Source organism: Melanotaenia boesemani, chromosome 13, assembly GCF_017639745.1.
Source record: "Melanotaenia boesemani isolate fMelBoe1 chromosome 13, fMelBoe1.pri, whole genome shotgun sequence".
In the NCBI taxonomy this organism is placed as follows: Eukaryota; Metazoa; Chordata; class Actinopteri; order Atheriniformes; family Melanotaeniidae; genus Melanotaenia; species Melanotaenia boesemani.
The window spans coordinates 14129561-14374110 of record NC_055694.1 but is presented as its reverse complement, the minus strand read 5'-3'; the positions used below and the strand labels follow the sequence as shown (position 1 = coordinate 14374110).

General features: G+C 39.2%; 8 protein-coding genes across 21 annotated transcripts; 1 reads left to right on the top strand and 7 right to left on the bottom strand.

Moving 5' to 3' along the window:
- Positions 1-14774: 14774 nt before the first annotated feature.
- On the bottom strand, positions 14775-27351 carry wnt5a (wingless-type MMTV integration site family, member 5a). The gene is made up of 5 exons (XM_042003502.1): positions 26310-27351; positions 23567-23715; positions 21099-21346; positions 16884-17176; positions 14775-16272 (listed from the first exon to the last, which is right to left on the bottom strand). Exons 2-5 carry the CDS (start codon positions 23701-23703, stop codon positions 15814-15816), a joined length of 1137 nt encoding a protein of 378 aa, XP_041859436.1. The 5' UTR covers positions 23704-23715; positions 26310-27351; the 3' UTR covers positions 14775-15813.
- Positions 27352-29301: 1950 nt separating this feature from the next.
- LOC121651356 (ERC protein 2-like) lies at positions 29302-185856 on the bottom strand. Of its 12 annotated transcripts, XM_042003490.1 has the most exons (23): positions 185753-185856; positions 185329-185382; positions 182755-183876; positions 179491-179514; positions 178646-179383; positions 172497-172571; positions 171620-171664; positions 170478-170633; positions 168797-168889; positions 167574-167741; positions 152935-153102; positions 138499-138636; positions 135061-135249; positions 128094-128135; positions 127113-127333; positions 126789-126794; positions 119384-119477; positions 114430-114561; positions 110812-110972; positions 83725-83872; positions 78265-78441; positions 70447-70511; positions 29302-30561 (listed from the first exon to the last, which is right to left on the bottom strand). In XM_042003490.1, the coding sequence occupies exons 3-22, from the start codon at positions 183604-183606 to the stop codon at positions 70485-70487; spliced, it is 3654 nt and encodes a 1217-aa protein (XP_041859424.1). In that variant the 5' UTR covers positions 183607-183876; positions 185329-185382; positions 185753-185856; the 3' UTR covers positions 29302-30561; positions 70447-70484. The 12 variants fall into 12 exon arrangements, with proteins under 12 accessions (XP_041859424.1, XP_041859423.1, XP_041859426.1 ...); XM_042003489.1 differs by lacking the exon at positions 185329-185382; XM_042003492.1 differs by lacking the exon at positions 185329-185382 and having other exon boundaries at positions 78277-78441.
- Positions 185857-186880: 1024 nt separating this feature from the next.
- Positions 186881-190796, bottom strand: tlr9 (toll-like receptor 9). The gene is made up of 3 exons (XM_042002867.1): positions 190710-190796; positions 187520-190480; positions 186881-187410 (listed from the first exon to the last, which is right to left on the bottom strand). Exons 1-3 carry the CDS (start codon positions 190740-190742, stop codon positions 187204-187206), a joined length of 3201 nt encoding a protein of 1066 aa, XP_041858801.1. The 5' UTR covers positions 190743-190796; the 3' UTR covers positions 186881-187203.
- Positions 190797-191674: 878 nt separating this feature from the next.
- Positions 191675-225496, bottom strand: apeh (acylaminoacyl-peptide hydrolase). Of its 3 annotated transcripts, XM_042003535.1 has the most exons (27): positions 225363-225496; positions 223204-223311; positions 215896-216147; positions 215260-215367; positions 213708-213970; positions 201362-201519; positions 201153-201279; positions 200965-201052; positions 200694-200769; positions 200497-200588; positions 200016-200090; positions 199762-199899; positions 199564-199655; positions 198790-198830; positions 198304-198425; positions 198073-198133; positions 197878-197975; positions 197710-197761; positions 197476-197564; positions 197141-197279; positions 195851-195934; positions 195340-195420; positions 193483-193571; positions 193082-193272; positions 192498-192600; positions 192303-192409; positions 191675-192191 (listed from the first exon to the last, which is right to left on the bottom strand). In XM_042003535.1, exons 1-27 carry the CDS (start codon positions 225366-225368, stop codon positions 192086-192088), a joined length of 2946 nt encoding a protein of 981 aa, XP_041859469.1. In that variant the 5' UTR covers positions 225369-225496; the 3' UTR covers positions 191675-192085. The 3 variants fall into 3 exon arrangements, with proteins under 3 accessions (XP_041859469.1, XP_041859470.1, XP_041859471.1); XM_042003536.1 differs by lacking the exons at positions 213708-213970; positions 215260-215367; positions 215896-216147; positions 223204-223311; positions 225363-225496 and adding an exon at positions 201938-202014 and having other exon boundaries at positions 201362-201491; XM_042003537.1 differs by lacking the exons at positions 213708-213970; positions 215260-215367; positions 215896-216147; positions 223204-223311; positions 225363-225496 and adding an exon at positions 201725-201771 and having other exon boundaries at positions 201362-201491.
- On the top strand, positions 206191-211442 carry capza1b (capping actin protein of muscle Z-line subunit alpha 1b). The gene is given in 12 exon segments (XM_042003541.1): positions 206191-206289; positions 207647-207710; positions 207849-207900; positions 208120-208183; positions 208268-208315; positions 208317-208355; positions 208357-208476; positions 208568-208647; positions 208810-208888; positions 209566-209637; positions 209751-209813; positions 209960-211442. Coding segments are annotated over 12 exon segments (861 nt in total). The 5' UTR covers positions 206191-206250; the 3' UTR covers positions 210101-211442.
- A 1755-nt stretch (positions 225497-227251) lies between the features above and the next one.
- Positions 227252-230979, bottom strand: LOC121651377 (cytochrome P450 3A27-like). Its single transcript, XM_042003538.1, has 13 exons — positions 230698-230979; positions 230200-230293; positions 230068-230120; positions 229863-229962; positions 229652-229765; positions 229477-229565; positions 229246-229394; positions 229026-229153; positions 228842-228902; positions 228116-228276; positions 227760-227986; positions 227504-227666; positions 227252-227379 (listed from the first exon to the last, which is right to left on the bottom strand). The coding sequence occupies exons 1-13, from the start codon at positions 230766-230768 to the stop codon at positions 227281-227283; spliced, it is 1509 nt and encodes a 502-aa protein (XP_041859472.1). The 5' UTR covers positions 230769-230979; the 3' UTR covers positions 227252-227280.
- A 1141-nt stretch (positions 230980-232120) lies between these two features.
- LOC121651378 (cytochrome P450 3A27-like) lies at positions 232121-236915 on the bottom strand. Its single transcript, XM_042003539.1, has 13 exons — positions 236642-236915; positions 235417-235510; positions 235285-235337; positions 235074-235173; positions 234867-234980; positions 234692-234780; positions 234462-234610; positions 234242-234369; positions 234031-234091; positions 233300-233460; positions 232936-233162; positions 232680-232842; positions 232121-232559 (listed from the first exon to the last, which is right to left on the bottom strand). The coding sequence occupies exons 1-13, from the start codon at positions 236710-236712 to the stop codon at positions 232461-232463; spliced, it is 1509 nt and encodes a 502-aa protein (XP_041859473.1). The 5' UTR covers positions 236713-236915; the 3' UTR covers positions 232121-232460.
- A 757-nt stretch (positions 236916-237672) lies between these two features.
- LOC121651379 (cytochrome P450 3A27-like) lies at positions 237673-241705 on the bottom strand. The gene is made up of 13 exons (XM_042003540.1): positions 241497-241705; positions 240999-241092; positions 240867-240919; positions 240656-240755; positions 240445-240558; positions 240270-240358; positions 240040-240188; positions 239820-239947; positions 239609-239669; positions 238878-239038; positions 238492-238718; positions 238236-238398; positions 237673-238115 (listed from the first exon to the last, which is right to left on the bottom strand). The coding sequence occupies exons 1-13, from the start codon at positions 241565-241567 to the stop codon at positions 238017-238019; spliced, it is 1509 nt and encodes a 502-aa protein (XP_041859474.1). The 5' UTR covers positions 241568-241705; the 3' UTR covers positions 237673-238016.
- Positions 241706-244550: the final 2845 nt, after the last annotated feature.

Genomic DNA, 244550 nt, shown 5'->3' with positions numbered 1-244550 from the left:
AAGCAAACCACTGTGGAGATTTACAGCCAAACGATGGCTGGGAGCGTCTTTAAAGTTAAATAATCACATTTTGAAAGGTAGAACTTTGTGTAATAAGATATCAAGGAGAGGTAAAGGTGCACTATTGCTGAGTTAAGCTCTTGCAATCTCATTCACCATCACTGTCCTTGCTTAGCCTTTTTCAGCAAGAACCCAACGTGGAGCTTTCTCTGAGGAAAATCACTTATCAAGTCCTGAAGTCCAGCTTTCTATTCTATCCAGCTGTTCTATCATATAGTATCTCCAATCGTGTAATGTCATGTGTAACAGCATCACAATCATTATTTCTGGTGGTCTCACACTATTTTGTTTTACTTAAAGGTGCTTTCAGTGGTTTCACCAACAATGTCAAGAGAAACTGATCTGACTACCAATACTCCACGTCATTGTTTCTCTCATGTAGCAACACATGAAGTCTAATTTATCTCCAGATCTGTAGACTCACCGGTGAAGCTTTAGATTAGTGGGGGAACATATATGATGCTATATGGTTGCTGCTAGTTGATCTTCTGATATCTAGAAAATATAAATATTTCTCTGACTGGATTGAAAGCAGTCACCCAGTCTGCTGCACTACAAATGTCTCTGTTCCTACTGCAAAGCAGGAGGATGAGTCCCAAACTACTGACCTGACCTAACATTACAGTGATAGCTGAGAAAATAAATGCAAACTATTTTTATTTAAAAACTTTTTTCTATTATACAATGTTTTTTCACCTGAATAATCAACCAATTCAACACTCAGCTGCTCACCTCGTTCCTCAGGGGCCACCTGGACATGTTCAGGTGGGCGGGGAGGGGAGGGGGGGTCTGGCAGCATCTGCTTCGGCTGCTCTTGTGTCTGTTCGGACATGCATGATGTTTTAGTAGAGCAGCTTGCTAATCGTTTGCCTGCCTTGATTATTTGATTAAAACAAAAGTGAAATTAAATAAAATCCAGAGTTTTCTTCAGAAATATGGGCTAATATGGGAGTAAAGTGAGCTAGCTTATATAAACAAAGTTTAGGAGAGACAACAAGCTGATGTTCCACAACTTTCCATCAGACGAGCTAACTGACCACCTCCCCTCTGAAATAACTGGGTGACGTACTGTCCACCCCTCTGTTCTCTCTCCAGTCTCAGCTTTTTTTCTTTTTAAACTTCCCTATTTTGGGGCATCCTACCGTCTTAGCATCCACTGGCTGTCTGTCTGTTGCGCTGTTGTTCGGCGCCCCAGCCCCTGTACTTCAACAGCTCTACTGGCTCCCAATAAAATACAGAATCAACTAGAAGTTACTGGTCCTCACTTTCAAAGGTATTCACAATCTGGCCCCTCCTTATCTATCTGATCTCCTACATATTGCCACTCCCTCCCATGCTCTCAGGTCATCCTCCTCCGTTCACCTTACTGTTCCTCCAGCCCATCTCACTACTGTGAGAAGCAGAGCCTTCAGTCGCTCTGCTCCCCAGCTCTGGAACTCACTCCCATCCGAGATTCGGAACATCGATTCTCTTCCATCATTCACATCTGCACTCAAAACCCACCTGTCTAAACTGATCTGCTCCCTATAAATATTGTAACTGACTGTTTTATGTCTTTTTTATCTCAATGTCTTTTATTCGTTTTTTAACTCTTATCGAATTTATTTTTAATTATTTATTTATTTTTCCTTCATGTACAGTGACCTTGGGTGTAGAAAGGCACCAAGAAATAAAATTTATTATTATTATTATTATTACAGTGGGTAACAGATCTAGACTGCAAGCAGGTCAGTATAACATTCAAACTCTTTTACTAAAAAGCCATGCTGTTATAACACAAAAAAATGGGATTGATCACTGATTTGTTTAAATAGGGCCTTCACTAAAGACAAGAATCCAGGATTTCTGAAAAGAAGTTCTAATGGTGTTTGACCAAGTCTGTAAGTCCAATATTTCACAGAAACTACTTAAAAGAAAACAAATCTAATGTTGAAACCTAGAAATGTATGTTCTCCCTGTGCATAGGTGAGTTTTCTGTGGGTACTTCGTCTCCCCCTCACTGTCCAAAAACATGCATGTTAAGTTAAATAGTGATTCTACATTCTCTTAGGAGTGAGTACTTATTTGACTTTGGCCCTGTGATGGACAAGCAACTGTCCAAAGAGTATCACACCCTTTGACCAATAGCTGAGATAGACCCCGGGCCCCCCACAACCCATATTAGATTAGCTGGGTTTTTTAAATGGATAGAAACAAGTCTATATTGGAAATAAAGAAAAAATACAAAAATCAAACAACATGTAAACCAAAACTATGTCACACGAATCCCTGAATTGTTGAACAGCTTAAGAAATGGGGTTACATAACTTATATAACTTGGTCTTCTCCATGCTCAGACATTTACTGAATGTTTTTAAATTGGAAACGTAGGTTTCTTTGGAAACTAAACTTCTGGCTTTTAGGAGTGTCAGTACCCTCCAAATGCTGTGGTAATTCACATGAAAGATGACGCATGAGACAGCACAGATAGATCAGATTGAGACTTTATGCTTAGTGGAAAATAAATGAATTTAAATGGAAAAAAAATCAAGCAAACAAAAAAATAAAAAACATCCTGCCAGATTCCTGATGAAGCTGCTGATGATTTTCAACACCATATGTACAGTATATCTGATTTAATAATGAATATTATCCAGTTTTTTTTTTTATTTATCATATGATTTATTCATCATAAGTGATAAAGTGTTTTTTTAATCATAAGATCACCACTACTGTAAATCAACGTTAGAGCATACTACCATTTTCTCTTAATGCTGTCCAGGGCAGGATGTCAAATAAAGTCCAAACCTGTCTCCTTGAAATTATGTTTATACACGACTAATTTGTGTTGAGTGCCAAGAGGTTACACACTATAATATGAGCATGAATGGGACTAGAATTTCTGGAGCCATGAGTATTTCCCAGATGCGTCCTCCAAAGTTTAAATGTAAATTATACCCCTGGGTAAATGTGAGTTGAGGGTGAAAGCAGGCACAAATTGCTTGGTCTGAATTTCTCATTTTCTTCTTTTCCATTCTGGGAGGTGTAACTTTCTATTCTAACAGACCTCCTGGCCCAACATCTTCTGTGTCCTCTCAATGGCAATGGCAGCAGGTGTTTGTAGCAGGTGTGTGTCTGTTTTCAACCACGTGTGCATGTAAACCATCAGGTGTCCATTTTGTCACAGGTTTTCAGAGAGGTGTGGAAACCAGACACACTAGGTTACATCTTTACATTAACAAGATCTAACTCTCAGTATCAAACACTTATTTTCAAATACACCTCGTTCCAAGCAAAACTTAAACTTGAACTTCAGAAGAAATGATTATCTACTGCTTTATGGGGGTATTTCAGAAAGGAGGTTTAACTCATCTTGTGATAAAGCCTGTGCAAACCCATGAAATGCATCACCTACTGAGCCCCGAAGTCATGATGAAAATGATGGGAAAACGGAATACAGCCAAATCTGCCACTGCCCACTTTGATGCTTGGCAGAAGATTTCAGGCAAAGTACAGTCCATTTACATAGATTTGATCCATACTGACGGTGCAGTCAGCTCATCTGGATTCTAAAGATCACACATATTTATAATATAAACTGCGCTCCTTGATCAAATTCACCACAGTTTATTTTTGTGAATCTTTAATGAATACCTACTTTTCCCCATTAACATTCCTTCTAAGCACAAGAAAGATAAAGAGTAAAGCTGTTAAACAGCTGAGCAGCCCTAGTTTATTTTCAACCACATATTCATACAGTCACTTGAAAACCTGAAGGGCCGATACACACTTTAGACTTGGCAGACAGTCTAACTTTGGTTTGAGGATTTCCCTCTTTTTTTTTTTTTTTTTGCCTGTACTTTGTGGTTTTCTGTCTGTTTGTCTGCCTCTCAGTTTGTCTTTCTTCCCCCACTTCTTTTTGTGTGCAGGGGGAATTCACCTACATAATTTATTTCATGCAAAAAAAGACATTGTGGGCTCATAAATCAAAAGCACTTTATATAAAAAGAAATGAAAGCTGCCTGCATATGGGATGTTTTAACCCACATTCTTAGCAATTCAACATGTAATAAAAGAAATATGGAATTTTCACCTCAGGTCTCAATCAATAAAACAAATGTGAGTACTGTATCCTTTGTATTCTTGCCCTCAGAGTATATGATGGCATTTACATAACTTGATTTGTTAGAGACAGGAGTAGATGTTGAAACTAGCAATGCAAACAGAGTTCATGCACAGTCTCTAGAGTGATGAACACTCCTGCAAAGATAATTCTTATTGTAGCAGATATATGGCTGAAGACCCTTTGATGAGTGAGGTTCCAAGAACATTAGAAAGAAAGAGTTTTTACCTTAGCTTAAATCTTAAAACTTCTCATCTTTTAGAGACTAAACACACTGCATAGGTCAAAAAGTAATGCCTACAACTTTTATCAATCACTGATCCTATCAAGGTGACTAAATCCTAAAAGGCTTTTGATGTGAACACCCCAAATCTAGGCCGTAAAGCTTACCTGTGCACTCCAAATGTCAGCCTAATTTGATGTGATTTTCCTCTGTCATATTTAATTGATCATTCTGCCCAGCAGTTAACTTATAGCATAACCGCTAGTCTGCTAAAACCAGCACTGATCACTTTAATATGTGCTGCTGTTTGTGGGTTTTGAGCGATTGGATTATAGAAGCTGCAGTGATCTCCCCTGAGGAGAAATAATGCTTTTCTGGAGCACCGCTGACAGCTTCCACTACTGTCTCCCGCTCACTTATCGTGTGATGGTTCTCAAACTCAACTTATCCTCTCTACAAATAAAGCTGATCATAGCAAGACCCATGACTCTCAGTTAAATATTACATTCAGTAACAAGTGCTAAAACTTATTTTAAATGAAAGTAAACTGTTTTAGATGCTGAAAATGAGCTCTTACCCCCCATTTTAATTTCCCAGAGGAAAAAGTTTTTTTTTTTTTTCTTCTTCTTCTGTTGCCTGGACCTTCAACCCCAGTAAAGATAGGATTCATATCTGTGAAGCTTTTTATGAAAATGTGTGTAGAGGCATGCTTGCTTCTACACAGTGCGGTGTTCTCTGAAAGTCTGGGGTGCTCAAGGGAACAGCAATAAATTACCAAAGAAGAAGACAACCATATCCTCCTCCTGTCTTTGTACCCCCTCAACCATCTTTCTGCTTCACTCCTTTCCTCTGTATAATGCAGAAACAGCAGACTATGTGAGTGAAATATTACACGTTGCTTGTTATGCTGTCTGACTTTTACATCAGAGGCTGCAGAATACACTTGATGATTGTGTGTAATGACATAAAGTTCTGTAAAATGAAACCATAAATGAAAAGTAAAATGAGTCAGTGAGTTTGTGACTGCAGAAGGTTAAGTCAGAGCACAGTCTTCCCTGAGCTGCAGTGCTGAGGGATCGGCCTAAAAGGAATGTCAGTTCCTTAAAACCCTTTGGGTCAGGACTTAGGAACCATGGTCTGACTGAAAACACCTGTACCTTAGTGTACAGATAGCTTCAGCATTTTGATCCAACATACACATTCATGAATGTTTGCTTTCACACAAAAGCACATGCATATAGGTTAAACACATGCACACGATTATGAATAAAAACTATTTGTGCTCAAACACAGAGCAATGCAAAATAAATAAATAAATAAATAAAAATATAGCATCACATATAGCTTCTGTCATCTTTTCCATGACCACCCAACCCTCTCCACATAATCAGCGTTTTTATCTTTTCTTCCAGTAGGTAAAGTCCAGTGCAATATTATCCACACGTAACAGAAATGGACAAGACCCAAAAGTGCTTTACACTCCCAAATAAACTTTCCCTCTGCTCCTTTTCAGAGTTTCAGGTGGAAAAAAAGCTTATTTCTGTAGACAGTGAGTTATTTGTACGGCTCTGTAGCATGTCTGCAGGCTTGCATTGGACTGTTGCTGGGATGGGTGACTGGTTTTACTGGTCTACCTTTGTACACTGTAGTGCGAGCCAAGGAAGAGGGACAAAGTAAATGGAACAGCCCGAACTGGGCTCAGTGGAAACAATTTTCTTGGGCAGACCTATATGTTGTGCCTTTCAGGCAACTTCCTCATTAGTATAGCTTCCCATTGATTGCACAGGATGTCTTCAGACTGAGTTCAGATATATTAAGTTTGAGAATTCCACACAATGTAGAAAAGCAATCAGTCCTTGTACAGTCTGTCTGTAACACCTTTTAAATTTTAGGTTCCTCACCTCAAGACAGGAATTTAGTTAAGTTTTGAAGCATGTGTGTTTTGGGTACTGGCCATCTAATGCATAATGGTTAGATGCAAGAGTTAGAATAAGAGGTGGCGGAGTGGGATACCTGTATAATCTAATTGTAACTCATTAGCTTGGCCTTGGTGTTGATGACAGATCAAGCCAATACTGAGCATCATGTTAACACACTGCCTTAGTTAGTATTGGCTTATTTTCCTAGGCAGAAGACATAATGTATTGCTTCAGAAGTCATTAACAACCATGGAAAGAGTGATGAGCTAAAAGCTAAACTGAAGAGTGGCCAGGAATCAGTGTACTAATTACACAGCAAATACTTCAGTGATTTTGCACCTGAGGCATATCAATATTCTCATGTGTAATGGTCTCATCTTTTCACAGGACACAGTGAAACCAATAGGGTGCATTGTTTGTTGACAGAGTACTGCTCTCGCATTCATTCCTGGCTGTCTTCTCTATAAACAGGAAACCAGATTTCTTTTTGTTGACATCCAAAAGAAAGCTTGAGAGAGCCAAGCAGGAGAGAGAGATAGGGATTGTGTGACAGTGAAGTACATAAAAAGTGAAAAGTGAGGGCCTGTGAAGACAAGAGAGACAGTGAGGCAAATATTGACACCAGATATTTCCCCTGTTTTGCTGCAGGGCTGAATATATTTAGTTGATGTTGTATATTTGAGCTTTGCTGTCAGAAAATGTCTCTGTTGTATTTATCCATTTTCCATCCAAAGCCAATACGGCACACTCCAAAGTTTTTATCTTACTGGCTTTTCTGTTCCTCTTTGGAGATGTCATCATTACATATTTTCTTTTCAATCACTTGAAATATACACATCAATAACCAATCAGAGAATTGGATTAACTCAGCATGCTTTAAAGGTTATTGTAACTTGAATTATATGTCGGAATAGTTCAAAAGTCAAGCATTGCTTCAATGTTATTTTCAGTTATTGCGTCATCTAGTTTGCTGTGAAATTAACTTCCACATTGCCATATGAACTGGAAGAGAAAAAGGAGACCTTTTCCATGATGTATGTATTTCATATAAATGAGATAACTGGTCTTTTTCTAAGCTCTGAGCTTAAGTCAAACTATATGAATTCACGTCAAAGCATATGAGCACTTTGGATTCAAAAATGCTCTGCTATTCTCTTTGTCAGTGATGAATAACGTTTTCCATCTCGAATGAAAGCTCAGGAGAACTTCACATTATAATGATGTGCATTGCCGTGTGGTATGTGTTTGCACTTATTTGTCTGCACATCTGAAAGACCTCGGGGGAAACAAATTTCTGGGTGTAAGAGGACCTTGAGCTGGTTCTCTCATTCTGTTTCACAGTACAGATAATCATAATCTTTTTCTGAAAGTCTGAAATTTGTGTGCGAGTGTGTGTGTGTGCATAAGGACTTACACACATCACCAGCTCAATGCCAGAACCCATTCATCAGGCCCCTCATAGCTGCGCCCTGTCAACCTCCAGCCCCAGGCCTGTAGGCCTTAAGCCAGGGGCTCAGGTTCCGGGCTTCCCGCCAGTCTATCCTGGTGCTGGGCCACGAGCCAGCCTTCCATCAGCTTTGATGTGAGCTGGATCGTCAAATGGCTGAAGAAGGGTGGCCCCTCAGCACGGGAGTTACACAGCAAACTTAGCAGGTCAGTGAGCTAACCACAAGCAGTCAGAATGTGTGCACATACAAATGTACACGCCAAAGGTAGATGTGTCCAGGTTTGTTTTATTTTTTTATTTATTACATCTTTTTTTTTTATCAAAGTTTCCATTACATATGGTTTTAATAAGTTAAATTAACGCTTTAAATTGTTTGGATTCTAATATGATTAAGTGGTCCTAATTGTTTGATTTGGAGGGTTTATAGAACTCAGCCTAATTAACATTGCAATAAATACATATTTTTTTATTGCTCCACAGGCTGAGCTATAATTTGTCAGATATTCATCATGCTGAAGACTGAAACCCAGTGTTTTATGGCATTTGGAGCCCTTAGAGATTGATTGCGTTGGAGGAAAGAAAGCAAGAGCAAAGAGTTCTTGAATTATGTCATGTTTTAAAATAGCGTGCCAACACTTGTCTGCATAGACAGGTTAACCCCACTCTTTTTTTCTCTCTCACTCACGAAACACAAACACATGTAGGCACACTTGCATTTGCACTCATTCATATCTTCACCAGTGCAAAAATCCAACAATAGGTTGTATAATACCCCGCTAAATATTTAACTAAATCAATGCTTCAATAACAACAAACACTTGATAAAAATGCATAAGCTGATTGACAGCCTGTGTGATATGAATTATTCAGGGAAAATTGTAGTATTTTGATCTAATCTGAGCAATAGTTTTGTTAACCTTTGTCTAACCCTGAAGAAAAAGTGTTTTTTGCCAAAATACTGGACTGCATTATCACCTCATGTCTCTGGATGCTTTCTTGTTTTGTTTTTGGTCCCTCGCTATCACGCTTCTCTACTATTATCTACTCTTTTTTCCTCTTACCAACTTTGCGCCAAAAGAGATGTTTCTCTGTGGGCTCTCCACATGCTTGTTGAACAACGTCAATTAGTGATGATGAGAGGAGTATCCATCTGTCACTGAGGCCGGCAAATCCACATGGAGCACTAGAAAGTCTAATTAATTACTCATAGTGCAAGTTCATCATCAGATAATGTGGAAAACAAACAATCCTCCTATCTGATAAAGAATTCTTCTCCTTTCAAGTTGACATTTTAGAAAAGCTTTGGTGCTTTCCAAATGGGACAAATAAATATAAAAGAACATACTTGGGAATTAGGTGGCCTTTCCAAACCCCTCCCCCCTCTCAGGAGAGTCACAGCCAATAGGGATTGTAAATGTTCCACATACAGACACAAGGCCTTACAGAGGGATATTCACCTTTAAAAAGGTGTTAGATTTATTAGATCTAGCAGGGCTTTACCTTCATATACAGCTATTTCATTTTCCATCTGAGCTATGTTGACTCATTAACCACAAAGACCTCAGTGTAAAGTCCCTGTTTAAACACCTTATTTCATTAAGTGCTTTTTAATGAGGGCGCTAACTAGCCCAGGTGTCAGTCATCAGACGAGAGAGATGGCCAAAGCTGCTGGAAGCTGTCTTTCTGCAGCCTGTTACATTTTTCCTGTGATGGTAAAAGTTATGATGAGTGTACACGTCGATTCTCTTTTAGTTTTCAGTCCAAGTGCATCCTGTATGACCTGTATGGGATGAACTGACTGTGATGTAGCGCTCTATGTTTCACAATAGCATCAGTGCACCTTTTTGCACACTTTCTGTAACAATACGGTCCATTTACAGTGCATATTTTCAACAAAGCAAATGAGTTTGTAGGTTTTTAAGACTGATTTTTATAAATTGTGGGGTGGTGGCACATCTTGATCCAAGACTTCATTCTTGTCACTTAATCCATTTTGAGTATAATAACAATCATACTGTCATTTCTAAATCTAGCACCTAATAATTTCCATAATATATTCCAAGTCTGTGACAGATGAAACATTTTATTATTATTATTGTTATCATTGTTATTTTTCTGTTCATTAGAGTATCAGTATCTGGACTGGATGGTGGAGTGGAGGGGTGTGTGTGTGTGAAACTGAAATCTGGGTCTCAGTTAATAAATTGCCAGCAGTGGCCAAGATCACTCTTCAAGCTGAACTTCAACATTTAACTGATATGCTTCATTAATGCGAGCATCCAAGCACATGAGTTCATCCCTAACAGGGGAAGGCACATCCGTCACTGTCTGTATGTTTCCTATGCAATTTCCTCCGCTTTAACTTCTCACTGCAGTGTGTAGGGCATAAAATTTCTTTTCCTCTTTACAAATATAGATAGTTATGTGATTAGCATTCCAAGAGGAACAAACTATGACTGAAACTTTGACAAAACATGACCTTGAGGTTCAAATTCTGAATGACGTTCAACATTGTTTAATTTATCATGTGGGTTATATTCTACAGCTCAGACGGTTGCAAGAGAATCAGGGAATATTTCACTTTTTTGTGTGAAACATTTTTCTCCGTTTTGCTGGGTTTTCTGTTTTTGATTGGGTGATATTTAATTGGCCTTAGCAGAGATATGCCCTGATTCTTTTATGCTTTTCACCCCAATGCCACTATAAAGTGTTTATTTGTAATCTAATGAGTCATGAAAGTGACAGTTAATATAAGAATTGAGTCTGCATAGTCAGTGTGAGCATACAAAAGAAAGCTCAATAAAGGCCGTGCTTTTCTTTGACCATAACAGGGCAGAACTGCGCTGATGTCGAAGTAACCCCAGGGAACAAATTTAATGTAATCCATGAAGGCTTAGCAGCCTGACAGAATCACTCAGCTACTGGCTCTGACCTGGCATTCAGTTCCCTGTGGGGTAGACACACACACACTGCAGGAATAAAGCTGGACAAAGAATATGGAAGACCCCATGGTAAGCCATAAACAACTAGTTCTCTCCTGGGCTGCTTGTAAACTTGTCTCATTGTGTGATATACTACATGTACTCTGAGAGGAAGCCATAATGCAAAGATGTGATGACAGTGGAAGTGCATGAATCCTACATACAACCAACAAGGGAGCTGTGTGAGAGCAGAGCTGTGGCACACAGAAACACAATGCACCCCATATATGAGTTCAGCAGATCTAATGTCAGAGTGAAATATTCAACAGTGAATGTTTGCTTTTTACCTTTTCTTCAAGATAGGTCAGTAAATCTAAAACGAAAATTATTAAAATTGTAATTCTGCATGACACTTGAACAGAATAATATAATCCTGAACTGTCACTTAACAGTGGGTGTGTTAACTCATCTGTGAGAAATGAAGATTAGCTGCAAACATCATCATTCTGCTTTGTAACTGTGCATTGTACCACAAACTAATAGTTGTGGCATGGGATTAAATCTTGATTGGGTAGCCATGATAACTAGTTCAACTAAATGAATTCACCGCTGATCTAAAATTAAACGTTATTTTCGAGCTGGTAGTGATTTCCACTTGCAGTCGTTCGTCTCTTTATAATTTTACCTCTCTATACACACATAAAAACTTCTGTTTTGAAAACTGAGAAATTATGACCTCTGTGTCTAACCTTTCTAATTTTAGCTTGAGTTCTAAGTCATTGAAATAACTTGTGGGACAAGTGGTTTTTGGGGGGGACCCTGGGATAGAACTGGCAGTTAAAGAGGGGAGAACCGGTAACTCTGCGGCACCGACCAGTCCCTCTGATCCAGTCCAGACAGTTTGTGACGTCACAGCATTGGGGCCCTTCCCTCTTTCGCTAAGAAAAAAATATGCAACCGCAATCTCAAATAGCCTTAAATACAGCTCTGTGAAGTGCTCTCATTTTGGCCCACATGTTGTTTCACAGCAAAAGTCGGGAAATGGAACAAGCTCTGCTTTGGTTTGGAGGAGATGAGCTTTGCCAGACAACTGCATTGACAGCACATTTTAATGCTTAAGAATATTTAGATGTTTTTATAGGTGTGGGTATTTTGTTTTTCTTTCCTCTCCTCTTTTAAAATAGTAGTACAGTAGGCCTTTTACAAAAGTGACAGTTTTATTTCTGTCATAATGTCATGTAGTGACATACATAAGGATAAAACTGCTTGTATAGCCTACCACAGTGTTCATGCAGCCATGATGTGGAATGCTGAAAGAAGGGGCATAGACCAGAGTTCAAACTGAGGTTTTGTTTCACAGATGGTAAAATGTGGTAAATGTATTACATCAATATGTGTAGTCTGATGTATTGCAGAGTAGAAGATTAGTTCAGCCTTTTCCAGAGCAGTAATAGGCCATTCTCAAATCTACAGAGCTATGGTCAGCTGATCAGGCTGCAGCAGAGTTTGCCTCATATCAACCACTTGTCTTCTTTCAGGTAAACACAGCTTGCCATGTTATCGTCCTAAAAAGCCACAGAGGAATTTCAACTCAGAGGAAGAAGAATAGAGTAAAACCACTCAATAAACACAGTTTGTATCCTTACTGTTCTGTCTATCATCTTAATAATCACTCATGAGTAAATATAACAAAAGGACAAATGCACACTAGTAAATGAAATGAACTGGCAAAGCTAATGTAGACACAATATTATACTTAATCTATTTACTGAGAAAGGCAATCCAATTATTTGTAAGTGACAATGAATGGAGGCTTGTCCTCAGAATATGGTGGGAACCTTTGTGCAGAAATAAATGCAACAGCATTTTCCAGTAACTGGTTATAAGCCCTGGACACCAGCTTGAGGGAATTTGGACACATGAGATTTTGGCGGGTCTCCTCAAACAAACTGCTCATTTCACAATATTACTGTTGAAGTAAATCCAACACTTTGACTTGACCATTTGAAAACATTAACTTTGTATTCTTTTAATTGTTACATTGAAAAGCAAAACGTGTGCGGAGAGCTGCTCTAAGAAATCAATTTATGCTGAGAATCATTTTACTGACAGATGTTCCTGCATGTTCCTGTAGAATTTGTTAGTATAATTCAGTAATCATTGTTCCATCAATAATGGCAACCTGTTCTGAACCCAAATGCAGCAAAACAAGCCCTGACCATGACACTAGCACCACCATGTTTCACAAATAGGATATATTCTAGCTCATGTATCAGAATACAGTGTTTTCCTTCATTCAGTGTTCATTCTGGGTACCAGTGGCTGCTTTCTTTGGAATGATTCTTGCTGGTCAAAAAATCCTGGAGAAACATTTTGGCCTTTAATTAACTCAGTATGTACACAATCTATTCTAATGGATTATTGGAATCCAAAATCTTCTTACTGCTGATGATCTTTTAACCTTTTCCAGCAATTCTTTTTTCTAAATTTTCAGAGGCCAAGTATTTAGTTTGAACATTTGGAAGTATCTGTGCCTCTTCCTCTGAGTGAGTGTGTCAGCTGTCATACCTGTGCACCTGTGGGTTTCAGGTTTCCCTCCTCCTGCTAAATAAACCAGGCATGCACTTGGATTTTTGTTTATCTATCAGCTAGAAGAGCTCTGCTGGTATAAAGTCAGTCAATCATTTTGAAGGAGCCTTGACAAGCATGACCCAAAATTCTTGTACAGAAGAAATCCAAAGTAGAGCTGTGATTTCATATTCCTATAAACCTAACTGTTGACAGAAGGTTCAAACATGTAAAACCACTTGCTGGGCTGGCTTGCCTTTTGAGTCTTCTTTTAAAACATTTTCCTCTCAGTCTCTCACCGCTCTGCTAATCTTGTATATTTCTTGCTTTTGCTTTCTGGCCTGCATGACACCAATCAGAAAAGTAAACATTTATTGTGATGTAGCAGAGTTTATTAAAAAAGATGAAGAAGAAAAAAAAGGGCACAGATGCAGCTGTGCAGCCGTGTACACAGTCCGAAATGGTAGGGTCACATATGGGATGTGCTCCTAAAGTCAGTATCATTTTACGAGAGTAAATATTAGTCAATGTCAGAAGCGTTTACACTGTAATGGTAGTCCTTTAACTCTACTTGTCTTGAAGCACTTTCTCTTTGCCCCTCTCTTCAGGGCCCCTCCTCTCTCAGCCCCTCGCCTTGTTACTCCCTTCTCATTCAACCCTGGTGTAATCCTCCATTTCTCATTACCCAATCTCCTCTCCTGCTTTCTGTGTCTCCTCTCAAGCACCAGCAGCCTCTGACAAGGACCAGTCTTCCAGACATCCCGATTTCACCATTTTTAAAAATGCTCCCTCTTCTCATTCTCCTGACACGAAGATTAATCATCCCATTAACCAGTCCACTGTCACAGGATGGTTGAAGAGCAATTATAATACAACCTCAACCAGACTCTAGAGAGACACCTGATATTCAGGCCATCTTCCAAAGCTCTCAAACAAAATCTTCTTGTCTTTATGCACTACATGCCTTAAACAGCAGCCATCCAATGTTGGCTTCACTGCCTGTCACAAAGACGGCCTTTGGGAAATGGAATGTTTTAAAAAAAACTTTTAAATTATATCAAAGATTAAAAAAGGGATTACATCTCATTTTACTTATACACAGAGAATGTTTTTTAAAGGATTAAATGTAACTCAAAAGGCACAGACAACATGAATACTGTAATTAAAAACATCTCTACTGGTTTTTACATTTGATATTTATTGAAACAAAGTAGAGCACTGAGCCAATTTGTAAAACGTAACAAAATATCAGCTATAACACGTCATGTTTAATAATCCTCAAATTCATAGAAGCTTATAAATATACATAGCTGAACTGGTAGAGACAGGTTCTGTACCGGAGAATCATCACAGGGATAATGGGCAGTTATCTGAGTGGTACTGGAAAATCTGTGATTCAATGTGTTTAACAGGAAAACTGAACACGAGTAAAAAAAAAAAAAAAAAAAAGTTTCAAAACAATAAGGTGCATTTCCCTTTTACAAACATAGTGAAGAGCCGCATCAGTGAGAACCTAAAATGTGAAACGTGATCATAAAACTTGGGGATGTTGGACTAAATATTTATCGATTGTGAAGAGATTGCTTTCATCCTTTTTTTTTTTTCCTCCTGGTTAAAAGAAAATAAATACAGTTTATTGATTGGTTGGATAGACATACTATATACACACAGAGCACTGACATTTTCACCACTTTAACCACAACATTGCCCAGATATATTCAAATCATGATAAGTACTGTGAAATAATGTTAAATGGATAATCTGCATTAATATGGAAAAAAATGTAGGATATAATATGGATACATTGATAACAGCTGAACAGACACATACAGACAGGTTAAAGCCTCTGTATCAAAGTGCATAATGGTTAAGGGCTTGTTGCAGCACCTGGGGAATGTTACAACCTGTGGGACAGCTTAAAAATGGCCCAATCCCCCAAAGTTAATATTCCTAGTTTAGTGGCCATTATACTGCATGACTTGCACAAGCCAACAATGTCCTTTACTGCATATGCGTTGAGAGGGGGCGGGTACTCAATGTGAATTCTGGCTTGGACTGGCCGCTTGAAGATAACATCCACAACACACGTTTTCTCTTCTCAAGTCAGTCCTTCTTAAACAACAGAACTGTGAGGCAGCAATGCTACAAATATCAAACTTAACTCTTGCAAGAAAATGGGCGGAACAGTCCAATTTTGCATCAGCATGACCCATTTGATAAGAATAAAAGGGATGAGATCAAATTTAGGATAAGTTTCCAGCCAGTCTCAGGCACTTGAAAGGTTAAAAAAATATTAAAAACTGGCTGGTGATGACTGGGCTAGAATAAAACATAATCTTGAAATAAATATTTCACAATACTCTCAGTTTCTCAAGACATAAGTTTTTTTTTCTAAAAAAAAAAAAAAAAAAAAGGAAAATAAAAGAGTGTCTTGTTGCAATGAAATAATTGTTTAACTCTATAAATATAATTTATATAGTTTCTTTCTTCCATTCTCTCTTTGTTCCACTCCTTTGCTTCACTGCTCATGAATACACACAGATGCACACCCATCATCTGCACGACAGCTCTTCTTACTTGCAGACAAATTGGTCTACGATTTTGGTGCAGCGTTTGCACTTGACATAGCAGCACCAGTGGAACTTGCAGTGGCAGCGCTCCACTATCTGGGCCTTGTACTGGTCGTAACCTCTGCCACAGCACATCAGCTCACAGCCATCCATGCCCTCTGATGTCTTGTTGCAAAGGCGCCCCACTGTGCCCAGGGAGCCAGTGCTTTGGTTCTTCAAGCAGTAGTCTGGACTGGACTCGATGTACACCAGGTCATGGCTCGTGGGAGCATTGAACTTGCTGTGCATCTGCACCAGTTTTCCACGGGAGTTGAGTTTCATGGCTGCAGCACTGTCATACTTCTCTTTTAGAGCGTCGCCCACCTTGCGGAAGTCAGCCAGCTGCAGCCAGCAGGTCTTTAGGCTGCATGAGCCTGACACGCCGTGGCATTTGCAGGACACATGGGCAAGATCTGACACCGTCTTGAAAAGGAGAGGGAAAAGGAGAGAAGTGAAAAAGCTGTCTTAATAAAACAGATGACCTAGCAAAAGTGCTCATTCTTTTTGCAAAACTACTAAGAAATAGCATGCCTAAGTTATACATTCTTCCTTTGGCAAACTTCTTCTGTCCGTATAAATATTTGTGTATGCTGCTCATTGTCTCATAAGGAATCACTTTTCTATAGAGGACAAAAATCATTCTAAATGTCTCCAATGGTGCATGGAATAAAACATTGTCCACTCATTTGTTCTACTTGAAAGAGTACAGCCTGGCAACAGATATCTGGCATTATGTTTCCTTTGAGGTGGATTCAAGATGTTTGGAATGGGAAAAACCCCAGAGCTGTCTCCAATGACTCCATCTCCCTACAGATCAAAGCTGCAAGAGGAGTGAGCAGACGAAGCTGTTACACAGATGATCAGGGGAGACCTATCTGACTTACCTGGACTGTCTCACTTCCAGACATCCCTTGCTCTCATTCTACCACCAGTCAGTATCAATTTGGAGATTTTTTGCAATTTTTGTATTGTTGTTTCTTATCTGATTACATCTAAAGTTCACAGCGCATGTGTGAAGAACCTCAGTGTCTTACCCTCCTTCCTGCCTCGTTATTATGAAGATTCATCAACAGGCGTGCACTCTCGTATGTGCCTTTGGGATAACTCTTCTCCCTCTCACGAGCGTCCACAAACTCCTTAGAAAATCTGTAGCCATAGTTGAGGTTGTCTCCACAGCCGCCCCATAGCCAGTCTCGGGGAAGATCTTTGGGACGAGCGGCACGACTGCATCCACAGCTGGAGAGCTCCCCCTCTCTGCAGGCACGACTCACCGCATTCACAACCCCTGCTGCGCTGATGGCGTAAGTGAATGCCGTTTCTCTGCTGCCTGTGGATACACACACACAAACATCATGTCATATTTGGCACAGTGAGAGACAGACTAAACTAGAAATGTGCAAATACTCTGTCATTTGTAGGTTATGAATTTATTTTTATTTCAAATTAAATGTGTCTCAGTAACATTGCACACTTCAGCCATGAACTGCAGGCTCGTCACCACCAACATGATGACCAATGTAATCTATTTTGCTGTCATTGGGCTTCAGCCAGAAAGAAGAGAGCACCCTCAAGTGTCCAAGATCCTCCTTAACAAGCAGCTGCCATTGCACCCAAATTGAAAGCGACAGCAGCTCTTTTATTTAATCTGTCATGACTGAGTGATCCTGGAAACACTGTTCATTAACTCCCATTCTTTATACGCTCAACATTTCATCTACAGAGACAAGAGCTTGAGAAATATTAAAAAAAGAAGACACACAAAAATGCACATAAGCAGTTTTTGCTGTCACTCCACAAAGCCACAAGTAGAAAGAACTCAGATGAAAAGATAAGCAACTTAAGAAGAAACAGACAACCCAACTATGTGGCAGCGTAGTAAGATTGCAGACAATAGGCTGTTCACAATAAAAATGCATGGCTCATATACCTGCTGGGCCAATCCTTTAGAGAATGTACCATAATGACAGTAACAGATGGTTAGGAACGGATGGGCCAACAAAAAAGACATGAAGACTGAATGAATGAGGAAACAAAATGGAAAATTAGACACACATTTCATATCATAAAAGATAAAAAAGACAATGCCAAAAAATGAAAAAACGATGAATACAAAACACTTCTGGAGAGTCAAAAGTGTTCAGGTGGGAAATTGGCAGGAGCAGAGGTGATCACAGAGAGTGAGGGATTTATTAGCTGAGTACAACTTTTAATCCACTCTCAGGATATTGGCATAATAGTGGAACTGTGGACAGATGAACTGTCATCTTCCACGCTGCTGCCTTCCCTCTAATGTACCGCAACCGGGAGGGAGCCAAGCCATGCAGGGGAGAGTCTGAATCCAACCACACCAGCACCCCCTGGAGCTCCAGCTTACATCTCACACACAGACAACCATAGAGCAGAAACAAGTTTATTTGGCTCGGTCTGGACTGACATAACTGCTGGGAGAAGATGAGTGGAAGAATGGCTGTTGATGAAGTTTCTCTAAGGATGAATCTTTGGAGGCAGGCTCATATACATTCAGTAAGATATCAGGCAGTTGTACACCAGATGTGAAAAATCCATCTAATGTTTTTGCATTTTTTTTTTATCTAATTGTATCAGCCGTCCAGTTAAAGTGAATAAAATGTAGTTTTAGTGCTTAAAACATAATATATTCACAAACTGTCTTCCAAACACAACGTCCAGAGGAGGTATTATGTTGGGAGATTAAGGGGTTAGAGAGGTATGCTGAGCTGGACTTTATAATGTTATGAGACTGATTCTTTTAACTTGTTTAGATCACCTTGGTAACTTATGCTGGACACATGACCTGCTCCCAAGGAAAGTACAATCAGGGATTTGCATTCATTTGGTTGATAAAGAGAGAGTCATAGATTCCTAGCAAAATAAATAACGTGCAAATCTGTTGATGTATGTTAGGAACTCTGTGTGCTGTGTAAGCAAAGCAATCCATGTGAATCTTGTTGCCATGGGAACCTTCATGGACTTAACTAGTAATATGGAAAACTGAATAAATATGACTTTTTTACTTGATTGTGATTTGCTAAATAATCTCCTGGAGTTTTATCTAATCAAACAGTTAAAAAAAATAATACTGAAAATAATTAATTAAAAACTTGGTCAGAATCTTAACAGATCCTCACATATTATTTACTATAGAACTTGTCAGGTCAACATGGCCCTCCTGAGTTTAGAGCTCTAATGTCCACCTAGCAAGTTTAATGGCTGGAAAGAAGCATCAATTGGTAAAATAAATATTATCTTACAAATTTATACATCTTGCCCCAACCTCTTTCTGGCAGAATTACTTTCTGGCCTAATCTGCTCCAATAGCCCCTTCTTCTCTAAATACTCCCATTTCTTTGCAATGCTCCATTGATAACAACCTCCTCCCATCTGGTACAGGGTTGGTCAGTTCTCTTGTCAGAATCACTGTCTTTATCGGAAGAAGAAAATTTTTAAGAATAACAAAAGCTGAAAACCAGTGCTATGAAAACCATTATCTCTGACATGAGATTTAAAGTTTGTCAAACCACCTTAAGCTAAGAAAGCAAAGGTATGCTGAACTGGATTAGGTCACCCCTCCGATTTCTCAGGGTCTGCAAACTTTGGTCTGAGTACATTTAAATAGAAAAACTTTTTAATAATAATAATAATAATAATAATAATAATAATAATAATAATAATAATAATAATAATATTAATACATTTATAGCGTATTTTACATATTACTCAAATAAACTGTACAGAAAAAGGAAGTAAATAGCAAAATGCAAATGACCATTATTAAGCATTAAAAGCAAAAGGATTTGAAGAAGGATGGTTCTGTGCAGTGTCTGGTTAGAGGTGGCAGAAAGTTCCAGTGAGGGAAAAAGGCTCTGTCTCCCCAGATTCTGTACTGGGTCCTGACAAGGTGGAGGAAGCTGGAGTCTAAAGACTGCAGGCTTCAGGATGGAGTGTAGGGGTGGAAGAGGTCAGTAAAGTAAGAGGGGGTCTGGTTATGGAGGGCTTGAAAGTGAGGAAAAGAACTTTAAACTGAATGTGTTGAGGGATGGGAAGCCAGTAAAGGTTCTTGAGGACAGCGGCAATGTGGTCTCAGATGTGGGAACGGGTAACAAGGCGTGTGACTGAGTTCTGGATATAACTTTTTTCCTCTTAAAGCTAATCCCCAAGATAACTATTGTTCCCAAAGGAAAGGGAACTGCCACATACTTATATTTTAGGCTCAATTGAAACTGAATTCAACATTAATTAGATTTATTACACTAAACACTAAACATTAATGTTTAAATATCTGGACAAAAATGACAAACCTGACTGGGCTGGAAAAACATGTTTTTCTTTCTTTCTTTCTTTACAATCCGTATGAGTTAATTATTTATACATAAGAACTTTGGGAAAAAAAACATGGAATGAAAATCTGAGCACCATTAGTACAGTTTGAAATCTAAACAACTACAGAATGTCATCCATTTACATTTTACCACCAAGAAGCCAAGACTGCTGCAGCTCGATTCTGATTACAACACTAGCATTGTATATGTTCATTATACTTTTCCTGGAAATGAGAATCGGGGGTTTGGGGGGATAACAATAATAATAATTAGAAGTGAGGGAAAACAACAAACTTAAAATGATAGGATCCACAAATGGGAGTCATTTTTAGCAAAGGGTTGTAAAGCTGTAAAAGAGATCTGAGCTTACTGCACACACATCAACACACACAGACAAACAGACACTAACCTCTGACAAGGTGATATATAGGAGCAGACATTCACTGCTCTCCCATCATGTGTAAATATAGGAAGGTAGTAGTGTGCATGTCTGTGTGTGTATGAGGTTGTCTTCCATTCATCAGGGGAAGAACAGATTCTCTGCCTCCCTCCTGCTCCGTGTCAGGGGCTGGTTTATCAGGCTAAAGCCACATGTGATTTATCCAGCAACCTCACCCACCAACTATTCCCTTCACACAGCTGCTGAGAATCAGCAGTCCCTTACATTTTAGACACATACAACTTCCACTAAAAACAAAACGAAGTCATTGAGTAAAATTTAAAGAAAAAAAAAAAATGAAAAGAAGAAATACAGATTCTAAATTAATGTGCAGGAAAAGTGCAAGCTGGTGCATAAAGACAGTGCCTGCAGTTGTAACCCCTTTTACTTTATGAAAATATCTCTTAGAATATATTCCTTCCTCACTTTAAAAAAAAAAAAAAAAAAAAAAACATTGTTTGGCCATTTCTTACCTATTTGCATGACCCGTCCAAAAACAGAGGAGTTGTCCACCGTGCTACAGTTCCAGCGCCGATGTCTGAACTGGTACTGGCATTCTCTGATGCCCGTCTTGGCACCTTCACCAATGTACTGCATGTGGTCCTGGTATAGCTGGCACAGCTTCTTCTGGCCCTGTGATAGGCCCACCAGCTGGCTGCACAGAGGCTGGGCGCCAATGATATAGGCCTCTGGGATCAGTAAGGGATTCATGGCAAGAGACCTGGAAGGGGGAGAGACAGTGCAGTATTTTTACTCATGTGCCACTGAAGCACATGTTTGCAAGTTTTCAGGTGAGCGCCATGATCATTTGACTGATCTGAGAATAGTCAAAATGCTAAATGAAAGCAGCTAGTGCATTAACCAAAAAATTAAAAAAAAAAAAAAAAAAAAAAAAAAAAAAAAAAAAAAAAAGATTTTCTCTCCGATATATTCTGTTTAAAAATAAAGAAAAAAAAAAAAGTTGAAACAGAAAAGATACAATTATTTCAGTAAAAAGTGAAGTAAAGACAGAAAAAAGAATACATTAAAATAAAGAGCAAAGACAAAAGTAAAATCTACTAATGCACCATTCCCATAGGTTGTGTATTACGTCTACAACCAGTTCAAGCAAATTTGTTTAGATAAGTTAAGAGGTTTTAGAGTGCAAAAACTAAAGTATGCTGTCTTTACATGTTTTTTTTGTTTTTTTGTTCCCCCTAAAGAGTAAGCATTCCTAATTGTTAATTGGTGTGGTGTGTTTCACGCTGCGACTTAAGGTCTGAAGTAATGTACTTTAGTAATATCTTATAACAGGGCTACTCAATTCGGTCCTACGAGGGCCGCAATCCAGCAGGTTTTCCATGTATTCCTGCACCAACACACCTGAGTCTAATTAGGTGGCTCTAACAGCCAATCAGGTTCTACACAATGACTCATTAATTTGACTCAGGTGTGTTGGTGCAGGGATACATGGAAAACCTGCTGGATTGCGGCCCTCGTAGGACCGAATTGAGTAGCCCTGTCTTATAACATTTAGTTCTCTCAAATGCACAGTAGATACACTCGCACTGTTTTAAGTCTAAAGGGAAAAAAGTCAAGTCTTTTCATCTCAAGTAACTGTTCTATTCAGAGAAATAAAACAGAAATTAAACTGGGCTAGAAAAGAGTGAGAGAGGCACAAACAAGGCTAAAAAGTAAGATACAGGAGAGAGAAAGAGGAACATCAGCATGAGCATCTGGTTCCAGGCCACAGGACAATTAGAGAAGCCCATCTCTGAGCCCCTAGAGAGACACAATTAGCCCCCAGTGAAACCTGATCGACTGAGGAAACTCAGCAGCGAAGGAGCACAAAATTAATGCACAGGCGGCATATACACAGCCATACACACAACAGCACAAAGCAGGAAAAAGATATAATGTCTGTGCACTGATCCCATCTCACACGTACAACATTCAATGCTAAATCACCCACACTTGTGTCCCCTTTAAGAGGAAACTATTAGGCAAACACACACACATTCAGAATTCAAACGGAGATTTTTAAAAGGATTTTGCAGCTAGATCTGTGATCAGATTCATTATTTAAACTTTAATAAAGAACCCCACTGAGCTTAGTCCATCTTCTCCACATTACAAATAGGTATGTTTGCTATAGGTAGTTTACTTCAAATATTCTTAATCAATTTAAAACTAGCCCTTATAATGTAACTACTAGCTTTGATCAACTCATTGACAGGAGATAAAAATCTTATTTAGGAAGTTTGGGTTTAAATATTGAATGTTTATTTACTTTACAAAATGCACAAATAGAAAAAAAAGGAGATGTAAAGAGCTTAGATTTGCGTAAAGTTGTGTTTTTACTGTACCATAGATACTGTACCCTGCTATCAGGAATCCTATCGCCACAAATATATATTTCTTCTGTATAGTAGCAGGACATGTGTGTGCATACAGCTCTGTTAAAAACATGTGAATTTATTGCACATTTTTGGATGCAGACTCTTAACCACCTCTTTTATATATTTTTATAATATTCATAATTTTGGATTGGCAATACATGAAAAAAAAAATGTTATGAGGAAAAAAAGGTCCTCCAAAAAAGCTGATGTGTTACAGTCAGCATGCTGTATTACTTCATGTAGAATGCTATGCAACTGTTGTTATGGAAACTCACTTTCCAAATGCATACACATGCCCACCTCGGAAAAAAACAAAAAACAAAACAAAAAAATAAATAACTAAAATAAAAAAAATAAAAAATCAAATCACTCCCAATTTGTAGCTCTCATCAAGGCTTCTTAGGCACCGTTGTCCTGTTTCAAAATGAGATTTTGGTTTGAGTGAGCAAAGATGAAACTTCTGAAGGCTGAAATTTCCTCTCATTTGATAAAAAACACGTAACCATGCCATAACCAAATTAAGACACAAACAAATAGACTGTACACAGGAAATGAATGCATACCACCAGGAGTTGGCCTCCACCACCACCTGCATGAGGAGTGTGAGGAGCGTGAGGGCAAATACGCAGTGTCTCGAGTCCAACAAGCTGCCAAAGGGCCAGCAAACTGGCCGACACACAGAACCTAATCCCAGGTTCATACTGCCACAGATCTGTGGAAGAAAAGAGAGCGGGACAAACATCAATATGTTTGATGTTACACACTATTTATTGTATATCATGCTGAATAGACAGAGAAACATCTTTTTAATGGTAATCTATCATATCTACATCCAGCCAGTCAATCTTGTGTGCAAGTGTGTGTATGTGTGTGTGATGAGCCCTGAGGTCATCAGTGCTCACACTGCAGAGCCAGAGCCATCATTTGACAACAGGTCAGAGTGTAAATCACACAAGACTGATAGACGTGCAGCTGAAGAAAAAAAATGACCATGAAACTCCAGCTAGACACATTCCTGACATTTTACGTTTGGAGAAAAGGTTACATGGAAGGCCTAAAGGAAGCCAAATCTGATAGAAAGTGTGTGTAAGATGCAAAAACAGTCATATACAATATCTAAAAGCTATAGGCTCACATCAGTTTGTTTTGGCAGGATTAAGAGCTTGTTTTGTTTGTTTGTTTTTTTTTTTGGTGAAATATCAATCATTCAATTTTTTTAAACGGCATTAAAAAGAACAGAAATTAGTTTCTTAATCCGAGGTTAATTTGATTACTTCTATTGGGAATTAACTGCGTTTTATACAAAATATTTTAGACATAAAAAATACAGGTATTCCACAATAATGGTGCGTGCAGCTATTACATTTTTTTTAATTTATATTTTCGTCCAGTAAAAAAAAAAAAAAAACATTAAAATGTCATTTGTATTATTTTAATAAATATGAGCGGATGATGGTTTGATTTTCTTGTGTAGTTTTGCTGGGAAAACTACATGGAAATAAGGGAAAAAAGAACAAGAAAGTTAACCATCTGTAAACCACTGCTTGGCTTTAGTGATACAGTTGTTGCCATTTAGGGAGAAAATGAGTTCAAATAATAACCCCTAAATTTGCGCGTTAAACCGATGTGCCAGGCTTCCAGTTAGGTTGTGTGTGGATCTTGGGGCTGAGAGCAGTTCTAATTTGTCACGCTCCTTTATTTTCTAGGATTGAGTCGTGGGGACCCGAGCCTGCCTAAAACCCATTAAAGACAAAGCCAAGTTCACCAAGCGCGCACACCCTTAACTCCCATCGCAACACACACACACGTCTTTTTTTTTTTGCGTGCAGCCTCACTAATAATTGGTGAGGTTATGGTATGATTCTTGCAGATCTTCCACATAAATTAAGAGCAATAATCCACAAAGGGCGGTGGTTTTACGCCGATACTAAACTGGTAATTGGAGCTGTTACGCCCGAGAGGAAGCGGATTTGAAAATACCTTTTAATTACCAGATAACTGAGGCCAACAATTACGCATTATGATTTCATTAATCTCTGTATTTATTGCCAAACTGACACTTTCTCTTCGTAAACTAATGAGAATGACGTGACTAATTCTGTATATACGATATCAAAAAATCATTTATGGACCCATGTGTCTGCGTTTTTACTGAAAATTCATATGTTCGGGCCAAAAGAGTCGGGACTATAATTTAAGAAATCATATTTCATTTAATTTTTTATTGTGGCCAGCTTCTAAACATTATATTTACATTTTGTCATTATCATTGTGTACTGCCGACATTTGGCAGCTCCATCATAAACGTGCGTAAATCCTGCGTTCAGTGACCCCTGGAAACGATTTGACCCAAGCAAAGCATTCATAGGAACCGGTCGAATGACTGGTGCGTGCCCTACAGATTTTTGTAACTGAAAATGGCACCGAACTGAATTAATTTCTGGAGGAGAATAACCAGAATACTGTCATCAGTATGATTAAACATTAGGCACTGCTTTGGCTGGGGAGCCGTTTCAAGTTTATTACAGCAGATGTGAAAAGAGGTCTTTATGATAACATGGAAAACATAAGCTTTTGGACGACTTTGGCTTTATACATTCCCCGTTTTATTCTGCTCTTATTATAGCTAACACTCGGTCTAATTATTTTCAAATATATTCTTTTACACAATTGTTTGTTTAAAGTTTGGCAATGTATTGAGTAGGATTTTTAAAAAATTATTTCTGTAAGTCTAATTGTCAAATTATGCCATCTTAAACTTTGAGCTTTTTGTTAAGCGAACACAAAGTTGCCCATAAGTAGGGAAAGGAGTTTTGAAAAGATACGGATATGTGGGGATGGTGTTGATGAAGGGGGGGCGACACCCCCCGTTCACCATGTTACGAGGCAACCCAGTTTAATTAGTGAGTTGTGTTTTAACAATGAACATCTTTTCTTGCGTGTTCTGGCGTTTACAAAAAACCAGGAGAGGGAGCCAGGTACAAGGATTTGCTGATAAATAAACAAAGGATGTTACATAGCTTCAGAAGACAATAAAATATAAAACATTTACATATGCCATATGCATTTGTCACAAGAGGCATTTTTGCAGAATCCATTGTTTGCACAGCAGGACATTGACATGAGTCAAGAACAGGGGGTGGGGGCATGCATGTTTCACACATCACATCTGTCAAGAACTTTTATCCGCATTCAACAACCAGAAAGAAAGAAAGCTTTCCACAGATGCGCACATTTGCATTCTTGAAAGACAAACTGCGGTTGAATCGAAAAGTGAGTCAACCAGGAGACCTATTTGCTACTCACCAGGGAACTCAGCCCGTTAGAAGTTGTAATCCACTGTCTGCAGACGATATCAACCTAATAATCCCACTGCAGGCCAGGTGGATTTCAGATTTCCTTTTCTGCTGCACTGAAGGCAAATCTCTTCTTTTTATCCGGATCTCTCGGAAAGTGCTTGATAGGAGTGAACAATGTGTGAAGCTGAGATTTATTCAGGTTTAGAGTTTTGGTGAGCACAGTCGCCCCGAAGTCTCTGAAAGCGCTCCGTGCGCTTAGCTGCTTAGAGGTCTGATGGGAGTCAGCGGGATAAATGAAAAGTTTAAAAGACGGTGTGCGGAAAGCGTCATCCCCTTTAACTTTTCAGTGCGTGACTGTTGTGGTAGCAATCAAATAAAACCATCTGCGGCAACCCAAAGAGCCACTGGCGAAAACGTCGGATGTAGCCTACCTACTTTGACGATTCACTTTTAATTGAAAGCGGCCTACTTAACTCCCTACCAGGTGAAAAAAGAAGTTCCTGATTAAAGCTGATCTATATCATAAGAAAAACGTGTAAAATCCCGCCATGAATATGAAATCCAGCCACTCACACGCTCAGGTCATAGCGCCTTTTACCTGCGGAAAGATCCACTCGGTGATCCTCGCCACAAACGACTTGTCAATTTACCTTCCATTCTGTGCGAGAATAAACTTTGACAATTCCTTAGCCCGAGTTTAAAGTCTTCACACACAAAAAGGTAGTCATCCAACTAACAAAAAAAAAAAAAAAAAAAAAAAAGAGGAAAAAATAAGAAAAAAAAGTTGGGGGCAAAAGGGAATCAGCTCCAGACGGTATGCTCCAAAATGAGAAGAAGAAACCTTTGCGCACTGATCTCCAAACGGTGCGACTTGGAGAGCACGCGCGGTGCCAGGGGGAGCAAAAGGACACAGCGTGTGAACAACGGCGGCTTTGCTGAGGCTCCGTGTGCGTCGTGCTCCCACGTTGTATGTGTGCGTCTGTATGCGTCGAACTGCACAAAAGTATCCCTCCCTCTCTCCTTTTTCTATCTCTCTCACCTGCTCCAGTCACCTCCTCTCATACGCTATAGCACACTGCAGCATGGATGCGAGACGTAAAAAAAAGTACTCCACATGGCGCATGCGCCTTACATTTCTGCTCAAATACTTTTTCTCTGCTTCCAGCCACCAACTTTCAGCAAGCAAGGAATTTCAGCGAAGGTAAAATTGTGGGGAGATAGAGAGAGAGAGAGAAAGAGAGAGAGAGAGGCGGAACCGGCTGTAACAAAACAAGCGTCTCTATTACCTAAAATAAACTTATAAAGCACTCGAGGCTATTACCCTATCCATACCAGAGCAGAGTCTGGATTTCCACCGGCAGCAGATCAAGTTACCACTCAGTAGAATTAAGACAAGCAGGTCCATATCGTGTGCTTACACAAGCTGCTCTCATCACCTGAAGGCCTGCGAGCATTTCGGTTGTGGCGGTAGGCTTAATTATTATTTTATGGTACACTATCTCACAACATGCTGCAGGAATCTGATGGCCCTGCATTTCGGTAGTTTCCAACGAGCCCGTTGAGTGTCAAGAGGGCAAAGAGGCTAATCGTTTCACGGAGATTTCTCAGTCTGTGCACACTGAAGGCATTCAAAGGTGAAAGCACTGTTAATGTCAATTACTCCGGACAGAATTTCATGTGGATTGAGGGGGGGCTAGAATAACAACAAGTAAAGTCATTAAAACAATGCTAAAGTTACTGGAAACAGGCAGTCACCTGAATATCTGGCTGGATGCCAAAACAAAGACTTAACAGCAAGTGAGATAAGGAGGAGATTGCCATGCTGATCGTGCTGTTAATCAAGTGGCATCAGTTTGTCCAGCCTGCTACCATTTTTTTTTCCAAGGGCAAGAAAAGGTGCAGCTCCAGTCATGAGATCATCCCAAAACACAGATGTGTTTTATGCTTTCATTTATGCAGATAGTTTTGAACATAAACAGAAATCTTGCTGAAACTCATAGACCTAGAGTTATGACATTTCAAATCGTGGTTTAATTAAAATAGAATAATTTATAGTTGACACATTCACATTCACTTGTTGGTTGTACTTATCCTTAACATAAAACAGAAAAAGAAAATAAAACCATACCTGTGTGTTAACACAACAGAGAAGAAAAGAAAAATATTTGAATAGTTCAGAATGCCAGTGAACTTTTGTGCATTATGTTTAATTTTATTTTCAATAAACACTCGATTTATTTCCCTTAAATGTGTAAATTTATTACTTTTATTGTTTTTTTGTTTTTTTTTTTTTGCCAGAAACTTGACACAGAAAGGCATAGAATGTATGTTTTTGCTGTGATTCATTAAATAAAGCTATTGTAAAAGAAAAAAAGAAAACGTGTCTATAAAACACATTTATCAAGATTCTGTCAACACATGTTTACTGGCAGCAGAAGCTTTATAAAATTATCATTTATTCACTTTGCTGTCGTGAGTAAAGCCATTTTGCCAAAATCTGACTGCTTTTCCACAAAGTCTAAATTCGTATGCCTGGGACAGAATTCAGCATGAAGCTCCTACAAAACCTGAAGACTTTGGTGTTCTGGTTCCAGCTAGTGTTACCAAGTTGGATGCTGGAGAGGCTGTGACTGTGTCAAAAAACACTTAAAACATGCTCAGCCACATTTCAGGACCCCTTCCCCTCCTCCACCACCAGCATGCCTTACTTTGCCTCCCTCCTCCAACCCCCTACTTTCCCCTCAGGAAGAAAACTGGTCAACATCTGGCTGAGTTTATGAGAGAGAGGGAGAGAGAATTGGTAGACCATGAAAACTGGGAAGAATTCTTTCTTGGGCAGTGCAGTTTTCTATTGTTGTAGCTGCCATTAGGGGTGGTGAAACTTTAATCTTGTGAAAATACTTAACGCTGCTCTCAAATCTACAAATAGCACCACCAGTGTCAGTGTCCACATTATTGTCTGTCTGATAAAACACACGTTGAAGCTCTTGTGAAAACAACTTTATTCAAACAACAGAAACAAGCCAGAAACAAACATGCTGTGAAATGGTGTGGTACAAGCCAAGGGTGAATACTGCCCCCCCCAAACTTTCACAGCATCCACATCCAAGGGAGTGGGACTAAATCACGCACACACTGTACAAAAACTGTACATATTAAGTAACAGCCAAACTGACACACTGTTAAGCTGCTGAATAAATCACATTACTGCACTTTTTCATCACCTCAGGCCCACCTTTATTAAAGTGAAAAAAAAGCTCTTTAAAATGCAAGTCACTTCAATGTATATGGATTAGTCACACAGATTCACAGGATCAATATATAGATAATTAAAACACACCAATCCTTGGTATAATAAGACACACACAGCTGCTACAATAAAAATATATAATCAGATCAATCAATACAATCAGAGTGGCACTCAGATAGTTTCAGCTGTAGAAAATCAAACAACATGATATTGGTTCATTAAACAAATGCACAGCAGGCTACAGAACACAAGGAGAAATGAATAAATACTCTGCTGATACAGTAAGCTGGCTGATTTGAGGTCCGCTGCATTTCTCTCCCCATAAATTAAGGTTTTGATTTTTGAGGAGGTGGAGGAAGATCTTCAAATTGTTGCATCTTTTTCTCATTTCTGCAGGGAATAGAAGAGAGACAGTAGAATAACTAGGGAGATTTACTGACTAGTTTTGGATCGTGAATGATGCATTGCAAATCCTTTGGCACGGTACATTGAGAAGGTCTCTGTGGATTGTTGCATTTTGAGGTCCATGTTGTCATATTTACAAAAGTCTGATATTAAGCTGCAGAAGTAAACACATTCATGCCAACATAAACCGGACCAGGATTGGCATGGTTTTATGATTTAGTTCCACTGGTTCAGCTTTGTCCCTCTTGTAGTTTACAGCATTGAAGTAACTGCTGGATGATGTAAAGCCAGGACTCTATAGCACCATGTTGCTGAACGGTGATCCCAGCTTCCAGTCTATAGGAAAGAGCTCTGAAAACGAAAGCAGAGGACTGCTGGCCAAAACCTTGAGACTGCAGTCTGATGCTCTGGTAAGGAATGTTTACCCACAAGGAACCAGGTCCTCAGCAGGTTATTGTCTTTTCCACGAGAGTGACATGTAAGTTTCCAACACCTACTTGTATTTGGATGTGGATATCTCCTTATGTGTATATCTGGTGGTCATGACAATGGGTATAAATAAGCTGATGGTCATAAGTGATGATCATCTCATGGTATATCCATCCTAAGGGTGGGGGGAAAAAAAAGAGAAACACGGAGTTAGTGAAAAGCGGAACAACATAAAATGAAAGACAAATTTATATAATTTATATATTTTTAATTAAACCAAGGACACTTTTTTTTGTTTGTTTTTAAATTTCTTTGGTCATTTCCAAAAAGGTCCCAACACAAAATAATATTGCTTGATATTGGACAGATAAGCATCAGACAATCTGCAGTGTAGACATTTTGTTTAGATCTTGCATAACCATTTTCCTCTGTAACTGTCTCTCAGGCCTCCAGAGCTCCTTGAGAATTTCTAAATGCATCTGGCAGCAGCCCAAACATCAAGTGCTCATTAATAAAAAGAAAGAAAAAAGAAACTCTATTGGAATGTGTCTGTTATTCAGACTGCACAGCAGTCAGCAACAAGTCACTCCTTTCCTGAGGGCTGTGAAACAATGATGCATGTCTAGTTTGCAGGGGGCGCCTCATTGGCTGAGCAAACAGGCACCAAAATAGCTACCAACCACTAAAGACACTATCATCAGTCAATGAGATGGGACAATGTGAAAGAAGTAAGATAAAATTTGTTAATTGGGGACCAGAGATATGTACAGGTAAACCTGAGGAATATGTTGTGATTATGCATGTTAAGACCTCCAGATTTGAAGAGTAGATTTGCAATAGTGGCATTCTAGGTTATTGTGTATAAAGAGGAATTTCAAATTGTGAGGAATGTGTCCACACTCTTCCTGCCTTCCTCTGATTGGCTGCCAGGCAAAGAAGGACCATCCATTACAAGCAGAAGTAAATAAACAGCCATTGCAATTTAAGTGCCATCATTTGTTATGCAATGCAGGTCATGTGTGTGCACATATAACTTTACCTGTGTATATGTGTCACCAACTATACATGCATGTATGTACACGGTTGTGCATGTGAATTTGTGAATGTGTGTTGAACACCATTCTCAGGTTTCTTTGCCACTGACTGCACTTAAATTAATGATTCTGGGGCCCACGAATCAACAAATATGGCCCATGGCAGGGCATAATGGAGAGCACGACCTGCCTGTGGATGTGTTTGAAGACTGCTCCTCTTTCTTCTCTGTCAGCACCTCACTTACCTCCACACAACAGAAGCATTCACTATGCGAACTCACATTTGATGCCTGCGCTTATGTTTTTAATGAGGAACTGTGTTGCTATGTGGTCACGAGCGTGTGTACGCTTATCGACCTATGATTATTTTACATGTCAGCATGTTGTGACAGAGTGTTGAAATCATATGAAATCTTTTGTTCCTGAATTTAACTATGGCATTTGTGGTCATGATTATGTCTGCTTTGGAGATGTGTGGCAAAGCAAAGCATATCATATCAGCAGGGAAAGCAGGAAGCACACAGGAAAATTTAGTGAGCTCAGATGGCTGTGACAAGTCACTTAAGGCCTTTGCAGCCCAAAGGTCACTGTCCAGTTTTCTGCATCATTGACTGCTAAAACAGCAGCAAAAAGACAGCTAGACATAAGGGGAGACTTTTAACACATTTTGTAAACTTGAAAATACAAGTATAATCTCCAGCTGGTGTATGTCACTGTTTAGATTGGAATAAAAATGTCAATAAGTGAAGGTAAACTGTAGTATTTGGATTTAAAACCACTTAGATTAAAGTAGGTGTGGTGACTGTGTCTAGGCAAGTTTTTTTATCCCTAATGTATCATTTTCTAGTGTTTGAACGATGATTGATAAAAGGTGCAGCCAGATAATTACTTAGGAAGCAATGCATAAAGGAAGGTGGTGAAAAATGGCGAACACCCAGGATGGAAGGGGGGTTGTGATGCACAGAAGTGTGGCAGCAACATTGGGATAAACTGCACTGCAATATCCAAACATTGACCCTGAGCCTTTATAGAACTGCTGATAAAACTAAAACCTCAGGACTTGACATTACAACACCTTTCCCTTCCATCATCCTGTTGAGCCATTTTACATTAAGAAGGCTTAGTTAAGGTTTGCTAATGGCAAACACACTTGAAATATATAATTTCTCTCTTTTCCTCTAACTCCAATAAGCCATGTCTCCAATTCTCTGTTACCCTCCTCTTACTTCTTCCTTCTCTGTGTGCTTGATGGTGGGATTAGACAAGGTGAACACTCTCTCAAATTAATACATGTTGAACTGCAAAAAAACTGTTAGACTTATCAAATTTGCAAATGCTTTCTGCAAAATCTGATTTGCCACATATGTTCATGAACAGGCCTGTTGACTAAATGTTAACTGTGATTTATGTTTACATCATTCAGCTGTACACAATGTTCCCGGCCAAACTACATAAAAGTGTATTGGAAAGGTATATGATACTCTAAGATGTCTATTTTGTTGTTTACCAGTGGTCTTCACAAAAACAAAGTTTCTGAGAATTGGATACCAAATCTTAAGTTTCTGAATGTGAGTGGCTGAAATATGTCTTGTCTTTAAGTGCTAATATAAACGATCCGTTAAATGGATCTTTGTGAAGTTTAGGGACCACCAATGTTAAAGTGCTTCTCTTTCACATGAAATTACCTTGTGGTTGGTGTTCATTCACTTCAACAGAAAAAAAAGAGAAACAAACCAAATTCAATTACCAGTACAAAGCTTAGCCCCCTCCTCAGCTCACTCTACCAAGACGGGAGATGTAAAACAAGTCATTAAGTGGAATGAAGAGGCAGAAATTGGGGGGTGAAAAACTTAGACGGATGAGATGGGCAACAACAAAGAGTAAGCCTAATTTCTTACTGTTCTGTGCAAATAGTTCATTACTCTTTCATGAAAAACTGTGGATGTAGGTCTAGTATGTAACCAGAGAAAATGGTGTTTCAGAGAGGATGGATTATTAAAATTAGAAAAGGCCAAGAGAAGCAGCTTTGACAGAATGCCTGCCAGCAGAAACAACTACACAACAAAGCACTCCTCTTGTCATGCATCTGATTAACTGAGTGTACATATAGTCACATATTATCTTGTATGCAAATTCTCAAAGTAATATATTACAGCAAATGAAGACTTAAAAGTTTGTCAAGTTTAAAAAATATTTATAATATAAAAAATAAATAAATAAAAATAAAAATATCCAGATCTGTGTGCACAGGTCTATTCTGTCTCTCTGTAACTGCAGCCAAGCCCCCTACTGTACATCAACTTGTCCTGGGAACACAACACAAAATATCTCCTTTGCAACAATTGCTTCAAGAGCTTACTCCTTTATCCCCCAATTTCTCCTTTTTTTTCCTTCTCTTTCTTTTCTCTGCCTGACTTTTACAACTTCCTTCTGGTTGGGGCTGTAGCTCTAACCCAAACAAAACTCCATTTTTTAGTTATTGGCCCTCATGGCATGTAATGGAGAATCAAGCTAATTATCCCTACAGCTGTTTTCACTTGCTTTTTATGTAAGCAATACCTGGCTGATCCAGAGAGCAACAGTGAGGCCCTTCTTAGCGCTCCAGGCCTCCAGCCTGGCTGGAATTAGGGAGCAAAATGCCAGGTCCACACCCCCACCTCACCCAGTCTTCCCCTCCCCGATACTGCCTGTGTGTACCCCTGAACCCATCTCCCAGCACACAAGCCCACCTAACTCAGCCTGACACAACCCTCCACACACTCAAAGCCTCAATGTCCACTTCTAAATCTACCTCTCAAACTCCCTCTTTGATGTTTAACAAGGCTGCTCTTCAACAGCTAAGATGGATCTGCCTGACAAGAACTAATTTTCTTCCACTGATGGCAATTAATGAGGGAGGTGAGCTAGGGTGTGGCCCGGGTTAAAAGGGAACCATCCTGCTGTCTAGAAGCAGACAGAATGAGTGTAAAAAAGAAGAGAAGGAGAAACAGGGATAAAGACAGAGCATGGGGTAAAGAGTGAAAGAAAACAATTCCTCACAGGCTAATTACATAATTTCCTTCATCTGAGCAAGCACAAGCTGGGTGAAAGCAAGTGTGAGCAAGCCTCACATATGCCAGTCTGAGGGATGCTGAGCAAACCTAACACAGTCTACAACTGCTCTCTAGTAATGGACAGCCTGTGCCACAAAAGCACAAGGCCAGATCTTAGAGGCATCATCATCTGCACCGTTTGTAGCTTTTAAGGGAGTCATATACCAAATCCTACTGTAGTACTGATCTCCATTTCTTATTAAATCTTTGGATGAAGTGACTCAGTGGATATAAACAATTGCCGGTGTACTGTTTCCCTCATAACAGTTCATTTCTCACCGCAGCCAGAAATGTGTTCAGTACAAACACCACTAGGTGGAGTTGACTGTTGTTGTAAAAATACATATCTCATGTATCAATCTCATTAAACTCCCATGGAGAAGCAGCATGCATCTGTAAGTGGGCCAGACATTGTGAATGCTTCACATATGTTGTTTGAGTTTTCTTTTTGTTCAAGGACTCCTTCAATAGCATGCATCAACTCCTTGCACCTCCTCACACTGACATCTGGCTTGCAATGAACAGAGACAAGGAAACAGACACTAGTAGCAATTTGAAAACTTTTCTTCCAGCTAAACTATAGAAAAGTTTCTGCTAACCACAGAAAGTAAATGAACAACTCCTCTTCCAGCTTTTTCCCTCTCTGTGTCAATTTTTTTTTAGTCTCTAATCCGGTGAGGAATGATGGAGGGATCTCTGTGGAATAGTGGTGAGTTTCCTGAGTCCAGCCAAGGTGTGCCAGTGTACAAATGATACGGGTGGAATATGCAGTACCTGTTCCTAGTGTGGAGGTTGTTTTGACATATTCTGCAGTCTCAAGCAGCTCTCCAAACACAAGAATGCACATTAGGCATGTGTGCATAAAAAAAAAAAAAAAGCTTGACTGCTGAAATTCACACACACAAATGCAAAGGCCAACACATCAGAGCACAAGGGTGAAAAAGTGTTATTGGACATTTTCAAATGATCATTAATCACTTTAAGTCCTTGAGGCAAAAAAGAAACTGTGTCCATAAAAGTGCAAAATGTTTGAGCAGGTTGAAAATACAGGTTTGCGCAACAAAAGGTGCATGGAATTCTATCTCCCATCTCCCACCCTTTTGATCTGTCTCTCCCAGCACCCAGAATTTCCTCCCTAACTAATCTCAATCTTAGTCCTTTAAGCTTATTTTTTTGTTAAGGTGATTCATGAGGGAAAGTGTGATTGGCAGTGTTTTTGTTACTGAGAGAAAACTCAAGAGCTCTGCTGTGGGCCAGCTGCTCGTGTGTCAAAAGCTTGGTATACATCCCACCACTGTACAGTACCTGCTTTTCATACTAGGAATAGTGTGGCAACCCTGGTGAGCTTGTGTCCCATAACAACGCCTTGACCCGGAGCTTAACCTTGACATAAAGCAGTGACGGCCCATCAGAACCAGGGCCTACATTAAGAGGCCTGAACATGCCTGCATCTTGAAAGCAGCGCAGGCCAAGCCAGGCAGGGGAGACAAGTGAAACCTGAGCCCACATTAAAGCATCTCCATCAGGTAGGAGATCAGGGGAGGCCTCCATGCTCTCAGAGTTTGCGGGAGTCCGGGCCTCAGAAGCCCTATCTCACCTCCATCTGGAAAGAGAATCTGAGGGTAGTCTGATGGTCTGATAAGAGGCCAATGCCAACTGACACGGTAACAGCTTCTTACCCACATTTTGCAAAAACCAGCCAAGTGGATTCAAGTCAAGTTTTACTGCACTCCTATGTGGGTACAGGAGGAAAGGTGGAGTTTGTTGTGGGGTCTGGAAATGTGGATGGTGGAAGGGTAATAGGTGCATGGTGGTACTCTCCTTACTTTGAAGGCTTGACCCATTAACCTGAAGTGTATGCACAGGCGCTACGTTTCAGAAACAAATTCACAATTAAACGCATATGACAACTTATGAGTTGAAATACACAAAAATATATTTGAGTCATCAGGGAGGGAAATTTCCTTGTAGGAGAAACACAACAGACTAATCTGAAGAACTTTTTGTCTGGAGACATGAAAAAGAAAAGCCAGGCAGCTGCTGCAAATTGCACTCTGCACTAAGAGTAAAATCATGGAAACACACTTCAGTTCAGTAGTGTTTCTTGACTTCTGCCTCTTTCTTTTGCATTTTAAGTGAGCATAAATAGTACTCACAGGCTGTCATTCTATTGTTTTCTTGGGTGCTGTTAATGTTCCACCCTCCTCTTGATGTCTTAAATGACATTAACTCCACTGACCCATTCGTTTTTCACTCCAACTAGTTGCTTCCTCTCTTTAACTTCCCACAGACTCACAGTTGCTCCATCTGTTCTTTATTGCACACAGTTTAGTTTACTTTGATTTCTTATTGCCCCTCTATCACATGAGAAAGGAGACACAGAATTCCCTTTTCCATTTTGCTTCAAAAGAAAACTGTGATGTGGTAAAACGTGACAAGAACTGCCCTTTGCATTTGATCAGTTCTCACCTGACTGGTTTAGCCTACATAAATAAAAATATAACAGATTACTGAGCTTCTTCTGGAATGTAGCAGGGGATTTCTGAACATGGGCTTAATGTTGTTACATCAACATTTAAAATTTGCATTAGTGCCGATGTGTGCTTGCTGTAAATGGGCACAGAGACAACAGAAACCAGGCTTTGCATTTAATAAGATCTGGTTTTGTCTAGTTTGGTCATCTCACATCCATTTAGGATCACTTAAAACAGTAAATGTGATCCTTGAGATCTCAATCTGCTCCTGTAGAATAACAGGCTTGTTACATTGATGTGTGTGTGCTGGTGCTTGTATATGTGATCGTGTTTGGATGTGTGTATATGTGTGTCAGTGTGTGTGGAGCAGTTATACCAAGATAATCTGATAATAATGTCTATTCAGGAGCAACAGGTATTTGAGGTGAACAAGTTCAGATAGAGATTTACACAGTCAGCTACCATTTGTGTTTGGTCATCAAATATAAGAGCCAATGCCTATCCAATATTAACAATGTTGTCATTTATTTATCTGTCTCACTTAGACAAGGAGTTTAGTGATTGTGTTTGGCGGTTTATTTTCTATTTGGTATCTGTGGGCCTTTTTCTTTCATATCAGGGATAGTGTTGAGACTTTTTGTGGCTGTTTTAATTACACCAAAAGCAAAATGCATCTACAAATAGACTCAAAACAGAAAAACAAAGTTGAGGTTGTTGTCAGATGGAGTGAATGCCTTTGTTCTAGCATAGTTTCCCTGGGCTGCTTAATACCGGTTAAGTCCAGTCTCAGGAAGAGCCAATCGTGTTGTCAGCTGAGGCTAGCTGGTGCTCTTGGGGTCAGTATAGCCCCAAGACATGAGACATATAGTATATACGCAGGGGATAAAGAGGGAAGCTTTCACAATGCCTGGTGGTCTACTAGTGATCTCTACCTCTGTATGACCTCTGTGTCAGTGAGAAAGAGCAAAGGGTGAAGGAATGTGTAAAAAACTATTTCAAACAGCTTCTTTTAAAGGCCCTGATTCTTAAAATTGGGATTCTGGTATAAATTGTACGAGGTAAGAACATATCAAATCCACATGCTCACACCAAGAGAGAGGAAAAAAAACATCATTCTTGGGTTTAAAAGATGTTTTATCCCTATAGACTTTATCAGCTCAAATGAAGAGGGCTATATAGTGTTTTCATTTACTTTATTTTAAGAGCATTTTGAAGATAGAAATAGTAAAAAAAATTATAATAACAATAAAATAGAGCAAGAGAACAACTTAATTTTCAGGTAAAAATAAGTTTTAAACATCAATTGAAGTGTTTTTTTTTCTTTTGTCAAGCGTTTCTGCACAAAAGGGTGGAATGATGAAAACACCTTTTCTAGATAAGTTGTAGAAAAGTAGAAGAAACACAAGGTACTTCTCAGTGACAAGTTAGGATCATTAACAGCCGTCTTTCTAGGATGCTACATCATCAAATCTTGCTGAAGGACTTTTTCTGATGAATAGGATGCTATAAAGGACTTGTAAAATATGCCTCTGTGAATACTCTGTGTTATCAAAGCATCCACAATCCTTTGCACACATTGAAGAAAGTGACTAGCAGAAGTTAGAAAAATCAGTGGTTTGATTCCAGACAGGTACCTCTTGAATGACAATAGAGGCGAGTTAGTTAGCCATTGCCAAAACGTATGTGTGTAAAATGCCAATTTAGGCATTTTCTCGTAATCATTTCAAAATTGGCTTCAAACGTGTTTGATATCAATATGAAAGCCTTTCAATATTTGTGCATACATTGACAGTGGCTCCACCAGGCTGTGGTGTCTCGGATCTAGGAAGTTGGAGAGACAGAGGTGTGGGAAGGAGAGGGGGTAAGATAGAATTTTGAGGAAAATAATCCAAATTTTACAGAAGCACAGGAGAGATGGAGTGTGTAGTGGTAAAGTGGCACCACACACCTCAAAAGATTGTCTGAGACGGAGGTATCTGACCAGATAGGAGCCAAAAACACACATTAAAGGTGAGCCAGTTATGATTACTGAGACTTCTCTAAACTATAAAAAAAAAAGTCTCTGGAGTGCTGTAGACCCCTAAACATGTACATTTTTCTGTCTAGCTAAAACCACAGATATTCCTTGTGCAGTCATCTTGAACCTTTAACAACCTTTTTGGAGCACTTTGCGCAGCGATATAGAAAGCCCAGTCTGTGAAACCTAAAGGGAGATACTGCAGATCATAAATAAGCATCGTAGAAAGTGACAGATTTGGCTCTGTTAGCAGAGAGAAAGTAAATAATACTCATTGGTTCTGACAAAGCAGCTCATAGTTTGGTGATATTTACTGCTGAAAACACCCCATACACATTAAATAAGCACTGATAGAGTCATCCACACTGACAGTGCAAGGGCTTGTACTTAACATTTAATGTCTTGCAGTTGGATAAAAGCAACAGGTTATGATGCACTGGCTAGTGAAATATGTCTTTGTTATGATGGCCAGGAATGATAAAGAGTGGAGCAAGGACTGTAATGTATGCAAACCTGTCCTTGCTGTGTTTATGAAAGTCTCTGATGTGAAAATACCAATGTGCCGGCATAGTTAGGGATCACTTTTCAACTCTGGCTCCTTTAACTCCGATAACTAAAACAAACTCATGACATGCTATTCCAAACATCTTATTGAAATCAGTACAAAATAATAATAATAAAAAAAGTAAAGATAAGCTTATGGGTCACACTAAATGACCTATGGAAAACAGATTTAGTGATGTGTGTGCAGACTATTAGTGACTGCAGTACGAAATGTTACTGTGAGTGGGTTTTTGCATAGGTTTGTGTGGGAAATTTGTCCATTTAGTTTGGGCGGTGCATGGAAGAGTATCAGCTTAAGGCTGAAAGAATTCAGGCCTCCCAAGCAAGGTCATGTGCTGATGTTTAGTAGGAGCTTTCTCAGGTCACAGACTGTGACTTTCAACCATCACTCACATTACTCCACATCTTTGAGTGGCTCTGTTTAACTGGCATACCTGACATCTCTCCTCCAGTTTACTGTGATGATGGGTGACAGCTGTCCCACTCTACTTACCAAGTTAAAGGAGAAGTCAACCCAAATAGTTGCTAGACTAGTAAAACACACAGTAAAGTAGATTTACTCTCTAATGGAGGAAGAGAAACTTGGAAAATAATTGTAACAAGAAACTCTAATGTTTTGCAAAACATGCCCAAAACATTACAATTTAAAAAACAAAACAAGAAATCTACACATAGTGAGTTGCTGGTTTTCTACTGACTTCTGCTTTCCATTTCCCTTAAACACAAACATTTGGAGCTAAAAAGATACAACACATGCTGACATTACAGGAGTTGGGCACTCAAACCCTTAAGGATAGTCCACATTTTTAAAAATCCATCTTAAAACAATACTCACATACTCATATGAACACCAAAACTAATTTTGCTTGCAGCAATCATTTCTCATGTTTATGCTGGCTGATGTCAGAAATTCCCTCCTAAAGTGTTTCCAGTGGAAGTGATGAGAGGAAATAAAAGTCCACATCACCTCATCTCATACTGAGATGCATTCCATGTTCAGCAGAAGATTAAAGTACATGAATTCTCAGTATTTAAAAAAAAAATCATTCCTTGTGTTTTCTTGTGAGCTACAGTGAAGGACTAGAGACATCAACATGATAACCAACTGATCTTATAGTTTTGATCTAAATATTAAAAAAATAGCACATCATTAATACAATATATTGCAGGAGACATGATTAAAGTAAGCAAAACCTGTTAAACTACTTATATGGGCAACTGACTACAGTTTTAAGACAGATTTAGTGTGAATGAAAGTGAGCCTATGCTTTAATAATGTATATTTTGAATTTAAAGCAATGTATGATGACATTTCTCTGGTTACACAAGCCAGCGGAGTGGTAAATGTGCCCAGCGGTGGTTGGGTAAACAGAGATTGCTCCCTGAAGTGCCTGTTAGCCTTGGCATCTTCCATGAAAAACTCTAACTACAGTACAGTAAAGATCTAGAGCACATTCTTATGTCTACTCTTTTGGTTAAAAATTAATTCTGCAATAGGAAAAAAATGTCACCTTCTTTTTTTTCTTCTCCACTCAACTTTGCTCACTCTGTTGTCCTCCCAGTTCCAAAGAAGGGAAAACTCACTGCTATAAATTCGCATCAGCTCCCATAACTGCCAGTACACATGTGTGTAGTGTTTGTGTTACATGGATAGTGTTTCACAAGGATAATTACATTGTGTCTCTCTCCACCTGGGCCCTGACACATGTTAAACATCTCAGACAGACACGCCCAGCCACCTGTAAGAAATAACATGCTGAAGTCAGACTGTCAGAGCCACTGAAAGAAAGAGGAAAAGGGTGTGAGAGATGTCAAGCTTTCCTTGTCTCCCCTGTTCCGAGACAAAAGAGCCATTTTACTCTGTAAACACAAACATGCACTGACAGCAAAAACTTATGGGTGTCACACAATTTATTTTTCTTTTGCAATTTAATTATTTTTTTCATAAGAGCTCTTCTTCAATTAAGGCATGTAAAGCTCAGTGGTTTTTTTTAAACTTCATACAAGCAAATGCAGTGACTTAATGTTTCCAAAAATCTTCTTCAACTGAAAATAAAGCAGATGACAAAGACTGAATAAGTCAGGGAGACAGGACAAGACACAAAGACAAGAAGTGATGTTTAAAAAGGACAAAAAAAAAAAAAAAAAAAAAAAAGCTGGTGGGGTAATAACAGTGGTTAAGGCCTGCTCTTTCATTGAGTAAATCTGGCCGGGGCTTTTTCACACTGTAGGAATCTCCTGTCGACATGATCAAAGGCTTGCCCTGAGACAGGGCTTGTAGAGAGTACAAGGAACAGGTGACAGCCCCAACACACTCACACATGCACACAGTAACTCTCTCCCACTAACATCACACACTCATGAATGAACACACAGTAAGATCAGAAAAGCATTAAGTGGAAACTCGTTTTGTGTCTAGATGAGCCTGGGAGAAGTCTATTTTAAAAACCAGAGGAAAACCATGCATCTATCATTTGATCTCACAGAAACCACTTAAAGAGAATCAGTACAGACTGCACACAGACACACACACACACCCACACCCACACACAGACACACACACACACACACACAACGCACTAAGTTGCAATGCATATGACAAAGTATATTCAGACTTTACAACAATAAGTATGACATGCACCATATGAACAGAGAAGTGATGAGACTAGCATATGTACGGTGGACAATCTAGCTATGAATGGTATAGGAGGCATGTGGGACTCAAATGCAGACTCATGATGAATAGATCTAATATTGAGTGGGCTACATCCAGAGGGGGTGAACATAAGGCTATTTCATCACTGGTCCATCTCTCTCCATACCTTCCATTACTGTACACTCCCTCCTATAATAGGATGGAGGGGGGGTTACAGCAACTCCCACACACCAGGACACACAAACACACTCACAAGGACACATGAAACTCCAGAAAAACACAGAGATTCAGCTGTATGTACACACAGACCCTCTCATTTAATTGCTGTAGAGTCAGGACATGCATACGAAGGCATGCATGCATATACACAATAACATTTTGACAAAGAGAAATTTATCCCAGGTGGTCTCAGAGGCAGCCATACTTCCAGTTCAGTATCCAGTATAATCTTTAAACTGCATTCATATACTATACATACTCACAAACTGAACTATGTTTTACGTACAGAAGAAAATAATATATGTAGGAAGGGGCATAAACATGTATAGTAAAGTGCAGATACAGAAAAAATGTCTGAAGGAATTCTGGTGTGCATCTAACATTGCATATTTGGTCATCTCTCTCTTCCACTCAGCCTCAGCTTAGATCAAGGTAAGATGCTGTATGTTTAACATGGGAAGGTCCCACCTTAAACAGACTATTATGGCCAATAGCTTTTGCTGTTTTCATAGAATATAGGAAGATTACACAGCACTATGACTGGCCAATTACACCCTTCGCTAAAATATACCTCTGTACCAACAACTATAATGATGATGGCTTAAATGTTTTCACCAGGAGACCCCTTTCAGCTGCCCTGGCATTCACACACAAATGTACTCTGCTGGTGTAGTTAAATACACACACACAGCCACAGATGCCAACTGAGTCAAATTGAATCCTTGTGTTACGTGTGCAGAGCATCCCACTTACACCACAAAGAGTTGTTTGTGCACAGGCATGTATATATCATCCACGTGGCTCTATTTCTGCAATTAAATTTAGGATTGCTCAGGTTGGACTTGAGGAGACAGAAACAGATGGGGCCAAACTAATAATGGAATACTGACTAATCTACAGTTTTACCTTCTTTAATAAGATTATTGTAATAGATTGTCAACAACTGCCATGACGCATTTAAACAAGGTCTGTGCATGTACTACTCTACTGAAGATGTTTTTGTTGCTGCAACAACTAAACTTTAAGTTATAAGTGATATATAAGTATATAAGTGATATATATATATATATATATATATATATATATATATATATACACATAAGGAGAGTGAGAGATGTGCATAATTAAATCTTGCCATTATTAGATCATTAGATTTGAAAACAACAACATCTTGATTGTAAGGCCTGGAAGTGAGAAGTCGTATTGGTCATAGTGCGATTCTTTTTAGTCTTAATGAAGGACTTGTGACATTCTTTATCTTAACACTAGAGCAGCCAGTATTCCATAAATACTAAAAAAGCCACCAGCACATTTACACCTCAGTTCATTCCCTTTAGGAGTATACATGTAAGATAATACTGATAATAAAACAATTTTTTTTACAAAACAAACTAGAAAGCAACAAATGTAGTCATATTTGTCATAGAAACATACAAAATCTAAACATCAATTAGCATAGCATAAATCTTTGTATCAAAAGGAAATGAGCAGGGGTGGAGTAGCTTGGAGTGACAGATAACACACAGACATGACAAAAATCAGTAACAAGAGTTATATGAAGGCAAGCATATTTATATTATCATGACTATATACGCTATTTACTGTGGGGCTAATACAACTATTTACAAGTCACAACCAGGGCAGATCATATCTTTTCTCCTGACCAAACATCTGCAGACAGCTTTGCAGCATTCACTGCAGGCTTTGTTTTTGTTGTTATTTTGCAGCTTCTCTGCACCTGGTACTGTCATATCAAATGGATATAAATGCCTCTTATTATAGAGTCCCATGTAAGATTCGCAGACACTTTGGTTTCTTCTGCAGATTAGTCCCCTGCTGTCTTTCCCCTCACTTCATACCTGTTCAAACTGAAACACTCTAATAAAGGGACCATGGCAAAAATCGTTAAAGAAATTGTAGTTTTGAACAGAAAATATACCACCATCAGTATGCCGATAACACACAATTACATAATACAGAATTACATTACAAATGTGCATACTGCATATTACACAGCACCATTCTGGTTTATTAGGACAGGCATTAGCTACTAGTTAGTTTCCAAAATAAGGGCAGAATTTTACTTTGTCCATAATGGCCAATTCAACAATGAAGTTTTCCCTGAGTGATTCTGTGTCACTCAGACAGAGAGACTGAATGGAAACAAGCAGGACTGTTCCTGTTCCACCTCCTGAACTGATAGGTGAGGTTACTCAAATAGATTACCAAGGAGATTGGTATGCCAATCAGACATGGTAGCTGTAGAGGACAACCTGGAGGATAAGCAAATAAACATGACCATTGACAAAGCTGGGAGACAAAAAGGTGATTGAATAAAAGTATTAAGGTGGACACCCATTGATTGGTCAGTAGCAGGCCAGCAAAGGAGGAATACCCCTGGTGGTTGAGCTTGGGGCTTATGAAGGTGGAACTTAAGAGGTGAGTGTTTGTGAATCCCTAAGGCCAAGACAGAAGGGTAGATAGGCTGAACGCTGACAAGATGAGCCATCGGTCACCAGTCTAGCAGACTCAGGCAGCAGATGCTCTGCAAAGTAGAAATAAGGACCTAAAACCCTGAAAAGGTCATGCCAACCAGTCCACAAACCAGGCTGACCAGCTCAGGGAGCTGGGCAGCTACAAGACCAGGCCTCAGGAGAAGGCACACCCCTTCAGTGAGTGTTTCCTCATAAGCAACTTCATTATCAGATGTGGTTTTAGAAAGTGGCAGGTTTTGGGTCATAGGTGTTTAGAAAATCCCTTGCCTACATAACTGCAGGCAAGGGCTCTGTGACTCCTCCCTTTACACTACAGCCAGGGCAACCCTCTTAAACTTCCAACTGGGGCCCTATCCCACTCTGCAAAAATGCAGAGAGGGTGAAATTTGTTAAACAGAGAGCCATGATTGCCAGACTGAACAATGCTGACTGAGGAAAGAGGACTCACACACAAGATAGGATCATATATATATATATATATATATGGACCAAATTATTGGTACCCTTCAGTTAATGAAAGAAAAGCTCACAATTGTCACAGAAACAACTTGAATCACACAAAAGTAATAATAAATAAAATTTCTATGAAATTTAACCAATGAAAGTCAGACACTGCTTTTCAACCATGTTTCAACAGAATTATTTTAAAAAAATAAACTCATGAAACAGGCCTGAACAAAAATTATGGTACCCATTTGAAAAGACTGAAAATAATGTGACCAAAGGGACATGATAATCCAAGGTGTGTCCACTAATTAGCGTCACAGGTGTCTACAATCTTGTAATCAGTCAGTGGGTCTATATATAGGGCTACAGGTAGTCACTGTGCTGTTTGGTGGCATGGTGTGTACCACACTCAACATGGACCAGCGGAAGCAAAGAAAAGAGTTGTCTCAGGAGATTAGAAAGAAAATTATAGACAAGCATTTCAAAGGTAAAGGCTATAAGACCATCTCCAAGCAGCTTGATGAGCAGCTGTGACTACAGTTGCACATATTATTCAGAAATTTAAGATCCATGGGACTGTAGCCAACCTCCCTGGACGTGGCTGCAGGAGGAAAATTGATGACAAATCAAAGAGACGGATAATATGAATGGTAACAAAAGAGCCCAGAAAAACTTCTAAAGAGATTAAAGGTGAACTTCAAGCTCAAGGAACATCAGTGTCAGATCGCACCATCCATCACTGTTTGAGCCAAGATGGGAGATGACCAAGGAGGACACCATTGTTGAAAACAAATCATAAAAAAGCCAAATTAGAATTTGCTAAACTACATGTTGACAAGCCACAAAGCTTCTGGGAGAATGTCCTATGTACAGATGAGACAAAAATGGAACTTTTTTGTTGAGGCACATCAGCTCTATGTTTACAGATGGAAAAATTAAACATATCAAGAAAAGAACACCGTCCCTACTGTGAAACACAGAGGAGGCTCTGTTATGTTCTGGGGCTGCTTCGCTGCATCTGGCACAGGGTGTATTGAATCTGTGCATGGTACAATGAAATCTCAAGACTATCAAAGGATTCTAGAGAGAAATGTGCTGGCCAGTGTCAGAAAGCTTGGTCTCAGTCGCAGGTCATGGGTCTTGCAGCAGGACAATGACCCAAAACACACAGCTAAAAACACCCAAGAATGGCTAAGAGGAAAACACTGGACTATTCTAAAGTGGCCTTCTATGAGCCCTGACCTAAATCATATTGGGCATTTTATGGAAGGAGCTGAACATGCCTTCTGGAAAAGGCACCCTTCATACCTGAGAAAACTGGAGCAGTTTGCTTATGAGGAGTCGGCCAAAATACCTGCTGAGAGGTGCAGAAGTCTCATTGACAGTTACAGGAATCGTTTGATTGCAGTGATTGCCTCAAAAGGTTGTGCAACAATATATTAAGTTAAGGGTACCATTATTTTTGTCCAGGCCTGTTTCATGAGTTTATTTTTTTTAAATAATTCTGTTGAAGCATGGTTGAAAAGCAATGTCTGACTTTTATTGGTTAAATTTCATAGAATTTTTATTTATTATTGCTTTTGTCAGATTCAAGTTATTTTTGTGACCATTGTGAGTTTTTCTTTCATTAACCGAACGGTACCAATAATTTTGTGTGTGTGTGTGTGTGTGTGTATATATATATGTATATGTATATATATATATATATATATATATATATATAGCTTTTCACTTAGACTGCCAGCCTTCCTCTGACGTCTTCTCAACATCCTTTCTCCATCCCCCTCTCCACTCAAACCTTTGTCACCTCTGACCCAGGTCCAATTCACTACTGTCATTATGCAATTAACACCAATTAAGTCATTTGGTTGTAAGAACGTGCATGCGCATCAACATGTATGTGCATGCATGCTTATGTGTATGTGTCTAAGTGTGCATGATAGGGCAATTACAGCAGCACAAGGGAGCCTTTTGGAAGCTGAGAGCACTGCAATCAACCAATCAGCCTTCAGATGGCTTTGACATGAAAAGAGAGCATGGCCTCTGCTAACCCTGGGGGTCAGCCTCAATTTACTATATTTACCCACTCAGGAATGACCCTCTGTGTGTGAAGAAGGAGACACAGATAGGGAGGGAGAGGGAATGATGAATAGGTATGGAAATGTCTAAGTGAGTGGGAGTGAAATAGAAAGAGGGAGAATAGAAGGGAGGGAGACATAGAGATTGAAAAGCCTTGGGGTTGTTGTACAGGTGAATTGTAGCTGGTGGGAGGCATGAAGTTGGAGTGAAGGGAAAGGGTGAGGGGGAGAGGCCTTCAGGTTGTGTTTGCAAAGCTAAAAGGGCAGCAGTTGGAGCCCATTTGCTAACAATTTCCCCTCTGAGAGTGGCTCTACACACAGAGACTATACACACAGTTATACAGAGCACAGATGAGGAATGACAACTTTACACTTGGCTGGAACTGTTAAACAGTGAGATGCTTTTAAAAGATAAAGCAGCTGAAAAAAAAGAAAAAAAATACACACATACTCATATGTGTGTATATTTATATTTATATATATTTATATATATATATATATATATATATATATATATATATATATATATATATATATATATATATATATATATATATATGGACCATTCTCACACTGTATGTTTATGCCACCACACTGGGTGGCAAAATGCTTACTGGAATCCCGCTTCGCCGTAGTGACTATTAACTTTTTCTCATCAGGGATGGCGCTAGCAGACATTTTCCAAACCAGTTCAGCACTAATGTAGTCAGGTCAGACAGCGATATTTGAAAAAAACGTGCGAATAATGCATACGATCCAACCGACGGAGGTAATACTACCCGATTTACCATACTTTGACAAGCTACCTAGGCAATCGACAGTTGCACTTCACAGGGGCAGAATTAAAAGCATACAAGTCAGATTAAAGGCTTTTGCCTTTAGCCTTCGTAGAGGTGTGGTAGCATTTGCATGATTACACTCATCTCTGATCGCTCCTCATTCCTCATACTCTGCATGCTGACACAGTCACTGAGTTGTCCAGTGGGCCTATACACTAAAAGATATTTTTGTTTAGTTTTTCTTTTTTGTGTGTGTATCTGATACATGTTTTCTTTTTGTTTTTATCTTTTGTTGTTGATTTGGTTATTATTTAGAAACTTGATGATTGTCAGCTTTGTTTTTTCTGTAAAAGTTGTAAGGAATTCTCTCTTGTGCTTTTGTATAGATGTAGCAGTTGGTTGTCTCATGATAGTTTGGATTGAAGGGTTGTTGCCTTCTCTCTGTTGTGTCTTTGTCTCCTCTTTCTTTTTTCTGCTTTCCTTTTTGCTTCTTGTCGCTTTTCTCCTTCTTTTTCTGTCCCCTCTGGTCAGGTCCAGCAAGATTACATAGATTCCATAATTCAAAGTAAATAACAGTAAACAAATAAATAAATGAATCAGATTATCAAGAGGAGCCTTATACCCATCCTCTTGGTAAAGCAAATTTGTTTGGCACAACACAGCAGCCAGAGCATCATTCTCCTTGCTACCATGATGCTGGACAGGACAAAGATTAAAGGCTTATATATATTTCATGGTAGAATGGGTATCAGACCTTCAGCTGAGGAAAGTGCCCCAAACACAGTATTTTCTCTTCATGTCAAAACTGAGTAAGGAAACAGTAGATGTAGATAACGTTAATGCGATGTAAACATTAGGGATGTCCCGATGATATATTTAGGAGTTAACATTAATAACAATTCTCTTGAGAAAACATTACCGTTTAAAAACTGTTTTGTTTATTTAGACCACGAAGAAAAATACATGTCTAACTTTTCATTAACACTGAAAACTGCTGTCACCATGGTGAGCCACAGTGAAGGTTAAATTTGTTTAATATCCATCCAGTTTCACTGTTGTCCCATTTACACTGAGAAACTCGAGAATGTCTTCTTCATTTGCTCCTTCACATAAAGCACGACTTGTGTATAAACTTTTATTTGTGACTGTCCTCCCGGTTACACATGAACAATGTTTTTGTATTTCTTGTTGAATGAACAAGAGTATCTGTTCAAGAATTAAATAAATGAACAAGATCATTTTTAAGAACGTTTACATAATTTTTACTCTTCTCTTTATTGCTTGCTGTCGTCTTTCAAACTTTACCAGATCATCCTTTTTCCCCTATTTTTTCAGGAGTGCAGACAAACACAAAGATGGACGGGACATAGGCAGAGGACAAGACGTTATATTTTACCTAGGGAAAAACAAAAGTGGCCTCAATTACATGTCCGTTAACAACAGACTAACGTGACATGTCTGGTCCCAGGGCGCAGTTTGCTGCAGTGGTTTAAGAACATATGGGAAAAGAAGGCATCACATAACAGTGAAGCACAGTGGTTAAAAGAACTAAGAGTAGACCACAGCAACCTCCCTGAACAAGGCCCGGTTACCATCACAGTAACAGACATCCAGAAAAGAATCTCAGGTATGAAAAACTAGTCAGCACCTGGCCCAGACATGATTCATACCTACTAGTTAAAGACACTAACTTCACTCCATGAGTGCCTAGCGGCACAAATGAACCAACTGCTGAAGGATGGGACCCACCTTAAATGACTGACCATAGCACAGACAGTCCTGATACTGAAAGATCCCCAGAAGGGAACAGTTCCATCCAACTATCGGCCAATAGCTTGTCTGTCCACAACACGAAAGCTCCTGTCGGCCAATTACACAAGTCTCCATCAAATGTGGTATATACCAAGGAGATGTTCTGTCCCCGCTGCTGTTCTGCATAGGCCTGAACCCCCTCAGCCAATCAGTCAACAAGGATGGTTATGATTTGGTTATCATTTAAAAACTCTTAATGACTAGCAGCTCTGTTTTTTTTTTTTTTTTTTTTTTTTTTGTAAAAGTTATAGGAAATTTCCTGGTGTGTTTATGTACAGGTGTAACAGTTTGTTGTCTGGTGATGGTGTGGATTGAAGGGTTGTTTCTGTCTGTGATGTTTTTGTCTCCTTTCTTCTTTCCCTTTTGCATCTTTTTGCTATTTTCCATCTTTTTCTGTCCCCTCCGGTCAGGTCCAGCAAGATTACATAGATTCCATGATTCAAAGTAAATAAATAAATTAATCAGATTATCAAGAGGAGCCTTACCCATTAGGCCTCCCCTTGGCAAAGCAAATTTGTTCAGCATGATACATCAACCAGATTATGATTTTGCTTGCTAAGATGCTAGACAGGACAGGTTAAAAAAAAAATAAAATAAAAAAAAATAAGGATGATTGTGGCCACCGACTCAGGAATGGGGCCACTATCAGTCCCTCCGCTACTTGGATGACATTAAGCTGTACGCTAAGAGTGAGCGGGACATTGATTCACTGAGCCACACAACCAGGATCTACAGCAGAGACACTGGAGAAATGTGGCTAAATGGTAACAAAGAGAGGAAAGTAGTCCATAAAAAGGGCATTGCACTCCCAGAGGGCAAAATAGCAGATGAGGAGGAGAGCTACAAGTACCTTGGCATACTACAAGCAAATGGTAATCACGAAGAAGCCACAAGGAAAGCTGCCACAGCCAAATATCTGCAATGAGTAAGGCAAGTCTTGAGAAGTTAGCTCAATGGCAAGAACAAGATCCAAGCAATTAACAGCTTTGCCCTGCCAGTGATCAGATACCCTGCTGGGATAATAAGCTGCCCAAGGAAGAAAATTCAGAACACAGATGTCAAAACATGGAAGCTGTTCACCATGCATGGAGGGTTTCACCCCAAATCCAGTGTCCAGAGACTATACACTAAGCAGGACTAATGAGCATCAGGGTCACTACCCAAGACAAAACATCCAAGCTTCATGAATACATCAGGAAGATGGCCCCAAGAGATGAAGCACTGAGTAAATGCCTCACAAGATGGATCCTGGAGGAGAATTAAATGGAAGAACCATCATGGGAGGACAAGCCCCTGCATGGGATGCACCACCGACAGATAGCTGAAGTGGCAGATCATACCATGGCTAGAGAAGGCTGAATTAAAGGACGGCACAGAGACACTAATCATGACAGTACAGGAGCAAGCCATGAGTACCAGAGCAATCAAGGCCCATATCTACCACACCAGGCAGGACCCCAGGTGAAGACTGTGCAAAGAAGCCCCTGAAACAATCCAGCACCTCACAGCAGGGTACAAAATAATGGCTGGCAAAGAATACATGGAGCACCATAACCAAGTAGCCGGCATAGTGTACAGAAACATCTGTGCAGAATATGGACTGGATAACCCTAGGTCACAATGGGAAACACCTCCCATGGTGGTGGAGAATGAGAGGGCTAAGATCCTGTGGGACTTCCAGATACAGACTGACAAAATGGTGGTGGCCAACCAACTGGACATTGTGATCATGGATAAGCAGCAAAGGAAAGCTGTAGTGATCAATGTAGCCATACCAATGCTAAATTGAAATTAAAATGTATCCAAATCCATAAAGGAGTTCTCTCTTGTGGAACATTAAGTAAGTAAAAGGTTTAAGTAAAAGGTTAGTGCTGCAGGAACGAACCAGTCAATCGCAGTGGAAGCCTCTAACTAAAGATACTCTATGGTTTCATCAGTATATTGTGCAGAGATTAGGTTGGGTTGTCCATAATGTTAAGCAGCTTTTGTAGCATTCTACTCCTCATAAATAGAAATGTCTAAAAAGGATCTAGAGCAGTCCTCAGAGCTTACCTTAACAATCTCTTCAGTTTACTTGAATTATTGGCTCTGATGCTGCTCCCCCAACAGATGGCTGCTAAGCAGATTGCACCCTCCATCACATATTTATCAGGAAACATCTTGTTCCAAATGTTGAAGACCAAACCTTCCTCAAGAACTGGAGATTACTATGATCATGCAGTGGGTGAGTAATGTGTAAAGTGTTTTATTTATAATTCCCCAATCTAAAGGTTTTGTGGTCTGATAATTAGCCAACAAGGTTTTATGAGAAATCATGAAAACTACCAGTACAGTCAATTGCTGGACTATACCAGATGTCCACAGATAAAAGGCAAAGTTAGTTAATTCTGTCTGAAATTTCAAATAAATTTACCAGTATTGATTTTACAGATAAAAATGTCATGTTTGTGTTCCTCATTTTCCAACTAACCACTCTACATAGTTTTCAGCAGCCCAGCTGTGAGGTTTGTAAAATACAACAGCACCAGTCCGCCCTTCATCACAGCAAGTATCCTCCTGGCAACAGAACAAGGGATGACTAAAAAAAAAAAAGGCAGAGAAACTTAAAGAGAAAATAGAAGTAAACACAGATGCTCAGCATTTCCAGTGCTCCTGGTCAATGATATCACATTTCTGACGAGAGATACACAGGTTATTCTTTATCCATTGTGTGCATGTGTGTGTCTGCGTATATCAGGGCAAAACTGTCCTGCTCCAGGGGTCTTAGATGTGGACTGTAATCAAGACCACATTACTCTGCCACAGGAAGTCCTCCAGCGAGGGACAGGAAGCAGGAACACAAGGACCACATCATTAGTCTCGCTAGTCTCAAAACCCCATAGCCAATAGGAGACACAGATATAGTGGGAATGGGCGTAGTTTTTGGTGTGTCTATAATTGTATACATGTATATAACTTTGCATATGTGTGTGTGGTGCCTGCTGGCTGGTATTAATGACTTATTTGTTTACTAAGTGTAATGAATCCAGGTTGTGAGTATTTAGTAGAGTCATAGCAGAACTCTGAAGCAGGGTTGGGCTTGCCGCCAGAATACCAGAGCTAAATAAGTTTCACGTACACACACACACACACACACACACACACACACACACACACACACACACACACACACACACACACACACACACACACACACACACACACACACACACACACAGATCCCCAGACAGCACAGACAAACGAGAAACAAATGGTTCCATTGTATGGTCTATACCTTGTTGCTCCTTCTCTCTGTCTTGTAATGGCACAGTGAGAGTGCAGTTTCGAAAATGGCCCGTCCCAATATCCGCCACACATATGAAGACACACATACATGCACAAACCTCCCCAAATCCCCCCCATCAATAACCCTCCGAAAACATTCTCACCACCCCTTCCTTCTCTGCTCTGCATCCCATCAGGACTAAAGAGGCTAATTTCTGTCGATGGCTTACAGGTGGCCAGTGCAAGGTAAACCACATCCACTCTGCTGGCTGACACATACGCAGAAACGCAAAATTCATGCCTCTAAAACCAGCCCTTTTATAAACCCAGTGCTAAACATCAAAGAGTGTAACACACCTTAACACACCTCAAAGGCACCAGTGACACACGGTCATGCATGTGTGCACAAACACGCACGCACACAATGAAACATATGCACGCTCGTAAACTTTAAAGCATGAAGGATTTTCAACTAATGGTTTGAGGGTCAACCCTAGGCCTGGTTCTATCTCATGTTTCCAAATAGAGGAAAATCCTTCCAGTGCTTTTATAAAAAAAAAATAATAATAATAATAAAAAAAACAAACAAAAAAAAACCCATATAACTGTTAACTTCATGTACTGTCCCCCCCCCCCTTCCAAAAAGAAGAAGAAGAATTATATAAAAAAAAAAAAAAACAACAAACAAACTCTACACTAAAAAGCACTCTTTTGAGAAAATGATCCCCAACCTCTAGACTGGAAAATTGTCTTTTGAAAATTCTTCAGCTGAAAGGAACTCCTTACTGAGTATTAGGCGACTGTTGCAATTGACAGACACATTATATTGGAATGAGCTTCTCTTCAGCTCTAAGCTTAACGTAATTCAGTTTCCATAATTTACTCATTAGCGCCGAAATTTCATCATTTCCAAAACTTAGCACATGTCACCTTTAATATATGTGTGCTGCTTCAGCCAGAGTCATGCAATAACACACACAAGTGCACATTAATTTAATGCTGTATGATTTTTAACATTCACTTACATAAGTTTTTCATTCTTGGATACACATCTGTCTCTTTCAGTCAAGATTAAGAAGTGTACTGCCAAATTACAAGACTGGGCTGAGAGACTGAGCTCTGAGTCTTTCATTCTCTGCAGCCAGCAGAGTTGTGTGTTTGTGTGCACACTGTGTGTGCACTCCTGCACATGTAGATTGGATCACTGCTCTTTGAAGCCATGTTCTTGCCTTCATTACAGTCTCACAGCCTGGAGCAACTTTCAGGGAATATGTCAATAGCTCACTCAAACATGTAAAAAAAAGAAAGAAAAAGAAAAAAGAAAAAATATAAATAAATTTTAAAAGTACACATTGCAGTGTCAGTAAAAGTTATTCCAAAAAATATTTTGTTTGTGACACTGTACAAAATGATAAGATGAAACCTGATCATCCTCAAACAAGCTCACAAACCCTTAAGTTCAAACTGTGCCAACAAACCTGCATCTAAGCCAAGATGGCCTGATGGGTGCCAAGCTAAATGCTACATGCCACACTTATCAGCTGCTATCTGATTGTACAGTGATGGTAAGCCCCCACTTAGAAATTACAGATTGAAAATGAACAAGATCTTCTGACAAAAGAAGACCTTTGAAATTCTGTGACACACATGGATTCAATATCTAAACTTGACAAACTGCTAAATGAGTGATATAGATGTAATGAGTACAATCATATATTTAGTTTAAAACTAGGACTGTCAAATAATTACTTTTTAAAAATCAGATTATTTACAGATTACAAATAAATTAATCATGAACAATCACCATTCACGTCTGTGCCTGAAATATGCCCATTTTTACTGTATTGTATCGACAGAAAGCGCGACATAAAGAAAGTATTGATCTTTTCTACCACCTGTCAGCTTTTTTTGTTAGAGAAGGGTCCTGCTCTGATTTGTATTTCAGAACCTATTTATAATTTTTTCTCATCACATTCATGGCCCCTAAATGATCAGCCCTGTGTCTCCAACATCTGCACAGCACCAAAGATTTATAGAAGACATCCCCTTGCTTCCTCTTGCTTGCTGTTTCAACCTCATGAGACATCTGACTGGCACAGCTAACGCTGGCGAAATGTGCTCTTGCACTCTAGTGTAGTTACAGCGTTGTGTTGTAGTTTCTCTTCCACACTTAACGAAGAAATTCAGCATGAAGCTTCGGGAATCTGGAAACAAATAATCCCAAACTGACCATTCACAAGGGAGTAAATGGTCAGTGCCCCCATCCTACGCAGTGTTTACGGCAGTGACGTTGTAACAGACCTTACTCAGACCCAACATGGATATGAATTCAGCTTAAAGCAGGAATGTTTGTACAAAACTGCTGGAAAAAGTTTTTTATTTTTTTTAAATGCAGGAAAGATGGGGAAGTTGAACTGTCTTACTGGTAAAAGTGTTGGTGTTAAAATACCCTCATTCCCCATGTGTGCAACACCCAGGACATAGTAATTGCTGTGGGCAATTGCCTGGCCATTTATCAAGTGAAGTTTGAATTTATAAGAGACCAAATTCTAGAACAAAAATTCCATACTTGACCCATATCAAAGCAGATTAGACATAGTATGCCATTAAAGCATTTTGCTCTACTATTTGATGACACTTGGCCTAAAACTGGATCCAGCTGATATCAGCTGTGACTGACAGATATACCTGAAAATTTAACATTTCATTCATGAATAGCAAAGTCAGTCTAGTGATTTCAACCAATAATCAGACTTTATAAATAAACGACAGACTCTCTGAGATATGGTTAGCACCATGGATCACATTTCACACAGAACACAGATGCTCAGCACAGATGTTTTCATCATGCAACAAACCTCGACATCAGTGGTTCCCAAACTGGGGGGGGGGGGTTGCGGGCCCCCAGGGGGGTGCGTAGCTTGGCTGAATAAAACTTATAGTTTTTACACGGCTACCAAAACATGGATTTTCAAATATCTTGAGAGATAAGCTTTCTCAGCTCTGACAGAGCACAAAGAGGAACAAATTCTAATTATGATGATTTAGTACCACTTCAAAACAGCTGTTAAAAAAGATGAAAATGATTTTCAAAAGTTTACAAATTAAAATAGAGACGCTTGTTTGTGAATGGGCCGGCCGTGCCCACTGGGGCCAGCGTGGGGACACCCATGTGTTGTTGAATCAGTGTTCTTTTAATCCATAGAGCCAGCCAGCTTATCTTCGTCCATCTTGCCCCCAGACTCGTCAGTGAAGCATGACATATGTTAACGCATTAATTACATAAAATAGTTACCACCTTAAATTAGTTATTTTTCACAGACTTACTTAAAACACATTTTTTTTGCATTTTGTCATAGAATGATTTCAGACATACTTTAAGACGGGATCATGAGAATTCACTTTATAACTACTCTAAAACAATTGTAACACATTAGGGTATTAAGCTTCATCTGCATCGTTGCATATGCATATGAATGTTTTACTAATCAAACCTGGAGCAACACAGATGTTCCATCAACATTTTGAGATATATGACAGCAACTGATCCAAAGTGATGCAGGTGTACTTGATCTGTGTATTTACACTGTAAAAAATGCTAAAAAAAAAAAAAAAAAAAAAAAAAAAAGGCTGAGTGAAATTAAAAAAGTAAGGCTAAAACAGCTCGTGTCGTTAAGTTGAAAATTTTCTTGATCTTTTTCAAGATCAACTTAGCTAACAAAGACCTGTCAAAGAGAAGGGGGGGCATCGGAAAGTGTGTTTGGAGCAGCTGTGAGTGTGAAGGAAGCATAGACCATGCGCTCATCACAGGTCCCTCTCGGGTTTCTACTCACAAAAAGTGTTCTGTACACTTGTGGAGTAGAAATTCAATTTGACAATAATTTTCTACTTGTAAATTCTGTTCAGTGATCTAGTGTCACATGCACAGCCCTCATCTTCACATGTTCAGCTTCTGAGAGTAATTGAATGCCATATTTGGACATCATCTTTAGGAAGGCTCAGCAAGCCATAAGAGGGTGTGACACCAGGAAGCGCAAAAATGATTGAAAGCAACTCAGAAACTCTTTTTATGCACTACATACACACATGGATACACAAAAAGGAGAATAGTCAAATAAAATAAAGATGAAGTGAAAGTAAGCAGGGTTAATCTTGTTGAGTTCTCTGTAGAGGCATGCGGGTAATGACAGAATGGTCTGCTCACACGCATTTAAACAGGAGCTTATCTCAACACTTTGATGCACCTTTCTATAATTGTCTTTGTACATTTTTGTGTGAATGTTTAAAGTGTTGGTGTGCATGTGTCTGTGTAAGTGTGCAGTGTTGTCTTGTCTGTCAGTCTTGGTCATTAGACTTAATCCCAGGGATGACACTCTCAATCCTCTCTGTCAACCTGGGCCTTTGCAGCAGCACTCAAGCAAGGATCTGGGTTTAGCACTTGCTCGCTCACCCCACACATACACATGCAAACGCACACACTTACTTGTCAGGTAACACCAAGGCAAGTCACAAAGAGAAGAAAGCATTTTTGCTTGGCATGAAAAGCAAACAACTATCCCACATCTGTACATGTGTGTAAGAATGTGAAGAGAAAGAAGGGTGGAGAGAGAAAGTCAGAGAAAAAGACACGTACAGACACAGATTCCAGGCATGAAGAAAGAGAAAATCAAGAAACACTTCTTGTGTCTGTACAACTGTCACAAAACAATGATTAAAAAATGACTAAAAGATGTTTATTCTAATTATTAAGCAGCAGCTCAATTTGCATTCTTAGAAAACTTTAGCTATTCCTAAAATCCCAACCTCCCTCATGTCTTTTTCTTTTTGTTTTCTTTGTCCTCTTTTCCCTTTCCTCCTTAGTCCTTCTTCTTCTCCCTTCTCCTCATTATTCTTCAACCAAAAGGGAATTTGAGAAATGTTCACAAAACATCTTTCACCAGTTGTTAATACTGTTTCTGCTTTGCCATGATAAAGTCACAGTATGTTGCCCCATTCACCTCCCCACACAAAGACACACACGCCCACATATACAATGAAATTGGACCTCACCAGAATAGGCACACAAAAATGTGTCTTCACACATCTGAACTTCTTGATGCTTTTAATAAATTGCTGAAAATGTAGCCTGTCTCCCCCTTGTCTGACTTCAGAGTGTATGGAGAAGCAGGATGAGACAGAGGTAAGGCGGGACTGAGGTGACATAACAACTAACATCAACGATGAAACGTCTGGTCTGTGATCTCAGTGTGTGAGTGGAGTGGACTCACCAGTTGGCAGCTCAGATCTGGCAATTACTGGCCCTAGTTAACCCCTGATATTGAGGGTAAATATGTTCTCATTAGGTGGTGTGTGTATGTGTGTGTATGTGGCCAACTTCAAAACCTCCCATAAGATCAGTGACAGCTATCAGACATTCACCAATGTGTTCAAACTCCACTGGTTCCAAGACTACTGTATTTAAAAGCCAAAATTCTCCTACTTGCCAATTTGAGTGAGCAAATATTTGTATATGGGTGAAAATAAAAAAAAAACTCAAAACAAAAACAAAAATGATCACTTGTGGGGTAGTTTGAGTCCAAGTTCAAGGGGGCAAGCTTGTGTTTTGTGTAAATGTGTTAAATGCCTGATATTAATTTATTTGGACGTATACGCAAACACACACTCTTACACACATGAACACAAGCATCTTACAACAACATAAACACAAACAAATTTTGGCTAAGCCCAGTTATTACTTAAACAAACAGGGTTAGTCTGAATGGAACGCCTGCTGTGAAACACACCACTTTCAGGCAGAAAGGCATGCAATGCAACATGAGGACACACCCACACACACACACAATTTTGACATACACACACTCCACAGACTTGTGTGAGAGAAATAACTATGTATATATGTAATTAGAAGGGAAAACAACACTAACGTATGCTCGTATGTTGTTTTCTGGCCTGTACTTCACTTTATTTACTCTTCAGTGCGGACGGTTCTGCTATGTTTTCAGTGAAGCTGAACATATAGTGAATGAGGTTGAAGCTGGCAAAGAATGAACACATTCATTCATGTTGCATGCTATCTTATTATAATTGCTTGGAGTATTAACATAGGCAATAAATACTGTAAATAATGTTTTTACCATACAGTGATTGTTTGAATCTTAAGTTCTAAAACATGTCACCAAATCCATTCAGCAGCTTACAGATGTTTAACTGTTTTCTTTTCTTTCTTTTCCAACTTATACGTGTAACTGCAGTATAAACACAAGCGCACGTCATTCCCTGCCAATAGCACTAGCTTTATTGGTTAGGAAAGGGAGCTGTGATGTAAAGCAAATTACTCTTTTTTTTTTTTTTTTTTTTTTTTTTTTGGTGCATGTTCATAGAATCCATCTTGAGGGGAAATTCAAACAAAAAACATAAAAATCATAAACTAACATAACCAGCTGAATGTGAACAAAATGTCAAGCTTAACATGAAATTGCTTTGACATGACTCTGGCTCACCTGTTACTGGATATTTATTGAATAGCTACTCTGCACAGCCATCACTCACATAGATAAAAACAGCGGTGAAGAACGAGGAGGTGGGGATCCACAGAAAGAATGTGACTGGGAGAGCAGAGGACTGAGAAATTAAACTGAGAAGCAAAAGGGAAAGACAGATTGCATCCATTCTGGTATGCCATCTTTACGATCTGTCTGTGAAAGAGCTAGTGAAATTGAACTCAGGTGTGGTGTGATTCTGAAAAAGCCCATTTCCCCATTAGCCCTACGGAATCTCACATAAACAAATTACATAAATACTTTCTCTATAAAAGAAAGGGTGAGGTTTCTGTAACTGTGCACTGAAACCAGAGCAGGTCTTTGTTTATGTGTGTGACAGAGTGTTTACATTGTCCTCCACTCCCATCCCCTCAGATGGGGAGAACACCGGGCCTCCAACAGCTCTGCTCCTGTCATAGTACCTGTGTGTCTGTGTGATTTTTGTTATGAAGAACATGTGCTGGCTCTTGATCTGTGTGCATGTGTCTGTTCAACTGGGAAATGCCATCAAGTTCTCTTTCCTCATTACAACCAGCTTAACTACTCACAAGTGATGAGTTCAAGGACAGAAGGAAACGCAGAAGGCCAGGAAAGTGAGAAAAAAGATTTGCCCACAGTTATGACTCCTCTGTGTTGCGCACTCATCACAAACCTTTCTTTGTCTTTTTTTCTAACCTGTAATTTATCTAGTGATGCCAGCAACACGTTACCTTGGGGTGCAAGGAGCTGGCAGGAGACTAAAGCAACAATCACACCAAATATCTCACCAATTATGACATTTTCTTGCTCTTGAGACTGATCCAAAAAGCATGTAAATGACAGAGAGGACTTATTGCTGCTTTTTTTCATTCTCAATATAAAAAAGTGCAGTAAGTATAGGAAGAGAGCAAATAAAACACCAGGAAGAAACATGGACCAATTTAAGGCAGATGAATACTAATATTAGCCTCCTAGTTACTGCTCACAAGCTTCAGAAGCCACCTTGAAACATTAATCTTTTTCCTTGTCATGAGTTCACATAAAACATCTGCAAATGTAAATGCATTCAAATCAAGCCAAACATCACAAGGTTGCTTATGTCAAATTGCACCTCAGCGACATAACCTGATTTGTAATCCTGACACGTAAAATGACTGTGAATTACTGTGATGCTGTTCTGAGATCAACTTTAGGAGGACCACCCAGCACTGAAGCTAATCCCATAGCTGCTGGGTTGAAGACTTGCTGCATATACTCTCTGACAGGCAAGTCCACTCCTGGATAGCATATTAGAGTAGAGCAAAGTACAATGAAACCTATTGAAGAGTGATGTTTTATCCTACCATGTTCTGCTCTGTTTGGGGAGTAGAGAGATCAAGAAAGACTCTCTTGATAGTTACTCCTCTCTTGCACTCTTAGCCAGGTGATTTTCAGTTCATGTTTAACATGGTTCTTGTTGCAGGTGGCTAATGGGAGTGTTTTCAAGACCAACCTGAGTGTCAAAGTACATTTAATATGTTTCATCAGAGCAGATTGTGTGTAAGCAACAGTTATCAGGATCAGAGAAATATAAAACCTTTACACTGCTCTCAAATTATGTCCTCATTAAAAGATAGATTTTATAAAGTAAAGTTCTCATATCGTTATTGGATTTTAACAAAATATTTTTTAAGAGTTTGGCTTCTATGAATAATAGTTACTGTGAAATGTTTTAAAGGTTTTAATATTAACACTGGCACTTAGATAACATTCATTGTTGTATCCAAGGATATGCATCTCCCAAGGATACTGTGGGCAACCATCTCTGCATTGAGTAAGGCTAACTCAGCAGAAACACAAAGCAGCACACTGCTGGTTCTGTTTTAGCTAGTCAAACACACTCACATCAAACACACAGCCAACGGCACTCTGCTAGATATTGAGATTGAGGAAGAAAAGTAAAGAGTAGAGAGAAATGGAAAGGCAGTGAGAGATGCACTAACTCAAAGTAACCACCGAAGCTGGAGGCTGGGGATAAACAACCAATCAGGAAAGGATTGCAGACTAGGCCAATCAAAATGCATTCCAATGAGAACCTTCTCCAGACCCAACGAATAAATCCCTGAAGGTATGCACAAAAATATAAGACCCATATACAGTGTGACCTACATATACAGCAACATCTTAACTAAAGTTCCTGACCATGTCTGGCCTTCACAGAGCTAAAATGCAGGGAGTCTGTCTTCAATCTACTGCCAGTGTCAGCAGTAATGTATGTGAGTCTGAATATGTGCAGGTGGGAGGGGCTGGAGGGGTGTCCATGGCTCCACTGATGACAGATAGGATTTGTGTCTGGTCTCATCTGAGGCAAGGGAACCCCTGTTTCAGAGAGAAGAGTAACTAAACAGTGACAAAAGGATGCCAGCATGCATGTGGTCTGGTGTGTGTCCGTGTGTGTATAGGTGTGTGTATTGTATTCATAAAGCAGATGTACCTCCTTAGATCTGAAGTAACAATGCTCAAACAACAAAGATGGAGGGAACTGTTTGTGTGTTTACTCAATGAGTCTGTGCTGACTGATGTATGCTCAGTATGTGCATGCATGTGGCAGTTGTGTGTCCACCAGTGTGGACAGGGTTGCATGAAAGTGTGTGGTTGTATAGATTCCCTCTTGGCAGTGGCAGTGTAAGCTGATGAGGGTCTTACATGGGCTCTAATCCTGTGCTGAATGTCATCTTACAAGTGTGGCTTTTCCACAGTCCAAGATAAGAGGAAGAGAAGGACCAGGTGAATTATTTCTGTTGCACATTAGTAAGTTTTAGGCACTTTTGTATGTAGGTGGAAGTGCATACATGTATGGTAAATATACCCATGTGAAGCAGCCTGGCCCACAAGTTTTGAAGTCCAGGATTACATTAGTGACATACTGTAGATGTGAGGGGCACACCGGGTAGATACAGCACTAATCTGCTTGTCTGAGCTGCTCTGGTGACAGAAAGAGAGGCTGCTCTAAGGTTTCACTGGAAAACGCAACCTGGATGAAAAACACACTACAAACCCCAACAAGCTGAGCTAAGTAAGACTAACTTTCATTCGGGTCTTTAGTTTATATGTATTTTTACCACCGTGGGGCCCAAATGAGAAGTTTATTCTGCTGCTTTAAGACTCAGGAGCTTTAAAACATTTTACTGGCCATGTCATATGGGTACTCAGCAGCAACAGGCCCATGACCCATTTTTGGATTCGTAGCCTAATATCAACAGACATTATGCAGGCTTAAAAATGTTATAGATATAGAATGTCAGCAGCTCTTTTCTTGACTTTTTGAGGAAAAGAAATAATCCTATCTGATAACATGAAAGAAGTGTTGGTATTTTGTAAGATGTCAACACAACTCATCTTGCTCTTTACAAGCTTCCTTGACGTAAACAACCTTTGGGAACGTATTCGGCTAGCGTGAGAAATAAACTGCAGCCTACTGTTATATGAGGCCTAATTAGTGGTCAACCCCTAATGTTGAATGGCAGTCCAAAGGTTGTTGATGTTATTACAGCAGTTCCATGATAGCCCACGTTATGAAGTCTCTCCACTGGCTCTACACAGGGATGACTTTCAGCGAGAGGAAACAAGTAAATTCCTGTTAGTTTTCCTCTTCAACTCTACAAGGAGTGTCTGATAGCAGCTCTGGCATTCCTATAATAGGGAAAGAAAATAGTGAAATTCCTTCTGCTATTACCTATTAAAATACATTTAGTGTTATTTCTCCACCACAGCGTTTCCGTGGATGTCAATCTTGATCATAAATGTTTGCTTTCTATTAGCCCATTTAAGTACAGTATGTGTGCAAGCACTGCAGTGGTGCTTTAGTTGAGGTTTCAAACGTTCTGTACAGTGTGTTGCAGGGTGTGACATCCTTTCAGTAAGTGGTCACATAATAAAGTCAGCAGGTGTGAGTCTTCTAGTTTGAGGCAACCCCTCACCACTCCCATTTCCACCTTCCTCCCTTCCTCTGAATATCTTCTTCTGCCTCAGAGCAACAGCCACATCTATGATTGGCAGCCTGGGGGAGGGTCTGTATGTTAAAAATCGCCATTAGGGAACAACAGAGGCTTTAACCAAGACCCAAGGTTGTGTGGCTGTTTTAATGCTTTTAGTGTATGTCTATGTGTGTCTAAGGAGAGGGGGAGCAAGACGAGTACAGGAAGTCTGAAGAAAATAACAGCTTTAGAGTGAAAATACTGTGATTCCCTTTTCTCAGTCTCCAAATCCTTATACCTCTCTCTATCAGTACGGCTTTGTGAATGTTCAGACTTTCTCTTTAGGAGGTAATCCTGCTTGAACAAGGGATTTGACCTGCATATCATCCCACAGAGAGGTTTCTTATGCACAATTATTTTGCTCTGTTTCTCATACACAGGCACACACACGCACAAGTGCATGCAAACGCCCAAAGTGCCTCCCCAGGTGCAAGATCCTCCTGAGGGAAAGGCTTTTGTGTACTGCCATCCCAATAAGCTCAGAAAACACCCTTTTAATCCTGCCAGGATCTTCCTTTCTCTCTCTTTTTCTCATTCTTGATCTCTCATTTACACACACAAACACACTCACACATACACACACCTGGCTGCACAATAAGAGCTAGCAAAATATATTTAATTGATTAATGCATTTCCTAGTTTGCCTTCAACATCACAGTTTTCTACCAAAAATGTTAGAAAGTATCTTGTGGAAATGATGCAGATACGTGATAAAACATAACCTGGGAAGGAAGAAAAAAAAAGGGGGGGGGGGGGGGGGCAGTGACAGTTCGAGGTGTACTGATTTATGGCTGACGGCTGGCTTGCACAGAGAGCAGGAGAGAGGAGTTTATGGACACAGACCAAACTGCACCTGGCAAGTTCAAACAGAAAGGAAGATGAAATAGTTAAGGGAAGTATTCTAGTTTAGAGATAGCTATAAGGCATTGATATTTAAATACTATGGCAAAATGGGATTACTTAGTACCATGCAAATTTAATTAGCAAGGTTGAGCCCATCTGAAGATTACACCACAGTTAAGGGTAAAGGTTCATAATGTAAAGCTTTATAACATTACAAGCTTGATCTGGTGAACTGTGGAACATGAATTAAAATTATAAATCATTACAGCATCATTACAATTATTACATTATTATTATTACAGTTATTTGCCTCTTTAATACTTTATATTAATCTCAGGAGTGCTTAAGCTTGACAAGGCGTACTATAACTGAATGAATTAATCAGTTAGTTTTTTCACAATAAACTTCTGTTTTTCAACCTTATGAACTGATCAATGCTCCATGACTTCGTGGTTTTAGTTAGCAGACCATCACTTAAGTAACTGACACTTCAATTTCCATTCATAGTATTCATATAAATTCATATGTGAATGAACATCTTCTTAACAAAATGTCTTATGATTCTTTTAATGGTGAATGACATGATTTTAGAATACATCATACAGATTTTCATTCACTAAATCATCACTGGTCACAGATGGGCTACTTAAAGTATGTGATATTTATCCTTATTACAATGTGTTACTTTTTGTTGTAGCAGATAGTATAAATGGAAGGAAAACCTGTTCCAGATGAAAACTCTTGAACTGGACAGCCGGTTGGCTTTGATGAGACAACAAACTGTCATGTTGAAGAAATGGTTTGAAGGCAGACCTCTATATTCTACCATTATTTTTACACTCAAACGGGCCATTATAGACAGTTGAGTGATGTAAGAGGTGGGACGTATTCAGTCATTTCGCTAAGATCTTCACATCTGCATATTTGGTTATGTTGCTGGAGTCGCCCACACAGGGCTTTGAGGATTCACTGTGATTATATGAGCACAGGCTTGTATTGCATGAACAGGAACTGATGGGTTGGGATTTACTTGCAATCACAGAATTACAAAAGCCAATTATTAGATATTGCTGCATATTAGTAGGTATGCATGAGCTGACGTGTGTGTGGCCATCTCTGCGTGTGTAATGAGCGTGTTGTGGGTGGGAAAATAAAGCTTACTCAGACAAAGTGTTTTATGATGCTACATCAGGTGTCTCCCTGTCCTCTCCCTCATTTAACTTCAAGAAAACCACAAAAAAAGGTAACATGAATAAACTTGTTTACATCCCAGCATTGCCAGTTGTTCCTTCCCTCTCTTCTTCACGTCCTCCTCCTCCTCCTCTGTCTGCTGGATAAATACGCGTCTTTGTCCTGTCTGTCTACAACTTCACATGCTGACAATGACAAAGCATTTCTGCCACTTCTCATCATTTACCTTCTTAAAAGTAACATTGTCTATGGCCTTTAAAAAGCAATATGTTTTTGTCAAATTAATCACTCTATATTATAGTAAACAAAAGAGGCCATGATTTGGACTGAGCATCAATCATCCAGTATTTTAAAATTTTGGCAGAACGTCAAATTACAGCCCCACAGCAAGCTTGACTTTGTCTTGACTCTGCATTTTAGATAAGAAGATTTCTTTCAGTTATCTTTATTTATTTTTTTCTTTCAAAGATGAACTAAAATAGATCCAACATGCAGCATGCAAAAGTGCTCAGGTCAGTGCTCAGGTGTTGCTGACTTAATGACTTCTCTCCACTCATGTTCAACTGGTGGAACAACCTTTGACTTCACAGACTGATGATGCTGACAGCTGGCTGAAGGATGGCCTCGGTCAGACGCCTCTTGTGACCTCCAAGCCATGGTTCAATGATTACCAAAGACACATGGCACAGAACTGCTTTACTCTAGGATATATCTGTATATACAAAAATATTTTTTTTAAATGTGCTCATAGGCTCTCGGCTCTGTGACTAAAAAAAAGATAATAGATTAGTGTGTTTTTATGAGCTATTTTATGGCATAAAGATAGTGTTTCAATTTCAGATAAGCTTTTAAGACAGACAGCAAACAACTTTCTTACACAAACATCAGACATACAAGTAGTAGCCTCTTCTAAACTCTAAAGTAAAATACATTTTTTACTTATTTTTAACCCTTTGACCCTTGTGCCTGTTTGTTAGGCCTCATAAACTGCATACCTGCAATGAAACAAGTATATCTTTCTAACCACAAGATCACTTTGAATACTTTTGGAGTCATAGTAAAAAGAACTTTGTGAGATTTGTTAAGATGGGCAAAAAATTGTAATATTCATCAAGAAAAACATATTATTATGACTTATTACAATTTCAGTTTTCCTTCTACTGAGCTGCAGTCACTCTGTGATCTATGAAAGTTGTGTTCCAGTTCTGTTAACAATCTCGTATTAAAAATCTAAATTCATTATATTTTATTTGGTGTAAATTTCCAGCATGTCAGCCCAACCCATTAAAGAGCAAATACCTATAATAAGGCCTGGCTGACAAATGTTTTGATAACTATAAACAGCTTTCAGGAAATGTTTCTTTCTTTCTTTCTTTCTTTCTTTTACAATGGTAGATTCCAACAATATGCAGTAAAAAACAAACAAAAACCAAAAACAAACAAACAAAACTAGGTTTAACAGGAGAAATTTAGATTAAGGCCTTCAACAGAAAGTATAGGCGATAAAAGACTCAACCATATGCATACTTAATTACTCATTTTGTGTGTAAGTAGCGCATTGTGAAATTTTGATGTTATTTCATTTTAGAGTAAAAACTTGGTTTACAGTAAAGTCTAGTTTAAGGATAAGGATAAATATTTAGCAAGTTTAGTTATGCTTATTTGAAATCATCAGGAAATTCTAACTAATCCAGTGATGGGAACATTACTGGATATCTGCATGCATGTTTTAAACACAGTTTTACACTAACAGAAATGAATAGTTCCACATACTGAAGTTTCATTACATGAAATCCAAGCAGGTCTATTTTAAGTTCAGTTTGGGAAGAAAGGATTTTGAAACAATCAGAAAGCAGCAAATGAGGAACAAGCCCAAACATTTCAGTTACACCTTAGATTAACTGTAATTTAGAGCAATAAATGGGATTTAGAATTCATTACCCTATTACAGTTTTTTGTAGTCTTTTGTAGTGTACTCTGTATACTCAAGAATGGGATAGTCCTCAATATACACAATGTAGCCGTACAAACAGTATAATACTGTTGCCCATGCACACACTGCATGGGCAAATGAAAGCCATTTTCGTGACTTGTTTTAACCTGAACAAACTCTTACTCCCTCCTGCTTGCATACACTTGCATTTCCGCATGCACACACGGGTACCTACTGTCCCTGCTTGGAAAGCCTCCCAGCTTCTTTTTGCTTTATTCATTACAAATAACTTCACGGTGGGATAAAAGCATTATGTTTCAAGAAAATCTCTTCAGCTCTACTCTTTGGGCCCCATGTTCTCCTTCATTTTCTTCCTCCAATCCCCTTCTCCTGTGCTTTCTGCCCAACAGGACATTCTTATTTCATTAGAGGGGGCTGGGGGTCTAGGAGGCCAGAGGGTAAACAAAACCTCTGCAATCAACGCAGGACATACAAAACCTCAATGAGCCAGTCAGAGTCAAGTATCCTCTAAGACAGAACCATGGCCAACCAATTCAAATCCACACCTGGATGTTTAGAAGTCCAGCTTGCCAATTCACACTCAGCACTTAGGTTGTTCAGGAATTCAAATTGTAGCCTAGCACTGTGACTCAAGGTTATCCTTAAGAGACACCAATGAAATCTATCATACACACATGTGCACAGACTCAGAGATTCCCAGCTATTTGTCTATCTGTGCTGTCATCTCTGCTCATATTAGGGAGGGCTCACTCCGGGACAGGATATGAGGATTAAGTCCGGTCTTTTTGCGCTGTAGCTACATACCGCTGAATGGCTCCCATCTGTTCTTCAATAGATGACGGCTAACACACGTTAGCAGTGCGTTGTGAGCTGCCAGAATAACAGGAGTGGATAGATGAGCAGCGCTGATATCGCTAGCCACAACATCACTCTGAACTGAAAGCTAATGTGCCTGGCTTATTCTATTAGATTGGGATAAGAGGCACTAATATACACACACATACACGTACTCATGAATACACAGCGCCCCATGATATCTGATTTAAGATACTGAACCAGTAGGCTACTCTAGGTCCAAATCCAGATTTACCTTGAGGAATTTGAGTTAGAGCAGGGTCTTTCTAAGATCTCAGAAAGGTGGAAAGAACAGGAGTGATGGAAAAAGATGGAGTGATGGAAAGAGAGGGAGAAAGGGGGCAGTGTGGTCTGTTTCATTACAGTGAATCCTGACACTGCTGCATTCTCAGCACACATGGACCGGATTACGGGCTATGCGGGCTGCTCCGGCTTGGTGTAGCTCAACAGCACTCGCCTAAATACAGTTGTACACAGACACTTACAAATATATGCACAAACATCATAGCTGAACACACTAAAGCTTTGGAATGAAGGAAGACAAGCCATTTTCTCCCACACAAGCTATGACTCTTAATCCCAACAGCAAGATGCTGGGGCAAAGTGCACAACTACTAAGTCATTGAGGTTAAAAACAGAATCTGCTTGTGATGGTCCACCTGTGGATTACTGGTGGAAGAGAATGTAATGCACTGGAAACTATGATTGCACCATGCTGCCTGGTTTTCCCCCTCATTCCCACATAAACACATAAGCACCCTTTCCATTTCCATCACTTTCCCTGTCTTGACGCCAATGCCTCTTTCACTTTTCACATGTACATTGTTATCTATCTGTATTTAAATATTTCTTATACATTTCTCCATCTCTTTTTGGTGCACACATACACACACACACACACACACACACACACACACACACACACACACACACACACACACACACACACACACACACACACACACACACACACACACTCACAAACACATTAACTCAAAGGAAACTATAACCCTTTCAGCACAGACCACTCTCTGCAAGCCTATGTTCAAAGGCATCCTGAGTAGATGGGGGGTTTCGATATAAAACCCCCAAAACAGGAATTATGCTTTATGACTCAGCATTCTTTGTTTTATGTATTTTCAGCTTGCAGCCTTGAAAAAAAAAAAAAAAAGCACAACTGTTCTGTGTTGTATTGCAGTTAACTACTCTACAAACTGGCACACAATGGGGTGGGGTAGCATGGTAAAATTTTACTATGACAGAAAAAGCAGTGTGTGGAGACATAGATGCATCCCTCTCTGGTTTCTCTCACTGTGTCATTTTTATCACCTATGGGCTCTGGTGGGCTCACTCTGGGCTGCTGGGATTGCATTGGTCTAACCATACAGTTACCTATTTAGTCACTGAGTGCGTGCACCACATGCAGCCCAACTAGCATATAAGCACTTTATAGAAAGCACCCATAAACCTCTGAATCAACTGATGCTTTTCAGCTGACTGAAATTCACAAGTAATGGAAAGAGAGTCGGGTTCTATTACATTCTTCTCTGACAGAGAAGGGTAATGCAGCGGGTAGTGTGGTACCATTGATTTTTGCCTACAAAATGGTTATTCAAGCCCACTGAAGAAGTGTTTTGTGTAGAAGGTCATTAAAGTATTTAAAAAATATATATACTACTACTCCTTGGTAAGGACTACATTAACTCTAAAATTAGTGGAAGGTGTATTGATAGCTGTCTGACAGCAACTTACTGTGAATAAATGGATATAGGTTTCCAAGGCAGGAGTCATCAAGCCCAAATCCCTTCTTCATCATCCTGTGAGTAAACAGAGTACATATTATTCATCCACAGTTAAAGCTAATAATCATGTAAAAAAAAAAAAGCCAATGTTTCAAAAGATGGTCTCCTTTAAAGCTAACAATTTGACTCTGACCCATAATAACTTTACAAGTTGAGACCAATGAATCTTATACTCCTCCTAATCCCCTGTGACTTTTAACCAAAACAATCCTGTCAATGCTCTTTTTAAGAAAAGTTGCTAAACTAGGTTCCACCAAAGCAGAGTACTAATGAAACACCAAAGAAAAAAAAAATAATAAAGCACATAAAGAGTCTTGGCTATAGTCCACAGTGGCTTTTGTTGAACTGAGCAGTTGTGACAAGCTTGGTAAACTCAGTGGGTTACATCTAAGCAGCTAAGCTATTGATATAATGGCTTTTCAGTGGAACAGGCTAGATACTAACATGCTGTGAATGGCTGTGCCAGGGCCGGTAAATAGTGTCAGACCTATAACTCTCATTTTGCCAGGTTAAACACACACATGAGCACAAACAGGCCATGTGCTACTTCTCACAAAGCTGAAGCAGGCTGCATGTTTTTTTTTTTGTTTTTTTTTAAATGAAAGAACAACAACCTAAAAGAAATGGCTGTATAATTCAGCCTCTGATAAACCCTTTATGGCTGTTTTCTATTTCCTACCGAGGCTGTTGCCAAGTATCTGGCAGTGGTGCTGGCATACCTAAATGAAAACAACATGAACACAACATGTCTGTCAAACTGCACGCGCTCCATGCTGAGACACAGACCCAGAATGCATTTAAAGAGGGTAAATACTCTCCCTGTGTATGTCTCCTCCAATTAGATTTCACCTGTCCTATGACTAGGTCTATCACAAATTGAGTAGGGGACAGGGATTATAGTTGGAAGATTGGGATGTAGTTGCATACTTTGGGAACCAGATATGAATGACATGCGGTTTGGCTCCTTGGAAAGTTTGTGCTTGTGCATCCACTATACCAGTGCTTCCATGTCCAATTATGTGTCTCAAATGCACAAGCTGTGAGTGTCTGTGTTGACTCAAGGGCAACAGCAGAAAAATATACATGTGTGGTCACTGTTATGTTATTCATGGAACCAGCTGCATCTTGGAAAGGCATTGTTTCTGTAGGGTGTGCATCAAAACCTTCTTCATTATCAGTATCATTATCCTCATCAATCTTTCTTTGAGTGGCGTTTCTGGATCAGCAATGTATTGAACCACTGGACTGGCCACTCTTACACATAAAATTAGAAGTGGAAACGTAGGACACAGGAGAAAATGATACAATGAGAATAAGAGAGTAGGTGGTAAGAAAATACATCAAGATTAAAAATGATGTTAAAGGAGCAAAAGAGACAAGAAAAGTATGATCAAGCAAAATGAATAAAGTGTGAAATGGAAGAAATTTAATTACATTTAGATAAAAAGTATAAAAGAAAGTTAACATCCCTCATATGCACACATACATACACAGATCAACACAAGCATATGAAATAAGCATATAACTCACAGACAAACAGAATTCCTATTCCACTATGTACTTTAATCTCAGCGGGTTTGAAATCATTTGTCATACTGCCAAATCAAGATTATTTTTGAAAATCAGATTTACATAGCATGATGGTCTGTCTTATGTAGAACGCTTCCAAAAGCAGCCATTTAGGTGTATTCGACTGGATAAATTAACTTGTGCAGGTATATACGAGGAAACAACATTGTCTATTTTTTGCTTAGACTCACGGCGATTTTAGTAGGTACACCTTGCTAGTATTAGGTTGGACATCTTGCTGCCTTCAGAACTGTCTCATTTTTTCATGATACATATTCAACAAAGTGTTGGAAACATTCCTCGGAGATTTAGGACCATATTGACATAGCATCATACAGTTGCTACAGATTTGTCGGCTGCAGATCCATGATGCGAATCTCCTGCTCAACCACATCCTAAAGGTTCTTTATTTGAATGAGATCTAAAGGCTGTGGAGGCCACTGGAGAACAGTGAACTCCTCGTCATGTTCAAGAAACCAGTTTTAAATGACTTGAGCTTTGTGACATGATGCATTATCCTGCTGGAAGTCAGTGTTGTGCTTTAACGAGTTCATTGAATGATCATTCATGAACTCGTTCATATTTTGGGTGAACATGAACTGAACGTACTGTATTTCCGCCTGATGAACGCTATTGTGAGCATGCTCATTCTGGTGTTTGTGAATGACGTTCTCTCACAGTTCAAAAGAGTGCCAGATTTCCATGGAGCCTTCCAGGCAAAATCCCAGCTAAAACACATCGTAAACAGGCCTTAATATATAAGTGAAAAACACCAAATCTGGCAACCCCAGCCATCACAGTCACACCGCGCATGCGTCATCAAATTGCAAAACATGGTGGCAAAATCCAATGAAGGCAGCAGCATCACCTCTGCCTCACTGATCACTACAGCATCTTTATATAATCACTTAAAATATCTTTTTGAAAGGTCAGTGATGATCCAGGAGAGAGAAATCTTGCCTTTTTGTGTAAACTTTGCCCACCAGCTGTCAGGAAGCAACTCTGGACATCAACAACATCAACAGCAAACTCAAAATGGCATATTGAAATAGAGCTGCCGGCTAGCCTTCCAATGTATGCGAACTAAATGTCACTAAAAACAATCCTAAGACTTGGCAACGGTGTGCTAAAGCAGATCCTCTACCACCCAAAACTAAATAATGGCATACAGTAGCAGCAGCTTCGTTGTCTTCATCTCCCAGCCACAGCTGGAAAATCTTTTGCAGTATGTTGTCAGAGACCTGCAGCCTTTGAGGAAAGAGGAACTCTCAGCTTTCATAAACTTGACAAATGCAAGACATATGGTCTTGCATGTCTTTTTTTGTTTTGTTTTTTACTTTCATTTGAGCTTAGTATTGCACTTTTATGACCCAAATTCTAGAACTTTTCTTTAGACAAACAAGTCAGAAAAAATACCTTCACAAAAAATTGAAAAGTGACTTAATGAAAAGATAAATAATATTTAAATGTTTTGCACTTTAAATATTGCACTTTGCTCCTCCCTGAGCCGCCACCTTATCGTGGTGGAGGAGTTTGTGCAACCTGACGATCCTAGCGGCTATGCTATTGGGGGCTTCATGCCCCTGGTAGGATCACCCATGGCAAACAGGGGTCTAGGGAAGGGACCAGACGAAGTGCAGCCAAATCACCCCTATGATGATGACAAAGCAAGGACCAGGGTTTCACTTGCTCGGACGCGGGTCACCAGGGCCCCCCTCTGGAGCCAGGCCTGGAGGGAGGGCATGGAGGCGAACGCTTGGTGGCCAGGCCTTTGCCCATGGGGCCTGGTCGGGCTCAGAACGAAAGGGTGACATGGGCCTCCCCTCCCGTGGGCTCACCACCTGCAAGAGGGGCCATAGGGGTTGGGTGCAGTGTGAGCTGGGTGGCTGCCAGAGAAGTGGACCCTGGCGGTCTGATCCTCAGCTGCAAAAGCTAGCTCTTGGGACGTGGAATGCCACTCTCTGGTGGGGAAGGAACCTAAGCTGGTGCGCGAGGTTGAGCGGTTCCGGCTAGATATAGTTGGACTCACCTCGACGCATGGCTTGGGCTCTGGAACCACTGTCCTTGAGAGGGGCTGGACCCTCTTCCACTCTGGAGTTGCTCCCGGTGAGAGGCGCCGAGCAGGTGTGGGCATGCTCATTGCCCCCCGACTTGGCGCCTATACATTGGGGTTTACCCCAGTGGATGAAAGGGTAGCCTCCCTCCGCCTTCAGGTAGGGGAATGGGTCCTGACTGTTGTTTGTGCTTATACACCAAGCAGCAGTTCAGAGTACCCACCCTTTTTGGAGTCCTTGGAGGGGGTGTTGGAGAGCACTCCTTCCGGGGACTCCTTTGTTCTGCTGGGGGACTTCAATGCTCACGTGGGCAATGACAGCGAGACTTGGAGGGGCGTGATTGGGAGGAATGGCCCCCCTGATCTGAATCCAAGTGGTGTTTTGTTGCTGGACTTCTGTGCTCGTCATGCACTGTCCATAACGAACATCTTGTTCAGGCATAAGAGTGTCCACATGTGCACTTGGCACTCTCTAGGCCGCAGTTCGATGATCGACTTTGTAGTCGTATCGTTGGACTTGCAGCCACATGTTGTGGACACTCGGGTGAAGAGAGGGGCAGAGCCGTCAGCTGATAACCACCTGGTGGTGAGTTGGCTCAGATGGTGAGGGAGGATGCCGGTCAGGCCTAGCAGACCCAAGCATGTTGTGAGGGTCTGCTGGGAACTTCCATCTCCGGCAGAGCTTCAACCATGTCCCCATCTCTGGGGCTGAGGTCGCTGGGGTGGCTAAAAAGCTCCTCGGTTGCGCTGCCCCGGGGGTGGATGAGGTCCGCCCAGAGTTCCTTAGGGCTCTGGATGCTGTAGGGCTGTCTTGGCTGACATGCCTCCCCAGCATCGCGTGGACATCGAGGACAGTTCCCCTGGACTGGCAGAATGGGGTGGTGGCCCCCCTCTTCAAAAAGGGGGACCGGGGGGTGTGCTCCAACTACAGGGGGATCACACTCCTCAGCCTCCCTGGTAAGGTCTATTAAGGGGTGCTGGAGAAGAGGGTCCGTCGGATAGTCGAACCTCGGATCGAGGAGGAGAAGTGTGGCTTTCGTCCTGGTCGAGGAACAGTGGACCAGCTCTACACCCTCTTCAGGGTCTTTGAGGGGGCATGGGAATTTGCTCAACCAATCTACATGTGCTTTGTGGACTTGGAGAAGGCATTCGACCATGTTCCCCGGGGACTCCTGTGGGGGGTACTCCGGGAGGATGGAGTGCCGGACCTGCTTGTACGAGCTGTCCTCCAAGTCTGAGACCATGGTCCTCAGCCGGAAAAGGGTGGAGTGCTCTCTCCGGGTCTGCAATAGGGTCCTGCCCCAAGTGGAGAAGTTCAAGTATCTTGGGGTCTTGTTCACAAGTGAGGGAAGGATGGAGCGGGAGATTGACAGGCGGATCGGTGCCGCATCTGCAGTGATGCGGACTCTGCATCGGTCTGTCGTGGCGAAAAAGGAGCTGAGCCAAAAGTCAAAGCTCTTGATTTACCGGTCGATCTATGTTCCCACCCTCACCGATGGTCAAGAGCTGTGGATAGTGACCGAAACAAGATTGCGAATACAAGCGGCCGAAATATGTTTTCTCTACAGGGTGGCCAGACTCTCCCTTAGAGATAGGGTGAGAAGCTCTGTGATCCGGGAGGGGCTCAGAGTAGAGTTGCTGCTCCTCCGCATTGAGAGGAGCCAGATAAAGTGGCTCGGGCATCTGGTTAGGATGCCTTTTGGACACCTCCCTGGTGAGGTGTTCCGGGCACGTCCCAGCAGAAAGAGGCCCTGGGGAATACCTAGGACACGCTGGATGGACTACATCTCTCGGCTGGCCTGGGAATGCATCGGGATCCCTCCGGATGAGCTGGTGAATGTGGCTGGGGAGAGGGAAGTCTGGGTTTCCCTGCTTAGGCAGCTGCCCCGCACAACCCGACTCTGGATAAGCAGCAGAAAATGGATGGATGGATATTGCACTTTGAGGTACATCCTTTCTTTCCTACCTCAGCCTGGTTCCTACCTCAGATAGTTTAATAATTTCACATTAAAAAAGACCATTCAAGCAAGTTTTTCCTCATGTTTTTATACTGTAGGAGTGAAAGCTGCAGCTGGCTACGAGCATGGACTGAATGGGTGGCAACAATAAGGAAAATGCCAGAATCCTGAGGGCAATAGCTCGCAGAAACATATTGGGAATTTTCTAAAATTTTTTAGAACTGTGAACTTAGTTAAAAATTTCAAATGATTAACTATCAACTGAACTAGTTCATTTTAAAATGTGTGAACTTAACTTTGAACTAGTTCTTGTACAAATTGAACTTTCCCAACACTTTTTGAAGTAGTATCAGAAGATCTGACCTCTGAAATTAACAAGGCATTTTTATCCAGACAACTGCTGCTCACTGGGTATTTTCTCTACTATGTGACAATAATAAAATCACTTAGATCCCCTTTTTCTGACTATTCTGATATTTGGTTTGAACTTCAGCAAGTCATCTTTACCACGTCTACATGCCTATTTGCATCATGTTGCTGTCATGTGATTGACTGATTAACTGTTTGTGTTACAAGCATTGAACAGGTATACCTAATAAAGTGGTTGGTGAAAATCTAACCTTTTTATCTTTTTGCATTTCTGTTTTAAATATCAAGAACAAAAAATAGAACTAATCTAATTAATTCATTGGCTCTTTCTTTGCTCACGTTCCAGCTTGAAAGGTTTAAATATCACAGCAGAAGTGCTTTTCATTTTAACACTATAAGCAAAATTGCTGTGTAGCTTTAATTTTGACTTTTATAAAGCCACAGAGAGAAATATTTCATAGAGAAAAAAGCCTCTCCTACTTCCCTATCCTAAAAAGTCTGTTTTGCAAATAAAACACAAATAATGCATCTTGATATTAAAGCATGTCATATTTGAAATGGAACATAAAAAAATAATTACACAGCACAGAGTAAAAGAGGTCCTTGTGGGATTAAAATATGTTTTAAAAGGAAGTTATGCCCTATCAGAGTTTCCTCACAAACACTACAGAATCAGATGCTACATCTAAGCACATGTAGCGTCATTCTATAATTGAGAAAATGCTCACATACCCTTTTCTGATAGACAGTATGAATTCATATGTTTGAGATTATTGAGTAAAAAACAAAACTAAAAAGTATGTAGGTGTCAATCAACTACAGACCCTTCGATTCTTTTAGGAATCAAAAGTTAGCCTTGTAAATGCATGAAAGGCTTAAAATGATTCAAACCAGCTATTCTGTCCTGCATATTCCTGAGATATTTTTAACTATATGCATGCCTTTTAAAGTTATCACGCACAGGGGAACCCCAGTTCATGTTTGACTCCAACAGCTTCAGAAATATTTATGAAGTCTACAAACATGCATTAGTGCATTTAAAATAGAGGAATTTATACTGATGTGGAAATTCCCTTGTATTAATCTTCAACTCACATACACACCAAGATACATGCACATTTTCATCATTTGGAATCCCCCAATTACAACAATAGAGCTGTGATGAGCTTGAATTACATTCCAATAAAAAAAGAAAGCTTTTATGAGGTAACGGGTAGACAGCAGAAAAATCTGTTTTTCTTTGAAGACTGCTTTCTCCTGTAAGCGGTTTCATCTGAGAAGACAGTTAAACAAACACCCAGGTGTTAATCTTCATGTGCATCTACCCACATACAAGCGAGCACATGCTTATGTGGACTTAGATGTTCACACAATACAGTCAGTGTGCATAAAACAACAGTTTGTTGTCTTTTAAGCTGTCGAATGCGTCTGCAGTGCAGTGTGGATATTACACCAAGACAGAAATTTGGGAACATGTATAAGAGTTGAATAATATATAAACTAATCTTACATACTGTTCAAATCCTATAAATCAAAAACAGTCATTTGGCAGGTTTTTCCTTCAGGGTTCTTATCTAAATGATATGAATAACTCCAACTTGGCAGGAAGTATTGGGGTTTGAGGTAGAAGAGAAAGGAGATGGGAAATTTTATGCTGTCAAATCAGACCACAACTGACTCTTGGTGGAGATGCCAAAATATGAAACTGCATCAACTTTAAAGTTATAAAGATGAAGGCCTACAACATGCCAACTTGAGTAAATAAGCCCAAAGTTCAACTACTGTCTCAAAAGTGAGGTGGGTGTCTGTGTGTGCGCACATTTATATTGACCTGGTCCATAGGGGGTCTGTGGTTGGCATGTGGAACCCCTCTTGGCAGATGATGATGATGATGCACATTTGCCGGATGCAAATGGTGCGAATGATGAGGATGATGTTGGGGATGGATGTAATCTTCCTCATAATTATCTGCAATCATCTTCATTCTGCTCTGCGTCTGCAAAAAAGAAGGAGATAAGGATGAAACAATCAATTAAAAATATCCAAGAACGTGTCATTATTAGGCACACAAGAAAACACAGAGCCATTTATTTTCTAAACACTGCTTTTTTTGTTTCAGAAAAAAATATGCTCTAGGTCTTAGAATGTTTTGGCTGAGAAATTTTTGGATGGGTGGAAAGTATGTCGAAAGTCATCAAAGATGATAAAAACTGTGCCGCTAACAACATTTGACGAGTTATAAATTGTGTGAGTTGGAGCGTCTGATTAAAATATCATAACTCTGTCAAAAGTCATTCATATTGCCCTTTATGATTTAATTTGATTAGAAAATCCCTCGTAAGTACAGTTAGTTAGTGTTTTGTGAAGCCCGAGGCCACAGGCATTCTGGCCCGCATGAAGCAACCTCATTTTAGATGTCATTGATTAAAATTACACTAAAATATGCATCTGTCTGGATGCCTTTAAATGGGTATGTCAGACTACATGTCAATCGTGAGTGTGTTTGTGCAATATGTGTATTTGTAAGAGTAGAAGAGACTGACATCTTGCAAATATCATTACTTCAGAAGGAGATAACAGTGCAGGCTGACAAACACTGACTCTCAGAGAGACAGAGACAGAGTGGGTGCAGATACATTTACAGGCTCTGCTTTACTCCCTTAACTGTAGATTCTTCCCCTGAGGACAAACATGACTGTAGAGCAGGAGTTAGGATTGTGTATGGGATAGAGATGACTCCTAGGAAAGATGTGCAATAGTTTTCTCATGCAAAATCTTATGGCTTCACAAGTTTAAATGAAAGACAGCCGTGGCAGGAAGAAGCAAACAGCCTGAGTCAGCTGTGAAGAGAGGAGGGAGATGGTGTTACAGTAGTTAGCGGCCTAAGGACATCGGTGCTGAGATAAGAAGCTGAAGCCTAATGACTGAGGAAACAAGCCAGTCAGGATCACAGGAGAGGATGTGTCTGGTATTAAAGAGGTTAGCAATTAGTTTAAATTGGAGCAGAACAGCTTAGATAAGGTGAGAATGCTGACAAGGTGCTAAGGGCAAAGAGAGACAGAAACAAGTAAGGGATGGAAGGGGGCTCAGACAGACACCAGACCAGTGGTTAGAGTTGTTAAAGGCTACTTTGAGGTGTACAGGTTGTCATGACCTCGGGTATTGGCATTAGCAGGTGTGACTAGGTGGGGCTGGCTGCAGTTTAACAGCCACAGAGCTGTCACCTGTCATTGATGTTGGGACAATAGCTATCATGTACCATGTCAGTGATCAAACACATTATCCATTAGTTCACCGAGGAAACAGCTTTGCAGTGATGTTTAATCTCTGTGCCTTTTTAATGCAACTTCTCATGTTTTCAAAATTCATTTTTAGTAGTGGCTCATTGCTTATGTAATGAAAACAGTAAAACTTATTCCTGCTTATCTGATAATACCATATTTGGTAGTATAAGAAATCAGGACTCTAAAGCAGTGTGTTTATGTGTGTATATATGTGTGTGCGCATATTCAATATTTAATGACCTGAGACACAAACAAACACGAATGGAGTGATTAATTGCCTCCTGAAGAGTCTTGTTGTGTGGTAAGGACAGCCCACAATTGGCCATCCAGTTCATCCAAACACATGTGCATGCATGCACACACACATCCACAGAAAAGCACACTCATAAACTATTTTCCTACAGACACACTCTTGCAAGTGTAAAGAAGGTGTTCGTACATGAAATGCCTATGAGGTGAAATGTGTGAGTTTTAATTAGTGTTAATTAGTAGCTTTGCAGAGTAAACAACTTGCTAATGGCCTCCAGGCCAGCTTATAGATCACAGACAGTTTAAAAGACACAGGTGGCACCATTGAGGGTAGACAAGAGTAGAGGAGTTCTTCATTGACATCTCTAAGCAAAACAGACTATATATCTGTGCTGTGTGTATGTTTTTGCAAGTGGATCAATGTGCAGCCGCTGATGTAAACATGGCACTGATGACTGCTTTGCTCACAGCTGCAACCTAAACCTCAACAAGAGCCCCTCTGTAAATCACAAGCCTGCCCTAATTAGAGATGGGCTATATTAACACATATGGATACAGGAAGCTGACTAAAAAGCCCTTAAACAAACAGGCAGCTGGAAAAGATTGCACAAGTTTCGCAGCATTTATACACACTCCTTTAATCAGGTCTCTGTGTGCATCTGTATTTGTGCATTATTACCATGCTATTATAGTAAAAAATCAAGTGTGGAAGTGGCCCAGCTCTATCAGGTTTATAAATTAATCTCAGTGAGAGGAAGGATCACTTTGTGTTTCTGAAAACAAGGAAAAATAGAGATAGTTACAAAAAAAAGGCACACCTCTGAGATTTCTCAATTCATCTTTTGTTAGCCTCAAAGCCCCACAGTGATGTGTGGTCATTAATCACAAAGATGAATTACTCAAAGAAATGCCACATGAGGACACATTTGTTCCAATGCTCTGTTCAGGATGTCTAAACACTACAGTCCTACATGCGTGTCTGTATGTTTTTAAATGTGAGGTTGTCTGTGCTAGAGAGAGCTTTTTTCTTCAAAGGGAAGTAAACTCACTGAAAGAGAAGTTTTTCTTAGACAGGCTGCTTTGCACACATATACCGCCACACACTTACAACTTATAAAAAGAGGGATGTGGAAAGGTCAGACAGGGCAGTGCTATCCGTAAATCTATCTGCTGTCTCAAGATCAGCTTTCTCCTTTGAGACTTTGACTCCCATAATTTTTTGGTATTTCCTGGTCAGTTTCCTTCCGACATCTGTGATTGAGGACGGTACCCAATGTTGACATCTATGTCAGTGAGTCAGAGGACAAAGTGCCAGAATGTACCACACTGAGCAACATCACCCCAACAGAGCTTCTTGTGTTAAATGATGGAAAGAACCATCACCATGAACTGCATTCTGACCAGTACTTAACAGTCCCAGGCTGTTTTCCCAGGATCTGAGATTATTTCAGCCCTGTGTCTGCTGCATCCCCACTGAGGTTTGAGGTTCAGAGTAGATAAGCCAAACTGAGTGTCACTCCACCCTGTCTGTGCTTGTCATTGTTCCAGCACTGCAATGCTGAGCCTACAGTAAAGCAAGGAAGTCTGTTTCAGCTGTATTACCACAAAATTTATCCATGTTACAAAGTACTATGGTGAGGTGTTTTTTATTTGTGCTTCAGAGCATTAGAGCTGTGGATAACACAAGAAAACAAAAACTGAGATTAACACTTCAATTTTCTAAATAAAATCTTATATTTTTTTATGTTTTTTCATTTGTCCATTTGAGCATAGCTTTTGTAAAACAATCAAACATTAATGTTTTGTTTAGCCACTTTCTGGTCACAATCTGAGCTCTTTCTCTTCTTTCATTCTGCACCTCCCAAAACAAATGTCTGAATGTGACTGTTTACAAGTCTTCCTTTTGTACAGTTTAACCCTTTAATGTTCATACTGAGAAAAAAAGGAAGAGGAAATGTTTCTTTGCAATTTTTTTTCTTTCCCTTTGGATAACAATAGGATTATATATTTTTTTACAAATAGTTGAGATGACAGTTAATGATACAGTTAACAATAGTGAAATGGTCAAAGTTTAAAACACTAATGGTATAACAAACACTTAGTTTAGGCATTAAATACCCAAACTAAGTGGTAGAGATGGCTCAGGCTGGTGTATTTCCATAAATATTTAATAAAATTAATTATAGTCACTGAAAACTTTGCTTTAACAAATGGTAGAGTGGGCAGTAAAAGTGGTAACATTAACACATTTTATCAGCTAATGTGAATATTTGTTAATAAAATGACATAACCAACACAAAGAGTTAACTAAGTTGACTGAAACTGAAAGGTAGAAATAAAAAAATTCTTGACCAATCAGGCATGTTCAGAGCTTCAAGCCCCGCTTTATTTCAATATTTCAGGGCACTCTCAAAGGTACTATGTCTTAGGTTAGGGCCCATTTCCCTGGAACTTTATATCGGCCTTGTCTCCTGTGGTAGGAATGGCAGGGTTTGAGGAATGGGCCTTAAAAAAAACCCCTGGTTCTTGGGGGAAAAAATGAATCTGGTGTCATTATAAAGCAAAGCATAGATTCCATTTAGGAAAAAAGCATCTAGGGGTTTCTGAAACATTAAGTAGTACTAAAACTAACCAAATGCAGGTTTGCCTCAGCCTTTTTGGAAATCAATTTTGCATGCACAGGAAGGGAGACAAAGAAATTTGGTGTGTTCTCCCTTTCTTTTATTCTGTAGGTTTACCCCTTTTTTCTAATCTCATTTGCTCTAGACCCAGAGGCCAATTCACAGCAATTAGATCTCATCACATCATCAGGTGGACTATAACTGTTACCCAACGGGAAAACATGACACATCACATGGCGATAAACAGATAATAGGCTTTCCTCGAAATTCCTCAAATGGAATTGTACCCCTACGGAGCTGTTTACCTTTTACAAGATGCAAACACAGGTTCACGCTTACATGCACAACCAGCCACTGCATCTGTTGACTTTTAACTGTACCATCTTTCCCAGAAGCCCCAGTGACTCAGGAGATCGTACATGTAGGCTCCCTGCTGTTAGCTCATTACTTTAAGCATTCATGTTAGATCAGTCACTGATGTGGTCTGACCAGACCTTAATGACCCACATACCTTCCTCAGCCTCAGGTTATACTGAGAGCTGGGGCAGCATGGGAAATAGGTGTGTGAGTGTGTCTATGTGTAGTTATATACTTGTACTGGGAATTATGTCTGTTTGGGCAGAACACATTAGGAAGAAAAGACTGCCAATGACTCAGCAATGACACCAGCCTATATGTGTGACTTAAGAGCATCTTATAAACCTGATTGCAACATGATGTTAAGGGAATAGGTTTCCTCATGTGTTTGCGTTTTGAATCATAGCTCCTGCTCTACTGCTTTGGCTTAAACTGATTGAACGCAGCACGTGTGGTTTGAGGTGGGGAAGTGCATCTTGTTAACTACCACGAATTATTAATCCCTATCTGTTCCTGGTTTTAAAGTTCAAAAGTCCTGCCATAAGGTTGCAGTAATGCAAGCTATGCTTTACCCTTTGCAGCAGGTTTTAATCTGTACCCCTGCTTTGATTCACAAGCCAGAATTGGTCCTAAACTGTAACCAAAAGACCAGGTTCCATTTGATTAATGATGAGACCAGTCAAATTCTTAGACTATGAGTGCTGTAAGTTAGATTCATGCTTTATGGGCACATATAAATAACTTGGTGGCCACAACTGGTGTATGTACCTGCTGTTTGAGCTGATGCATGAGCCTGTCCTTTTCCCTCTTCAGAGTCATCACTTCTTCCTGGGCTTTCTTGCGTTTGGAGGAAGAAATCTCCAGCAAGGCAATGTTAGCATCCTTCTCGCTGATAGCTGCCAGCAAAGCTTGCTGCCTGAGATGGTGAGAAGAAAGTATGAAAGATTGTATTGATTAATGGACAAAAAAGCTTAAAACCAGTGCACGTTTGTTACCTCAAGAGAGAATTCTTCTTTGCTTAAAAAACAGGTGTATGGCACATAAATACATACACACTGCACCCACACTGCAGCTGTTGGCCATTGTGCGTACAGAGATGTCACAGCCAGCTCACTCTTTCCAGAGCTCTTTAAACCCAGACAGAGATTCCACAGAAAAGAAGCAGACATCTTTGAAGTGGTCTGCTAAGTGCTGCATTAGTGATACCTCATTCTGACTCTTACCCACGTAATAGTGTAATATACTCTATTAGACAAGCTGAGGAGGATATGACATCTTTTCACTGTCACTGTTGGTTACCAGAGTATGTGTGTGTGCGTGTGTGTGTCTGTGTGTGTGTGTGTGTTTATCTCTAAGTGTGTGCTTTATACTGAGGGGGAGAAGTAAATTACTGTCTACAGGTGCAGCCAAACACACCACTGATGCTCATCATAGATAAACAATAAGATGTACAAATTTACCCTAAGAAGACCGAAAAGCATCCCTTGTGTAGCATTTACGGAAAAAATCTTTGGCAACAGTTTGTAAATTCAAAATTGTGGCCAACACTTTGTCTTGCCGTATTTTTTCTCAATACACTTAATATCAGATCCATTCAGGCTTCACTCCTCCACTATTTTCTTCACAGACTGAAATGGAGCAGACAACTGGAAAAAAAAATCCATTCGTTTAAAATTTTTATGTACTGGCATTTGCTTCTACAATTTGCCTGCTTTGTAAAGTTTATGTGAATAACCACTGCGATAATTTCTAAAGGTATTTTAAGTCCAGTCTATTAAATGGCATTAAACAAGCATTAAAGTAGGATAGAAAGATAATGTGTGGGTTTGTGTGAGGTGAGTGGTAGCAGAAGGGGGAGTGAGGGTGCATTAAAAATACACTTTGGTCTTTATTAAAAATTGACCTGCACTGCAGTGTTTTTATTTCATGATTTAAGTCCCTGCAGAAATAACTAAATTGCAAAAATAAACACACTGAACTCAGAATAAAGTTGTGCTGGCCTGGGACTCCACATTTTGTGTTTTTAATACAATTATCTGCGTGCCGCATCTGGATTCTCCCATTCAAGGCCATTTATAGGCCCCTGTGTGAGTGTGTGCTTGCATGTTGTGAGTGTATTTGTATGTGCATGCATGGGGGCTCTGACATGGACTGGAGCAGCTAATCACACCATTAATCACAGAGTAGGACCAACATGACAGTTTTCGTCTCCCCACACCTCCACTGTTATTTCTTTTAATGGGAACACACATACTGACCTACATTATACTTGCAAGTTCTCTAGACTGCAGGATTATTCTGCTTGACCTGGCCACTTATACTGTAAAAATTCTTTAAGAATCTCATCAAGAAATCGACTGTGAAAAAAAAAAAAAAATCCACAGATCAAACAATGGTATAACGTCCTTTAAGCTTGAAGCTTTCTACTACTGCCTAACAAACTAACCATGAACTTAGCATTTTGAAAAAAGGCACCATAGCAACCATAGTTGCCATTGATTTATCTTCGGCTGTGTTATATAGAACAAAGAAGTAGTGCACAGAGTCATATATGGGCAAGGAATGCAGCACAATGTGTCACAGCTCATAAACAGTCACTCAAATTTACAGCCCCAACATACTTGCAGGATGGCCATCTTTACACCAGACTGCTGAATAATGTCCAAGCAGTCTTGCAGCTACACCTCTTATCTATTTTAAGATTAACTTCATAGAAACGCCGCTTGAGAATGTTATCTACTAGAGTCAAAATATCACCGTAAATCCACCAAGAGTAACTGCACCATTCTTGCTGTGTTGACACTGCCATGATTAGGATTAAGACAAAGTTTATGAACATTATTAACAGGGTTATGCATAAATTGATTCAAAATAAAAATCACAGTACAATGTCAGGGTAGTGATCCTATCACTAATTTGCTTTATCTTTGAGTATATCAGAACACATCTGGCCACTACAGCTGTAATAACCATGGAAACTTAACTAAATTAAGTGGTTTACGAACTGGTTCAATTAGAAATTTAAGTGTGTTTTTCTCTTCATTTATGTCAATATTCCCTTTAGATTTAGTTGAGGTAACTTATGTTAACAAGTTGCTTCAAGATGCTGAAGGGTCGTCTCAAGGTTGTCCAACTTAATATTTGGATTTATACTCTTAAAACAGGTTGACACAACAAAATTCTTTTATCTTGTGAACAAAAGTTGCCTCAACTTTTTTAGAGATATTCAGCTTAATAACATGAGTTGTTTTAGCTCAAAGACACGAGGAGATCTAAATAGGTATCCTAACTTTGTTAAATGTAAGTTTTTGCTTTAAGTTACCTTCTTAATTTAGTTCCACACAACAGCAGAACCCCTTAAGTTTACTTAAAAAAAACAAAAAAACTTTCTAGTTGCCTTACTTTTTTAAGTTCACTTTACTATTTTATTTATTTCATTTTTATGTACTTTCTTTCAGAAGGTTCTATGTATTTTATGATGAGGGCTGATGAAGCTGCAAGCTGAAATTAGCAGAAATTCTAACAGTAAAGAGTTTATGCTACCATCTGTGGCATTATAGGAATAATGGATGCTTCCAAGGAAGCGATATAAAAACAATATCACAAATAAAACATACTACAGTATACAGTGTGGATTGTAATGAAATTGCTATATCATCTATACCACCTGTAGTCAGTACTACAAAGCAGGTTCAACTAATCTAAGGGTATTGTATCTTCAAGTAATCTGGATAAACTAACCCTAAAAACAGAGATCTTGCTAAGTGGTACTGTAACCACAGTTATCAAAAAAGACAGTTAACCCAAGTTTTCTGACTCTGGATATGTCATTTAAAAATGGGTGGAGGTGACAGCAGATGACCAATCACATCCCTGCGGCAGGAAGGAAAGATGCATTTGATTTATTAAGTAAATATTCTTGAGGTTAGTTGTCCACTGATTTTAATTGGGTCATTTTAAAAGAACTTCCCAAGACAAAATGTTTTTGATGAAGATGAACATACAGATATAACTTGCTTCAGTTTTGTGTATGATATGCTGCACATATATACTTTTCAACAGAAAACTATTGATCAATCTTGCAACCTTCCAGGCTCAGTGAAATAAAATCCCTAAAGCAAAGTGACCGCCATGCTTCAGTTCAAACTAAATTGTTTCCAGTCACTAAATTAGTAGAGCACATTACAGAGTTGTCTCCCTGTGGGTGCTCACCGAGCGGTGCTGCAAGATTCTGCTGAGCTATGTCTTCCTAAAACAATAAAAAGGGGCATTATTATGATTAGGCTGCTGGTAAACTTTGGCTCCCACATCCTCAACCAGTAATTCTGTGTACATGGTGTTTGTGTATCTGTGTGTGTACGCACACACACTGATTAGTATTACAAACAGTCTTTGAACCTGAATCACACTGGAGTATTTAATCACATTTAATTTGAGTGGCCATTTGGCCTTAGTTGTAGAACACACTTGCAATGTACATCAATCTGGCAGACAGGAATCATCTGTCACACACACACACACACGCACACACCCCACACACGCAAAGACAAATACATGTACTCTTGTCGGCTGGCTGATATTGAATGAGTGGGTGAACCATACTTCTTTCTAGCCCTCTTGTCTTACTTCCTGCTTAATTTTGAATTGACACGGCCTACAGAAATAAAGAATTATCTATATTTCTTGTCTGATTGAGTGAGTGACAAATATTTGTTTTCCTCTAACAAAGCAGTAGTCTCTATAACAAATAAACATTATGACAGTCTTATAAAAGCAAAAATAAAATCCTAATGGGGCATCTCAAGCGTCAAAAACCGCATAAGATAACAATGTTTTGGTTGATTTAACTAACTATATGCTCACATAAACAGACCTATATGAATGCACATAGCTCACATGGCTCAAATTTAGTTTCAGTATTGTGAGAGACCATGGAGGGCTCTCCAGAACAGCACTCACTGAACTGACATCTTATTTATAATGGGTGAAATTCTCAGTTCAGCTACAACATGTGATTCCAATTGAACCTTTGTGGTCCTAGGGACATACTGAGACGTTTACATCTTCAGAGGTGGGAGATGAATGGCCAAATGATGAGAGGGTTGTGTGTATGTGACATGGGCAGGAAAATAAAATTGAACAATTAGAAGAAAAGAGGAGTGTGAATTTGGAAGGCAGAAGAAGATTTGTTCAGGACAATGAAAGCAACAGAAAATAAAAAGAAAAAGAGGAGAAAAGAGTGATGAATATATCTTTGAGGTGGGACTGCTGTCACAGGGCATGTGGGAGACTGCCAGGTCAGGTAGATTTCTGTGTGAAGGGTTAAAGATGGGGTCATGAGTGAGTATTAACTCATGCTCACAGTTGAAAAAAAGGGAAAAATGAGAATTAGGATGGAACTGAGGTGTGGAAGGGGGAGGAATGATCATTAACAATAACAAATCAAACAGATGAGAAGATGTGTGGTAAACAAAAAAGATGGAAGCTTGACGACACTGCCTGCCATCTGTGCTTCTTGAGAGAAAAGATAAGAGAAAAGGAGAGGAGAAGAGGGCAGCAAAGGTAAAGATTTAGGATTCCCAGCCTACCCTAAATCAGCTCAGTGCACTCCATGTTGTTATTCCTAGGCGTCACGGTTGAGGGATATGTGTTTATAATTTGTGTTATGACTTACTTGAAATTATGAGCGTGGAGAGTCAGTGGGACAGAAACAGATGCATCTGTGAGATGCCCGAGGGAACTATCAATAGTGTCTACTCCTAACTGCAGCATGTGCATGTTGTGCATGTGAGTGTGCATGCATTTGCACACGTTTGGGCTTTCATGTCCTTATGTTCATGGGAAGGTATTTTGTTAACAAAAACAAGGGGAGCCCACTAATGTCTGTTCCCTGAGCATCCGTTATGAGGACTTCTTGTTTGTGATCTTGTCTTTGCACCACTCAGCTGACCAGCTCTGTAGAAACATTCCACTTCCATTTTATGACTGTTTCTTGAATGTGAGAGTGTGATGGTGCAGCACAAGTCTGGGGGCCCCTGACTAAGCAGCACTAGAGGCCTGTGGTGAGAGCAAGCAGAGGACATGAAAATGGGGCATGGTTGAGTGACACTATTATTTATGATCTTGGAACAGTGTGTTATTTACAACTAAGGAGGTAGGGAAAATGTCTATTTCCAACATAAAACACATGCTCACGTCCACATTTGGTAGGCTTACTCCAAAGCTAGTTGAGAGGGTAAATCTGTAGTTTTAAATCTTAATGTGGATTAAATGTTTTTTTTTTTTTTTTTGTTTTTTTTATGATGTCCAGGATTTAGCTAGCTTATGCTGGGTTAGCGACTAACCTGCTACCATTGGAAAAATCTACTTGTTATCGACTTCCTTCTTGGCAATTCTAAATACTTTAATGATCTTAATGACCAAGATAAGACTCAATCTATACCAACCAGAAACTGGCATGTCTGTCTTGTTTGATCCTCTTGAGTGTATTCAACAATACATGCTAATCCTGAGCAAGAATGCTACATGCTTTATATGCTAACCTTGAGCTGTGCTTCCTGAGAAAAATCCATGACAGCAGATGGTTCTCCCAGAACTAGACCAGGTTATGTGTGTTTTCACTTCACTAATAAAATATACAACCCACTTACTCCCCTCACCCCCACTCCCACACAAATGCTGTGACTGGTGGGTGGCGGTGGTGGTGGGAGTCTAATTGAAAGAGTATGCATAAGTTTTACAGCAACAAGAGGAAAAATACGAGGGGACAAAAATCAACAAATCTGCCAAAACTAGCCAAATGTTTATAGTGGGAGCAGGGACGAGGAGAGATGGCTGACTGCTCCCAGAGATGAGCAGGACCAGACGGCCACCACTGCATTCCAGCCAGAGGGAGGGAGGGAGAGATGGAGGGACCCAGACAGAGAGGAAAGGAGTGAGTTAGACCAGGTGGTTGTTTATGTGCGGGCATGCAGAAGAAGACGAAGAATTTACTTTTAGCCAAATTTTAAAACTCAGAGTTAAGGTAAATGCAAGATCCAAAGGACTAAACCTAGCGAAATAAATTTAAAAGGACATGTTTCACATTTTAAGAAATACATTTCTAAAATATGACAAATTACATTATGTTCTATTTTCTTTTATTTAAAAAAAAATCTAATTACAAGTTTTTTTTTCTTCTTCTTTTTTTTAATTTTAGAAAGTTATATACAATAATTTTCATTTGCATAAAACTGCCTGCACTGTGACAGCAGACGAGTGGGCAGAATTATATGTCCACTCTCACTTGCAGCTTTACCAATCAACTCCTAAAGATCAGCACAGGGTCAAGTGGATTCCTGTTGTTGTAAAAACAGGGTTAAGAAATAAACAAGGCCAAGTGGAATGTCAGAGATAAAGTCACAGGCATCATTTTGCCTCTTGGGTGTTTCCACGCTTTCCAGTGTTTGCTACAGTGTGTGTTATGGGCATACTTTCTCCTATGTAACCTCAGTCTTTAACATCAGTGTGTGACAACACAATCAAAATCAGATTATTTAAAGCCACTGTCAATCTCCAGAGTTGTCTGGCTCAAGATCTGCCCACCCAGCTTTAACCAATAAGGTAAGCTCCCAACCTAGAGAGTAGAGACTCTTGCAATAGCAGAACACGGCTTTCCATATTCTTACATGGGAGGTTTGTTTTCTGCCTCTTCTTTTTTGTCATCCAGCTGAATGACAGTGTCTCCCCAAGGCAGAAGAAATAAAACAGAGGGTTGTACTGTACCACACACATGTATGGATCCCCTGCCTCGCAGTCAGACGCAAGTACAGACACACACAGACACAGCAGCTGGGTTGTTTAAAGCTCTCTGTCATCTGAGAGAGAGGTGAGGGTCACAGAGTGAGTAACAGCTCCAGTCACATTACAGTAAAATAAGACATAGACACAGTTGTTGTTTTTTTCTTCTTCTTTAAAAAAAGAGTTTAAAATCTTCAGTATAAACATTAATGAATTATGTCCCTTTATTATACCTTTTTACCATAGGAAAAAAAAAACTTTTTAAAAGTTTTTTTTTATATGTTAGGATTTTTGATGCCATTTGACTAATTTTTCAACACACAGTTGATGCTTCAGTATTGCATGCTCCTTCAGTTACTGTGTAGGAGATCACCAAATGACATCTGGTGTATTACAGTTTATATTTAGATCATATAGTAATAGTAAAATAATTCATCTTTTCTCTCTTTCTCTATACATCTTTGTGATAGGAGTTAAAGTCTCCACTCGTTGTTGCCAGTGATGTAAACTGTGACAACTTTCGCATTACATCATTCAAAAACCAATCTTTATTGCTGTGTGTGCTCTGCTCTTATCTTTGCCAAACAGTTCATCACAGGGTCTTGGACAGGAAAGCAACAGAAGCCTCCTGTCTTTTTCTCTCTAGCCATCCTCATTCCATCACTCCTTCTCTCTTCCTTTTTCTGCTGATCAAAGAGAGGAGCAACTCATCAGAGAGGACAACAGCATCACCTCTATCATTCGCCATCTCTCTCCCTCTATCATTCTCTATTTGACTCTGTCGTGCCCTATACTCACTCCAAAGTGGGGCTAAATATTAAGTTGAAGGAGGTTATGCAAGCACATTGAAACAGCCATCCTTGCTCTTAAGTATTACCCTGAACCCTTCAATTACCCGCCTTGCTTTCCTCTCTCCTCATTCCTCCTGCCTTCTCTGTCCTCCTCATGGGTTCTTTCACTCCGGTCATCTAACTGCAGCCTGAAAATACAGCACATACTCATGACGTGGGGCCAAAAGACCTTAAAAATATCAGGGGCAGCGAGTACAGCGGAGTGGTGCATTATAACACATGTGCACACAGACACTTATACTGAGTCACACAAAAAGCCATCACCCAAAATACACATATACACACAAACCAATGAAAGACGGGTCCAGAAAACAGTGGGAGAGAGTACCCCTGGTGTATTTTCTCTGTGTTCCAAATGCAGGGCCTGGCGGTGGACCACAGCTGAACCACAGCTGACATGCGGTGGAATGGGAGTCAACCACACTCACTTCCCTTAAAGAAGCAATAGAGACACTCACACAGACATAAAGGGATCACAGAGTAGCACGCATTCACTCAAACACACACATGAACACACATGTTCAGCACTTTCCTGGATAGCACTGTTACGACGATAGGTCCGTGTTTAAAATGTGGTTTGAGGTCAAAGGACAGATCTGTATGGGCTGCTTCCCACAAAACTTTGCCAGACAATTACACAACCCAATTAATGTGGTTACTACAGCACATATAGAACTTGACTCTGGGCAAACTAAGTGTGCATGTATGTGTATGAGAGGAGCGGTGCGTGCACGCTCCTTTGGCCGCTATTACTCTCAGAATTATAGCTTTCCTTGGAGCTTGAACTGGTCTATTTCCCGTCAGTGTGTACAGGACACACAAGGTCACACTAACATTCACCCCCACACTTAATCAGCCAATCGGCTATTCCCAATAGTGAGTGTACTCTGACCATGAGTTCAGCTAGATACCAAACAATAATACCCACAATGTGTTGTGTGTCCATTGGTAAAGAACTTTCTTTTGAAGAATCTGATTGTGCACATTTGATCTTTTTTTGCAGAAATTGTAATAAAATGCCGAATATCTTTTACCCAAGCTCCTGTTTTAAATGTTTTTTAGATGTTTTGACCTATGCCACTGAATCTTAAAACTAAAAGCATTACATTTATAAAGCAATTCATGCTCATTATAATGTTCATGTGAATTAAGGCTGTTTTACCACATGAAATTTGTGTTCCTACATCGAAATAACAAAATGATTCCCATGCCAAGCTATTGTGTGTCTGTCACTGGGCCTTTTCATGTATCCCTTTTCTATCCATGACTGATGTATCGTAGCAGCACATCATGTGTGATACAAGTACAGAAGTGCTTCTGAGCCCAAAAGGGGGGCAATAACAGAGGTGAAACTAGCCCACCCCAGTGTGTTCTTACATACATCGAGCCACCGTCATGGAACTTGTCACTCTGGAAAACAGTGCTGTCATCACTCAGCTGATTCAATGACCACGGCTTTATGGATGTAATGACAGACCTATACGGGATTGAGCCACCTTTTGTCATATGTGAATTACAAGGAGAAACAGTGGCAGGTTAACAAGACACATTTTTTCCCCCATACGATGCAACCAATATGTGAAAAGTGCAATTGAGAACTGAACACAGTTTTGGTGGTCTTAGAGTGTCTGCTTTAAAATGTTGGTACCAGAACTACAGCATTACACTGTAATGATCATTTGCCCTTCGATAATTCTTGAACAAGAGAGCAGCATTAAGGAAACCTTTTGACAGTCTGCAAAAAAACAAAAAAATAACAAAACAAACAAAAAAAAAACAACTTGGACTTGGGTAGCACTGAACTTTTCAACAAAACAATGATCTGATACGTAATTGGTCATGAAATTATTGACAGAGAACAATACTGGCATTTTTAACTGGCCACTGAAGAGTTTGAATCCTATTCAGAATCCAAAGAGGGATCCATGGCCATGGTCAAAGATCTAGATATTCCTGTAAAACACAAGTGGACCCGAATTTAAGGGCAAGCATGTACAAAGCTTGTTAGCAATGATAACTGATTTATCTATCTACAAATAAAGGATTTGGCATGAACTGAAAGACAAGGCCTGAACAATTCTGGACCGGGATTTTTTATGAAAATATTACTTTGAAAAATAACAGTAGCAACAGTTAAAATGTGTTGTAATGCACACACGGTGACAATGCATGGGTATTACTATGATCTGATCCAAAATCCAAAACAAAACCACTATTTAAAAAGTATAGCATTATTTTTAAAATGTGGTGGAGGATTGAGGAATTAAACTTGAGTAACTGTACTGCAAGTACAAAGCCACAGGGGCACAGATTGAGCACAAACACACAAAGAAACACATCTGCAAATTATTAGGAATCGTCTGATTCCAACCCAAGTTAATAGTTTCTTTTAATGAAGGATGGTAAAATGTAAGAAAAAAAGACCAACAAAAAAAAAGCTCAAACTGCTCTGTTTTGTGTTGAAACAGCAGGAAACACATGTGTTCTTTACAGTCTACTACGCATACATTTTCTGACCACATACTAACTTATATAGACTTCATTAGCCAAGCTTTATAGTGTTTTAATAAGAGTGGAGAGGGAGAAATACATTCAAAGAAAGAAATTATTGAAGAAAGAAGGGCAGAAAGCCTCTCTTGTACACATAAACACAAACAGTGAGTTAGGTGAGGGTGCCGATTAGAAGAGCTGCAGCCAGGTCCAGACACGTATGCTGTATATTTAGACAGATCAGTAAGGATCATGAGATCAAAGAGAAACATGATTACTACCTGGCCTTCTGATAAAAAACCTCACTATTATTTCCCTGTCAGTACACACAGGAGTACACACATTTGAGTATGTTCACACACTCAAATGCACCTAAAGTCATGTGTCCCAGCATTAAAAGACACACAGTCATTTGTACAGTGGATGCACAGATAGACTAAAAAATACACACAGACACACACAAAGAGGCAGACATATACACCCACGCCGCTCTATAATCTAGGTAATTTGTACGTTGAAGCCAGTGTAGACATATTATGCCTCTGGTACACAGTTGTGTCACTGAATTTGCTTGTTCACCATTTGGTGTGAATTCCCAACAAAAACATCCCCTTGGTTTCAAAATACAGTGGCTTCAAACAAGTACATTGAAAAGGTTGTCATAATGGCACTTCTTGTACTTGGAGGTTTACTTGCATGTGAGTTTAAACATTTAATGATGGTGTGAAAACTAATGCTGCAAGTGCTGACACACACACACAAAAAAAGACAAACATACAAGCAAGAAACAAGAAGAGTATGTTTTCTGATCTCTGCAGCAACATGTTTTGTTGTTCATTGTCTTATTGTTAGCAGTTCAGTTTCTCTTGTGTTTGCAGTTCTCACAAAGCTGCTCAAAATGTATTAAGTCATGCAAAGACGATATTTACATGTAAACACAGAACGTCATAAATGCTCAGTGGGCTCTCCCGCACACCTGTCCATAAATTCCAGCATCTGCCTGGTTTTTAATAAAGAGGCCTGTGGTGCTGTGCAGTTAGATGCTGCTGACAGACCCACTGATTTCCAGATAGATAACACACCCATCCAACCCAGCTCCCTCTGTAGATTACATCACAGTTATATTAACAATGGCTTTCCACTGAGTCTTTATGCTGGCTACACTACATGCAGAAACGTGGATGCGTGTGCAAGTTGCTCTTTTACTTTTTTGTAGTTCTTGACTCTTAAATATTCAGTTTATAACATGAATTTAGATTTGTTATGATACAATGTCAAATATGTGTCAGGCTCTGCAACAGTTTGTGATTGTATGCAGAGGGACATGGCCACATCAATCTGTCTTTAAGCATGAGTGTGTTTGTGCATGTGTGTGAATGCTGCTGCCAGGCAGTAAATATTGCACTCGCCTGTTCCACATCAAACCATGAATTTGCAGCACTGACACTAGAGAGTTGTTGAGAGCTGGTCCATCAACTAAAAAGTTCACGTTTGCACTGTCTTTCTCACAGTACATCTTCAAGTATGGCCTTAATATCCTACTGTAACTTTAAACTATCTTGAACTTTTCACATATAGACTGTCCTCCATGTCTGGACTTATTTTTGTTCTGTACAAATGTAAATTGTTCAGTTTGTCAGTAATAATTAATTCAGAACCAGCTTACCTCAGTAAGAATTTTAACTACTATAGGATGGTTCTAGCTGTCCGATACATCTCATCTTATCACCTCATCTTAAATTAACATTCTTTATAAAACTTTTATTACATTTGTGGTAGTATAAGAGTTTTTTATTCTGTCTGTGTTTAAATGCCTATACACAGACTCGCACATATTATAAAACAACAATCCTGCTTCCCAGTTCAGAACTGTTTGCTTGTTCAAGAAAATCATCCAGTGCTTGTTGGCCTGGCATTACCCTAAGCTTCTTATTTATTCCCTCATGTGTGAATTAACCAATATGTGAAATGTCAGTGGTGCAAAGTAAAGTGTAAAACATGAGATGAAGCAGCTCTCATAAAATACATCTGATTGGCTCATCTGATCCACATTTTAGTGACAATCAATCAGATTATTCAGAAGGAATTCTGCTTAATAAGCATCAATGGCCAATTGAACCACATATTCTTAACTTGAAACGATGCCCCTTACAGGAAAGGGTTCCTAGAAGCTGATCTGGTCATAGCCACTCATTGTGTTATATGACCAGTCTTGTGACAGAAACGTCACAAGGTCACACACACACTTCTGGCAGTTAATTTTCCACACAATTACCTGCTTTCTTTGCACATGGCCTCAGATGACTGACATACACAACAATGTCCGCCCTTTCTCTCTGAGCATCACTGACTTAATCTGTTTAGAAAATAAAAACACAACCCTGAGCTTTCTCTAGTCCATCCTGTTTCTGAATGCATGCGTAGATTTGCTTAGGCATGTGGGTGGATGAATTCTGTGAATATGGTGTCGGTTTCAGAAGATTGGTGCTTCTTTTGGACACAACAAAGAGGGTGCAGGAATGTTTTTGTCTTTCCCAGACTAGGAAAACATGCAGATTCTACACAGGGCAAGTATCAAAGATGAAGTTGCAGGTAAGCAGAAGAGGAATAAAGCACCTTAGAAAAATAACCACAAGAACCAAAGTGGGCATTTCATGTCTACACGGTTATAACATGGCCTTCATTATCAAACAGATCATATTTTTGCACTGGAAAATGTTTGGAGACCACCTCGGCGCTACAGATGATTCAGAATAGATCCTGCTGCAGGGTTACAGACATACTTACAAACATTTTGACGTGATAATCCGTCTGTGTCACAGAACAGCAACACTGAAAGAAGGTGAGGAGCATGTGATGAATACAGTATAGCAAGCAAGAAAGACATGTTTATTGCTCTTTTATCTGCAGTCATGCATTCAGACATACCAGGAAGTTGCTTAGAAGTCTGAGGAAACACTGGCACGAAGAGCGCTCTAACTGACATGTCAAGATGTCTACAGTGTGGCCTGCGTGCAGACTCATCGGCTCATGTGTTGCTGTATATATGTGCATGAATGCCTTTGGTGTTTATCCCACTAGCATGCTGTGTCTTTCTGCATGCATAAGCGTTTATCATGCACTTGAGTTCCAAGTGACATGTCATGACACAGATGTTAGGAAACTGACACTAATAAACAAACCATGCCAGCAGGAGGACCTAAACAATGTGAAGCAATTGCTTTATTACTCAGTGTTTGCCCTAGGTGTCACGTTACTGAGATCCTAAGCACCATAAAAGCCTTCTCTGTGGTTCCGCACCGTGTTTGTGTGTGCGTGTTTGCTCTGGCAGAGGCTCCCCTGTGACTGGTTATATTGGACATGCTCAAACAAAGCCAAACACACAACAGGAGCCGCAAGCAATTAGGCCTGCCATAGTGCATAACTCCTCTCTGAACACCCTCTGATTTCCTCTTGCCACCATCTTTCTCCTGTACCAGACATTTCAATCTTCGATCCACCATCAATGGCACAGGTTCATGAATCAGTCTCAGACACATTTGTGCACAAATTATGTGTGGCATCAGTGGCATGAATACTGTTGCATGTCATCCTCAGCATTAAATGTCGACCTCTGCAGGAAGAATATTGCTGACTGACACAGGTATGTTTGTAATGCTAGAATGCTGCAGAAGCCTTTGGATTATCACACATTAGGATGGCTTAGCAGAAAGCTGGGTGGGCCCTTTGTCTTCATTTCATCCTGTCATTGTGAAAGATTTGTCTTTATCCACTTTATGATAATACTCCTAACATATTTGCTATTTTTCAATGAAGTCTGAGACATTCAATTTATAAAATAATGTCATTGTGATCCCTTATTCCTGCAAATAGATATACTCTCATGTCAGAGTAAAGCCAGTCACAGACTAATGGATGTTCATTCTGAATAAGATCCTCTGGAGTCCGTGAGGAGGTTGATATCTCACTGTCTGTGGCTTGGAGAGTAGACACTATGAGGATCTGTTTCAAATCAAAGTAAGAATAATGGGTAAATGCAATCTGGGTCAATCTCTCTCTCTCTCTCTCTCTCTCTCTCTCTTTCTACCCCTCAACCCCTATCCTTCTCTCTCTTTGTCTTTCTGTCTCTTGCTTGCTGTTTTGGGGTGTCTCTTTGGCCTTTTGTCACTGAACACCTCATAAGAAAGACTTTACTTTCCAAAAATAAATAAAAAAAAATGCATGCAGACAGGATAAAAAATGGAGCAGTATTGCAGTAGTAGGTGATGTTGGGGTTGGATGTGTATGCAGGGTATGTTAATGTCATTTGTGCACTTATAAGTGAACTGATTCCAAACTCCTTTTTTTTCTCTCAAAATTACCAGACTATTAGGCAGACTATTACTCTTAGTTTAAAACTTTGCAAAAATAAGTAAAATGTTAAATGCTCAAATGATACTAACAAAGCTGGAACAATCTGCATGTACCAAACATAGTGTGCATTAATTTGTCAGTATGTCAAGCAGCATACCTTACTATGTTTGTCCCATAAGTGTGTACACCTTTTGTAGTAGCTGCTGGAGCTCTCCTGTTACACACACATGTTCTTTATGGGCAGGCTAATGGAGCTGAGTTCTTCCTGTGTGTGTGTGTGTGTGATGTGGTTTACTGTTGTTTGATGTGCCCAGGAATCCTGCATAGGAGAGCACCCTGAGCCGATCTTATCACATAAAAGCCCTTGCATTGGAAGAAGACAATCAACTCTCTTTTTTAACTTAATAGAGATCTGTGTCCCTGTGAGGCAAAATGCATGTGTGTCTGTGTGTATGTGTATGTGTGTGTGTAAGTGTACATGAGTAACTGAGCCCTTGTGCATGTGTACACCATTTCTCTAATTCAATCGAATGTGCAACCCAAGGCCAAACACACACATTTGATTTCAGTAAATTCTGAACCCGGAGACCTGTGGCTAGAATGGATCAGAGACATGTCAGATACGTCAGTGTGTATTATTGCCAGCATGTGTGTAAAGATCGAGGGGAGAGGGAATATAAGAAGCACAAGATAAAACAGGAATTTCACTTTTGTTATATGTTTTTTTTATTTCTTATTGAAATTACATCGAGTGTGACCTATGTGTGTTTAAGATGCACGCATTTTATCATGCCCGTTTAGATGGTGTTAACAGGCATTAAAACCGTTTTGAAGACTGGTTTTGTTTATTCATAGGCTCAAGGCATAGTCACTCCATGTCTTAGCTCAGCATGGCATTTATTATTTGCCAGAAAAGTTGCACATGATGTGCTGGGTTGCACGTGAGCCTTCATACTATTAAAATAGGCATTTAAAGAAAAAATATGTGATTAATTTTCCATTCTAATGGCTTTTAAAAGTGCAAGAACCACATATCCAGCACACAGGGATCATTGGTACTTCAGACCCTCATAAGTAAAACTTTTAACTCTTTAACCTTATGAGGGTCTGACTATAGACAAAATGTAAACAACACTTGGGGAGAGCAGTCTTCTGCTAAGCCCACTGTCCTATCTCACAGTTTTAGGTAAACTGATATGGATTCTTCTCCTCCAATCTGTCTTGGCAGAGGAATAAAGTACACTGAGCATCAGTGAGCAGGATCTTTGGCTCTTTGACAGTAACAGTTTAAGATAGTGCATGAGCACATATTTGTGATACTGTATATGTATTGTGCAACATTAGTGCCATGACAGTGGCAGATGCCCCAAAACCCCGAAAGAACCATAGATGGTAATTCAGTGTGATATTTACTAAAATGGTTTTAGGACACTTTCCTAATTTGCATTTTTGGCACAAGTAGTAGAGCTGATTCTAATTTTCATGGTTCAATCACTAAAACTTAAGTGGCTCCTGATGGCAGAGGAAGGCCCAGCTTATCAACTCAATCAGTTTAATTATTTGTGTGAAGTGGATGGGAACTTAAATAAGTTCTAAAAAAGAAGACTTTTAGAACTTCCAACCATGTACTGTTTAGATGTAGACTAGTTTCATCCACATAAAGAGATATTCCACGCATGCACACTGTGATATCCACAAACATATTTCAACAGCCATAACAAACTGGTGACTAAACAGACATCTGCTCAAAGCCTTGTGAACTCATTCTGAATGTGACATTTATATCTTAAGAACCCAAGTGTAATCTTGCCAACCTGCAAATGTGCTAGTTTTAATATCAGTGGAAATCACCCCCAAAATACAATCACTTGTACCTTATTACATTTCTGAGATTTGGTGAAAATGAAATCAAATTAATCACAATCCATCCCTAACTTTTTGGGTTAAGTTGCTAACAGACAGTCAAACCAACACCGCCAAGTATACAGTATAACTTATTGGAGCTTATTGGAGATTGAAACTGTAAAAATGTTTTAATGATTCCTCAGAATGTGTGATGTTTATATATGTCACTAACCACAATGCAGACTGCATTAAAGGGTTTGACAGATCTACTCACAAATCAAAAGAAAAGATAATTTACTGTAATGAAGCTCTACAATCTGCCAATCAATCTATTTTCTTCCATTTTCCATTGTATCCAAGACTTGGGTGCAGGACTGAAAAGAGACCCTCAGACTTCCTTCTCCCCAGCCACCTCCTCCAATTATTTTCTAGGGACACAAAGGGGTTCTAAATCCAACCAATGAATTTGGCACATCCTGAGTCCTGTATCTACCCTAAAGCCTCTTTTCAGTGGGTCATGTCCTAAACACCTGCAGAGAGCATCCTGACAACTTTTCTGAATAATCTCAACAAACTCATTTTGATGCAGAGGTAAGCACTGGAACATAGATCAACTGGTAAATCGGCAGCTTCACCTTTTGGCTCAGATCTCTTTTCACCATCACAGAGCTGTCCAGCAACTGCATCACTACAGGTGATCCCTTAGTTCACCTGTCAATTCTCACCCTATACTAAAATCCCTGTACTTTAGGGAGCATGTCACCTTCTACTCAGATAAGGCAATCCATTCTTTCCCAACAGAACACCATGGCCTGAGACTAAGAGGGGCTGATTCTCATACCAGTTGCTTTGAAGTCAGCTACAACCTACCCTAGTACCTGCTAGACACTCTTCTTAATGAACAGGACCACATCATCTGCAAAAAGGAAATTGCCACCTTCAGCTGACCAAACTGAGAAACCTTAGCTGCACCTAAAAAGTCTGTTGATGAAGATTATGAACAAAATCAGTGACAAAAAGTTGGTCCTGGTGCAGTCCAACTTATATTTAAGACAAGCTGGACTGCTGGCTATCTACCAAGCTGTTACTCCAGTTGTTCAGGTACAGGCCTGTACTACAACCCCAGAGAGGTAATATCAAAATAACTGACTTTGCAAATTCTTCAGTCTATATTCACTGACATTTAGAAATGTTAAACGAGTTACATGCAAACAGACATTCCCCTTAGTGAAGACAATAACATATGCAAAGATTCTCATTCATGAATACACATATACTGTCTATATTCTGTGTTTCATTAAAGGCCTGGATGTCATGCCATTGTCTTTGCTCACCCCCTCAATCTTGTCTCTGCAGGATTCTTGCTTTGTTTGTTTAATGGTGACCAGTCATGTCTCTACGCAGTCTGTCTGCCCACATTAAGGCCTCTTCTGTAATATTGATGCTTACTTTAAAGATGAAGGACTACACAGATTACACTGTGGTTGCCATCTTGCAAAGAAGTGATGTGATGTTTGTTCCACATAAATTTGGTTTTCAGTTTTGTGTGTTTTTCTTCTCTGTTCAGTGTGTTTTGCTTTGTCTTTCTTTTCTTTTCTTTTTTGTTCTTGGACACAGACATATATTGTAAAAATGAAACAAAAGTTTTATTGCAGAGTTGTGAAAGTTAACAGAGTCTGTGATGCTTGTGAATGGTAATTTCTAACCACAAACAAATAAGACCAATGAAGTTTTCATTTTTATGAGTTTTGAAATCTCAGTGTTGAGATTATCTCCTGTGATCTTTCTAGACTTTACTTTTTTCTTCTTTAGCTTTTTTTACACTTCCCCTTTCTGTCCCTCATTTTTACCTCTTTTCCCTTATTCTCTTTCTTTTGTCCTTCCTAGTCCTAAACTATGGATACCCACTGGCCTCAAGAGAACAGTCATGTTTCCAGTATGTATCCTTTTAGCAGAGACCAAATGAAAAAGAGCAGGGCCAAAACATGGGCAGGAAAAATCATCACATAGCTGCTGGCACAATCTACTCTTCTTTCATTACTAATAACTTTAATGCTCTTCACATCATTTCCCCTATATGCACATATGCATGCATACACCCATGCACATACATACAAATTCATGTATTCACATGTTGTACTTTGCACAAAAAACACATTCAAAGCTCATCAGCAAGGATATACATGCTCATCCAAACTTGCTTGGGCTGTTTCCTACCTCTGCCGAGAAGTACATAATGATAATTACAGTTTGGGTCTGCATCCCCGAATTAACAAGATTAGACACATACACACACACACAATCCAGAAGTGCCAGGGGTGCTGTGGTGTATGCTGACTTGTGTACAGTGTTGGAGCAACCTAGTGCAAGGCAATGGTCTGTTCAGCTATTGTTCTTCATTAAAACCTCATGAAGACCATATGAGCTGCACAGAGATCTGAAAGGCCAGTAAAAGCGGAAGTCAAACCAACACAGAGACAGAAAGACCATCATATATTGGCAGTATGATGTAACAACATGCTGCACTTAGAAAATAATAAGGTGTGACTGTGTAGAGCTGAAATGGCAGAATCAAAGTCCTCAACAGTGACCCATTCAAGACTTTTTTACTTCACCTTTATAATGTAAGAATCATGGGTTAAGAAAGATGTAGGCACAAGCAAATAAAGGCAGAGACATACTTTTGCCCAGATATATAAACAGATACAGCCAGAGAAGCCACAGAGGAGAAAAACAGGAGTCAGAGCTCAGGTGTGTGTGTGTGTGCCAACCACAGTGGCTTGAAGGTGTTTACAGTGTGTGAATATATGCCAGTAAGCCCGATTGACTCACTTCTGTGGGTATATCAGTATTTCATGTGCCTATAATGGTAAACCATGAGGGCATTTTACTAAGCCACTGTTTTAATGGCTGTTTTACAACACAGCACCTCCAACAACATATTACATGCAGCTGCATTTTAAAACAACACGTCTCTCTTTCTTCAAAATCACTCATTGCACACTTTATTTGCACATTCAGTTAACCCCTGGCTTCCTCCTCTATTACTATTTGTAAGATAATCTACATCTTTCAATATTTAACTTAATTTACATTCAGAGATGCTTTGTTACCATATTTATTTATAACAGCACCACCTTTCCTTCTCCTCATTCCTCCTCTGACCCTGAGGGCAGGATTGTTGTTTAGGAGGCTGTCATTAGTTACCTCTGGGTGCTGTATCCTGGTCGGCCTTTTTATGGCTGCATGGCTGCCTAATCAATTGCCTACTTCTACACAAATGCACACACAAAAACACACACAAATACCCACAGACTTGCAATCAGTTAGTCTTGAGATTTATATAACTAAGCAACCTTGGGGGTGTTAGTCTCCCTGACGCCAATAAGAAAGAGCTTTCTACGTCTAAAACGACCAAATGACACTAATAAGTTTTGTGTGTTTGTGTGTGCATGTGTGTTTGCGACTGACACTAATTAGCAGGAGTAGTGCACTTACTTCCTCAGCACCATTTCCTGTGATAGTAATTATTAGGTATGTGTGATAAATTCCAGGCCTTCTTCCATCCGTCCAAAGATAGAAAAGAGAAAAAAATACTGAAGAAGGTGGGGGAGCCTTTAATAACCAGTGGAAGTTTAGGAGATAGGTGTCAAAGGAGGGTCAGAGGAAACTTTGAAAGAATGATTTTCATTGATGCAGTCCAATTTACATCTTCCCATTCCTGCCTTAAACTGCTTTTCTATGGAGGTATTTCCCTATCTTTGATCAAGGTGTAATTGTTTGATTTGAGAGCAAGATTTCTTGTTTTAGCTGTATTAGCTGAGTAGGACCATTCAGAAATTGAACACACTAATCAAACCTCTTGCATGCATCTCTGGACCGCTGCATCTTCTTTTACAACTTATTGTACTTGACCCAAGTAGGACCCTCTTATTAACTTTACTGAACAATTTGCATGTGCTCAAGTCCACTACTGACACAAACCTCAAAAGAGAAGGAGAAGGGTGGAGCCCGCCTTGGTGCTGACATAATAATACACCTATAGTCTTGACAGCTGACACACACGTCGAAGGTAAACACGAGTGTCAGAGGCCGCAAGAGCACAGACAGACATGATGAATGGCCCAAAGTTCCCACGAGGCGACACACACACAAACTTGCTCAGAAAGAGAGGAAGGTGCTCCCCCTCATCACTGCAATACAGAGAATCCCATTCATATGCTGCACTGACCCTCTAAGTCTCATCACTACTTATTACAGTTGCACATACCACTGCTTGTGTGTATATGACTGTGTAAATGTAAATTTGGGTATGTAAGTATTGTAAGCGTTTGAATGGAAAAAATTGTGTGACCTCACTTTTGTTGCAGTCAGCTTAGAGGTATTATTAAGATTTTGCTAAATTTATGGGATCTGACACAAAAAGGAACACAATACTGCTTGCACAATTAAACAACTGTGCTTTAGTGTGTACAAGGTCTATCTATATGTCCAAATCTGTGGCTGAAGATTTAAGTATTTGAGGTTGTGTGCCCACGCATGTGTGTGTTTGTAGGCCCCTTGGAGAGATCAGTGAACGGGGACATGACCTTGCTAGTGTAGCTGGTCTTTCTGTGTGTTTAGTCCTTGTAACCATGGTGATGGTGCTATACAGACAGGATGTCTACATTGGGGATTTGAAAGTCATAATGCCGCTACTGCTCTAAGCTTCATTATGGCATGAGTTACAGTCAGTAGCCAACAGATGGCTACATGAACACATCATGGACAGGCCTTAATTTTGGGGTTATAGTTGAAGCCGTATTTTTTCCACGATGTAGAATGGCTGACTTGCCTTTAGTAAAGGTGCTAGTTTGAGCGACTCACATGACAAAAAGAAGTGAATTTTAGATATAGTTGTAGATATAGTTAATATTTTACCTAATTTTGCTTTTGTAGAATGACTAAATACTCAAGGTAGAGGAGAGCAATTAAGTTATTTATTTTACTGCAAACAAAAGGCAGTTTTATTATTCATCGTGATATTTATGGAACCTTCCTAACATGTCTAAACCACCTTGTATTTAACATGTATGTAGATCCCCATTAGCTGTTATTGTACAGTGCAACAGTTACCCTTATGAGGTCAACAACAAAAAGAACTAGTTCGACCACGCTTCTAAAAAATAAGTAGTGAATATCCAATCATATAAACATGTATAGGCATTATCATTCATTATTTAAGATAAGTCTGATCAGTTAGTCACTTCATACTTAGATGCCTTCTGCTGAGCATTGAGCCCTGTAAACAGAAGACATAACATTAACAGATATCTGGTCTGAGCATCATTTAAGTCAGCTGGTAATTTCATGAGGAGACAGAAACAATGAAGACAGCTTAAATCCACAGAGTAAATGTGATAAGCTCTGCAAGATACTTACAACAACCTGCCAGCCAAATACTTTGAAAAGCAACATGTGAGTGTTCCAAGAAATTTTCATGCTGTTGTTAAAGTGAAGAATGGTTAAACCAAATATTTATTTATTTTGTCTGTCCTCCTCCCTTTGCATAAGTAAACTAAAAAAAATGGAGTTTATGATTTTTTTTAACTAGTAACTAACTTTGTAACTAAGTTTGCCTTGATGAGAAGACCTTTGACCACTAATATGGAGAGTTCACTGCAAGATGCAACTCAAAGAAATCTAAAATGTCATGTTCTCTGCCCTGCCTGGGCTCATCAGCTGATTCAGATCACCTAGGCTTAATTGCCACTCTGCCTCTGTTCCTGCTCTGACAGGCTACCAGCCTAATTCAGCCCATCTGGTTTTTCCCTGATTGCTGCTTGGTTTCTCTGCACTACTTAATCCCTCTTCAGTCTCTCCTTCTCTGCCAGATTATCATCGCCAGCACCTCACCAAGTTGATATCCAGCATTCAGTCTTCTCCAGATTGTCCACTACTTTCGCCCTTGGATTACCCCTCTTGCCTTGCCCTTGTCGGATGCCTCTTGCCTGGTTTCTTGGATTTCTGGATTCTGACCCATGCTTTGTTTTGGACCCCGAGCTTCGCCTGACGTCTTGGATAAGTACCCCAGCTGCCTCTGTGTTCGGACCATTGCCTGCCTACTGACCCTGTTTTTGGGTTTTGGATTTTTCAGCATTTCTCCTTCCCCAGGACTAGACCACTTCTTCCAGCCTTGCCGGACTCTTGCCCCTTTGCTGAATAAATCTGTTTTTTTTTTTTTTTGTTTTTTTTTTATATATACATTCCATCAGCTGTGTGTGGTTGAATTTCCGGGTCCTCGCAGTCACCCATCACAAAATATATCTAGCTATAGAGCTATCTATATAGAAATATAGATGGACAGATTACATTCCTTGGACAGATTAAGCTAAGAACAACCCATATAAGAATGATGGGAAGAAAAAAGGAGGATAAAGCTTGCAATGGCTCACAATCTAAACATCATCTTTAAAATTGAGGCAATGTGTTGAATGGACATGCAAGGCAGGCAGAAAATCTCTAGTTCATCTGATGGAAAACAAAAGTAGATGAATTCTGAAGTCTGAAGTGTCTGTTTTCACTCAGCTTCATGCAGCACAGTTGACTGGACAGTGCGTCACAGCGGAGATACACAAAGATCCAAAATAGAGTGAAAGCAACCTTTTTTAGTACTTAAAAGTAAAGAAGGTAAATAGTGTCATGGCTGACTCAGACCCCTTGAGCTAACCTTGACTGAACTACAGATTACATAGTGAATGCAAAACTAAAGAATCCAAAAACACACAGAAGACATTTTGTAGCGAAAGCATTGCAACGGTGGAAAGTCATTCTTTGGTGATCTCCATGAGTTCAGTCATATAGCAAAGGATTCTAGTTAACATGTTAAAAAAAAAAAAACTTTTAAGGTAGTTATAACCATTTTTTTGCCTCATAATGCCAGTGCCTCATTTATATTGTCTCTTCATAACAAGAAGATGAAAATATTTTTCTACGTTTGGGTACAGGGTGACTTTTTTTTTTTTTTTTTTTGTGCTGTTATTTTTTAGTGATCAATGCGTCTCCCTTCTTCTGGTCCTTTTTATGCCCAACACACTCTGCTCCCTCCCACTCTTCACAGCTTCACTCCATCCCTGCTCTTTCATCCACCACTCTCTCCATCATTCTCCTCCTCCCTTCCTCCATCCATCACCCCCTCCATCAATCATTCCCTCACTTTATCATCCTTTTTCCATCCTTTACCACTTCCTCCCAAACTCTCTGCTACAACTTCTCTTTTCCTCTCTCAACTGTTTTGTGGTCTTTTTTTTTCCTGACGTCTGAATGATTTCCCCTTCATTTCTCAAATCCCCCCCCCCCCCTTTTTATTTTTTGCTCTAAAAGTTTCCACTTTGTCAACTCTACATCTCTTCATATATCGGCCTCAAAGCTGTCGCTACCTTTTCGTTGTTCTATTATTTTTGTCCATGATCAGAATGTAAACAGAGATAACATCATCCACATTCCTAGTGCCTACAAGAGGATAAGGTTCAGTAACTGCTGTGTTGTGGCATGTAGTGTTATCCAATTCAAACTATAGAAACATGTCAATGACTAACTGTTCAAAATGTCCAAACACATAATTTCTCTATTGTGCACTTACACCCTCTGACCCTACACTCATTTAATGAGTAGCTCCTCTGGAGGCCATCTGTGTCTGTGTGTGTGAACACTGTACAGTATGGTGGAAACTCAATCTGGTGTGGGGTGATAGAGGAGAACCATGCAGCTCCTTATACATCAAGCATTCCACTTCATATCAGAAAATGACTAATATGAAAATGCACTCTTTTCTATTCTTACACACTCAAACTAACATGTATATGTACACAATATGAGCTAGGGAAGTCCAGCATCCACTAAGAGGATATTGAAAATGATTTTTCCCCTCTTGTCTCTTTCATTAACAGTGTTGAAAAGCCAAGAGTTCTCTCTCTCTTCCCCTGGCTTTTACACACATGCATGCACATTAAACAACACACAGAGAAAGCTCCTCGGTTCACTAGGGAACATGCCTCACACAGCTTGCTTCAGCTGGCCTTCTTGACAAATGCCACATTACAGAGAAGAGAGGGAGAAACTTGGCACACAATCAAACTTCTCTCATGATTTCTAAGATTTGAAATACTTCAGTTTGTGTAGCCCCCACCCCCACCCCACCTTCCTCGTGTCACATTTTTCAGCATTCACTCTGACTCCTTTTTCTCCCTCTTGTTGCCTCTCTTTCACTGCCCTACATCTTTCCTGTTTAGTTTTCCTTGTGCTAACTTGGACCAGAGCTGTGCTGTGGTAATATGGCCCCTTCTTTAGCAGAAAGCCACAATTTGTGTAAGTATGTGCATGTCTGCAGACATGAGTGATTATATGTGAGTTCCACTGAGGTTGTGCATGCATTTGCATGCGTATCTTTGTGGCTTGTTCAGATGTATGTCAGTCTCACGAAGCTTTGCCCCCCCTTCCCCCTTTGCAATTCAACAGTCCTTTAATCCTCATCATCAGTGACCCCAAACCCCAGCTTGCAACCTCTTCATACACACAGAACCCAATGCATAGCAGACCACACACACTCATGCCCCCTGTGCCCCCTCCATTAGCTCTCACTAGTGCAGACTAAGCAAAAGTTTGAACACAAAAGCAAAGTTTCTTATATACTTTGTTGCTGTTTATGTCAACCAACCATTACAATGAACTTATGCTTCAGTCATCATCTGATGGTAATAAAGTACTAATGTAAGTGCAATGTCATTTAAGTACAAAAATATAAGCTACATGCTGGGCCATTGCTCATTTTGTAATTTCGAAGGCACACCTGAAGCATAGACGGCATTTCTACTAACAACCACTCCTGATAAACTTGGTTGTTGGAAATTGAAACAGACAGAAAGATGGTTTGTATCAGATGCCTCTGTTTGTAAAAAGAGACAAAGGACCCTCTTTTATCAGTCCCCCACATACTACACAAATACACACACAGCAGAGAGAGATATTACACATGTCTACACATTCTTTAATAATTAGTGTGATCAGAGAGGCATAATTGACTTAAAAGTTGTCTTTTCAACACACATGTGCCACCCTTTCCTTTTGTACTGTACCAAACGGCTGACATTAAAGGCATTTCATTGTGGCACATGACAAGCAGATATGTGGTTCCATGCTCCTTCAATCAGGATGCTCAAAGTAGACACACATGTAGCCAGCCCACTGACAGATCACTGAGCTCGCCCACGCGTTCACACATACCCAGTGACACACGCTCACATATGGAAATGCAGGCAGTCCAGCACAGCTTTTCCTAAGCTTCCTCCTCTCCTTGCTCTCTCTCCATCACACAGACACATTAAAATAGAGCTGGACACACATTTTTTTCTGATCTGCTGTCTAAGGCTGGACCACCTGTCCTCAATAAATGTAACTTTTTACAAGGCAGCAATACTATAGCTGACCCTGCTTCAGAGCACACCTCGGTGCTGATGTCTTCATAACACTCATGCACATGTGATCAGGTGACTGGATAAGAATAACTCTTACAGAATCAGACACAGACGTTTTGTGCTACGGCAACAAAACTGCTGCGCAGCACAATAAAAATGTTCAAGTAAAATGGCAAAGCACTGAGCGAATGAGGCCAACCTTGATAAATAACAAATAAATAAATATTACTATAACTTTACAAGCTGTCAGTCACTACCACTAATGCTTTGTGTGGTTTATGTTTTCTCAGCAGGCATCTTACTGTGCTTACCAGTACATTTTACATTACATCACACATTATTTGCATTGCTGAAATATTACAGTTAAAGTCTTGTTTTGAAGTCTTTAGAGAAATACAGAGCCATGACTGTGCATGGGATCACAGACTATGGGAATTAAAAGAAGGGAAATACTGTAGGTAAGTAGAGCAGATTAAGGGCAGTTAAAACAAGATGGCAATAATATTGTGCAGCTGTAGGCTGTGTACCCTTAACTAGACTGAACATCTGGACAGTTTAATTCACATAAGAGGGAAGGATAAAAAAAATTAAACACACTAATCAATATAAGCATGACACTGCATTTAAAGTTTGACTGCTTAGGAGGATCTGTTGGAGGAAAAGCAATATAACATTTTTAACTATGTTTTTACAAGTTTTACCTTAGTGCAAGTTTTTATTTTATTTATTTTTTTTTAATACTTACAGATGGCGCAGAGTCTGCTGTGATGTATGGCTAGGTTTTTACAAACTGACTCTTGCATTTTTAGTGACCCACATGCTTGAAAGGGAAGGATAAAGCAGTGGTTATTCAGCTGATTGCAATCTGCCGCTTGAATTTGACCCAAATAATAAACATATGATTGAAATTAAACATCGCCAACAATGTTATCTAATCCCAAACAGTAAGATCTTTCTGAAATAGGCAGGGCTGTTGTGCAGAACTGAATGGCAGTGTGCAGGTGTGCCTGATTGAGTTACCACTGAATGTAATTGAGTGTAAGAACGCCAGATACAGACAGAAAGACAGTTAGTGCGACACTAACTTCATCTCCAGAATCTCCTCTAGTTGTTTGCGTCTCTCCTGACGAAGACTGCTGAGGTGGCCGTCTCGTTCATGCAGGCATTGCTGAGTGGAGGACAGCCGCAGTTTAGTGGCGTCCAGTTCCTGACGTGTCTTCTCCAAGGCCCCCATCAGTTCCTCCAACTGTTTAAGGGGGAAAGAACATGTTTAAACATTGTGAAAACACAGGATATCCACATTTCTATGCTCTGCTCAAAGAAGTAGTCATTGAATTATTTATTTTTTGTTAAATCCAATACGTATTCCATTCTGCCCTTAAGCAGGCACACAAATGTACATGTGGACATGGTAAAGTAATCAGATACACAATGCACTTTGCAGGCATGTTTGTGTGTGGGCTGTGTGTATTTCAAAGAGTGTGGGTGCTGGAATGCGTAAAGATGAAATGAGATGACAGTCTAAATATGAAAATCAATGGGTAGTTGACATCTTGAAGTAGGCAACATTTCAGGGGATCATAGGTTAATAGAATGACATGTCCACTGACCCTTGCACTGGAAACAAGTGTTCCCTCTCCTCTCCCACCTTTCATCACTTATTTTATCTTTCCAGTCAAGTGTGGTTCTACTTTTGAGTCGGTGAGCATTGTGCTCACATTCTTAAGTACATCTCCTTCTTCTACACAAACATGCCCTTCAGGCCATGCAAGCGTGTGTGTCCAACCTGAGTGCCTGATAGACAGGATGTCACCTCAGGGCATCATTATCCTAAGACAGGAAGTGTGTAACTGCTGAACAAGTGCCTCACAATAAAATCCAGCAATACACAAGATGTTCAGATAACATAAACCAGGACAATAGAATATTATCTTTGTTCAATTCTGAGTAACTGAATGTTTTGGGAAAGTTAAATTCTGAAATGAAATGAGGGACAAAAGAAAGAAAAGAACAGAAAAAAGAGAAATAAAGAGTTTTAAGGAAAACCACTCCATGGGGTAGGAGATGAAAAAAGAAATGGGCCTCTTTTATGAAGGGGGCAAATCGTTCACACATTTTCAGGACACCCTTCATGTCCTCCAGTTTTCTAGGTGTGTTTCACAGATGTCAGATAATGTGCTCACTGACTAGTCATGAATATCACATATGGAACAAAAGCAGAAAGACTGAATGCATGGCGAGCGGAGAATAACTCTCAACGGAAGGAGGTACTTTTCTGTTCCAGCAATTCAACAAGTAGTAACTGTTTTCCTCCCAACAACATCTAACTGTCCAAAATCACATCTTTTTATGTTTAGTACTTCATTCCAGGGCTTAAATAAATATCAAGCCAGTCTTTTCATCCTTTAATGTCAAGGGTCACACTCATAACTCCATTTATATCCACCACACGTCGATCAACCCTCAGCTTCCACCCTCCTAGCCCCTCATTAGTGCACCACCCAGGGTAGTCCTCACTTCACAATCACATCATTAATAAGGAATACAATGCATTTTAGTGAAATTAGGGACCTAATCAGCTTAGTGGTGAGCCTGTGCGTGCTAATTTAGCTCAACTTCAAGGCAAAGCCCCCCAGCCTGGCTAAGGCTCACTAAGACTGGCCCAAAGCACCTTTGGTTGATAAGCTGATTGAGGGCTCAGAGGTAAGGACCAAATCCCTCTTGTCCATTTGCGTAGTGTTCCTGGTTCAAAGGCCTAGTTCAAACGCCAAAGAGGGAAAGAGGCAGAAGTGCACAAAAAGGGAGTGTGGATATAATTGCGTGAGACAATTTAAGAAGCCAGATGGGAAAGAACAAGGATGAACAGCAAAAGCGATTTTATGAGGGAGAAAGAGACAGAGGGAGGCAGAGATGAAGTGAGAGACTTAGAGGATGGGGGTGTGAAGAAAAGTGACCCAGGGCATTACCCATGCTCCATTTCAGCAGGTCAGGCTGATGGAAGACTTTCAGCGCATTACGCATCATGAGACTGATTACTCTGGGACGGAGGGTAGAAGAAAGAGGAAAATCAAGTAAAGAGTAAAGAAAGGGAGGGAGGGGGTGAGAATGTGAGTTTGGCAGGGAGCTCTGAAACAGTGCCAGGGTCAGGTGATCTTTCAGACAGAATCTGTCTCTCCCTCTCTAGTCCTTCCACACATACTTCTCCAGTCTTTGTTGCAAGAATATCAGTTGATTGACAGCTGTCTAAATGTAAAATAATGACATGCTGACTTTCCTTATGCGGTAACTTTATGTCAGTTTACAAAAGTCACCTCACTGACAGCTTCTATCGAGCATCAGTGGCTGAGCGGCATGAGCGCCTGGTGAGACGAGCACCTTCCCTTTTGTCAGCAGTGCGGCTGTAACTTTATTCTAGCTCAGTTTGTGTTAAGTTCAGTCGCCAGTATGACTGCATGCTGGCTCATTATGATCTCTATGGGTAGGGTCTGGAATGACTTAAATAAAATCAAGTTGACGATGGCTTTTGAGGTCAAGGAGTGTTAATGTGTCACAACTTCGAAAAAGGATCTCTCTGATTCCTCTGCACATGGGTAAACTTAGGTCAAAGCTGAATCATCCACTTCTATGCGTGCGAAAAGTCCCGCAGACATAAATATACTTTTCTTTCTGACTTCTCAGTGTTTCAGAATATTGTTTGATAAACATAGTATCCACGCTGAATGTAAGTTGAGCGTGCAAAGTACACGAAGGAGGAAAAAACAAGCCACAGTTAGCATTGGCTCTCACAGAATTTTCTAAACTGAGTTTGACCTTCTCTTACTTGGCCCCTCTGTCCACCAGTCCCCTCTCTTCATCTTTTAAGTTGTGCTTGTGAGTGGGCTTAAAGCAATACAGCCATCATTCTGCCTCAAAATGTTAGCTCTTGTTTTAACCACCGATAGCTCTCATATTACTTGTGGCACTCATAAGTAATGCAAGGTCATTTTCATTCAAATGCATACTCACACCGGGAGGAAACACGCTCCCCTCGCCTTGTTTCTCTTTCCCACCGCAGACACACCTACACTCACACGCAGATGCAAAAGCACACAGTCTTTTTTTCTTCTTCTTCTTCTTTTTTCGTTTTTGGAGCCACATTAAGACGTAGACCAACCAGCTGGCAGTCAGAAAGACAGATAGATAGATAGCAGGACAAACAGGGTAAAAGGGCAGCCTGTTTTCTATCAGGTTTCCAAGCCTCCAGTCTACAGCTTTGTTAGTAAATTCTGATTATATGCACATGAATGTACAACATATCAAACATATGCTCACATTTTCCAGAGTGCAAGCTTTAAAAAACAAGAAAGCCGCTGCCTAAATTTTTTCATTCGCTTTTAAATTTAAGGCCATGGGAAAACTAAATAAACCAGAGCTGGTTTAGAAACCAAACACCAAAACCAAGAGAAAACAAAATGCAACTATTCTTTAATAATTATATTTGTTTGATAACAACATTCAGCTTTTTAGTGGTTAGTGATACCTCTGCAAAAGTACATTTTGAAGCCACATGGGGGTGCAGTTCAGTTCATCACATTTTTTTGTGGTTCTGGATAAGCTGATCAGGCTGCTTGTGTAGAGATGGATGGAGCTATCTCTGTGTATGTATGTGTGCATGTAAATGCTAGCTTTGGGTCCACCATGACTCAGTGTAACAGCAGGTAAACCTGTCTGTGGGCTTGAACACGGGCAGCTTCCTCCTGTGCCCAGAGAGCCTCTCTATGTGCGGAGGTGTTCATGCTCTCTCTCAGTGCCTTCTCCAACTCCATGATCCGCTCTGCTGTGTCCCGCATGGCATCCTGGGAAGCGGAAACAGGTGGAAGCTAGATGGGGGATTGGAGAATTTCAGAAGAGGCGTTGTGGAAGGAAAGCAGCAGAAGCCAAGGAGAGAGGTGGTTGTCTTTAACTTTGCTCTAAAAATTAATCATGGAGAACAATTTTGCACTGGTTTTGTGTTGCGTGAGTGAAAGACTTTAAGTTTAAAAATAGGCTTAACTGTTTTTCCTGCCAAGAGGAATTCAGTCCATGTAAAAGACAAAAGAAAAACATAGAAGACAGAAGCTACGGTGAGAGAAGACACAAGATCTCAGAAGAAACAGATACAGAAGAGAGTGATAAGTGATGGAGACAGAGTTTGTAAGTGCTATGAGTTCCATGCTGACACTTATGTGGGTGTGCGAATTTCTGGGTGTTGGTGTGTGAATAGACGTGCACAGTTTGTGTGTGGCCTTATTGACACCTGTGGTGAGAGGGAGAAAATGATCTGTCTCCACACTGGTTGATGGAACTGGGAAAGAAAACATTGGATAGAAATAATAAACTCCCTGATTCTCTCTGTTTTTCCTTTTTTTTTTAACTTTCTCTTTGACTACAAAATCGTTGACTCACTTTCAAGTTCACACGTTCACACTTTTCTCAGAGCAGTGCACAGGCCATGCGGTCACGCAGATCAGGAAACATGAAAAATGTTCAGGAGACTTTGTTCAGATAAAACAGGGAAATCAAATGACAATTGAAGCGTCTGCTCTTAAATGGATATTCCATCTCAGAAATGGCTGCTTCATGTTTGCTAGCATGACTGATTAAATGCTTGACAGTGATAACATCATCAGGTTACATAGATTCAACATGAATGTACACGTTTATTAGAACTGCATGGTTTACAACACTGAATAGAAACTTTTCTTGCATTGTAGACACAGAGCACCGAACCTAAACAGTACCATAGGTCACACATGAGGTTTCAATTGGGATGGATTCCCCAGATGTAGTGAAGCTTATTTCATAAGGCAGCACTGGGCACACACAATATGTGTTTAGCTGGCTCATTCCTCTGACAAATACCAAAGAGAGAAAAACATGTACTATGCTGGCACCATTATCATCCAATCAGTAGAAGAGGCTAATTTATAAAGATTCAGAGACACAGAAAGAAACTGTACTAATGACATTGGTTTTGACTGAGATAAAAAAAAAAAAAATCACAAGTGGATACTTGTGGTTCGTCGTGTCAGCACGACATGGATGGAAATAAGTGACAAACACCCGCACACACATACAGAAGCATGCTGTGTGTGTCAGCAATCCAAAACTGTAATTGGATGTGACAGACGGGCAGTAATTCGATGCACCAAAATCAACAAGTACTGGTCTGACCCCACATAGCACACAGAAGCATGCACACACACTCATGCACACACCCCACTGAGATGGAGCTGCCGCTGCTGGACCCCCATGTGCAGCCTAACTAAAAAGTTGTGTGTCCCCTCTGCTTGTATGTGTGTGTGTAAAGAGATTTATTTGAAACAAGAGAATATTTCTGGCTTACAAGATGACAAAGAAAGGAAAAGGGGAATGAGAAAGACACAGAAAGCAGGAAAAAACTTAAAGATAATTACTTCTGCAGCGTCAATCAGCACCTAATGTCCCTGGGAAGGATTATTATTGCTCTGAGTCATTCTGGTCGGATGGAAGGATCATAACTTATATAAAAGTGCAAAGACTGAGAGAATGGACATTTCCAGCAGCTGTACACCAAGGATCCTTATCTTCATGTGCAACATCAACCAACATGTGAATGTTTGTAGAACCTGATTTAGAGAAAAGCTAGCACGAAAGGAAAACTTGACAAGCTTCAATTTTGTTGGAGTGTCTTTGGACTTTTGAAAAAAAAATTCTTTAATATCAGTATTTCGAAAGTAATGAGAGTAGCCTACTGAGAGTTGCTGATTTCTTTTTGTTACTGATAATAGATAAATAACAGACCTGTGTGAAAGCCTGAAGTGAATACTTCCGATGTGTGTTTTCTCTGTGCTTGTAAAGTGCAGCATGGTGAGATGGAGACAATGGAGCGAAGAGATTTTATCACTTCATCCCACATAAACTGTCCTGGAATGATGGGGAGAATTTGTTTGTGTGTGTTTACCCTTGGAGCGTGCTGTGTTCCTGATGGATCCCCAGATAAAGGGAGGGAGAAAGAAAGTAGGGGAAATAGAGAGTGGCAGAGGCCAAAACACAACCTCAGTGCTTGAGCAGACACAATATACAAAGTTTATATTGTATTTATAACATCTCCAAGATAGTGGGCTGGATAGTTCAGCTTTTTTATTCAAGTGTTGCTGCTTCTATATCACTTTCAGAGAACCCTGCTTACATATTCTTATGTTAATTACAGTAGTGAATGAAAGTATGTGAAACCTTTTGAATTTTTTTATATTCAAGTAGCAAAATTAAAACAAATTAAATGTAATATAAGGGATAATGGTAATAAAACAATAAATCAAATTTGTGAGTGGCAGAAGTATGCAAAACTTAAGCATCTTCTGTGACCACTTTGTGCAGTGATAACTACTGTAATACTATCAGTCTTGCTCACCAGCCTAAAGAAATTTTAACCCATTCCTCTGTGCAGAGCTGCTTTAATTCCTTTCTCTTCTTCTCATTACCTGCTCACTCCAGGTCCTTTGACAATACTTTTTGTTGGATTGAGACTTTGACTTGACACTACAAAAATATGCACTGATTTTGAACCATTATACATGACCACGACATGATTCTCAGTTACTGCAATATTTAGAATCATTCTCGTATTCATAAGTCTTGACTGGTAACTGGTAAGATTTGACTGGGTAATGTTTTAGCACTGGGGGAAAAGTCCACCTTATATCATGGAAATGAGTAAGATTTTAGTTTAAAGCATTGACCCCGGAGAAGACCCAGGACATACTGGAGGGACTACATCTCTCGGCTAGCCTGGGAACGCATCGGGATCCCCCCGGATGAGCTGGTGAATGTGGCCGGAGAGAGGGAAGTCCGGGCTTCCCTGCTTAGGTAGCTGCTCCCGTGGCCCGACATCAGATAATAGGTAGAAATGGATGGATGGATGGCATTAAGTAAATTAAAACTCATCCCATCTATCACAAAGTCTGCAGATCAGCAACATGATTAATCTTAAAAAACGATAAAGTTGTGCCAAAATTCATGGTTTCCTGCATTTGCCATTGAGAAATTTCACTTAAAAGCAAAACCATCAACCAAAAATAAAAACACAAGAAAAAATGTCAAAGTTTGGATTCATCATCTGAGCATCACAGATATCTTTGCCTAATTTGCAGAGTCCTTTTTTGTGCAGATGCCAAACCTGTGCTTGTTAACAGGATACCATTGAAAAAAGAAAAAAAAAGTTTGTGATGCTTAGTTTGATGGGGCTATTTGAACATGCGTTGCACACATGTATGTTTTGAAAAATAAGTTATAAATGTATTATAATATGTATGTAACATATAATAATATTCGCTTGAGACACTGTAGAAGCCTATCTGGCAATTTAGTGGAACTGAATTTATCTAAATGTTTTACAGTAATTTACTATAAATGCAATGCAAGTAGTGGGTTATCCTTGCTAACCCTGTGGTTGAATTTTTCCCACCCAAACAAATTACAGTATAGTATAGTATAGTTTACATCCATATCTTTTTCTGTTCCTGTGATGCTGCCAGGGAAGTGCTAAATATTTTATGATGTCTCAGTAAATTGACATTTGACCTCTTGCATGTAAAATTAATTTGATATCAACTTAATATTATTACCATAACAGTTTTTAAAATTTTGTCACAATAATTGTAAAAAGTTTGGAATGCACAGACAACCTAAAGCATTGCTTCTGTCTTCATCTATTACTCGAACAGAGGCATAAAACATAGCATTGGAGGAAACCAGGAGGGTGGACCATCCCAGCTCACTGACAATAAACTGGAACTTGAGCTTGATATGTGCTCTAACAGGAGCTTTTCTTTGTTCAGTTTCTTATAATACATAAAATCAATTTTTATGAAAATAAATTCAGCTACCTGTGAACTCTACCATGTTCTCTCTTTGTGTACATCATCTGCCTTCATGACCTGACTGTTGCAGTTGTTTCTGTACTTGGCAGCCAGTGTGTTAGGTTGTAGCAGAATGTAGAAACAGTATGTTTCTCACACACTGTCTAGATGCAGAAAATGTATATTAGATGATGCCTGCCAGTATACCAAGAAAAATAAACAGCTTTACCAAAAACAGACTTTTGCTCTGTTTTGGTAGAGAGGTAAAGAACACCTAAACTAACACCTCGACACAGATCTGCAGGCAAGTATACAAACATGTACACACAGAGAATCAAGCAATCAGCTGACACACTACCAGTAAAGCAGATATACATCTACACAAATTGAATTAGGTATGGTCAATTAAAATGCTTCACTAAACTCAGTTCTTTAACTGTTTCTGTCTGAGCCTTTTGTATCTGCTCTTGGACGATAGACAGCACTAATTTCTGGTTCTGCTTAGGACTATGATCTACATAGTAAAATAGGACCAGAGGCACAAAGGACTATAATGATGTTGTCTCTGTTCAGATGAGCAAACTTCCAGCCTGACTTCAGTAATATGTAAAGAAACACAACTAAAACAGATGCATTTCTGAGAAATAGCTTGCCAGAAAATGAGATGAAATAAAAGAAAAGCTGGCAGGTGAAATGAATATGAGCAAATCGGAATTTCATGTGATGAAAAGGTCATTGAAAATTCAAGTAGATGCCAAGAAATGTGCGCATCTACATACACACACATGTGTATTCAAACCTGCGATAAAGAGTGTGGATGTCCGTCTGTCAGAGCATCTTTCCTCATCTCACCAGGCATCATCTGCTTCTGGATATTTGGAGATTTGATTTGCCTTAAGGCAGAAAAAAACAGAAGCCAACAGTTAAAGAAGGGTCACTAAAGAAATGTTAACTAATGATTATCATCATGAAGACTAAATTTGTATTTTATATTAAATGACAAAATTCCAGATTTGTGACAATAAAGGTGATTCATGCTTTTCAAAATTATTTTCCCTTAAAGAAAATTGTGATCCTCATGGAAATGGTGATTATTGATAAAAGTGAGCCAACAAACCACAAGTTCGAAAAACCACGTTTTAACCACTGTTGCAAAAAAGTGGAAAAAGTAGGAAAAACTAAAAGAAAAGGTGACATCATCAAATCAGAAATAAAGTAATAACAGACACATAAGATAAAACATATTTTAAAACAATTTTATAGAGGGTCTTCTTTGGCATGACTTTGTGATTTTGTGCAGCCACAGTCGTGTAAAACAGACATGAGCAAAGATGTTCTCTGTTGTTGCTGGAAGATCGTGCAATGTATGTATATATATATATATATATATATATATATATGTGTGTGTGTAGTGTGTGTGTGTATGTATACTTTAAGAAAAAATTTGTATCAGGTTCACAGCTTTTATGGCACCACATGGTACTTGGTTCATTCACCACTTAAGGCTCCCAAAGGCTACAGAGCTGCATAAAATACTAGATATGCTGTATTCCTGGTGCTGTCTTTGTGTGAACTGAGGCAGTTAAAAATATTTTTATTTATTTGTTTATTTATTTTAAACTCTGATGCTGAATACATCTGTAGCTTTTTAACTTTCAGTAGTTATTCTGCTCATGATTTCAGAACTGAGACCATCAGACACGAGTGTTTTCCTTCTCTTCTCACTAATGAGTGTTTTAGTTTCACATTTGGTAAAATTTGACTTTTTTTTGCAGATGCTTTAACTTTTATGCCTATTTCCTTGGAATGGAAATTATAAATAAGTGGTGTGTCCACATTATTCATGGCTAAAGATGTGAGTAGAAAATAAGCTTGCATCGATGAGTATAATTTCAAGATGCCTGAAATTTTTAAAACAGAATTCACAACTGTAGAGATATGGCATAAAAAATTAGTATGCACTTCTGATCTTTGTGCTCACAGTTTTAGTAATAACACTACAGTTTTATGCATCTGACCCCAGGTGTCTTGGAATTATGTGTTCTTCAGAGTCAAATCAATGATATAGTTGTTTGGAAATGGTAAGTGTAGACATGCATGTCATGGGAAAAGAGAGGAAAAGAAGCCCTTATATTAGAGAACACTCGAACCAGCTGTGAAGTATGGTGGTTGAAATGCCCTTGTTTTATATTGCTTCAGTGCCTTAATGACTTTAAGTCTATGATTTAACTTAGAATTCTGTATCATATCGAACAGAGCTTGAGAAAAATGTGAGGCTAGCTGCCATTAAGCTGAAACTAAATCAGAAGCTTATAACAGGTCAATGGTCCTAAACACACAAGCAACTCCAACAAGGATTAGCTCAAAATGAAGAATTAGTGTGTTATGGAAAGATCAAGCAGAGTGTTGAATGTAAATCAAACTGAAATATTGTGGAGAATTTGAAATGAGCAACACATGGAATAATACTTTCAAATGATTTTGTAGCTAAAAGAACTGCACATTGTAGAGTAATCAAAAGTATTGAGCAGCAAAAGATAGAAACTAAATTTCCTTGTAATTCTGTATCAGTAATAACAGTTCATAGCAAAGCTTCATATCGAAGATGATGCTTGCTTGTCTAAATGTGACAAAAATCTAACAATTTCAATAGGATGCATGTATTCTTCACTAGCATATTCCCTGGATGTACAAAAACAAAATCTGCATTTATAACCTATTTCTAGTCATGTGTAACTACTAATTGTAGTGTTATGTATAAAATGCATGTTTAAAATAATCCATTTTTGCTCCATCTGTTTTTTTTCTTTTGCAAAACTTACTTATACAATTCAATAGTGTGTTCTGCAAATTGGCTAAGAACAAAGACTGAGTGTGTGTCTAGTCTACTGTAAGTAACATGGCAGACTAGGACAAGACAAGACTTGACTGATGGAGGTGAAACACTGCAGTGTTAATCTTTCAACAACAAAACTCACAAACATAAGCAGACAGGAGATGCAAGCTTGTGCATGCACACAAACACGTATTTCTCAAAAATAGGTTTAACTGAGTAGGCCTACATCTAAGAAGCCAGAATTGTGTCAACACACACACACACACATATGGGTGTGTCTTTGAAAATAAACTGAAGCTATAAACCCTGACAGAAACAGAGCAAACACACACTGATAATGAATCAGCTGTTACTGGTTGTGTATGTGTTTGCCTCCTCACTAAAACCTGTTCCTTTTTATTTAGTCAGCATATGGTACCCACGCTCACACACATAAATACATATGAATTAGAATATGGATGCATAACATCCAAAACAAAACACTCTTACACCCCAAAAAACTTGTGCATATGCATATTTACACAATCTACGTTTTCTTATAAACACTCAAAGTAGACCCAAACTCTAACTAAACTAAAAAAAACTGAAAATTTGAGAATGTTGACAGTGACAAATTAGTGCTTAAGTGAACTCTCCAACACGGTAAACAAGCTATGACCAAACAGCTGCTAAAATGCACCACATTATTATTCCACATACGCACTGCTGTGTTTACTCTGGGCAAAACCTACAAGCTGCCCCAACATGTGGGCAAATATTTGCTGTCACAACCCTCAGACCACTGTGTGTGTGTGTGTGTGTGTGTCAGTTTTGAAGAGTAATGTCGATACACAATCAAAGTGAAATGTAGCTAACAAGATGATAAATAAGTTTAATATACTGTCATTTTTCAACACACACAACAGTGCCTTTATGAATCCTTTGAGGAAATAATGATCATAAGAGAAGACAGAGCAAAACGGGGTAGTCAACTTTTTTTTACAATATTTATATCCTCCTTCAGAAAACTACACATATAGTTTACTTATCTGTCACTTATATGTTTCTGACTTAAATCTCAATGTCTTTTTTTATCACGCTAATGCTGATTTTACACATTTTATCAGTTTTATAAATCTTTAAATTCTCTTTCAAATAAAGTACAAAATGAACATAATAATAATGCTCAAGTGCACACATGCAAAGCAAAAACAAGAAGAAGAATCTGTTTAGACTCTGATCTTTGATGTCTGTGTGTGTGTTTTCATAAGCGTAGAGGCATGTCCATAGAGAAAAACTCAACATGAGGGCATATCAGCTATCACAAACAAAACTGCTACTGGCACAGGTGTATAAACCAACAGGCAGGCTGGTCCTGTCTGATAGCTGATTTACCCCCATCAAGCCATCAGCGCAAAATGAAGTTAAGTGTTTTGACCAATGTGAAGGCAAATGAGGGTGCTTAAGAGTGTGAATGAAGAGCAGACTAACTGGGTTGCATGTGAGAGAAAAAACATTTGGAAGAAACCATAATCTGTTAGTCTAAAGTGAGTAAATTCTTGGGGTAATCATATTTTATTGCTGTGACTCTTTGTAGCAAGATGAAGTGAGAGCAAGAGAGCAGCAAGCTGCCAGTTTTCTTAACTGAGAGTAAGAAGTCATTTTTCACATTTTTATCACTTTTTCCACCTGGAGCTCCACATTCACTTTCCAGGATAAGAAGAGCTTTTTTACGCACATTTATACATCACTTTCTTATCTCTGATGCTTCTTCCATTTTTGTCCTACGTCACCATCTTGTCTTTGCATCTTTTTGTTGAAACATTAATCATAATATAATCTTCAAACTTCACCTCCAGGAATAGCGCTGATGTACCTTTGAGCAAGGAAAACACAGCGATTGAATGGCGTAGGTTGGGTGACAGAGTTGCAAGCAGGAGAAAGATGTGTTCACACTAGGACGCTACCAAATCGCAATGTGAGAAACTGTAAGATCTAGTTAGTAAGGCAGCAAATATCATAGTTGAATATTTCTAAGTAAATAAAGATTAAAAGGCATAATAACTTTGAAAAAAAAAATCTGATGTGTATCTCTTTTTTCTTAACTTTGTCTCTTCCTTGTGTCTTTTAATAAAGAGCCGAGTGGAACTTAATCCTCTGATTTGGGACACATCAGGGCAGTTATTACTACACTGGACCGGGGTGCATATTAAATAAAAGGCAGATATGATCTGGGGTAAATGTAAATACATTTTCTCTCTTGTGTTAAAAGGAGAGAGTATGCAGAAGAAAAAAGAGGGGACTAAGAGATTGTAGTAGGAGTCGCGGGTGTGGGAGTCTCATGTTTGATCTGAGGCACTGACCTTGGTGCATTGTTGAGCTTTAAAACAGACAAGTTTTTATGTTGTATAAATGCTTTCTGTTGTTTGGATGTGTCTTATCGCAACACAATAATATCTTTTTTGTCTCCTTACTTTATTGTTTATGTGCGCATGACAATGTATGTAATAAAGTATATCATTTTATTAACTCTGTCCATGTATTTGCTGTTACTGTGATGAAATGTTTCCTCTCTGTTGCAGGTGCCACTTCTTTAGATGTCTACAATAAAACAGGATGCTACAAATTATTTTTTCAATTGCATGTGCACCTGCAACAACACAAATATTTCCATGAAAAAATATGATAAACATAAGAGACCGCATCTGGAGTTTGGAGTCAAATGAATTAAGCCGAATAGAAATAGTTGTCTGTGAGTGGGTAATCATTTGTAAACCACCAACCACTGATTCCACTCACCATCAACACACGAGTTAATAAGGTACATTCACATATATCCACACACACATACATGTGCAACTCCCTTTTCCTGAAACTCTCCCTTGCATACCAGACTGCTTACCTCGTGAGTAGCTGTTGTAGGATGAGACTGGAAGGCTGATTTATTTGTCAAACTTTGGCCCCCATACCACACTGTGGGGGCTTTACAACTTTATAAGTATAGAACTGCAAAAGCAATAAGAAGATGACTATACAAAATAATCCCACTAGTTAATAATATATACCCAAGAGGAAAGGAATGAAGAAAAAAGAAAGAAGTCTTTATATTCATATACAAGAAACAATAAAGCTTTTTTCCCCCATTTCACATTATCGGACACTTTGGCTCATAGTTCTGAACTGCAAATGCTTAATTACAGCAGCGTCTTTAGATGCATGTATTGTTTAAGATTAATTAAAATCTGTTCTGTTTGAGTTCACTGGAACTGCACCCCAGTGACTCCCTAATATGTCGTGCTAAAAAATGTCTTCCCTTTTTTCAGTTGAAGTCTATTGTGTGTAAACAAATTGCTCTATGAGATCAGCGGCTGTGTCTTGGGAAGCTCTAATTAATAAATCTAGCTATTAGCATTAGTGTTGACAGCTGACACAGATACACAGATACAACAAAGCCCATTGAGTGTCACTAATTATGCAGCTAAATTAGCTTAAGATCTACTGGAAACTAATACCACTAAACAAAAGACGAGCAGCATAAAGCTATCACTGATTAATTGCACTATATCACTGGGAGATCTGAGCTATGAAATAGCTGTGAGTGAATCTCCCCTTTTAGGTCATTGACCACTCGCCTTATCCATCTTTGACTCTCTCTGCTATGCAGCCAACTGGATGAGAAAGTGTCTATTTGTTCATCTGTTCTTCTCTCCCTCTATTTAGATAGTAGGTTTTAGGTCAGCTGACTGAGTTCCAACAGAAACATTCTGATTAAAAAGACATTTATCCTCTGCTCAGACACACCAAGTCCTGCATCTCTCCACAGATGTCCAATCAGTTCACAATCACTCATCCATCCATGCTGTCACATAGTCACATGCTATTCATCTACAAAAACTCTTCTATTTTTGTTTAGGAATATTTATAAAACCAAAAAAACAATTTCTACAGCAGGCAAACATACTAATGCATGTTAACATAGCTCAAAAAGATTAAAGTTACTTTATTTACATGTACTGTGACTTCGTATGAATACAGTGTGTCCTCCTCTGATAACCCGCGGCTGACCTGTCTGTGACCTTTAACCTGTTTGTGGCGTGCAGAGGGGAAAGGTCGAGCTGATAGAAGAGACTGGTTGACACTAATGAGGCAGCAGTCCCGATAAGATAGACGAGCTGAAGAGAAAAGAAATCCCTCTAAAGATCCCAAACACGCCTGGTTTGGAGTAGGCCGTCTACGCAAATGCACAAAAACTAAATGTGCAGCTTGAGACAGCTGCATGTGAACAGCAGACATATTTATATAAGTCGAAAATTAATGCACACACACAGAAACATAGAGTAAACTCTGCAGGAGCTACTGTGTTCCTTTCTGCTTGATGCCTATAAGTTCCCACAGACTTTGAGTCAGAGCACAGTCTGTAAAATAGGTAATGAATGAGGCACGGAACTGTACTGGATCCAGTACACACAGCCTATACAAGCTAACCCTTAAACATTTACAGTATAACCATAGTTATTGATAACACACCTAATAGGGTGGATGTGTGTTAAAAAGAGGCAAAACTAACTGCAACAGTTTCAAGTTTTCATATATATAAAGGGAATAAAAGACAGCACATACCACTTTGTAAGTTTATTTTTTCACACATGCACATACACATCTGAAATAAATATGTACACAAACATGCACACATAGTACTTCTGCCTTGGCACTGAACAACCACTCATTTGGGTACATATACACACCATGCCAATTCATAAATCAAATGATAATTGAGTAGCACGCTGCCAGTAATAAACTGAGTAGTATAAACAGCCAGTGTCTGGGTTGGATACACCACCTCCCACTGGCATGCCCCTGGCTGTCTGCCGCCTGGCAAACTCAATAACACACACACTCAGATATACAAAAACGCATGCACTGGCTGCATTTACAGTAATGCAAAGACAGAGACAAAACATCTGATCTGTTGATTTTACAGACACTGAGGTAAAAACATATAAACATGACATGACAGGAAGAGAAAACAGAAACATGGCTGATGGTAGTAAGAAGTAAAGACGTTCTGCAGAAGTCAACACAAAGAGAAGCCATATGTCCCCACTGTCAGGAAACATATAAAGTCTCTGATTGTGTTATGGGTGTCACAGGAATGAAGCCTGAGATTGTTAGCCATAAATGGATTGTACATTTATTATACCAATGGGATAGTCAAATTTGAGCTTCCTGAGAATCAGATTTGAGCTCAACGCCTGTATTCCCAGCTTTATACCTGAGAACACTTTAAACCAACCCAACAGAAATGGCATGATTTCACAAATAATGAATAATGAAACTGATGAAAGAGTTATGAAGGTACGGTTAACATGCGCAAGTTATGTTTACTTACCCAGGTCTGCAGACATACACACAGAGAAATGATAAAACATTAAACCAAATTAATATAATGACATGTGTAAATAGGTCAGAGCATGCGTTTCTAGACAGTGATTACATGAGGCAAAAAGTATGACTAAGTGGAAGTGGTTTCAAGTGGAAGGAGGACACAATCTAGACAGTTTACATCTCATGGATTACTCCGTTATAAATAGAGCACTTAGGAATGAATTGAGATCTTACAAAGATCCGGTCACTTGAAAGGATGCTGCTTTCTGAGGACATCCAGATGTTGAGTTGTGACTGATGTGAATGTCAGTGAATTTTTGACGCTCACCTTTCAAGGTCAGTGATTTTCTTCTCCTTGCATGATTTGTCCATTTCAGCATCCTTCAGTGCTCCCATTAGCCTCTCCACCTCAGCTTGGGACTTCCCAGACTCCTCTCTGTAGCGGGCTACTTCCTGCTCTAGAAGCCTCAGACGATCTGTGATGTCTGGACACATTCTGACTGTTTCTTCTGGGTTTTGGGCCTTAGAGTGTATGTGTGCATGTGTGGACTGGAGAGGAGAATGGATACAGAGACAGAAATAAAAGAAATTACTTGGCCAGGTTGAAGGTCAGTATAAAATGTCAAATGTCAAAAGGCCTCAACAACGGCTATAATCTTCATCTGAACATTGACTTTAAGGTTGACAATGCTGTCATGACAGTTATGTCAATAAGCTATCTTAAAAAAAAAAATCTTGTTTTTATACTTTTCAGTCTCATCAAAGAATAAATAAATTAATCACCGCTTACATACATGAGTTGAGGCACGCTGGAATTTTGGTAGAATTGGAATTGGCTCGCCAATCAGTTATGGGATAAAAAAAGAAATAAAATCATTGTATCTTATGAATTTTGTCTATTATTTTGGGTTGATCTCCCATCAAGCATCTTCAGGAATGTGACGATAATGCACACAAAGTGGTAGCAAGTTTAGACAGCAAAAAACAACAAAACTAAACATGAATTATTTGACTTGATCCGCAATTTTTTAAATCGTAGTCAAACTTCATCTACACTGCAATTTATCACACTTATCTCAGAATTTCACACTTCAAACTAGTTCGTTTCAAATTTAACAACACATACTTTTTCAAGTACAACAGCTTAGTTACATATAAACTGAGGAAACTTGGTAAATAAGCTGACAGTAACTGTGTCATACAGAATTGAACCTTACTGTGAACATAATGCCATTGTGTTACATCTAACATGCTATTGTTAACATTTTACCAAGCACGAAGGAAAAGATACATGAGATAAAGAACATACCAAGGGGGAAACTGGTGGAAGCCCATCTACTTTGGGTTGCACCTAAAGATTAATAAAAATATAAATGAAAGAAAATAAGAAAATAGTAGAAATACTTCAACATGCTGTAAGACTGAATCATTGAAAAATATGCAGGGAAGCTCAAGAAAAGAAAAGTAGGTTACGTGGTTAAAGAACTTTCATAAACAGCATTGGCAGAACCCATCTGTACCCTCATCTGATTTCTCCCCCCAGTTCCTCTGATAGTGTATTTACTGTGGTTTGCTTCTATCATTTGCTCCTTCAGGGCATCATGTAGACTTTGGAGTTTAATCATTATCACTCTAAAATTACTGACTCCCCCAGTCTGGGCTGTGATTTTATGAGACAACCAAACATCTTTTTTTCTTCTTCTTCTTTTTTTTGTGGGAGGTAAAATGTTTTTTAAAAAATGTGTTGCACTGATGAATCCATTCTTCTCAGAGAAAAATATCCCAGAGGAACTTTCAAACCTAGAATTATCTTTCTCTTGGCTTCTCCTTTTTTTTTTTTTTTTTTACCCCTTTTGGTCTCTACCTCTCTCTGTCTACTGCGTTTGTGAAGATTGTTTAACTTGTTGAGACAGCTGAGGCCACTTGTTTAAACATCATCAAGCAAATGTGCACAAACACTTACACACACACACACACAGCAGTGTTTCAGCCACAGAGGACATGGCATGTCTTACACTCATTTCCTCAACTAACCCTAACCAAGAGATTAAAGGGGAAAAATATCCTGAGTTCATTGTCAATAGAATCAGGAGCAACCCTACCCCTATTGCAGTTCTAAAAAATGTACCTTATAATTTATGCTCTCATGCTGACACAGAAACTATATAATGAATCAAAAAATTGCACCTTATCTGAACACATCTGAGTTTATCTTTCAGTAGTTATATTGGTCAACTATACATTAAAACCTTCCTTCTCTAAAAATGCATACATACTGTCAAAGCTACTAATCTTTTGGGCTTATCTAGTCTTGCAACTGTGTCTGACCTCTGTGCCATTTCTATAACTCAGCAATCTATGTGTAGATTGATACTTATGGCATCTACTTCATGTCTTTCCTCTCTTCTCTGTGCAGTGAAAGTTGTAAAACATTTAATAGGTGAGCAAGTACCAAGACAACAAGAATTAACAATAAGGATATTCATCATACCAATGTATAATTTATCCTAACATTAACATGACATACAACTAACTCTAAACCAAGTATTTACACTAAAATTTAAGTGTCTACAATATGTTGATATGCTTTCTGCCCATAAAATGAATGCAGTGCCTCACATTGTCACTGCATAAACAGCATTAGAAATACAAGTTCACATATGCAGACATTTACTGAATAATTGTCAAATCTACACTAATAAGGTTTTGTACATGCAGCTCTTTATTCACCTGCCATAACAATAAAATTTTAAAAAAAGGAGAAAAACAGAGTGCCTGTTAAGTGTTGCCTCCTGACAATCTGTCAAATGCCTTTTTTCAAATATCACAAACAAAACAAAGATGAATAAAAGTGTGTACAGTAACTGGGTGTGATACACAGATTATAGGCACAATAGAATGTGCAAAATCCATCGCCTTAAAGGTGATATTTGTGGCATTTCAAATGCTGGGACAAAAATGCCCTAATAGCCACTACAAAATGTCAGTGATGAATCTATAGAAGGTTAAGTTTTTGTTTTTAATCTCCTGCTTCGTTTGCACGTCTGTGTGTATTCATAGTACATGTGAGTTTTTCTGACCCATCCCTTATAAGTTGTTAGTTAGTTAAAGAGGAACATTTGGCATGGAGGATAATTGTTCAGCTTGTTGAATCAACCACAACTACATGATTCCCTGAACCATAAAAGACTGTAAGTAAAGCTGAGTATGTGTGTGTGTGCGTGCTCTTTTTCATTTACTTTGTCCTTACCCTATTACCTCCACACTTCATCCACAAACATCAAAGCAGATTTTAGCTATAACAAAATGCATTAGGCCTAAGTGGGTTGGTGTGTTAAGTTCTTTCTCTGAATAACACAGACAACTGGAAAGAAGTGGGTGAGAGGACGACAGCTCCAACAGGAATTTGTGATATTATGACAAGAGGGGAAAAGCCAGTGAGGATACGATTACATATACAGTCAAATTATTATTATCATTCCTGGAAATGTCTCTTGAGTGTAAATATTTCAAAATATGTAAAAAATGTGTAGCCACCAGGCTGGGTGCTGACTTTTCTAGCGCCTGGTTAGAGGCTGGCCAGCAACTCTGAGACTGCATAGTGAAACAACATCTCTAGACCCTGAAACAGTATTATCTACCATTATATGTCAGACGTGATGACATTTGGCCTTTTTATATACCTCAGTTTGTTATAAACACAGCAAAAACGAGCACAAAATTAAAAAAGACTGTAAGACTTTCAAAGGATGGGGTCTCCTTGCTGATTTTAGTTAACCCTCTTTGAAAAGGTCACTTCCTTCTCTCAACTACATTTCCCTTTGAAGTGGCCGTGTTTAGCTCCAGAAGTCCTTTATTAACAAATACTGTTTTTATGGGAAGAGGATGAGGATGCAATGAAGTCAACAAAGCTCAAAGGTAAAGATAAAAAGCTCGGCCAACAGCTTCTTTGAGTCAATAATACAAACATCTGCAGATATGTTGAGTGGGCCGCTCAGCGTACAGCCAGATGGGAATAACAAACATCGCCACCATAAGTATTTGTGATTTATCCTTAATAGGGGTTGATACATTGAGTGGTTTCAAACTAGATATAAAATTTGCTTTTAAACTTAAAAATCTGATTCTTCCTAAAAGCTAAGTTAAAAACAAACATAACAAAGAAAAGACAAAACAAAACATGGTTTACTACTGCAATAATATTACTGTCACATATTATGCTTTTAAGGATTGTGTTGCACTTATAGATGTTGGTGCATCCAAAGTAATCTAAAAAACACACATTTTTCTCTTTTACATTAACACCACAGCTAAACTGCCTGCATCATTTAGTTTGCAATCCAGGCTTCTTCTTTTTTTTTCTTTGCATTAATTAAAAATCTAATCATAAAAAAATGTGCATGATTGCTGTCTAGTGGCTACTTTGGCAAACCCCAAACTAAAACTGAGCAGCTCTTTGCTATGTTTAAACAATCAGTTGTGAATCAGAGCAGATTCTGAAAGAACAAATGCTGAAACTAAGCCTTGTTATACAAGACTTCAGAGGATGTGAAGCAGTAATTTACAGTGTTTTTTTTCATCTATTAACACTTGAAGAAACTAGAGGTTAAACTTTCTGCTTTTACTGCTAGTGTGCTATCTCAGTCCCCTGCTTATTAATACCATTTAAGAAGTATAATTGTGTTTATTGAAAACCACTTTTTATTAGGTCATAATGGGTTAAAGCAGTGGTTCCCAACATGGAGTCTGGGGCCCCCCAAGGGGTCCCCCAAAGAGCAAATCTCACTTTTGACAGCATAAAACCAAAACCTGGCTTCAGCACGGAGTGGGGAAGGGCGCCCATAGCTTTTTAGTATTTGCATCAAGGGGGTCCCCAAGGAAAATAGGTTGGGAGCCACTGGGTTAAAGCATGAAAACCTCTCACTAAACTCAAAAATTGATATGATTAACTTTAAATAAGGGCAAAATAGATGGTTTGACACAATCAATTTTGTGAGCTGAGCTAAGCTATAGAGCACATTTTATTGTACAATTTGGGTTGAAATTTGATTAATTGCAATAGCAAAATGCTTTTGTTAAGTATATGGAAAGGACCTCTCTTTTCTTCTTAAATCAAAACACAATATTCTATTACATTTATTTCAGAGATGCTCAACTATTAGTCTATGTATCTAAACTGGACAGGAACAAGATACAAAAGGATGCAACCTTCTGTGTAGAGCTATTTAAGAAGTTAAGGCTAAGGTAGTCAAATCTTTGTGTTTTTCTAGACTTTTTTCTGCAAGACCAGATGAACAGGTGCTGCTAACATTCAAAAGACAGATCAGTTGAAAATACAGAAATTGGAGAGTGAGCAATCTGATCTCTATATTTTTTTTTATGTGACACAATATTGACTTTTTGCTGGATTCATTTCATAAAAATAAATAAAATCTGTTTTAAACTTTCCTACTGTTTTCCTATTGACAAAAATCTGTCTGGCAATGACAAAATCCAGATAATGATCATGTATACAGAGTACATCATGGGGGTGATACTTTCTACAAACAGAAGACAACGTGCTTATTAAAGAATAACGGTGAGAGGGCAAACATCCTGAAAGAAACTGTAAATTTTATGAGAGACTTCTCAGACTGAAGGAAGGTGTACACTGTTTAAACAAGTCGCCTAACCAAAGAGTCTGTTACGGTTTAACATTTGGTTTAATCCCTTATTTGGTTAAGTGCTGAATGCCTGTGCAGACATCACACAGGATATACATTATGTACATGGGTGTAGCAAATAATCATCAAGAATCATGATGGCATAGACCTTTTTCCTTCTCAAGAAACTAAACACTATTTTTTGGCTCTTTGATAAGAACACCATGCATTTTCTTTAAGTGCATTAACCTGTTCAGGGTGTCAGAGGGTGACTATTATTAGGGAAGTATTTAGGGAAGGCAAGGCAAGTTTATTTGTTTAGCAGATTTCATGTACAAGACTATTCAAAGTGCTTTACATAAAACATTAAACGCATTACAGTTGGGTGCAGGAAGCAATAAAAAGTGCATTAAGAACAAAAATAAATAAAAGAAATTAAATAAAAACTGAAAAAAGCTAAAATAAAATATATAAACTGCAACAAATAAAAGTTCCAGTGTGAGAAATTAGCAATTGTTTTGAAAAAAGGCAGCAAATAGAAAAGTTTTTAACCCTGATTTAAAACTGCAGAAAGTTTCAGCAGACCTGCAGTTTTCTGGGAGTTTGTTCTGCATGTGAGGAGCATAAAAGCTGAACGCTGCCTCCCTGTTTAGTTCTGACTCTGGTAACAGAAAGTAGACCTGACCCTGATGACCTGTTCATAACAAACCAGAAGATCCTGAATGTATTTTGAACCTAAACCATTCAGTGCTTTCTAAACTAACAGCAGGATTTTAAAGTCAATTCTTTTACAGACAGGAAGCCAGTGTAAAGATCTGAGGACTGGAGTTATATGATCTACTTTCTTGGTCTTAGTGAGGACTCGAGCAGCAGCGTTCCGATTGAATTTTTAGGGAGACCTGTGAGGACAGCACTACAGTAGTTCAGTCTACTAAAGATGAATGCATGGACAACTTTTTCTAAATCCTGCTGAGTCATCAATCCTTTAATCCTTGATATGTTCTCTAAATGATAACAGGCTGACTTCACAACTGTCTCAATATAACTGCTAAAATTCAGGTCTGAGTTCATGACATCTCCCAGATTTCTGGCTTTTAATCTTTCTTTTTTGTCAGTAAAGAAAGAAGCAAACTTATTACCCAGAGAGAACCCAGACGTGCTTGGAGAGAACATGCAAACGACAAATAGAAAGGTCTTAGCCAAGATTTTAACCAGGAAACTTCTTGCTGTGACGTGACAGTGCTACCTAATAACCCCCCATGCAGCTTGTCAATATTAACCATAAAGTTTTATGCGGCCCCACAGCAACTCCTTTGATCAGAACTTAAACCGCAAAAATCACAGTGAAGAAGATGCAGACATTTATGAGCAGCACTTTTTGCATTTGGTTGTCACATGTTTTGTATCCTTGCAGCCAAAAACTAATTAACTAATAATTAATTCAATCAAATTTGTAAGAAGAATCCTGATTCAGACTGTGGTTCCATCCTAAAAATTTCTTATCTTATTTTTGACATGGTCATCCACCCCAACTTGGAACATTCAGATTTGTTTTACTATTTGAATTTTATTGATCCATCTGTAACATCTTGAAGTAAAGCATCAACGCTACCAGGATGTGATAAACTGACTTAAGGGGAGACAGTGCACGCAAATTTGTGGTAGAAGCCAGTTACTTTACCATTCTCTCGCCATTGCACTAAAGCAGGATCAAACGCATTCAAACTCATGTTGACACTCCCAAATGCACACACACACACACACACACTGACAGCTGTTTTTGTGCTGACATGCATGGACAGGCAGAAAGAAAAAAAACACATACATGCACACACACATATACAAATACACAAATATCATCTGCATTGTTTTTAAGATCTGTGAGTTTACATAACAGGTCTGATTGCTGCTGAATGCAGAAAATAGTCCAATTATGGCAAAACTTCTGCCAGAGTGTGAATCTGTTTGCAACAGGGAGTTTCTGAGCTTTGTCACTTTCATGTGGTGCCGTATCAACATTCACTAAGATATCATTTCAGAGGAATGATATGTGTGTATGTTTTATGGGTATAAAAGAAAACATTCTCGTAAATTCTGGCAGGACAAGAGTCTGTCCTGGCTTGTAGGCTTAGGAGAAGAAAAAGAAGAAGAAAAAAAAACGCACAGCAGGGCCTCTGACTTGGCACCAAAACATGGATAGAGGGATCTTTTACATCTATAAATCAGTCGCTCTTAATTTATCCCTTCATCCTGTGAGACGTAGTGCAGGCAGGCCTTTTGCTATTGAACTGCTACCTATATTATGAATGCTCACATGGAGGTAAGAAAGAAGAATGACTATTACTGTAGATGTTAGCTGTGTAAATACAGGGTGCATGTAGGATATTACAAACTCTGCAGAGTATACTGTATGTGGTGGTTATATTTATGGCTGTTTGTCTGCAGCTCACAGACATCAAATTAGCAATCTTGTGTTCACAGTCCTCATATAAATATTTATACACATTCAACTTAAAATTTTAGATTTTATATTAAAAATAATTCAAGTATCATAAGACTAAACTTGTCCTGAATGCATTTCTTTATCTTTTATCTAAACAACATCAACTCTTAAGTCAGCATCAATACCCTTACCTCTCCATCCGGCTTTGGGTTATGGGTTGAGCTGGGGTTAGAGGTCTGGCTCTGTGGCAGTTTCTGGGGCTGCAGAACTGACAGTTTGCCCTTTAATTCTTGGTTCTCCCTCCTCATCTGCTCCAACTCCTCAAGCCGAGCCCTGTCGTCTCGTTCCTTCTGGTCCCGCAGGTTCTCAATCACTCGCTCCTAAGATAGTGAGATACAGTACAGAGGGTGTAAAGAGAAATATTTTAACTAGCTTGTATATTCATTCAATTTAATAAAGGTTTTAAAATCAATGTTTAACTTTCAGTATTATCACCTCATTGTGGTTACAACTTTTCACTGAGGATTGTAAGCCTGAAATTCACTGAATACTATCACCAACATGCTTTGCAAAGTGTGGCCAAAAACAGTCTCATAAATGCCCATCATAAATAACACTTCCATAAATAATAGCAGCCATATGAGGAGATCAGAGCCAAGCAGAACAGAGGGAAGTAAGAGAAGGGTTTAGAGACACAGATTTATTGCCAATGAATTGAAAAGTGTTGTAGATCACTCCTTACAACTCCACACTTCTGATGAACCAATCTGGGATGTTTAGATAATTTCATCTGTTCTTTAATCACACTGGACAGCAGGACCATAGGTTTGAGTTTTGGCCCAAGACCAGGAACACACCCTAGATGGCTGAGCAAGCAAGGTGTGTGTATTATGTGTGCATGTTCAAATGACTGAAGTGATTACTTAGGTGTTTATTCAGGTGTTTATTTAGGCTCAGAGCACAGCTCAGCAATGAGCCTTATGATGTGGCATTGCAGCATGATTGGCAGCTTTAAACCCCTGGGTAATTAGACAAATACATTCACTAACTACACCTGGCACAGTACAGAACTGCATAGTGGGCTTTGGAAGAAAGAGCAAGAGGGAGCACTTGGCTAACAAGTCCAGGGTGTTTTCCCCACATTATGAAATATATCTGGGATATTTAGGGGTTAGCGAAAGAGAGCAAGAAGTGATAATAAAACCTGCTTCTATGAGGCTTCAAGGTGGAGCATATATAAAAACAACAGAAAACACATACATAACATCACAGACAGGCACACAAAAAAACACACACACAAACCAAAGTGTGAGGCTTGGCATATGCACAATTCCCCAGCCTCTTAATTAGAACCACAGAGCTGTGGCCAGTGACTGGCTCCAAGAGCAGGTTTGTGACAGAGTTTGTGATTAGCAACACACACACTCACCCTTGTAAACACATTACACACACCCTGTGTTGACCACAAAGTCTGAGGAGCCTGCCAACGCTCTCCTCATCACAGCTGAATTATATGTAGGCTGCATCAGAAGTGGTTTCTGGGTAAACAGATGGGCCGACACAGAGAAGGGATTTACAGTTTATTGTGCTATCATGCTATTTATTTCAAAGTCTATCGGGCAACAACAACAAATTTCAGGTAATAAAAGATTATTTAAAGGGAAAACATCTATGTACTATGTCTATGCATTGCACAAGAAACACATCAGCTAACACCTAATTTACTAATGAATATATTTCTGTGAGCATAGCCTAAACGATAATTAAGTGAAAGGATAAAAATTCAATGTAGTTCAGTTTAATAAACCAAACACAATAAAGGAAACAATGTCCACTTAAAAAGCCAAATATGCACACATGAAAGACGTCCATAAGGTTTTCTGTCTGCAATCCCACTTGAACTACTCTTATTAAAACAGAGACCAGCCATTAAAACAGGAATAAACCAACTATTTTTTAAGCATCTATCACAGTTCCAATGCTCTAACTTAATGCTCATATATATATATATATATATAGCTACAACTGTACACAAATATCTATCAACACATGCAAACACACATATACAGTTACAACACCTTCACCTTGGTACAAAATATAATGCAGCATCCAGTTACAAGTACTTCTTTATATCTGTCTGAACAAGGAACTCTTTACAGGCACCTACTGCCAGCAAAATGTAAACCAGCATCCATCTTTAACCCGCAGTACAAACATGTAAACAGAAACCCTTTTTAGCCTGCAGCACAAAACCATTTGTAGACTGCAGTATGAACAATTTCAAACATGCAACAAAGAAAAATGGCATCATTCTGATTCCAAGCCAGTCAGTTCAAAGCAGAGAATAAATATTCCAAGACAAGGATTTGACATATCAATGGTCATGGTCAGGACAGTGTGACCTCAAATCCATATTTCGTTCAAGTACTTCTCTAACTGAAATCACTGTCATGCATGAGTGCAAATCTATAAACAAATCACTTGAGTTCTGCAAGCAAGAAAAATAACATTATTCAATACATTTATTTATATCTCTACTCCAACTTCTTGACAGCAGTTTTTTTTACACTGGCATAGTGTTAAATTGGGTTTCTCTGTGTAAAGACTTCACTTGGTTCTGTGCTGCTGAAGAGAGGCTTTATGGAGACCAGCTGCTTTCCCATGTTGCCAGAAAACAACAAACGGCGGAATGTTTACAGCAAACAACCAGCCCCTCTGTTCATCTCTCTAGCCACTCATGTGGTGTAGCTCTGTTTGGTTCACCTTGAATCACATGACAGCTGTACAGCACAGCTGCTTTCAGCACAATGCAGAATGCACTATTAGGAAAGCAGACATACGTAGCAGTGTGCTTGTTGTAATATTTGATAGGCTGGAGTGTAATTGTAAGTGCAGTTGACCACAACAGGAGATTAAATTTGGTTAAACCATGAGATCCATCTAGTTACTGTCACACTGTAATCTATTTGTATCTATGGTTTGAACTCTTGGAAAAGTCTTTCTGTTGAAAGCTGTGTTGCTCTTCCTGTATTCCTTGTAACTGTGTTTCTCTTGTCAGGTCTGTTCTTTCTTGTCTTTAGAGATATTGCTCTTTTTTTTTATTCTGCTGACACCCTTGCATTCCTCATTTCTGTCCCTCCATTAATTACATCCTGATATTTGACATCAAGTCTGTGCCTTCTCTGCCATTCAGCTTTTTTATATTTCCATTCCTCTACCCTCTGAGATGTTTTATCCTCTTCTGTTCTCTTATGCATCATCCCCTGTATTTTACAGACAGAGGATCAGGAGATCAGGAGCTTCTGTCAACAAATTGAGGCACTGAGTCACAGCAAAGCCATATCCTAGCTTCCTGAAAGAAACTGTAACTATCTACCCTCAAAGGGTAAAAAATAGAAACCCTGACTGTCCCACATCAAGTTGTGATGCTGTAATTTCAATCAGAGTTTGCATTGTTTCTATCTAGCAAACATGGTTTTGTCTCTTCATCAATGGGCAGGTTATTTCCTCACAACCTCCATCCCCTTACTATTCTAACAGGGAAACATCTGTCTCATCTTTAAACCACAGCTTAAGTCTCTTTTCTCAGCTCTCTCTCTCTCTTCTTTCATTTACTCCTGTCTTTTTACCTTTTCGGACAACGCCTCTTCCAGTGTGGCCAGAGCTGTGTCAGTATTACTGGAGTCAGTTTGAAGGCCCTGAACCCTTTCCCTCAATCCCGCCAGTTGTTTGTCCTTATCTTTTAACTGTTCCAGCAGGTTTTCAATCTGAAAAGAGAAGGACACAAATAAAAAAGCAGAGTAAGTCACACTAAAGGTGAATTGTTATAAAACAAGCAAATAACAGTAAATGATATTAAATGACTCATGGGCAGAAAGATTTGAACAGAACCTGTGAAGCTAAGTTGCATATCTGCAGTGCATCTGACTAGATTATGAAGACTTAAAAGCCCATGGTACACAAGAACCACATACAGTGTTATGCTCATGGATTCATTGAGGAGATAATTTCCTGTCTTCCATTCTATCCTGGCATCTTAAAGCAGAACAGCACGGAAAGGCTCCAGCTTGGAGCTGACTCTTAAAAGAGAGAATTAAAAAAAATAATGACTTCTAAATACTGGACTGAGTGTAGAGGTTTGTAGTGCCTTTCATCACTGAAAGAAAAATGGGAAAAGCAAGAGCTGAGGTTGATGCAGCCACTTGGTATTTCAGCCTCCCATAGGCAGTCTTGCTACACCCCACCTCAATGCAAATTCTTAGTTTTCTGTTTTTTGTTCATTTTCTTTATGTCTAGCTGTATTACCCGGTGGTTTCCTTTACATATTTGCAGTGTCATGCAGTATTCTGTCTGTACTGAAGGTTTTGGACATTCAGATAGTCTCCTTGACATTAACAGCTTTCAACACCCTAAATGCGTAATAATTCGACAAACTTGGTTCAATCCCAGGTGTTAATCCTGACTACTAACTATGCTTTTTTTCCTTTTAGAATTGTTGCTGTTGATGTACTCATTCTATACTGTTATGCAAGCTCTATCAGTCTAAGGCCAGTGGGCAGAGAAGTTAACTATTAGAATTTCCATATCAGTGGCGAAGAGTTTTCATAAGAGATTATTCAGCCCTTTGACTCACAGGACCCTTCTCTGCATCTGCCTTTCTGTGGCTAACCTCATGTTGCTAAAGTGGTGGTGTAATAGCCAGTTATGGTGTTCAACAGCCTTTATCTGATGAACATCTGGAAAACAGAATGCAAAGACACAAAAAGACAAAGACACACACACAGAAGCACACAGAACGCTCTGAGCTATACCAAACAAAACACTAACAGATGCAGCTGGGATAGGACACTGTGCCATGCAATGAGGTCTACAAATTAGTTTCAAAGGGACAGCACATCTGGTGATAGGACATGCTGATATGGGAACTTGCTTGTCGCTTATACAATTTTTTATGAAAACACATTTCTTTAAGATCTGAATTATTATCGTGATTAAAAGAAGATCAGTTTGAAAAGTCGTTAGATTCTGTGAGAACTGTTGAGATCTGTACACATGCAAGATGGATTTATTTTCCTGTCTCCAACTCAGTCTTCTTTAGTGGTTTTTCTACAGAGAGAGTGCCATTCAATCATTGCTGTAAGGCACTGATGCCTTATTTGACCTAAGATCAGGGCTTGCATTATACTAAAAAGAGGCATGCACATTATAAGGAGTTCATTATTCAATGAACATAAAATTAAAAGAGAGAGAGAAAAGAAAAGCCATCAAAAGACCACAGTTTTACTGTAATAATGGGGAAAAAAACCAATAGGGAGAATAAGCTGCATTCCAGTCATGGGTACATAGACAGATAATGTCCAAATCTCCACAGCTATTTTATAAATGAATCCAATTAGACTGGAGACTTTTGTATTTTCTTCTCCCTGGAGGGTACAAGTGAAGCTTTAAAGAAGCCATCTTGGTTTTGGCAATAGAGGGAGAGTGGTAGGAGTGGGTGGGAAAAAGCAACTAGGACCCTTCGGCAGATCTTGATACGTTAATGGGAGTCATTAAAAAACCAGGCCAAAGTCCCTGGTTGGTCAGTCCACAACCGATAGCGACATAAAAACCTTTAGGGAATGATGGGAAAGCTTCACACTACCAAAGTCTGATAAAATTCCAAGTAATTCATTATTGCCATGGGTGTGTTAGATAGGACTTTGGTGGGCAGTGTAAGAAAGACAGGAATTCCTCTCTGAATTGTGGCAAACTCTTTCTTGACTGGGATGTTGGCACATTGGAATTAAAGAAACTTAAACACTATTTTTACATTGGTAAAGACTGACAAGACATGCGCTCTAACATACTCAGCTTGACCCACAGTAAACAAAAAAGAACTAACAAAAAATATAAACAAGAAAGCCTTTGATTGTAATAGTCCAGTAGCTTAACAAAACCTGTTTTCTAAATGTATACATATGCTCTCATGCACACCCTTGCTCCATCTCCTTGTGGGCACCACAGAGCCCTATTTTAGGTCAAATTGAGCATGTTGCCCCTGGTCCTTAGATAAATGATTACATTCTTCACCAGCCTTAAGTTTGCTTTGGCTTGGCCACACAAAATAACAGCCCCTCGATGAAATATTTAGCTATGTTGCTTGGCATTCTGTGAAATTGTGCAGAAAAACATTAAACAGTGCTTCAACTTTACATTACTGGATGAAAATGAGTTACGTGAAACATGGATATGGGAAAGAGGGCAAGGAACTTGTCACAATCTTTAAACTCCAACAACGCCGTCTGCGGAAAAATGCCTTTCGTGGACAGGCGAGAAGCAGGGCAGCTGTGTGCATTTTAGGGGGAGAGGAGGGCCTCCCTTCCAGTAGCTCAGCCATTATGAGAACAGCAGTCATTCATTTTATCTCTCAGTCCATGAAGCTGGCTCGGTCTATACCACACATCTCTCTTTCTCTTTCTATGTGTCTTGTGTGTGCACATAAACACACACGGAAACACACATACATGCAGAAGCTTTTATCACAACACTGTGGTGCATATGTCATCCTACTCTCCAACCAAATACGCCTCCCCCTAGAGCAGACCACCAACGATAGGCAGCTTCCAGGCCAGGCACTGTAGTGTGGACTGTCTGTCTCAGTGAGTGTGTATCCTCTTGAGAAACCATGACGTGTGCCTCAGACATCTCCCACACACATGGCTCCCCACTGTTTACAGCCATACTGTTTTGATTCTGATAGTTTTATCAAAAGGCTGATAGAACAGGACCAGGTTCTCCTTAAAAGTAGGAGTGATGATGTACAGTTACCTTCCACTGGCTTTGACCTTGCACATGTTAAGTATAGTTGTTGCAAATTGGTCACATATATTTGTGAAAAGGCTAAAAAGCACAATTATAAAACAGCATTATTTGTAATTTAATTTGGAAAAAGTAAAAATGAACCATCACTGGAGTAAAGCGTAAGAGAATTCATCATTACTTATGGGACAAATATCTAAAGTGGGATTCTAAAGTCTCAAACGGCAGCAGAAACACTTTTTAGTTGTCAAAAGTATTTGTTTCACTGCATGGTCTACATTACGATCATCATCTGCACAAGACTGATTCTAATATAATGGAAGGGAAGTATAAGGTTCTTGTTCATAGGTTTAAAAAGTAAAAAAAAAGCAGTTTGTTTCAGAGCAGAACCACAAACCCAGTCAACCCGTCTGTCTTCCATCCAGCCTTAGAACTAGAACTTTGTGGCTGCCAAAGGAATCATTTCTGCAGAACAAAAAGGAGGCCAGTGTGAAGCGTAACCACCATGAATATACAGTAATTTGTATTTTAAAAATTCTTGTGGACCAATAAAAATACCAAACACTGTTTGGTCACTGTTTTAGGAAAGCAACTTGCTTGTCATCACTTCTGAAAATATGATAAAGACAGATGTAAAATCCAAAGATTCTGGCTCTGACACGTATGTGTAAGGACGCACAAATACACAGAGGACAATAACCACAAACTGAACGATATGTAGTAACACAATGCATATTTCCCTGGAGAAATCTAGGTCAGAGGAAAACAGGAAAAGTTTAAAAGGGTACATATTGGAAATATCACACTACTGCTTCAAGTCAAGCATGTGTGGATGAAACTCAAACAAGCAGATTTGCATGTTTTTCCCATCAAAGGTTTTGATCTTTGAAATACTAAAGGACTTCTAAGTGATGAGGCATTGGTCTGGAAAGCGAAACAGCCTGGTCATGAAGAACAGGGAGGAAAGCTAAGTTTTTAGTGTGAAGAGGGTGAGCTTGAACTTTATTTAACCTGTTTACCTTCATCAGCCTTTTTCTGCCAGTGAAACACAGCTGGGACAAAACTGGCAGACTGTGGAGGGATCATAATGTGTAAGCTGGCGCCTCCAAGTGGTAACTTACAGCCATAAGCACACTTACCCTTTACAAATCTTCCTCATTTAATCAATAACTGATCACTTTGTGTTCATTTTTATTGTTTTAGAAATATATTTCTAATTTTGTTTTTGTTTGTTTCTTGTTTTTGTATGTGATCTAACTGATCTTCAATTTAAAGAAGAATATTTGGGGACAAATTGTCTCCTGGTTTTACTCGATAAGATCCAGGTGCTAACACGTACAGTATGTGCATGGAGGCATGAATAGATTCTCTAAACACTAAATCATTATATAATTTCCTGAATATGAGAAGAAAGCAAATTAAAGCAAATATTTTTATGTAAAAATGTTTTTATTATCTTGACAAAACAAATTTCTGTGGTTTTGAATGTAAACTGACAATGTGACACATAGGGACTCTAAAATCTAAAATCCTCTTTTTCTTTCTTGAGTTATGATCCTTTCTCGTGCTTTCAACCACAGCACAATGACTTCATAAAATGAGTAATGCTCGAGGGAGGGAGAAGGAGGGTGGATAAAAAAATTGGATAGTCAGGTTCTGAAATAATTTATGCTTCTCTTCTGTGCATTGCTGTATGTCAAAGAGAGCAAAAACTCTTGCGAAATATACCTCCTTAATGGTAAAATAAATTAATCGGATTTGTTTAGCTGCTGTGCAGGTGTGTCAGGATGCCTTCGTGATTCTTCTCTGCAGTTTTTCACTAATCATTCTTTGCTATGAAATAAAATCGAAAAAGAAGACCAGGAAGAGGCAGGAACCAAAGCTGGTCAAAGCAAACAGGCAAGTCCTTGAACTTTCTACGGGGTGCATTACAATTAAGAAATGTGGCCTGCAACACTTTGTAGCTTAGTAGATTTCTCTCCATTGCTGCAACAGTCATTCTACTCCAAGAAACACAAAGGTACCCTCTGTCCATCAGCAACACATACACTCATTGGTATGCAGGCACACAGGATGATAAGCATGCAACGAAGTAGACAGATGAGCACTTCAAGCTTACACAGGTAGAAGAACAGGGATGAAAACACAAAATGAGCTGAATGAATATCAGCGATCATACATGTGCTTAGTTTCTTGCTAACTGCTCCCGTATCTGTTCAGAGGAATGAGCTTTTCAGCAATGCATGGAGCTTTAATAAACTAACACTAGAGTGCAACCAAAAACAGACAACAGATCAATTGGCATGCACAATGAAATAAATATCAATCTGAAAAAAGTAATGAAACAAATTTCTCCAAAATAAAAATGCATTAAAGTTATTTAATTAAAATATTTTTGCTTTACAAAACCTTATACCTGTTACAGTACATTAATATGAATGCATTTTTATTTTATTGAAAAAATGAATAATAAAAAAAGTAAAATGATAAAAATCCAGTTTTTGTGTTTTGATACTAAGCACAAACAGATTCACAGACTTTCCTCTCCCCTGCTACATTAGCCAGCTTGTCCTGGGGAATCTTGAAGCGTTCCCAGGACAACCAAGAGATGTAATCCCTCCAGCGTGTCCTGAGTCTTCCCTGGGGCCTCCTCCTGGTGGGACATGCCCAGAACACCTCACCAGGGAAGCATCCAGAAGGCATCCTCACCAGATGCCAGAGCCACCTCATATGGCTCCTCTTGATGCGAAGGGCCCCTCCCAGATCACCGATCTTCTCACCCTATCTCTAAGGGAGAGCCTGTGGTCCCCAAACCGGATCCCAACAACACCTCGACTGCACCTAGAAATTCTGTTCATAAAAGTTATGAACATTTTTCTTTTAATCCAACTTTTTACGTCTGAAAAATTTCCCAAACAACATTGGAATCTGAATGGTAATTTACAATTACTGATACAACAATATTTAAGGGGCTTAATATGAAGCAGTGAGACATTTTGGTACTGACATACCAGCACAAACAGGAAACCAAATCAGCTGTCTAATTCTTTATATTCATTGTTATATGTAACTTAGTTAAGTGTCCAGGTCAAAAAAGCCATATATTACAATCAGTCTGTGATTATTATCATACGTGTCAGGCCAGGTTCAGACGATGGGAGCTGCACATAGCATTTGCACATTTGACAAGTGGACAGCTTCCCCCTCTCCCTACACATTCCACCCTCCAGAAGGCCATTCACACAAAAACCCTTCACTGCATTCATACATATCAATTAGACATGAGTGCACATATGTGCACATACACAGAAAGACAAGCAGTAAGTGAATGACAGAGACACCCAGACCATGCAGTTGTTGTTTTCATACTGATTTCTTGACCACAGAGCAAAATGAGTAGGGTGAGACTCCTGCAGACCCAGAGCAGCTCAATGAAGACAGATTACACTTGCGCAAGCTTGGCTTTGTACGTGAACACGAGTGTGTCTGTGTGTCGGCCAACTCGATCCACGTCCCTGCTCTTTAGGCTCAAGACTGTATCTCTGCCCCCCTCAGCTGCGGAATGCTGCAATGATTGCTGGGTAATTACACTGCTGCTTTAGTCCTCTGCTCCCAGCGCCATTAGTATTGTTTTCCCTTTCCCTTTCCTCTGTAAGGACACAGAATGAGAGCCTTTTGATCAAGAAAGAAAGAAAGAAAGGAGGAACTATGGTGTGGGGACCACAGCAGCTGCATGTCAACCTGCAGCTTCTGGCCCGCTTTACAGCGATCTTGTCAAATAAGTGAAATACAACATAGAGTCATACAGTTCAGCTGACAGTTCAAGAGTCAAATCGTGACCCATTTTCCTAGGAGAACATTAACTTAAGTGCCTCTCTAAGATCTTTGAGGATGAAATACTGGACTGCCAACAAGTTAACAGGTCAGCCTGAGTTATAGCGCTTCATCATCAGAGAACATTTGAGTTCTTTATCCTTTTGGAGAGCCATCAAACACATTTTATTTCTTAAAGTGAGGTCCACGTGTTGTGGTTAGGCAAAGGATAGACTGGAACTGCTGGAGCCTAAAACGTATGTGGCCCAACACGGGGTTTCTCTTGACTGATGTGTAGCCTGGCTCCAATCAACCACCCTCGGGCTTTCACCATTAACCCTGGCTGATTGCTGATAGAAACAGAGGGGGATACAGGGGGTGCCTATCACAGGCAGTTTACCGGAACTTCCCCAGTTCCAGAAGGCTTATCTGTGGTCATGTCTCTGCACTGTGATTGGTCAGCTGGAATCCATTAGGATGAAAGCCACTGGTGGCCTCATCACAGATCTATCAAGATTGTGCACACACACAGGAACATGAACATAGAGTACAGTAAAGAGATATCTATAAGGACATCTGAGAGATACATCTCTTTATCATTCACCTGAAATACCTTAAGTACACTACATTTAACTAGTGAAAGAATATCATGAATATCATATCATAAACTGCCTAACATGCAGAGGATACAATCAGTGAATGCCTTATTACAATCAAAGCCATTCAAATAGAAATTTTGCAACAATTCTAATTATCAAGACTTGTATCAGACAGCTTGATAGCTCGCTGCTACACATTATTTTGGCAAAGATTTAAAAGATGGTGATTGTGCTTTGCCGGGCCTTTCATTCAATGTTGATATTTTATAGTAGGTAGTGAAAAAATGAAAAAAATGAAAAAAATCCCTAATTAATCTAAGAGAATAATACACTTTTCTTATCAATTTTTCAAATTCTTGTTTTTAAATAGCAGCACAAGACATTTATTTAAATAATGATCTCAGAAAAAAGTTGCAATAAACTGAACATGTAATCATGTTAACTCAATGCCATCTATGATTCCTGATACAGTACAGCAATGCAATCTTTCCATCTTATCTTATCTCATCTCATCTCATCTCATCTCATCTTATCTTATCTTATCTTATCTTATCTTATCTTATCTTATCTTATCTTATCTTATCTTATCTTATCTTATCTTATCTTCGCTGACAAACACTTTCATGTCCTTTGAAGAGAATACTGAAGAATCATGAACTGATCAATCATGGATGGACAATATTGTCTAATACTGGAAGACACAAGGACCCCAAAAAGAATCACGATTTAACCCAGTGAACCAAGAAGATGTATTTTGCAAATTATATATCTGTCTGCCACTCACAATGAGAATGCGCCCGAAAATAAATGCATCTTCAATGACATGACATCCCAAACTCCTAGCAAAGCATTAACCATCACAATTAATTGCCCAACTTATTCCAAAACAAGGTGCGAGTAAGCAGTCTCCTGAAGTTCCGTCTGAGAAGAGCACTGCTTACAATATCCTCATTTTCCAAAAATGTCCGGACTCACAAGCTTAAATGCTCCCATTAGTCATCACAAAGATGCTATAGAAGAGTCCTCACAACTTGACAAACACTATGCCAATGCTGGACTAATATTTTCCTTTCGATCAACTTAGAACTTCCCTTCACTATCCATATGCATCACATTCAATAGTGCCTGTGTTGCTTTGGATGGTGTGTAAAAGATCTGGAATCGGGGGAAAGAAAGATGAGAGAAAAGGAACATTGAAGGTTGTTTTGAGAAAACAACATAAGTTAAAGCATGCATGAGTGAGGACAGTATGATGGTATGCATTCATTTATATGGCAAGAGACATAAGCTCGCATGTATTTCAGTAAAATGCTAAACCTCACTGCATTTTGGTAAATGAACATAAATAAGAGCAGTTAGTCCACAAAGAGATGGAGGGCTGAATGGGAGGGAGAGGGAGGAGAAAAATGTATAAAACAAAGGAATGACTCTATTAATCTCTGTGTCAATCTCCCTACCTTTCTTCACAATCAGAGTCATGTTGATGACACCAGACCAGAACAAGTGCTGAAAGAGTCTGGTAGAGGCTGCACTGAAATGAAGGGTGTTTTCCCTGAGAATGTCTTGAGGAGACCCACTTATAACTAAGAGAGCCCCTTGTGGAGAGGACATCCTTCCATACAGACACACACAAATGTTCACACATGCAGCCCAAGCAGATGTAATCAAATCTCCCTGTCTGTGGCTGCTATGTAAAGGAACATGATAGGGAATACTATACTTCCATGCACACAGCCAGCCCTTTTTTAAAAACATGAATATGGATTGAGATGACCACAATGTTTGAACATGAATAACACATGTATGTCAAAACCACACCACAACCGGGTCTGCATATGTACCTCCACAGCCCTACCCCCTCAGCCAAATAACTGAAAATGTAAAAAAATAAATAAATAAATGCATCATTATGCATTGGTCATGGTCTCATTGACCAAGGACTTGGACAGAGCTCCCACTGTTCTGTGTTGTGATACATAACACCAATGTGCCCACACAAAGTTTTCTTCTTTTTAATTCAATGAGTAGTTACTCATTATTTTTTGTAAAATTCAGTCTCTTGCTGTTAGGATCAACATGATGTAGATGTCCAGCTATAGCAATGACATCATAGTGCCATGCTGTAAATTAAGCTAACTTTCCAAAAAGAGGTCAGAGGACAATCTACTTCTGAAAAGAAAAAAAAACTACTACTATCCTGAGACAGAACATAGTAGAATAATGACGGATACATTAGTTTAATGCTGTTATAGCAGCACTGCACTGTTTATGCCTGTATAGGGTCACTATGGAGATCACTTCGCAAGGCACTGGTCTGTCTGTGTGTCATCAGCTAACCAATCTGACAGTTATTTCTCTCGTGTGTGAAATATCACATAAGAGAAACTAAAGAGGGAGATTTTTGCAATTCAAGTTCCACACTTCACACAAAAAATGAGCTCAAAAAACCCAGAGTTACAGAGCTGCTGCAGATGAAAATGGGGTTTCATTGCATTACTCACATTTGTATTCTTGGCTCTTGACACATGAGATGTATGCTAGAAAGTCTTAAATCTGGTCACTGATGTTAAATGAGTCAAGCTTTTTAGTCTCAATGTAAAAATAAAAACAGAATGAAAGAAGCTGGTAGAGTAATGAAAACAGTTCAAGAAAAAGAAAAAACAAAGATAAAAAAAATCAAACATTTAAAACAGCATAGCAACCGGGAGGTAAAAGTACCAAAAATGACATATCTGCATCAGGAGGAAGTCTATAAAATACAAGCAGGCCTGTTGTTTTTCTGTTCTCTGTTCCAACTTATTCCATCCCATTTTATTTCATTCCCTCATAAACACCCAACAGACTGTTTTTGCTCTTAGCTCTACAAATATTGATTCCTTATGGAAGAGAGCAAGCACACACACTTCCTCCTAAAACACACACACAAAAACAGAAACACCATGCACCAGTTGACCTGTCATCCAACACATTTTCACTCCTTACTCGTCATATTTGGACACTTGGTCAGGCTCCTTCTGCGTCACATATATCATACATGCAGAAGTCTTAGCTGACGCGAGGGGGGGTACCCAACGCTTGAACATGTGACAAAGAGGGAGCCTGGCCAAGCGTCCATATATGACGAGCAATTAGTGAGAACGTGTTGTGTCATCAGTCTTCGTCATCATCACCCTGGTGGGTCATTGGACCTGTTTGCAGCGAAGAGCTTGTTGTAATAACAGCTGCATCATCTTAACCCTCAAAGCTCTTTTCATCAACAGAACATGCACAGGAGATTAATAGCCCAATGAATTGTGTTGGTTAAATCATTCAAAGCTGATAACTTTACAAGGAAGAGGCTTGCCACTTTTTTAAATGATCGAAGTTAAACCTCTATGTGTCCTGAAAGCAGAGGCACAACAGAGAAAAGTCACAGAACTTTCATATGTTTCTCTACTGGCTTTTTGCTTTTCTCAGCTAATAATTTCTTTCACAGTAAAATAACCCAAGTGGGGTAAATGCATCCTTGAGTTTTAGACACACTTACTTTCAGGAAAATCTATTATAGGCCACTTCAAATATACTAAGTTGTCCTCTAGTTTTTCTTTTTCTTTTAGGAATGTAATTATTTATTAGCTGTGAAACCAGTAAAGAAACAAGCTGCCCTAATGTTTTGTCCCCTGCTTACAAAATCGCTAAGTCATAGCTAAGACCTCTGCATGTAATTTTCCCAGAAAGACATGATTTCATTGCCCTGTTTTGAGAACAGTTTTGGCAGTAAACAAAGCAAGTGTTTACCATTTTTCCATCTTAAGCATCATATTAACTGAATTTAAATATAAACAAAAAACAGCATCTGACTCCACCACTACTTTCGTTGAACACAGTTAAGTGATGCCTTGAACCTGTCTCGTCATTCACACACCAAGCTCCGTACTGATTAAATCAAACAGTGTCACCAAAAAGCACTTATGGTAAATACTACCATGAAGAGATCAGTTTTAACATATTACAGGGTTGGTTAATGCAGATTACATTGTCTAGAGGATATTAACTGCAAAAACGCAGACAGATGCTCTGAGTACAACTACTAGATATTTAGTATTAAGTATCTTTGATCACTGATTGGTAGCAAATCTGGGAATAACAAAATAATTTCAGGTAATTTCTTAGCTTTCCATCCAGGTGATATGTTTAATTTTCTGAATATGAGATTGATTTCTTTGTGAAGAATTCACAATCATCAAAAAATGTATTTTTGCATTAATTTATTTTTTGTCTTCAAATTAATTTCTCCTCCCAAAATTTATATAGATCCTCTATTCATAGACCATGAAGTCCAAAAAGGAAACTATCGTTGACTCTTAGTTCCACTTTTGCCTTACCCCTGAGGCAAAATACTGAATGTTATAGTCTCAAAAGATTGTTTGGAAACGGGAAGTTTAGCCAATATTAATTCTACTGATTTTTTCTCAGTATGTGTAGGAGGCAGGTTCATTAAATATAAGTTACTGTGTAATATCCCTCAAACTACTGAAAAGAATTCCAAGGTGTGTGTTTAAAAATTAGTTGTGGCATTAGAATTTATAATGAAGGCTTTTTATATTAGGAATAACAATATGTCTAGAGATTCTGAGGAGGACTGATGCTACACAGATGATAAAAACATTAGAGATGCAGCAAAAAATGGCAAGTGAGAAACCAGGAGTTATTACAATGACACGCAGCACATAAAAAGTCTGAAAGGAAGCTAACTTTTAAGACTGCAGAGACAAAATTTTAAAATGAGGCTAATGGTGAAATTTCACAACTGCACATATTTTATTAAAAATAATCTAATTTTGCATCAGATATGAATAAAATGTTTAGCTACAAAAAAGCTAAAGAGTTAAAGCTACAGCCCAGGGTAGTAAAGGCTGTACAAAAAGCTCATCTTTAAACTCACTTAGAAAAATCTGGAGGTCACACAAAAACATAATAATCCAACTGAATGCACATACAATCACATACACACATACATAGTGATGGCACTGTGTGTGACCTTGCGAGCCTGCTTTCATTAAACTCAGCAAGGGGGAGGTAGGGAAGCGAGAGGGAGCCCTAATTTGAGGACATGAGAGGAAACAAGGAAGTTGAGAGAAGACCTTTATGTGGGTGTAATTAGTCTATAGAGGAATGGCCAACATGTGCACCACAGGTAGCCATAGGCCCCATCTAAATAGCTACCCTTATAAAAGTCATTAAGACCTCTGAGACAAACAGTGCAAGTGTGTGTTACTGTCTGTGTTCTGTAAGCAAAAAAGAAATGAAAGACATTTGTAATGTTTGAGAGCAACAAAACATATTTTAGCTGTTTATCTGTATCATTAACAGCACAGTATGTGCTTCTATTCAAAGGTATCTGTGTTCAGACATTTAGCTTCAGTTATTCAACCTGACACATCATATGTGCTGTCATACAGAACAACCTGGGAAGTCAAATCCAAAAAATGTTTGGACAAGAAATTAAAAAGGGATAGAAAAAAGAAAAACAGCTGCCATGTGATCAAATCACAGAGCTTTCACCATTCAGATCAATAAAGAGCTGGCAGAGGAGTTAGTATGTCAGACAGGAGAAGAGTAAATACATCCTTGTAATCTACAAAAGCCTGCATTTTCTTCTTTCCACTGAAACTATTGGAGGGTAAAATAGCTGTCAAGTTCTTTGTTTGGTCTCCTGTGAGGAGCTGAGACCCTCTAAAGTCCATGCAGCCATAACCACGTTTTTCAGGTTTGTTTAAGCATTGCTGTTGCTGGTTGTCATCACACCTACACCCCACCTGCAGCTGCCAGTATATGCTGCTGACTGGTACCCACAACTATTCTGTGGCTACAAAAAGAAAGCCTGGCAAGAGGGATTATATTGTTATTCAATGTAAACCAGTATGATGATTGGCCAGAGCATTTGAGAGGATTTGGTCAAGGTTTATTTTTTTGACATTGGTTTTCTGTGTTGAGTATATTACCTTACCTTGTCTCTTACTATAATCATGATGTGGCATTAGGAAACCCTACTTACTCTTTTTTTTTTTCCATTGGTGGACATTTTATCTCAAAAAGCTATACACACTGGGAAACAAGTTTATTTGAACATCTGTTTCTAAATGCCCAGCAAATGTTAACTCCACAGTTGCTCTGCTTTTGGCTCTGGTTTTGGTCACCAATAAGTTCTGATGGAATAATCCATTATTTTTTATTAACAGGAAGTTGCTTATCTGTCTAACATTCAGTGATTAGAAGGAAAAACAAAGTGCAATCAGCTTGTTTCTCTAGGAAACACTTTTTTCTTGCTCGCTGTAGACAGAAAGATGGTTTATAAAAGCAGCAAAAGACTATTAATAAACCACTTAAGTCTAAGTTTGTAGGTGGTTCACTACAAGATACTCACATAACGCACATATCTCATGATTTGAGCAAAGATTAGAATAAAAATAATTATTAAAGCAGTCTTATATGAAGGCATTGTGTAGCTTCATTTTTTTCGGAAAGAGGCATATTTATTTGATGTACAACATACATGAAGTCTGGCTGCACCGAATGAAACTTAAGTACAGATACTAGTTTTTAACTAAAGATACTAGTTGTGTTTCTGTCCAACTGCCAAGTAAATTGAAAGCAAATCTTGGAAATGGAACATCACATAAAATAAGAACTGATTTATTTCAACATTGCTATTTGCTCTAATGTACATCAACTCTTAAAAAACTCATAAAACAACCTCAAGCAAACGTAAGTTTTTGCACTTTTCAAATCCTAAAATGTGCATATTAAGAAAAAAAACACTACAGAAACATAACAAGTATTGTACGTGATACTAAAAGTTAAGTAATTATGTACCTTCTTCTGCAGGACATTGATTTTTCTCTCCTTGACATCCAGCATGTCCTTCATGTCTCTGATTTCTCCAGTTAGTGTGCTCTTTTCATCGGTCAAGTCCTGCAGCTGCTTCGTCTTCTTGGTCAGAAACTGCTCCTTCTCTTCGAGACGCACTCGCAGAGCATCTACCTAGAATTGATCAGGAACAGGAAGTTAAGATAAATACATAACCTGTACTCACACAGAATATCCAGTATTCATAATGAGGCCGAGAGACATTAGAACTATATAATGTAAGTTGACAGTCATATGCAACAGATAGTCATGGTCAATAATTTGAGAATGAACTAGAATCACTTGATTGTCAAGCAGTGCTACAGAAAAGGAAAAGCACTCAGAGAAATCCACAAAAAACACTTTAAGAAATCCCACACCATGATTTCTTCCTAGTTTTTAGACAGGTGGGACATGTGTTATTCTTCAGCTCTAAAACTCACATCTCTCAACACATTTACTTGTTGACATTTGGAAGTAGTAAAAGTTTGACTTTGACCTAATGTCCACAGTATGAACCACTGTAGACTGATGTAGTAAAAGCGAATGTGAAAGAGAAGAAGCCTGGAGCCCATCCCATCATTTGTTCTTGAGAGTGTTGTATGACTCGGCCAGTGCTGCTGAAAATCCCACTGCTCCCTCGTTTCAACCTCACACATTAAAATCCTTTGTATCTGGCTGTGTGCAATGAGATGAAGGATGTCTGAGCTCACTCCAGAACTAGTTCAGGACATCAGTATTCTACTGCACCACCTACACTGACACATACACACAAACACACATTCTCAGCTGGCTGTCATGAACAGACATTGTGCTCTTTCAACAACTGATTTCTGTTCCAGCACTTTTTGCCATGGTGCTTCATAGTGAACTCATTTGAACTCAAAGTGTGTGTTTTATGTAAATTCAAGACAGACACACACACGGTGATAAAGGGAGGCAGTAAGAGAAAGCTTGTTGACGTTTTAACAAGGGTTATTTGGACACAATATAGACGGTGTGAAAACACAGAACAGACTCTTCTGCTCTCCTGCTCATCTCTAAAATATTTTACAAGGCAATTAAGAAGATGCACAAAGGGAGGAAGGTTATTCAAGCAGCTGGAAATATATTCATGTCAGTTAAAAATCCCATTTATTTTTCTGATGGAAAGTTGCTTGATAAAAAAATGAAAAAGAAAAGTGGGGGGGGGGGGATTGTACTGTTGGGAAAAACACAAATGGCACTGTAGTCTGTACATAGTCTGGTGTGGTATTTCAGCTCCAGGAAGATCACACTTCTTAACCTTAAGTGGGGAAGACTAAGCCAAGGTACTGGAGAGTTTGGCCATTAGTAGTACTTAGGATTCAGGGGAGACAATGAGTTTTTCATTCTGCTTGTATAATGCTGGAGCAGCTCTTTGCTCTGTAGGATATTAGAGGATACATGTGACTTTGCCTAACTGGGCTAACTGCTGCTGGCCATGCAGTCCTGGTACAACCCAAACAAGAGTTTGTTTTTTGTTGTTGTTGTGTGTTTTGTTTTTTGTTTTTTTTTATATTGGCTCATTCCGTTTAAGTGTTGGAACAGACTTGTGTTCACAACTTTTATAGACATAATGTCTAGGTAAAGGCTGGAAGATTTCCAGTTTGGTGGGATCAAGGTTTCATCTGTTTTTTTTTTTTTGTTTAGTTTTGTTTTGTTTTTGCAGGTTAAATGTTCTTGTTAAGTATATTGCAGCCTTGCAGAAAGAAAGAGAACCATTAAGCATGAGACTGATACAAGACGGTATCTGCAGTGATGGGGAGGCTTTACTAGACTACTTTGGTAAAGAAAAAGAAAAACATAAAGGCAAAGTTGTCACTTTACTGGTCAATTTACCTTCCTAAACAAAAAGGCATGCACAGTTTCACTAGATGTTCATATATTGCATCAATGTACATTTTAGGTAAAAATGCAATCTATGCTTTTTACCTACATCAGTTCTAGAGAGTGATGATTTTCTTCTAAAATGTATCTGCGCTTACCCTGACCATAAAACAATGACACAGCTATGCTCTGTGAAAAGCACTGAACCCATCACATGCTGCCTTAGTAGTAAAAGTAGATGAAAATGGATGGAGAAAAAAAAAAGAATTAAATACTAAATGCACAATTAAAGCTTGTTCCTTCCCGCCTGTTTGTGTGCATCTGCTTGTGTAAAGAAAGAGTGGAGTGTACAGTCCTGAGACACATGGAGGACTCTTCTAATGCTGTTGCATTAGAAGCAGGCCAGGACCCCCAGGTGTAAGATGGTGAAGTATTTATCTCATATTGCTCCTCTGGCATGCAACCAAAGTCTAATACTGAGAACATCTCTGTCCTCCACAATTCACATTTGCACACCCACATATTCACTCATAGTAGTGATTTTACTAATCCTTTGCATGTCCAGTATGTGTGTGGACATTATTGTGTGCAGATGCCACGGTGGTTCTTGTTACAGCAGTGTGTGTATGTATGTGTGTGTGAATGCAGCTCCGTGTGAGACCAAGCAAAAGAAAGACCTGCTCTGCTCTAACTCCACCTGGCAAGGAACAATTTAGCAAGAATGTAGTAAAGGGGCCTTACAGGAAATCCCTGCTGTCTCACCTGCACTGGCCTGCTAAGCTGTGATGGTACTGCATAGACGCCTTGCTAATACCCTCTTAAAGCACTCGCCGCTGCCAGCCTCTTTACATTAGTAACAAGAAGAAGGGGGAGTTAATACATGAGCAGGGAAAGATGAAAGGATGGACAAGAGAAAGGGTGAAAGCAAGGGAAGTGAGAGAAGGCAGAAAGCGATTATGGCAATTCTTCACAGATCATTTGGCTTGAGGATATTAACACCACTGCCATGCTACTCTTCTGATTAAAAGTACAACTTCTTCAGCAAGTCTGTTGCAAGAAATTGTGTATTTCTGTATCAACTGGCATGCATGTTGAGATTATAGACCAGTAACAAGAAAGGAAGATAAACCTTTCTGATCTCCCGCAATTTCCACACCAATTATTTGCATTCTCTCTAATATGATTCTTTTTACTGTCAACTTCTAACAGCCCCTCTCCCACCCTGCTGCTTCTTCCTCATTTTCAACCCTTTATCCATGCAACCATACTCCAAACTCTCCAGGAGTTTTCCTATGCCGTCTAAATGTGGTGGTCATGTGGTGAGATAAAGTAATGTGTCAGTGTGACAAATCCCCAAAGTCTTTAAGCAAGGCTGTCTTAAGGACAGGAGCGGATTTCTCTGCCAGGAGTTTTGTGTGTGGATATTTGTTTCCATGTGAGAGTGATAACTCTTGCTGTCTCTGGCAGAACCAACCCATGGCATTACAGGACACCAGGGAATACTTTGTCACTACTACTTTTTGTTTTTTTTTTTTACATACTTTTTCCCCTTTTGGGGGGGAGGTAAAGAATTTAGAAAGATCAGGGAGAAAAGTAAAGGGTCTCACTTCTGTCCATTCTGGTCCATTTCACTTCCAAGGGGGACACCAGAGACGCTGTTATGAGGCTAAGTACATGAATTAAAAACACATCTATAACACCCATCCTCCTTGAAAGCCCCACTTTAACGTTCCAGCCCTTCACTCAACACCATATCATTTAAAAAATGACCTTGATATGAATTCAAGATTCTGTGGTTGAAAAAGTATTAATTCTTGGGAAAAAGTAGTTTCTACTTTTTTAATGGAGAAGCAAACTATTCTAACATGTGCATACACACATAAATATATTCAACAGCTTTCTCAGTGCACACATGCTTGAAACTGTATCCGTAATTAAACATATGCAACCATGCACACTAATGCATAAGCACACTTTCATTCTCTAACTTCCTCTCTCATGCTAGAGATGGCAACCAAATGTGGATTCTGGAAACTGGTTAGCAAAGTAAAACAGAGGCTTAAAGAAAACAGCTTCACTGTTTGTCCACACCTACCTTTTTCCTGCTTCACATTTCATCATAAAAGTTTTTCTGGCAGGCAAATCTGCAAAGGTATTGGGCTGAGCGCTGACACAGGACCGCAATAAACAACACAGGGACTATACGAGTAGACCACAGTCTAATCGGCAGAACCAGAAGAGACCACAGCAAAGGCTTAGGGACGCACCAACATGTGTATAGTAACATTGGTTCTCTGACTCAACCCCTTGGGAGTGCAATATTGCAAAAATGGTCTTCAACTGATCAGGAAAACATTCCTCATGCATTTTCAAATATATCAATCTAGTTCTTTAAAACTGTATGGCTTCACATAAAAACACATGCATGCCAAGAGCTAAGCATATTTTTGTGTTGCTGTTCAAAAAAATTGGAATTTCACTACAGCTGAAAACACTACCATAAAAGTTCTCAAATCCCAAGAGAGGATCTGGTGAAATGTATCTTAACGCCTGATTTGAGGTCTGCTTGAGCTGCTGTGCTGCACAAGACACAGCTGTGTGAGCTATTCACATCCCTGGATGCATGACATCCTCCCAGCTTGTGTAAATACAGCAAAAGGCACCCATTAGACATAATTTATTTAAAGGTCTGTGCAGTTACATTAATCATATAAATTTATGGCATAATATTTGCCTAATTCATGTTTGTCAAGTCTTTAATATGGCCAAGACTGTTTCATTTCAAAATGATGCTGGGCCACCAGTGTCCTCCATACCACCTACAATGACTGGCCCAAAAAATATATTACTACCAAAAAAATAAAGGTTACACAGTCTAATATTTTATTGGAACACCTTTAGCTTTGCTAACACCAGCATTCACTGTGACATTGTTTAAATAAGCTTCTGCAATGTCATAAGATTTATTTCCATCCAGTGTTTTATTAATTTTTCATCAAGATCTTGTATTGATGGGAGGGTCCGACCACTGTGCAAAGCCCATCTCCAGCACTTTCCAAAAATTCTCAATGGGGTTTAGGTCTGGATTCTGTGGTGGCCAATCCATGTGTGAAATTATGTCTCATGCTCCCTGAACCACTCTTTCACCCAATGAATCCTGGCATTGTGATCTTGGAATATGCCCGTGCCACCAGGGAAGAAAAAATCCATTGATGGAATAATCTGATAATTCAGTATATTCAGGTAGTTAGCTGACCTCATTCTTTGGGCACATAATGTTGCTGAACCTAGACCTGACCAACAGAAACCCCAGATCATAGCACTGCCCCCACAGGCTTGTACAGTAGGTACTACGTTTGATGGCTGCATCACCTCATCTGCCTCTCTTCTTCACTCTGGAACTGGGTATATCTGGACTCATCAGACCACACAACATTCTTCCATTGCTCCATCCAGAGTTCCATCTCATTTTTTTTGTTATGCAATTCACTTTTATTAAAATTTTTACCCCTAACAAACTGAAGATGTTTTTCTCCGGTTAGCCTCACTGATTATTTATTTTCTTATGGGTACACAGTTGTTCAGTCCCAGTTCCTTGAGTTCCCTTCGCATTGTGCATGTGAAAATGTTCATTCATTCACTTTTAAAAATAGAGTTCTACTGTTGTATTTTTTTATTTAATTTCACCAAACATTTAAGTAATCATTGATCAACATAATTCAGAATTTTTTTTCAGACCACATTTCTTCCTGGAAGGACGATGGTTCCCCACTATCCTTCCAGTTTTTAAGCATGCATTGGACAGTTCTTACCCCAATTTTAGTTGTAGTGCAATCTCCTTAAATGTTTTCTCTGCTTGATGCCAATGATTTGACCCTTCTTAAACAGCCTAACATCTTTTCCACAATCACAGGATGTGTCTTTCCACATGGTTGATTAAGAAATAAGAAGCTACACACTGAATCAGCTGGGGTTAAATAACTGGTTGCCAGCTGAAAGATAATAACTCATGCAGTAACTGAGGCTAGTAACTATTTGTTTAGTTAAATACATGTGGCAACTTTTTTTTTTTTTGGCCAGGCAGTGTATAATCATTCAAATATATCCTTGCTTAAATGTAAAAATCAAACAGAAACCAACACACACTTACATGATGGAGAAGGTAGAGGCTGGATATGGACTGCTGAGTTGAAACAGCTGATTGCTGCTTTTACTCTGAGTAATGTCTGCTTTATTAAACACTGGTGAAAGGTGAATAAAAAAACTGGTTTATCCAGCTAATAAAATAACTCTGCAAACAGTATCTGCACTGTTCCCTCTTACACAGATGGTGTGTAAGCACCTGACTTCAGATATAATTTACTTACACAGATGTAAGACAGAGTAGTGACAAATAATCCATAATTTACTATGAGGCAACAGAAACATAAAAAAGATGACTGAAGGTCACAGTTAAAGGGTGAAGCCCTGAAGCCCATAGCTAAAGTTTTTCATGTAAGTGAATGTGTGCATGGTGTGTTTATTCTGTGTGTGTGTGCAGAAGCAGGTGGAAACAACAAAGTCAAATGCAAGCATGAAGTACGTCACAAAGCTTGGCTTCTTGGGTGCCTTGCATTGATACTTGTTTTTCTCACTTTACACTCACAGACTACAGTACAATCACACACAGACCACAAAATTAACTGAATAAACAAGCACAGGCAACAGAACATTTCCCCATAAACTCTGTTAGCTATCCCAGACATGACAACACTAGGGTTGATATGTGCGGAAATGAGGGACATTCCCTGTCCTCGGGCTTAAGCTGTATGTCATTTGAAGGGTGTCTTTTCAAGCTGGGTTAAGAAAAACAGTCAGATCTCTGATCAGGAATTGTATAATGGACGGATCACCTCAGGGCCAGCACAGGATAACAAGCGGATGTAAACTGCCTCACAGCAGGGGCTGCAGGGTGGAGAGTGGGGCATGGTCTCATTGTACACCACAACATCTGTTGATAAAACCTTTGCAACACAGCTGTCTGCCTTCAGGCTACAAAGGAACATGGGAAAGCACAGATGTTAAACAAGAAAGAAAAAAAAGGACACATACAGGCAATCACTGAAATCCACAAACAAAGTCATCTTTGTCAACAGAAAGAGTGAATGCTTTCTTCCAAAGTTTGAAAGTCAGATGTTTTAGTATAGAACAAATAGATGGATAAATGACACCGGAATTGCAGGGGACTCACCCCAGCTACAATCATACCAATCTTCACCACACACAGCTGCCTCAATCCCTCTTTACCCCTCCATCCATCACCATTACACCTTACAACACACACACACAAAAAATACACATACACATGACACATGTGAACATATAAAGGAAGAGCCTCTGCAGGCGTTCCCCATCATTAACACTTTCTCTTACTTTGATTATTTTTCCTGATCATTTCCAACACCACATGTCAGTAGCTACATCCTGTTTCCAGGGAATCAATTTCCTGTCAAAGCAGACTGAACCATCACTCTGGCAAACATATGCTGCATGAATACAGTTTACAATGGTGGGGGAAGTCAGCTTGAGTTGTGTTTGATCATCAAATAAAAAGGGTTTCTGAACTCTTATGGTCTTGTAGTACTAGGGCTGTTGACAGTAACTTTGAATAAATGGCAGCATCTTAGAATCTTTTTAATTTAGGATATGAAGGATATAAAGGATGGTCTAATCGTATAGTTACTTGATCAAATGATAATTGAATCACCTCCACAACAAATAAACAGACAACAGAAGGGTTTTTTTAAGCAAAACAGCTATTTTGCCATGTAAAAAATGCAATATTTGCAAATCTAATAAGCAATATATTATTCACTACAGCATAAAGCATAAAATATCAAAAGCTATAAGTGAAATATTTAAATATTACAAGAAAAATATTAACTTGTCTTTAATTTGCTGGCAGTGAAAGAGTTGAAAAGATACAGCAAATAGGCTGGAAAAGTATGCAGTCCCAAAAATGAAATAGCAGGAGAAACATCTTGTGACTAAGGTTTCCTGGCAACAGCTCAATAACATGAAAGCAGCACCTTAGAGAGGTAGAGTCTGCCAGAAGTAAAGATAAGCAGAGGTAAAACAATCTGCACTGTACTATCCTCAAATGCAGGCTGAAGTTCTATCATGCAAAGAAAAAGCCACCTATGAAAATTATCCAGAAACATCACCTTCCTTTGCAGGCTAAAGCCGTTTAAAGGGGATCAAGGAAACGTGGAAAACTGCTGGGTGGTCAGATAAACTTTTTACTCATGAACATATATGCAGATTTTAGAGAACTAATGGTACATGCTGTCTATATTCAGGTTCATCTGGATGTGTTTGCTTCCATTCAGGAAGGCCTTTCATATTTCAGCAGGGCAACATATTGAACAACATTTTCCATCTATTACAACAGCAAGAATTCATAGTTTTTGTGTTGTTGTTTGGTGATGCAACCACTGAAAAGGGCAGATAGATATAAATCCAAGTCAAATGGTTGTGCTGTAGCTGTTTAGAAATCAACAAATTAAAACCCATGATTATACACCTCCTCAAGAAAAATGTTTACCTGATCTAAAACCACAAAAACACACAAGCGTAACAGATTGATTGAGTCTCTTGACCTTGTGTTTGCTTACTCATGGTTGTAATTTGAGTTTGTGGTCATCATATGCCATGACGATACTGCAGCATTTTCTCTGTAAGTACCCTCAAGGTACTTAAAATTCAAAGTCATTGTTTGATCATTTTAAGTTGCTGGACTGGAACATAAAATTGAAGGGGGAAAAGATAACTTCCATGCATGTTTTAATTCTTCTAGTCAGAGACTTTCAGTTAACAAAAACTGAGGGTAAAAATTTTAACATGGCATTGAATGTTTGTGTAAATGTGTCATTGTGTGTCTTTATGTATATACGTGTGTATGAAATTAGTGGATTTGCGGTTTTAGCAAAGCAGAGGAGGACAGAACAAAAGGTAGGGAGCATATTGTCTCTGTTTGTCCCATCATCACATAACTGTTCCCTGGCTGACCAGCTGCTGACTGACAGAAGACTCAGCAGAGCCCTCTTTACCCTCTGTGTTTATAAATGTTTTTGTTAGGTTTAAAAATGAGAAAGCCAAAGAACGAATAGAGAGCAAACACACTTCTCAAAAACCTTGGTGTGGTATGCTCATATCAAATACAATGCAACTGAGTCTCTACACACCACTTATGCACAAGCATGCATGATGTGTATTTGCATAACAAGGCTAATGCAGAAGTAACCATATGCACACACTTATCAACTCCTTCACTCAAACACATATGTATTTATTGCACTCCCTGTGTAAATCATTAAATATCTCATCCTCATTGTGACCCCTATAACTCCACTTTATAGCTTTTCCACACAGCCTCTAAAGAACATGCAGGGGCTTTATTTTGGACCGTACTATGTTTGCTCTAGTGGGCCCAATGCTGTGCAGCTCACACCAAGTCCCAAACCGCATCGCTCTAGGAGCCCAGTATCATGATATTGAGCCTGAGAATAGTGACCATGGTCAGGCAAGTTCAGATGAGGACATCCTTAAACTAGTCCACAACATTTGGGACTCATCACAGGTTAGTGGTCAACATAAAATAAAATCAGAATATATGTTTTCCAACCTCAGTTCCAACAAGCCAAACAAATTTTGTAATCTCACTGACTTCTCATCTATTTTTGATTTGTTGCACCCTCTGGTTACTAGCAAATGGAAGAAATGTACAGAGGAGAGGAAAGAGAAGGGAATGAATGAAAATGGGAAAGAAAACAGATGGTCACATTGAGGTAGAGAAAATATGGACAGAAAGTTCCAAAAGTGAATGAGGCAGAAAGAAAGACAAAGAGAAAGAACACAGCAGGAGGACAGTCAAGGGTGGACCATAACCAGGTTGAGACCACATCATGTCTCTGCCTGACTAGCTATACCAACCATCAATCAGCAAAGAGAAGAAGGAAAGATCAACAAAAGCACAGCAGACTGTAGCTACCACTGCTTCACTTACTGACAAAAGCCAGCAGCCATCAACATCCATCAAGAAGCTCAATTCTCTCACTTTTACTTCCACTTATTGCCCCATCTATCCATGATTCATTCCACCTCACGCTCCAGAGTATTTTTTTACTTTCCTCTTGTTTTCCCTCTTCATCACTGTCACTGTGGTCGATGTTAGCAAGTAATTTTTGAGTCATTTATATCTTCCTCGAGTCATTACATTTCAACCTCAAAATCAAAACTCAGTAGAGGTTTTCTGGCAGACACACAGGAAACGTTGGTGATGAGAAAGAACACAAGAAATTTTATGTCAGCATCCTACAAAGCTGAGGAGAAATACCACAGACAAAATATGCACAGAAGGCTTGCTGCTTCAAACACTTTTTCTGGCATTCAGTAAGAAAAAATGATCAAATGTTAGTTTGCTTTTTTTATTTATGTATCTGATTCAGACTTTGCAGATTTTAACTTTAGCCCTTTGAGTCTACTGCAGGTTTGGATTTGTCATGTGTAGGTGAGTGGCCACCTGCAAAATGCTTGCCTGAAGAGATAAATATGTGAACTAGAAGCACTCAGAGAGCACAGACCTCCGCCAAGCCATTGCAAATTCCCAGATGTTCCCATATGTTTGCACCTGCCCTGCATCTGTAAAGAATCCTTTAAAAAATTCATGGATCCAGGCGGTGATCCAGATCCCCCCCAAAATCTAATCACTTGTTCCTTTTTCCATTTCTGAAAATGTAATCAAACAGATACTTTTTGAGTTATGTTGCTAACAGACAGACAAACCAGTGCTGCTGAAAAAATAATCTCTGTCTTGGCGGAGGTAATAAAGAATAATGACTTTCACAAGATCAACAAATATCTGCCAAAGACATTAAAAGCAACAAGATTTGTTGCATCAAGTTATGGTAATAACTCAGATTATGTGTTAAAAGAGAATGGAGAGTTATTTTGACACAGTAATAACAGATATAACAAGTCACACATAATAACAGTAAAATGTCTAAGCTCACTGTCTAATAGAATATTTTCAAACAAATCTCTTGAATAATCATTTAAATTTTGCTCTTTAAGAAGCTCCACATCTCAACAACCAGCATCCCTCTCATGAAAAAGATAGACATGCTCACGTCTTACAGTCTTACAATCTTTACTAATTGAAGTTGCTCTTTACTGATGAACATACACCAGTCACACTAAACTACCCACAGTGTTGCTCGTTTAGTTGCTGTCCAGGACCAGACACTCCTGGACCACCACAAATATAATTCTTCTCTGCCCAAGTGGCTTAAATGTTATTGCTGCTCAGTGTGAGACATTAATAAGAGAGAGAAATTAGAGGTTCTGCAGTATTTGCTTCTTATATTTAGCCAGGATGTAATGCTAAAGAATAATATGTTAACTGTTTGAAATCTCAGCAGCAGAAGAGTTGTCTGTATTTGTCCTCCAGCTCAGACTGTGATCACACCAAGAGGAATGTACCATGTAAAGATACAGCACAGGCGCTACAACTTGTAACTGATCAGCAAACCAACTAACATATTCAAACATACCATGGTAAATAGGGCTGTTATCTGGTTTATCAGCTCCTTAATCCTCCTCAATTTTACATTATGCTTAAAATTAGTGTTGTTCTTCACAGATGCAATGTTCACACAATAAACAAGATCTTACAGCAAGTTCATTAGGTGTCTGTTGCATGAGATAAGAAGTACAGTTACTTTCTGCTTGAGGGCTCAGGACCACCATCACCTGTATGAGTTAGTCTATATACAGACACAAGGTCTTGGGTCAAGACCTGGATCCAGAGGTAAGTTTCACAGATAAGATCAGAGAACAATAACCAAAAATATTTGTCTTATCTATGTAACCATGACTAGATGTCCTACTAATAGCAGCTAAGTCAAACAAACATGTCACATATGTTTAAATAGGGCCTCTATTGGCATCTTTTGCACAAATAGCAAACATTTACTCTTCCCTCGAGAAACTGAACCCAGTCAAGCTCCTCTGCCACTGGAGTTTTAGTCCGTTCCTTTGTTGCTGGCTGGTTAAATATGCAGGAAGGTCTCTGATAGGTTACCCGATCTACTAGAGTATCATTACAGCCCTGCATTGTCCTGATCGAGACAGGAAAGACACACACACACACACACATCTACTGTATTAAAGGGTTAAGTTTCAATAGACATTTGCAGACTCACAATGTCCACATACAAGCACACACTCATTATTTTCCACATTTTCCAGTTATCTGAAGACAGATTCAATCACACCCATTAAGAAGCTGTCCTTAACTTTGACGGACAAATAAGTACACTCCCATTTTCTCATTCCCTTGCTCACAGTGTCCTCTCTGTTCAGTGGCCATTTTCTTTGTAGCCCCATCCTGAAGTGCTTTTCAGATCCAAAAACTGCAATTCATTTTAAGACTTATCGAGAACACACACAAACGTGCACTGTTGATTCTGTGGAAGTGCAGGATGTGCCAGTGGTCATAAAGGAGACAAAAGTTAATGAGGAACTCTCAGCAAATTTGAACTACAACATGAGGGAAGCAACAGGGAGATGGATTGAAGGAATGAGGAGAGAAGGAAGATCCTATGAGAATAGTTGTCCTATGTAACTGAATGACTGACAGGCAGCAAAGGAATGCAAGCCCATGGCCGACCCACTAAAGCACACTAAATATCTTTACTCATCCTCTGGTTTGCCCACTTAGTTCAGGAAACCCGAGCCATTCCCAAGTGGGGGAAAATGCCACTTCAATAGCAGGAAAAATTACTCGAGACCGGAGATGGGAGTCAAGCAATCAGAACTGACAGCATATGTGTTTTTTGTGTCTATGGGTTTGTGTGTGCAGCTGTGTGTTTGTGTATTTGTGGTGATCTGTATCTGATTACATTTCTTTTACAGCAGCCTCTGAAAAGTGAGAGGACAGAACAGAGCACAGTGATGAGGCCCACATCAGAAGCTTTATTGTCATCTATTTCATTCCTTTCACATGCATCAACAGACTAATGAATAAATACACATACATATTAACAAATGCAAACAGAACGTGTCCTTTCAAAGCATACTTGCCATTTCCACAATGGTTGTCATTTATCTGAAATCCTTTAACATATGTTCCTGATATGTTCTAATGGTATTAGCTAAGCTAACATTAAGCTAGCAGGTAAAACAACTCTGAGCCACCTTTCCACCGAGTGTTGCTGCTTCGTGTGTGGGTGTGTATGTGGGTGTGTGGGTGTCTGTGTGCAGCTTTAAACTTGTCCACGTCACCCCCTCAGCCAATAAAGTATATTGTTTTTTTTTAAATAGGCCCAACTCCCAGCAATCTGCCTCCTTAAAGTTGAGTACATGATGCATGATAATGTGGCAGTTCTGACCTAAAATGGGTAAATGTATTTCTTTGTAGTTAAATTCAGTTACAAAGTATACTTTTGATTACTTTAGTTAGTCATGTGCAAGTGTAATGATGTTGATCCTACCTGGCAAAGCAGAGTATTACGGCTCCTTGACTAAAACAACCCCGTCACCAATCTGAAGCTTGAACGTTTGAAGCTTTGAAAGCTGTGATATTTTTTTCCAGCACCCTTTAATCATCAATCATTGATTGGATTGAGTTATTCTTTAAACTTGCCCTTTTTTTTGGGTCTAAAACACACACCTGTGAAGTTTGATTGAAACAGTCTGGGCATGGGCAGACTGACATTAAGATACCAACCCAAGCAGCCAAGATTACCACTGCGGTGGTCCTGCTACAGTAGATGTCACCAGTAATGCATTTTGCCATGATGACACACACTGACACAATCACAAGGTGAAACAATGCCAACTTTACTATTGTTGCTGGTAAACATGGACACACATAAAAGCCACCCAATGAAAAGCAATTCCTTTAAGTATGATGTAGTCAGCTAACAGCAAGAGCCAAAATTCTTTGCACATGTATGGACAATTAGGCCTAATTTTGGCCCAAATTGCTTCCTGTAATGACGAGTGGACATAGTTACCAGCCCACTCTCAACTGCTGAACACAAAGAGATCTGAAGTATCAGTTCCAAGTCTCAAGAGTGATGGAGAAGAATGCTAAATGCTTACACACACACACACACACACACACACACACACACACACACATTCCATATACATGCACACCTCTGTTACTCCTCTCATACAATCAACATCCATCCCTAAAATCGGTGATAAAATCATTAAAGCCACATAGTCTAGGAACTTCAAACATGAAAAGAAGCTGCCAGCTTTCTTTCAGCCTGCTGACTGACCCACCCACATGCACAAACCTGCTGGTGGACTAAAGGAGCCACACACATCGGCATTTTTCCACCCACTTCATTTCCCATTAAAGAGGCAGGAAGAGAAAGAAGCCAAAATAGAAATAGACATCATCTTGTGCATGTGGACAGTTACTATGAGAAGTTATCTGAAGTCCATGAGTGGCTCTCACCTCTTTAGGAGAGATGCATACTAAAACAAGTAAGATGTTTGTAACGCTGACACAGAAAGAAAACCAGTAATGAAATGTACAGTCTTAATTCTTGTGTTGTAGCAGCATCTATCGAAGCAGTCAGACAAATGCATCCATCTGAAGCAGTGTATATATTTCCAGTTGTCCAGGAAGCTATGGGGCCTTGGTACAACAGTTTAGATATGTGGATGTGTATTTGCATGTGCACGAATGTGCACACTCTTACCTCTGTCTGCAGAGTATTAGCACGCTGCTCCTTGGCACTGAGCGACTCTTTCAGCACCTCGATGTGTTGCTTGGAGTCAGAGTTCTGATTGGTCAGTGTTTCTAGTTTGGTCTGCAGGGCCTGCATCTCTGACTCCTTCTTGTTCAGCTCCTGCTTCAGCTGCTCTATCTGACAATCGCACACACAAAGAGTTATCAATGAGTGAACTGGATATATATATATACAAATATACATACATATACAGTTATGTATATCTGTACACACACACACACACACACACACACACAAACATATATATATATATATATATATATATATATATATATATATGAGTAGACCTTCTGAAAACAGCTATTAAAGAATATGCTATTAGTGCAGTAGGAGTCTAAAAGCTACCCTTAAACATATCAACATAGTGGAAATTAGTTATAATATTGATACATAATTCAAAACTCGTGTAAAATATTGTATTTGCTAGATTTACTTGGTCAATCTGTTGGACATAATGGACATTATACTCATGTTGAGATTTAATTAGAACATTTCGTTGGTCACTTATTATTAAACATGGCATTTGTGCTGTGATAGATTTAATTGTAGACATAATGTATGGCAATACTGAACCATCACCCAGACATGTATTATCTTCACTCAGAGGTCCCAAGCCTTTTTTTATGGACAAACCAAGAAAAACATCCATAAAGTTTTAAAAAAATAAAATCATACAGGGTGAGAGACTGTTTTAAAGAAAACCATAACATATAACATAAAACCACACAGGAACAGAGGGAGGTTTCGGTGCTGAGGCTAGCTGTGTAGGCTGGAATCTGTCAACTGGTGCCAAAAAATGCACAAAGCTTATTCTAAGAGAGATTTTTCAGATTGTGAGGCTCACTTTATAAATGTGAGCCCTAACTAGACCTGAGTTTGGCCAGTCACACAGAGAGGCCAAAGAGCCCCAAAACAGTATAAAAGTGGCACAAAACAAACGGCAGACAGTGGGCAAAAAATGTAAAGCAGAGACAAAATAGAATCAGAGAGGTGAGAGTGGTGGGAAAATTTTAAGCCAGTGAGAAAAAAAAAAGTTAGGAAATGAGCAAGCACTGGTCTGAAAATGATGGTAACAACAAAGCATTATATTCAAAATAAAGAGCAAAGATCTAAAAGATTATTAGGTAATGAAAGAACTAATGACAGAGCAGAAAGACTAATGAGAGGGGTACTTCTGCGTGTTCTGTGATCCAAGGCTGTTGGGTGGGGAGGAAGAAGGTGGGAGCTGGTCTGATGGAAGACACACACGGTGACAAGGCCTGCTCCTATAAAGACACAGAAACAAGAGGACAGCAAGCCGCTAAACTAAAGCACCAGCTGTGTGTGCAGCCACAGTCATTGTACTTTTCAATCCCACAGCTGAGACTTCTAAAAGTTCTAGTTCTGTAAGAATAATTTTTTTCTGAATGAATAAATTTACCTCCTCTGATGATCATTTAGCATACTGTACCATGTTCTCAGAAGCCATTTTCCAGTGTTCGGGTAGATCAAAGTCCACAAAGGAAACCAGAGAGGACAGGGATGCTGCCTTCTCCGGTTTCTCTTATCACAGTTTCACCTCAACACCAGTCAGCACCATCGCTGAAAGACCAGGACCCTAAACACTTCAAGGATATAGAATGAATTTGTGCATATCCATATGTGCAGTGATGGCCTGTTTCTGTGTGACTGTACGCAGAAAGATGAGACATGCAAGAGTGAGCCAGGGCCATTGCAATGATGGATATCATGGGTGAGGAGAGAGCTCCTTCCTCTGTTCCTATGTCGTTGTAAGCTCACATTCATCTTTCAGAGCCCCATTCATAAAAACATCTCTTTAATGATTGCATCAGGAACTTCCCTGATGTAATGACAAATGAGCCCCACAAAGAGCACCATTAATGAACCCAAGAGAAGCGTTTTCACATGTAGCACAATTCATGGGCCTCAGCTGTCACAGACATATGGATAGAAGCTCTGTGAAACCTGAAGCTGAAGTCTAAGCATGGAGTCTCTGCATGTGTTCAAAGGGTTTCTTTAAAAACCACTTTTCCAATCTTATCAACCACTCAAGGCACTTCACAAAACAATCTACAATTGCAAATTTATACAGCACTTTTTACATTACACATGCAGCACTTTTTCTTTCTCATACTTTAACACACCAATGACACTTCAGAGTAAATTATGGGATTCAATATCTTGCCCAAGGACATTTCAACATGCGGACTAAAGGATCAAACTTTATGACTTCTTCTAGTTCCTGAGCCACAGCTATCCAAATGTTTAAATGCTGGTTTAAATTTGTGCGACCTGTAACATGAACACTTGTGTCAATGAAAAAACATTGTGCAGCCAGAAGAAGATTCTTGGTCAGGCCTTTCCAAAGATCTTCCTGCCAGCCAAAGGCAGAGTAGTAAGCTGACACGGTGCACTGAAAACTGATAATTCCTGAGGTTGCTCCCACAGAACAGATAACTGTCATAGATAGGAGAGTTGTAAAATGACTGATCATCACACAGGTCACAGAGGTAACACACAAAAGAACTTAATGAGGAAAAAATACAGTCACAAACTTTTTATTGCTTCCTACGATTCTGCACTTCATATCAGATATGAAGAATACAGTCATAAGTGTGGGAGCTCTTGGCCTCCAAGCAACACTGGGATTCAGAGCCAAAGCAGCTAAAAGACACAAGTTTGCCAATAAGATTTCTTCACATTTCAAGCACATACTGTAAAAGCATGCAATAGAGATATACAACACGCTCATTACAATAAAAGGTTCTCATGCACTTGTTTTATATGTTTTAAGGCAAACACACATCAACTGGATCATGCAGCATCGGCTCAGGTTGCGTGCAGACTTTCTACCTTAGCTTTCATGAATTTTGAGTGACTTTTGTAGACCTCCACCTGCTTGAGCTCATCTTGTCTGTCATCAGGGTGCAGCAGGCCTCTGTTCTTTAGCATCTGGATCTCATCCTCTAAGTCTCTGATGTTTCTCTCCAGGGAGGAGATCTTGGTGTCCTGCACCAGCAACAGTAGGCAGGCAAAGAGTCAGCAAAGAGCAGGTTAACAATATGAATCTCCATGCCAAAGCAAGGGCTCAGTTGCTATTAGTCTGACAGCACAGAGTTGATGAATCACTCCACGTAAGTTCACATAAAAATAAAAGACAAAAACAGTGATGTTAAAGAGACTACAACTTAGAGATAGCAACCTTAGAAGAAAAATCTTCGCCCTCAAGAGTTGTACAAAGTGAAAATAACAATATTGTATTATATCAGAAAAAAGTTTGCAAACCATATAAAACAACACTTCTTCACAAAAGACTTCCTGTATTTATATTTGAACTATTAATTTACAGCCTTGTATCTTGCTGGAAGGTCTGGAAAAACAGATCAAAGAGCATACATCTGTATATTACCAAGATGTATGAATTTGTTTGCTTTATCTATGAGGAAATGGAAGAGTCTGTCATGGACAGGTCCTGAGGTTGTCCAGTTGCATGGGTTCAGACATATATTAAACAATAAACCTTGGAAGAGATGAGAAAGATAATTAAATAACTGGAAACAGATTGCATGATGCCATCAACACAAACCACAGGCACCATGTAAGCATCTGACCTCTATTACATCCTCTGACATCAGCCCTGTCTTGAACACACACATATACATTCCTAAAAGCACATGCATGCACCAAACAGGAATGCATAAAGGTGTATATACTGTATGACACAGTATGATACGCACCCACACATACAAAAAGTGGACGTTAGGGACAGGGGCTTGATATAAGGTACAAGCCAGGAAACTAATGATTACCAAAGACAACATGTTGTACAACAGAATTGAATGTCACAAAAGTTAAACCTCAGAACAGCTGAAACTCACATTTTTTTTATTTACTGTTGCTGCAGTCAATCCAGATGGAACTTACGTAAACACAAATCCCACATAACAGTAGTCTATGTTAAGTTAACAGAAAGACCTGTGCACTCGGTACAGTACCTGCCAGATAACATCAGGATCAAAACAGAGAGAGGGGTTCGTGTTCTGTAATTACAAAGTAAAAATATGCACCTCTTAGAAAAAAAAAACAATACAGTCACTGAAACAAAACCATAGCCAAGTTACCATATCTTTCTGTCTTATTCTCCCCTCAAAATGTCAGATTCTTCATGCATTCATGTTTGTTTTCTAATTTCTAATTAATTCAGTCAGATTTCATTTGGCCTCATTCATGCTTTTATAACCCTGCAGGCATCTTTGGTTAGCACATGTGCTGTTTGTTAATAGACAGACAAATTGCAAAGTATGTGTGAAAAATAACTGTGGTTTTGCTGTAAAGCAGCCACTTTTGGAAGAATTGTTTGCTGGATGAACACTAAATATAAGTGTGTGTGTGGGAGTACATACAGACTCATGTGGAGTCAACTGCGTTTTTCACAGCACTAAGGACTTCAAAGGGCTGAGATGAGAGTGAAAGCTTCCATATGTGACATTTGAAACAAATTGAATAAGTGCTCAACTCTGCATGGGCCAATAATGGACTTTACTTGGGCATGGCTGTCCTACAGATGGTACGTAACAATGAGACAATGTTCTTTCAATTGTTTACGCATGTATGTTTTGGGTCTGACATCCTCTGCTGTTGATCACAACAGTGCTCATCTATAATTAATCTTCTGTATTGCACAAAGCTGATATCAAATCAACCTAGAGGACATGTAGCAATGCAAGAAGCAAACTGCTGAAGCAACATCACAGCACCACAACCTTGCATTTGGTTGGCAACAAACTGATTATAGAGATAACCACTTCTAATATAGTACACTATCAAAACATTGAATGCTCTTGCAGATTTGAGATCCACTCTTAGTCCTACCTTCATATCAATGACAGTCTGCAAAGCTCTGGTCTTATTCGGATCGGCCTGGAGGTGGTTCCGGCGATGGAGCTCCTGCGGAGGAACCCGGTAAAAATAAGCCTGCCTGCTCATCATCTTTAGCACTTTCTAACACCTACAGGTTCACTCAAAAAGATGCACTGATCAGTTTCTCCAGTCCCAGCTCTTCCTCGCTCCCTGCCATTTTCACTCCATTATGTTTTGAAAGCTGTGCATCCAAAAAAGTAAATAAAACTTTTTCTATGACCTACAGGCTAGTCCCTGATCTGATACTCTCCTGTGTACTTCTTTCATTATCTAAAACCAAGTGCTGGTGTCTGTTTTGTCTGCCCTATCTTTTTCTACCCTTCTGACTTCTGTTAGCAGCTAGAAAACACATTCTGCTTCAGGTCCTAAAATCTCTCTATCTCTCTTCTAGTTTGAATTTTTCTATTATCTCCCACTTGTTTTCTCTGTCTCTCTCACAGAAGTCTCTGGCACGCTAAAGCTCCTGCATAGCAACGCTTTCTGTCAGCACATGTGCCAAGCTTTTCCTATCAATAATTAATGGGAACTCTGACCTACAGCCATCCCTTCACAAAAGCATCTACACATTCAACCTAATAGTAATGCACACACACACACACACACGCACATGCGAGTGCACAAAAACATGCTAATGAAAATGGTACATTAACCCTCTGCCATATCAGATATTCACTACTGCTAAACTTAAACTGCCTTCACACCAACACAGCATCTTTTCATCTTGAAGGGAATATAACTTTTATTGTAAGAGCCTCAACATATATGTACATGTTTGTGAAGTTGCTGGAAATCTGAAACATATAACTATGAAATTCTGTTAAGAAACTACAATATTCTAAAGTTTATTTAAACATCAGAACAAGAGCAATGTTCTCCTTTGAGAGGGCCATGTGTACACCAAGGCAGTCGAATATATTCACACCCAGACACCGCCCAGCACAACCACAGTCTAATTTGCTGACCACCAAGCAGCTCTGCTCAGTTGTGGTAATGAGGGAGTGGCTCCTGCTCACAGGGCGCTTCAGTGATGCCAAGCACTGTTCTTTCAATCCGCACCTACATCTGTCTTTATCGGAAGGCAGAGGCTCATCATACTGTATGGAAACAATACATGCTGCAGGTGATCCACAGATGTTTTTACTAGTGAGAAAAATGTCCCCCCTCTTCATATTGAGAGAGAAAGGGGAGGGTTACTTGCTGCAGATATGGGAAAGTAGCAACTGTGTTCTGTTCAGTAAAGTTTTTATAAACAATTCATGCAAAACTAAAAGGTCACATTGAAATTAATCTAAAGGAGGCAGATGCCCTCAATCACTCACAATATGAGAAAGTCTGATGAGCTTTCTCAGATTGAGGCAATCAGACTAAATAACAATCATAAACAAACCTATGGGAAAAGGCAATGGAAGAAAATTTCTTCACATTTTTTCTCAGTTCTGCAACTGCATTGAAATGAGAGGAAACAAGGACGTTATCCTCTTGTCCATGTCAGTTGTGGATAAGAGGGATTACTGCTGTCAGAGCATGCCTCCTATAGACTGGCTTTCCCCCTGCAGCCACAGTCCTAATCTTCTGCTGACCAAATGTGTAATAAAGTGTCACTCTCAGTGTGGTCATGCCACCCTGTGCCTGTCTATCTTTTTGATTATTTGAGCCCATTTTTTTGTCCCTTGGAGAAAGTGTTTATAAACCCCATATCAACACCAGCTCAACAACAATTCTTGAAGCTGTTGTGTCTCTCAGAGGGGGAAATTAAGTCATGCAAGAGAGCATGTCATCAAAGACTGTCTTTTCTGCTCCACATGTGTCAGAGAACTCAGCATATGGAATGAATTGGATCAAACGTAACACTATAGCAATAAGTCCCACCATCCTGAATAAAGGATACGGTCAAAAGGTTCAATTTTAGCCTCAAGGCAATGGTGTCATAGATGCCATACACAAAACACAGCATGCACAGTCTCTATGCATACACACACTCATCAATCACATTCCCATCCCCTCTCCCTCAATGAAAGAAAAAAGGAAACACATTTGCTTGTCACAAATGTGAAAATGTGCTGGCCTTTCAGCTCAGTGGCTTAAAAGAGTAGTTTGACAAAACAAATGGAAAATCAAAGCGAATCAAAGTCTTTCTGAGATATTAGGTTGGTTGGAGAGCTGTGAGGAGATTTAAGGGCTGTAATGTTGTCCCCCATATTTTTTTTTCTTTTTCCAAAACATTCTAGGAGTTCAACAGACTGTAGCAGCTATGTGGTGCCCAGGTTTCAACAGGGAGTGTGGAGCTTTGGTGTCTGTTTGCTCGTATTTACAGAAGCCCTCTAATGTTACTGGAGTGCAGATTATTCAGCAAAGGCTGAAAGTGGCGTATCAAGAATGTAGGCCTAAAAAGCGGCATCTGGGACAGGCTTTTCAACAATTAATCAAACCACAAAAGATAGCATATCAGCCTGGAGGGGGTGAAAGAGTGAGTAGGAAAACACTGATGGACAGACAAGCACAGAAGAAATCAAAATTATTAGACTTCTGGCATGAGAAAGAAAAATGTAAGGAAAAAGATCCCTAAAAAAATATGGATTTGCTGACATCAATTTCCACTTCCAACACGCTGGCATGGAAAAAAGCAACATTTCTGAAGTTTTATCAATGTTTGAAAGAGGGGTGAAGATAGAGAAGAGTTGCCAAAACAAGCAGCAGGAGCTCTGAGGCCAGGGGAGCCGTAAGTGCAGGCTCTGACCTTTTTTTTAATGGTAGAGCAACATACTGATCCCACACATAGTGAGATGTCTTCACAGAAAATAGGAACCCTAACTCTGCTGAGAGCCCCTACAGACCATATGACAATATCAGCAGTGTGATATGTAAGAATGTGTAAATGCCAAAGTAAAAAATCTCACAGTGAGAATGTGTGTGCGAGCATGTGTGTGTAGGTGTGAGTGTGTGCGCCTTTGGCAGCAGGTCAGGGCTGGGCAGGAACAGACCAGTGGTGCAGCTGTTATTATTGGGTCTACAGGGACCTGGTGGCTGGGGAGAGTCAATTAGCCCCAGATTTATGCCTCTTAGTGTGTATAAGTGTGTGTTTGTGTGTCTCTTCACACAGAAGTTCGGTTCAGAGTGTATGCAATCAACAGTAGTCAAACTCTAACAGAACACTGACACTCTGTGGACTTTGTTGGTACTGCAAAGATTTACATTCACAAGTAAACAGAAGTATGTTTAAAAAAAATACCACTCATATGGTTTCCATATCTTTCCTTCTCAGCTCATGTCATGTCAGTCAATCAAACAGCAAAAAGAAATGGTTGAAAAACATGTGTCTGTGTTACTATGTTGGGTGTGTGCAGCTAAAACAGGTTGACAGCTAACAAAACTGAAGAGGAAACGCAAGTGAGAGTGCACCACTATACACACCATTCCCTGACAACACATATCAGCAGGTGGAGGAGTGATGGAGTGGGTTCTGAATCCATATATACTGCACATCCACAGAACATACACATATAAACACAGACAGCTGGTTCAAGATATTTCACATATGGCTGTGGTCTGTTAGTCGTGAATGGTACAGTAAAAGGAGGAAAGACTAGAAGGTTCATGCATTTTCTTACATTGTGTCATACGTTCTATTTACATTACTAAATAAACACAAATCCCGTTTTCTCTTCAAACATCAAGAGTATCAAGCCCTTATCATAATCATGTTTTAAGGAAAAATAAGGCAAGATAAGCTAAAAATGGAGCCATTTATGATCCCGGCTCAAAGTAAACAAGCTGGGTCATTTAGAAGAGAGCAATGGGTGTGGTAATGAAAAGCAGTTGGGCTGGTTTCCGTCGGAGCTAATCAGAAAACTAAGAGAAGTGCCCTATAATAAAGGCAACTGCAAAACTATACCATCACTGGCTTGCATCCACCGTGACAAGTGCAAGTAGAACATATAAACAAAGACGAGAGGCCTACACCGGAAACACGGTTCTTCTTTTAGTGCACAAAAATCCTTCAGTGAGACCAACCGAATTCAACAAAAACCACAAAGTGATGACAGAATCAACCTTAAACACAGCATAACTATTTAATAACAAAAATAAATGAATAAACTTTCAGGTTTGACTATTAGAATACTTTGATTCTTAAATAATTATGCTTAAAGTGCTTCATATACTGTAGTTAAGCATATCTTATAATTAGTAAATAGTTATGTGTCATAATTCATTTTAATTGATTTTTATGTATATGCATACATCAATGTCTCTCCTTCATATATGTGCATATATACAAATATATGTATAGACATGTATATATACTCCACTAAAGAATCCAGCACCCCACCTCACAAGAGAAGAGACCAGAAGGAAATGGGGGGAAGGGGAAGGAAAGAACAACAATCACCCTCTCTTTTCAATCAGGGAGGTCAGAGTGTTTTCACTCATTAATCATACATTAATATTCAGACAAACACAGCTTGTTTTTCTACTTTAGAAAAACAGAACCTCTCTCCCATCTCTCCCTCCCCCTCTGACAGACCTCTCAGATCCAATAGCCTCCTCCTCTTTCATAGCTTACACAGCATGTGTTAAGTTGTCAAATGCTTAAAAATAGCATGGCACACAGTGTGTGTGAACAGGTACTCACCTCTTACACACAAAGCATGGCTGGGTCCCTATATATTACACAGAGACAGACATGCACACACATGCATACACATACAGCAATGGTTAAATTAGCATGGGCTGAACCACCCAGACTCCCCTTTAACAAAATCACTTCAGTAGCCAAACACCCGGCATGGGTAGATATCCCATCAGCCACTGGCAATCCTGAGAGGGAGTGTTCTCGTGTGAAACGCTAAGCCGATAGGCTCCAGATGTGTACGCATGCTCACATATACACAAACACACACATGCACACATTTATTCAGACTGGACACAGAGAGGCAGACTAACAACAAAGAGACAGAAAAACCAGAACACTGTGACACAAACAATATCGGGAGCATGCACAGACATGGAAAGTGCACACACACACAAACACACACAGATATAGAGGTAGAGAAATTAAAGGCTAAGAAGATTTAGGAGTTAAAAATAGATAAGGCGGGAGTGAGGAGCTATAGAGCAGCCTACTGCTAGCCCTCACGACAGAGGATACAGGCACACCTGTGCTGCAACTAAACTTACAGCAAAGATGGTCTCTTACAAAGACAGAGCAACAGGAGAGAGTGAAGCATACCATAAAACATTTGTTCTTTTTTTTTTTAGTGTATCAGCTTTTTCCAATTATTATTCTAGTTGAAAGTGCAACAAGCTCATCACATGCCATATGTAGTAGAATAGCTGCCAAATGCAAAGCACACCGCACAGACAACAGGGGTTATGAACATCGGCCATGTGAGCATGTGCATCCTCGGGAACACACAAACTTACACACACAAGCAGAGTGAGATAGCAAAACTGCATGGCTGAACACAGGCTTAGAGCTCTCCGTATGTTAATCTGGCCCATTGATAAGACCTGCTGAGCTGCTTTCTGCTCCCACACTCTTCATAATACAGACAAACTAACAGGTGCACACACCGGCAGAAACACACACGCATGGCCAAATATTAATGTTGATAATCTCACCAATGAACACAGGCAATATAAATATACTGAAAATAGATCAAGTATACTTAAACAAATAAAAGCTGACCATTGTTGTTGTTGACCATTTCGAGTACACACACACACACACACACACACACATAGATATATATTAATATAGATAGATAGATAGATAGATAGATAGATAGATAGATAGATAGATAGATAGATAGATAGATAGATAGATAGATAGATAGATAGATAGATAGATAGATAGATAGATAGATAGATAGATAGATAGATCCCAAAATCTGTATTGGTATTGAAAATTACATGCAGTTGGGATTTTTCACTCCATTATAAATAAAATTTCATGGCATAACAAAGTTATGTAATAATAATAATAATAATAATAATAATAATAAGCTGCTGGATTGTATCTACAAATTATTAGTACTGAAAAATAACTATTCTCCGATTTGAGGACTACAAGGATGCTTATATAAAAAAAAAAAAACACACACCTCTCTCAAATGCATGCTTTCAAGCTGGGCTTCAGCCTCCTGTGCCGCCATGGTTATTATGCCTGTCCGCTGTCCCCGTCCACCATGTCCCTGACCCTGAAGCATCTCCAGCAGCCTCTGAATGCTTTCGTCTCGAGCACCCAGTGTCTGCTTCTGAGAGTCAATTCTCAGCTCCATCTCTTCCATGGTCTTCCTCAGCAGGGACAGCTCCTTGGCTTGCCGCTCATGCTCCGATTGCAGTTGGAAGAAGTTTTCTTCTGACGGATCCAGGGGAGGAGGTGAGGAAAATCCATCACAACCAGGCACCTGACAGGGGCTACAGGTCCGAAGGGCACTCGAGCTGGAGGTTACTCCCAAACCTTGGCTGAGACCATAAAGAGGCTGACTTGGGTTGTTCCTCAGCCCAGGCTGAATGGTGTTGGCAGGGCTTAGTCTCTGTGAGGCTACTGCAGTGGTACAGCCATACCCAGGGCTGTGAATGATGATGTCAGCTTCCTGTTGCCTTGGATTGTAGGTGTTGGATGGGCTTGCTCTGGGGCTGTTCTTTGTTGCAGGACTGTGCAGGTTGCTGGGACTTTGTCTGGGGCTGTGGCCAGGGCTGAGACCCCCTCTGAAGTCAGGGTCCACATGGTGTTCTCGATAGGAGTTTCCCTGCTGCCGCTGTTGCCGCAAGCGACAGTTCATCTCCCTGTGAGCTCTCAGCTCTTCCTGAAGCTCCTGTACTGTTAGTGGAAGCTGCTATAAAGACAAATTTTCATTTCATTCAGTAATCACATATTAATTATGATTGCCAAAACTGAAATTTGAGAATAGACATGGCATACACAGTGTCACATAAAACAGACCTTGTTTCTTCTGATATCCCCTGGCTGCAGCAGATAGATGTGATGCAGAAAACACACACAGATATACAGCACATAAAGCCAAAGTAAAAAGCAAGCAGACAAAAAATAAATGCCTCTAAATAGCTGTCATGTAGATAACTGCAGTCATCGTCGTTTGTAAAGTTGCTGAATTAAAGTTACACAGTTTGGCCACAAGGGGGCGAGCTTTCCTCTAGAAACAGAGGGAGAACAGAAAGTGATGAAAGGAGAAGTAAGATGGGTTCATTTGCAATTTCAAGTTGAATGGTAATGTGAAATGTCTGTTTTGAGCCTTATTTAAAAAAATAAATAGATAAAAAAACATATAGAGTCAGCTACTCTGATGTTTCTGTATAGTAATTTAGGGATTTAACTAAAAGTGTTTCATCTTCAGTTTTCCTAAGGCTGTTTCTTTAGTAAATTAGGGTAGAAGATTGCAGAGTTGTTGGAAGTATGTGATTCCAAAACATGGGTTCTGGGTTCTTGGAAGTTTCTAGGTATGTAAAAGGATGTTCAAATAAATTCTGAAAGAAGAACGAAGCCAGTGCAGAGCTTTTTAAACTGCAAGTATCCTTTTTTTATGTTTGGTTTTGGGTAGAGGTATCAAAAACTTGGAAGTATAGCAACAATGTACTTTGGAAAGCCAGTAAGAAGTGAATTACAGAAATCAAGTTTGCTAATGACAAATGCATAAATCAGTCTTTCAGCATCTTTTTGAGTGATCAATTATCATATATTTAAAATTTCCATAATGAATAAAAATGATAGTTTTGGAACTTTTTTATATAAACACGAGGCATTTCATAAACATGGTAAACATGAAATACTTAATTTTTTAATCTTTTTTTATCCTGCATGGTCAGTTATAAACATCTCCTTTGGTAAAGAGTCAAAGTTCAGACCTGGTTTTTAGAGCAATTAGGGGACTTTTTGCCCATTCTCCCTGTAAAATGCTTGCTCATCTTGCAACTCTTGAGGTAGCTTTTTCATTATTTTTAACAGATGGTGTGACTTTTCCCCCCAGTGATTGCTGGTATTTAAACCCAGGGAAAGGTTCCCCATATCAATGGCAGCAACAGAGGCCTAAAACACAATTGTTTAATTGCATCTGGAAAAGTCTTCTTTCCATTAAGTTTTGCAACCATTATTTTATGTGGCCTAACATTTATACTTTATATCATCAAATGAGAGGATTTGGTGGTTTGTAAACTGGAGATCAGTTAAGTTTAGTTTAGTTTAGTGGTATTGATCATGATAAACAACAAAGTATGAGACAAAAAATGAATAAGAATCCTCAGCAAAAACAAAAAACTAAAGTTTAAGTAATATTATTCATTTTCTGTGGGAAGCTATTACTCATTTTTTGCTCAAATATTCTGATTTCTCTGCTTCTGTCCAGAAGGTGGGGAGCACCAAGGACACAGACTTGAGACGTAGGAGGGAGACGAGGGCGAACACGGATAATCAATGCAACAGCCAGCACTGAATATCAAGTTAGAGTGGGAGGACAATCATCAGTGCACAAACATACACAGCAAAGACTGTGCACATGTGTACACATACACGATTACACAACACACACACTAAACAAACAGATGGCTGGGGGGACAACACGGTCACTGTAGCTGAGAGAAAAGGTGACATTCTTTATGTTAATTCCAAAGTTCTCCTGTCAGACTGAACTCTTTCCTACTGTGTCACAGTGAGCAAGGTAAAAAAAATGAGGGGGGTGCTGGAAAAAACTGTGAGAAAGGACAAGATCAACATATAAAAGGCATGAAAAATCAGTATTAACACTTTTCTTTTAGTTTTGTCTAGAAGGATTCTAAATATTACAACACACATTAAGGGTTAAAGCTGAGAGAAAATCATTGTAGCAGTTCAATGAAGTAGACAAATCAATGTTGCAACTACTGGAGCTGAACAACTGCAGGAGTGTGTGTGAAGGACAGCCAGATTATAAGATTATAACAAATATAAAGGCAGAAAGACAGAAAGAGTGAAATAGTCACATTTTTTATATTAGATAATAGTTGTTGGTAACTACATAACCATTAAAGTTAAACTGCAACATAATATAAAGCAAACACTTGATTAACGCTAAAAAAAAACATATAAATAGGTGCAATCTACCTTCTCCTCTGCATGAACTCTTTAAACTTGCCAGAAAATGGACAGATTGTGTAAATTAAAATGCAGGGGAGTGATCAAGGATGAGTAAATGCAGTATGCAGAAGGGGGAAAAACTGATAATCAGCTTATAAATATATACACACACACACACATATATATATATATATATATATATATATATATATACCTATAACAGGCAACTTAATGCACCAAAAGCGAACAGATGTTGGATTGGCATCTATTTTCTTCCCTTTAAATTTTGAACTTTTTTTCATTTTTGCTTTTAAAATAAGAAAAAGTGTATGTGTGCGTGCAAGAGTGTCACAACATCCGCATACTGTGTGATAAAGTGAAATGAAAAAGCTATAAATACAAATGCAGAGGTGGCTCCTTGGTTACAATGGGAGAGCGAAGACATGATTTAAGTTTTTGCATGTTCAAGATAAAGAGCAACACAAATTCGATAAGACAAGTTTCCGCATAGTGTGAACTGCTTTCTGAAATACACCATAATGAAGAGCAAATTTCAGGTATTTTCCTCTCAAGGGGGCACTAGGAAAAATAGACACACAAGGAAGTAAAACATTCCACAAACAAGTGGGAAAACAGAAGGCTTACAGGATTTACTAAAATAAAAAATAAAAAACGCTGAGAAAAGATAAACAGATACTGCACAGTAACCATGCAGACAGATGGGTAACACCTCACACTGAGTGGGATACACTATGGGGAGAGATAGCACAGAACAGACTGGTCACCATTCCTTCAAGAGAAGCTGTGAGCTTTTTTTTTAGAACTGGGCAAACACCTTGAGTGGATGCCACGTTCCCATGGAAACTCATGGAGCCTGGCAAACATTGTTACAACTTAACTGCATGGAAGCCTTTCAATGCAACCTTGAAGATGAGAAGAAATGATTTTACAAGAGAGACATGATGTTCATAGGAGATGGGCGGGTTAACACAATATGTCCGACTGTGATGTGTAATTAAACAAAGTGAACCTTATATCATTATATCAAGAGTGGCACTTGGTTTTAATGTGACTCAGGTTGCAGTAGCTGAAACAGTAAATAGAAATATTTAGCATTTATTTGTTTGTCAGCATTCCTACCTGTAAATCTTCTTGGTTTATCCTGTACTGATCCTTCACAACTGAGGTCCTCATTCCCTCCTCACGCCTACCCCCCTTGTCTCTCTTTACATCTGGGGTCCAGAAGTTGACACTATTCATGCTGTGACCTGTCTTTCCATCCCTTCCTCCATCCAGCTCTCTCCGGAGGGTGTCATTCTCTCTCTGCAGCTCCTTCAGCTGAGCCTGAAGATCATAGGTGGAAACATCTCCCCGTCCAGCTGAATCTAGAGTGTGTGTAAATCTTCCAGACTGCCGTCTCAGATTGGAAGTACCTGCAGTAAGCATGGTTTGGTCTCCAGCAGATTCTGACATGTGATGCATCCCAGAGGATGTGATGTTTGGGCTGCTGCCCATGGTTGTTGCCCGGCCAGTGTAGGAGGAGCGGCTGGTACTTCGGCCTAATGTCATGGTGCTTTTGGGGTACCCACCAGAGGGTTCCAAGGTCTCACGTTCACTGGGATACACAGTGCTGGAAGTGGTGTAGGCAGCACTCAAAGACTGGATGTTCTCCATCGACAGAGTTTTACCACCTGGAGCCGTTGCTGAACCATGAGTTGAGCCTTTGTCTGCTGCTGTACCAGCTTTGATTTTCAAAGCTGGCCTTGACACTGACCCTTGAGCCCCAGCAAATTTGGATGCTGGTGCAGGCACACCCCCTGACACAGAGCCTGGCTCAAGCCCAGAGCGGGACCCTGGTGCTGAGCTTACAGCCTGCTTACCTTTGCCCTGTTTAGGAGACCTTGAGAAGCGTGAATGCGATGTGCTGACATCACTCTTTGCAGCAGCAGACAGCTTGCTGTGTGAGGGCTTGGCTCTTATGTTTAAAGGCATTGTTGTATGGCAGAATATGACGTCAGGGAAGAAATTGTAAGAGTTGGACTAATTTTCATGTCCCCTGAAGGAGCCAGAATGAAGAACAGAATAAAGGCCACTTCTCAACCATTCAGTTTTCACCTGTCCAGCCCTGACAGTTTAGGGCTTGAGGCTGGGTCTTATTTAGTATTTTTAGTAAAAAATGGCAGTGACCGTTGGCAATGGAGCACTCAGACACATAGACCAGAGGTCTTGTGATTCCCACTATAAACCAGGTCATCATGGATTCTAAAGAGGAAAAGAGAAATATAAAGACAAATCAAACTGCAATGACAGAAAAATATTTAGTATTTAAAAAAGAAAAAAATATGACCATGACAAGGGATTACAACTCTTTTTCATTATGCAACACAAACCTCCCCAGCAGAACATTTAATTATTTGTAAAACCTAACATAAAACCTAACCTGTAACAGAGACTCTCGATTTTTCTTGGGGAGAGGTCTTTAGGCAGTAAAGAACTGGAAAGCAAGACTGTGGAACCCCACAAGCTGAGAACCACTGATCTTGTGAACAACTTCTCATACAGTTACTACAGCACTTGGTAATCCTCTCTTCCTTATCAAGGATTGTGGGAGTGTTGAGAACAGGAAATCAACTTCTATTTTAATGACCAGACTATAGATTAGTGGTGGAACACAGAATACTGCCAGCCACTCTAACATGTTTGCCAGCTGAGTTTAAAACAGAGCCAAAGTCGTCACTTTAGAGGATGCATTGAGCAAGAGGAGATGGACACCATTTCAGCACCGCGGACAGCACTAAACGTAATTGTTGAAAGCTGCTTGGACTCAAATGCCCTCTGAGGTTTGAGGAAAAAAGAAAAAACACTGTGCGATTTGTTTTGGCCTCAGGAGATTGCAGTGGGAATTGGAAGACCAGTCTTCATTATCTGCAATCCCTTATGGGCAATTGCAAATATACAGTCAAACTTTGTCAGGCTGTAGACATACCTCAGGCTTCAACTAAAAATAGAGGTCAAAAATAGATACTTTGAATTTAGGCCAAATTCTAGTTGATCCAACGAGATCCAAAATATTATAAAGTTTATCCACAATAGAACAAATCAATGTCTTAAAAGCCATGCATTATCAAAGCAATATATATATATATATATATGTATAAACCCCAGCCCATGGTGGACTAGATATTGGGGTCTGTGCAAAACAGAAGCAAATCCAAATGATAATCCCTCCTCTAATCTAAGAGGATTGGGTGCTGGGAGTCACTGCACGGGATACAACTGGGAGATTGGTTAAGTCTGCTTGTCAGTCATAACATAGCCGTCAATCCCTTATCCACTATTGTTTGAGAATTAAAATTGTGCCTCCAGTGCAAGTAAAGGAATCACCGATTGCATGAATAATTAAAGTACATCGCGAAAGAATTGGATCATTTAATTATAACTGCAATTATAAGATAATAAAGTTAGGTATCTACTTATTTTTAAACTAAGTAGTGGCATACATGTCATGGCAGTATTAAACTTACATTATTCGCATTAAGATGGAGGTGCCCTAACTCGGGTGTGCGTTCAACGGCCACGCACCAACTTTACAGAGCTGTACGCTCTCGTGTCAAGCGGAGTGAAATCATTAAAAAAAAAAAAAAAAGACAGATGTGAAAGCGTAAATCACATGTCTGCCTCACTTCGTGTTGTACCACAACCGCCTGCACTTACTTCTAAGTTGACAGCCAGCTGTTGCCGCACAGGAAAGTCGAGTCACCGTCCCAGCTGCAACAGCAGAATTTATAAATGTGCATGACTAATTATCATCCACACGCTGAGTATCATGAAGTTCAACATACACCAAACCTGGCGTAATGATCAAACAACGGAGCAGTCTGTAGTTCTCACATGGAGAAAACGGTCGTTGTGCATGTGACCACGCAACCTGGACACAAACGCCCCGAATAATTCTACTACGACCACGGCATGAGGGATTAGTTTCTTGCTCATATGCACACGGCTACATGAGTTGGAGCTAGTGCCTTACATAATGGTTAATCTGTCACGCAAACTGACCGCACACAATTTCATTTGTTTGAATAATGTGCTCATATAACGCCGGGAAGTCCAGGTGTGTACTCAACGCGTAGCTTACCGGACAGGCACCTCTCCATCACTGCTGACTCCCGGTCGTATCCTGTCCGACCTCGGCGCAGACTCCATGATCTCACCGGCTCAGCTATGACCTGTCCTGCCATCGGGTCCGCGTGGGCGCGCAAAAACCCAGCTGGCGCGTGCGCGACCGAGCGACGAGCTGGGGCCGCATGAAAAGCGATGATTGGATGGTTTCCTTTCCAGACCACCTACACAAGTGTCAGTCGGTTATGACACTTGTAAATTCTTCAGTTTGAGAAATTAATTCTGAGACATTACAACAAATAAAAAGGAAGCTTTAAATGTATTATTATTCTTTTTTTTACGCACGAATTCGTATGAAAGTTGATTGCACTGAATATAAATACAATCCAGAATAGAATCTATTGCATAACTCAATAAAGACTTAAATGGCGTGACCTGAGGTATTCCAGAGCAGGTTGAACATTTTACATGGGGATTGCAGCTGCTGAGTTTATCATATTTCCATTCACCATAACTATTTTTGATCAGAGGTTTCACTCTCAGAAAAGAGATGCCATCTGTCAGGTAGAGTTGCCAGATCATGATGCAGAAAATGAAATTGGGACAGTAGTTCACAGGATAGACTACAGTCACATTACAAGTGTACATGGGGATTTATTTTCAATATTTTACTGCAGTTACCATCATTAGGCTTAACTTGAATATCGTTTACTACCACGTTATTCTTTGCATTGGTGCACAACAACCCACTCACACTAAAGGCTGCTGAGAAGTCACAGGTGGCTTTTTGTTTTTATTTATTTATTTCAGCTTGAACTGCAGTGAATAAAGCTTTTAGTGATGTGTAACTTGTAAGAAATCATCACTATAGTTTCATTTCCTCCCAGCATCTAACCAAAGAGAAGTGAAATTTTCAAAGTACAGGGTGGGGTTGTTTTGCAGGTAGACATTACTGTGGTCTTAATATATTTCTGAGATGAAGTTACTCATGTGGATTAAAGTCAGATTTATCAGCATTGCAATTAACTGCAGGCCACAAATTCTTCCTCAAAGTTCAATACAGACAAAGATGAATTCACTTAGAGGTTTAAAAAAAATGAAATATTAAGACTGAAATCAGTATCACATCCTGAAAGGCAAATAGCACATTTTTAACAGCTTTAATTTTTGGCATGTGATAACAGATAGGCACAGAAGTATTTATGATAACTGAGGTCCACTTAACAGAGGTTGTCTTTTTTTTTAAGAGATTTAATAACACTGAGACATCACACCAGTGCTTTTCTTATCATGTCTCTCTGATATCTGCATCATAAAATATAACAATCTGTAAAAGTGAACTATACAGGCATACAACAAAATAATTTATATAAAGAAATGTACATATCTATAGAATGGTCACTTTGTCAAAATGAGGTCATGTCAGAAGGGAGGAATTCCACTCATTAGTTCTCCATTAAAAGGACATCATATAAAACTTTCACTCATTTTGTTGTCATAAAATTTGAGGTTATCTGATGACAATGCCATTCTCATTCGATTCCAGAAAATTGGTTGAACCCTTGGGTTTTTTGGCCAGGACAACACAGACTTTCTGCACAACCTCTTCCTCAGCTGAAGGTACTTCAGTTTTGGGAACATCTCATCTAGCAGAACCAGCACAGCTGCATCCACCTTTTTAAAGAAAGTTCCAGAAATTAATTTTTTAGTGTGAACATAAACATCTCACAGAGGTTAAAAGACAGACGCCCACAAAAATAAATACATGAAAATAAAAAGTTACCTTCTCATCGAGAAGCCTCTGCTGTACCATGAAGAAAGCCTGGCGGATCACACCGTTTACCATCTCGCTTCCATCTGCCCCCCTGGACAGCACAAACACTGTCTTCACACTGCTGTGCACAGCATTATGTAGATTGTCAATACAAGAAAGTCCAGGAATCCAGTCCCGTTCTTCCAAGCAGAGACTAAATCTCCTGTGGCCGCAGTTCTCCAGATTGACAGTCAACTCTTTGTAAACCCAATCCCTCACAGCGTGGTTCTTGGTATCAAACACCACAAAAGCATCATAGTGATGACATGAGTCTCTACCAGCCAGCTGCGAGTAGCCTTTATGTCCTGCCCACAGCACCTGAAGGCAGTACCACACATCCCAGCCATAGAGATGTTGCAGCAGAGGAAGGACAGTAAACGTCACAGCCAAGAAGGAACAGATGACAAAGGCTAAGCTACCATATATGTCCTGGCAGGATCGCTGGTCCATTGACAGCACCCGCTCCCCCTGTTGAGACTCTGGGAATTCACAGCGAATATGAGTGGTCATTTGAGGAATTTGTACTGAAGTAGTCCGCAAGAAGTCAGCAAACCAGGATGTATCACAGTCGCATTTGAAGGGGTTGTCATGCAGGGTGAGTTTTTGAAGGACACTGCCACTTTTAAAAGGTGCAGGGAGACGCTGATGGTTCAGCTCTTTGATCTGATTGTGGCTGAGATACAGATATTGTAGTGACTTTGCCTCACTGAAGAAATTCTCAGGAATATCAGTAAGGTAATTGTGACTGAGATCCAGAAGGGAAAAGCTGGCTCCAAATTCTATGGCTTCATCCGGCAAATCAGTCAGGAAGTTTCGACTCAGGTCCAGGTGACATAAATTGCTAAGTGCTGAGATGTTTCTCCAGGGGAAATACTTGAGCAAATTGCTGCTGATGCTGAGGGCCTTAATGCTTATTGGGAAGTTACACAGCACTTCTGGTGTCACTGACTTCAAATGATTATTAGAGATGTCAAGGTAGTTGAGCGCTGTTAGGTTCTGGAAGAAATGGGTGTACTTATTGTTATCAGATCCCCACATTATGTCTAGGTTATTTCCACTAAAGTAGAAGTATTCCAAAGAACTGCTGATCAGCCATTGATCTATTCGCATCCCAATGCCATTGTTTGCCAGGCTTAGCACTTTTAAGTTTGTCAGATTATGAAGGAACTCAAAACGATGGCCCATGCCCCTCATTTTGAAATGAAAGTCGTTGTTACTAACATCTAATACCTTCAGAGTGGATTTGAGTTCACTGAAGGCATTGTCGTGATAAAGATCAAGCCTATTGTAAGACATATTCAGAAACACTAAATTCTTCATGTTTCTAAACACCCCTCCCCTCAATGTCTGGCTCATATAGTTGTAAGAAAGATCTAAACAAACTGAATTTTCTAATCCTATTAACATTTTTTCATGAAGTCTCACAATGTCATTTTGAGACAAGTCAAATGTCTTCTTGTCTTTGCAAAACTTATTCTTAAAATACCACGGTGGTGGGATTTGACATTCACTGTCCACTGTTGTTTCCAGGTTATCTGACTGGCTGGATTCCCAATTGTCACTTGAAAACATTGTTTCTCTGTCTATTATAATAGGAGGGTGGTCCTGAAGAGTGTCTGTATACACGTTCTGGCTCTGTAAGTTGTCCTTTCCCACAGTTGATGGGTTTGGCCAGGGTGGAAGAAAACTAAGCATGTTTTGGGAGAGATCTACATCAGTGAGAAAAGGTAACTGCTTCAAAGAAGTCATGTTGCATTCATTAATGAAGTTCATCCTCAGCTCAAGCTTTGTCAGATTTTGAAGTTTGGACAGAACTTTAAAACTTTCTCCTGAAAGTTTGTGGAAAAAATTACCGCTCAGCAGGAGATTTTGAAGTCCACGTATCTTTTCCATATCAGGGGAGAGGACCAATTCTGGAAATGTCTTTAGTGGTTCGTAGTTATAGATGAGGCTGATCCAAGTGAGGCCTGTCAGCTCTCCAAAGAAGGTGCCATTTCGTATAGCATATGCCAGGAAGTTGTCAGAGAGGTCCAGTCCCTTTAAATTCTTCAGTGGTCTGAAAAGGCCCTCTGGAAATGAATTCATAGAATTTCCCCTTAGGCTTAGGAAGGTGATGGAGCTGTTCTTGGCATAAAGGGAGTTTGGATAGAAAAGGAGAGATGCATTTTGTGGGCATGGAAAGCAAGGCCTTGCCGCATGGTCACAGCGCTGACAATTCCACTCTAAATTCAGGTATTCAAGGGCAGTTAGGTTGGCAAATGCTCCTTCTAAGACCTCGGTGATTGTATTTTCTCTTAAATCCAGTTTCTTCAGTGAGGATGGCAGTCCTTTAGGAACAGCTGTCAAGTTGTTATATCCTAAAGTAAGTTCTTTGAGTTTAGAGAGCTCTGTTAAAACGGTCTCATTAATGTAAAAGGACTGGTCACAAGGGTTTGCATAAAAGCAGTTCTTGGAAAGCAAAAGTGTTTCAAGATTTGGAGTGTTTAGAGGGGCAGCAATCCTGACAATGCAGTTATTCTGTAGATCAAGCACCTGCAGGCTTTCAGGTAACAGTGGAATGGAAGTGAGACTGTTTCCTGACAGATACAGGGATGTAAGATTTTGCAGGCTTTTAAAAGCATCAGGGTGGATCTTCATTTTGCATGAAGGGTTCTCTGGAGCTCTCAGCCTACCTGGTTGACAGTTACCCATTAATTTCAGAATGTTAAGGTTTGGAACACCAGTGAAGGCATCTGGGCCCACATACTGTATCCTAGTCAGACTCAAATTGACTAGCAACACAGAGTTAGCCTTGATGTGGGGGGTGGATTTGAGTGGTCTGTCAGAGCAGTCCACTATTGTAGAATTCATATCAGCATCACATGGGAAAAACTTGATGTTGATAGTCGTCCCATAAATAAGAAGCTGACTGAAGCTGATCATCATCAGAGCCTAAAAAAAAGGGGTAAAATTCAATTCAGTTTCATGTTGATGGCTCAGAAAATTTAGTTTGAGGAGCTATGCAATGCATTATTATTGTAATATACATTAAAGTACATTAAAATAAAACAAAAAATGACTTATTTCAAGTACACTTCTGTCCGTGATAATGCGAGTTTGCAATTTTATCAGAGTTAAATGAAGCACATCTCTCAGTGACATAGAATGGCATGAGACTTACCACAAGTGGTGGAAAATGCATTTTAAAATTCATATCAAGATGCAGAAATGTTTAATCCAAGTGGAGAGCACATAGGCACAAAAGAACATCAAGTTGTCTGTTCAGTGACAAGAAACGGGATCTTTTTCTGCAGAAGTGAAAGTATGTGGTCATAAAAGTGGCAGTCTGATGCAGACCATGTGATACTCAAGTCAAATTCATGGTCCAAAAATGGTAAATGTTTCACACTCATATTTTTCCTTAAATCTAATCATGGGTTTCACACAGTAATTAATAGCATATTTCTCACCCACACGTACCTCACACAATCCTTGTTGTTGCATTGTATGCAAGGCATTTTTCTCTGCAATCACACCAATGAAAATTCAGGGATAATGTGGGGGTTCTGCATTTAGCCAAGAATAATAAAGGCAAATATCATCCTAAGTGATTTAAAGGATAAAATACTTTTCAAAAAATGTCTTTCAGCTGATAGCGGGACCCATTTGAGCTGTTACTAGATGTGTAGTAAACCCTGAAGAAGCTTCCAAACAATTTTTAAGGACTTTTTTTTAACCTCTGACAATATATAGACAATGAAAAGCAAGAACCATTGATTGGAGGACAAAAAAATAAATAAATACCAGACTTTCTGAAATTGAGAGCCTACCAGCCATGATGCTGATAAACTCTGGGGCCACAACCATTTTCACATTTTGGCTTCATTTCAATAGCAACATCACACCTCAAAACTTTCATATCTTACATGGTTATGATGCTTTTATGTTAGCACAGTGTCCTCAAAAAGCCCAGCAGACACCTGCAGACAGCAGTTATGGTAGTTTCACCTAAAACGATCAGTTTTACCATCATGACACACACGTACACAGAGGGAAAACAGTACCGGTCTCACTGGTGATATATGCACTGCTTTAACACCTGCTTCAAAATTCTAACTGAACTTACAAAAGATTCATTACACACTGTAATTTCATAACCAATTTATTAAGTGCACTGTATTATAATGTTAGAAGAGCAGATTCCATTAAAAAAGTAACATTGAGCACAGAAAAGATTGATTATAAAATAAATTTTTCACCCAAACAAAGCTCATGCACACCAAAAGCCCTTTTATCAGCATTTCAAGACATTTAAAAATAACAGTATCACTAAAATAATTCTGTTTAATCAAGATCATTTTTCATTAAAATGCTATTTAATGGTAATTCCTTGTCCACCTACTGAACATACCCAAGACATTTATAATAATCATAAAATTTAAAATAAAGAAAGATGAAGAAATGTATTATGACTGTACAGTGCTCACATTGCTTTGGCTTTGGGTTGGACCTTCAAGAGGAACATTAACATCCCACAACAGTGCATCAAACATACAATCACAGATTCAAGTGCTGAATTATCCACAAAGCAATGTTCATAAACCCGTCTGATTCTGCATCCACCTTGGAGAGAGAGTGGTTGTTCCCTGGGTACCACAGTAACCTAAGAAACACATGGTAGAGAATTAGTGAATAAGCCACAGCAAAACAAACCTGCTAACACAGAGCATTTCTAACGCAACAAATGAGTCCTGCTACTTGAATGTCTGCTTACCGAACTGGGATCTGCTTTGCTTTCAGAGCTTTGTAGTATTCTATTCCTTGCTTGTGAGGTACACGCTTGTCGTCTTCCCCCAAAGTAAGTAGTACTGGTGTCTTTACCTAAATGGGAGATTACCTCGATTACAACATTGTGTAACAACAACAATCAAGTCGCATGAACACAACCAAGCGATTTATGCATATATACCTGCTCCAAATGTCTAATGGGGGACTTGTTTAACATCTGTTCCCAAACAGCAGGGTTAGGCAGACAGTCTGGACTGTAGTCATAGCCAGCCTCAACCATACACCTGTAAAAATTACAGTTTATTATCAGCAGGGAGGAAATAACTATGACTGCACAAGGTTTATAGTACTCTAGTTTCTAGAAGAACCCACATTTCTGGTGAGGCACAGACATCCTTTATGATGCTTTCTTTTTGTCTAAATCTAATCTAAACGGAGAAATGTATCTTTTATTTCTCCCAACATCTCTCTGTCCTAGCAGTGAGGAGTTGTTCTCTGACAGTAATGCAAGTCATTGCCATTTCCTTGGAAACAGCAACATTAGTGAGCTTTGCAAATAAACACTTAACGGCTTGTACAGACAGTCCAAACCACTGAGGAGAAACTAATTTTTTAAATATTACTTAAATAAACATAAATCAAAATCTCATTTGCTGCAAGACTTTAAAAAAATATATATATATAAAATTCATAATTATTTTAATCAACTTATAATGAATAAACAAATGTGGTCAAAAGGGTGGGATTGTGCATGCCATGACATACCAGTCTGGGATGTCTGTGCTGCCAATCATAGAAGCCAAATTGATGACAGGGTTGCGGGCCACACAGGCCTTGTAGAAGCCCGGGTATTGACCAATCAGATGACAGGCAAGGAAACCCCCATGGGAGCCCCCGGAAACAGCCACTTTCTGCACGTCAAACTCACTACTTTTTAGAACACTTTCAACAGCAAACTGGTGGGAAGAAAAACATTAAAAAACATGTAAAAACTAGGAATGAATCAGAGTACTGCTATTTAAAACCAGGACTTTTAAGAAACTAAGTAAAACAAGAGCAACACTGAAAGTCAGTTTTACAAATAGCAGCATTGATACATTTATGCTTTGAAAAACATGACCACAGCTTTGAATATTTATTTCTCACTGGTGTTGTTTTGCTCTTACGTGAACATCTTTGACATCCTGGGTGCCCACATTGCCCGGTAACGAGAGGATACTGTCCTGACCGTAGCCAGTAGAGCCTCGATAATTTACTAAAAACATAAAGCAAACAATGATGTTGAGCTGTAACAATGTAGACACCAATGTGTAGTAGTGGGTTTAAGTGTGTGTTGTCTGATTTTTAACTGAAATTTAGCTTTTTTCTTATTGACATTTTGCAATTGGCAAAGCAGTCTATACTGATTTTTTTTTTTTTGTTTGTTTTTTGTTAACATTTTAAAAGGAAGAGAGTTCTGATATCTTCTGTTGACCATAATGCTGCATTTATTTCAGTAAAACTTTTTTTTGTTGTTGTTTTTGTCTGCTTTTTTCTTTTCTAGATCTATGTGAATGCAGTTTGTTTTTCAGCTTCTAAAGAAATATAAAGATTTTAAAGATTGGTGACAATTCAGTTTTTAGAAAACTGAGGCTTTAGGAGGCTGTGATTGAACAATGTTGGAGTTTTATGTTTATTTGTCCCTTGTTAACTTGGGTCTTCAGGGGTTTATTGACAGAATTCTTGCTCAATATTTGGTCTAAATCAAGCACATGGACCTCTTGGATCTCAGGTTTTTGTATTTGTATTTGGTGTTTGGACAGTTTTAAATGCCAACAAAGCTAAAATGTTTGTCCTTTATTTGTTGATAAGTGAGATAATTGAAGTAAACAATTATAAAAGAGACTATGGTTTGCAAAACTGAAACTCCAGTGAGAATGCTGATCAAATGTAAATGAGATTTAAAAAAGACTTACATAGAAAATAAATGAGCTCCATGAAAAGGCAAAACTTTTTAAAGCGAAAGATCGATTCAGCTGAGCAAAAATGCAAAAGCCTTATTGTGGTATTTCCCAACGAGGAACAGGAAACCCAGATGGACTACATTTACAGGTAGCATAGTACCACACAGATTATGTGGAAGATAAGAAACAGAGATTTCCTAAAACTGGAAGGCCCCTTTTGCGAACAGATCCCATGGCTTCAGATTTACCAGCTGCTCACCGATACTTAACATGAAATCTCTCCTTCTACCAAAACATTAAGGAAACATTCCTTAACCAGAGTCTAAATACTAAACTACATCTGTATCTGTGAATGCCATTGCTGAAACAGCTGTTCTAACTGTATGACAAAAAAACAGTACATCTTAAGAACAGTCAGCGCTGATAAGAACAGAAGGTGTAGCTCAAGTATTGTTTTCTAAAATGCCCAAATCAAACCAAAGCAGTCTCTAAAGGATGAAAAGGAGACCATGTAGAGGATTATAAATGACCTATTCATGCTAAATACTGTATAAAGCAAATATAGCCTATACTTGTTTTTTGGGGTGTTTTTTTTTTTCCAAACAAACAAGACAAAAATGTCTTTATTAATAAAAACATATTAAGTCAGGATTATTTGTTGCAGTTAAATGTCAACAGGAAATTAGAGAAAAGAAACCAAAACTCCCTCACGGTAGATGTGTTTGCATTCAATTCCTTATAATTATTCTGAAATAATTTAAGGTTGATGTCCAACATCTCAAACTAACAAATAATAGGCCCAAGTAATCGGCCAACTGATTAACTGATCTAGTCTGGGGAACATTATCTCAACTATTGAGGCTTATTTTGAGGAACATTAAAAAAAATATTTAATATTAGAGCAGATCTTTACTAACAATGGATAAATCCAAATATTAACAAAGAGAGTTTAAAAAAAAGTTGAACTAATCATGCTAATGACGAATGAATTTCTGCCAAGTTCTCACTAGCGGATTATGTCTTTTATGTATTAAGTAAATGACTTCCCTCAAGAAAACACTTAATGTTAAATGAACTCACCCAGTAATACAGCAAAGCCCATCCTGCACAGCACGGAGGAGGACAGAAGCCATTCAGCTACAGCCACAGAGTGAGGACCACCTAATGAAAGAAGCAAGCTGTGTGTTAACTATTTGTAACACGCAGTTCAATATATGGAAAGTTCAAATATTGGGGTTATAAGCTCCATTAAAAATGACCAGTCTTTTTTTTCATAATGTGATTGAACATTTTACCACTAAGCGCATCGTTGTCATAGCAACCACAATCTGCAATGCTGATCTCATCAGCAGTAGCTCTTGCCTGAACTAAATCAAATCCAAACACAACTCAATCCTAAAAATAAATCCAGCATGGATTAGTGGCACAGGTTTATTACTTACAAAAGAAAGTCTTTTTTTTTTTGGGGGGGGGGGGGGGGGGGGGGGGGGGGGAGTTAAGATGTTGCACAAATATGAACAATTATAAACCAAAATATTATCAAATAGTTTGGTCTATTCTAGAAAACAAATAATGGTGGAGGGGAACCAACCATGAGGGACGACGACAAGAGGCAGCTTCATTTCCTCCTTAACCTCCTTCGGTTTGATCAGCAAAGCTTCAAAATCAAGGCCAGCTGGAATACAGAAAGGTCCGTTTTATTCATCACACAAGTGGCAAAATGCTCAGCGTAAAACACTCTGCTCTGACTTGACTGTACAATAAAACTGTGCGGATGTAAATCTTAAGACATGAATAACTAAATTCTGATTCTTAAGTGGTCCTAAATGAATCTGAATCTCTTCAAGTCCACTGTTTGCAAATAAAGCAGAGGAAACGTTGGAAGCATAATAAAGTGTACATCATTAAAAAGTGGGTTTTTTTTTTTTATATTTAGAGAAGGTTATTTCAACTTTTCACAGTACAAACATTTTCAAATAAAATATGTAGGCTTAGTCTTTTACATTTTAATCTTTGTATTTAGTACGTACATACTTTGGCTCAACTGCCAGTTTCATATCTAAAGCCTTTTAGGATTAAACAGGGACATTTTTCTTATTGAATATTTATTTTTCCATTCAAAATTTGTTAGGAGCTTTGGTATAATGGTGCAATTTGTGACCATTGTCAGCTGGACTTATTCCAGCTTATAACTTATTCAGCTTATTTCGTGTCTGGGTGTTGTTACAGTTGTTGCTAGTAAACACAGACTGTAGGCGGAAGGTCACCATTTAATATAAAAACAAGCTCATCTGTAACATTGAGCATTCGTTGTGCTCCAGAAGTACATGTACTATCAATTTGATAACCTATCAAAATAAACGCTGAACAGTCCATAGTGCACCAAAAATGCTTCCCCTTTACTGCCGACAGGATTGGCTGCATTTCCTGCAGAATGTCTCGTTGCTTCTTATAATTTACAGCAAAACTAGCATCAGCAACATCAACATGTCAAAAGTAAGCAAGCACAAAGAGACATTAAGAGAAGTTAACTTTGCTATACAAGCAAAACAAGCTTAAAAGGCTGATTTTTTTAAGTTGTGAAAACTGTGATGACCACTTATTATTTTATGAAAACACACTTACAAAAAACTGTGAACTAAGAGACAATCAAATTTTATCAGTTATATGGCTGTTACCAGACATATAGTTATCAAATACAGTATTATTGTCATAGCTCCTGACCAGGTTAATGTACGCTAATATAGGCAAATATAATGCAATATAAATCTTATTTAAATAATCTTAACTGCACAGAGACATGCTATTTATTCAAAAGATCTTCATTGTGACTCCTGTCAAAATACCAAAAATGAATAAAAATTAAAAAGATTTTTCTTACAGTATTGACTGTTGTCTTGCTCTGGGGGAGGAGTGAAAGTCATGACCTGCCATTCAACATCGGGTAATGTCTCCGAGTCCTCCAAAGTAACCCACGCCACTTCTTCCTGGGAATCCCTGCCTGGGAGGAAGCCCACCCTCTGGACACAAAAAAACAAAACTGCCATAAGTAACACAGCCCCTTCTATTATATGACAATCCGTTTTTAAGTATCAAGGCATCTGCAAAAGCTTTGCAAAAATTCCTTTTATAAAATGCTTTATTCACACCAAGTAAAAGGTTTAAAAAAAAAAAAAGAAAGAAAAATATATTTTGTAATGAAAACACTGATCCTACCAGACTTGGGGGGCTGTTGGGAGAGCAGCAGCTGACCACCATCAGGTCTCTCTCTATGTTTAGCAGACACCAGCTACCAATATCAGATTCTGCAGAAACATAAAAATCACCACCCGATAAGAAAAAAAAATTAAATAAAATAAAACACTGTCCTGAGATAAAGCAGCTATTAATCTAAGATATTAAACACCTAATCACATTAGTAAAAAACTCCAGTTGTATACAGATACTCACTTGCAGTCAGAGAGGTGATCTTCCCTGTGCTTATATCAACCATCAAGAGATCCTGTTACACCAAGATCCGACATGAATGCAATGCAAGTATAAAGTGAACTGCACTGTAAATCATTTTGTCTTTTATATCTTATTTTGCACTATAAAACTCCTGTTAGCTGACTGTACCTGACGACTGCGCTGAGGACAAGCAATGATAACACGCTGACTATCAGCTGACCAGCACTGGGGTGACAACTGGGAACTGTAGATGCCAGTGAACCCATCTGTAAACCCAAACAAATACACAGTTTTTAAATGCATACAGAGGGCTTTATATCGAGTGAAAAAGCTGTGCTTATGTAGCCACAACAAATTCCTTACCTTCTCCAGGTCGCTTCACAATATCCACCACCACAGAGGTCTTCTTAGTATACCAGTCATACTTAAAAAATAAAAAAAAACATGAAAGAAATGAGCAAAGACTGTGAAAACACGTGTTTCTGCTTACTTGTAAAAGTACTTCTCCAGCTAATCATTTTAACTGAAAACAGCCCTCTTTGTTGAAGGAAAATAAATATGTTAATGATTAAAAGAGGCTCCATTCTGTCTTACCATGCAGAGTCTGCTGCACTGCATGTGTGGCCCATAGACAGAACATTCTAGATACACAATTCGGCACTGGTCTGGGCTCAGCCTTGGGGAGGACACTGCACTGGTGTCTGATGAAAGCTGCTCTAATAAAGCCAATAAACCAAGACACATGTTAAACTGGAGTAAAATTATAGAGGAACATTGTATATTAAAGTTTATATTTTAATATTAGCATATTACATAAAATGTATTCATACGTTTATAAAAAAAAATAAAAACTCTGGTAATGTTTATAATTATGGAAATATAAAATAACAGAACAAGTAGGAAAGCAAGTAATGATTTTGCATTATAAATGCTATGTATATCATATATAACATGGGTAAGTCATAATACTTCATGCGCTTGTAATGCGGGAACACTATGAAATATTAAATTAATACAAACATTTGTTGTTTTCATAAGTATTAAATGTTCAAACTTTAGCAGAAACAAGTGTCAACTTACCACATTTCCCACCAGTAAGATCCACATAAAACAAAGATGACCTGAGAGAAAACAGAAGCGTGAATGATCTGCACCACAAGGTTTTTTCTGACAGTCTAGCTGTTATCCACCCATATTAGTATCTACCCCTAAAAAAAGAAAGATGCCTGTTCTCTTACACCACTTTTGTCATGCCTACATGACATCAAAGAGTGAATGGCCACGAGGAAAAAGACGGAGGCGATAGTGTTTGGGTTGAATGGCTCCAGTAGGCCCTCCCCAGTTGATCTGGGCCCCTTGTCTAGCTTTTTAAAATTTTGGGTTTGAAATTGGACAGTGATTTTAAACTAGATCGCCATATTAAATCAGTAGTAAAGTCTTGCTTTTTTAACCTTGGTCAACTCACTAAAGCAAAATCATTTTTAACTGCTCTGCACTTTGAGACAGTAATTCATGCCTCCATCACTTCCCGGCTGGATTACTTTAACACACTTCATCTTGGAGTCAGCCAGTCATCTTTCTCCAAAATGCTGCTGCTCGTCTTCTGGCTGGAACGCGTAAGAGAGACCACATTACACCTGTCTTAGCATCGCTTCACGCCTGAAGAGGCTTTCGATCTAGCATGAGACTCTTGCTTTCTTGTTTTTCTCTTTTAACTGCAATTGTTTCTGTTTTTTCTTTCCATTTTAATCTACTTTTAAATGTATTGCTTCTACACTGTGTTCAGCACTATGTTCAAATGATGCTGTGTTTGTTGCTGTGTTGAGTTATCTGATGGGTGTAGAATGTCATCACCTCCTGTTGGGGCAGTACTTGAGGCCAAGTCTGAAAGGCTCATGCCACCAGCCGACAAAAACCACACCTGTGTCACCTGGAGCCCAAAAGGCCTGCAGAGATGTAAATCAAATCACAGCGGGACAAAACAAGTGTAACATACTGGAAGTACATGAACATTAGAGCAAAGCTGCACATGACTGCCACTGTTGTGCCAACCTGTCCAGGTGAGATATTTTCAGGCACTCCTTCCAACACAGAGACGTTGTCGCCCTCGATGTCCAAAACACACAGCACTGGACTGCTCTTGCCAACTAATGCCTCTCCCCAGTCCTCATAGTAGATGAACTGCTCCCCCTGCAGGATAAAATTAAACAAAAACTGTTGAACTAAAAGTAGTAGGAGCCGAATGAATGACTTAAACCTCTGGCCCATAAAAATGTGTTGTGTTTAGTTAATTAAATTGTATTCACTTTTACAGTATCCTTTTTTTCCACCCTCATGGTTTCCTCTTCATCTCCAATACTTGACAGTTCTGGTGACTCTGTCTACAAAGACAAAATAAATTACTTTTTGTTACTTTCACTTTCTTGTCATAAATGGTAAATGAATACCTCATTACATAAAGCCCTGAAAACATGCTTCACTGCTCCCTTGGCCACATTAAAAAAGTGCCGTCAAGGTATGTTGATTTAAGAAATAATGCAAAACACCTGCGGTTCACTGAAAATGAAAGACCATCCTGTACATAATAAACCAGTTTTTCATGTTTCTATGACAGTGCAATAACTGTCCTCCCAACAGCATGGAACAGCAACAGAGATGCATTTGATCTGGCTGTGCTTCAAGTGTAAATTTGCTCAAGTAATTAGCCCATCACTACTGCAACATTGCTTGTCCAAGCATGTATAACAAGGTTTCTTAGAGAATGGGAAACAAGTTCTGCAGACAGACCTGGAAGAAAGATTCAGCCTTGGGTCTCTTTCTCTCTGCCACATACAAAAGGTGGGTCTCAGAGTGTGACCAAACCAAGCAGCCAAACTGTTCTGAGGATGCGAAACAGTGCGATTAACTGGCAGTCACAGGAGCAACATCTTTAATAAACTTCACTGAAAAGAATAAAATGCTAACGTTCCCTAAAGCTGACTCACCATCCTCATAGACTTTTCCATGCTTCTTTAAAGCTGTTAGATTGATGCTCTTCATCTTAATGTTTTTACTCCAGATCTGAAAGGTAATAGGAACAAATAAGGAGAGAAAAAAGTTCAAAATTGTTTAAACTCGGGTCACACATGGTTTTTTAAAAACTACATGCCAAAGGTAAAAAATTAAACAGAGACATCATTACAGTGAGGCAATAAATAGCCAAACAGGACAAAGGTGATGAATTTAAAGCTTAGTTCAAGCCAGACAGCCACACACCTCCAGAAACTGTTTCTCCTCTCCTTTGACTGTGCATTCTCTGACAACTGCCTTCATTTCACCAGAAGGAGAATCCTTACTCAGCATCCTGACATAAGAAACAAATGAGGAAATGTAGTTTAGTGTGTTTCAAGTTATGCCTGGGAGAATATCTTTGTCTTTGATAATATATGGCATTTTGTACATACTCTCCTTTGATTTCTGTACAGTTTCCTGAAGCCCCAGAGTAGACCACAGACTTGTCATCATGGAATACGATATATTGTCGACAAAATTTGACATTTTCATTCCTCTCAAGATCACGCTGGCTCCATTCTGCAAATGAAAACAAACAAAACTGTGATCATCATGTAAAAGTTGTTGGCGTAGTTGTGGCGTGATTCAAAATTCAATTTACCTGTGTAGATGTTGCTGTATTTGCCTCCATACTGGGAGGTGATGACTGGCCCCACGTCTGCTCTGCTCAAAGAGGGTAAGAGGCTGAGCTCTCTGTAAACTTTGGCGATTTCCTCCGGGTTGGTCATTACCTGACAGACCGCAACAGAATAAGCACGTCTCAGTGACAAGCACTGTCTGACAGCGAACAAAGCCCTATTCATGTCCTAGCTAGGAAGCTAATCTTCCATACAAAGTTGGTATAGTTTCGCTCAGTCTAAAGCTAAAGACACAGGCCAAAATTGACAAATAATTTTGCTAATTTGTCGTACAAAGCAATCAAACAAAGCAGCCGAGTGTGAAACAGCAGTTTCTTTTTACCTACTTGACCAGGAACTTCCTGCTGGAGCTGGCTGCAAACAATTAAACCACGTCTGTCTGCTAGCTTTACTTGAGAATTGGCTAATTCAGCTGTTCCTAAAATTCTGACAACACAACTCTGACAGCTCTTAAATTGCACTTATGAGTGGTCAAGTACCATTTCTATAGAAAACGAAATAATGAATAAAGTAATTCAATTAGTTCTATTTATTCATACCCGTGACTCCATGACAGGGAGTGAGCGTGCTGCTAGTCTCTAAGTTGACAACACAATGGAGGCGCTCCACTGTAAAGCTAGCCACAGAGCAGGTAAAAAAAAGTTACAATTTCCTGTTGTAAAAATAATGGCGTATATTAAAATAATTCCTTGTTATTCCAAAACATAAAACTTCAGGGGTAACTTTGTGTTGAATAAAAACATATTTACAAAATATGCAAGCAAATTACATTGCTTTTAATTGGTCAGTGAAGTTTATTCGTCTCAGTAACACATTCATGCTATTTTATTTTGCAGCAAGTTCCGTGACATCTGACCGGAAGTCAAAATAGAACTTGTAACGCTGTATTGATCTTCGACTACTTTATATTGTCAAAATTTGATATGAAAGGTGTTATGTTTTAACATCTATATAGACAAGCTAAACATTTTGAATACATTTTTGGGTGTGTGTACGACACCTGATGCATACTGTTGCTGTGGATAGAGGGTACAAAACCTTTAAGATCAGCAAACTGTTAAAAAAGTTTGTCATAGGCCCAAAGCCAGTCAGATAGTAAGCCAGGTATTTTAATTTAAAAAAAATCTTTGCCATCTTAATTTAATATGTAAAAGTCTGGCACACGTGCCAGACTTATATTTATGTAATTCTCATTTGCTTTAATTACCATCTAACCAACTATTTTAGCACTAAAATTCCAAATTAATTTAAAATTGATATTAACATGGCACATTGGCTGTTAAACTTCTTTACACATGGGCCTGAAAGGGTGAGAGAGAATGGTGCAGTGTCAAATTGTCTTTTCTCCTCTACTGGTTCTCCTCAAGGATCTGTCCTTTCACCCTTGCCACACACTATATTCAACTAAAATTTGAAAAGGTCCATTTAGAGAAAAACTTTTGGAGCCAAGGTCCAGGAGATCACAATGACTGTTTAGTGTGTTGAATAACTTTTAAAGTTTAATTCAAATAAGACATACATGACTCATCTCAAAAAGACCTGGGGTAAAACCTAAAACAAATAAAAACTGCCTCCTCATGTTTTTTAGGGAAACTGATGTCTATCAGCCTCACGGATAAGGTTTTTTGAGGGGCTGCATGGTGAGCCCTCTAATACACTCTGCTTCTTTATCATTCATTCATTCATTCATTCATTCATTTTCTGTACTGCTTTGTCCAATTAAGGGTCTCGGGGAAGCTGGAACCTATCCCAACAATTAGCAGGCAAGAGGCAGGGTACACCCTGGACAGGTCGCCAGTCCATCACAGGGCCATCACAGAGCGACAAACAACCATTCATGTTTACACTCACTCCTAGGGAGAACTTAGAGGAACCCATTAGCCTAACATGCATGTCTCTGGAAGGTGAGAGGAAGCCGGCGTACCAGGAGAGAATCCATACATGGAAAGAACATGAACTCCACACAGAAAGGCCACTGTTCAAACCTCCCTCGACTGAGGCCCAAACCAGTGACCTTCTTGCTGTGAGTCTTTATTATATAAATATTTTACATATTTACTATTTATTCGCAGGCATTGTCATTGTTGCTTTGTCAGGTGAAGTTGTGTACACATGTAGGTAGGTAGATAGGTATGTGCCAGTTCGGACAGCCACGGTAACAAAACAGAGCTGTTGACACTAACTCATGAAGCAAAAGGACTGCTGCATTCACGTTCCCTGTTCTGCATCCAGGGGTTATTGCTTTATTCTGAACAGCTGTGAGAGAATCAGGACGGCTTCATAACAGGAGCAGGGCAAACCCAAATAAGCAACTACACTCAAGAAAGCAAGCCCAAAAACCTGACTGACAATATTTGTAAGCTCAGAAGAGAAGATGGCTGAGGATTCACTGCGGGGCAAAAGAGAAACATTTGTTTGGACTAATGAATAAGTCGAGCTTCTTTAAGTAATGCTGGACTACAAAGCAAAAAAAAAAAAAAAATCTTGAGGAAGGGTGGATTGGGGATCGGCACGTGTTCGTCACATTGACGTCATTTCCTCTATGGTGCTGTTACACTGTCCTCACAGTACCCCAGACTGTAGAGGACTCAAACCTATCCACTTTGGTACTTGGCTTCAGACATGGTCAGTTTCATGGAGGCTAATCCCTGGCTTCGTGGGGATGAAGAGGTGGTTTGCTAAAATACTTTTGCGGTTTTACTGCAATCCGGCGTTGTGGGGACGGTCCCTAAGTCTGCTGTATAGTGAAGAGGACAACTTGTGCCTTTTGTTCGGGCACTTTGTTAAACGGTGCTGGCAAATCCACTTACATCTGAACACGGAAAAACTATTAGGACATGGTGATTGATCCTATAGAAGGACCTCTCACTCTTCATCACATACCGACATTAACAGCACAGATGTAGAGATGGTGGAACAATATAAATACCTTGGTATGGTTTTTACACAATACATTTAAATTTTATGCCAATGTGGAAGCGCTCATTTAAGAGTCATTGATGCTTGTGCTTAGAAATATACAGGCTTTATTGCAAACAGAAAAATTATGAAGCTAAATTATTTGTCTCTGTTTATGTCAGAATTTTCTTTGGAGACACTGGGTCATGTAGACTATTTATTGAAAAATATGTTTAAGTCTTTTTTGAGGATTTGCGTTTTACAGAAAACCGTCCATTTGTTGATTGTCCCTAACTGATGCTGGCCAGAGCAATTATCTTTCAATATCCAACCTAAAACTATTTTCAGTGCGGTCAGATTACTTGAGGATGAAGGTCAATCTGTCCCATGGCAGAATCGTACAGACCATGTACAAGTGAATACTAATGATATTTTATTAAACTTTTATTAATCACTGATACTCTGGTACTGGTAATCTGGTAAAATACTTACCTAATTAGCATTAATCAAAGGCTAGTTGGCTCACAAAGTCAATAAAAAAAACTACACACACATTCATTCATTCTTTATCTCGACCACTTATTCCATTACGGGTCGCGAGTGAGCTGGAGCCTATCCCAGCATTTTAACAGGTGAGAGGCAGGGTACACCATGGACAGGTCACCAGTCTGTCGCAGGGCCAACATAGATAGACAAACAACCATTCACACGCACACTCTCCTAAGGAGAATTTAGAATAACCAATTAACCTATCATGCATGTCTTTGGACAATGGGAGGAAGCCGGAGAACCCACGCATACACGGGGAGAACATGCAAACCCCACACAGAAAGGCCACCACCCCCCAGGTTCGAACCTCCCCCCCAGCCGAGGCTCGAACTGGCAACCTTCTTGCTGTGAGGCTGCGGTGCTAACCACCACACCACCCTATATATATAGGCCTATGTTATATATATTATTGTCCCCTCGCCCTCCGTGGGCGGTCTCATCCATCCAAGCTCGGGTCCTCTACCAGAGGCCTGGGAGCTTGAGGGTTCTGCGCAGTATCTTTGCTGTTCCTAGGACTGCACTCTTCTGGACCGAGATGTGTGAGGTTTGTGAGTCAGTGAGTGTTGATTGTGGGTTTTGAAAATTCCATATTTCCCACATTCTCTGCATGTAACCCCTCTGACTAGGGTTACTGGAGTAGTAACATTCCAACAGAGCCTTGGTCTCACCTCTCTTCCATTTCCATCTTGTTCCAGTAGCCCACTTCTCGCCAGGGTGCTATGGTTCCCCAGCACCTGACACAGACCTTGTTTGACCGGGCGACGTCTGAGGGCACAGAGGGTCTTGCCTAAGGACCCACACTAAGTGTTGGTAATAGCCCCGGCTGGGATGTGAACCCAGGTATATATATATTTGTCACTGTTGGCATTCTGTACACTGAGTTTTAGTTTTAGTAGCCTAAATATTGATTTAACATAAATACCTTGTGCATGTGTATATTAATTGCATCTATCTGTTTATTTTCATATGAAATTCCATGGTTAAAGCTCTGCTCTAGATTCTTTGGCTATAATTATTCATTATCATTATTCATAAGTATGCATTGTCATACTTATCATACCAATCTCTGGCTTTTTAACAAGCAAAGTCCCCCAAAATGGGCTTAAAAATATGCTTTAAAATTGAGCATGCCCATTAAAACAACGCCATGGTGTGCGCGAACTGGACTGTGGCAAGATTGAACGCCAGTGCGGACGTTCGACCCCATTGGCCAACAGCGCGGCTGAGACGTCTCAGTATTATTGTAGAGGTGATTCTATGGCAAACGGCTTGCCACATGATCAGATCGCGGAACGTTGTTCCGCATCAAACGTTCCACGTCAGTTTCAGTACGGACTGGAACACCGTTTCGGTCTTGCCGTCAGTCAGCTGGGTGGGTAGGTAGGTGGGGTCAGAGAGAGCCAAGATGGCTGATTTTGAGGAGCCGCTGTCAGATGAAGAGAAGGTTTGAAGACTAAATCGTTATTCACTGCATATTTATTTAATTGGTATAAAAGCATTGATGATGCATGTTTATGTAGGTTGTAGATTATGTTCCTAAAAAAGAGTGAAAGTTTTTTTGTCACCCACTGAAATGCTAAACTTGTGTTTTTGAGATACTATTAGCTGCCTAGCCCATGCTAGTGAAAGCTTATAGTTTGCTAGCCCCGGTATCAGGTGTTTTATTGATGGTTTCAACCACTGGATATTAGAAACTTTTTACTTGTCTAATAAAAGTATTTACGCCTACGTACAAAATCGTTTTGCAGCGTCCACGATATGCTGCTTAAACTACGTTGTGAGTACGTGTTCCTCTTATGTCAGCTAACATTAGGAGCCACCGTTACTTTGCTTTAGATTTCTGGGTCAAACAGATTCAGTTGCAGCTCAAATGCTGCAGTTGGCCAGGGATCATTGTAGATGGAGCCTCGTGGTGGCACTCCGAAGCCATTTACAGCTGCACACAATGCCATTTGGAGGGCAAACTCTAATAAAAGCGACTGTGCGCTGCCTCTCTTCCACGAAAGGTAATTGCAAATATGCCGACAAACTCCTAAAAGGCGGATTTTAAAGCTTTAATTCAGAGGCGACCTTCTTTTGATTTAATCTGGAGGGTTTTATGGAAGTCTAATGGAAGTCTGATGACGTTTCACAGTCCAGTAGAGAGTCGACGAGATATTTGAGACATATTACAATCCAGACAAGTTATTTTAAATACAAGGTGTATTCTGTAAAAGTTTCAAGATAACATTCACTGCGGGAGAAATTCCCCCACAAATAACAAAAGTTGAAAAACCAAAACAAAATACGATTATTCAGTAAGTCACGAAAACGACACCTAATTATTTAATTTTTTGTCGATTATATTTCCAAGTAAATAAGTAGTTTGGTCATGAAAATGTCAGAAAATCGTGGAATCGGTGTATCCTATAGACTATGGTGATGCTTTGTAACCCATGGATACCCAGTTTACTGTTTTAGATGGTTATAAATATAGGATATAGTTATGTGCAGTTAAAGATTTGGAGTTGGTAATTCATTTAACGGTTGACATTTTATCATTTAATTAATTATTGCATCTTTAATTGTCTTTTTATCTGATTTTTAATTTATAGGTTTTTAACCTAATGTCTATAATCATAGCATTAGCATAAGAGATGTAATCTTTCAAATTTGTTCTTGCATTATTTCTTTATTTTCATGACCATTGAGTCATATTAATCATGTGCGTCAGTATGTTTTCTTTTTTTTTGTTTTTTTTGTTATTTTCTTCATAATTATGATGATTGAATTAACTGGATACACTGAATTTGCTTCTACAGGTCCGCATAGCGGCCAACTTTGTGACTCATGCCCCTCCTGGAGAATTCAATGAGGTCTTCAATGGTGAGAAGCACATGTGGCAAGATGATGTTTAGATAATGATACTGAATCATCTTAACTACTTGGCTTTTGGTCTATATGTTTAATCCGTTTGCCTCTTAAGAGCACTGACCAAATAATAATGTCTTTTTGTCTTATTAGATGTACGGCTTCTTCTCAATAATGACAACCTTCTTAGAGAGGGGGCTTCACAGTAAGTAACATTTACGTAACATCAGAAATTCAAATATTTACAAATTACAGTAAAAAAAAAAAAATCTTTTAAGATTTATAGTCCTTAGACAGTGGTTAATGCAGACATGTTTATTGTGCAATAAATCATTTGAAGAAAAAAAGAACTTCTCTTAAAAAGATTGTTTTTATAAATTATGAATGCCTACAATAAGTTTGTACCAATTTGATTTTTTTCTAGCTCCTTTGCTCAGTATAATATGGATCAGTTTACTCCTGCCAAAATAGAGGGATATGAAGAGCCGGTATGTTTCCTCTTCAGATTTTAATTTCCAAAATGCAAAAGCATGAGACAAGATTCCTAAAGCTCTCATGTCATTCCTTTATAGGTCCTGATCACAGAGCATGGAGACTTGGGTTCAGGGCCGTTTCTGGACCCCCCGTAACAATTTATCGTTCCGCTTTGACCACCTAAGGAAAAGAGGTCAGTGACGTGCAGCCCTATGAAGGAGAGACGACTCTGAGAAGCTGGAGAGATGCCTGTGATACTGCCCCTCAGTGCTACGTCAAAGAGCACTACCCTACTGGAGTCTGTACGGTAAGTTTGTGCACAAAACGTTATGACAAAATAAGAATTTAAGCTTCACTCAGTGGATTCTATCCTTACCCATAACGTCTGTGTAATGCAGGTTTACGAGAAAACGGTTGATGGTCAGCAAACGATTATAGCCTGCATTGAAGGGCATCAGTTTCAACCCAAAAACTTCTGGTACAGTATCCTTTCTGCAAACAGCTGTTTAAAATCAATTCATGAAATACTTTATTAAGTATAACTTGATCTCTATTACAGAATTAAAATAGTAGGTGAATTGTTATGTTTGACATGCTACAGTCCGACCATAACTTTAGACTTTTGCTTTTTCTCCCAAAGGAATGGTCGCTGTAGATCTGAGTGGAAACTTACCATTGGCGGGTCCACTGCTCATGTGGTTGGAGTATTGAAAATCCAGGTAAGTGTGTGTGTGTACGCATACTTTCAGATAAGGGCCAAATCCTTTATCCTCCTGGGAGATATTGATATAACTTGCTTGGTTAAACAGTACTGAACTCTGCTACTGGCTCCTGTCAATGGGGATGATAACTTTTGTAGGCTGTATTGATCGGCACCACTACTACATTCTTTGTAACAATCAGTTTTTATCATGCCTAGAAGGACACCTGTGCTAAAGGGGATGACCGTAAGGCTCATTTACAATTTTTTCTCAGTTTGTAGAACAGTTGTTGGTTGCGTCATTGCACAATACAAGGAGGAACATTCTGACCAAAAACAAATCTGGAAATGGGCTTTAAGACATCCAGTGCCTTAGATGGTAGGAACCTCTTCCAAAATGTTGGTTAAATTGGTGTAATTTGACATCCACACAAAGTCTGACCTCCATGGAAGATGCTCAGAGCTCCACCTCAAAATCATACTGAAGAGAAATCGGCTTCCATTTTTGGTAGGGCTGCATGATACAAGCCAAACTTCTTTTCTTATATGACTGAAATGACGAAAAACAAAATATGCTTGCATTTAATACAAAATGTGCAAAGGATTTATTTATTTCTTGCTTGATGTCACAATCTGTTTTTATTAATAACAAGAAACAAGGACTACAGCTACCTAAGGAAGTTTTCATCTGTCTAGGTTCACTATTATGAAGATGGGAATGTGCAATTGGTTAGCCATAAGGAGATAGAAGATTCAATACCTGTGACTGTAAGTAAAAATGTTTTCTGTTGTCATGTGGACAGAATGCCAACAATGCATTGTAATGTCTAGATTAGTTCTACATCCATCTCCTTTAGAGTCTAATTTTGTGTGTCTGGCAGAATGAAGCCAAAACAGCTAAGGAATTCATTGACATTATTGAGAATGCAGAAAATGACTATCAGGTAAGCTACCAATTGCTGACTTTTTTTTTATTAAATGGCATAAAAATGGATTTTACTGTTACATACTTGAACAACATAAAAATATAGTTGAAAACAGTGTAACTAAGTATGTTTGACATTGGTTTCCCTCCATCTCTTACCCTTAGACTGCGATCAGTGAGAACTACCAGACCATGTCTGACACCACCTTTAAGGCCTTGCGTCGCCAGCTGCCTGTCACACGCACTAAGATTGACTGGAATAAGATCTTGAGTTACAAAATTGGCAAGGAGATGCAGAATGCTTAGAGAGGCACTGACCAGGGTGAGACATGCTCCTATGGGCAGATAAAACCCTCCATACATGCGCAAGGACTAACCAAAGCATAACTATATCAATATGGGGCAAGGAAGTCATTTAAAAAAACAAACAAACAAAAAAAAAAACACAAAAAGTACTAAAGGTTTTGCAGACTGTTAGGCACAAATATCTGTCTGCTGTAGAGAAGGTGCAGTTGTGGGAATGGATGATGGTTTGAAGAAAGTGTTTTCTCTTGGATGTGTGAGCTGTGTTGGGACAGTGCAGGGCTGTGCTCGGGACTGCTACGTTAAAATTTCCTTCGACCATCTAAGGAGTCAAAGACCTCCATAAATTCAGCCTGACAAGTTCTATAATTTTCTTTGTGAAAGTGACGCAGAGCTGCAGACATGTCACTGCGCTCAGCACACAGAGAAGCACAGGAAGCAGATGACATGAGAAGCTAAGCACACCTCCATCTATCAGGGTTTCACTTTAGAAAAATAGGAATTTTGTGAAAGTTTCTTTTGTCATTGCAGTTGCCATGAATAGGGAAACTGGAATTTAGATGCATTAGTGACATCAGGGCAGTTTCAGGAAAAAAAAAGCAATTGGTATCATACTCAAATTTCAGCTTTGCTTCACTCAAAAGAAACAAACTCATTTCTAATCCAGCGAATAGCATTTAAGTATAGCACAATCCTCAGCATAGCTCTGTTCCTGCACCTGTTTGTCAGTATCTGTTTGGTCTGAGGGAATGTTGACTTGTTTTCTGTTGTGCTCAACTGATGTATGGTCTCTTCACCCATGTATGGTCTCTTCACCCATGCAACCTGTGATCAATGAAATGAGGCAAAGCGACCTCTGCGCTGCTGCATCCATAATTCATTCTCTGTTCTCTTTCTGTGGCAACACCTCCATTGCTGTACAGCTTTTCCTTTTAGGAAAACATACTCATATTTAACAAGATTTATTTGCCAAAATCTCTTTCCTATGGTAAAGAACTCCATCCTCCCACTCATGTATGCAAATGACTATTTTAATATGCTGGTTTATGTTGGAGTCCTAGAGTATTGCACTCATAACTGTAACAAATTGTAATAATCAATGCCAAGTGAATGCAAAGCAGTCGCCACATGGCAAGATCATATACTGTAAATATAACGTGTCTTACGTAAGGCCACGTCATACTTTGTGTCACATAACTTCTGAGTAGGCTGACTTTATCAGTTACTTGTTATCTATACTATGTGCTGTGTTCAACCCTCACAATGTACTACAACTGTGTGCCGATCAGTTACAAAACTCAATACTGTACTGCCCCATTATGTTCAAATAAATGAGCTAAACATCTTGGCTTTTTTTTTTTTCTGTTGCATGGAGATATTTGAATTTTGTTTCTATCAAGATATAAAATTTCCAGCTGAGATTGTTGAAATGCTACTTTAAAGGAAACAAAACACTTTAAGGCTTGAACAATTTATTTAAAGCAGTAAGTGTGGCATGTGGTCATGATATCCTTATTCACTTAAACGCATTTAAAGGAACATGGCTTCCCCCAAAGACGGCATTGTGTACACCTACAGATTTTAAAAGGTTTTTACTAAAATATTTGATGTGAATGAATTCTTGGTTTTAAACCAAAGATGTAAGACATAAAATAATACATCTGTTAAAATAATCTCATCTAACAACTAATACTATGTTAAAAATCTGCCATAATTACAAAAGCAACATTTAGTGTCCATTATGTTAAAAAAATTATTCATATATCAAAGAATTCTTGTAAAACATTGATACATTATCATCCTATTTTTGCGTGAAGTAGATATCAACCTTCCCTGAAAAACTAGAGGGGGGAGGGGGGGGGGGGGGGGGGGGGGGTGATGCAGTGACTGCAGTGCAAAATGTGCTTTCCCTTTTCAAGATAAGACTTACAGAAACAACATGCATGTGATGTTTATTCATAGGAATAATCTGAATACTTTTACATATGTACAGTGTTAGTGTTTATGTGATCCACCTCCATAGAAACTGCATAAGCACTCAGAGGGAAAGCATTTAAAACTATTTACTATTTCATGTTAAAATGGTGAGGCCTTTGCTACACTCCACCTCCACACAGCTCAACCCTTTGTTTCTATTCAGCTCTCTTTCTGAATATATTTTGTCTTTTCTTTCTAACAGAACCAGTAGCTTGTGCATCACAAGGATGGGAAAACTATAAAAAGACATCCCGTTGACATTTCCTTCTTCAAACGTAACTAATCTCGGTCACTGTGGTAAAGGATGGAAAACAACTGATAAATACTTAAATTCTGACATATAAAATAATTATACACAAAGATGGCAAGATTAAAATAATATACTGCTTTTTTTAAAAAAAGGATAATATATTTGTAAATGGATTTTTCCAATTGTTTTTCATATAGAGGTGCAACACTGCATCTGTTTGAAGCAGTACGTCTTTTAAGTGTTTTGACTACTAACTTTAAGATGCTATGAAGTCAAGAAAGAAGGGATAGCAAATATGGATATAATAGTAACTGCTGATTTAGCCCTAACTTGTTGAATTAGTGTTCATCTGGTCATTAGCTGCTAGAAGATAAAACCAGATCTGATTCCTTAGCTGCCTCCTGCCCGCTGTTGCCATGTCCACAGTTCCCTGTCAGCTCTGGGAAGAGGGTGGTCCGAGCAGAGTGACTTGGTGAGCCTGGAGTTGGACTCATGCCTGGCCTCTTCGGTGGAATAGGAGGTGGATAGGTCTTCTCTGAGCGAGGAGTGAGAGGGGAGCGTATGCCTGGAGATAATGGCCCTGAAGAAGGTGACCTCCCCCCTGGAGGTGATGCTGCTAAATTGCGGTAGTCTGTGCCAAATGGAGAGCTGCTGATTGGTGCCAGCTTGACTCCAGCCTGCTGGCTGGTAAAGCGAGACAGCACCTGAGTGACGGTGTTGCGGGCCAGCTGCTTAGCTGTGCTGTGCTCTGGTGGTGGAGGGGTTGAGGAGGTGGTGGGGGAAAGGTCTCTGGGGGAAAGGGGACCACCATGCTGCTGCTGCTCCAGCTCAGCCTGACTCTGAAATTTGTGCCTGGCAGCCTGAAATCTCTGATTGACTCCAGCCTGGTAAGAGGACTGGTGGAAGCCTGGGCTGCCCAGACGCTTTGCCAGAACTGGAGAGGAAATGGGGGAGGAGGATAGGGAAGATGAAGCAGTGCTGGAAGGAGAGTGGGGATGAGGGTGTGGTAGCTGGTGAGGAGGGAATTGTGTAGGTGTTCCACTTCCATTTTCTACCCCATTTTCTTCTCTCCCCTCCTGTGATGGTTGTGTCTCCTTATGATTGTGAAGGCCATTAACCTTTGGCAGTGGGGTGGATTTTGGAGTTACGGTCATCTTCCCATCCGGCTCACTCTGAACAGTGTCGGATGCCATTACCTTAGACAGTGACTCCTTCACCTCTGTCACAACCTCCTTTGCGTCTTTACATTCTCGAGGTTCAGCCAACCTCTTCCTCAGTTCGTCCACCTGTTTCTCAAGCTCCCTGCTCCTTTCTTCCTCAGCTTTGAGCCTGGCCTTCATCTGCTCCCGTTCTGTCTCGAACTCAGCCAGCTGCCTCGCAGACCTGACCTCCAGTTGGGCTGCCCTGCTCTTCTCATTCTCAAGAATTTCCCTGAGCCTCTCTAGTGCACTGGTCTCTTCTTGCAGCAATGTGTGAAGTTGCGAGACCTTCTGAGCTTCCTCCTGAGCCTGATTGCTGGCCTTCTGGAGCTCTAGTGTCAAATTTGAGGAGAGCTGCTGCTGCTGGGACAGTGAATCCTCAACCTTGCTCACCACTTGTGCCTGTTCCTTCTCTAACCTCTGCATTGTCGCACGCTCCACCTCCAACTAAAAGAAAACCAGAGAAATACATCAAATCAGGGCAGTTTTTCCATATTTTACCACAAGGAGGCAAAATAGCACTTCTTTTTTTGTCACATTGTGTCAGCACAAAAAACCTCAATGTGTGGAAAATGTAAAAGCTTTCTGAACAGATTGTTGGTTAATTATTTTGTACTGAACAAATTCAAGCTGTATACTTTAACAGAGTTGGCAGCAGCTGACCTTTTATAATTATTAAACTCAGTCTGTCTATGAAGGGCCTGCATTAAGAATCATTTCCTTATCTTTTACTGTACACATGTCCACTACACATGATAAGTACTCAAGTTAGCTTATGTCATTTAATTAAATAGTTAACCTGGAATTGATTAACCCCCATATAAAAATTATACTTTTAATGAGATCCAAAACTTAAAGAAAAGATGCTTGTAATAGCGGACAATGTTTTTAAGATGTACCCTTACTTCTCTCAGCTTTTTCATCCTGTTGAAATTTGTGTCTGTCAAATAAACCACAATTAAAATTGGTCCCCTTAAATAATATAGTCAGGAAAAGGTGTTAAGAACAGTATGTTTTGTCTCTGTGTTAGTAAAGACACAGAGAGGGGTCTGTGTTTAGTGTTTCACCTGTAAGAGAATTACTTGCTTGCATGGCATGTATATGTAAAGTTGAGTTTGCCATGAGGTCATTAGAGGGTGACTACACCTACTTAAAACTTTTGCTAAGTATTTGAAGGAAAGGAAAGGTGATGCAATACAAAGGTGTGTTTTTATGGTTGCTGTACAAAAAAAAAGAAACTAAAGGCAGGAAAGCCTGAGGAAGACACTCAGGAACCTTTTCTTACATAAGACCCCTGTGTAGTAGCCGATTGTGTGCTCACAGTGTGTGTGCACCAGCTGACCTTGCATTAGACATGGACATCCATTATCTCAGGTTTCCTGAGGCCATAAAGCCCCATGGCTGCTGGACAACTAAACAATGGTCTCTTCCTCATCTGTTTCCCATGGAACAGTTCTGTGCTTGTGCGCACTGTAAGAGCGCCTCTGTGTGTGTATTATTTAAAATGCCAGGCTCTCCCCACCCTGCCGAGTTACACAGAGGCGCTGATGCTTCCTTGCTCAGTCACTGGGTTTTAAATCACAGCTAGAACAATGAAGACAGACAGTGTGTAGACAGGAGATGGACAGGGGAGTAGATCCACTACATGTGCTCATGTGCAATTTTCTGAGACTTTCTTTTGTTTTTTTTAGGTTAAACATACATTACAAATGGATACACACACACAGTATTCACACCTGTTGCAGTAGTTTATCCCTTTCACTCTGGAGCATGAGGGCAAAGTCAGCGTGCCGTGCAGAGTCCTGGGCATAATGCTGTTTCTCCTTCTCCAGATCAGATATCATCTGTCAAAGAAATAGTCAAGTTTAAAAAATGCAATCATGGTCTCTTATAAGAGTATAAATCACAAAATCTGCAATAGTTCTCACAATAACATAAAACCATTTGCTGATTAAGCTTTAAGTAATCAGGAAGTAGGGTGGTGGCCTCCTACTTGTGAGCAAAACAAGGGACACGCATTGCCTTGTTTTGCAATCTGTTTCTGAGTGTATTATCTGGGAAAAAAAGAGGGTGTTCCCATGAAATCTGATGACTGTATCATCAACTAAACTTGATTAATGGAGAGTCCATAACAGTTTTCATGATACTGTGATAAAGCTTCATATCTAAGCTCTGAGTGTAGTTGCTGCTTCTCTGCCTCACTTACCTAAATCAATTCAGTAGCAGAAACATGGGGAATAATAAATATATGCTCATGTTCACACACACATCAAGCATATTGTGCTAGTGTGAGCCTTAGTGTCAGCACCGTCCTGCAAACCTGTTATGAATTCGGGTGAGCTGACTGCATATGAGTGTGAATGGCCACTTACCCTCCTGTGTCTGCTCTCAGCTGCAGCCAGCTGTCCCATCATCCTCTCCTGCATCCTCTTGCAGTGAGTCATGACCAGTTTAAGCACAGCCAGAGGGTTTGGGCCCACTGCCTGGCCCTGCCGATGCGTGTGAGGTTGGGTAAGCGTTTGCTGGCGATCCGTGGCTTCGTTGTCCCGCTGCAGGGCCAAGAATGGATCACTGAGGTCGTACTGTCCATAGCGCTCCTGGACAAATGCATCTCTGTGCTCTGCCTAATAGAAACACATGAACATGTATTATACACTTGTTATTTGTTAAATGTAGGCTAAAGGAGAGACTACATCCTCACTGCTGCCTGAGCAGACTTTCATCATGACAAACATATTTTATGAAAGGATACACACTTTAGGGAAACATATAATCTCTGAACATAGTGTAGTGTGTTGTGTGTCCGTATGTGTGGAGGAAATCTGCTGAGTGGTGTTATCGTCAGCATGAGCACAAACAGATGGTCATTCCCGTCAACCCAAACACAAAGAGGTGAGACATGGATGTCCAACCCCCCACAAGGGGCAGATGTTAACTCCTCCCCGGGGATGCAGGGGTGAAGGACTTGGTCATTAAAACGCTTTTTCTCACACACACACACACCCACACTAGAAAGTTGTTAAATGAGTGGTTAGATTATAACTAAACTAAAATAGATTTGCTTAGTGGCCAAATCAAGACAAAGAAAATACTGCAGCTAACTGAACTAGTTTCACTTTACTGCACATTATTCAAGCTGGTTTGAGTGAAACATGATAGGCACCTCGTTGACCTCACTCCTGGTCATCGTGTCATCAGGGGGTCTCATTAGCTACATAAGAGCTAGAAGGTTTGAGTTGTGGAGGCATTTTGGGGCCAGCTTAGAGTAATAGTGATGTCAGCTCATGTGACAGAGTTCACTCCACATGCCTTCAGGATACTCGTCTCCGTCTCCTCATGCAGTCTTTATTGAACACCCCATTCGACCAGCCCCCGTTGCCCCCCTGTGCAAACTCACATGTTCATACATTCCAGTGCTGGTTCATTGCCATTCCTTTGAAAATACCTCCTTTTACTACTGCATTTCCTTCAGCTTCTTTTTCTCGCATGCTCTCAGAGTGTGGCACTCAAACACATACTCACACACGCGTGTGCACCGACACACGCGCACACCCTGAGGGTTTCAGTAAAGAAGCTGTATTTCAGGTTTTTTTTCTGCTTGACCCCTAGCGAAGAGATTACAGAACCTGCAAAATACACTATTTCAGTGCCTTCAGTCCTATGTATTGTCATCAGGTCTGACCCAATAAGTCTCCTTATGTGTGACAGTGAGTACTACTGTAGGTGTAGAATATTTCTACCTCTGCTTCCCTTCTCAAGAGAATCTAAATATGTGTGTGAAACCTTGTGAACATGTTTATGCATGATTGTGTTTTTGTGTTGCCTTCAGAGTAAAGCTGTAAATCCTCTTCATCTAGCTAAAGACAAAACTGAAACTTCCTTAGTTAAATAACTCTTTAAACAGACCATTAAGGGCTGGGCTCTGTACGCATGTGTGTGTATAGAGGCCCAAGCTTAGGATCTGGTCTCGCGTGGTTTTTTTTGTCAGGATAGTTCTGATCATAATGACAGGGTGTGCTTTCCTTTATGAGAAGGCACAACAAGCAAACCCTGTCGGCTGCAAAGCTCTCATTCCTGCCAAACTACTGATGACAAATGTCTCTTATAGAAACGGGAAAGAATACCTCATCTGTGAATAATTTGCTTGTGTATTTTTGGAATTCTGAATGTTGTTGCCATTGAAATCAATGTGCTGGAACATGTTAGCTTCTAAAATTCCTGCTGGTGTAACAAGGTGTGAGGGACAACCTGATGCCTTTCACCTGGAAAACTTGTCTGTCAGTTAGTTACCTACAGCCTCAGGGAACAAACATGGCCTCTGTTAGCTGAACAGAGCCACGGAGTCCTGTTTCCTTCGTAAGCCTCTGTAATGACTAACACACATTGAACTCAGCAGCTAGGATGGATAAAATCAGAGCTTTGAATGGCACTGAGCACACATCTCCGATTACATATGTACATTAACTCTTCAATCTGGCTCAACAAATATTAGAACATAATATTGCATTTACATATCTGCCCAATATTATGTCTTATTTTCTGTCTGTTACAAATATGGTGAAAGTTTTTTCTGTGAATTTGTTGGTTTGTTTTTGAGTTAGTGGAGTTTATCAATAGAAACAGAGTTTATTGGGACAGTGGTGCATGGAGCTGATGACTCACTAATACTGAAGTATTCAATCCTCTTGAATTGTTGCTCTCTTTATGATCCTGTTTGTTTAATTATAAGTAAATAAACTGTAAATGACATAAGATTTAAAGCATGATTAAAAATGAAACCTCAAATTTAAAAAATTCTGAATTCATTCACACTTCGCAATAAAAGCTTTAGCACTATTATTTTGAATTACTAGAGTTCTGATTTAAAGCATGTTTTGAAACAGCACATACAAAAAGAAATAAAAATGGTTTTTGTGTAATGAACTCCATTTTTCTTGTTAAAGCCACTGAAATAGTTTCAACACTTAGAACAGACTTCTACTAGCATCAGGTGATATTGCAGTGAAGTGCTGAATAATTAACGTGGATTTTTCAGAGTAAGGATGGTGGCAGCTATGGCTATGGGATCACAATTCTGGCAGATATTATAAAACGAAGGCCCTAATTCTGTTTAGTCATAAAGATCTGGTTTTGTCTTGTGTCATAAATCCAGCAGATGTTTCCATTAACAGTGCTTTGCCTTGTTTACTTATGCTGAGATTAATATTATAGAAAGAAAACCATTGTACTTTAATGTAGTCTGTTGATGGACATTAAAATCTGTTTGTTTTTTTAAACATCAGTGACCATGTAAGGGAGTAAAGTTCACAAAGTAACTTAAAATATTAGGCACCGATAATTCTCTCCATGAAGACTGTAAAGTGAAACCAACAATTTATGCTGGAAATTGTAAAACAGAAGTGGGAACTTTCCTGGATATCATATGGAATTTGCTCTCAGTGGGACCACTTTGTTGAAATTATAGTAATCATGAGTCTCTGGTGCACTTCAGCAATTCACATTCTCACTGTTTCATATTTGTGAAGGCAAAGATCCCAAATACCAAATCTTTTAACAGAAAAATCAGCTGTTATTGTTGAGTTGATCTTAGTTTAGTTAGGGCTGCATAGTTGAGCTGGATGGCAGTCTAAGTGAAAAGGAGACACCATTTTTTTCTGTGCAGTGAGTGAAAAAAATAAACTATTAAAAAAAAGATTTTTTTTATTTTTTTTACTAAGAACAGTGAGATTAATGAAATTACGCAATGCATCATTTAGTCAGGTATAAAATATGAGTAACAAATGAAAGAACAATTCCTTTTTTTCATAATATGTGAGCAATCAGGTCATGTCTTACACATTTATTTGAATATTATGTTGATAACTGTTTAAACTGACAACCTGACATTGACAGGATTACTTGTTATTTTAATCCTGAATTAGCCAGCTACACCAAATATACTGTGGCATTACCTGGCATGGATTAATTTTTATACCTGCTATAATACATGTACCATGAGTCAAAAGCATTAATGAAACAATAAGAAAATTGTCAGGGAAATTCACTAAATGGAAAACTGGGTGATCATTACATGTAAAACTAACCATGATAGTCGTTATTTAAAGGTAGTTTAGCAGCATATGCAGCTGGTGTAGACAACGCAGCGATATGACACAACAGTGGACAGACAGTGCTTTCATTTATTAAAGATTCTTTCTTTTCTTTTTTTAATGTTATGTTTTTTGTTAGATTGTTTTTGCCTATATATTATTATTTCACATAGAAGCTAAATATGTGCTAAGGAGCAAAAGTATACCAGTTAAGCCTTATTTCCCATTTCTTTCTGATTTTCACACTGATTAATTGTTTAGATAATCCTGAGGTCTTGCAGAAACCCATCCTCAGTGCTAATTCATCAGTGCACTGGGAATATCTTTTTAGACATCTTTTTACACTGCTGATAGGACAGAGAAAGAGACCAAGAAGAGATTTGAGGCCTATGCATTATGTAGTGTAATCAGTTGTGTGCTTAAGGCTCAAGCCATATCCTCCACACCTCCCACCCACTCATTAACTGCAGATGGCACAGAGATAACTGAATAAAGAAACTAAACATAAACCCTCAAAGTAATGTTTAACTGCCTCAAATGTTATCATCAGCAGTCAGTGATGAAACATGCAGGCAGGTCCTCTCAGCCTTTAGACAGGCGCCGCTTTTGGAGCAACATAACAGGCGGTATTCCTGGGTGGAACAAGGAAGTGCTTTGATATATCCTGAGCATATGTAAAAATTAAACTAGCAAGGCACTTATGTTCAAACATGACCATCCCTTAGAGAAAAAGCTACTTTTTATAATCTTAGATTAACTGATGTTTGGCTTTTTGTATAAATTTTTTTATGCATTTTTAATATTTATTTTATAATACTCTCTTGTTAAGTACAAAGAACAGTTAAGGGTAAAAAGTGATTTTAACCTTTTTTTTTTATTCAAGTTTGTGTCTGTGTCCATCTCAGAAACCAATCAGTGTGTTGATTTTTTATGTGTGCTTTGAAAAAGCAAGATAAATCTCTGAGGCTTGGAAGTAACTCAGCATTTGCTCTCGCAGACCAGCTTACATTTGCTTTCAAGGGAACATCTCCTCTTTTTTTTAAATCATATTTACACGACAAATTGGGCAGGGACTCTTGAGTAGTAAAAAATACACACTCTTATCTGAACAACACACTCTTGCCAAGCCCTATTGTTTATGGAACCAGGAAAACACGTCAGCCTGCAAAAATAGACAAAACATTTTAGGATTACAGGACATGACATCATATGAACAACAACAAAAAAAAGATCCTGATGAGAATTAACATAACATCATCGTCTAGGTAAACAATAACAATAAATTTCATCCTCAAACAGAAATATTTGTAACGCAAGACCTTGAAAGTCTTTAACAAAAGACTGAAAGCCATTCCTCACACCTGATCTCATCTTATTTTGAGGTCACAATTTCAAAAAAAGCTACAGTCTCACAGTCTGCGTAGCCCTGCGCTGTTCTTTTCTTAACTCAAAATGTAATGAAGAGGGAAATCAAGAAAAACAGCTTTACTGAGGATTTAATGATAAATGTCTCTATTATTATTATATTTCTATGTCTTTAAGGGGTAATTCTTTTGAGTTACTGGGATATTCCTTTATGCTGGATTTAAAGCAGGCTATTATTAGCATTACCTCCATTTAGATAAAGACAATTGTGAGGTCAAAAGACTTGACACACCTCTTGGAATGCAGGAGCTGCCTGGTGCAAGTTCTCAAGAATCCTCCCTCTTCGAAAACTGCTAAGCTATTTCCTTAAGTAAGTAAGACCTTAGTTATAAGAACTAGAAACAGTACGATCAAGAATCTGTAGAAACAAGTCTCACAGGTGGCGTCATGTCAATATGTATATGAAAACATGCTGATGCAGTTCCAAGTTTTCAGGGGTTTTGGGTAAAGAAGGGGTTAATAGTAACTTAACATGGTTGTCCTGAGCAATCTAAAGGCATCCCAAGTACTTGCTGCAGTGAGGAGAAAATATTTAAAGTTAGTAAAGAGTGAAGATGTAGGGCTCTGTTTCTCAGTCACACCACAGCAGACACAGTGCTTTGGTCAGGCACTAGTTAGAGACAAATGTTACAGTTATAGCTTGAGGTGTAAGACAGAGAAAGGCATACATAATAAATACACTTCAAAGGTGCCAGACAGAGCTCAATATTGGATGCATTAGCCTGTTATTGAGCGTAGACACTTCCCTCTCTACACAATCTGCCCTAGCATTGACCAGTAAGTAATTTGTACAGGCCCCCAGCGGGAACAAGGGAAGTCAGTGATTTCAGTCCACAACACTGTACATCCTCTTCTCAGTAAACACCACACTCTGTGAGTGGCTTAGCTGAGATCACCAAAATCTGTGTCTGTGTGTGTGGGTGGGCGGATGGACAGGACATGGGTCATGCTTAAACATGAAAGACCCCCTGTAATGTGGTTGTGTTTGAGTAAGAAAGAAACTACAGACGATGACTGGGGGTGTGTGTGAAGTTTGGAGTCAAATGCATGCTTCACATCTGAGCTGGTGTGGTTGCTATGGCTTTCCTTCAGGCCCTGGAGCAGGAATTCTCTTGTGATTACAGCCTTACTAGTTTTCTAGATAAACTTCACCAGCCTTATCTGTTACAACAAGATGGTCCTGGTTGGCACTTGCCTTTATCACAGACCCACAGTCACTAATTCAGACAGTGAGTGAGAGTCTGAGCAGTTTTGACCCAACGTGGGACAGATGCTGTAGTCATGAGTGTGAAAAGCAGCCAGTGGCATGGAGAGAGCTAATTGGACTGGACAGACACTGAAAAGCATTGCTGCTGAATGAAAGCTGTGCTCTTTTTTTCTTGTATATGAGTGAATGAGACACACAGAACAAGAGAAAAAGAGGGATTAAAGGAGCAAGTATTCAAGAAACAGTCATCTAACAGTAAGCTTGTGTGAAGTTATTGCTGAGGAATGTCTGAGGTACTACACTTAGGTGAGTCAGGTTGTATGGATCACCTGTGCTTACATAGGAAGCATGACTTTAAATTAAATGCATCTTTAGATATCCTCAAAGCTTGTGTTTAGCGTTTCGAACACAGCTGGACAAGCAAAACAGCTCGAGTGCGTACTCAAAGTATGCATTCAAGGAAACAAGCCACCAAGGCTCCAAAGAGGTGAGTATGAATTATCAGTCAAGCTATGTGTGACTAAACTTTGTGTGAACTATCTGTTTGAGCTGAGTCGACATACAATATGGTCAGATTCACATCTGAATGAAGTCTGATGGGAATAATATTGCTGTTCTGTTGAAATAAAAGGCTTTGGAAGACAGAATGGCCCCTGTGCCATTGTCTTCACACACTGTTTCCTCAGGTTCCTGTTTACACACCCCCTCCCAGTAAGTTCACATTCTTTTTGAAATGAAATGGAATGAAAAATGCTTTCTTTATCCCAGAAGGAAATTACAATTGTCAGTGTAATGTTGAAACTGGATCATTTCAGTACTAAATTCTGCAATTATTATGTTTTATTTCAGACTGATGACAAAAATAATACTCTTGTTATTATTATGTATGTACACACACTCCTAGAGGTATGCTTTGGAATGAACATGAGTTTGAGTCTGTTTGGGAGTTTGAAACTCACCCTAAGTGCATGTATGACAACATCCTGGGCCTCTAGTTCTCCCTCCAAAATACTGAGGAGCATCAACAGCTCTGGTCTGCTCAGAGCCTCCACATTCATCTTCTTCACCTGTTGTGAAAAATACAGAAGAAATGCATGCTTAAAGAAGCAGGATAAATCAGAAGAATCTCACAAATGAATGCATCTGGGTATTAAAATTGGTTCATGGCACACAGAGATGGCTTCTCTGTGTGTTTTTTTTTCAGTGAGTGGTACAGAAGTTTAACATAATGGGACTTGGGGTCCCATGTGTGGCCTCACAGGGTTGTGCTCAGGATTATAAACAGGAAGTCATTAGCATATCTGCACATTAAGTTGGTGAGGGACTGAGGACATGTTGTCTGCTCTGATCAGACATAGCAGACAACTGTCTGCTATGTCATTTAACTTTAAAGGTCCGGGCCATCCTGCACAGAATCCACTGTACCCTGTGATTCATCAGCTAGGTTCTGTGTGGTCACAGGGCAAGACGTAACACATCTCACACAGCTGACATCATCTTTAACATTGTGAGAATGGCAAGAGACTTATCTCAACATTCTTTGTTTTAGCAATGAAGTCAGGTCTGTTGCTGGGAATTTGTCTGGTTCTCTGAGTGTTGATTATGTGTCTGACAATGCGTGAGGTTTGACGTCATTAATAATCAGCTTTCCGTTAACACCCAATAGTGTTTTAATAAATTTCTGGGAAGCCAGAATAAGTTCCACAGCTTAGGTTTTCATCTAAAACTCCGCTGAAGGGTCAAACACTATTCTTGGGGCTTGGTGTGGTGATTCTGTCTGTCACATGGGTCCAAAATCTAAAGCGGATCAGCTGAATTGAGATCTGATGCCAGCATAGGCCACAGCAAATAACTTTCATTGTTTTATTATGTCATCCGGAGACCATTTAGGCTGCGTATGGAAACACCTGCAATCTGCACTGTGGCATTAGGTTTTGTCTGTGTTGAATATGAAAGCAAACACACTCATCAACATTTTCAACAAGCCTGTCCTCCCCTCCTCACTGCCATGAAAGTTGAGTGTTTACTTTCTTACAGAAACCTCCAAGAACATTCTCTGTCTCTCCAAAATTCCTGGGTGCATTCTGTGGCTTACCACACATTCACAGCAAAGCAGCAGTGTGAATCAGTAGTTAGAGTTTTTATTGGCTACTAACTTGTCATGTATTATGAAACTGCTTCTCAATCTTCCCCAACCACAGATTCTTTGATATTATTGTAGATGTTACTGTGAATTTAAGCTGTTGGCCAAATTCTCAAAATGTCACCTGATATCCTGGTCTATAAATCAGATACCATGGAAAATCATTTCAGCATTCCAGGGATACCCACACCATGGGAATCATCACTTAGGGGTAAATTGCTGAAACCCACTTTGAAGCCCACATGCCTTTTAAGTAGTGCTGCAGTTTGGCTGTGTGAACACCAACAGATTAAGACAAGAACCAGACAAATGTCTGCATGGTTTTGGTATAATGTCACATTTATGCAAATAATGTAAACAAATAATATTTTCTCAGATGGAAAATTAGATCCAGGTTTAATTATTATAGTTGAGAAAATAGTAAGGATTCTGACTAATAAAAAAAAGAAAGAAATTACTCAGTGTGTTCAAAACAATGCATGATGACTGCGTGCTCAAACACAGCAGAGGATCCACCTGCCGATCTGGGCCTTTGTCTGACGCACAGTCCGTATTATTTTGCTAGTTGGTACCATTCACGTTAACTTTTAAGTGCCACAGACCTTACAAAAAAATCACATTCGCTATCATCTATAGATTGCGTGTAGTGGTAATGGTAAAATCAATACTGGGTCATTATAATTGAAGTATTTACACCCATTAGCCTGAAACCTTTGTATGCTTGATATTAGACCACTCTATTTATAAATGCATGTTTTAATTATAACTTAATATGGAGTCCTGCCTAGTTTATAGCTTTGAAGTTTACCTGGAGCAGAAACTGCAGACATATCGAACAACAAAATCTCATATTGAGCAGGCGACCTGCATTTAATCTACTTTTGCATTTTGCTTTTTCCACTAATAAGAAAGTCCAAAGTGTAGATAGCACCTCTAGAAACCAGTACAACACTACAGCCCACCGTGTGAACCTACCTTCATACGCTTCGGTCTGGCCGCATTAATTGTTCTCCAAACCCAAAAATGAGTCTCCACAACAGCATGAATCAAAGCACTCCACTGTCACAAGCGCTCCTGCTCTCAGGCGAGCGTGAACAACAGACGCTCAATGACGAAGCCCGCAACCAATCAAAGAGGCGTAGTGCAAGAATTTGACCAATGACTGGGGGTTTTGTCTCTAGGGGCGGGGATAAGGGCGTTCCCCCACGCTAGGGGTTAAACCTCTTTGTTTCGGACGTCCAACGATACATGTGCCCACTCCCGAGTAGTGGGATGAAAACGAAGTTTATTCACGAATATACCTTTAATTGGTTCAAATAAGCATATTTAGAGTTGAATAAGTACATCGAAAGTACAGTTTTCCAGCATAGAAAATTCTAAAGAAAAAAAAGTGAACATTTTCCCATTAGCAAAATTACATTGAAAATACATAGACCCGATAGTAAAGCTAATTCACCCGTTTCCCTTGTTTGGGATTAGGCTATCTTCTACCGTGTTTCGCGGTGCTGCAACTCCCCTTGATGGCGAAATGACAGTATCACAAGTCAGCTTGTCCTGCACCAGAGCGAGGATATTTATACAATGCTTCATATCCCCACATACTTGTGGAAGACAGTGTCTACCAGTCTTAATTTAGAGGGAAATGTTTTATCTGTAGGTAGGCAACCCATGGGCTTCGGAGTGCAGTGTCATGTTACACCTGTCAAAATAAAGGGAGGGCTTTTTGTGTCGTGCAGTTGAGAGTTCAGGCAGAGCAGCCTTATCTGTCCACCTCATCTTCTTTTGTTCATCTGCTACCTGTTTATACTGTCCCAGTTATAATGTAAAGGACAAAACTGGACAAGTGAGATAGTTCTGTAATATGATCTACAGAAAGAAAAAGAGGACAATAGAGGTAGCTCCAAAAAAGCCTCATTCAAAAAGTGTGAAAGCACATCCTTGTTTTCCTTATACTAAGAATTACCCTTTCAAATATTAATTTTCATCAACGATGTAGACAAAATCAGTTAAATCTGGCACATATCTAGCTAATCAGATTCCAACTTAGACTAGTTATTCCATAATTAGATTGTTTACGTGCCACTAAGTATTTCATCAGAATGAAACTATGTTGACATTGACAAAACAGACCCAAAATGGTAATCAGCATGAAATATGTGATTAAAAATGAAGAAAATTCAAAGGTTTATTTATAAAATTATTTTATTCACTTGAGGAAGACGAGCAAGATGAACCAAAATCATATGCTGCAAACAATTTAGACAGTTGTAGTGGGCTTTCCATTTTACAAGGTTCTACAAACTTTATCAAAAATGATTAATTAATGATTAATGATTAATTTACTTTATGTGTGATTAAAAAATAATGATTCATAGGATGTAATAGATTTTGCCCTTTAAACCTTATGAGATAATGAGAGAAAAGTTAAACCAAAAACAAAAATTACATCTACACAAGGCAACGCATGTGCATTTATGATGTTGAACTTGGCATTCATACATTTGGATACATTTATACTGGCATAATATATATATATATGAAGTAAATTTGTTATAATAAAGACTTTGTAAAAAATCTTAAGAAATTTCAAAGGTGTGTCAGCAAATAAGAATGTTAAGGCATCACAAGTAATTTATTTAGATGTTCTCAGTGAAATGCTGCAACAAAGAGGAAATGTTCATTATGTTCAAAAGAATAAAAACCTCTACATTTATTTGTGCACTCTAGGCTATAAATGTTCTGGTTTGAATGGTGATTTGAAATATTGTCCATATGGAGTGAGTGTATAGTTTAACTGAAATATAATTTAAAAATGTTTCTTTGGAAAAGCATAACAGCTGATATGGTATTGAACAAATGAAAAGTAAAGCATCCAGGTTGTGATTTATTGGAGTTAATTTGTCGGGGAATCCGTAGCTGTTCTGGGTTCGAGCTTCAGCTTGATGGGATTTTTGGGTCTAGTGAATGCATCAGCTCCTAGCTCCAGCGGAATCTATACAGTAAATACACAAAATATTATCCACAAAAGATACCATTTCTTATAACTACAGTCAGCTGAACATATGTTCACCTTTTTGGCACTACTTTAAGACTAGATATACAGATTATATCCTCACCTCTGTCTCTTTGCAAGTAACAAAGCTGAAGTTCTGAAGGATCTCCACTATTGCCAACTTCATCATCAAGACAGCAAACCGCATGCCAATACAGTTCCTTGGTCCTGCTCCAAAGGGTAGGAAGGAATAAGGATCTATGTTGTCTTTGTTGTCCTTGCTGAACCTGTAGAAAGTAGAAAGAAGTTGATAAAGTTAATTAGCAAAAGTCAAAGTGTGAGGTAAAATCTGACGACCTTCTATTAATCCAATTTATCACCTCTCAGGTTTGAAAACATCAGGTTCAGACCACAGAGTAGGGTCACGATGGAGAACGTAAACAGGCACCATGACAACAGTTCCCTTTGGGATGGTCAAACCATTGATATCAACAGAAGACTTTGCCACTCTCTCCAGTCGATTACCAACAGGATAAAGCCTTTGTGATTCATTCATCACCATGTCCAGGTATTCCATCTGCATCAGGGCATCGTAAGTGGGCTGACACTGATGGTGAGGAAGTAGAGTAATAACATTAGAAGGCAGCACTGGACCAGGTGTGTTAACAAGCAAAAAAAAAAAATAACAAACATTTACTCGAAAGAAAGAAAGAAAGAAAGAAAGAAAGAAAATTACTTTATTTGGGAAGGTTTCATCAATCTCCTGTTGCAGGGTCTTTTGGACGTGAGGGTGGGTTGCCAGGTTGAAGGCTAAAAAGGACAGGGTGGTGCTACTGGTTTCATAACCAGCAAAGATATATATCATGGCTTGAGCAAGAATCTCAGAATCAGTCAGCCCTGCAACATAAAACACGCCATGCAACAAACAAAACTGTTAAGAAAACAGCTACACACTGATAGTAAACTCTGTGTTTTGAAAGGGCTCAGTGTGTAATAGTCTGGGGCAAAATGTCATGGAAAATGTTAACAATACAGGGCCCATTTTTAAGTTCTTTTAAACCACTGACTTAAATTATCCACATTATGTAGTTCACAAGGTTTAGGAGCATAAAAAAATCCAGGATAAATAAACTTGCACTGACAGATCAGACATTTTCTTAACTCGCAGCTTGTTTCATCTTTGCTTGTTCAACACTGATGAACCCAAAGAGACATTCATGTGATATCGCATTTCAAGATTTACTCCTACTCTCTAACTTACCAGTGACAAAAAAAAGTAGTATAGAGTAATGCATAGTAAAAATATATTATATGCTGTTGACTTCTCTGAATGACTTTAATGAACGATAAATCTAGAACTAATGAAAGTGACTACTGCCATTTTCTTTAAGTTTTGACTACAGTGTGAACTTTGAACATGAACTTGTCAGACTGGTTTCATCTGCTTCAGTGAGAGTTTTACCGTCTTTGTTGTTGCCTGACTTTTGAGAGTCCATCATCAACTGCATGAAGTCCATTCGGTTCTACAGAAAAAAAACAAACAAAAAAACAAAGAAGAAAAAAGAACAGAATTTCCTAATTAAATTTACAATAAACGCCACACTGCTGAATGTCTAAAAGCATCTTTGTATAATACACTGAATTACATTGTTTTTATTCTGATCCCGTTCTGATTTAATTCTTTTCAGAAATGCTAAGAAGAATTTCAGCACATCACTGGGGAAGAATGTCAAATCCATCTTGTCAAAAACTGATCCCAAGGCTGGAAACAGAACTGAAATGAATAACATTTACATTAGTTTAGCATTCAAGGAGCAAGCCAGTCAATCAAGTCAATTTCAGGTCACAGCCTAACGTTTGACATACCTACAAGCACAAGCAAGGGATTTAGGAAGCTAAACTGGACCATTTTTTTTATATTTTCCACAAAAGGATCTGTAGGATGGTTGATGGAATCAATGTCCACACTGAAGGAGGTGCTTGTCACAACATCCATACTGTACGGTCCAAACACGCTGCAAAAAAAGGAGACTTCAACTGACTGGAAGACTACCAAGTAAATAAGAATAGGCTGGGAAACACAAGGAGAAAACTCACTCTTTAACATCTATGACTTCATCTGCCTGAGCTTTCTTGTGCAGACTCTTAATCAAATTGCGCGAATGCTCCAACATGATTGTGTACATCTGTGCAAAAATGAACAAAGAAGACACGACTCATTAAATATTTACAACTAGATAAACATTATGCTGTGAATAATGTGCTTTATTACCCCTTTCAGTCGTCCACTAGTGAATGATGGAGATAGAATGCTACGAATCCTTTTCCATTCCTCATCTACTATTACTGTTACAGCTTCACGCAGTGGTCCATTTAGGCCAAAATCCTGCACCACAGTCACACACACACACACAAATGCAGACATTTCTTCACATTGTGTGCTTCTATTATTTATAGGTATTAACTAGAGAAATAGTCTTTACCCGTCTGTTGGTGAACATTGAATAACACTCCTTAACCAAGATCGTTTTGATCATTGCTGTGTCCATTATAACCAGTACAGGCGTTCTGCCATCATACGTCCTTGAAATGTGATGGCAGACATTGGAATGACTCTGATGCAGCTCGAAACACCACATAAGAAATGTATGGAATGTAAGGCATATATGTTCACTGCTGAACACCTACCCCCACACCTTTCCATACTTCTGATAGCACTTTGTGTCAAACACATGGACGCCCTGAGGAAGAAGACACAGTAAGCATGAACATGGATCCATGAATATGAATCACTGAACCAGATAGGCAGATGTGGCTCACATGTCTCAGCTCCAAAAATGTCCCAATGAAGGGTAAAGGTTTGGGTCCTGGGATGCCTAGTTTCTTGAAAAAACCATATGGAGCATATCCATACCTGAGAGATAAATGCAGGATTCAAAACTTAGACGGGTTACCCTTTCAGTACAGAAACACATTTGTCTTCCTCCCCCTCTGTTGTTTTTGTTTAGAAAAATTGGGCCTTTTTTATCGTAACGTTGTTAACGCACTTGTGAACTTCTTTCTTTTTCTTTCTGACTTGACTTTCTTGTCCTGATTGTTTCTACGACACAGACGAGTATCTTAATATTAAACAATAATAACAGACGTGTAACAAAAGAAATACAGATGAATGAATTTGTACTCTGCAGTGTTTTGGCAGCACACCGGAGCAGCAAGTTCATTTTCTGACGTGATTTTAGAAAAACTCTTAGACTTAGAAGACTTAGAGAAACTTTACAAACACAAAATAAACCCAAATCCGAATTCTATAATACTTACAGAAGGATGAGAGAGATACAAATCGTTATTAAAGTCCAGGTCTCGATGGAAAAGTCCGGGAAGAAGCTCATTTTTGCTCCTGCGTTTCTTCCTGGTTTCAGATGTAAACGATCAACCTCACAAACAACCGGACTGAGAACGTCCCAAAGTACTGGAACTTACGTAATATGCCCTAAACACCAGTCCAATGTCTCACATTACGCAAGTTTATGGAAGGACTCTATCAGGTTACTTGCAATAATTTATCAGTATCCGTTCAGTTTACGCAGGATACACACATACACACGCATACACACTGTAGGAGCCATTTGCTGTTTTTGTGTCACTTGCGTTTTTTGGTTTGTATTATCACACTGGGTGGCAGTAAAGAGGCGCATCAGGTGTATTAAATGACAGCCACAGGTGATGTGGGTTTTTTCTAATTAGTTTGGGTGTGGGAGAATGTCACAGTTTTTACCGCTTTCGTATTTTGTTATTGGCACTCTTTTATTTTTACCATAAACGTTACCCATTATCAACGCATACTATAACAACTTGGAAAATAAACGGGAACTTCACCCAACTTCGACAGCGGCCTTTGGATTGTTTATTGAAGCGCGTTACAAACGGATCCCCTCACCCAACTGAGTGGCTAAATGCCATAGTCACTACACACACTGTTGCTGGCTAAAAAATACAAGAGTGGGTGTGGGACCTGTGACAGAATATGCTGGTCTGGCATCGGTAGAGAAGATTTGGCAAGTTTTTTTTTGTTTGTTTTTTTTTCATGGGCACAACAAACGTAATTTAACTCTGCTGCTCATCCTAAAAAAGTGGTTTGTTTGGAAAATGTGGCGCAATATAAAGAGGAAATAAACAGGCTTTCCAAAGTATTGTAAAGAAGCATCGTTGCAACATGGAATGCATCAGACTTCCTTACTTTTTGTGCTATGTTTATACACACGCCTACCATATCTGGCTTGACAAGTTTTGTCCAGTTCTTCATGGGACTTTTCTTTTGTGTGGTTGCTATATTCTCTCAGTGGGTCTGTGGCTGGTTCTGAATTCTCTTATGATATAAGCTTTTCTACTACAGAGAAGATGCCAGTTTTGTCAAACTGGTCAGGGTATTAGAGCCACAGTACCTGATATTTTTGTGTTTGCTGCTTGCTGTTTACATTGCTATGTCCACATTGACAGCTACAAGTTTTAAAAGTTCACTTGTGGCCACTCCGAGCACAGCAGGACCATGCGCATTTATGATGTTGAACTTGGCATTCATACATTTGGATCATTTATACTGACATAAATCTCATGACCTCTGCATGCTGACAGTTTCCTACACAAGGCAAAGCACAGCAATATATATATAGTAAATTTGTTATAATAAAGACTTTGTAAAAAATCTTAAGAAATTTCAAAGGTGTGTCAGTAAATAAGAATGTTAAGGCATCACAAGTAATTTATTTAGATGTTCTCAGTGAAATGCTGCAACAAAAAGGAAATGTTCTTAGAGTGTGTTTTGAAGTATGTTTCAGAAGTGTTTTGCCATATTAATCTATATAATTTCCTTATGTTCAAAAGAATAAAATCCTCTACATTTATTTGTGCACTCTAGGCTATAAATGTTCTGGTTTGAATGGTGATTTGAAATATTGTCCATATGGAGTGAGTGTATAGTTTACCTGAAATATAATTTAAAAATGTTTCTTTGGAAAAGCATAACAGCTGATATGATATTGAACAAATGAAAAGTAAAGCATCCAGGTTGTGATTTATTGGAGTTAATTTGTCGGGGAATCCGTAGCTGTTCTGGGTTCGAGCTTCAGCTTGATGGGATTTTTGGGTCTAGTGAATGCATCAGCTCCTAGCTCCAGCGGAATCTATAAATACACAAAATATTATCCACAAAAAATTACCATTTCTTATAACTACAGTCAGCTGAACATATGTTCACCTTTTTGGCACTACTTTAAGACTAGATATACAGATTATATCCTCACCTCTGTCTCTTTGCAAGTAACAAAGCTGAAGTTCTGAAGGATCTCCACTATTGCCAACTTCATCATCAAGACAGCAAACCGCATGCCAATACAGTTCCTTGGTCCTGCTCCAAAGGGTAGGAAGGAATAAGGATCTATGTTGTCTTTGTTGTCCTTGCTGAACCTGTAGAAAGTAGAAAGAAGTTGATAAAGTTAATTAGCAAAAGTCAAAGTGTGAGGTAAAATCTGACGACCTTCTATTAATCCAATTTATCACCTCTCAGGTTTGAAAACATCAGGTTCAGACCACAGAGTAGGGTCACGATGGAGAACGTAAACAGGCACCATGACAACAGTTCCCTTTGGGATGGTCAAACCGTTGATATCAACAGAAGACTTTGCCACTCTCTCCAGTCGATTACCAACAGGATAAAGCCTTTGTGATTCATTCATCACCATGTCCAGGTATTCCATCTGCATCAGGGCATCGTAAGTGGGCTGACACTGATGGTGAGGAAGTAGAGTAATAACATTAGAAGGCAGCACTGGACCAGGTGTGTTAACAAGTAAAAAAAAAAAACAACAAACATTTACTCTAAATCAGGAAAGAAAGAAAGAAAGAAAGAAGGAAAGAAAGTTACTTTATTTGGGAAGGTTTCATCAATCTCCTGTTGCAGGGTCTTTTGGACGTGAGGGTGGGTTGCCAGGTTGAAGGCTAAAAAGGACAGGGTGGTGCTACTGGTTTCATAACCAGCAAAGATATATATCATGGCTTGAGCAAGAATCTCAGAATCAGTCAGCCCTGCAACATAAAACACGCCATGCAACAAACAAAACTGTTAAGAAAACAGCTACACACTGATAGTAAACTCTGTGTTTTGAAAGGGCTCAGTGTGTAATAGTCTGGGGCAAAATGTCATGGAAAATGTTAACAATACAGGGCCCATTTTTAAGTTCTTTTAAACCATTGACTTAAATTATCCACATTATGTAGTTCACAAGGTTTAGGAGCATAAAAAAATCCAGGATAAATAAACTTGCACTGACAGATCAGACATTTTCTTAACTCACAGCTTGTTTCATCTTTGCTTGTTCAACACTGATGAACCCAAAGAGACATTCATGTGATATCGCATTTCAAGATTTACTCCTACTCTCTAACTTACCAGTGACAAAAAAAAGTAGTATAGAGTAATGCATAGTAAAAATATATTATATGCTGTTGACTTCTCTGAATGACTTTTATGAACAATAAATCTAGAACTATGACTATAAATATGAATACTGCCATTTTCTTTAAGTTTTGACTACAGTGTGAACTTTGAACATGAACTTGTCAGACTGGTTTCATCTGCTTCAGTGAGAGTTTTACCATCTTTGTTGTTGCCTGACTTTTGAGAGTCCATCATCAACTGCATGAAGTCCATTCGGTTCTACAAAAAAAAAACAAAACAAAAAAACAACAAAAAAACCCCCAAAAAAAACACAATGAAGAAAAAAGAACAGAATTTCCTAATTAAATTTACAATAAATGCCACACTGCTGAATGTCTAAAAGCATCTTTTTATAATACACTGAATTACATTGTTTTTATTCTGATCCCGTTCTGATTTAATTCTTTTCAGAAATGCAAAGAAGAATTTCAGCACATCACTGGGGAAGAATGTCAAATCCATCTTGTCAAAAACTGATCCCAAGGCAGGAAACAGAACTGGAATGAATAACATTTACATTAGTTTAGCATTCAAGGTGCAAGACAGTCAATCAAGTCAATTTCAGGTCACAGCCTAACGTTTGACATACCTACAAGCACAAGCAAGGGATTTAGGAAGCTAAGCTGGACCATTTTTTTTATATTTTCCACAAAAGGATCTGTAGGATGGTTGATGGAATCAATGTCCACACTGAAGGAGGTGCTTGTCACAACATCCATACTGTACGGTCCAAACACGCTGCAACAAAGGAGACTTCAACTGACTGGAAGACTACCAAGTAAATAAGAATAGGCTGGGAAACACAAGGAGAAAACTCACTCTTTAACATCTATGACTTCATCTGCCTGAGCTTTCTTGTGCAGACTCTTAATCAAATTGCGCGAATGCTCCAACATGATTGTGTACATCTGTGCAAAAATGAACAAAGAAGACACGACTCATTAAATATTTACAACTAGATAAACATTATGCTGTGAATAATGTGCTTTATTACCCCTTTCAGTCGTCCACTAGTGAATGATGGAGATAGAATGCTACGAATCCTTTTCCATTCCTCATCTTCTATTACTGATACAGCTTCACGCAGTGGTCCATTCAGGCCAAAATCCTGCACCACAGTCACACACACACAAATGCAGACATTTCTTCACATTGTGTGCTTCTATTATTTATAGGTATTAACTAGAGAAATAGTCTTTACCCGTCTGTTGGTGAACATTGAATAACACTCCTTAACCAAGATCGTTTTGATCATTGCTGTGTCCATTATAACCAGTACAGGCGTTCTGCCATCATACGTCCTTGAAATGTGATGGCAGACATTGGAATGACTCTGATGCAGCTTGAAACACCACATAAGAAATGTATGGAATGATACGGTAAGGCATATATGTTCACTGCTGAACACCTACCCCCACACCTTTCCATACTTCTGATAGCACTTTGTGTCAAACACGTGGACGCCCTGAGGAAGAAGACACAGTAAGCATGAACATGGATCCATGAATATGAATCACTGAACCAGATAGGCAGATGTGGCTCACATGTCTCAGCTCCAAAAATGTCCCAATGAAGGGTAAAGGTTTGGGTCCTGGGATGCCTAGTTTCTTGAAAAAACCATATGGAGCATATCCATACCTGAGAGATAAATGCAGGATTCAAAACTTAGACCGGTTACCCTTTCAGTACAGAAACACATTTGTCTTCCTCCCCCTCTGTTGTTTTTGTTTAGAAACATTGGGCCTAAAATTACTTTTACTAATGATAAACTACATCACTACGCTAAGTCCACTTTGACGTTGTTCATTCTACTTTCATCATTAACTGTAATGTGATTAACAAACAACGTGTTACACTGTTGTGTCCACCTGTTTTTTATTGCACTGTTTTATATTGCTTTATCTGTGAGTGGTAATAATAAAGGTGGTGATTTCATGCCCAATGATTTTACTGACATCAGTTCACATAATTAGTTCCAACATTTTCCTCCTGCTGTCTCTTATAAATGACTTTTGCAGCTTTTTGTTGGACTCATCTTAACTAACTGGCGATGGTCTTCTGCCATCACATTACTTTTTAGAATTGAACAATAATAATTCTCTTGTGAACAAAATATTTCTAAACTTTGTAAATCATCGCATAATGTTTTTTTTTTTGTTTGTTTTTTTTTTTTTTTTTACTTTTTATACAGCATCCAAAGCTTTTTTGGAAGTGGAGTTGTATATAATTTAATTACATATAATGTATCATTTAGTAAAAATAAAACAAAACAAACAGCAGTGTGATGGACGATATCATCTTTGCAGACGTTAAATTGGAAGGAAATGTTTCCAAATGATTACACTGATTTGGTTTCTTTATATTTCTACACATAGGCAATTTAATAACATATATGGAGGGTTCATTCAAGTTCATGTATCTCCCACAAATTTCACAGTATGTCCATCTACATTATTAAATACATAAATAAATTTTATTTATTTTTTTTTATCGCAACGTTGTTAACGCACTTGTGAACTTCTTTCTTTTTCTTTCTGACTTGACTTTCTTGTCCTGATTGTTTCTACGACACAGACGAGTATCTTAATATTAAACAATAATAACAGACGTGTAACAAAAGAAATACAGATGAATGAATTTGTAGCTACTCTGCAGTGTTTTGGCAGCACACCGGAGCAGCAAGTTCATTTTCTGACGTGATTTTAGAAAAACTCGAAAGAAACTTTAAAAACACAAAATAAACCCAAATCCGAATTCTGTAATACTTACAGAAAGATGAGAGAGATACAAATCGTTATTAAAGTCCAGGTCTCGATGGAAAAGTCCGGGAAGAAGCTCATTATTGCTCCTGCGTTCGTTCCTGGTTTCAGATGTAAGCGATCAACCTCACAAACAACCGGACTGAGAACGTCCCAAAGTACTAGAACTTACGTAACATGCTCTAAACACCAGTCCAATGTCTCACATTACGCAAGTTTATGGAAGGACTCTATCAGGTTACTTGCAATAATTTATCAGTATCCGTTCAATTTACGCAGGACACACACATACACACTGTTGCTGGCTAAAAAACAAGAGTGGGTGTGGGACCTGTGAGAAGATTTGGCAAGTTTTTTTTTTTTTTTTTTTTTCATGGGCACAACAAACGTAATTTAACTCTGCTGCTCACCCTAAAAAAGTGGTTTGTTTGGAAAATGTGGCGCAATATAAAGAGGAAATAAACAGGCTTTCCAAAATATTGTAAAGAAGCATCGTTGCACCATGAAATCCATCAGACTTCCTTACTTTTTGTGCTATGTTTATACACACGCCTACCATATCTGGCTTGACAAGTTTTGTCCAGTTCTTCATGGGACTTTTCTTTTGTGTGGTTGCTATATTCTCTCTGTGGGTCTGTGGCTGGTTCTGAATTCTCTTATGATATAAGCTTTTCTACTACAGAGAAGATGCCAGTTTTGTCACAGTGGTCAGGGTATTAGAGCCACAGTGCCGGATATTTTTGTGTTTGTTGCTTGCTGTTTACATTGCTATGTCCACATTGACAGCTACAAGTTTTAAAAGTTCACTTGTGGCCACTCCGAGCACAGCAGGACCATGCGCATTTATGATGTTGAACTTGGCATTCATACATTTGGATACATTTATACTGACATAAATCTCATGACCTCTGCATGCTTATATATATATATATATATATATATATATATATATATATATATATATATTTAGTAAATTTGTTATAATAAAGACTTTGTAAAAAATCTTAAGAAATTTCAAAGGTGTGTCAGTAAATAAGAATGTTAAGGCATCACAAGTAATTTATTTAGATGTTCTCAGTGAAATGCTGCAACAAAAAGGAAATGTTCTTAGAAAGAGTGTGTTTTGAAGTATGTTTCAGAAGTGTTTTGCCATATTAATCTATATAATTTCCTTATGTTCAAAAGAATAAAATCCTCTACATTTATTTGTGCACTCTAGGCTATAAATGTTCTGTTTTGAATGGTGATTTGAAATATTGTCCATATGGAGTGAGTGTATAGTTTACCTGAAATATAATTTAAAAATGTTTCTTTGGAAAAGCATAACAGCTGATATGATATTGAACAAATGAAAAGTAAAGCATCCAGGTTGTGATTTATTGGAGTTAATTTGTCGGGGAATCCGTAGCTGTTCTGGGTTCGAGCTTCAGCTTGATGGGATTTTTGGGTCTAGTGAATGCATCAGCTCCTAGCTCCAGCGGAATCTATAAATACACAAAATATTATCCACAAAAGATACCACTTCTTATAACTACAGTCAGCTGAACATATGTTCACCTTTTTGGGCACTACTTTAAGACTAGATATACAGAATATATCCTCACCTCTGTCTCTTTGCAAGTAACAAAGCTGAAGTTCTGAAGGATCTCCACTATTGCCAACTTCATCATCAAGACAGCAAACCGCATGCCAATACAGTTCCTTGGTCCTGCTCCAAAGGGTAGGAAGGAATAAGGATCTATGTTGTCTTTGTTGTCCTTGCTGAACCTGTAGAAAGTAGAAAGAAGTTGATAAAGTTAATTGGCAAAAGTCAAAGTGTGAGGTAAAATCTGACGACCTTCTATTAATCCAATTTATCACCTCTCAGGTTTGAAAACATCAGGTTCAGACCACAGAGTAGGGTCACGATGGAGAATGTAAACAGGCACCATGACAACAGTTCCCTTTGGGATGGTCAAACCGTTGATATCAACAGAAGACTTGGCCACTCTCTCCAGTCGATTACCAACAGGATAAAGCCTTTGTGATTCATTCATCACCATGTCCAGGTATTCCATCTGCATCAGGGCATCGTAAGTGGGCTGACACTGATGGTGAGGAAGTAGAGTAATAACATTAGAAGGCAGCACTGGACCAGGTGTGTTAACAAGCAAAAAAAAAACAACAAACATTTACTCTAAATCAGGAAAGAAAGAAAGAAAGAAAGAAAGAAAGAAAGAAAGAAAGAAAGAAAGAAAGAAAGTTACTTTATTTGGGAAGGTTTCATCAATCTCCTGTTGCAGGGTCTTTTGGACGTGAGGGTGGGTTGCCAGGTTGAAGGCTAAAAAGGACAGGGTGGAGCTACTGGTTTCATAACCAGCAAAGATATATGTCAGGGCTTGAGCAAGAATCTCAGAATCAGTCAGCCCTGCAACATAAAACACGCCATGCAACAAACAAAACTGTTAAGAAAACAGCTACACACTGATAGTAAACTCTGTGTTTTGAAAGGGCTCAGTGTGTAATAGTCTGGGGCAAAATGTCATGGAAAATGTTAACTATACAGGGCCTATTTTTAAGTTCTTTTAAGCCATTGACTTAAATTATCCACATTATGTAGTTCACAAGGTTTAGAAGCATAAAAAAATCCAGGATAAATAAACTTGCACTGACAGATCAGACATTTTCTTAACTCGCAGCTTGTTTCATCTTTGCTTGTTCAACACTGATGAACCCAAAGAGCCATTCATGTGATATCGCATTTCAAGATTTACTCCTACTCTCTAACTTACCAGTGACAAAAAAAAGTAGTATAGAGTAATGCATAGTAAAAATATATTATATGCTGTTGACTTCTCTGAATGACTTTTATGAACAATAAATCTAGAACTATGACTATAAATATGAATACTGCCATTTTCTTTAAGTTTTGACTACAGTGTGAACTTTGAACATGAACTTGTCAGACTGGTTTCATCTGCTTCAGTGAGAGTTTTACCATCTTTGTTGTTGCCTGACTTTTGAGAGTCCATCATCAACTGCATGAAGTCCATTCGGTTCTACAAAAAAAAAACAAAACAAAAAAACAACAAAAAAACCCCCAAAAAAAACACAATGAAGAAAAAAGAACAGAATTTCCTAATTAAATTTACAATAAATGCCACACTGCTGAATGTCTAAAAGCATCTTTTTATAATACACTGAATTACATTGTTTTTATTCTGATCCCGTTCTGATTTAATTCTTTTCAGAAATGCATAGAAGAATTTCAGCACATCACTGGGGAAGAATGTCAAATCCATCTTGTCGAAAACTGATCCCAAGGCTGGAAACAGAACTGGAATGAATAACATTTACATTAGTTTAGCATTCAAGGTGCAAGACAGTCAATCAAGTCAATTTCAGGTCACAGCCTAACGTTTGACATACCTACAAGCACAAGCAAGGGATTTAGGAAGCTAAACTTAACAATTTTCTTTATATTTTCCACAAAAGGATCTGTAGGATGGTTGATGGAATCAATGTCCACACTGGAGGAGGTGCTTGTCACAACATCCATACTGTACGGTCCAAACACGCTGCAACAAAGGAGACTTCAACTGACTGGAAGACTACCAAGTAAATAAGAATAGGCTGGGAAACACAAGGAGAAAACTCACTCTTTAACATCTATGACTTCATCTGCCTGAGCTTTCTTGTGCAGACTCTTAATCAAATTGCGCGAATGCTCCAACATGATTGTGTACATCTGTGCAAAAATGAACAAAGAAGACACGACTCATTAAATATTTACAACTAGATAAACATTATGCTGTGAATAATGTGCTTTATTACCCCTTTCAGTCGTCCACTAGTGAATGATGGAGATAGAATGCTACGAATCCTTTTCCATTCCTCATCTACTATTACTGTTACAGCTTCACGCATTGGTCCATTTAGGCCAAAATCCTGCACCACAGTCACACACACACACACAAATGCAGACATTTCTTCACATTGTGTGCTTCTATTATTTATAGGTATTAACTAGAGAAATAGTCTTTACCCGTCTATTAGTGAACATTGAATAACACTCCTTAACCAAGATCGTTTTGATCATTGCTGTGTCCATTATAACCAGTACAGGCGTTCTGCCATCATATGTCCTTGAAATGTGATGGCAAACATTGGAATGACTCTGATGCAGCTCGAAACACCACATAAGAAATGTATGGAATGATACGGTAAGGCATATATGTTCACTGCTTAACACCTACCCCCACACCTTTCCATACTTCTGATAGCACTTTGTGTCAAACACATGGACGCCCTGAGGAAGAAGACACAGTAAGCATGAACATGGATCCATGAATATGAATCACTGAACCAGATAGGCAGATGTGGCTCACATGTCTCAGCTCCAAAAATGTCCCAATGAAGGGTAAAGGTTTGGGTCCTGGGATGCCTAGTTTCTTGAAAAAACCATATGGAGCATATCCATACCTGAGAGATAAATGCAGGATTCAAAACTTAGACGGGTTACCCTTTCAGTACAGAAACACATTTGTCTTCCTCCCCCTCTGTTGTTTTTGTTTAGAAAAATTGGGCCTTTTTTATCGTAACGTTGTTAACGCACTTGTGAACTTCTTTCTTTTTCTTTCTGACTTGACTTTCTTGTCCTGATTGTTTCTACGACACAGACGAGTATCTTAATATTAAACAATAATAACAGACGTGTAACAAAAGAAATACAGATGAATGAATTTGTACTCTGCAGTGTTTTGGCAGCACACCGGAGCAGCAAGTTCATTTTCTCACATGATTTTAGAAAAACTCTTAGACTTAGAAGACTTAGAGAAACTTTAAAAACACAAAATAAACCCAGATCCGAATTCTATAATACTTACAGAAGGATGAGAGAGATACAAATCGTTATTAAAGTCCAGGTCTCGATGGAAAAGTCCGGGAAGAAGCTCATTTTTGCTCCTGCGTTTCTTCCTGGTTTCAGATGTAAACGATCAACCTCACAAACAACCGGACAGAGGAGGTCCCAAAGTACTGGAATTTACGGAACACGCTCTGAACACCAGTCCAATGTCTCACATTACGCACGTTTATGGACTCTATCAGGTTACTTGCAATAATTTATCAGTATCCGTTCAGTTTACGCAGGATACACACACATACACACTGTTGCTGGCTAAAAAACAAGAGTGGGTGTGGGACCTTTGAGAAGATTTGGCAAGTTTTTTTTTTGTTTGTTTTTTTTCATGGGCACAACAAACGTAATTTAACTCTGCTGCTCATCCTAAAAAAGTGGTTTGTTTGGAAAATGTGGCGCAATATAATGAGGAAATAAACAGGCTTTCCAAAATATTGTAAAGAAGCATCGTTGCACCATGAAATCCATCAGACTTCCTTACTTTTTGTGCTATGTTTATACACACGCCTACCATATCTGGCTTGACAAGTTTTGTCCAGTTCTTCATGGGACTTTTCTTTTGTGTGGTTACTATATTCTCTCAGTGGGTCTGTGGCTGGTTCTGAATTCTCTTATGATATAAGCTTTTTTACTACAGAGAAGATGCCAGTTTTGTCAAACTGGTCAGGGTATTAGAGCCACAGTACCTGATATTTTTGTGTTTGTTGCTTGCTGTTTACATTGCTATGTCCACATTGACAGCTACAAGTTTTAAAAGTTCACTTGTGGCCACTCCGAGCACAGCAGGACCATGCGCATTTATGATGTTGAACTTGGCATTCATACATTTGGATCATTTATACTGGCATAAATCTCATGACCTCTGCATGCTGACAGTTTCCTGTGATTTCTTTCAGCATTTTTGGGACCTGTAGGCTTTTGCCATAGTCTACATCTGCCTTTATGTGCACAATGGGAGGGTATTCCCTGATGCTTCTGTACTGGTTTTCAATTTGAGTGTTTATTGCAATGTCATAAAGTACTTTTCATTTTTCATCTCATCTTCGCAGCTGGTTGCATTTGGTGGTCTCACATTCAAGATTGTGAATGATTTCTCCATCTGTGGTGTAGTTTCAGTCACGTGCATGCACTTTTTGCTAATGGTGAAGGCATACAATTGTTTCTGGAGATGCACTCATGTCTCATCTATCACATTAACGAATGAATGACTACGCTTCCTGTGGTTGTTTTTTAAATGCATTTGTTGAGATTTTACGCTGTTGTGATTTAGATGTACCACTTTTACCTTGGTTGAAGTGTTTTAGTGTTTTGCTGCTTCTTCTTCTTCTTTTTATTTTTTTTTGCTGCATCTTTCCCTTTAACTCTTAAATGCATGAGTGAAGAAATAATGGACAGAAATCTTTCTTTTAAAATCTAAAGTCTTTCCATAAAATGAAATACAATAAGTTTCTGAGCAAAGTTTTTACCATAAAGTAAGGTAGTAGGGCTAAGAAAGAGTATTCATTATAATACATTAGACATTAAGTGGTTGATACTTCATGCTGTACATTCATCCTTTTAACATGGGTATTGACATGGCTTGTGATTTGCACCATATTTTTGGCATGTAGGTCCGTGCTCCACTGCATTGTGTATTTTATAGTTTGTGACAGACCAAGTTGTTTTAACTGTTCATTGCCAGGGCTTCATATTTATAATTTTCATCTTTGTTCAAGCACATCAGTTAAGGAAAATCTATTAGATTTTTACTGTAAAGGTAATTCCTTAAGATATTAAGACTCGAGACAACTTTATTGATCCCAAAAGGACAATTCATTTGTAGCTCACCCACATCCACATCACATATCAAATATCAATCCAGAAACAAACAAAAAGCAAACAACCATATGTGTCAGCTCCAGCAGTCCAAACACATAGATAAAATGAAAAAAAAGCTAAAAGTCCAGGCTAAAATATCAGTTAATAAAATACTGTTTACAGAATCCAATAGCTTGATGGCTGAAGGAATAAAAGAGCTGGAGAAACAACTTGATTTACTCAAGGGACCACAGCACTGGCGATTAGAAGGCATCATCACAAACCCATCAGCCATAATGTGATGGGGTTGCCTGATGATTGTAATTGCCTTGTTTTTAACCCGAGACTCACAGAGCGAACTCAAATTTCTCTGTTTGACTCCAGTTGTCTTTGAGCAGATCCTTACAATGTTGTTCAGGCTGTTCCTGCTCTTTACAGGGAGTCCATAAAACCTGAAAAAATTAAGACTTTCAATAAATGAAAATTAAAAGTGCCTAAAATAGAATTAGAAACATTAAAAGAGTCCAGATTCATCTGCAAGTTTGTTGACTTCTTTTGACTACAGACTCAATGTTATCATCAAATTTGAATGTAAATCAAACACAGTGCCTGGGTATTTATAAGACTCAATAACCTGGACATCTTTACCATGAATGACACTTTGTGATCACTGCTGCATCTGAAATCATTGATCTTATCCTTTGTCTTTTGCTTGGTGTTAATATCCACACAGTTATCACCACACCAGCCAACAAATGAGTTCAAAGCAGGACCATGATTAGACTGAACCAAAGAGCAGAGACAAGAGGACAATGTCATCAGAAAATTTAACAGAAATCTGTGACCTGCAGCAGACCAAATTAAGTAAAATAAACTATTCATATTTTTAAAAAACTTTCACACGATGTCATGACCATCCAACAGGTATTTAGTCATTAAGAACTTTTGAGTGTTTTGTTTGGTTGATAGGGACAATATTAGGGATGCAATCAATAATAAGCTTTATTAGGTGTTCATTAAGCTCGTTAAAAGTAAACTGACCTTTTGTTGCAAGGGTTTTGGCTCTGGTCATAAAATCATCGCTGCTCTCATTGTATATCTGCCTTGGAGCAAAGTGGAACCTGGAAATCCTGAAATGTACAGTAAAATCAACTTGAACTGATTTTACGGATAATAATAATAAAGTTCAGTATCTGATTACTAGCGAGGCATAGTGGTTGAT

Coding starts and splice junctions, on each gene's coding strand:
- wnt5a (XM_042003502.1), bottom strand. CDS start 23,703: ATGAACCTGGGATTAGGTTCTGTGTGTCGGCCAGTTTGCTGGCCCTTT. Junction 17,177..21,098: donor TGGACGGGTCATGCAAATAG/GTAAGAAATGGC, acceptor GTGTATCCACAG/GCAGCAGAGAAACGGCATTC. Junction 16,273..16,883: donor ATAACGAGGCAGGAAGGAGG/GTAAGACACTGA, acceptor CTCCTTTTCAAG/ACGGTGTCAGATCTTGCCCA.
- LOC121651356 (XM_042003490.1), bottom strand. CDS start 183,606: ATGCCTTTAAACATAAGAGCCAAGCCCTCACACAGCAAGCTGTCTGCT. Junction 135,250..138,498: donor AAGAGGCGTTGTCCGAAAAG/GTAAAAAGACAG, acceptor TCACTATCTTAG/GAGCGAGTGATTGAGAACCT. Junction 110,973..114,429: donor GTGTTCAAGCCCACAGACAG/GTTTACCTGCTG, acceptor CCCCTTAAACAG/TTGGAGGAACTGATGGGGGC.
- tlr9 (XM_042002867.1), bottom strand. CDS start 190,742: ATGAATTTTAAAATGCATTTTCCACCACTTGTG. Junction 190,481..190,709: donor TGCATTTTCCACCACTTGTG/GTAAGTCTCATG, acceptor CCTTTTTTTTAG/GCTCTGATGATGATCAGCTT. Junction 187,411..187,519: donor AGAGGCTTCTCGATGAGAAG/GTAACTTTTTAT, acceptor TTCTTTAAAAAG/GTGGATGCAGCTGTGCTGGT.
- apeh (XM_042003535.1), bottom strand. Junction 216,148..223,203: donor TTGTCATACATGCACTTAGG/GTGAGTTTCAAA, acceptor TGTTTCTATTAG/GCAGAGCACAGAGATGCATT. Junction 200,770..200,964: donor AGGAGAAACAGTTTCTGGAG/GTGTGTGGCTGT, acceptor ATTACCTTTCAG/ATCTGGAGTAAAAACATTAA.
- LOC121651377 (XM_042003538.1), bottom strand. CDS start 230,768: ATGAGCTTCTTCCCGGACTTTTCCATCGAGACCTGGACTTTAATAACG. Junction 228,903..229,025: donor GGGATCAGAATAAAAACAAT/GTAATTCAGTGT, acceptor TTTTTTCTGTAG/AACCGAATGGACTTCATGCA. Junction 227,380..227,503: donor TTACTTGCAAAGAGACAGAG/GTGAGGATATAA, acceptor TTTACTGTATAG/ATTCCGCTGGAGCTAGGAGC.
- LOC121651378 (XM_042003539.1), bottom strand. CDS start 236,712: ATGAGCTTCTTCCCGGACTTTTCCATCGAGACCTGGACTTTAATAACG. Junction 234,981..235,073: donor CAATGTTCACCAACAGACGG/GTAAAGACTATT, acceptor ACTGTGGTGCAG/GATTTTGGCCTGAATGGACC. Junction 233,163..233,299: donor ATGAAACCTTCCCAAATAAA/GTAACTTTCTTT, acceptor CCTCACCATCAG/TGTCAGCCCACTTACGATGC.
- LOC121651379 (XM_042003540.1), bottom strand. CDS start 241,567: ATGAGCTTCTTCCCGGACTTTTCCATCGAGACCTGGACTTTAATAACG. Junction 240,359..240,444: donor CTAGTGGACGACTGAAAGGG/GTAATAAAGCAC, acceptor ATTTTTGCACAG/ATGTACACAATCATGTTGGA. Junction 238,116..238,235: donor TTACTTGCAAAGAGACAGAG/GTGAGGATATAT, acceptor GTGTATTTATAG/ATTCCGCTGGAGCTAGGAGC.